General features: G+C 43.9%; 7 protein-coding genes and 2 pseudogenes across 38 annotated transcripts; 4 read left to right on the forward strand and 5 right to left on the reverse strand.

Annotated features, from left to right (window-relative positions):
• Window positions 1–13,936: 13,936 nt before the first annotated feature.
• On the reverse strand, window positions 13,937–78,446 carry LOC140533058 (V-type proton ATPase subunit e 2). 7 transcript variants are annotated; one of them, XR_011976776.1, is made up of 6 exons: window positions 78,315–78,446; window positions 76,595–76,642; window positions 74,369–74,485; window positions 59,230–59,366; window positions 58,997–59,110; window positions 57,701–58,484 (listed from the first exon to the last, which is right to left on the reverse strand). XR_011976776.1 is itself a non-coding variant. In XM_072652351.1 (4 exons), the coding sequence occupies exons 1-3, from the start codon at window positions 78,416–78,418 to the stop codon at window positions 74,392–74,394; spliced, it is 246 nt and encodes an 81-aa protein (XP_072508452.1). In that variant the 5' UTR covers window positions 78,419–78,446; the 3' UTR covers window positions 13,937–14,110; window positions 74,369–74,391. The 7 variants fall into 7 exon arrangements, 5 of the variants coding, with proteins under 5 accessions (XP_072508452.1, XP_072508454.1, XP_072508453.1 ...); XR_011976777.1 differs by lacking the exon at window positions 59,230–59,366 and having other exon boundaries at window positions 58,997–59,163; XM_072652351.1 differs by lacking the exons at window positions 57,701–58,484; window positions 58,997–59,110; window positions 59,230–59,366 and adding an exon at window positions 13,937–14,110.
• LOC140533057 (GTPase IMAP family member 4-like) lies at window positions 21,447–25,622 on the reverse strand. 2 transcript variants are annotated; one of them, XM_072652347.1, is made up of 3 exons: window positions 24,111–25,622; window positions 23,094–23,255; window positions 21,447–22,559 (listed from the first exon to the last, which is right to left on the reverse strand). In XM_072652347.1, the coding sequence occupies exons 2-3, from the start codon at window positions 23,122–23,124 to the stop codon at window positions 21,667–21,669; spliced, it is 924 nt and encodes a 307-aa protein (XP_072508448.1). In that variant the 5' UTR covers window positions 23,125–23,255; window positions 24,111–25,622; the 3' UTR covers window positions 21,447–21,666. The 2 variants fall into 2 exon arrangements, with proteins under 2 accessions (XP_072508448.1, XP_072508447.1); XM_072652346.1 differs by having other exon boundaries at window positions 24,083–25,622.
• Window positions 25,764–29,814, reverse strand: LOC140531847 (stonustoxin subunit beta-like; annotated as a pseudogene).
• LOC140531848 (GTPase IMAP family member 4-like) lies at window positions 38,822–40,346 on the forward strand (annotated as a pseudogene).
• LOC140533055 (stonustoxin subunit alpha-like) lies at window positions 59,004–66,520 on the forward strand. The gene is made up of 2 exons (XM_072652343.1): window positions 59,004–59,085; window positions 63,285–66,520. Exons 1-2 carry the CDS (start codon window positions 59,010–59,012, stop codon window positions 65,363–65,365), a joined length of 2,157 nt encoding a protein of 718 aa, XP_072508444.1. The 5' UTR covers window positions 59,004–59,009; the 3' UTR covers window positions 65,366–66,520.
• A 1,471-nt stretch (window positions 78,447–79,917) lies between the features above and the next one.
• Window positions 79,918–91,934, forward strand: LOC140533056 (uncharacterized). 3 transcript variants are annotated; one of them, XR_011976775.1, is made up of 5 exons: window positions 79,918–80,504; window positions 84,002–84,128; window positions 84,813–84,917; window positions 87,121–88,381; window positions 91,520–91,934. XR_011976775.1 is itself a non-coding variant. In XM_072652344.1 (4 exons), exons 1-4 carry the CDS (start codon window positions 80,412–80,414, stop codon window positions 88,248–88,250), a joined length of 1,455 nt encoding a protein of 484 aa, XP_072508445.1. In that variant the 5' UTR covers window positions 79,918–80,411; the 3' UTR covers window positions 88,251–89,963. The 3 variants fall into 3 exon arrangements, 2 of the variants coding, with proteins under 2 accessions (XP_072508445.1, XP_072508446.1); XM_072652344.1 differs by lacking the exon at window positions 91,520–91,934 and having other exon boundaries at window positions 87,121–89,963; XM_072652345.1 differs by lacking the exons at window positions 79,918–80,504; window positions 91,520–91,934 and having other exon boundaries at window positions 84,040–84,178; window positions 87,121–89,963.
• A 3,661-nt stretch (window positions 91,935–95,595) lies between these two features.
• ZNF862 (zinc finger protein 862) lies at window positions 95,596–127,104 on the reverse strand. Of its 3 annotated transcripts, none has more exons than XM_072652341.1 (8): window positions 126,955–127,104; window positions 118,850–118,961; window positions 114,426–114,530; window positions 111,740–112,440; window positions 109,511–109,688; window positions 102,838–102,942; window positions 99,620–101,746; window positions 95,596–98,845 (listed from the first exon to the last, which is right to left on the reverse strand). In XM_072652341.1, exons 2-8 carry the CDS (start codon window positions 118,959–118,961, stop codon window positions 98,589–98,591), a joined length of 3,585 nt encoding a protein of 1,194 aa, XP_072508442.1. In that variant the 5' UTR covers window positions 126,955–127,104; the 3' UTR covers window positions 95,596–98,588. The 3 variants fall into 3 exon arrangements, with proteins under 3 accessions (XP_072508442.1, XP_072508443.1, XP_072508440.1); XM_072652342.1 differs by lacking the exon at window positions 126,955–127,104 and adding an exon at window positions 126,489–126,815 and having other exon boundaries at window positions 95,596–98,821; XM_072652339.1 differs by lacking the exon at window positions 126,955–127,104 and adding an exon at window positions 126,489–126,815.
• Window positions 127,105–136,397: 9,293 nt separating this feature from the next.
• On the reverse strand, window positions 136,398–229,212 carry LOC140533059 (SCO-spondin-like). Of its 20 annotated transcripts, none has more exons than XM_072652356.1 (106): window positions 225,986–229,207; window positions 223,528–223,604; window positions 222,949–223,122; window positions 222,065–222,147; window positions 221,628–221,798; window positions 221,130–221,380; window positions 220,553–220,655; window positions 219,769–219,927; window positions 219,551–219,630; window positions 218,848–219,000; window positions 217,941–218,103; window positions 217,317–217,557; window positions 216,581–216,725; window positions 216,278–216,395; window positions 215,892–216,067; window positions 214,970–215,200; window positions 214,665–214,830; window positions 214,150–214,384; window positions 210,454–210,643; window positions 210,202–210,296; window positions 209,600–209,856; window positions 209,190–209,324; window positions 208,280–208,482; window positions 207,982–208,109; window positions 207,774–207,883; window positions 207,341–207,490; window positions 207,004–207,097; window positions 206,730–206,899; window positions 206,221–206,454; window positions 205,692–205,916; window positions 203,433–203,666; window positions 202,961–203,089; window positions 202,676–202,767; window positions 202,334–202,565; window positions 201,891–202,043; window positions 201,380–201,520; window positions 201,070–201,252; window positions 200,640–200,790; window positions 199,763–199,916; window positions 199,407–199,461; window positions 197,975–198,073; window positions 197,333–197,551; window positions 196,971–197,098; window positions 191,430–191,571; window positions 190,368–190,521; window positions 189,899–189,965; window positions 187,833–187,890; window positions 186,702–186,881; window positions 186,121–186,267; window positions 183,575–183,745; window positions 183,227–183,391; window positions 181,054–181,233; window positions 180,839–180,961; window positions 180,546–180,675; window positions 180,242–180,367; window positions 179,703–179,794; window positions 176,757–176,930; window positions 176,183–176,347; window positions 175,543–175,795; window positions 174,132–174,178; window positions 173,746–173,916; window positions 173,125–173,256; window positions 172,674–172,819; window positions 171,844–171,938; window positions 171,492–171,544; window positions 170,950–171,156; window positions 170,624–170,794; window positions 170,392–170,471; window positions 169,176–169,345; window positions 168,396–168,442; window positions 167,650–167,841; window positions 167,321–167,491; window positions 166,892–167,092; window positions 166,427–166,523; window positions 166,101–166,300; window positions 165,400–165,566; window positions 160,885–161,045; window positions 160,429–160,649; window positions 160,168–160,209; window positions 159,818–159,973; window positions 159,124–159,333; window positions 158,623–158,790; window positions 156,334–156,465; window positions 155,973–156,219; window positions 154,072–154,224; window positions 153,818–153,864; window positions 153,185–153,529; window positions 152,367–152,534; window positions 151,127–151,257; window positions 150,594–150,724; window positions 150,159–150,205; window positions 149,639–149,917; window positions 149,096–149,254; window positions 148,561–148,677; window positions 147,404–147,542; window positions 146,785–146,987; window positions 146,512–146,673; window positions 145,938–146,065; window positions 145,457–145,599; window positions 144,949–144,995; window positions 142,605–142,828; window positions 142,154–142,249; window positions 141,886–141,946; window positions 141,365–141,495; window positions 137,147–137,297; window positions 136,398–136,726 (listed from the first exon to the last, which is right to left on the reverse strand). In XM_072652356.1, exons 2-106 carry the CDS (start codon window positions 223,578–223,580, stop codon window positions 136,713–136,715), a joined length of 15,750 nt encoding a protein of 5,249 aa, XP_072508457.1. In that variant the 5' UTR covers window positions 223,581–223,604; window positions 225,986–229,207; the 3' UTR covers window positions 136,398–136,712. The 20 variants fall into 20 exon arrangements, 17 of the variants coding, with proteins under 17 accessions (XP_072508457.1, XP_072508456.1, XP_072508455.1 ...); XM_072652355.1 differs by having other exon boundaries at window positions 222,949–223,125; XM_072652354.1 differs by having other exon boundaries at window positions 222,949–223,125; window positions 223,812–229,207.
• Window positions 229,213–229,319: 107 nt separating this feature from the next.
• ZNF467 (zinc finger protein 467) lies at window positions 229,320–240,226 on the forward strand. Of its 2 annotated transcripts, none has more exons than XM_072652373.1 (4): window positions 229,320–230,667; window positions 233,854–233,970; window positions 234,686–234,799; window positions 237,973–240,226. In XM_072652373.1, the coding sequence occupies exons 1-4, from the start codon at window positions 230,544–230,546 to the stop codon at window positions 239,523–239,525; spliced, it is 1,908 nt and encodes a 635-aa protein (XP_072508474.1). In that variant the 5' UTR covers window positions 229,320–230,543; the 3' UTR covers window positions 239,526–240,226. The 2 variants fall into 2 exon arrangements, with proteins under 2 accessions (XP_072508474.1, XP_072508475.1); XM_072652374.1 differs by lacking the exon at window positions 229,320–230,667 and adding an exon at window positions 232,731–233,431.
• Window positions 240,227–252,721: the final 12,495 nt, after the last annotated feature.

Here is a 252,721-nt window from a genome sequence, read left to right on the forward strand (position 1 = left end):
ATTTCTCTAGTCAATTATGACTATAAATTGTTTTGATTTCTTCACTGGAAAACTACCTGTTCATATGCTTTCACCATTTATCAATTTGGAAATGATTCATATTCCTTCTCACCTGGACATTATTTTCAGCTCTTCTTTCCCTTCCTTTTCTAATAAGTGAGCTTTCCCTTTTCTCTCAGTCTATAAATGATACTGTCCCTTTAAATGCCTTTTCACATGGAGGAGTTTCATGATAAAAAGGAAATAAATTTTTGCGTAAAAGAAAAGACTTAATTGTTAAGGGGCATAAGACATTGCCACTGTTAATAGATGAAACTCTAGATGCCCAAAGGAATAGGAAAAGAACTTTGTTTTATTTTTTTAAAAAACCTCGTAGAATGTATGGGTAAGGGAACTGTTCTCACATGGGACCTGAGCAGTGTCAGGTGGATGTTCACTGTGGCACCAGTATAAAGTCTTCCAAAGCCTCACTTGATCCTGCCATCCCAACTAGCTTTCTTCTACTTAGTAGCTGAAATTCTTGAAGAAGTTGGCTCCAATCAGTGCCCCTCCTTCCTGTTTTCCTACTCCATTCTTTTTCTAAATACGTAAATTTTATTTTTTTATCTTGAGCTCAAACACCAAAAAAGAGAGGATTTCAATACGTACAAAAAAAGCCATGCATCTGAAATTGTGAATGTCTGTTTCATGTTGCTATTTTTAGAAGTTTCTGTAAATTTGCACTGACTTTATTTCAAGAACTCTGGAAAAAAAATCTGCATTCCAATTTTAAAGTCATTCAGGATTTCATAATGTGTAGCTGCCAGGAGAGACTGTTAGTGCAGATATTGAGGCAGCAAAGAAGTTCTCAGAGTTCCTGCCGAAAATCCTAGATGAAAGTCCCTTCTTGTGGGACTGGTCTATGTGATCCACCAAAGCCTTCTCAAACCTACATCACAGTGGAGGAAAAAACTATGCTGTGGCACAAAGCTTTGAAAAATTGAGTTGCTCTTCTGCTTGGAGGGAATGCATCTGAAATTTCAAATGAAAACCTGCTCTTGTGCACCACTCAGAAAATCAGAGAATGGAAGGGAATCAGCAAGGGAATACTACCTGTGTAATATTTCCCTAACCCTAAGGTATCAACAACCCTTCTGATTTTTGGTCAAGCATGGTTTCTGTTTAACAAGCATGCTTCATTCCCAAAGTTGAGAAGGTTTGTAATGACAATGTCATTAATTTCTAGATTCTACTTCTTTTGGATGAATCCTCAGGTCAGCCTGCCCATCTGGATGATTTTAACAGAAATGTAAAAGCGGTCTGCCTTCCCCAACACTATCTTGTTATTATAACCTATAGATGAAGAGCAGTTGAGAATTTCAAGACACATTATTTAGGAACTACATTTGCCCAGGCCAATGCAACTTTGGCTGAAGATAAGTACTTTACATTGAGATATTCCTGGAAGTTCTTGAATATTTACTGTGCAGTCTGGAATATTGTAAAAGCAACATGTATGAAGAGAGTTTGGGGGAGAGTATGCCTGCAGTTTGTTCTGATTTTCCTGAATTTGAAAAAAATGAAATACTGAAAGAAGTGAGTAGCAAGATTGTAAAATTAGCCAAAGAATTGGAGCTAGAAGTAGATGAGAATAGTGTGGAATTTATTGAATTTCATGGAGAATTGTTGAATGAGGATATATCTGATTGGGCTGCAAAGATTTTAGAGGAAGGTAAGCTTTGGAACCTAAAGTCAAACCAGAAAGTTTCATAATGAAACACTTGGAAGAAGCATTTCATCATCTGAGTGAATTTTTCTCTGTATTGAAAATATGGATCCAATTATTTCAAGATTTTTAAAAGTTCAAAGACTAGTTGGTATCATGTGATGTACAAGGGAAAAAAGAGAACCACTGTTCAAACATTTATTTCTCCATAGCATCATAAAAAAAGGTGTGCAGCAAACCACCAGCGGTAAAGGCTAGGTGCAGTGAGTAGAAAAGGGACAACATACTGCACACCTCTGATAACTTTCTGTACAATACTGTGCTTAATTGATCAATTTTACCTTTCATTCGATAATTCTATTAATTATCATGGAACAGCTTCTACTTTATCTGCAGTTTAGCATATTTTGTGATTTGTGCAAAGGTTTTATTTTGTGAATACTTTTTTAATGGGCTAACTGGAAGTGAGCAGTGAGCATGCTCAATGAAGGCCAAAAACTGGACTAACCAATCAGAGGAAGACTTCAGTTTTTTGCTCACCCTGACACAATAGTCATGCTTTGCATCTTCTCTGAGTGAATTTAGCTGTCAACATTCTTCTGACAAAGATCAGATGCCTTAAACAGGATATTTCCCTGGCATTATTATTTTGTGGCCTTCCCTTGTTAAGACTGCCTTCAATGATGGCATTCCTCCTTCCTTGATGTTTATGGGCACTGTTACGTTATATTTTGTGACATCCATTGTTTATAGTAGAAAAACCAGACATCTGGAGCATCCTCTTGGAAACTATAATTTTGATTGGCACTGCAACACCTCACTTATCTTGTTGCTCTCCTGTTATGGCATTCATATTTTATGTCATTCCCATGTTTATGGTTGACACATACTGAGACTCTAATTTTGGCTGACATAGGCTTTCTGAGTCAGGAAGTGATGGGGCTTGCTGTGAGGGTGTAATGTCTCTTTCAAACTCACCTTTCCTTGAGTTCAGATTTCCTGACTTCCACACCTATGTTCTGCTAGCTTAAGGGGAATAAACAGCACATATTAACCTAATTGCATTTGTCTCTTTTTAGACCAAGCTCTGTTGGTTGACAATATGTAGGGGTTGAGTTCCATGATGTAAAAGATGCTTCACACAGAGTGCAGAATGGTCCAAGCAAGAACAGTCTGTTTAATAATGTCCACACATTACTTTGAAAAGGGCTTTGCTTCTCTCTGTACTGCCTTCTGAACCTCCTTCATTTTCTGCCTTTTTTCTCCCTTCAACATACTGCCCCATTACAGAAGAAAATTGTGACAAATATAGTCAAATGATAGAAATCTCAGTGACTGAGTCCAACTAGGAACATCTCTTTTGTTTATTAGTTTTTTATATTCATTTAAAATTTTGAGTTCCAAATTTCCTCTCCCTCCAGTCCCTCCCCCCCACTCACTGAGAAGGCAAGCAGTAAGACACTCATTATACTATGATGTATATCTCTTTCTGCACCTTGTGTTCATGACTGTTCTGTTAGGAGACATGTAGGGTTTCATTGCAGGTCCTCTGAAGGCTTGTTTGATGTTTGTTTTGAACAGATTTCTTGTGTCTTCTAGATTGCTTTTCTTTGTAGTGTTGTTTTTCTCATAGAAATTGTACTGTTTCTGCTCACTTCAATCTTCATGCATCAGTTCTGTGTATTCTCTGATATCATGTCTTGTCATTTCTTGTGGCACAATTAAGATTCCATTACATACATAATACTATAATTTGCTCAACCATTTCCCAGTGGATGTACTTCTCTTTAGATGCCAGCTCATTTCTTATTTCCCGCCTTTTAATGATCTCTTCAGAATTTGCAAGTCTACTTTACATAGTTATTCCGTCCCCTGTATTCTTCTTTTTGCCAAGATACCATCCTCGCACCATCTTTTCCTGTTGAGTCTAACAAGTTTCTCCTTTCTGCATTCGTGTATTCCTTTTACTTATCTTCCTTTCCTCCTCTTCAAATCCTTTGAACAGAACAAAACCCCTCTAGGTCATCTATTTTTCTTGTTTTCCTCTCCCAGAATCCTTTGAGGACATTAAATGTCTGAGGAGACATTTGTTTTATCCTACCCCTCACCCCCATTAGATGGCTAGCACTCTAATACCATGTAGCTACTTAACATCTTCAAATAAAGTTATTTTTTTTAGATTTCTCTTTACTCTTGTTTTGTCACTTCAGTGTTTTTAGGCAGCTTTTCAGTCTTCTAATCAGAAATGCTGAGTAAATGCTGTTCTGTATTCCATTAAGAATCTATGTCTGCCCAGTATCATACTCTACTTTGAAGGGTAATTCTTCTTGATTGAAAGACTATCTTTCCCCTTTCAGAATATTGCATTCCATGATCTTCTGTAGTTTCTGCTAGCAGCTATCAGATCTTGTGTGATCTTGCTTGGAGTTCCTTTATAATTGAACTGCTCATTTTTTTTGCAAGGGGGAGAAGGAATGCTTGTCGCATTTTATCTTTGATATGTGAACCCTGGATTTTAGTTATGACATTCTTAGGATTTTTCCTTTTGGGGTTTCCTTGAGGAGGTGATCAATAGAGTGTTTCTCCCAATACCTCTTGTTCTACTATATCTGGCATTTTTCATTTATAATTTCTTGAAATACAATGTCTAGAGTCTCCTTTTGGTAATGGTTTTTAGGTGGACTATTGATTCTAAAATGATCTTTATTTTTTCCAGGTCAGTTGTATTTTGCATCTGATATTTCACTTTGTCTTCTATTTTTTAACTTTTAACATTAATAAGGAAAACATGGGACAGTTAGGTGGCCCAGTGGATATCTATGCCTTTTGCAACATGCAAAAAAAGTTTTCTTGCTTTTAAGTCACTTATTGCTGTGAATCCACATTCTCCTCTCTAACCTAAATCAAGATATCCTAAAAGTCACAAATGACTGATAGCCATCCAGAGGATCAACTGAAACTTTGAACTTCCATGCTGCAACCAAATATTCAACTGCTTTCCAATAAAAAGCAGACACAACAGAATCATTAAAAAGTTAGTTAACTTTAAAATTAACAAGAGTTTTCATTTTTTGAAATTATTAAGTACATATAAAATAATGTACATTTTCCAGTATATCTGATTGAAGTTTCTTGAATGTGGCCTTATTTAATTACAGCTAAATATCAATGTGGCCTCCCAGAGTCGAAATGTTCCCCACCCCTACTCTAGATCCTCTGGCTTCTATTTTCATCTCCTTCTGCTTCAGGACCTGGACTGAGGAGGAGGATGAGGAAGGTGGAAGGTGTGGACATGATTGCCAAGAAGGAAGAATAGAAGGAATAGAAGCGATAAGGCTTAGTAAGGGATTCACCATATTGCTTGGCCCCAAGGAGCAAAGTTGGTTCCAAAGGTGTAGGTTGCCATAGCACCAATGCAATACCCATGGCAGCCACTATGGATATGCAGGTGTATTTCCAGGGTAAATTTGCAAAATATAAACTTTCTTCCTCAAAGATGAAACCAAAATATTTATTCAAATACCAGAAAGCCAGTTCTACCATGGTAACAATAAAGTTTGTACACATTACCAACAGAAGGAGGATGGCCATCCCCAAGCCTTCCCTCTATCAAGCCCCCCCAACCCCATGAACAAGCTCCCTTAGGCAAAATGCCCCTCTCTCACCCAGGCTAGCTGCTCTGCCTCCCTGCCTCTTCCCTCTCTCTCTCTTTCTCTCTCTCTCTCTCTCTCTCTCTCTCTCTCTCTCCCCCTCTCTCTCTCTCTCTCTCTCTCTCTCACTTCCTCTCCCTCTCCCTCTCCCTCTCCCTCTTTCTTTCTCAGTTCTACCTCTGTCTTCTGGCTGTGCCCTTCCTGCTCCACCCATTTAGCAAGCTCCTACCACTGACTCCATGTGACTCAGGATGTGGGCTGGGCCCAAAATTCAAAGCAAGTCTCATGGGCCTATTAAGGGGAAGAAAGATCTTCAAATTCCCTTAACATTACAGTTGCCGGGAGAAAGATTTCAGCTGATTTAAAAAGGAAGAATGTCCTAACCATTTGAGCTGCCCCCACCATGGAATGGACTGGGAGATAGTGAGCTCATCATCACTGGAAGTGGCCACAATTGTTAGAGGTATCATAAAGGGGATTCATTCTTCAGGGAGGATGTTAGACTCTAAAGTTGCTTCTAACTCCTATGATTCTTTGAAAGCCTAGACTTATAATGTGACTAACATCAGCTATACCATTAGAAATTTCTACTTTCCTTTCAAGAGGAAGCCTGACTACACATTTTAATGAGAGGAAAGGCTAATTGAGAAGTACTGCTTTAAAATTTGCAAAGTGCTTTACAAATATTATTTCCTTGGATCCTCACAGCAGTTCTGAAAGATGGGTATTATGATCATTTCAATTTTACAGATGAAGGAACTGAGGCAGAGGTTAAGAGACTAACCCAGGGTCACACGCCTAGGAAGGGTCTGAAGATGCATTTGAACTTGGCTCTTCATCTCCAGGTCCACCTCTCTAAGTGACCCTTAGCTGCATCTAGGAAAACTCTGTCTGGGTGCTTTGAGCCCTGGGCCCTAGAGAGAGGAATTTTCCACAGGAGCATCCCTCTCACCTCCACAGAACTATCCCTACATATGGAGAAGAGAAATCTGTCTCAGGTTCCCCGAGGACCCTTCCCTTCTTCGTTGTATTTTCCCCATAGAATCCCTTCCTTAGGGGAAAATGCTGCACCAGCCTAAAAACCCCCTCCAGTCTAAACATTTTATCACCTGATGGAGTGTTCTGGTCACCTCTGCAGTAAAATCGCTCCTTACATATTACTTAATTGACTTTCTAGTTGATAGCACCAAATCTATTGTGAGCCTGGTTAATATTGAGCAGGCCCTGAAACTTGGATTGCACCTGGCTGATATAATTGAAACCAATATCTGAAACTGTAGCACCAAGGCCCTGACTATTCTCAGGGAATTTTCCCCATTCAATGAGATCAGAACTTTTGAGATCTCATCAAATATTGTCCCTCTTTGAATATTACAAATTAGATATGAAACCCACCCATTACTCACCCAGATAGGATCTGAAGAACCTTCTAAGATTTCAGACCAAATGTGAGCATTGACCTGGAAAGGGGGTGCCTTGGCAGCAGTTATCCAGCATCCCCAGCTGGAATAGCCCACCCTAAGCTACCATCTTCACCCTTTTGTCAGATGCATATATTACAGTCTCTTTCCATTTCTCTCATGGTATTTTTCAGAGGAGAAATTGGGAACTCCCTGATACCACCTCCTCCCTAAGCTAAACATTCTCTTCAGGCAGGAAGAGTTTCTTAGTGATCCTTCTGACCTGATTCTGTAATCCTGAATTAAGCAGCCCATTCAGAGGACATGCAGGTCCAAAATGCTACCACTGTAAGGATTACCTCAGACTAAGTCTACACCTGGTCTTGCTAGGCAGCTAAATCCACTCTAGGTTATGGGACAAGGATTAATAGCATCCCACACTCCTAAGGTCCTGTCAACCCAACTCCTATGAATGATATGACTCCCACCAACTCTCATGTCCCCACTACAGATGATTGTGGGTATTGACATGACTGTCAGTTACAATCTTACCAAAGGCCCTGTTCAGAAGGATGAGTAGGTAAAATACAACAGGAACTTCCACTGGGACTCTTCTCAGATACTGAAAACTCTTAGTTTAGTATTTTCTAGGATGCCAGAGAGGGAATGGGGCAGTTGAGATTTTGAGGGGATGGGTAATTACCACCCTCTTCCCCATAGTCAGAGTAGGGAAAGCTCATGAGGAGTGGACAGCCTTCAGTTCAGGGGATCTGAGTGACACGTACATTTGGTGGACATAATTTGCATTCATGGGAATGGTTCTGTCAGGCTTGGTCTCCCAGGGACTGGGTTCAAATCTGTCCTGCTGATCTTCAGACACAGGTCTTATTTCCTCAATGTGTTGTTCCTGGTCAGCGCTTGTTTTCTGAAATAAAATGTTCTGGAGTATTTAGACTTCATATGTCATATATAGGACTGAAAACTCTCTCTTCTGCAGAATCCAGCAGGGACTGCCCTGCAGGGGTTCCATAGTCACTCACTGAGCTGCCAAACTGCCCTCTCTGAAACTGTCTGTTCCCTTCTCAAGTTCCATCTCTCTTGAAATTTCCAGGGTCCTAGAGGACATTATCTTCACAACAAAGTGCTTCCTATATCCTCATGATTTAACCACATGTTCAGCTTTAGGGGCAAGGAAATATAAAGAGAAAGAAACAAACAGTCAGAGAGAGTCATAGATCTAGAGGGACCTTGGAGGTCACATGGTCCAACTCCCTTTAACTATCAAGGAAACTGAGGCCCAGAAAAGTTAGGTTACTTGTCCATGCTCACACGGTAGTAAATGTCATACAAGTTTTTCTGTTTCCTCCACAATTCTTCTCTCTCTGAGGTTCACATCAAATAGCATAATATCTATGAAAGTGATTTCTAAACTTATAAAGCCTCTATCAATATGAGCCTTTACTGTTAGGAGAAAGTGTGATGTGGCCTCAAAGTGTCTTTCCCCCTGGTCTTCAATGGCCTCATCTTCTCATGTCTGGTGAAAAATCCCCAAATCACTTTTTTTCTCTGGGTCTTAGTTTCCTCACCTCTGACATGAGGGGTTTGAATTGGACAACCTGACTCTCCTAACCATGAGGTGCTAGAGGCAGCTCAAACATGCTCATGAGAGCTAACTATTGGATTTTTAGTATAAGGATCCCTTTGCTCTCAGACTCCTTGCCCTTGATTCCTGGGTCTGTGTTTTTTCTGAAGGTGAATTTCCTGCATTCAGCTCCCCTTTTGATTAATGATCTAAGATTGATGAATAAGTCTAGGTGTTTGCTGGCAGTTTCCTCACCCCTGTTTGACTTTGCTCTTCTGGTCTCTTCTTCCTCTCCAGTTTTCTGGTGTGGCATGAGGAGAATGGAAACATCCTGGGAAGTGGATTAAGTGAGACTTAACACTGCAGCCTGGGGTGGGGAGGAGGGGAATGGTTGGGAATAGCAGCAGCAGCAGCAGCTGGTCTGAGAGCAATTTCCCAGTGGCTACCCATCTGATAATATTTAATATAAATCTTGGACTTTAATAAGGGGCACAGCTTGAATTAAGAAGAGTCAGGACCTAATAGTCTCTTTTGTTGTCTTAAGTAAACTCAGAGAATGCCTTTTGGAATGTCAGAGAAGCAAATGGGGCTGACTTAGTAACTTCCTTACTAGACCCTTTCCTGGCATCTTAATGATAAGGAAAAACACAGATGTCCTGGATTGTCATTTTAACTTTGTCAACTCTGTGTCAGCAACTTCAAGGACCTGTTTATGGCAGGATGCCTGCCATCAAAGTGATGAGATTTTCTTCTTATTGTATGTCAGGGAGAGAAATGCTACAGAGAGGAAATTCACACAGCTTGGGATTATAAAACCCAACTGACACTATTTTGTTAATTGTCTTGTCTTACTAAATTTACAATTTGTTTAACTAAGAGAGTTCCTTTCTCACAGTGAAATACATTTAAGCCAGACGATTTCTGTACTGAGTCAGTCAGATAACCTCTGACTCTGTAGCACTATGTACCATTTCCTTTAAAAGGGAATTGTTTAATTAATTAAATCATAAAATGTATGCTTTTGCCTGTTGCCTTTTCTTTAACCAACTTTCAGGTCCACACATCTGATCTCAAGGGGATGAACCTGACTCTTTCCTGTCCCTGGGGAAGGCGCAGGCTCCATTCTCCCTTCTCCTCTCTAGCAGCTCCAGGCAGAGACTGGGAGCAGAGAGTTGGAAGGGTGTGTTTAGACAGAACTTTGATTACCTGTGCCCTTCCCTGGCTCTCTTGTCCTCAGTAGACATCAGTGATTCTCATTGCAATAGATGCCACGAATGTTCAATAAATCTGGACACAAATCATTTTGCTGATACCTTTTTTTTTTTTTTTACATCAGAATCAGTTCTAGATCTTATGCCCTCCCCCATGAGGGAGCCCTCCCTTGTAACAAAGAAAAGAGTGAAAGGAAATCAGTTGAAACAGTTACCTTGTCCAATATGTGCATCCCTTTGCCCTTGTCATCTCTCTGCCAAGGGGAGGAACATGTCTGTTCCCTGGGAAACATGACTGTGTTATGCCATTACTCAGAACTGTTTCCTTCTGGCCAAATCAACAAGTCAACAAGCATTTGCTAAGTGCCTACTGCGTGCTTGGTACTGTGCTAAGCCCTGAGGACACAAAGAGAAGCAAAATTATTACCTGACCTCCAAGAGCTCACATTTTACTTGAGGCTACAGTATGTGCATAAACAATTAAATAGGAGGAAATTGGAGGAACACAGGGAGTGTGGTATAATAGAGATCAAGACTCAAAGTCAGGAAGACTTCGTTTCTAGTCCTACTCCTCCTACTAGCTGACCTTGGGCAAGTTATACCCTGTCAGTGACTGTTTTAAGATTCTCTTCTTTCCATTCTTTTTTTAAAAATATTTAAAATGTTTGACACTAATTTTTAAAACTTTGACTCCCAAATTCTCTCCTTTCTTTCATTCTGTATCCCACACACTGTGAGGGCAAAGGATACACCTTTTGTATGCAAAGTCATGTAAAACATTCTCATATTAGCCCTGTTGAAAAGAAAAAGGCAAGAATAACAAAGTGAAAACAAAAAGCTTTTATCTTTGCTCAGAGTTTATCAGTCATCTCTCTGAGGCTGGAGAGCATTTTTCACCGTGAGTCCCTTGGAATTGTCATGGATTATTGTATGGATCAGAATAGCTAAATATTTCACACTTGACTTGTGTCAGTGTTGCTGTGGCTGTGTACAATGTTCTTTTTCTGCTCATTTCACTTTGTATCAGTTCACATCAGTTCATAGACTTCTTCCGAGGTTTTTCTGAAACCATTCTCCTGTGAGAATTATTTATTGATCCAATATTTTATTTTTCACTCTGTAGTTGATTCTGTTCTGCAACCCTATTCACATGCTGTATAACAAACGTCAGTCTTCTTTGTCTTGAAGTGAAGAAACATGAGTTCAAGAATTCATTCTCTCACAGTCAGAGATCAAAGTTTATTCTTCTTATTGATTAATTTCAGTTAAACAAAAACTCTGAGATAACTTTAGAAGTACAATACTCTCATAAAACACTTTATCTCTAAGGGAGCTGCTTTCCTAGCACCACCTGCACATAAATCACTTTGTGCCAAGGAAGCTTGTTATCCCTCATAACCAGCTCCATGCCATCAATGTGCTGTCTTTGTCCTATCTTAGCCTATCATTGCCCAATTTTAAGTGGTCTTACTTCATTCCCAGGTGCCACTAAGTTTCTTCAAAACAGAGAAAGGAGGCCCTGTTCTCACTTAAGTGAGTTTAAACCCATCCTTCAGTGTAATCAATTCCTTACCGCCATGAGGCTGCCAACCTATAACCAACTGCACAATCTTCTCATCTTTTTTGTTCAGGTCTTCATTCTATGCTCATTAAAAGGAATTGAATCTTCAATCCTTTGTCGGATAATGAACTAGTATATTTCCCAGAGAGAACTTGCCACAGTCTAGCTTTTGTTGAATTTCACTCATGACCCCCTTCCTCATTCCTAATAGCACAATAGTATTCTATCACCATCACATATCACACCTTATTCAGTCGTTCCCTAATTTCCCATTCTTGAGGCTGGTAAGTTGCAAAGAAATTGCCAGCCTGCATTGGTAAAGGGAGTCTACTGGCTGAGAGTTCCCTGTACTAATGACATCATAGATTCAGGCCACTTGGCTGTCCTTGAAGGAGAAAATGCTGACAACTTGGGGAAGCAAGGGAAGCCACATGGAAAAAGTGTCACCTGAGCTGGGCACTGAAGGGAGGTCAGGACTCTCCTAGGCAGAGGTGAGCAAGGAAAAGAATCCCCAGGTCTAGGGGATGAACTGAGCAAAGAAGGGCTTAGGGGGAGGAGATGGGATGGCAACTTCAGAGGCCAGAAAGGTTATTTGGGTGGAGTATGGAGAAAATGGAGGGGAGTAACATGAAATACACATGTAAAGGTAGACTCGAGCCAGATTATGAAGGACTTTAATCAGCAGGGGGAGGAATTTGAATTTTCTCCTAGAGACAATGGGGACTGTGAAAATCGTAATCTTTACATTATTTGATGTTACAGTTATAATGCTAGAACACCAATATGGAGTCAATTAGGTGAAGTGCTCGTCAGGCCCATAAGACCTGGAGTGGAAGTCAGATGAGGTCATACTTCTCCACTCTTCTGACCTGTGTTAACCTTGTGTCAAGCAGTTAATACCCCTGGCTTCTGACTGTGTAAACCTTCTGAGCAGCTGCAGCCACAGGAGGTCTGAGTTCACTTTGGGCATCTGTATTTGGGTTAGGTAGGAGAATGTAGATTCACAGCAATAAGTGCATGAAAAGCAAGAAAACATTTTCGGCATGTTGTCGAATTTCAACTGGATCTTTCTTAGCATCAGACAATGACTTTAAAATGTCATCTACTGAGAGCTCAATCAATTCCATCTGTAGTTCTTTAGGTGCCTTGGTGATATCAATTAGGTGAGGATGACATGCCAATTTGAGTGTGATGTCCTGATTTTCAAAGTCAGTGAAACTTTCATTGTATTCTCCAGTTAACAGGTTTATAACAGCTGCATATTCTTCAAATGACTCACATATATCACTTTGCTCATCAATGACCCTTGCTAACTGGGGAAAATGTTCTTTCAAAATTTCCTTTTGAAGAAGTGTTCTGAAAAAAGATAGCTTTTTTGTTTTGAAATGCTTGTTTGTTTTTTTTTTGCCAGATATCATATATAGACTTAGTTTTACCTTGCAAAGCAGCATTCAAGTTGTTTTGATTTGACATAGTACACAGAAATGCAGCATTTCTACAGCAATCTTCCTTCAGTATTCTTATCACTGATTCTGTTCTTCATGAAATTTAACTATTTGTTCTCTCAGAGATTAAATATTCACTGACCCTGTGAGAGCCAATTCACTTCAGAATGATTTGGCAAATCCACATTGAATACCTCATCGTTCAACTTTAGCATGTTACAAAACTCATGATGCCGTGCTGCATTTGCACTAATATAGTTAACAATACATACAACTTGTAGCAAAGTTTCACTTAAAATAGTAGCTGTAGCGTAGAGATTTTGCTGATGCAAGTTATAATGAAAAGGACAGAGAGTTCTGCATCTGTTAATACTTTTTGTTTTTATCTGTACAACAAACCCTTCATGTTTTCCTGTCATGGAAGGTACACTGTCTGTATATACATTCACTAAATCTCCCAAATTCAGTTGAACTTCACGATATTTATCTTGAAAGTTGTTGGAGATATCTATTTCCAGTGTTCTGTTTGCAAGAGTGCCCTAAGTGAGTAACTCTTCATAGCAAAGAAAATCTTTTGTCATGACCTGAATGAAGTATTAAACCTGTGCTGAGTCAGTAGTATCACCTGATTCATCCAAAGCCTTTGAATCATATATATTTTCCTTTTGAAGTATTGCATGAAGTTGTTCTGTTAAGTTGAAGGCTAATTCATGCTGCTGGCTCTCCTTAGAAGAGGCAGTTTTTTGTACTTTGAAACATTTTTGGGGTCTAACCATCCTACAGTGCCCGTAACTGGTGAATTGGGGGTGCAGCAGTTATAGAAAAGTAAGAGATAACAGCAGTGGGGGCTAGGCAAGCCTGTATCATTTGTACATGACCGGTTTATTGATTTGACGGTCAAGGTTTATATACTCTCTTTACCAAGCAATCAAGCAAGTTTATTCCCATGAGAACATTTTTAGCTTACATCTTTTCCATCTTTTCCTCCCTTATCTTAGTTCCTTCTGCATACCAACCTTGGGGTACACAATCAGGGTCAGGACGATCTCATCCTTGCTTATCAGGAATGGAATGGTGGGCCAATCCTGAGAATGTCAGCTTTTACACTAGTACAAGTCTCAAGTACCTCACATTTCAGACTCCATCAGTACTGGCTGTCTGCATTACAATTTTGAGAATGCATTTTTCCCAATTTTCACATCAGTGAATGGCCTATCTTTTTCATGAATGTATCAGTGACTTTATAAGTGGCTTCAGTGGTATTATTTCCAGGTCTTATTGCTGCTTGAAAAATAATCTTTGTTTTTGCTTTTCATCTTTTAATTTCTGCAATGCAACCTTTAGTGCCTCTCACTTTAAATTTAAAACTCTTAGGGTCCTTATGCGTGTTATAATGCTGATGAGCATTGAATTTCTTTAATGTTGATATTGCAGCATCACAAAGCAAGCAAATCATCTTATCTTTAGCAGAAACAAGAAAATATTGCAATTCCCTCCACATTAAAAAAGATGTTTTCTTCTTTCAGTGTTCTCTTGGTCTTCCTTGACATGATTGCCTATTAAGCAAACAGAATTAAAAAATACTGTCAAACTGTGCTACTATTGACAAATTCCACTTCAAAGAGAAACACAGTGCACCACTGTCAAAAGCTGATAACAGGCTGGTGTACTCAGCCTCTCAAAACTCTTCCCAACCAGTTTTGTGTAGTAATTGCACCAGCCAAGCAGGGGAAGTTAGAATTAAACCATGAGCATAGCATTTTCCAGTCTGGTCCTTTTGGATTCCTAATGTTCTGATTGTGTTGGTCAATCTGGAAGGACTATTTCATTGACACATATTTTATTCTTTGGTATTTTAAACACATTCCTTTAAAAAATAAAATAAAAAGAATTTTTTTGAAGATGACAGAGTAACAGCACAGACTTGCTCTAGTGCTCCCACCCAAACCCAACCAAATACCTGTAAAAAAATACTCTATACAAATTCTGGAGCTGCAAAACCACAGAATGATGGAGTGAAGCAAATTTCCAGCCCAAGACAGCATAGAAATTCCTTGGCAAGGGTCTATCAGCAGCACTGGGAGCAGAGCATAATCCAGCATGGGCCACGCCAGCACAGATGGGACCTGAGCAGACTTGGCGGGGCTGAATCTCAGGCACTTGTGGCAGTTTCAAGACTTCATGACCCCAAAACATTAAGGAAAAATTGGAAGGTCAGTGGAAAAAAACCTGTGGGATGTATGGGAGAGAGCAGAGTGGTCTGGTCAGGTCCTGGCTCCAGGGCAGTAGAGGAGGTAGAAGATCCTGAGGAGAAGGAGCCCACAACAGCAGCAGCAGGGGCAAGGGCTGTGGCTCTAGAAGCTCTAGGCCCACAAATTGTGGAGGGGTTGAGTGGCTGATAGTACACCCTTCCACCAGCATTGAAAGCAAAGAACTCCCTGAACAAAGAGCTCACAAGTTAAGCAAATAGCTGGGAAAATGAGAAAAACTGGAAAAAGAATCAGACTATAGAATCTTAATTTGGTGATAAAGAAGACCAAAGTATATAAACAGAATACAACAAAGTCAAAGCTCCTCCATCCAAAGCCTCCAAGAAAATTATTATTGGTCTCAGGTCATGGAAGAGGTCAAAAAGGATTTTGAAAATCAAGTAAGAGAAGTAGAGCAAAAATTGGGAAGAGAAATGGGAGTGATGCAAGAAAATCATGAGAAACGAGTGAAGTGCTTGCTAAAGGAGACCCAAAAAATGTGGAAGAAAATAATACTTTAAAAAATAGACTAACCCAAATGGCAAAAGAGATGCAAAAATCCAGTGGGGAGAAGAACTCTCTAAAAAGCAGAACTGGCTAAATGGAAAAGGAGGTCCAAAGTCTCACTGAAGAAAATAATTCCTTAAAGATTAGAATGGAGCAGATGGAAGCTAATGAATTTATGAAAAATCAAGAAATTATAAAACAAAGCCAAAGGAAAGAAAAAAATAGCAGACAATATGAAATATCTCATTGAAAAAACAACTGACCTGGGAAATAGATTCAGGAGAGACAATTAAAAAATTATTGGACTACCTGAAAGTCATGATCAACAAAAGACCCTAGACATCATCTTTCAAGAAATTATCAAGGAAAATTGCCTTGATATTGTAGAAGCAGAGGGTAAAATAGATATTGAAAGGCTCCACCAATCACCTCCTGGGAGATATCTCAAAAGGAAAACACCTAGGAATACTGTAGACAAATTCCAGAGCTCCCAGGTGAAGGAGAAAATGTTGCAAGCAGTCAGAAAGAAACAGTTTGAATACTGTAGAAATACAATCAGGATAACAGAAATCTAGAAGCTTCCAAATTAAGGGATAAGAAGGCTTGGAGTATGATATTCCAGAGGTTAAAGGAGCTAGGATTAAAACCAAGAATCACCTACCCAGCAAAGTTGAGTATAATACTTCAAGGGAAAAAATGGTCATTCAATGAAATAGAGGACTTTCAAGTATTCTTGATGAAATGACCAGAACTGAATAGAAAATTTGACTTTCGAACACAAGAATCAAGAGAAGCACGAAAAGGTAAACAGAAAAGAGAAATCATAAGGAACTTACTAAAGCTGAACTCTTTACATTCCTACATGAAAAGATTATGTTTACAACTCTTGAGACTTTTCTCAGCATTAGGGTAGTTGGAGGGATTATATACATATAGACAGAGGGCACAGGGTGAATTGAATAGGTAGGGATGATATCTAAAAATAAAATTAAGTGGTGAGGGGAATATATTGGGAGGAGAAAGGGAGAAATAGAATGGAGCAAATTATATCACATAAAAGAGGCAAGAAAAAGCTTTTTCAGTGGAGGGGAAGAGGGGGGAGGTGAGATGGAAAGAGTGAACCTTACTATCATTATATTTGGCTTAAGGAGGGAATAACATGTACATTCAATTTAGTATGAAAATCTATTTTGCACTACAGGAAAGTAGCAGATAAGGGGATAAGGGTGGGGCAGTGGGGGAGTCTCATAGAATGGAGGGCAAATGGGAAGACAGGGTAAGTAGAAGTCTGTCTGTGTTCATCCTTCATTTTTGAAAAAGACCATGACATCAGAGAAATGATGACATGACTTGCACTTGACTTTGTTTTGAGTGAGAGAGGGCTGTGCAAGGTTTCCAGCCTCACTTCCCCTCCTGGGCCATCTGGATCTAGTGACCAGATATTCATTAGGATGACTGGAGAAGGCCCAGGATGCACTGGGAGACCTTGACCTCTTCAGATAATGCCCATTCAGTGAATAGGCCTCTTTAAGAAGTAAACAGGGAATGGCCCCTTTAATGAACAAAAGAAAGAAAAAAAATTAGTAAATGGAGCTGGGAGGGAAAGAACAACAGTTAACTATTGATAATCATTCTTTTTGGGACACTCCTGGCTTCAGAGAATTAGAAGGAACCCCTTTTGAGGAGGGATAGGGTCAAAAGAGAGTAGAATAATGGGGGCAGGATAGGATGGAGGGAAATATAGTTCATCGTTCACAATATGACTATTATGGAAGTGTTTCACATAACTACACATGTATACCCTATATTGAATTGCTTGCCTTCTCAGTGGGGATGGGTGGGGATGGAGGAAGGGAGAGAAGTTGGAACTCAAAGTTTTAAAAATGAATGTTAAAAATTGTTTTTACATGCAACTGGGAAATAAGACATACAAGTAATGGGGTATAGAAATCTATCTTGTCCTAGAAGAAAATAGAGGGATTGGGGATGTGAGAAGGAAGGGGTATGATAGAAGGGAAGGTAGAATGGGGAAAGTGGTCATCAGAATACATGCTGTCTTGGGGTTGGTGGAGGGGAGAGATGGGGAGAAAAGTTGGAACTCAAAATCTTGTGGAAGTGTCTGCTGAAAACTAAAAATAAATAAATAAATAATTTGAAAATAAAGACAAAATAAAAAGATAAAAGAACAAAAATGTATTAATCAAAATGAAAATATCTGTTCTGTAAAATTTGAATTCAGTCAAAAGATTGAACTTAATGACCTAGAAGGCCACATGTAGCCTCAAGGCTGCCTGAACTGTCAATCATAGCTGATCATTGAACAGTGTTTCTGTAACGTTGTACAATGTTCTTCTGGTTCTGCTCACTTCACTCAGTGTCAGTTCCTGTAATCCTTTTGAGGTTTTTCTGAAATCAGCCCACTCATCATTTGTTGTAGCACAATAACATTCCATTACATTCATATACCACAACTTGTTCATCCATTTCCCTCAGTTGGTGGACATCCTCTCCATTTCCAATTCTTTGCCACCACAATAAAAGGCTGCTATGAATATTTTTGTCCATGTATATCCTTCCTACTCCCCTTTTGACCTAGTAGTGATATTGCTGGATCAAAGTTTTCTAGCCCTTTAAGCATGGTTCCAAATTGCTGTCCAGAATGGTTGGATCAGTTCACAACTTCATTAACAGTGTGTCAATTTCCCCACATCCTCTCCAACCTTTATCATTTTCCTTTTCTGTCATATTAGCCGATTTGATAGGTGTGAGCTGGTACCTCAGAGTTATTTTCATGTGCATTCCCTAATCAACAGTGATTCAGAGCATTTTTCATATGACTATAGATAACCTTGATTTCTTTACCTGAAAACTGCCTGTTCGTCTTTGATAATTTCTCAATTAGAGGATGAGTTATATTTTTATAAATGTGAATCAATTCTCTGTATATTTTAGCAATGAGGCCTTTTTCAGAGACACTTGCTATAAAAACTATTTTCCAGCCTTCTGCTTTCCTTCTAATCTTGATTGCATTGGTCTTGCTTGTGTAAATCATTTTAAATTTAATATAACCAAAATCATCCACTTTACATCTCATAATGCTTTCTATCTCTTGTTTGGTCATAAATTATTCTATTCTCCATAGATTTGACAGGTAAACTATTCCTTCCTCTCCTCCTTTGCTTATACTATCACCATTTATGTCTAAATCATGTAGCCATTTTGACCTTACCTTATCTTTGTATATTATGTCAGATGTTGTTCTATACTTAGTTTCTGCCATATTGTTCTTCAGTTTTCCCAGCCGTTTTTGTCAAAGAGTGTGTTCTTATTCCAGAAGCTTGGGTCTTTGTATTATTTATTGAACAGTAGACTACTATAGTCATTTACTACTATGTCTTGTGTACTTAATGTGTTCCACTGATCCACCACTCCATTTCTCAGTCAATACTACAGAGTTTTCATGATTGACATTTGTAATTTGAGATCTGGTATAGCTAAGCTATCTTACTTGGCATTTTTTTCCCCGATTAATTCCCTTGATATTTTGTTATGATTTTTTTTCTAGTTTTATAAAATATTTTTTTGGTAGTTTGATATGGCACTGAGTAAATAAATTAATTTAGGTAGTATTGACATTTTTATTCTATTGTTTCAGCCTAACCATGAGCAATGGATATTTTCCAAATTTTTAGATCTGGTTTTATTTGGGTAAAAAGTACCTTGTAATTGTGTTCACATAATTCCTGGCATTGTCTTGGTGACTAATTTGCAAGTATTTATAATGGAATTATAAATGGAATGGAATTTTAAATGGAATTTCTATTTCTATCTCTTGCTGCTGGAGTTTTCTGGTAATACATAGAAATGCTGATGCTTTATGTGGGTTTATTTTATATCCTGAAACTTTAGCAAAGTTTTTAGAAGATTCTCTAAAAATACCATTATATCATTTGCAAAGAGCAACAGTTTTATTTCCTCATTGCCTATTCTAATTCCTTCACTTTCTTTGTCTTTTCTTATTGGCAAAGGTAACATTTCTAGTACAAAACTGAATAGTAATGGTTATAGTAGGCATCCTTATTTCACCCTTGAGCTTAATGGGAAGGTTTCTAGGTTATCCCCATTACATATAATGGCCTTTTCATGGTCTCTAACCTGGGGATGACTGGAGTCCAACAGAGTATGCTGAAACAGTCAGTTAGGGGAGGCACAGGGCTCTGAAGCATGTAGAAAAAACAACAAAAAAGAAATCAACCAGAGGCACATAGCATCAAATTTATAGAGGCTAGCAGAAAATAGAGGTGTCCACAGGATCTCCTTTCCAGAAGGAGGCCAAGGGATGGGCCCTAGAGTTTTCCTCATAAAGAAAGGTGAGCTCAATCAAGGGTGAGTCCAGGAGAATCCAACAGGAACAGGAAGAGTGGGGAGGTTGGACTCTGGAGAAATCTCTGATGGTACCCAGTTCACTTCCACTGGTTTTGGAGAGTCCAACGAGCCGGTTCTGTGTCCAATCCCACTTCAGACACCAATTAATGTTAACCAGACCAGACCCAGCCTCTAATCTGTGAGTGGTGGGAACCACAAAAAACAGGCCAGAGGCAGGAGACCCAGGACACATACAGAAATTTATTTTTAAAGTGTGGAAACTTATAAGCAGAAATCCTCCTGAGGAGGAGGGCTTCACGTGCTAGAGCAAGGACAGTGCTTATGAACATAAAGGCCACAAGCTGGGGTCAGGGGAGGGGTTGGATCACAGCACAATGATTCTTAGGTCTTGAGTAGCAGTTCCCATTGCAGGCTTATACATGGAAAATGGAGGTGTTCCTGAGTCCTGAGGGAACAGTGTCTAAGTTGATAATCTTACAGCAGGGTAGAGAACCAGGTAGTGTGGTGGGGACAGGAGTGCAGGACTTGGTTTGGTTTACTTAGCAGTTATAAGAAACAAGGATTGTGAGCATTTCAAGGGGTATAAGGGATGGCTTTAGGCTGCAACACATTGGTTCTCTTGTCCCTGGGAAAGAGGGGGCAGTGAACATCTGGTGCTGGTCAAAGCAATACATTTTATTAGAGGGTGAGATTATCCAGAGTGCAGAGGGATGTTGTTCCAAATTCAGGACACAGTCGGCTTGCTGGGCCTTGGCTCTGTGAAAAAGGGTGTCCCCAAATATCTTGAAAGGTTCAATTTTGCACATGATTATAACAGAATACTATTATAAGGAAAAATAATCTGTGGTGAACCACAAGGTTCTAAAATAGAAAAAGGAGGCAATAGAGTTGTTGATGAAAACTGCACGATTCTTTATATGGGAGATCTCTTTTTTTCTTGAAAATAAAATTTATTCAGGATAATAGAAGGACTTACATCAATATTATGTCAAATGGGGAACTATGTTTGGTAAAGAGAAGCCAGAGTTGTTAAATAAGAGTATAAATACTGGGACAATTTAGGGGAATTCTGTAGTCTGTCTCTTGGGCTACCTGCAGGTATGTAGTCAGCCTATACATGGATGCTTTCTGCTTACTGCATGTGACAATCAGTAAACTTCTCACTAACTTGAGATGGTTTCTACATCCTGATTTTTACAACCCATCAAGAGTAACTAAAAAGTATGGGGTGTAGAGGAGGGATTCTTAGAAGGACTGACAATTCCAGACGAGAAATAACTAATTCAAGCCTCCAGTAACCAAGAAACTTACAATACTTTTATGAAAACAATATAAACTTGTGAGCCTAAATGGTGACAGTGATAAGGCAACCCATGACTCACAATCTGATCAAACCTCTCCAGGAAGTGCTGTAGAAGATTAGAGTGGAAAAGGATTGTAGGTAGGGAAGTTTTGGGAAGAGATTAAGTGTTTGTAGCTGTTTCTGAAAGAATGAGTATGATAGGAGTGATAGCTAAGGAAAAGGGCTTCCTGGGAGGAAAAAGCATAGAATTGAACTCAGCCACTTAGTTCCTAATTATACATACTGAATTTTAAATTGTTGCCTTCTCCTGGCTGTTCCCATATCCTGAACATAAGACATTAGGAAATTTTATCTGCTACTGTAAAGTATCAGGATACATTTTCCTGAAAGACATTACTCTTTAGTGAGGCATGTAATGGACCAGAAAGAACATTAGACACGTAGTCAGGAGACCGGTTCAGCTGATGTCTGAATCCCTTATTAACCATGTGACCCTTGTTGCTTAAAGTCGCTGTATCAGGAGCTCCATTGAAGGAAACTAGCTATGAAATGATTCTGGTTGTCAGAAGGGCTGTTTTTTAAGTACAATCACAGCAAATAGTAAAGCAATGAGCAAAATAATCTTTGCAACTTTAGAAAGTGTACTCTGATTATTTTCTGCCTGGCTTCAGGCACCTTGATAGTCTTTCTCATAAATCATGTTTAAGTTTTTTAAAGCTTCCTTTTTCTTATCCTTACAGATCCTCATTTTCTTCTCAAGATTTTCCTTCTGCTTCTCATCCATGTCACTTTCCTCTTTCAGCTTTTTTTCCAGTTCTTCCTCTTGCTTTCCATATTTCTGTCTTATTTCTTCTTTCTCTCTCTCAAACTCCTCCTTGTAGCATTGCTGACAAGCCTCAGTGTCCTTCTGGAGGAGGTCTTCCACAGATTTATATATATCATTGGTATGGTGGGTGCCCCCATTAGCTTGCACCATTGCCCCAATCATGGCCATCAACTCTGAAACCTGGGCATCTCTCTGGGCTCCACTAGCATTATTGTCAAATGCACAACATCGGTTTTCACACTTCTCCAACAACTTCTGGAAATATGAATCATCAATTGTTCTTACAAAATCCCCTATACTTTCTTCTCCCATGTCTTCTTTTTGAGTAAATATAATGATTAAAAACTTCACAGCTTCAGCTCCTAAAATATGATAAAGCCTTTCAATGGCTAACTTCTCCTCCTGGGTGAAACGACCCACTTGCAGTACCAGGAGTAGAGCATGTAGTCCTGGAGAGGATAGTGTCATGAAATGAGATATTTCATTCAAGTTTTTTTCCTCCTTACCATCAGTGTCAAAAATGCCTGGAGTATCAACAACAGCAATGTCCCTCCCATTCCATGTGGTCCTGGCTTTCCTGCAGACCTTGGTGACTGACCCTCCTGAACACTTGGACTCAAACTCTCTCCTGCCCAGGAGGGTGTTTCCTGTTGCACTTTTCCCAGCCCCTGTTTTCCCCACAAGGATAATTCTGAGTTCTGGCTCCCTTGAGCCTCCTCCACTATTGTCTGGGTCTGTAGGAAGCAAGTAAGAAAGAAGAATGAATGACTGGATTTTGTAGATAATTGTAATAAAGCCTTTCTCAGAAATCCCAGCATGACAAGGAGGTAACCCTTAGGTTCGTGAAGGCCATGCCAGTAGAGCACTAGCTGAGAAAGATCCTATTAATTTAGACAAGCTTTGAGCATGGTCAACTCAATATTGTCCTAGTGAAATTCACAGATCATTGCCAGCAGAAGGAAGACCATCACCCCCAACAGACTGTTGTTTGAGGGATCTTAGGAGACAGCATTTCTCAAATTTTTAAAACTGAAAATTCCACCCTTTGTCTGGGGCATATAATGAAGGAATCATTATTGCTTGTTGGAAAACACATGCATGAATGTACACATTTATAGTTAGCCATATAATACCCAGTTATATTAGTAATTCAAGCGTTTTCTCACATTAAGACCTTTCTGTAATGTCAAAGTTTCTCTCTCTCTTTTCTAAAGAATCTTAATTCCTATTTCATAGTGAGGATCCCAAAAGAGAAAAGTTATAATCACCTTTGAACTCTGAGTGCAGATAGAAGTACATATTTTCCAGTTCATTTGTCTTGCTTCTTTTTTTTGCAACATCACTAATATGACTCTATGATATGTAAGACTTCTAATGTATAATGCATCTTCTCAAAGGGTTTGTAAGGGATGGAAGGAGAGTATTTGGTGCTCAAAATAAAAAAAAGAAAGTTACAAATGTTATTAGGAAATAATAAACAAAATAAAAAAATATAAGAAAGAAAGTTTATTTCCCATCCCTTCTAGATTAGCACTTTACAGCTAGAATCCCAGAAAAAAAAATACAAACTAATGTGAGAATCTCTATAAATCTCTGATTCCTCACTTATGAGAACAACTCAAGGCCATTCCAGTCACTTGCCAGTTAATTGGCAATTTTCCTTTAGGAAGTGTCTATTAGTTTTTGCTATTGCTTCTAAAACCAGTCAAGAAGGTTTCTCCATCATGTTTAATTTACTTCATTGAGGAGTGTTCATCTTGGCTTAGATGGCCCATTTTCACCCGATATCACAGATAAGTTTCTCTATAGCTTCCTTGCCAGTCAACCTTGAATAAATCGAGGAATCTTTCAGGTCCTTACGGTTTTCTCCTCAAGCAGTTGCTGTGCTCCTATTTTGTCTGCTGACCCAGATCTGGAAACTGAGGTAACAAATAACATCTTTGTTCCCATATAGCATCATCCTGGAATCTCTAACCCTGACCCCTACCCAAATTAGACTACTCTATCAGAGAAGAGATATACATATACATATTTCATATACAATAAAGAGAAACTGAAAAGTCATTTTTGGAACCTCCACACTACCCCAATTCAAATGTAGATTTGGACCATTCTAATCTATAGCGCTGCTGGGCCTTGGGAAACTATATAGGAATAACTTTTAATAAGTCAATTTTGAACACATAAATATTATGGTTGGAGTATTTTTCCCCCTTCCTAGTGTAGACACTTGAGTTACCACATAATCACTCATTACCATAAAATGAAGGAAACAGGTAGGGTACCTTAAATAAGTCTTCTTCCTTTAAAAAAAAATCAACAGCAAAACAACATTCCTCAAACTCAGGAATCCCTTGTTCTAATTGCTGCCAGTGAGGAGCCCTGGTTGAGTTCTCCCTCTGTCTGCTCATTTAGGATTTTATAGATAAGTGTCCACCTGAGCCAAATGAACTATCTAGCACTGGGGATCATAAATGTGAAATCCTGTGTCTTAGCTGACCTCAAGTAGATGGGGGCTACATTCCAGTCCTATAATGCCTGTCCCTCCCCCTATGACAGTGACTAAAGATCTCAGCATATATATCTGGCAGACAGCACTTCATCTTCCATCCATCACCACCCTGTATCCTTCTCCCCTCTCCCCACCTCAAAAGAAGAGCACATCCCTTACACCCATCAGAAAAAGGAATTTCTATTGTACAGAAGGAGAAACCTGGGAAGCTAACTTAGGAGGAACTGCCAAACCCTCCCCCCACATCGGGAAGGGGCCTTCATGAGAATGTAACTTTTCCCCAATAGAATGTGAGCTCGAGAGCAGAAATTTCTTTTCTTTGTATTTGTATCACCCAGCACCAAGCATAGAGTTGGACACTTAGTAAGTACTTAGTAAATACTTCTCATTTGACTGGTTTAATTAACTGAAAATCTCCTTCCCATTTCTAGTCAGCTGTGAAGAATATCCTCTAATAGATCTCTTTTGGATATCTAAGTCTCCCATGGGTTTTTGTTCTTTTCTCTTCCTACTACAGATGGTACATTATCACACAATCACTGATTTGGAAAGGCCTTTCCCTCCTGGTGTAATCATTGAAATGGGTTTGAGGAATTGACCCAGTGTCCTCACTTCTAAACCTGCTGAACTCAGAGGGAGCCTCCACTCAGGCTTCTGCTGTGGCCTGAAGTTCCATGGTAAGGGTAGGGTAGGGCAAGAAAATAACCCAGGGGTTGTTAGGGGTGGGAGTGGAGCCATGAATGGGGAGGAAGAGAGGGATGTATGTTTTTGGGAAAATAACAGGATTTAGTTGGCAGTAGACATCATGCTTCTAGGTTCATGGTATCCTCTTTCCAGAACAGCTCTGCTTACTTTGTTAAATGTTGAGCCACCAGCCTGAAAGAGACTTGGGTCCAGTCAGAGGACCCAAGGTGATGGTGGAGGAGTGGGGAGGTAGGGTTAGGGAAACAGAGCTTCATCAGAATACGTACTGAGGGTGCAAAAAACCTTAGTGCAGTTTTAAGCACTGTGCATAGTCAGAGGGCCCAGGGTGGCAGGGGACTACTGGGTCTGGTGGGGAGGGTGGAAATTGGAGAGGGAAATAGGGCTCCAGCCAACAGAAATAAGCGAACAAGATCTGAGCAAATTGAATTCATAAAATTGATCAAGCAGTAGACTTCAAGAAGAAAAAAAGACAAAAATTAAAGTCTCTGTCCTCAGGGAGAATTCTACCAGGTGCAAACATAGAAGAAACAGTTAAGATTGGAAAACTATTCACAGCCTAGATGTTTTAGTGAGCTGCCCACCTTGAGCCTGAATGAGGCATCATGGTGACATGGCAGCTGAAACCCTCCTGGAGTATTAGGTTACTATAATAGAATCATAGAGGCTGAGGTTTCTTATCCAAGATACCAGTTCTGTGCCGTACAGTGTCTCTAGTGATACGAAGTATTCAGAAAGACCTGGTGCTTACAAACTCTCTAGAAGCTTGAGGGAAGCCATGTGGGATAATGGATGCAGGTCTGCCTTGGAGTCAGGAAGACTTGGGTTCATGTCCCATGTGAAGATAGGTAAAGTCATTAAACCTTAGTGAACTTCCAACAAATCCCTGAATTGTAGGTATCTTTACACTGGGATCCACGGACTTGTGGAGTTATTTTAAAATATACACATTTTGATAATTGTATTTGAATATAATTGATTAGTTTTGTGATCCCTTCTTTGATTTTATTGTTTTAAAAGTCTTTTGCAGAGGGCGTCTATAAGCTTCATCACACTGTTAAGGGATCTAAGAGAAAAAACAGCAAGAACTCTTGCTCTTAAGGCATAAATTTCTAATGAGTTCCTGCTCTGCACAGGAGTTTCCACTGTGGGGTTTTTCGTGAAATTGTGATAATACTACAGGTGTAGATTTAAAAAAAGCTTAATGTGAGGTCAGGTGTCAAAAAAACTACCAAAATGTCAGAAAATATTAGTAGGGGTACAAGACTTTTATCCTGGGAAGGGACAGTCCTACTCTACCTCACACTAGGCAGGTCCCATGTGCAGCAGCATGTTCCAGTTTGGGCACCACATTTGCAGAAGTTTGCATCATGGGTTTGGGAGCTAGGAGAAGTGTGTAAGGTTGTATAAGTCCAAACCCTTCATTTGACAGATGAGGAAACTAAGTCTCACAGAGGCTAAATGACTTGCTCAAAGTCATGAAGGTCAAAAGACAGAGCCAGGATTTGACTGGAGATCCTCTTGTTTGTATTCTTATCTCCTCCTTCAGGACCAGCTAGAGCTCATGCTGAGAAGGAGAGTGAGGAAGGTGGTAGGTGTGGAGTTGATGGGCCAGAAGGAAGAATCCAAGGAATGGAGATGTTTAGACTAGGGAAGAGAAGCCTTGGATAGAGCATGGTCAGTGCCCTCAGGTGTCTGGAGAGATATCATAAAGAAAAGGGATTAGTAATCTTTCTTGGTACTAGAGAGGAAAGCTGGTGCCAAAGGTGTAGGTTATAAGGAGAAAGATTTCAGCTCCATTAAAAAGAAAGAATGTCCTAACAATTGAAGCTGCCCCTACCATGGACAAGGACTGCACTTGAGGGTGACCTGAGCTTGGTGTTGGGATGTCTTTGTGTCATTTAATACTTGGCAGTATTCCCACCTCACAATGAACCACCTGGGATATCAGAATATTGCTTACCCTGATGTGTTTGAAAATGGAGCAGCCACCCACGTGGTCATTGCAGTGCTCGATGGGGCCCAGGCTTTCTTTGTGTTCGATCACAAAATGTCCACCAATGAAAATGTTGAGGATATGGAAGGAATATTAAAGGCTGCAGTAAAAAAGATTCCTCAAGTATCAGGAAAAGTGGGTGGAAAGATGAAAGGGGAACATAGGCAGAGAAGATCAACCAAGAAATTCAAGTGCAAGTTTTATGGGGATTTTGTCCATGGAATGGACTGGCAGAGAGTGAGCTCACCGTCAATGGAAGTGACCACAGTTGTTAACCATATCATAAAGGAGATTTGTTCTTCTGATTAGATGCTGGAAGATAATGTTGCTTCCAACTCCCATGATTCCATGAAGTCCTCAACTGAGAATGTGACCAACATCAGCTATACCATGAAAAATTGCTACTTTCCTGTCAGGAAGAAGTCTCATGACAGATGGTAATGAGAGAAACAGATGATGGGGAAGTTGTATTGCTTTGAGACTCACAAAGTGCTTTAGAAATATTATCTACTTGGATCCTCACAGCAGTTCTGGAAGATAGGTACTATTATAAGCTCCATTTTACAAATGAAAAACTGAGGCAGCCTGAGGTTGGGATTTGCTCAGCTGCACACAGCTCTTAAGGTTCTGAAGCTGGATTTCACAGGAAGCCTTTTCCCTTCCAGGGTCAGCTCTCTATCCACTGCAACCCCCAGCTGCCTCTGGGAAAATCCTGTGAGGGTGCCTAGAGCCCCGTGCACAGGACAGAGGAATATTTTAACTGCAGTATTCCCATTGCCTTCTAAGAGGTAACCCTACATGTGGAGAAAAGACAGATGTCTCAGGCTCCACAAGGAAATGTTGTAGGGATGAAGTTTGGTGCAGCCAGAGGTCAGAAGAGGTGAGGCTCTATGACTCCTTTCACGTCTAGAAAATTTGAATTATACTAAGGAATGTCTTGGAATTCTCAAGTAAAACATTTTAAGATTTCATTTTAAAAATAAATATATGTCAAAGATCACTTTTTATATGCCTGGAATAAACATCACAGCTCAGAAAAATCTGGATAATTACTTTCATCTGGGTATGATTTCCAATGGTAATAATTTCAGGCACTTAACTGAATAATTTGAATTAGTAGGTATCTTATCTATCTGACATTCTTCTGGGAGGGGGAGGAGAGCATTTGATTGATCAAAGTGCTTTGATCAAATCCCTCCACAATAAAGCGACCCTTACAAATTGCAAATTAAGTCTTTCAAAGTCTGATCCCTGTAATTTCATTGTGTGATTTGTCCTTTATTCTCTAAGATGACAATGAAATCACGATGACATGGCATGGGCTTGATTTTGATTTCAGTGAGGTAGGGCCATGCAAAGTCACCATCCTCAAGTTTCCCTCCAGAGCCATCTGGGTCCAGTGGCCTGATGTTCATCAGGATGCCTGGAAATGGCCCAGGTTGCAGTGTAGGACCGTGGCTTTTTTAAGCTAAATTCTTTCCTGAGTTCTCACTTTTAGTGAGTCAATGCCCATTGGGGTGGATTATGAAATTAAGGAAAGTGTGGTGCTCAGCCCCTGCAACACTTCAAATATTACAGTAATGAGAAACATTTCAATGGATTATAGTTGCTAACAGCCCCTTACCTGTAAGGAGGTGAATGAAAACACTAGGACAAATCTGTGGGGAGAGTCTAAGTACCATATCACCCAACTCATTCTGGTCAGCTGTGACTGGCACCTCTTTCAGAAGGCTGAAGTAGGAATTTACCACCTGTCACCTCCTGGAGCTTCTGATCCAGAAACTCTGAGAGCCTCCTAGTGCTGAATGGGGACTGGTTTTCCCTGGTTAAAATCCTGGTTAGCTCCTCTTCCTCTACTCTGCCTGCCCTGATCTCAGGTAAGACTTTGGCTATTTCCTTCTGTAACAGCTGTCTGTGCTGCTTATTTAGCTCTTGGAATAGCCTGATCTTTTCCCTGGCTGTACTTCAAACTGAGAATCCTGGTACCTTCAACATATCATTACACCTGTTGTCACACTTAGATAACTTCTCCAGAGTGTTCTGGGCATCGCACATCAAGCTAATGCTGATCCCTCGAGCCAGCGTGGCTGCCTTGGAGCTCAGCTTCTCCAGAGGGTAGAGCCATACTAGGAGGGGCACCCCACGGGCCCTAAGCAGCTTAGGAAGGGAGGTATAGACTTTTACTGCATCTTCATAAGTCACTGGGTTGGTCTGAAGGACAAAATCCCCATAAAACTTGCACATGAATTCCTTGGTTGATCTTCTCTGCCTATGTTCCCCTTTCATGTTTCCACCCACTTTTCCTGATACTTGAGGAATCTTTTTTACTTCAGCCTTTAATATTCCTTCCATATCCTCAACATTTTCATTGGTGGACATTTTCTGATCAAACACAAAGAAAGCCTGAGCGCCATAGAACACTGCAATGACCACGTGGGTGGCTGTTCCATTTTCAAACACATCAGGGTAAGCAATATTCTGATATCCCAGGTGGTTCATCATGAAGTGGGAATACTGTGCAGTCATACTGTACTTGAGGGTGACCCGAGCTTGGTGTTGGGATGTCTTTGTGTCATTTAATACTTGGCAGAGCCTCCTATTTCAACCAGAACCCCAGGACACTTGCTTTCAGCTATGAAGGGATATTCATGGCATTGACCTTCTCATCCTTAGAGTCAGAGGTGATGATGTCAAAGTCAGTCTTGCACTGCTGTTCTGTGACCACATTTTTCTGGAGGCTTTCCCTGTCCCACAAGGTGATTCCTAGAATGGGACATAGACATTAGGTAGTACATTACAGATTGCAGGGGGACCACATTCTGTCACTTTAAGGTGTTCATTTCAGCAGGGACAACTGAGCCTGGGAGGTAGTTGGTGGAAGGCTGGTAGGCAGGGTAAGAGTCCCAGATGGCAGAGGTGGAGAAAATTCCACTCCTGATCTGGAAAGACCTTTTCTATGCTTTTGGAACTCCCTTGCTCCCTGAGCCTACTGATAGGGAGAATCCTTCCAAAACCTCTCCCTCCTCTGAACTCCTGAATCTGGATCCTCATTCTTCTCACCTAACAGCCCCAGTACACACTTCACTCCTCAGTTCCTTCCACAGGTAGGGAAGTCTCTCCTCCTCCCATCCTGTTGACTGAATCCTGAAACATGACCCAGGTGATATAGGTTTCACAGTGTTTACAAAGCATTTTCCTCCCAACAGTCCTATGCATTAAGTAGTGTTGTCATCACTAGCCCCATTTTCCAGACAATGTGAGACTCAGAGAGATATTGGTTAACATTTTGGAGAACATAGAAGTAGTCAAGGTCAAAGCAGAGTCCTGACCTCCTGACTCCAAGAGTAGCCTACATAATGCCTCCCCTAGATAGAGAAGAGGTGGTGACCCAGAGTGAGGTCAATGCCTGGTGAGTGGAGGAGGAATGTTCCATGTACCTAGCACTTTTGTCAATTAGCTGAGGATGCAATGTTTGGAACATCCTCTGAGACAGAAAAACAGTAGCTATTTCTGTGAAGAATTGCACCTCCTTTTGGGTTGTCTTGGCCAGGCCACTTGTTTTGAGACATTTTATGCTGCTAACTAATAATAATAGTAGTCACTAGCATTAATATAGCACTTTAATATTTCCAGAACATTGGGGATGGGCTGAGGTAGTTGTAGTGTATGGTTGGGATGGTGTACTATTGTGCTGTTAGAAAGAAAGACCAGGATGCTTCCCGAAGAACCTGTAAATGTTTACATGAACTGCTGCAAAGTGAGGTGAGCAGAACCAAAAGACCACAGTACATAGTGAGAACAGTGCTGAAGAACGCTTGCCTGTGAATGACTTAGCTCTTCCAAACCATGCAGTGATCTAAGATCTAAAACTGAAGAAGTTTTGGTGAAAATGCTGCCCACCTCTGACAAATGAATGGAAAAGTTCTTTTATTTTGAAACTATTTTTGTTGCATCTTTTGTCTATTTTCTTTCACAACATGAGTAACACAGACATGTTTTCTATGACTGCACATATACAATCTAGGTGAAATTTCTTATTTTTTTCATAAGGAGAGAGGGGAGAGTAGAAGAGAATTTGAAACTCAAAATTAAAAAAAAAAAGAATGTTAAAAATTTGTTTAAAATGTATGTTTTGGGGGCAGAGCCAAGATAGCAGCTTGAGAGCAAGGTCTCACCTAAGCTCTTAAACAAACTCCTTCAAATACCTCTAAGGAGAGAATCTGACCAAACTTTAAAGGTGTAGAATCCAATATGAGACAGACTGTGACAGATTCATAGCCCAGGAGAGACTACAAGGCCAATTGGAAGGATCTGTTCCATGGGGGTGAGCCCACAGTGCACAGTGCAGCACATTCAGCTATAGGCCCCTGGGGAGGCCTGAGGCAGCAGAAGGCAGATGGTGGAGTGGCAGCCCAGGGTGAGAGAACACCAGAGCTGAGTGACAGCTGTTGAGCCCTGGATATCAGCCACAGCAGCTCCTGAGACTTTCAGCCCCCAGATTAAATGTCTGTAAGTTGCCTACTTGAACACCCAGGAGCCAGGATTTAGGAGTGATCAGTAAATTCTCTCTCCTCCCCACTTGTTGACCTCAAAAGGACCATAAAATATTTCCCAAGAAAGATCCTGGATCAGTGGGAACAGCTGAGGGGGCAAACAGTCTTATAACAGCTGAGCCTAGGAAAATAGCTAAGGAGGATTCCTCCTACTGTGGCATGGGTGAAACAGAAGGAGAGGGGCCCCAGTAGGGGTGTAAACTCACACTAGAGTCCAGGCATGCCTCAGGGTTCCAGGGGAAATGCGAAGACAATAGGGCAGCTAGGATCACCAACCCCTGAGCTTGCCTTTGCCTCAGCTCAGGTGAGGAGATCTCCCATGAGCAGATCTCCCCTCCCCCATGCTTAACACACTAGCACCAGGGTTGATCGAGGAAACACAAAACAAAAAGGTAAAAAGACATCTGCCCTTAGCTTTTTCACACTAGTCAGTTCAACACCAAGTTCTGCAGCTTCTAAGTGAAAGAACCAGAAGCCACAACACACAATCACCACCATGAGCAAGAAAAAGCAAAACAAGGGTGAAAAAACCATAGAATCTTTCTTTGGGGACAAGACCAAAACACAAATACCAAAGCGGTCAGTAGTGAGACTGTACTTCCATCTGAAACTTCAGAAACCACTATGAACTGCTTGCAGGCACAAAAAGCTCTCCTGGAACAGCTGAAGAAGGAAACAGAAGAAAAACTGGCCAATGATTTTAAAAGTATGAAAAAAGAAATCACTGATGAAAACATCTCTTTAAAAAAGAAAATGGAAAAAATGGAAAAGGAAACAAAAAACCTAACTGGGAAAACTGGATAAATGGAAAAGGAAGTTCAAAAACAAACTGGAGAAAATAATTCCATAAGAGGAATAACTGAACAGATGGAAAAGGAGGTGAAAAAGTTAATTGAAGAAAACTATTTGATAAAAATTAGAATTGGGCAAGTAGAAACTAATGGTTCTATGAGACAGCAAGGATCAGTCAAGCAAAACCTAAGAATGGAAAGATAGATGAAAATGTAAAATAACTAACTGAAAAAGCAACTTATCTGGAAAATAGATCCAGGAGAGAAAAGGTAAGAATTATTGACCTGTCAGAAAGCCATGATGAAAAAATCTTCCAATATCTTCCAGGTAATCATCAAAGAAAACTGCCCAGAAGTGCTGGATACAGAGGGCAAAATAGTCATCGAAAGAATCCACCATTCACCTCCTGAAAGGGATCCCAAAGTAAAAACGCCAGGATTTATTATTGCCAAATTCCAGAACTATCAAGTGAAGGAGAAAATACTAAGTAGTATCTACCTAAAACCTTCAGCCAGCATTATATGCAATAGGAATAAGCTAGATACATTTCCAATAAAATCAGGGGTAAAACAAGGATGTCTATTATCACCACTATTATTCAATATAATATTAGAAATGTTAGCTGTAGCAATTAGACAGATAAAGAAATTGAAGGGATAAGAATGGGCAATGAAGAAACTAAGCTACCACTCTTTGAAGATGATAGGATGATATACTTAGAGAATCCCAGAGAATCAAGTAAAAAACTACTTGAAATAATAAACGACTTTGGGAAAGTTTCAGGTTACAAAATAAACCCACACAAATCTTCTGTATTGCTATATATTAGTAAAAAGTCCAACAGCAAGAGATAGAAAGAGCAATTAGACACTATAAAATATTTGGGAGTTCACCTGCCAAAACAAAATCAGGGACCATATGAACACAATTACAAGACACTTTTCACACAAATAAAGTCAGATCTAAATAAGTGGAGAAACATCAGTTGCTCATGGGTAGGCCAAGTCAATATAATAAAAATGTCAATTCTCCCTAAATTAATTTACTGATTTAGTGCCATACCAATTAAACTCTCAGATAATTATTTTCCAGAGCTGGATAAAATAATATCAAAATTCATCTGGAAGAACAAAACGTCTAGAATATCAAAGGGACTAATGAAAAGAAATGCTAGGGAAGTTGGCCTATCTCTACCAGATCTCAAATTGCATTATATAGCAGCAATTAACAAAACCACTTAGTACTGGCTAAGAAACAGAAGGGTAGACAAGTGGAATAGACTTAGCACTCAAGACACAGTAGGTGATTCTCAGTTTTAATCCTAGCTCCTTTAACCTCTGGAATATCATACTCCAAGTCTTCTTATCCCTTAATTTCGAAGCTTCTAGATTTGTGTTATCCTTTTTGTTCTAGGAAGTTGAAACTTCATAAGTTAAAGACTTCAATATTCTTGTGTGCATCTGGTAAAATATTTTTGTGACATTTTATTTTTTAGGGAACAGGATAATTTTAGGGAAAATATTAGACACATCTTTCTTTACAGTTATTTTCTAAAAGTTCTTTGTATGTTGCTCTTGTGCCTTGTAAGCTTTCCTCATGGGGAAGGGCATAAGATCTAGAACTGATACTGATGTAAAAAAAAAAAAAGGTATCAGCAAAAAGATTTGCATCCAGATTTATTGAACATTCGTGGCATCCATTGCAATGAGAATCACTGATGTCTACTGAGGACAAAAGAACCAGGGAGGGCACAGGTGATGAAAATTCTGTCTGAACACACCCTTCCAACTCCCTGCTCCCAATCTCTGCCTGGAGCTGCTAGAGAGGAGAAGGGAGAACAGAGCCTGCACCTTCCCCAGTGACAGGAAATCATCCCCTCAGGATCAGATGTGTTGACCTGAAAGTTGGTTAAAGAAAAGGCAAGAGGCTAAACACATACATTTTATGATTTAATTAATTAAACAATTCCCTTTTAAAGGAAACGGTACATAGTACTACAGTCAGAGGTTATCTGACTGACTCAGTACAGAAATCGTCTGGCTTAATGTATTTCACTGTGACAAAGGAACTCCCTTAGTTGAACAAATTATAAATTTAGTAAGACAAGACAATTAACAAAATAGTGTCAGATGGGTTTTATAATCCCAAGCTGTGTGAATTTCCTCTCTGTAGCATATGTCTCCCTGACATACAATAAGAAGAAAATCCCATCACTCTGATGGCAGGCATCCTGCCATAAACAGGTCCTTGAAGTCTCTGACACAGAGTTGACAAAGTTAAAATTACAATCCAGGACATCTGTGTTTTTCCTTATCACTAAGATGCCAGGAAAGGGTCTAGTAAGGAAGTTACTAAGTCAGCCCCATTTGCTTCTCTGACACACCAAAAGGCATTCTCTGAGTTTACTTAAGATAGCAAAAGAGACTATTAGGTCCAGACTCTTCTTAATTCAAGTTCTGCCCCTTATTAAAGTCCAAGATTTATATTAAATATTATCAAATGGGTAGCCACTGGGAAATTGCTGTCAGACCAGCTGCTGCTGCTGCTGCTGCTATTCCCACCCACTCCCCTCCTCCGCACCTCAGCCTGCAGTGTTAAGCCTCACTTCCACTTCCCAGGATGTTTCCATTCTCCTCATCCCACACCAGAAAACTGGAGAGGAAGAAGAGACCAGAAGAGCAAAGTCAAACAGGGGTGAGGAAACTGCCAGCAAACACCTAGACTTATTCATCAATCTTAGATCATTAATCAAAAGGGGAGCTGAATGCAGGAAATTCACCTTCAGAAAAAACACAGACCCAGGAATCAAGGGCAAGGAGTCTGAGAGCAAAGCGATCCTTATACTAAAAATCCAATAGTTAGCTCTCATGAGCATGTTTGAGCTGCCTCTAGTGCCTCATGGTTAGGAGAGTCAGGTTGTCCAATTCAAACCCCTCATGTCAGAGGTGAGGAAACTAAGACCCAGAGAAAAAAAGTGATTTGGGGATTTTTCACCAGACATGAGAAGATGAGGCCATTGAAGACCAGGGGGAAAGACACTTTGAGGCCACATCACACTTTCTCCTAACAGTAAAGGCTCATATTGATAGAGGCTTTATAAGTTTAGAAATCACTTTCATAGATATTATGCTATTTGATGTGAACCTCAGAGAGAGAAGAATTGTGGAGGAAACAGAAAAACTTGTATGACATTTACTACCGTGTGAGCATGGACAAGTAACCTAACTTTTCTGGGCCTCAGTTTCCTTGATAGTTAAAGGGAGTTGGACCATGTGACCTCCAAGGTCCCTCTAGATCTATGACTCTCTCTGACTGTCTGTTTCTTTCTCTTTATATTTCCTTGCCCCTAAAGCTGAACATGTGGCTAAATCATGAGGATATAGGAAGCACTTTGTTGTGAAGATAATGTCCTCTAGGACCCTGGAAATTTCAAGAGAGATGGAACTTGAGAAGGGAACAGACAGTTTCAGAGAGGGCAGTTTGGCAGCTCAGTGAGTGACTATGGAGCCTCTGCAGGGCAGTCCCTGCTGGATTCTGCAGAAGAGAGAGTTTTCAGTCCTATATATGACATATGAAGTCTAAATACTCCAGAACATTTTATTTCAGAAAACAAGCGCTGACCAGGAACAACACATTGAGGAAATAAGACCTGTGTCTGAAGATCAGCAGGACAGATTTGAACCCAGTCCCTGGGAGACCAAGCCTGACAGAACCATTCCCATGAATGCAAATTATGTCCACCAAATGTACGTGTCACTCAGATCCCCTGAACTGAAGGCTGTCCACTCCTCATGAGCTTTCCCTACTCTGACTATGGGGAAGAGGGTGGTAATTACCCATCCCCTCAAAATCTCAACTGCCCCATTCCCTCTCTGGCATCCTAGAAAATACTAAACTAAGAGTTTTCAGTATCTGAGAAGAGTCCCAGTGGAAGTTCCTGTTGTATTTTACCTACTCATCCTTCTGAACAGGGCCTTTGGTAAGACTGTAACTGACAGTCATGTCAATACCCACAATCATCTGTAGTGGGGACATGAGAGTTGGTGGGAGTCATATCATTCATAGGAGTTGGGTTGACAGGACCTTAGGAGTGTGGGATGCTATTAATCCTTGTCCCATAACCTAGAGTGGATTTAGCTGCCTAGCAAGACCAGGTGTAGACTTAGTCTGAGGTAATCCTTACAGTGGTAGCATTTTGGACCTGCATGTCCTCTGAATGGGCTGCTTAATTCAGGATTACAGAATCAGGTCAGAAGGATCACTAAGAAACTCTTCCTGCCTGAAGAGAATGTTTAGCTTAGGGAGGAGGTGGTATCAGGGAGTTCCCAATTTCTCCTCTGAAAAATACCATGAGAGAAATGGAAAGAGACTGTAATATATGCATCTGACAAAAGGGTGAAGATGGTAGCTTAGGGTGGGCTATTCCAGCTGGGGATGCTGGATAACTGCTGCCAAGGCACCCCCTTTCCAGGTCAGTGCTCACATTTGGTCTGAAATCTTAGAAGGTTCTTCAGATCCTATCTGGGTGAGTAATGGGTGGGTTTCATATCTAATTTGTAATATTCAAAAAGGGACAATATTTGATGAGATCTCAAAAGTTCTGATCTCATTGAATGGGGAAAATTCCCTGAGAATAGTCAGGGCCTTGGTGCTACAGTTTCAGATATTGGTTTCAATTATATCAGCCAGGTGCAATCCAAGTTTCAGGGCCTGCTCAATATTAACCAGGCTCACAATAGATTTGGTGCTATCAACTAGAAAGTCAATTAAGTAATATGTAAGGAGCGATTTTACTGCAGAGGTGACCAGAACACTCCATCAGGTGATAAAATGTTTAGACTGGAGGGGGTTTTTAGGCTGGTGCAGCATTTTCCCCTAAGGAAGGGATTCTATGGGGAAAATGCAATGAAGAAGGGCAGCGTCCTCGGGGAACCTGAGACAGATTTCTCTTCTCCATATATAGGGATAGTTCTGTGGAGGTGAGAGGGATGCTCCTGTGGAAAATTCCTCTCTCTAGGGCCCAGGGCTCAAAGCACCCAGACAGAGTTTTCCTAGATGCAGCTAAGGGTCACTTAGAGAGGTGGACCTGGAGATGAAGAGCCAAGTTCAAATGCATCTTCAGACCCTTCCTAAGCATGTGACCCTGGGCTAGTCTCTTAACCTCTGCCTCAGTTCCTTCATCTGTAAAATTGAGATGATAATAATGCCTGTCTTCCAGAACTGCTGTGAGGATCCAAGGAAATAATATTTGTAAAGCACTTTGCAAATTTTAAAGCAGTACTTCTCAATTAGCCTTTCCTCTCATTAAAATGTGTAGTCAGGCTTCCTCTTGAAAGGAATGTAGGAATTTCTAATGGTATCTGATGTTAGTCACATTATAAATCTAGACTTTCGAAGAATCATAGGAGTTAGAAGCAACTTTAGAGTCTAACATCCTCCCTGAAGAATGAATCCCCTTTATGATACCTCTAACAATTGTGGCCACTTCCAGTGATGGTGAGCTCACTATCTCCCAGTCCATTCCATGGTGGTGGGGGCAGCTCCAATTGTTAAGAGATTCTTCCTTTTTAATGCAGCTGAAATTTTTCTCCTTGTAACTGAAACTTATTTGGTACCAACTTTGCTCTCTGGGGACAAGAAAACTCTAATCCTTCTTCTGTATGACATCCCTCCATATATCTGAGGACAGAGACCAGGCCCTTCCTAAGCCTTCTGTCCTCCAACCTTGATTTCTTCCTTCTGGACCATCATGTCAATAACTTCCACCTTCTTCATCATCCTCCTCAGCCTGAGTTCTACCTGGTCCCATGGCAGCAAGATCTACAAGTGTAGATTCACTGTCTAGTGACCACCTGTTAAAGCATATTGCCAGCATTCACCTCACAAGGTTACATCACACCATCCCTGTATCTCACTGTGCAGCCACTGTGAATGTTTATATTATCTACCATTATATAACTGTGCAAGTGTGGTGGTTTTGAACCATAACTGTGAGAACTCCTCTAGTACCTGGGTAATGGAGATTATTATGGCTATGGATCCTGGAAAACTGAACTCTGAGAAATCATAACAAAAATTCACTTCACACACACTAAAATCCACCTTACTTACATTAATATTCACCTTACATACAGCAAATCATTTAACCACCATAGGGCTTAGTTCCTCATTTGTCTAATGCGGGGAGGGGTGGGTTTACAGATTCCTCCTCACTACCCAAACTTCTAAAAACAAGGGGTTTAAATTGGAACATGAGATTGAACATTGGATCTGACTAGTTTGTGATACACTGGGACTATCATTCCCCATAATAAACCCATTGTACTCTTGCTGATATAGCCTAAGATTTTGTTAGCTTTTTTGGACAGTTGATCTCATATTAAACCCTTTTTTTTGGTCTGGACCAGTAATATTGTCAAAATTTCATGGGAATTTCTGATGATGGAGACACCTTCTGTGGAGAGCAGTAACTCCTTTTTAATTTACAGTTAAGAGCAGAAATTCTTAATAGTTTTTTTGTGTCCTGGATCCCTTTGTAATATGGTGAAGCCTATGGATCCCTTTGCAGAAAAATGTTGTTAAATGTGTAAAATAAAATACAGCATTACCAAAGAAACCAATGCAATTATCAAATTTTGTTTTTCAAAACAACAATTTAAAGTCATGGATCCCTGGATAAAGACAGCTATAATTTAGGGATTTGTTGGAAGTACAGTAAGAGGTTAAGGGACTTTGCCCATCATCCCATAGGATTGATACCCAGGTCTTTCTGACACTAAAGCCAGTCTTCTGTCAATTATCCCACAGTTCCGTTCTTAAGCTTATAGACAATTTGAAAGCATCAGATCTTACTAAATATCTCAGATTACTAGAATTGTTGTTTGGCACAAAATTGACATTTTGGATAAGAAACCTAGGCCACAATGATTCTATTTAAGTAGGCTAATGTTCCATGAGTGTTTTCAGCTGCCATATCACTGTGAGGCCTCATTCAGGCCCAAGATGGGCAGCCCACTAAAACTCCTAAGCCGTGAACAGTTTTTTACTCTTAACTGGTTTGTCCTGTGTTTGCATCTGGTAGAATTCTCTCTGAGGACCAAGACTATTCCTTGTAAGTCTGATTGTTATTCAATTTTCATTGAACTGAATTTGTTCAGATGCTTTTTTACAGGACTCCTCCCAAGGCTTTATTACAAAACCTGGTCATTCCTCTCTCTTTCTTCCTGGTTTCCTATGGACCTAGACAACTGTGAAGGAGACTGAAAGGAATCAGAACTCAGAATTGTCCTCATAGGGAAAACAAGGGCTGGGAAAAGCACAACAGGCAACACCCTCCTGGCCAGGAGAGAGTTTGAGCCCAAGTGTTCAGGAGGGTCAGTCACCAAAGTCTACAGGAAATCCAGTACCCAGTGAAATGGGAGAGACATTTCTTTTGCTGTTATCCAGGCTTTTTTTTTTTCACTAAGACCACAGAACTGGAAAATTTTAAAGAAATAGCTCATTTCCTAACACTATCTCCTCTAAGACCATATGCTCTGCTCCTGCTCTTACAAGTACATCATTTCACCCACAAGGAGAAGGCAAGCATTGAATGGTTTTTTTTAATATTCCAAGAGCTAAAGCAATGAAGTTTTTGATCATTACATTCACTGGGAAAGACAAACTGGGAGAAGAAAGTAGAGGGCATTAGTTAGGAACTAGGTTTCAGAGCCAAAGGCCACAATTGGGAACAAGGTTCAAGATAATGGGGGCACCCACTACAAAAACAATATATATGAATCTGTATGAGCAGCCCTCCAGAAAGACACAGAGATACATCAGCAGCACTACAAGAAGTAGTTGGAGAGACAAAGACAGAAAGAGACAAAGAGATGGAGACAGAGACAGACAGAGAGATAGGGAAGAAGAAGAAGAAGAAGAAGAAGAAGAAGAAGAAGAAGAAGAAGAGGATGATGATGATGATGATGATGAAGATGAAGAAGAAGTATGCAAAAGCTGGAGAAGGAAAATAAACTGTATAAAGAGCAGAAGAGAGAACATGAGAAGCAAAAGAAAAAATACGAGAAGCTAGAGCAAAAATATGATGATAAGAAGGAGTCAGAAGAAGAGGTGAGATACTGGATATATTATCATGGTGCCTGGAGGAAGGCCACCAAAAGTCAGAGCATACTTTGGGAAGTTCTGCAGTTGATTTTGGCCATTATTACATCACTTGTTTTACCTGGATTTCTCAAGGTCTTCTGACAACCAGAATTCGTTCATATCTAGTCTCCACTCTAGGCTGCATGCATGAAGACATACAATTCATAAAGGACACAGAGCCCAGTGGCAAGAAGCCCCTACAAACCAATCAATCCTGATCCTTATTTTTCTAACCAGATCCCAAGTCTCATTTATTATTCCTGCATCATTAATCCCACCTAAACCAAGTAGTATGACTGGGAAAAGAAAAAGAAATAAAATATAAGACCTGAGAATTTAAGGTTACCTAGAAGAAGCAAAGAGATGAAACATAAGCCACGCAGATACTGGGGTTTTTTAATGGAATCTTGGAATAGTTTCCAATATAAGCCACTCCTTATTTTTGAAGCATCCTTTACAGATCTCATGTCTCTGTCAGTTTAAGAACATAAAAATATACCCAAATTATTGTTTTATAAATTTGGAGATGTGAAGGCCCAAAAAAGTAGAAAATTTTAGGAAACAATAACTTTACTTTGTTCTCATTAGAAAAAAAATAGACACCCTCTTCTTTGAGTTATTTAGGATTTCTATGCATTCTTCTAATCTACTTCTTTGGGTATTTTATATTTCTGAAAATATTCCTCTATGTCTTTGGTGTTCTCAGATTTGTTCTCATATAACTGTACATAATAGATACTGATTTTTCCTTTTATTTCTTCCGATTTTGTTAAGATTTCACCTTGCTCATATGCTATTTGGTTGATTTGACTTTCTGCTCTTCTTTTATCAGATTCACTAAAGATTTACTCATTTTACTCATCTTTTCAAAGAGTCATATTGTTAGTTTTAACATTTGGAAGTAGGAGTTTTTATTTCCAATTTATCTGTATCCCACTTCATTTAAGATCTCTTCTTTTGTATTTATGTATTTCTTTTAGCTTTGTTTATTTGTTGATTGTCTAATTTCTAAAATGCATATTCAGTTTTTTAATCTTCTTTTTTTCTATTTTGTTCAAGTAAGATTGTAAGGATATGATTTTCCACCCTAAAGAATGGTTTAGTTGCATTCTAAGAATTGTCATATCATTTTTTCATTATCATTTTCTTTCACATAGTAATTATTTCTATGCTATCTTCTTTGACCCACCTTTGATTTCAGATATTATTGTTAAGTTTCCATTTGGGTCTATAACTTCTTATTGTGTTGCCTGAATCATTTTTTATTTTATTGCATCATGATCTGCATATGATATATTAACTATCTGTGCCCTTTGACATTTGTTTCCAATATCTCTGTGCCCTACTTTTCAAAAGATTTTTGGAGCATAAAGAATATGTATATTCTTTTGTTGTTCCATTTAGAAGATGCCATAAGTCTTTCCACTCTAGTCTCTCCAGGAATTGGTTCATTTCTATATTTTGCCTTTTCTTTATCTTTCTATTAGGTTCATACAAAACTGAAAGAGGGATATTGAATTCTCTCACATATGTGTTACTGAGTCTGTCTACCTATGATCTCTTTCATTGAAGGTGGATGGCATCTTCCTTCATAGGTCTATGTTTTTTCTAAATCAAGTAGCTCATCATTTCCTACAACACAGCAATATTCCAACCCAATCACATCTAAGAGACTGTCTATGAAAGCTTTCCCTCCATTTCCTACATGCCTTCTACTATTCTTGACTATATGAATTTTATTTATACCAGAAATTTCTAAGTTAAAATACCCAAAATTATTCTTTTCACACTTCAACAATGCTCTCCCTTATAATTTGGTTAAGGTCTGATACTCTAAATCTACTTTCCTTACATCTTTTTCCCTGGTTTGTTTTTGGTTTTTTGTTGTTGTTTTGTTTTTTTTTTTAAGTTCCTGTCCTCATGTTCTTCCAAATGAACTTTATTATTTTTTCTAACTCAGTAAAATAATTTTTTAGTAATTTAATTGGGATGACATTGAGCAAATAGGTTAATTAGGTAAAACTGTCATTCCCAATGAGAGTAAGGTTACAGCACTACCACACACACCCCACTATCTTCCTCTGTATCACTTTTTTGTTTTATGCCTCTTTTGTATAAGATAATTAATTACTCCTTTTTATCTCTCCCTACACCGTCTTAATTTTTTAGAATCATCCTCTCATACTCAGCTCAACCCAAACTTTTCTTTCAAACTATCCAAAGAATGATGAAAATCATAACAGCACTGAGAATATTTTCACATATATACAATAAACAATTTTACTGTTTCTCTCCAAACCTCAGTTTTCTCACCTGAAGACTGGGGTGTTAATAACAGTGCCTTCTACACAGTAGGAACTTAATGTTTGTCAGATTCAGTTCAATGGAATTGTACTTCCTAACTGACAGGGTTGTTATGGGCAAAGTGTAAGTGCTATGGAAATGTGAGTAATTATTATGCAGTTTACTCATTTTAGGGAAGGTATAAAAGAATGATGACCTCCTAACCTGGGCTGCAGACTACAGTTAGATGAAGACATGGTATATCCTCTGATACAATGTAAACTGTTTGAAGGCAGGAAGTATTTTATTTTTCCATTTGTATCTCCAGGGTCTAACATTGTTCCTGACACACAGTAGGCACTTAATAAATGCTTGCTGATCGAATAAATGAAAAGGAGAAATATAAGATTGTGTCCATTATCTTACTGATCATGGGAGATTGTGAACCTTCATTGTGATATTAAGTGACCGAACAAAAAGTATCCTTATGCTATATGAAGAGTAAGATACTTTGTTGTTGTTTTGAAATACATACAGGTAGGCAGAGTGGTATTAAAAGTATCTCTTGTTGGAAAGTAGACAGCTATTTTAATTCGAGTGCCTTCCTTCTATTTATTATTTCCAATTCATCCCGTATAAAGTCTATACAGAGATCTTTGTATGCTGTTTTCCCCATTAGACTGTAAGCTCTTTGAGGGCAAAAATTGTCTTGTGCCCCTTTTTGTATCCCCAGCACTTAGCACAGTGCCTGGCACATAGTGGGTGAATAATAAATGTATGTTGACTGATTGGTTACTTTCCTGACCCCCACATCATGCTTCTAATATTTATTTTTGACCAGAAATGGAAACTCTGAATTGGTGATGATCAGTTCTGGTGTTTGATAAATCTACTCTCATTCTGATAACAGAAATGAATCAGAATGTCTATATGAATTAGGATAAGGAATTGTACTCCTAGAAGAACTCTTATATGCTTGGGGGAGGAGACGAAGAAGTTATGTAGCTAGGGGCTGGCTAGATTTCCTTTCATTCTTTCTTCCTTTCTTAATTTCTTTCTTTCCTTCTTTCTTTCATCCTTCCTTCCTTTCTTTCTTTCCTAAAACCTTAAACCTCTGCAACCCATAGATTGGACAACAATGGGTCGCTGCCCAAATTCCACTCAATGGCTGTTTTTTGGACCCTCCTAGCTTAGAGTGAACATCAATAGCAACTGTTTCTCTTTGGAACAACAACCCTGAGGGTCCTGTCCTCTCAGCTAGATTTATTTTTTTTTTTCTTTTCAAATTAAAGCAGCCATTCCTGGTTTACTTCTTAAAGAGGCCTATTCACTGAATGGGCATTACCTCCCTCTAAGTGAGTACCTGAATGGGCCAAGGTCTCCCAGTGCATCCTGAACCTTCTCCAATCATCCTGATGAATATCTGGTGACTGGATTCAGATGACCCAGGAGGGGAAATGAGGCTGGGAACCTTGCACAGCCCTCCGTCACTCAAAACAAAGTCAAGTGCAAGTCATGTCATCATTTCTCTGATGTCATGGTCCTCTTCGAAAACGAAGGACAAACACAATGTTTACCTTATATTTCTCCTGGATGTCATATGTTGGATTTTCCCTTGAGTTCTGGGGGTTTTGTCATAAAAACCTGAAAGTCTTTGAATTCATTAAATGTCATTTTTTTCAGGATTATATTTAACTTTGCTGAATAAGTTACCCCTGGTCAAAACCCCAGCTCTTTTACTCTAGGGAATATAGTATTCTAAGACCTAGAGTCCTTCAATGTAGTAGCTGCTAGGTCTTGTGCAATACTTATTGTAGCTCCATAATATTTAAATTGTCTTTTCTTGTGCTTCCAAAATTTTCTCCTTCACTTAGGAGCTTTGAAGCTTGGCTATTATATTCCTGTAAGTTTTTCTTCTGGGATCTCTTTCAAGTGGTGATTACTGGATTTTTTTTCTGTTTCTGCTTTGTCTTCTTGTTCTAAAATTTCAGGACAATTTTCCTTATAATTTCTTGTAACATTGTATCAAAATTCTTCTTTTATTATAACTTTTAGGTACTCCAAGTATTCTTATGTTATTTCTCCTCCACCTGTTCTTCAGATCAGTTGCATTTCTGATGAGATGTTTCACATTCTCTTCTATTTTTAAATTATTGTTTTATGATTTGTTGGTGCCTTAAAATGTCGTTAGCTTCCTCTTGCACAATTCTAGTTTTCAAAGAATTATTTTCTTCCTTAACTTTCTGATTCTCTATTTCAACTTGGTAGATTTTCTTTTCAAAATTTTCTTGATTTTCTTAGGTTGTTCTTAATTTTTTTCTAACTGTTCTTCAATCTCTCTTACTGGATTTTTAAAGAACTTTTTAAGTTCTAAGAACTTTTTTTCTGCTTGGGACCATTTGAAGGTTCTCATTGAAAAAGAAGTAGCTTACTATTATTCAATATTGCACTAGAAACATTAGCTTTAGCAATGAGAGAAGAAAAAGAAAATGAAGGAATTAGAATAGGCAATGAAGAAACAAAGCTATCACTCTTTGCAGATATGACTATATATTTAGAAAATCCTAGAGAATCAACTAAAAAACAACTTGAAATAATTGAAATAATTCAAAACTTTAGCAAAGTTGTAGGATATAAAATAAACCCACACAAATCATCACATTTCTAAATATTACTAACAAAGCCCAAGAAACAAGAGATAGAAAGAAAAAGTTCATTTAAAGTAACTGGAGATTCTATAAAATATTTGGGAGTCTACCTACCAAGACAAACCCAGGAACTATACAAATACAATTACAAAACACTTTTCACACAAATAAAGTCAGATAGAAATAATTGGGAAAATATCAGTTACCCATATGTAAGCTGAGCTAATATAATAAAAATTCCAATTTTACCTAAATTAATTTATTCAGTGCCATACCAACCTACCAAAAAAAATTTTACGGAGCTAGAAAAAAATGATAAAATTCATCTAGAAGAACAGAAGGTTCAGATTTGGGGTGACATGTAACTTTCTAGGTCCTTAGTCCTTTTTGCTATGGTAACAGCATAACACACCGAGAGGAGCAAGTCTTATGCCCGGCCAGCAGGCTGCTCATCCTCCTGTGGAGCTTGCAAGCAAAAAAATGAGGCAGGAGAGCGGGTCATGAAGCAACTCCGATTTATTCAAGCAAGCACTCTGGTTATATAGTCTCTGCCAGTCAGCCCAATGAACCATGGTAACACACACAAACAAACCCGAAACTATAGTAATGAACACAAGCCGGAACTATAGCAACAAACACAAACCAGGGGTGGGGCCATCCCTTCCAATGCCATCTTGTTCACCCTTCCCTGCTCCAGACTCAGTTTACCTGATGTCCATCAGTATGGCATCCCAGATGGCGTGGCAGTCAGCACCCCTTTTACTTTTGACTAAGTCCAAGTTTTACAGAACAAATCCTTTTATTAAGGGAATTTGTTCTGCAAAGTTTGGATTCAATCAAAGGGTTGCATTTGAGGACCTAGAGGGCCACATGTGACCTTGAGGCCACAGGTTCCCCACCCTTGGTACAGAATATCAAGGGAATTGATGGAAAGAAATGCAAGGAAAAATGACCTAGCCATACCAGATCCAAAACTGTATTATAAAGCAAAAATCACCAAAACTATCTGGTACTGGCTAAGAACAGAGTGGTGGATCAGTGGAATATGCCAAGTACACAAGACAGTAATCAATGCCTATAGTAATCTACTGTTTGGTAAACCCAAAGATGCCAATTTCTGGGATAAGAACTCACTATTTGAGGAAAACTAGAAAATAGTATGACAAAAACTAGGCATAGGCCAACATCTTACACAATATAGCAAGACAAGATCAAAATAGGTACATGATTTAGACATAAAGGGTGATAACCATAAGAAAATTAGGAGAGCAAGGAATAGTTTACCTGTCACATCTATGGCGGAGGGAACAATTTATGACCAAAGGAAAGATAGAAAACATCATGAAATGCAAAATGGATCATTTTTATTACATTAAATTAAAATTTTTTTGCACAAACAAAGCCAATGCAACCAAGATTAGAAGGAATTTACAAAGCTGGTAAACAATTTTTACAGTAAGTGTCCCTGATAAAGGCCTAATTTCTCAAATATATAGAGAACTCAGTCAAATTTATAAGAATACAAGTCATATCAGAGGATATAAACAGGCACTTTTAGGAGGAAAAAATTATAGCTATCTATAGTCATATGAAAAATGCTCTAAATCGCTATTGATTAGAGAAATGCAAATTAAAACAACTCTGAGGTACCACTTCATACCTATCAGATTAGCTAATATAAAAATAAAACCAGGAAAATGATAAATGTAGGAGAAGATGTGAGTAAATTGGAACACTAAATGCATTGTCAGGGGAACTGTGAATTGATCCAACCATTCTGGAGAGCAATTTGGAACTATGCCCAAAGGGCTATAGAATTGTGTGTACCCTTTGATCCAGCAATACCCCTGCTAGGTCTGTATCCCAAAGAGATCATAAAAAAGGGAAAAAGACCCACATGTACAAAAATATTTATAGCAGCTCTTTTAATGGTGGCAAAGAATTGGAAATTGTGGGATTGTCCATCAATTGGGGAATGGCTGACTGAGTTGTAGCATATGAATGTAATGGAATACTATTGTTCCATAAAAAATGTTGAGCAGATGGATTTCAAAAAAACCTGGAAAGACTTACATGAACTGATGCTGTGTGAAGTGAGCAGAACCAGGAGAACATTGTACATATTAACAGTAACATTGTGTGATGACCAACTTTGACAGACTTAGATCTTCTCAGCAATGCAGGGATCTAAGACAATTCCAAAAGACCCATTATGGGAAATGCTATCCACATTCCAAGAAAGAACTATAGAGTCTGAATGCAGATTGAAGCATAGTATTTTCTCTCTTTTTTTCTTTTTTGTGGTTTTTCCCTTTTGTTCTGATTCTTCTTTCACAACATGAACTTTCACAACTAATGCAGAAATATGTTTGATATGATCATACATGTATAGCCCATATCAGACTGCATGCTGTCTTGGAGAGGGAGGAGGGGAAGGGAGGGAAAATTTAGAACTCAAAATCTTATAAAAGTAAATGCTGGAAACTAAAAATTAATTATTTTAAAAAAAAAGAAAGAAAGAAAAGGGGGTGTGTTTTTTAGCTCCACTATCTTCTTCTGAAAATGAATCCAGATCTTCTCTCTCCCCATAGTAACAATCTATGGTTGGGTTCTTAATCCTTTGCTTATTCATTTTTTTAAATTTATTTGTTTGACTTAATATGTCTTTAGCAGCTATTAGTGTAATCAAGTTGTTGTCTTGAGGTACAGAGAATGATGCCCCAAATCTCAGGTCCTTCTTACTGTTATTTTCTGAGGTCTGTCTTGGGGCAGAGTGTAATATTCTGAAAGAGAAAAGATAGAGTCTTGCAATCAAAAAGCATTTACCCAGCAAAGTAGAGTATAATCATACTCAGCAGACATGGATTTTTAAGGAATACAGAACTTTCAAGGATCCCTGGTGAAAAGACTAGAGTTGCAAAAAAACATCTAACTGAAAAAACAAGAGTCAAGGGAAACCTAAAAAGATAACTTCATTTGAACAAGATGAGTAGCTACATGGTATTGGAGTACTAACATTCTAATGGAGGGAAGGCTTTTTGAGGGGGAGTAGAACAAATGTCTCCTCAGAACTTAATATCATCCAGGGGTACTGAGAGAGTTAAATCAGAAAAATAGAGAATCTAGAGATGGATTGGTTTTGTTCAAAGGGCTTGAAGAGGGGGAAAGAAGAGAAAATGAATACACTAATGTAGAAAGGAGAAATGTTAAATTCACGAAGGAAAGAAGGTAGGGGTGGCATCTAAAGAAAAAGAATACTAGAGAGGGAATAGCTATAAACAAAGCAGACTTGCAAATTCTGAAGAAATCACTAACAGGGAGAAAATAAGAAATGAGCTGGCATCTAAAGAGACTACATCAATTGGGGAAATGGTTGAGCAAATTACACTACTGTACACATAATTGAACTTAAGTTGTGCCTTAAGAAATGATACAGATGATTTGACTGAATACACAAAACTCATGCATAAAGATTGAAGTGAGCAGAAGCAACACAATTTCTATAAGAAAAACAACCTTGTAAAGAAAAGCAGTCAGAAAGACCTAAGAACTCTGTTTTAAAAAAAATCATCAAACGATTCTTCAGAGGACCTATAATGAAACATATTGCCCACCTCTTAACAGAAAGATGATGAATACAAGATGCAGAAAGAGATATACATTGTAGTACAATGAGTAGCATATTGCTTGCCTTTTCAAAGGGTGGAGGAGGGACTGGAGGGAGAAGGAATTAGGAATTCAAAATTTAAAAATGAAGGTTAAAAATAAATATACAAAAAAAAATATGTTACATTGTCAGACTACATCACTGAGGAGATTTATATCATTTGACTATATTTGTCAGAATTTTCTTTCTTTTTAATGGGGAGCGGATTGAAGGAGGAAAAAGAAGGAAGTTCAGAAGGTAGTACAGATAAGCAAGACAGCTTTGAAAGTAATGTTTGGCAGTTATTATATGCAGAGAGTTCTCACTTCATGTAAGTGGACCATTCTGTAGACCTCAATGGAAAACAATTTTTATACAACACAAATCTGCCCCTACTCACTCATTTCTGCTTAGTCTATATAACAAAGGCATGCAGAAATTAATACCTTTGCACAAGTCATAATAAATGCTAAACTGCAAACATATTAAATACTGTTCCATGATAATCAACAGCATTATGAAATGAAAGGTAAAGTTAATGATAAAGTACGCAGAGTATTATACAGTAATCATAGGTGTGCAGTATGTTGCCCCTTCTCTACTCACTGCACCTAGCCTTTACCAGTGGTGCTTGACTGCATGCCTTTTTCTAATGAAGCTATGGAGAGATGTTTGGACACTGGCTCTCTATTTTTTTTCTTGTGTATCAGATGATGGCAAACAATATGATCCTTCACTAGCCTTTGAACTTCGAAAAGTCTTGAAATATTTGGATTCACCTATTCAGTACCAGTAAAGAAAAACCACTCAAATGATGAAATGCTTCTGCCAAGTGTTTCAACATGAACTATTATGGTTTGACTTTGGGGTTCCAAAGCTTCCTTTTTTTTTTTTTAATTTATTTATTTATTTAACTTTTAAGATTCATTTTCACAAAATTTTGGGTTCCAAATTTTCTCCCTTTTTGTCCCCTCCCCCCACCCCAAAACACCGAGCGTTCTAATTGCCCCTGTCTGCCAATCTCCCTCCCCACCCCTTCCCTTTGGAAGGCAAGCAATTCAATATAGGCCAAATCTGTGTAGTTTTGCAAATGACTTCCATAATAGTAGTGTTGTGTAAGAACTAATTGTATTTCCCTCCATCCTATCCTGTCCCCCATTACTTCTGTTCTCTCTTTTGATCCTGTCCCTCCCCATAAGTGTTGACTTCAAATTGCTCCCTCCTCCCCATGCTCTCCCTTCCATCATCCCCCCCACCCTGCTTATCCCCTTATCCCCCACTTTCCTGTATTGTAAGATAGGTTTTCATACCAAAATGAGTGTGCATTTTATTCCTTCCTTTAGTGGAATGTGATGAGAGTAAACTTCATGTTTTCTCTCTCACCTCCCCTCTTTATCCCTCCACTAATAAGTCTTTTGCTTTCCTCTTTTATGAGAGATATTTTGCCCCATTCCATTTCTCCCTTTCTCCTCCCAATATATTTCTCTCTTACTGCTTGATTTCATTTTTTTAAGATATGATCCCATCCTCTTCAATTCACTCTGTGCACTCTGTCTCTATGTGTGTGTGCATGTGCGTGTGCATGTGTGTGTGTGTGTGTAATCCCACCCAGTACCCAGATACTGAATAGTTTCAAGAGTTACAAATATTGTCTTTCCATGTAGGAATGTAAACAGTTCAACTTTTGTAAAGTCCCTTATGACTTCTCTTTGCTATTTACTTTTTCATGCTTCTCTTCATTCTTGTGTTTGAAAGTTAAATTTTCTTTTCAGCTCTGGTCTTTTCATCAAGAATGCTTGAAAGTCCTCTATTTCATTGAAATACCAATTTTTCCCCTGAAGTATTATACTCAGTTTTGCTGGGTAGGTGATTCTTGGTTTTAGTCCTAGTTCCTTTGACTTCTGGAATATCCTATTCCACGCCCTTCGATCCCTTAATGTGGAAGCTGCTAGATCTTGTGTCATCCTGATTGTATTTCCACAATACTTGAATTGTTTCTTTCTAGCTGCCTGCAATATTTTCTCCTTGACCTGGGAACTCTGGAATTTGGCCACAATGTTCCTAGGAGTTTCTCTTTTTGGATCTCTTTCAGGCGGTGATCTGTGGATTCCTTGAATACTTATTTTGCCCTCTGGTTCTTGTCAGGCCTAGAGGCCTAAGGGCTACCCAAGTCTTTCCTTACCTGTCACAGGTCTTCGGCTGGCCAAACCGGATAAACGTATGAGAGAAGAGACTTTCCAGAGTCAAACAAGGGTTAGGCTTTATTCAGGGTCTTGGTTACATGTGCAGGGTGAATTCTTCCTCAGGAGAGAAGAATCCTCTTCCCAAGGAGGCAAAGATCTTACAGTAAGAGAATGGAAGTGGGAGTGGGAGAGGGGAGAGGGGAGAGGGTCCTTCTGTCCTCTAAGGGCCCCTCAGCGCTAAGAGCGCCTTCAGGCTTTCCTGACCCTACTTAAGCTCTCCCGCCACATAGTTTGCACCTGAATACCGTGCCTGTTCTCAGCCCTTAGACAACAATAGGTGTGCTCAGACCATGGATTAATCTCGAGGGCGGGATGCTCTCCCCAGCAAGTTTCCCACGGGGAAGAGGTGGAAATGCACGAGATAGCCCGGGTCTCACACCTCAATTCCCAGCTGTTCCCTGGGGGGCCTCATGAGAACTCTAAGGTTTAGAAGTCCTCACTTTTACCTACCCGAGACTGTCCACATGGAACTGAGCTTACACCCCCAACAGGTTCTAGAATCTCAGGGCAGTTTTCCTTGATAATTTCATGAAAGATGATGTCTAGGCTCTTTTTTTGATCATGGCTTTCAGGTAGTCCCATAATTTTTAAATTGTCTCTCCTGGATCTATTTTCCAGGTCAGTTGTTTTTCCAGTGAGATATTTCACATTATCTTCCATTTTTTTCATTCTTTTGGTTTTGTTTTGTGATTTCTTGGTTTCTCATAAAGTCATTAGCCTCCATCTGTTCCATTCTAATTTTGAAAGAACTATTTTCTTCAGTAAGCTTTTGACTCTCCTTTTCCATTTGGCTAATTCTGCTTTTGAAAACATTCTTCTCCTCATTGGCTTTTTGAACCTCTTTTGCCAATTGAGTTAGCCTATTTTTCAAGGTGTTATTTTCTTCAACATTTTTTTTGGATCTCCTTTAGCAGGGTGTTTACTTGTTTTTCATGCTTTGCTTGCATGTCACTCGATTCTCTTCCCAGTTTTTCCTTCACCTCTCTAACTTGATTTTCAAAATCCTTTTTGAGCTCTTCCATGGCCTGAGCCCATTGGGTGGGCTGGGACACAGAAGCCTTGACTTCTGCATTTTTTCCTGATGGTAAGCATTGTTCTTCCTCATTAGAAAGGAAGGGAGGAAATGCCTGTTCACCAAGAAAGTAACCGATAGTCTTATTTTTTTTCCCTTTTCTGGGCATTTTCCCAGCCAGTGACTTGACTTCTGAGTGTCCTCTCCACCCCCACCTCACCTCCAGATCCGCCCAGCCAGCACTTGGGGTCTGAGATTCAAATGCTGCTTCCCAGCCTCAGGGCTTTGGGTGGGGGCAGGGCTGCTGTTCAGTGTGAGATTAAGTTCAGGTGCTCAGGTGGGGGCAGGGCTGCCTCACTGGCTCAGTTCCCTCAGGGGGTTTATGCAGAGACCTTCAACAATGGATCAGGACTCCTGCCTGCTTGGGGAGCCCCAGTCTGCTCCCGCCTCCGCTGCCGCCTCCCGAGGGGGCCTGAGCTATGGGGGCACCCCACTCCCCTCTCAACCCGCCAAAGAGACCCTCTCACCAACCCTTGTCACCTGTGGGTGGAGGGACCCGCGCGGCTGCTGGAGATTCTGTCCCTGAAGCCTGCTTGGATCTGCTCCTTTCGGTGCTGCACCGCCGAGGCAGGGCTGGGCTCTGCTCCGGGTCTGGGGCGCGAGGGACCTTTGCGAGAGGTTTTCAGGCTCTCTGGAGAAGAAATCTCGTCCACTCCATTCTGTGGCTTCTGCTGCTCCAGAATTTGCCAGTGGTTCTTTTCTCTACAGGTATTTTATGGGCAGTGTGTTTGGAGGTAGCGTATGTGCGTCTTTCTACTCCACCATCTTGGCTCTGCCTCCCAAAGCTTCCTTTTCTTCTTTTGAAATCTTTGCAGCTAGTAGCTCAATCAGATCCTCATTCAACTGTTCTCCATGAGACTCAACCCACTCTTGCACATCATTCTCATCCACTCGTAGCTCCGATTCTTCTGCTCACTTTATGATCGTGCTACTCACGTCTTTCAACATTTCATCTTTGTCAAATTCAGGAAAAATCAGAAGGAATTGCAATCACACTTTGTTAAACATTCACCAGCACAGGCCTCATTGCCTAGAGACTTGAAAGTAGGGGCTAAGGGAATGGTAGTTTTGTCAGAGGAACAACAAAGGATCAACTTTGAAAAGAAAAGTTAAATGGATTAAAGGTAGAGATAGTAGTACTATAATAATGGGGAACTTTTCTCTTCCCCTCTCAAAAAGATGCAAATCTAACAAAAAATAAACAAGAATGAATGAATAAAGGGTCAAAGGATAGAACAGGCAGTTTACCAATGAAGAAAACAAAACAACTTATATTTTAAATTCTATATAAATACATATATGCTATTTATTTATATAACTTTAAATATATATTTATATAGAAATTTAAATATCATATATTTAAATATATAAATAATATATTATAATAAAGTATTAAAATATATTTTATTTTAATATACTTATAGATATATAATAGATTATATATCTAGACATAGATATCTATATATAATACAAATATTATTTATATTTATTTAATTAATAATGTTTTTGCACATTTTAAAAATATAATTGTTTTTAAATATAAAATTTAAAAATAAATTACTTATTTATGTAAATAATATATATTATATATACTTATGCCTTTATATTTATTTATATATATCATTTATGTTATTATATTATGATTTTATTATATTATATAATTGTATATAAATAAATTATATATAATATATTACATTATGTAACAATTATATATATGATTATATTATATTCATATAATTATATATAATATATTATATTCTATAAATTACATAAAATATATAATATAATATAAATATACAAATGAATGTGTATATTGTTTATTTGTATAAGTATAAGTAAATAAAATTTATTTTTAAATTTAAATTAAGTTTAACAATCATATTTTTAAATGCTCGAAATAATTATTAATTAAATAAATGCAAATTAAAGCAATCCTGAGATATCATTCTACAGCTATCAGATTGACTAAAATGACAAAAAGGAAAACTGATAACTTATGGGGGGTATGGAAAAAATAGGGACACTGATGTTGGTGGAATTGTGAACTGATCCAACCATTTTGGAAAGCAACCTGGCATTATATCTAAAACATTATTACACTGCCTATATACCCTTTGACCCAGCAATGCCACTAATAGGTCTTTTTCCAAAGATGATTAGGTAAAAAGGAAAAGAACCTCTGTGTTCTAAAATGTTTATAACAGTCATATTTGTGGTGACAAAAAAGTGGAAACTGGAGGGAGGAATGGCCAAACAAATTGTAGTATGTGATCAAAATGGAATATTACTGTCCTATAAAAAAATAATGAGCTCAATGATCTTGGAAAATCATAGAAAGACTTGCAGGAAATAATGAAGAGTGAAATAAGCAAAACCAAGAGAATATTGTATACAATAACAACAATATTGTTTTCAGAACTTGGACTGAATAAGTCATTGTGACTATTATAAATACCCAAATTAACTACAAAAGTCATATGAAGAAAGATGTTATCTCCATCCACAGAAAGAACTGATGAACAGGAGTATGTATAGAATAAACTTACATAGATATATGTATGTATGTATGTATGTATGTGTGTATGCATATATATGTATATATATATATATACACACATGCGGATATACACACATATACTATTTCTATCTAATGGTAGCTATTTCTGGGGAAGGAGGGGTTAGAGGAAGAAAGAAAAAAAGGAAAAATAATTAAATTTACATGATGATGTTATATATTTAAAGGGAAGAATAAATTATACATTACAGATATGCAGTTTCATGGACAATCATCTTTTTGTAATATAACATGTTATAGCAAAGCTTGTTTTATTCAATAAATTTACATTTGAATCTAATAAAAAAGACATCAAGAAAAAAAGAAATTCTGCAGTCTAGACCAAATGGGATAGCTGTCCATTATGGAAAGGTCTCTGCAGGCAGGGAGAATGTTAGGGTGATCCTCACAGTGCCCTGGATAAAAGAAAGGGGGAAAAGGAGGCAATGGGATGTCCAAGGCAGACTGAGCTCACTTTACAGTTTGTTGCACTCTGCAAGGAGCAAGCTAAAAGTACTCAAGCATGGTTGCTGTGATACCCACATAAAACCCCTGAAATGATGGGGGGCTCTGTACAGAGCAGAAAGGACCCTGCAAAAGCAGTTGTATGGGGCTGGATGGCTCCCTTTGTCCAACCTAAGAAGTATTTGTCTGGGAGGGGAGGGGGTAGAGGAGCAGAGAACTGCCAGGGAGCTCCCAGGCAGGTCAGGGGAAGGATGGGAGCCAGAGCTGGCTTTGCTCCTGACACTGACCTTGGAGACCTCCTTTCTTACCCTCCCCCTCCTCTCCTGTGTGAAGATGACTTTTAGGTCTTCTCTCTGGAAATTCTGTGACTACACAGTGTCATCGCCCCAGCAGGGTCACTATCCCAGTGAAATTGACATCTGAGTAATTAGTTAATCTTTGGTGCCCCCAAGCTCTCCTTTCTCTACTTTCCTCCATGAACTTCAGCCAGGAAAAGCATCCCTTCTTCACCAGGAGCCCAGGGTCCCAATGCTGCTCTATTTCTCCTATCAGAGAGTAAAGTTATCTAAAAAATCACAGGTAACTCCTACAAAAGTATTAGAGTTGCAGGGTATCATCAGCTTGCCTATAAACCATTTGTCCTCATGGAGGAGGCAATGCTTCACTCAAAAGAATGACCTGCCAGGGAGAGAATTTCAGGAAGAGGAAGGGAGAATGCAGAGAAGAGGTTTGCTTGACTGCTTTTCCTCCACCCTGAATAAAATGCTTTATTTTATTTACTGATCACCTGGCTGGTCTAATTTTTTTGTACAAGTTAACAGTATTCATGAGCAAGGCTTATTTCCAGACTGACATTTGCTGCAGGTTGGTTGCACATATATCCAACATTTAAATATGGCATTGCCAACCTACTCTCTAATTTCCAAAGTCTTCATTCATAGGATTGTGATGAGTTGTGGGAGAAATATCTCCTCTCTGAGTTCCTGTTGTAGGTAACTGCTACCATATACATATTTACCACAAGACAGATATAATAGAGTTAAAAACCTAGGTTTTCTTACTATGCTCAAGCATAGAGTCAGGCCTCAAAGAATTCCTGAACCCGGAATAGGACTCTAATAAGGCTTCATATAGGAAAAATTATGTCTGAGTGACAAAGAAATCATTCTGTTACATATTTCAATCTGGAACATTCATCTTAGGCCATGCAATTGAAAGAGAAGATAAATTCCTAGTCCCATACTTGCTTCAATGCTATAAAAGTTGAAAAAACTTAATTACTTCACACAAATCTGTGTGTTTTGGTCTTAGAACACTGCACTATGAGCAAAGAGTGTCATTTTAAATTGATCTTTATCCAAAAGAGGGAAATAAAAGGCAGTGTGGAATGGTGGGTGGCCTTAGATATAGGGAACAAGGATATAAGGAATTCTGGGAGAAGGACACCAGACCTTCTGTGCCATAGGCTGACCCTGGGCAAGTCACTTAACTTCTCAGTGCCCCAGGAAATGTACTAAAGCTATAAATTGCAGAGCAAGGGCAGACTTGCACTGGTAGAAAGAGTGTCCTCACCAGGAATTCTCTAACACCAATGGAAAACATTGATCCATTTAAAAAATATGAAGAAGATGGTAAATGACATATCAAGATACCCCCTCATGATGCCATTGGTCCTCTTTGAGGAAGGATGAACAACAAGAAACCCAGAACTCTTTCCTAGGACAGAGATTAAACAAAGACTTAAAGTATTGAGGGGTTTAAAACTTCATTCTACCCCTTCTTCTAGACTGGGGGAGGGGGAACCAGAGGCAGGACACTCAGAACTGGCCAGAGATTCAGCAGCAGCTCCTGGTAGGCCAGTCCTGACCCTTGTGCAGGTACAGATGAGAAGGGAATGAGGCCAGGACATGGCCTGGAGGAGGTGGCTAAATGTGAGGGTAGGGGGTACACTCGAACCCAGCCCCAGTTGACTGCTGAGTCAGCTCTCTACCTCCCAGTCTGCCTCTGCAGACAGGGTTTCGTAGATGTAGGAGAAGGAGGCTTCAGCTCCTCCACCCTCAGCTCAGGGAAAGTACTCACTGGAGAGACTCACAGATGATTAAGCATCAGTGTGTTAAAGCAGTTAAGACATCATGCCCTCTGGGATTATTTCTTCAAGAAGTGTAAAAATCTTTTTTTGCTGGAATTACAGGAAGGGAAGGAAGGACTCAGATTCCTCAACCGAGGAAATGCATTTATTTTTATCCCTAAAGCAAATAAAACAGAGATAACAGGGAAGATATTTTTATTTCACAGTAAAACTATAATATCTGTCAATATTTTAAGTGCTTTTGAACAGGTAGGAGAAATTTATTAAAATGATAAAAATTATTTGAAAATCCTTGGATCAATCAGGAGATGTGCCTCGTCCTTCCACTGATAAACAGCTAAGACAGCCCACAGTGGGGGCAGGAGGAGCCAGACCTGTCTGAGGTTACATCCTGGAGTATGACCGCTGAAGGGATCAAAGATTAATCTCTACAGCTCACAACTCCACCCTACTCCTCCCCACCCCCAGTCAAGTTTGGCCAAGTTGTCCACTGTAGAGCAGCACACACTCTATCCAGCAACATTCCAGAGACATCTGAGGGAACAGAGACTCCAGGGAGACATAGTCAGAGTGAAGCCATCAATCCAGAGCAAAAACAGCTTCAAGGAGGGTGATCTCTGACAGCAGAAACAAGAACCAGCTAGCAACTCAAGATGGCTCTCAAAGGTGAGAAGGTGAAGAAGGGGAGACTCCGTGAGGCCAGGTGAGTAATCAATCCAGTAGAGATGCTGAACCCAGGGGAAAACTTTTGGAGGGCTCTATAAAGAGAGGAACAAGCAGCTAGGTGGTGCAGTGGATACAGTGCCAGGCCGGGAGTCAGGAAGACTCATCTTCCTGAGTTCAAATGTGGCCTCAGACACTTCTTAGCTGTGTGATCCTGGGCAAGTCATATCATCCTGTTGGTCTCAGTTTCCTCATCTGTAAAATTGGCTGGAGAAGTAAACTGCAAACTACTCCAGAATCTGCCAAGAAAATGCCAAGTGTGTTATGAAGACTTAGACACCATTGAACAACATAAAGAGAGGAAAGGAGGGACATTCTAGTAGCAGGTGCCCTGTTTAGGCTTGTTCCAGTCTAACACCACTCATTCAGTGATTCCTGACTGGCCATTAAAAATTTCTGCCTCATTAGAAGCCCCAACAGGGCAATGATACCACATCTTTGCCCCTGTATAGAAGTCTTTACTGAGGGCTGCCCCCTTCTTCTCTGGAGCCTTGATGAAAGCTCCCTACTATCTGCATTCAGTGTCTGGCTCCTTTGTGGCCTCCATACAAGAATGATATCTTTCCAACCCTGGACAGTCACTACCTTCTGCAGGACTCCAGGCTAACAGAGATTTGGAGAACTTGGTCCTTGAGGAATGGGGTATTTATGGTTTAAATCTGCTCAAAAGTGAGTCCCTGATAACTGCCCTAGACCTCAATTTTCTTTCCTTAGGGAAATGGCAGGGAAAAGAACCTCCAAGCAGTGTTACCTTGAAGACCACAATGGAGATCCCAGCTCTTGGTCGACCCTTACATGTGGGAACACTGTATGACTGTCGCTCAGATACCTTCATCCCTGGTAATTACTCTCTTGAATGCAAGGTCTTGCTCCAGATGTCAGGAGAGGGTAGTATTAAAAAAAAAAAAAGAGTTCTTTCTGGGTGAAAAATGATGAGCATAAGAAAGTCAGAGTCAGACAAAGTCTCAGTGATTAGTGTCTCACCTTTTTCTCCCAGTCGGGAACCACCTGGATCACTTTGTTCTGACGGGATGTGATATGTGATGGGATATGCTATGTGACCCAGCCAGGAATAATGAGACATGTCTGAAGAGGGCAGGGTAAGGAGGGGCTCATTTATCCTAGGAGCATGAAGGACAAAAAAAAGAAGCCAGAGAAGGGGTCAGAGCCTTAATTAAATCAGACACAATGTTAGGAGGAGGAGAGGGCAGATTGTCACACATGCACAAACATACACACACACACACACACACACACACACACACACACACACACACTCGTTAACCAATGTGGTTAAAATTAAGCTGAAGGCAGCCTTAAAGGAGAAAGGAAAACATAGTGTATAAGAATGAGGGATTGGGGGGAAGGTGGAAGGCAGGCAATTCCATCACTTTCCCTTGAGAAGGCGGAGAGCTGAAGGTTGTTTGAACATACATTGGCTTTTAATCTTTACCAGCATCTAGATGAGAGGCAGCTGGTGCTTCAGTGGATAGAGCACTGGACCTGAAGTCAGGAAGAGCTGAGTTCAAATTCAGCCTCAGATACTTCCTAACTATATGATCCTGGACAAGTCACTCAACCTCTGATTGCCTGAAAAAGGATCCACTGGATTCACTGGAAAAGGAAATGACAACCACTCTAATATGTTTGCCAAGAAAACAACGTGCACAGCTATAGTCCTTAGTGTCAGGAAGATAGAATCTACTGAACAACAACAAGTATCTAGAAGAGTGACTTAATTCTATCTCACTTACTGCCTTCCTGAGTCACCTCCCAGGAGCCAGCTAGTACTGGGCAGCCAGGAGGTGCAATGGATGGACCTGAATGGTCAGGAACTAAAATCAGGAAGACCTGAGTCCAAATCCAGGCATAAGCACAACCTACCTGTGAGACCCTAGACAAGTCACAACTCTGTCTTAGTTTCCTCATCTACAAAAAGGGAGTGCTTTGAAAATATTTATCTATTGTTTTTAATTTTATTTTTTTCCAATCACATAGTAAAAACATTCATTTTTAAACAAGTTTTTAACATTTTTTAAATTTTGGATTTGAAATTTTTTTTCTTCTTTCCTTTTCCTCCTCATTGAAAAGGCAAAAAATTTTATATAGGTTATATAGCTGAAGTGATGGAAAACATATTTCCATATTAATCATGTTGTAAAAGAAAATATACCAAAAAACAAAACAAAAATAAACAAAAAAAGTTTTTTAAAAAAATTAATAATTCTTTGCATGCATACTCCATCAGTTTATTCTCTGGAGGTAGGCAGCATTTTTCACTCAAAGTCCTTCAGAGTTGTCTTAGATCACTGCATTGCCGAGAATAACTAAGTCACTCACAGATGACCATTGTACAATATTGTTTCTTCTGTGTACAATGTTCTCTTGGATATGCCCACTTCATTTTGCATCAGTTCACGTAAGTCTTTCCAGGTTTTTTTCTGAAAAAGCATCATAATTTCTTATAGCACAATAGTTTTCCAACACAATAACATACTTGCTCAGTCACTCCCCAATACTCTGCAAATATTAAAGTGCTATATTAATGCTAGTGACTACTATCATTATTAGCTAGCTGCATAGAATGTCTCAAAATAAAGTGACCAGGCTAGGACAACCCAAAAGAAGCTGTACTTCTTCAGAGACATAAGTACTCCTTTTCTGAATCAGAGAATGTTCCAAACATCATATCCTCCATTAACACAGCCAAACGTGCTATGTACATGCAACATTCATCCTCTACCCACCAAGGCACGGATCTCACTCTGGATCACCTCCTGCTCTCTATCTAGGGCAGGCAGTGTGTAGGTTACTCTTGCACTCAGAAGACCAGGGCTTTACTTTTACACTTACTAGCTACATGTACTCCAAAATGTTAACAATGCTCTCTGTGAGTCTCAGTTTATCTGTGTGGAAAATGGAGCTAATGAAAATAGCACTACTTACTTCATAGAGCTGTTGGGAGGGAAGTGTTTTGTAAACCCTGTGAAACCTATATCACCAAGGTCATTTTTTAGGATGCAGTCCCTAGGCTGGGAGGAGGAGAGGCTTCCTCACCTGTAGAAAAAACAGAGGAGGGGTGGAGCCAAGATGGTGGAGTAGAAACAGGGACCCACTTGATCTCTCCCCACAGTGTCCTCAAAAAACCTGCAAAAATGACTCTAAACAAATTCTAGAGCACTAGAAGCCACAAAATGACAGACTGAAGCAAATTTCAAATCCAAGACACTCTGGAAGGTTGACAAGAAGAATCTATCACACAGTGGAGCACAGTTTGGCATGGGCTGCTACAGTACAGATGGAGCTAGAGCAAGCCTTAAGGGATGAATTGGTGGTAGCTGTGGTGGTTTCCAGACTTCTCAACTCACAAACTGCAAAGACAGCTTCAAAAGTCAGTGGGAAGGATCTCTCACCTGATTGAGAGAAGAGTGGGATCTGACCCCAGTCCCAGCCAGCCCTGGCCTCAGGATGGTGGCAGGCACTGCTGAAGCTGCAGTTGCTTCTAGAGCACTCCACTTAACAAAGAGCTCAAGGGACAAGTGATTGACTGAGAAGATGAGCAAAGTGGGGAAAAAGAAACAGACTAGAGATTCTTACTTTCTCAGTGAAGAGGTCCTTGGTGACAAGGAAGATCAAGGTATACAACCAGAAGAATACAACAAAGTCAAAGCTCCTGCATCCAAATCCTCCAAAAAAAAATATGACTTGGTCTCTGGCCAAGGAAGAGCTCAAGAAGGATTTTGAAAATCAAATAAGAGAGGTAGAGGAAAAACTGGGAAAAGAAATGAGAGTGATGCAAGAAAATCATGAAAAATGAGACAAGAGCTTGATAAAGGAGACCCAAAAAATGTTGAAGAAAATAACAACTTTAAAATTAGACTAACCCAAATGGCAAAAGAGGTCCAAAAAGCCAATGAGAATGCCTTAAAAAAGCAGAATGAGCCAAATGGAAAAAAGAGGTCCAAAAGCTCACTGAAGAAAATCATTCCTTAAAAATTGGAATGGAGCAAATGGAAGTCAATGACTTTATGAGAAATGAAGAAATTATGAAACAAAACCAAAATAATTAAAAAAGAAGACAATGTGAAGTATCTCATTAGAAAAACAACTGACTCAGGGGGAAGGGCATAAGAGAGGGAGGATAATAGAAGGGACAGCATACTGGGGGAAGGGATAGTTGGAAGCAAATACTTTGGTAAAGGGACAGGTCAAAGGAGAGAATAAAATAAATGGAAGTAGGGACAGTACAGAGGGAAATATAGACTATTATGGAAGTGTTTTGCATGACTGCACATGTTATAGCCAATATAGAATTGCTTGTTTTCTCAAAAAGGGTGGGTGGGAGGGAGAAGGGAGAGAATTTGGAACTCAAACCTTTAAAAATGAATGTTACAAATTGTTTTACATGTTTACAAATGTTTACAAATGTTTACAAGTGTTACAATGTTTACAAATAAGATATACAGGCAGGTACAGAAATACATCTTGCCCTACAGGAAAACAGAATGGAAGGGTATTGGCGGGGGGGGGGGGGAAGGGGATGTGATAGAAGGAAGGATAGATTAGAGGAAAGGGTAGCCAGAATACACACTGTCCTGGGGTATGGGGAGAGGAGGGAGATGGGGAGAAATTTTTAAATTCAAAATTATGTGGAAATGAATGTTGAAAACTGAAAATAAATAAATTTAATTAGAAAAAAAGAACAGAGGAGGGAGGTATGTACTAGGGCTGTGGGGTGGGAAGAATGAAGATCCAGATTCAGGGATTCAGAGTAGGGAGATGCTTTCTAAGGATTTCCTGTCTCTATCACATAAAACTAAGTGGAGCAAGGGATCAGCAGAGGCCTAGAGAAGTTCTTTCCAGGTCAGGAGTAGGATTTTTTCCACCTCTGGCATTTTGGCCTCTTGCCCTGCCTACCCTCCTTCCACAAGCTGCCTCCCAGGCCCAGTTGTCCCTGCTGGAAAGGATACCCTAGTGTTTCGGGCTGTGGTCCCTCTACAGTCTGCCATTTACTCCCTAATGTCTCTGTCCCATTGTAGGCATCACTTTATGGGACAGGGAGAGCCTTGAGAGAAATGTGACCACAGAAGAGCAATACAAGACTGACTTTGACATCATCACCACTGACTCTATTGAAGAGAAGACCAATGCCATGAATATCTCAATGGACCTGAAAGCAAGTGTCCTGGGGGGGCTGGTTAAAATGGAAGGCTCTGCCAAGTATTTATGTGACACCAAGACATCCCAACAGCAAGTTCGGGTCACTCTTAAATACAATACAACTACAAAATTTTCCCACCTCACAATGAACCACCTGGGATATCAGAATATTGCTTACCATGATGTGTTTGATAATGGAACAGCCACCCATGTGGTCACTGCAGTGCTCTATGGGGCCCAGGCTTTCTTTGTGTTTGATCAGAAAGTTTCCAACAATGAAAACGTTGAGGACATAGAAGGAAATTTGAAGGCGAGTATAAGGAAGATTCCGAATTTAGCGGGAGATGGAGGGGGGGACATGAAAATGGAGGACAGTAAGAAAAATTCAGCTAAGAAATTCAGGTGTAAGTTTTATGGAGATTTTGTTCTTGAGACCAATCCAGTGACTTATGAAGATGCAGTAAAAATCTATGCCTCTCTTCCTAAGCTTCTTAGGGGCCATGGGGTGCCCCTCCAAGTCTGGCTGTACCCTCTGGAGAAACTGAGCTCCAAGGCTGCCAGGTTGGCACGAGGGATTAGCATTAGTTTGGTGTGGGATACCCAGAACACTCTGGAGAAGTTATCTGAGTGTGACAAGAGGTGTAATGACATGCTAGAGCTACCAGGGCTCTCAGTCTTTTCTGCAACCAAGGAAAAGATCAGGCTATTCCAAGAGCTAAATAAGCAACACAGACAGCTGTTACAGAAGGAAATAGCCAAGGTCTTACCTCTGATCCGAGCAGGCAAAGCAAAGGAAGATGAGCTAACCAATATTTTAACTAGGGAAAACCAGTCCCCATTCAGCACTAAGAAGCTCTCAGAGTTCCTGGATCAGAAGGTCCAGGAGATGAAGGTGGTAAATTCTTACCTCACCCTTCTGAAGGAGGTGCCAGTCACAGCTGACCAGAATGAGTTGGACAATGCAGTACTAGACTCTTCCCACAGATTTGTCCTAGTGTTTGCCTTCACCTCCTTGCAGGAGGAACCCTACTTAGCAGATTGGAAACAGTGGCTACGGAATCCAGCATCATTCAGTCTTGACTGTGAGCAAAAGACATATTCCTCATGGCTTGAGGACAGAGAGACAAGGATGAAAGCAAGACAATTGGCAGAATCCTTTTCAATGTTTGCCAAGGCCAATCATTCCACTGAGAAGACTCAGTTCATTGTGGCATCTGTCCCAGACCAGGAGAATAAGGGGGTCTCCATTCATCTCTATGAAAAGGGACTGCTAGTCAGCACCAACTTTGAGCTACCAGTCAAATCTCCTACTCCCCAGATTGGTGAGGTCACACATAACTGTGTAGAGCTCACACTGACCCCAACATCTGAGGAGGAGAAGATCACTGGATATCAGGTAGAGTACCAGGTTGTAGGGGAAGATGAATGGACCACCACCTCTGTGTCTGGAAAGCCAGAGGTATTCAAAGTGAGTGGCCTTAAGTCTTGCACAGAGTATGTGTTCCGGTTTGCTGAAGTGTGTGAGTTAGGGCTCAGTGAGAGCAGTGATGTGAGCCGTACTGTGAGGACACTTCCCCCAACCTGCCCTCCTGGAAAGCCAAAAGTTGTAGTGCTGGGACAACAGTCTGTAACCCTGAGCTGGCAAGGTCCATGTGTGGGTGCAACAGGAGTCAAGATCAAGGAATATAAAATAGAGTACAGAAAGGAAACTGAGGCAGCGGGTGAGGAGAAGGAGGAAGGAGAATGGCATGAACACAGAACAGGAAATAATGAGACATCCTGTGACATTAATGGACTGACACCACAAACTGTGTACAGGTTCCGAGTTTCTGCTGTGTATGATGGTGGCTGCACCAGTGACAGTAGTGAGAAGAGTAGCCCAGTGACCCTCTCTCTTACAGAGGTTTTTTTGTTCTCAGTTAAAAAGTTGACTAAAGGCATATTCCCTAAAATATTGTAACATCTTCTGACAACCAGAATTCTTTCATATCTAACTATCACTTTTGGCTGTATACATAAAGACATATAGTTCTTGAAGGATTCAGAATTCAGGGCTAGGAAGCCTTCACAAACCATTTCTTCCTAACTATGACTTTCCTAACCAGATCCCAAGTCTCCTGTAAAATTACTCAATCACTAACCCAACCCCAACCAAGGAGTATGAGGGAGAGAAAACAAAGACCTAAGAAATTAAGGTTATTTAGAAGGAGCAAAGAGATGAAAAATAAGGAATGCAGATGTTGGGGTTCTTTAATAAAAATCTGGACGTTTCAGATATAAGTCACTTCTTATTTTTAAAGCATCCTTAACTCATCGAAAGTCCCTATTAGTTTGGGAACATAAAAATGTATTTTTCCCTGAACACGCATACATGATATACTTGGGAAAGTGACGACTGAAATAAAAAAAGAGAAAAATTTAGGAGATCAAATAACTTGCCTTGTCCCCATTGGAGGGGGAAAAAAAGGACCCTTCTCTTCTCCCCTGCTTTTTTTCTTTTCTATAGCTTCATAAAATTTTTAATTTTTTTCTCCCCTAACCTTCATGTATAATATAAAAGTAATTATCTCATTCATGCATGAAACCCAAGGAAGGTGTTCATATTTTTTTTAGACACACTTTCTCCTGGCCCCATTCAGCAAAGGTCAAGGGCTCCTTATTCTCTCCAGGATGCAATGTAAGATCCTTTTATAACATGGGCCCTTCTTATCCTTTCAGGATTCTTCTACCATATTCCACTCTACGTATTTAGCAATCCAGTGATCCTGACCTTCCTGTACCTAGCTTTTTCATTGACTGTTATCCCATTCTCTCCTTGTCCATTTCAGCCTCTAGGCTTTCCTGACTTCCACCAAATTCCTCCAAAGTTACTAAAGTCGAACCTTTTGTAAGAAGCCTTTCCCTTTGCTCTGACTACAAGTGCCTTTCCTCTGTGATGAGCTCCACTTTATCCTGGTCATGTCTTTTTTGCACAAAGTTGTTTGCATGTTGCCTCCCACAATTTATTGTGAGTTCCTTGAGAGCAGAGAATGTCCTTTTGCCTTCCTTTATATCCCCACTGCTTAACACAGCACCCGGCACAAAGTAGACTCATAATAAATGTTTCTTGATTTGACTGTTTTGTCCTGTGGTTTCATTTTCATATGGGCGCCCAAGTCCAGTTGTACCTGATTAGATAACTACTTCTCTTATCTACTTATCTACTGCTTATCTACTTCTCTTGTCTAACACTTGCTGAGAGTAGACAAATCATGCTCATGGGGAAGGTGAAAATAGGAACTACAACCATTTCATTACCTCAACCCTTAACAACATGGTGACCTAACATTAGAAAGGCCCCAACTACTCTGAAAGGGAAATCAAATATAACAAACTGTGGATAAGAGATCCTGCAGTTTTGTCTAAAAGTACTTTCACAATTTCACAATGGTAAAGCTATGGAGTCATACTCCTTTGTTCCCTGTCCTTGAACCAGAAATGTCTTCCCATGCTGATTAGCCCTGCTAGCTGAAATATTCCCCCAGAATCTTTCCCTTTTTTCCTTGGAAAGATTGTCATTTTCTCTAGATAAGGGCTGCTGGGTGGGGTTTCCCCACTTCTGTAGTTTTAAGAGGCTGTCAAAGAAAGAAAAAAGAAAACACAGAGAGAGAAGAGAGTCAGTGGGGCCCCCCCTTCAACTTTCCCTCACCTCCCACATCAGCAGCTCTCTTCCTCAAGTCTGTCCCTCTTCCCTGGGACTCTGGCATGATGAAACCCAAAGTGGAAAGAGGCAAGTCATAAGACTGTGTCTTCTTTGTTTTTGTTGTTTATGGTTAGTTTTGGCTCAAGTGTCTGTACTATACTATACTTTTATACTATACTTCCAAGGGCAAAATTATTGCAAATGAGGGCTTCTTAATCTGCCTCCTCAAGCTGTTTTGATTTGAATTTCTATTATGATTATTATTATTAATTATCTCTTATTATTATTATCATTATTATTACATTTTTTCATGTGGTTATGAATTTTTTACAATTCTTCTTTAGAGTGCTATTTGTTCATCTTTTGACCATATTTGTATTGGAAAATGACTATTAGCTATACATAGTATATACATGTTACATACACATGTACACACATGTAACGCCAACCATGGCAGCACACCTGAGGGGTCATATTGCATAGTATAAAGAACTGTATTCAGCAATAAGCTAAACATTGTTCAACAAAGCAAAGCATAACATTCACAGCAACATCCTCAAGTGGGACGTACCGTCTAACACACGTGTGCCATGTGCCACTTAGCATATATCGCTGCCTCCTCAAAGTCAGGGGGTCCAAGCCTGGGGTCTTCCCTAGCACGACAAATCCTTAAGGGGCACCTGCAAATGCTACGCCATCCTCCCCGGTTCACCGTAACAACAATCTCCTTAATCAGTACACAGTGTCCAAGTAAAGTCCTCTCTCATCTTGACTCAGGGCTGACTTCCCAACCCCTCCGCTCCTCCTCCTAGGGCGATGGCTCCCAGCTTTTGTCTGGGTTCGCAGGCAGGCAGCTCTCTGCTCCTACTCCTTATCTCACCTCACAGGAACTCTTCCTGATTCTCTCTCCCAGCAGACTCGAGGGGCTCCTGCCCATAGCTTCTGTTTCTACAAACACAAAGCTCAGCAGGACTACAGCAATATTTATACATGTTACCAGCACCACCATCTCAATGCACTTATAAAGACCAATAGACAGGGTTTCTGTCTGAGAAATTAACACAGATCAACAGAGCACTGACATCACAAACATTCTTTCTGTTAGGCCTCCCCACAAGCAAGTTCCCCTAACCCATTCATGCTTGTTTCTGGCTCTCAGCTCTGCTTTTCCCTACTCTCGCTTCTCCCTCCAAGCAATACAATATATATACTATTTCCAATCAAAGACTCTTAATTCAATCAAAGGCTCTTGATTCAATCAAAGACAAGACTCAAGGAATGCACTGAATTGGCTAAAACTCCATCCAAAAAAACATCAAAAAATCCTACTTCCCTTGCCATTACAACACACTTACATGTATGTGTGTTCAATTGCTTATATATCATGGTTAGAAAAAATCTTATCAGAGAAAGTCTACCCAAAGATTTTTTTCCCCATTTAACCACTTCCCTTCTTGTCCTAGACACATTAATGCTGTCTCTGCAGAGTCTTTTCAATATCAAGGCTTCAAAATATCTAGCTCAACTTTTGCAATGCATGAAGTCACAGAACCAGCTTAGCCAGAACCAACCGTGCTAGAGAAGACCCTGGCCTTGGACTGCCTGCCTTTGGGGGTGCGATGATATTTTAGTGCCATCCAGACTCCAGGAGGTAGAATCTTTGATGTGCATATCTACCACACTTTCATGGGCTATTTCTGAATTTACATTTTCTTTTCCTCTGTAGGTCAATATTCTTGTTTAAAGCTGAGGTAGCTGGAGAAGGGCAAGGGAGACAAGACAGGCTGATAGATTCAAATACCAAGATAAGGTCAAGCTGCAAAGAAAGAAAGAAAAGGCAATGAAACATAGAGGGTTATCTTTCTCTAACCCTAAGGACTCCTGATGAGTAATGTTATCCAACCCCAGAGAGAGAACTGATGAACTCTGAATAAAGACTGAAACGTAGTTTTCACTTTTGGGGGGGTTTTTTGTTGTTGTTTGTTACATGACTTTGCATGTATAATGGGTATCTCAGTAGGTGGGATAGGGAATGGAGAAAAGTCAGAATTCAAAATTCAAAATTTTAAAAATTAAGGTAAAAAATTTTAATATCTAAAAAAGAATGGAAAAAATGGCATCCTAGAGCACTCATTGAGAGAATAACTTGCCAAGATTGGCTACTATCAGAAGTGGGACTGGAATCCAAATCTTCCTGGCTTTGAGCTTTGAACTCCATCATACCACACTCCCTTCTCTTCCTCCAATTACCTCCTATTTAATTATTTATGCAGAATGTGAGCTCTTGGAGGACCAGGCATGGTTCTACTTCTCTTTGTGTCCTCAGGGTTTTGTGCAGCACCTGGCACATAGTAGGCATTTGGCAAATGCTTGTTGACTTGTTGATTTGGTCAAAAGGAAAGAGTTCTAGCAAAACATAGTCATTTTCCCAGTAAACAAACACATTCCTCTCCTTGGCAGAGAGATAAGGGCAAAAGGATGCCCATGTTGGACAAGGTAACTGTTTCGATTTGTTTCCTTTCACTTTTTTCTTTGCTACACGGGAGTGTCCCCTAGTGGGGGAGGGGATAAGATCCAGAAACGACTCTGAAGTAAAAAAAAAGAAAAAAGGAAAAAGAACAAAAGGTATCAGCAAAATGATTTGTGTCCCAATTTATTGAACATTCGTACCATCCACTGCAATAAGAATCACTGATCTCTACTAAGGACAAGAGAGCCAGGGAGGGGCACAAGTGATCAAAGTTCTGTCTGAACACACCCTTCCAACTCTGCTCCTGACCTTGGCCTGGAGCTGCTGGGGAGGAGAAGGGAGAACAGGGCCTGCACCTTCCCAGGGACAGGGCAGAGTCAGGTTCATCCCCTTGGGGCCAGATGTGTAGCCACTGAGAAGCTGCTGTTCTCACACACACCCCTCCTCCCCACTCCAGGCTGCAGTATTAAGCCTCACTTCCACCTTTCAGGATGTTTCCCTTCTCCCCAATCCATACCAAAAAGCTGGGAAGGAAGGAGGGAGCAGAAAAGCAAAGTCAAGCAGAGGTTAGGAAACTGCCAGCAAATACCCTGACTTACTCACCAATCTTAGATCACTAAACAAAAGGGGAGCTGAATGCAGGTAATTCACCTTCAGGACAAACACAGACCCAGGAAAAGGGCAGGGAGTCTGACAGCACAGGGATGCTCCTGGAGTTTGGGGAGAGGCAGGAGTGAGGGGGAGAGCTGGTCAACTCCAGAACCAAAAAATGTGGGCAAGAATACTTCTCTTACATATTTCATCAATGCCCTCTAAGTGGTAAATAGTTAATTTTAAATAAATAAACAAACAAATAAGAGCGCCAGGCTCCTTTGGGAATGAGTTTGGTTTATGGGAAAGGGCACTAGTCTGGGGAGCTAAGTGCTCTGGAGCCTAGCCTATAAACCAGGTGTTCATCCTTGGACAATCCTGACCTCTCTAGGTTTGCTTCCTCATCTTCAAATAGTGAAGTGGGACTGCAGAGTGGCTGAGGACCCTCTCAGCTCTCTCCTCTCTAACATCAATTATCCCCAGGGAAGGTTGATGCTGCCCTAGGCAGCTATTGCTCAGAACTTAAGAAGTGCCCACCCACAGGAAGCAGAAGTTACCTAGGGCAAAGAAAAAGAAACTTCCCCCTGGTGGCGGATGTGTGTGCTTTCTCAGAGAGGTAACCCAAGGGCTCCTCCAATTATTCACTGTCAGCTCCAGGCTCTCCACTCCATCTAGACGTCGCATCAGCACTCAGTTTGAAGAATCAAAGATCCAGAGGTGGAAGATTCTTCGAGCTCCTTCGCCCTCACTTTAGAAAGGGGGACACTGCAGCTCAGAAAGCTGAGGTGCCTGGCCCACGGTACCCAAGGAGTCAGCAGCAGAGCCGAATGCTGGCTTCAAATCCAGCCAGCTCTCATTTCAGAGCTCTTTCTGTTGTTGTCGTTGTTGTTGATGATGATGATTCATGTCTGACTCTTCACAAACAAATTTAGGGTTTTCTTAGCAAAGACACTGGAGTGGTTTGCCATTTCCTTTTCCAGCTCATTTTACAGATGAGGAAACTGAGGCCAACTAGGTGAAGTGACTTGTCCAGGGTCACACAGTCAGGAAGTGTCTAAGGTCAGATTTAAACTCAGGAAGATGGGTCTTCTTGACTCTAGGCCCAGCACTCTATCCACTTGGACACCTAGCTGCCCCTTTCTACTGTACAATCATTTACAAGATGTTATGGAAACATTCTCAAGTCTTTTCCTTCTTCCATCTTCCTTCTCCAACTAGTTTGTGGAATGCCAAACAACCCAAGGTCATGCGTTCTATAGACTCCAAGGTGCCAATTTTAGAGTTTGGCACCCCACTCAAGAAACTGTGATGACAGACCAACAGGATATCTAGCATCTATCTAATCTGAATGAATGGGAGCTGAAAAAAAAACCATACACAGAAAAATGTGTTGAGGGAAATCTAGCTATTTGGGTGTTATTTTTTTCCCTTTAAATTAGGAAATAAAAATGTTCTAGTTCCCTTTCATCTCTGTTTTCCAGTTTTATTCTAGATCTTCCTTCTTTACATAAAACAAGCAAGTTCATTTGAATAGCAGACCAAGTGATACATAGTAAATATACTTGTTTCTTCCTAAGCAAAGTGACTTTTGCTCTGGAGTATTAACAATTACTTCATATTTTACTCCAATTCTATGCTTTTCCAAGAAAGAAAAGAAAGTTTTTCCCTCCTCCACCATGGCTCAAAATGTCCACAAATTTTATATCAAAGCATATCACAGAATCATAAAAGGGTAATCAAATGTTAAGAGTGGGAAGGAACCTCAGTACAATCCCTTACAGGGCCTGGAGAGCTTATGACTTGTCCATGGAGATTCCAGGTCTCCAGACTCATGATCCAAAGCACCCTCTAAATCACACTGTCTCCTATCCAATAAACTCAAGCCCAGGCCCTTGGTATAGTGGACTCACTCAACGGGCACTCATCCTTAGGTTAGGAAGAGTCTCTGTATTCAGTCACATTTGCAGAAAGAAACATCACACATCTGGCAGGAGGCTAAGTGTGATGAGGGAAAAGGAGGGAGTACTAAAGATTGAGAACCCTTTCACTCTGGTCTGAGTAGGAACCCCTCTCCCTTGGGGCCCAGGTCTCCCAGGGAAGAGGTTATTTCCTAGAAGTGGGCTGGGCTCCTGATCAAATCCAATGGGAATGTCTGGGTCTAAGAGTGACCAAGTGGAAAAGAGGGCAGAACAATACGAAGAACACGGGGATGCAGAAGTGGGGAGGTCATCAAGGTCGAATGCAGCTGAAATCAACAGAAGAGCAAGAGGGCTAGAGAAGCTGAAAAGAAAGTGGGTAGACAGATATGTGTTAGTTGGGTGTCCCATGGCAGCAAACACAATTGAATCCCTCCCCCAAGACACCTTTCCCTTCCCTCAAAGTCTCTCCCATGTTTGAAATATTGTATCTCTTTTCCCATCCTCCATGACACCCACCTCAGAGAGAGGAAACAAAAATGGAGGAACCCCCCACTCTTCGAGTGCAGTGACCTAAAACAGAACCACCCCTGCTTTCCAGTCTGCCTCCTTGCTTCCCGCCCCAGCAGGGGATTAAAATCCTTCTCTTCCTTTCATTCAAAACAACAAATATCATTATGTAATTAACATATGCTAGAGGTATAAAGGCAAAGACCAAAGGGTTCATGCTTATATTCTACCCTGGGAATACAACATATTAATAAATAGGTACAAAGTTTATACAAATTAATTCATAGTAATTTCACTAATAATGAGGGAAACGAAGGAGTTGGGGAAGTGGAGGAAAGATTTCATGTAAGAGATGGTGCCTGAGTTGTGCTGGATGAGAAGCCGAGGTAAAGAGGAAGTGTGTCCCAGATATGGAACATTTGTAGAAAGGCATGAAGGTGAGAGATGGGAAGTCAAGTATAGGAAACAGGTAGCAAGTCAGTTTGACTGGAAAAGAGAGTATATTACGGGAAAGTAATATGAAATAATCCAGATAAGGTAGAGGGGAGCTAGGTTATAAGTGGAGGTGATGTAATATATCCACATTTTAAGAATTTCTACTTGACCAACATGTGAAGGATGAATTGGAAAGGAAAGAATAGTGGCAGGAAGCCCAATTAGGAGGCTGAACGTTAGTTCAGGAAAAGTCATGATGGCCTGAAATAGGACAGCAATATGAGGCGAGAGAAGGGGATGCAAAAGTTTCCCCAGCTCGGAAGCCACCTACTCTTTGGAGCTTTCCCTAACACCCCTCCTCTCCTCAAACGTTCTCAGAGTGCTTTGTCTAGACCTCTAAAATCGATGCACATGTTGTATCCCTGTTAGACTGAGATACTTAAAGAGAGGGTCAGTGCTACTCTTTTCCTTCCTGCCTTCATCACACTGTACCCTGTGCACACGTTTGTCGAACTGAGTTACCTAGAATAAAGTCTCTGAAAGTCTAGGAAAGCAGGAGCTCATCCAGGGGTGTGCTGGAGCCAGCTCACACCAGCTTTCAAGAGCAAGTATAAATGAGAATATTTACAATTCAGAAATCAGCAAATGATACAAACCAGGGCTTGATTTGTTTTCTGGTTGTTTAAGTTTAAGAAAGTGATGGATAAAACATTAACAACACAGAAGATTAAACTTAAAAGTGTGTCCTGCTTATCAGAGAGACAGTTTATCCACACATCCTTGGGTGCCTACCCTCAACAGTATAGACTTGTAAGCTCTGCCAAGGCTTAGATACTGGGAGGCCCCTTTGGAGGGGGCCATTAGGGATTACCTGAGGCCAACTCTGCTGATATCAGAAAGGCTCTCTGTACTGCTCCCCATCACTTATAACACTCTTTATCTCCCATATCTCCCAAACCTACACTTCTAGCCCACCAGAGGTTTCTATTACTAAGCTCAACTAAGGTTAAAATTTTTACCGACCCAAACCAAAATGTTTCTATAACATCTGCCCTTGAGCTATAGAGTTATTGTAAGGGTCCATGAATCTCAGAGTTTTCTTTAGCTCCAACAAAATGTGTAGTGTGAATGTAATTACCATCATATGGAGAATATTTGAGATTTTTTTTGATGTTTAAAAAAAAAAAAGGTTCTCATACTCAAAAAACAATGGGAATCAATGCCCTGGAGTGTCTCCTACAAAAGGGAATTCTTTCTTCACCCATAAAAGATCAGTGTTTCAGGATTGCAGAAAAGGAAAAAAGGTCTCCCTTTGCCTGGGAGGAAGATCTGCAAGGTCTCCATTGCCTATCCTGGTACCTGGGACAGGTGATGGCAGTTGGTCACTCCCACAGGAATCGGACATACCAGATGGTCTCATTCTTCAGCTGTGGCCCAAAGAGAGGATTCAGCTGGGCCAGGATGGCAATCAGCCAGCTACCAGAAGCAAAGACAAGCATGAGCTTGAAAGCAGTAGGAACTTTACCCTGGATCCCAGACAAATGGGTTGATCTAAAATGATAATTTTTCCATGCAAAGAGTATACTATTGCTCTCCTGTCAATCAATAGGGCTTGTGCTTTGAGTTGGGTTTTTTTTTCCAATAATGAGACTGGGTTACATGGAACCAAGTACTGTGTATTCCCTGTCAGCCCTAAGACTAAACACATGTGTTTATGTGATAACTAGCCAGGGTTATAGGAACAGCCTATATTCATAAATCATTGTTCCCCTTGCAAGGCCAACTGACCCACAGAGAACAAACACATGACTTCACATTAACCAGATGATCCTAGCCCCAAATGACTTAATATTTCTTGAGGATCTTCTGGGATCTAAACACAAAACTGAACTTACTTACTGAGCAGAGCCCTGGAAACTGAACTTACTGACTAGAGTCCTGGAAACTGAACTTACTAACTGAATGGGGTCCTAGGCTCAGCTCTGCTACTAACTAGTCATATGTCACTGAACAATCAGTCATTCACCAAACATTTAGTAAGTGCCTTCTATGTGTCAGGCACTATGCTGGTTTCTGGAGACACAAAGACAAAAATGAAGGAAGTTTATGTTAAACGTCTTCCTTTCCTGGGGCCTCACTTTTCTCAGTTGTAAAATGATGGTATTGGACTAGATGTTTTTTAAAGATCTATAATTATGAGTCTTCAGCTGAGGTACAAATAGAGGGTTCAGGTGAGAAGGGGGAAAGGATAAGCTACTGGGGATAAATAAAAGTTAGCTCTCCCTTTTTTGTAGATTTGGAAAAAGGTTGATGCTGAAGATTTAAACTGTCAGGGCTGAGACACTACCTGTGCTTGAGTTCATTATTCCATCCTATCCTATTTAATCAGGTTAGGCTTCCTAGAAAAAGAGAATAATAATAGCTCTTTGCAGTTTACTACTTCACAACCCTAGGAGATGGGTAGTATGTATATTACTCGTCCCATTTTACAGATAAGGAAAATTGAGGCTCAGAAAGATGATGACGATAGTGACAGGTAGTATTTATATAACGCTTTAGGGTTTGCAAAGTGCTTTCCAAATACTGCCAACCCTGAGAGGGAGGGACTATTATTATTATTTTCGTTTTACAGATGGAGAAATTGAGGCTATAAGAATTTGAGTGACTTGTATTTGAGGCTGGAAATGAATTCAAATCTTCCTTGACTCCAGGCCCCATGCTTTATACACTTCAGCACCTAGCTGTCTCAGATCAACCGACTTGTTTGAGGTCACATAGCTAGTAAACAGCAGGGATAAAACAAGCATACACACAGGTCTGACTTGGAGTTCAGGGTTTTTTCCACCATACCAAAATGTCTGCTTAATAGGAAACAGGTCAGAATTATCCTTGTCTGAGAGGTGATAAAACCAAGACAGACAGACTCAAATTGGTTAGTGGAAACCATGGACAAGAACGCCTCTAACCCCAGTGAAATCAGCTATACATATATACAGTAGGGGAACTAATGCAACAGAGGAACTAAGGCAACTGTTTTCTGAGCTGGTGATTCAAATAGAGTAGCATCAGAAAGACAACTCATATTGAGCACCTTTGCTGTGTAATTAATATAATGACACACTGCCTTTCAGTAGACTTGATGAAGGCAGACAATTTCTGTCAATGCTGCTACAATCTCTCCTGTGTTTCATGCTGTACCTATGAAACATCACCTATAGACAATAAAGACATCACAAAACAAATGGAAGAACACTTTCATTGCACATGTATCTATTTTTAATTGTCATGTATTGGATTATCTCAAAGCAGGGACCCCTGTAAACTCCACCTCATTTTAGAGAACCATGGAACTTCAGTGTCAGAGGAGCCCAGTGATCATCTAGTCCAACCCTTTCCTGAACTATATCATACCCAGCAAACTGTCACCCAAACCTCACCTCCTTAGGTGTACCACTGCAACATCTATAATGTTGTAAATGCTCAACTGAAGGAAAAGGGAAGTCTGGCAGAGTCAGCAATGTGGGGAAGGGCAGATCAGACAAAATAACTGTTTTGTGGGTGTGGACCTCCTGGAGAGTTACTTACAACAGATAACAGCAGACAGCAGTGGTGACCAACATGGTGATGATTACCCTGCAATGAGAAAGAGGAGACGTTAGAATGGCCAGACAGACAGGTCTAGGACCCATTTGGAGAGGGCATTCTTGACTTCACAGCCTCTTCCCCCACAGCAGCCCAGCAATTAGAGGGGCACCTGGAAACAGAGTACAGATGTCCAAAGGAAGACTTAAAGCTGAAAGGATCTGTAAAGCTGTAGAAAGTCAGTCAGCTCGGGAGCTCAAAATATAAAAAGAGTCATGGAAATAAGAGGTTTGGAAGGAGACCAGAAGACATGTAAGGAAGTGGGGAGAGACATATGAAATGCAATGAATTATTTTATCAAAATCCCACCCAGCTACTTTTCATGTCCACATGGAACATAAGAGAGAGGTCCTTAAAGCACACCAAAAGGGATTTTAGTCGCATCAGAGAAAAAACTTCAGGTCTGTCAGTCAATAAACATTTATTAAGCTCCTACTGTGTGCCAGGCACCATACTGAGAGATTCCAGAGAGCAGAGGTAGTTTGACCCTGAAACAGGTTACAAGGAACTAGAGAATCATACACTTCATAGGAAATTAGTTCACAAAGAGTTTTTCCAACAACCCTGTGCAAAAAAAGGAGGGTAGGTGTTAAAGGTGAGGAAACTGAAGCCTAGAGAGTATTAGCTTTTTCAAGGCAGGCACAGTAAAATTTTTCATTTTTCTATCCCATATAATTAGCATGGTGCCTTGTGCAGTCACTTGACTGATGCTGGTAAAATTGAAATGACTCATCAAAGGTCACAGCTAGTAAATAAATGGCAAAGCCAGATCTTTTCCATTATACTATGCTGGCTAAGAGCAGTGTCCTCTTGTCTGGTCAGAAGTTAGAGGTAGATCTGCCTGGTAGTCTGGAGTCAATCCAGTTCCCCACACCTATCCAGTCAGTAAACGGTCATTTTACAGAAGCTTGGCTCATCCTGACTGCTTACTCTCTTAAATCTTACTGCAGTGACAATCCCCACCTAGGAGTTAGCAACTGATATATTGGCTGTGTGACCCTGGACAAGTCACTTCACCCTGTTGGCCTCATCTGTAAAATGAGGAGGAGAAGGAAATGGCAAACCACTCCAACATTTTTGCCAAGAAAACTCCAAACGGGGTCATGAGGAGTCTGGACACAACTGAAATGACACAACAAAAATTTTCTCTCCTGCGTCTGGCATCTTCTAATTAAACTGTAAGCCCCTATGGGGTGGATTATCCAGTTTTTCAACTCAATACGGTTATGAATCTCTTACTGGGTGCAGAGCACAATATTAGGCGCCGAGGAGTTGGCTACAGACGTTTGGTAAGACATGGTATGGTGCCTGCCTTCAGTAAGCATACAGAAAAAAACAGTTTTTTCTTTGGTATCAATGCCCACAGTTCGTGGGCCAGAGATCGAGGCATTGCACGAACGCAATAAATATTTACTGACTGAATTAACCAGTGGTTGGGGTGAGGATATAATGCAGTGGTGGGAGAAGGTGAAGGGAAAAGAGTCGTAGGGGAGGGAGGGGGGAAGGGAGGGCTTTAAGGTAGGGAAGAGGGCCAAGGGCAAATGAAAAGATGACCTGGTGACGGCAGGTGAGAGCAGGGATAGCGCTTAGCAGGCCCAGAGACAAGGAAGGGGAACCAGGGTACCAATTTGGGACTCACGAGGGTTCGGGGGGCTACTCTTACCCGCGATTGGGCCCCTTGGGCACGAACCAGGGCCCGGCAATACCGATAAGGCCCCAGAAGGTGGTGAAGATAATCACGGGGACAGCGAAGGAATGAGCTGTCATGGCTGCAGCGGGCTGGAACCTTCGGCCCACCCGATGGAACGCTCGGGGACCGGTCCAGGAGGCAAAGCGCACAGCAGGGGTACAAGGCTCAGGAGCCAAACCCCACCCGCGGCCCCGGATTTCTCCGCCTTTGATTAAGCACCAGATTTAAGAAACCGCGAGCGCAGCAAGAGGAAGCATGCGCAGTAGCCTCCCTCAGCCTCCGGCTGGGAGGTCGCCAGGAGGGGTTTAGGACCCAGCTGGGATTCGCCAGGTTGGTCCCTTCTCAGCAAATGCACCAGCGGAAACCTGGCAAGGGAGGAGCAGAGAACCGGGGTCCAGAGAGCTTGAAATGCGGGGTAGGTTTGGAGCGGAACAAGGTGGGAAGGAAGGATAAAAACAATCTGCCTGGATTCTGGCTCTTCTCCAGATATGATCAAATTGTCCCACTTTTTCTTCCTTCCTTTCACAGAGATCACCTGGAAGTCACCTCAAACATGGACTCATTTTACAGATGAGGACACTGAGGCCAGAGAGATCGCATACTTGCCAGCCGTTGCACATTTAGTAAGCATAAAGAGCGCCAGATTGGAATCAGGGAAAATCTAGGTTCGACTCCTAGTTCTGCTACTTTGTATGACCTCAGGCAAGATATGTCACGTCCCTGGCTCTCAATTTCTTCATCTGTAGAATGAATGGGTTGGACTAGATCCCGTGATCCCATCATCAGTGACAGACTTGGCAACTGAAGCAGATCTTCTACCGTCCACTCTTATTCTTTCTCGGATGCACCAAGTTTCTCTATTTGGGGGCCATTTCAAAATTAATCAACAAATAAAAAAAATTGCTTTGTCCACCATGCTAGGCTCTGGCGGAGATACGAAACTTAGATAAAACATGACCCTAGAACCCACTTTCAGAACGAGGAGGGAAGGAAAACCTAAAGCACTAGTGACTATAATTCACAATATGGCTAGACAGAGCATTAGTTACAAAACAAAGTTTCTCGGGACTTGGGGGAAGAAGGTTTTTCGTTTTTTACCAATGGGAGAGGAGGGGGAATCGACTGGAGGCTTTCTGGAAGAAGTGATGTGAATTGAGCTTTAAAAGGACGGTAGGTGCTTCAAAGGGGAAAATGAGAGGGATAGTATGAGGATCAGCCTCTAGCACTGCTACCCTGTTCTCTCTATCTGTCACCACAGCCCTGGCCTCAGGAGCACACCGAAGTTATTCGGCTTGTCCACTAGTCCTCCCTCCGGCCGCTCTTGCCCCACTGGCCAACGGCTTCCGTTTTCTTTTTTTTCCACAGATTTTGTAGTGCTCTGAGTCTAGTTTCAGTGCCTCACATCCCTTCCTCTTATCTAGGCTAAAGTTAGAGGAGACAGAGAAAAGGCTTTTCTCCTAGTCCCTCTTTTAGCCATTCCTCGCCTGCCCCGCTTCCCGGCCTCCAGAGAGCTGTGAAGCGGTAGAAGAGTGGTCAGTGGGTGTGACTGCCTCCGGGAGTAGCGGCCAAATACTACAAGTCCCACAAGCCATCGGGTTTGAAAGGAGGGACTGGGAATAGACAGGAGTCTCCCAGGTCTCTCAACAAGCACTGCCTATTGGTCCACTCCAGAGCAGAGGACTAACGAAGATGCATCTCACCTCTTGCTAGAAGGATGCTCTTAAAGCCAGTCTCCTCCAGCATCTCCTAGTCTGGTCTCAGATTTGATCTCCACCCACCCCCTCCTCCCACCCCCGCCCTGGGTCCAATCCTGCTATCCTCCTCGGGCTCAGCCCTTCGCTCCTGCTGTCTGCCTTCCTTCGTCTTCTCCCTCCTCGTATTTTCTTTGTCCTTCAACCTGTACATCCCCATCCCATCCTGCCCCGAGTGAGTGAGGTGTGTGGAGGTTTCCCAGCCAGCTAGGCTTGATCCAGGACCCACCACAGACCAGCCGGGACAGGGGGGCCTGGACGGGCCAGGGTCCAAGCTGCAGCGCTAGCCGCCTGCCTCCGGTGACACGCAGAGCTTCCAATGCCTCAGCCGCAGCGCATGCAGGAGAGCCTGGGCCCAGGGCTGGTCTGGGGTCGGAGCGCTACCCGAGTGTCCGGAGGGCTCTCTCTGCAGGTAGGACTTGCTACCCAGCCCTCGAGCAGTCCCGGGTCCAAGAGAAAAGAGAGGCGACCGAGACCAGCTGGAGACTGGGCCCTTCATCCCTCTGCCTGGCCCTGTTCTCTTCGGGGGAGGGACCTGTCCTGGGACTGAAGCTGAGGCCAGGCAGAGGGATGACCTGGGTTCGAGTTCTGACTTTGCCTTTAACTGGTTGCTTGACTTTGCCCTCTCTGGGGCTGTTCCTAATCTATACACTGAAGGAGTCAGATGAGATGACTTCCAGGTCCCTAACAACCCTAAAGTCTAAGAATCATAGGATAGATTGTTAGAATCAGTAGGTGCAGCTTTCCCTTCTACAAACGAAAATACCAGAAGCCCCGTGAGATTGTCTTAAAAGAAAGGTGCTGACCTTCCTGCTGTATTTCCAGGGTTTGAGATCAGCATAACTTGGTAACAAAAAGTTCTTGAATTGCCTTATTCCTGATGTTCGATCTGCCTCCAAATCTTAGTGAGTGCCTATAAAGGAAAGAAACAGCATTGCACATAGTATATGTGCTAGGAGCTGTTTTCTACCCACAGGGTTATATTGAAATGAGCCATCCACATTCTGTCTTGCCCTTATGAGTTTTACTGAATACCTTTCACTTCTACATTACATTCATTTGCCATTATGCTCATCCCCCTTCCCTACCCATCAAGCCTTTCCTTGTAACAAAGACTAAGAATAAAAATAAACTCAGAACCAACGAATATATCAGCCTTGCTCTGCTCCTTCACCTCTGCCCTGTGGAAGCCCTAAAGCTTGTCAGTTTTGCATAAGTCCCGCTTTCTCCCTCCTTCAGTTGTCAGTGATCCACTCCGCCCATTCAATTACTTTGTATTTTATTTTGTTTTTATTTATCTATACATAGAGAGATAGATATAGGCCTATAGTTTGATGAAAGAGAGATCTTTCATTCACGCCCATCCCCACCCCTCCTCAGTAGAATGTAAGCTACTTAAGAACAAGATCTGTTACACTTTTTTCTCTTTGTGACCCCAGTGTTTGGCACTTAATAAATGCTATTGAGTTGAAAGCATATGAAACATTCTATACTCATAGTTCCCCAAATCGTCCAAAAAGGAAGGAGGTATATTTTTCTCATCTCTTTTCCTGAGCAAAGCTTAGTTTTTATAACTATACAATGTTCAGTTTATTTTATTGTTCTTATTTTTGTAGTCACTACCTGTTTTTCTGATTCTGCTTACTTTACATTGTCAGTTCATGTAAGTCTTCCTGGGTTTCACTAAATCCCTCATTCCTGGTTTCCTAACCCACAAGAACATTCCATCATGTTTTGTACCATAGTATGCAATCTGCATTTTCTTGTAAGATCTCCATCATTCACTTTATTAAAAAAATATTTACTGAATGTCCTTTTTAGGACTAATTCTATGAAGGGTGCAAAGACATAGTACCTCCTCTTATGTAATTCATATCCAGTAAGAGAAATCAGACAGATACATGATAATGGTGCATATTTCTGTAAGTTTTACAACATGCTTTTCTTGAAACAGCTCTGTGAGGCAGGTGATGTAAATACCATTATCCTATTTTCATATGAGAAAGCTCAGACTCAGGGAAGATAAGAGAATTTATACAGCTAGTTAGTCCTGAACCTGAACCAAGTTCAAGAATCTTTCAACCAATTCTGCCTCTATAGAGTATGAGGTAAGTCCCATACAATCAGTACAAAAATAAATAAGTAATAAAGAGAGGAAATGTGGTATAGTAAAAGGAACCCAGGGTGTCTGAGGCCTGACTCTGCCACCTACTTGCTGGTAACCACTGACAAGTCATTTGAACTTTTTGACCTTTGGTTTCCTCATTCATAAAAAGAGGGCAAAATTGTATGATCTGTCTCACAAGGTTACTGAGGTTCTTTGAGTCTGTTTGCTCATCTGTAAAATAGGGTTAATAATGCTTACACTACTGACTTCATAATATTATTAAGGCTCTCTGTCCTCTTCTGTAAAATGTAGATCATAATACTTTCACTACTAATTTCACAAGGTTATTTAGATTGCTGTGAATGAGGACAGTATTTTGTAAATTTTAGTATGTGCTGTGGAAATATGTGCTATTACTTTTGTTAGAGGTGCAGAAAAGAAAGATTGCCATATACTGAAGTGATCTGGGAAGGTTTTATGGACAAGGGTGAAATTCTGGCCCTAGAGGATTGTAACAAACACATGCCTCCATGGGACAGGAGATAGTCCAAAGCCAGGATATAAGCAGGATGTAAGCAAGGTGTCTCTTGAGACCTTGAGCATGTCTCTAGGCCTCAGTTTCCTCACCTATAAGTTGAGAGGAATGGGTGAGATGATCCCTAAAGTTCTTTTCTAGATAAATCTAGGATCTTATTATTCTGAGCCAAGAATCTATGGAATAAATTTCTGATTCTAGTTCTAAGAGAAACTTTGTTCCTATAGGTAAATGTGGGTGCTCTGTGATGTCAGAAAATGAAAGCTGCAAGTTAGTGTTCCCACTTTTGACTTATCTTCAAACTTAGAGGCATTAAATATAGTGCTTAACTGTAACAATCAGCTCGTCACAGATGCCTGGTTGTGTGTGGTATCTCTGTTCCCTTTAGATAATCTCTATCTGATTTTAGCTTCAGTTTTCTTAATTTTACATTATGTTTAATATTTCTCCTTCTTTTGGAAGAAGATAGGTATAAATATTAACTGAAGATAATCCATGGAGGAATAAAGTCATTTCTAGAAACAACTAGGACCTATGAGCACAACCTTCTTCTTAAGTGAGCTTGTGATATGGACATCTCAGAGTACTTCAACTCACCCTAATAATGGTTCATCCCAATGAGTAGGAATCTTAGAAAAGAAAATACTGATAAAATTACTTGTTTTCTAGGAAATCTGATCATTATCATTCCATCATAGTCCCTGTGGAGAGGTTGGGATTTGAGGAATGGGCTCTGGGAGGAGCCTGGGAAAAATAGCTGATGGATGGATAGAAAAGAACCCTGACTTTCAGAAGCTGTTGGCTACAGTTTCAGGGGGAGGAACCTATTGTTATCTGACACCTTTAGATGGGCAGCGATTACTAATAGGATTGTTACTAAGTCCATTAGATGATGTTGGTCCCTATTACCCTTCATGAATGTTTCTGATTGGTTCATTGGTAGAGTTGCCATGACGGCCCTCAGTGGGTGTGACCTGATATAACCATTATTTGTATCTGTAGTCATTAATTTCCTAAAGATTATGGAAGCAGAAACCCTTTAAAATAAGAGAGTTAAAAGAGGGGAAAGAGGTTTACTGAGCTGAGGTCTGTAGAGAGACACCTTCAAAATTCAATTAATCTTCCCGATTCTTCCCAAGGCATAGGAGTCCTTGAAGGGGATTGGAAAGTATGCTTCAGACCCATGAAGGTCCCTGGATATCCTCTCTGTAGCCCCAGGGACTTTTTCCAGGGTGACAGCAGTGCGGAGTGATTGCTGTCATTACAGATGCCAGTGACATTTGAGGATGTGGCGGTCTACTTCTCCCAGGAGGAGTGGGCAGTACTGGATCCACAACAGAAGGCGCTCTACCAGGACGTGATGAGGGGAACCTATGAGTTGGTGACCTCGCTGGGTGAGGGCGTTGATTACTTGCTTGGTAGCTGTCCAATCAGGAATCCCCAGGTGCGTGGGGTCAGGGAGCCTAGAGCCACAAATTTCCTCAGAATCCCTGAAGACTCAAACAGTTCAAAAAATGTTCAGAGCCTGACCTTGCCCTGTGCTTGGTTGGTTTCCTGGGGGCAGGGAGTAGGGTGGGATTTGTGGCAATAGCCAAAAGAACATTGGATTTCTACTCAGAAGACCTGGGTTCAAATTTGAGCTCTCCTAATTACCACTTTTGTAACCATGACATCTCTCAGCCTCAATGTCATTATCCATAAAAATGGGAGGGGGGGGTAGAAGATTCCTAAGGTCTCTTACAGCTCTAAATACTATGACACCGTAAAAAAGGGGAAGTATTCTGTCACCCCCTGCCTTTTATGCAGCCCCACAAATGCATGTTGTGATGCCCTAGTACATCAGCCTTTCACTCCTGATGGTTCCTTTCCCATTGCCCATTCTTCCTAGTCAATAGCATGTTTCTCATGCAGCAACCCTCAGTCTAAGTCTTTCCATTTTCAATAGACCACTGCAAAGATGGTGAGCCCAAGACATTACAAATGTGCATTCCAAGTCAGATTTCATAAATAATCTCTGAGCCCTATATTTCTACCTATGTGATTATAAGACACACTTTCAACCACCTTTCTCAATCCAGGGTATCCTACTGCCAAACCAGAGGTTATCTGTAAAATTGAACAGGAGGAAGAACCATGGATGAAGGACTCCCAGAACCACAGAAGAGGCCTGAATTGCCACTGGGGTAAGTCTTCCAACTTTCAATCACTGCGCAGATCTCTGGTTCTAAGCCTTCTAAGCCTTTCTGAGCAGTTTGTATTGTCCTTATCTGCATTTGTTTCTTTACACAATAAATATTTATTAAGCTCCTATGGTGTGCAAAGTACAGTGCTAGACTGGGGGGAAGGGGAGAGTGCATTCAACCACAGACTTTGTTAAAAAGAAAGGAAGGCTGTGAACTTTAACTTTTAATCAGATAGCACCAACATCCTCCACTGTATTTAACCCAGAGTTTTTGTTTTATTGATTTAAGAGTCTTCCTTTACATTGTTGCACTTACTGACTTAGTTTTCTTCACTGTTCTTCACTTTCTATGAGTTTTTCCATGATTTTTTATGCAATATAATCTTCCTTTACACCCTGTCATCATTTGGCACATAGTTTGTTTCTAACTTTTGCTAAGCTAAGCTATTAATAGCTGCTAAGAAGAGCTTTGTACAAATGGGCCTTTTCTTACTGCTTGTAACCTCATTAGGGTGTAAACCTAAGGTGAACATTTCTGTAACCCCTGTGTATCTCTAATAAGGGCATTCTCACCCAGCACTCCTCATGTACTGGCATCTGTAGTTTTAGCTTCCTGGACCTGATAGTTACCAATTTAACACTGCAAGGGTTATAAACCTCTGCCACCCTTCCTTCCCCCTTGTTCATCTTCCAAAAACTCAGTCTAGGGTCCGATATCACTCTCCTCCATCCTCCATTGATATCAGCCCAAGAAGTCAAAAAAATAGATAAAAGTATGCTAGAATGCCAAAGTACTGGTAGAAAGTTGTCATATCTTCTCCCTTTTCCCTATGTATATGGACACTCTACTCAAATTTCAAGGTACTCTGGACATCCATATTCACTCAAAATAATACTTCACCTGCCCCCAATGATATTTCCTTTTTCTCTATAGTCAACCTAAGGACATAATTAGCTCAAAGCAAAGTCATTTATTGAAATAGTGGAGGAAGCAAATTTGCAATAAAATATTCTTCTCATGAGCCTTGGACACGTGCTTTCTCAAATATATTTACCATTAGTGAGGAGAGAAAGTTGGAATAAGGATAAAGCATGAGAAGGCCACACATGGGGAATATGTGTGTAGAGGGAAAACTCACACCTCTGATGACTACCACTATCTTTCTGGTAAGGTCATCTTGCCGTTCTCACTGGGCCTAACTCCTTGAGCTGGATGCGTGTGGTCTCTGTGCAATGTTCTTCTAGCCCTTGTCTTAGCTGAGTGGTACTTTGGGGTTGTAGTAAAATATAGGCCCGGGTAGCCAGAATCAAATTAAAATGTCATTGGGAAATAATTAACAAAATAAATGAAAATACAATATAATGCAGATAATGTTAGTATGTGGTCTTCTAAGTCAACATGTGACCACATTTTATTTGACACTGCTGGTCTACATTAAGCATTGTATCTTTTGAGTTCCTCCCTTGCGGGGAGATGGGGGTGGGTCACTGGAGCCATCTCAGCCCTAGGATATAGTGGTTCTAGGATATTAAGGCAGATTGACAACTCTTTGGTCATAAGCTAAAATAAAACAAAATTTACAACCTGGACAGAGTATCCCCAAAATTAAGTCTTTCCTCCATGACCCCTGTATGCTCAGTGGACATCCACAGCCTTACTCTACAGATAGTTCTTAACCTAAGTTGGATAGTTCTTTAATATTCTTTAATATTCCCAAGAATTTCTCTTAGCTAATTTACCTGACCAAGAATTACACTAAACAGGTAAGCTCAGTATTCCCCACCTACCTGGTCTGTATCCATGTCTTGATTATGTGTATCTGTCTGCAGGAAAGCTTGATAACTTTGGTTCGGTATTTGAAGCATTGAAATCTCAGTTTACCTATATATCAATTCCCTATTGCTGAAATGTGGGATTGAGGTTTGTTTGGTTTTATTTAAATATTTCTTTTCATTTAAATCTAGATGTGTGTATTATCCCCACCTCTATCATCCCAGCTCCCTAAGGTTCAAGCTTTCTGACTGAAGGCTGTAGCCTGGCTGTTGTTCCACAATTAATGGTCCTGTCTAGATACAGAACAGGAAGACTAGAATAGGATGATTTTTGTGGGGAATACCCTAGGGGCTGGGAACTAATATTCAGTGACAGGAGTACAGCCATCTCCATAGCTTAATATCTGGATTTTTTTTTTTCTCCTCGTTAGGTTCTAGGAACGGAACCAGAAATGAGAAGGTTAAAGATATTGGAGACAATATGGAAGACCCAGAGACATTTACATTCTTAATGAAGTCAGAGGGTGTTGTCCAGGTCCCCTTAAAGCTGAAAAACAGTAGTAGAGAAAAGTCCTGGAATAAACAGGCCTATGCAAGAAAGCCTAGTGGGTCCCCAAGGCCACTGGGGAAAAAGAAGCCCCCAACTTGTGCTGAGTGTGACAAGAGCTTTAAAAGCAACACAGCCTTGACCATCCATGAGCGCAGCCACACTGGGGAGAGACCTTTTAAGTGTCTCGAGTGTGGGAAGGGTTTCCCTTCCAAGGGGGACCTGAAGCGGCATGGAAAGATCCATGTAGGGAAGCATGATAGAACAGGAGAGATACTCAAAGATGCCCCTTCAGAGCATGCCCTCCCCAAGCATAAAACACCTGACCCCAGGAATCCCCATGTCTGCCTCCAGTGTGGGAAAGGCTTCCAAAAGGCCAGAAACCTCGAGAAACACATAAATGGTCACCTGGCAGAGAGGCCCTTTGTCTGTGGGGACTGTGGCCAGCGCTTCCGCCTCAAGCAGATCTTGGTGTCCCACCAGCGAACCCACGTGGGGGAGAGGCCCTACTGCTGCCCTCAGTGTGGGAAGTGCTTTAGCCAGAAACACCATCTCAGGAGCCACCACCGAGTGCACACAGGTGAGAGGCCCTTCATTTGCTCCCTGTGCTCCCGATGCTTCAGCCAGAAGCACCACCTGGTCAGCCACCAGCGTATCCACACAGGGGAGCGACCCTTCACTTGTGTCAGCTGCAGCAAGAGTTTTAAGGACAAGAAGACGCTGACCATCCACTGCAGGGTGCACACGGGTGAACGGCCATACACGTGCTCTGAATGTGGGAAGGCCTGTAGCCAGAAGCAGCATTTGAAAAGCCACCTGCGGGTGCACCGGGCAGGGGGCCAAAGACTGCTCCCATCATGCCCAGAAGAAAAACCCTACCAGTGCAAAGTGTGTGGGAAGGCCTTCCGGGACAAAAGGATTATGCTGACCCACCAAAAGACCCATGATGAAGAACCAAGACACTTCCCAGCACTGGGGATTGTGACATTGCAAAAGAAAGGACAGCTTCTGTGAGGCATCAGCATGGCTATTCATGGATTGCCATGGCCAGCCACTAGATGGAGCATAGAATGGGACAGTTTCAAAGAGCCAGCTGGGAAGATTGCCATGGGGCCAGACCGCTTGGGAGGTTCCAGGGGGACCAGGTCACTGTAGTTTCTTTCTTTCTCTCATAGACAAGATGAGAATGGCTAGCCATCTCACAGGCCACCAGACAGGAGCCTCAGGAGGAAGAAATTTTCCTTATGGGTGATGTGTTAAAGGCTTTTACTTGGGTCAAAGATCAGCAGTCATTAGTTTGGGTCTCTCTGCAGAACAGGAATATAAGTTCCTTATCTTTGAGAAATTGTCACTTGAACATCCTTTAAAAAGGAGATTAAAGAGATCTCCCCATTCTGTTCTCCATCATGTAAAAAAATGCTGGAACAAAGTCCAAATCGCTCTTAGCTTGCCATGTCATCTGAGATGGAGGCTGAAAGTACTATGATTTATTCTTACATTTAGAGGGAATAGGATAATCCTCCAGGGTCACCATCAAAAATCCAAATCTACCATCCTTCTTTTTCTAGAGAGCTGCAGTATGGTACAAAAATTACTGTTAATGATCTGGAGTCAGGGGCCCAAAGGTCTACTCCCAGTGGGGCAAGCCATTTAACCACTCTGGGCCTCAGTTTCCTCTTCTGTAAAATGAGGGAACGGGACTAGATGACGTGTCAGGCTCCTTCCAACTCTAGATCTATGATTGTATGATCTTAGACTTTTGTGTGATCAATTTCAGTTCTGGATTATGAACATATAAGCAAGGGTCATAGCACTGACTGATCCTTACTCTTCCATAATAAAGTTTTACCATCCCTACATTGCCATTCTGCTATTCCATGTTACCTCTACGCAAGCTCCCTGATACATCAGATCTTTTGATTCACTACATTGTTTTCAGGGTAAGGAGGAGACTTTTGGACAGGGCACAGTGGGTACAGTCTGGTATAGAGCAAACATTGTCAGATTAGGAGCCAGGAGACTGAAGATCTAGCCCAAGTTCTTCCACCAACTAGCTGTACAACTTTGGGCAAGTCACTTTGCCTCTCTGCTAAATGGTTCCTCCATCCTAGATCTGTTCACGGCTCTCCGTTGGTCAGTAGAGAGTATAACATGCTCATTGGTTTCGAGAAAACCCATCATGCAACCCAGTGTTATAGAGAATAGTACATTCCAAAGGAACAGTGTTCTATATGTGTGATCCACTGAAAGGGGTTATGGCCACTTTGTGATTTGTAGTGGGTTTTGATTATTTTAACAGGGTTGCTGCAAAATGACATTGGTCAGGACAAATTTCTGTGGGGTATGCCCTTATATTTTTATTTGGTTTCTCAATAAATTCACTGTCGTATGCACCACAGGGAAGGGAAATATGCATTTATATAAACTTATTATGTGTACTAAACACTTTACAAAAATCTTATTTGATTCTCAAAACAACCTTGCAAGGTAAGTGCTATTGTTATCCCCATTTTACCATTTAGAAAACTTAAGCAGGCAGAGGTTAAGTGACTTGCCCAGGGTCACACAGTACATGTCTGAGATCAGATTGGAACTCAGGGCTTCCTGACTCCAGGCCCAGCACTGGACCACTGAAACACCTAACTGCCTCTATCCTTAGGTTCAATTCACTATAATTCCATAGATTTGTGGCTCATTTTCCCCATATTTCAAAGGGGGTAACTAAGATTGTTTTGAGTATAAAATAAAATAAATTATTAATATATTTTAAATAATAAATATAATTTTTATTTATATTATGTAACATATTATACAATACATATAATATATAAAAACAATAAATAAATATTTAAAATATATAAATATAAAAATATATAAATTTATAAAGTATAAAATAAAATAATTGATATGAAAATGTTTCATAAACTTTAAAATATTAAATAAGTATAAGATTTGTCTTCTATATATCTAACCATAAGGACAGGCTTCATTGAGCTCTCCACACTCTCTTCCTCCAATTCCTCTTGTCTTCATTGGTAGTCAGGAATACAAAGACAAGAAAAGCATGGGGAATTCTGGGAGATCTGGAAGAGCTAAGTCCAGATGAACTCCCAGAATCCATGATCTGGGACAGGGCAAGGAAACAGGACTTAAAGTGTCCTCTTTGTCCCCATCAAAAATTGAATGAGAGGACATGGGCCAAGTCCACAAGAAGGAATTTGAATATTTTGGCTACTTACCCTGCCAGGGTTGAAAAGAGCAGGTTGAACAAACTGACTTTCCAATCATCCCTATCCTGGCTCAATTGCCTTCAGCATCTCCTGGGTATATGGGAGAGCCAGAGGGGTCTACTTTAGAGATAGGGGAGAGGAACCAGGTTAAACAGAGCCTGTATGCACATGGTGGATGTTCACTGAAGGTTTGCTAAATGACAGTTCACACTTCTAATGTGAAAAATGAGAGAGTTGGACCAGATCACCTTGAAGCACTAAAACTGTAATGGATTAAATCATGGAGCTTTAAGGTTTCCAGTGCATTTTCCTCAACTATGAGTATCTCCATTTTACAGATGAGGAAAGTGGGAAGGTAATGTTTGAAGAGCGTTGGTTCTGGGATCAGAGGACCTGAGTGAGTTCAATTCTCACCTTTGATGCCAAGTTTTCTCAAAAGTAAAGTGAGGTGATAAGAGTAAATGGCTTCCAAGGTTCCTGACAGCTCTAATTCTATGAGGCTCAGGGAGGTTAAATCATTTGCCCACAGTTACACAATCAGAAAATGTTGAAGGTAATCAGCCCAGGTCCCCAGTGGAATAGGTAGCACTGGATCAAAGGCAGACTCTTCAACTGGACATGAGAGGGGAACAATTACCTGGTAAACTCTGTAGGAGAGGAGTCTGACCATGGTGAAGGAGGATAAGGGCCCACTTACATTCCAGTTTCTTGCTTGAACCAATCCCAGTTCTCCTAATACTCACTCTTCCAGCATATTCCCTCCCCATACTTAAGTCCCAAATTCTCATTGGCATATCTGGACAGGTATAGCTCTGTCATGGTAGTGTTTGGAATGTAGGTATGGAGAGAGAACTATCTCCCTGGGCCTGAGGCACATGGATGCCCATTCTGGTTGGCCAATATCTTAATTCTGTTCCCTCACATAAACCCACTCCAGAGCCCTGGTCTAAAATACCTCCCCACACTCTTGCACTACTCGTATACTTAAGACCCCATTGTCTATAACTCATCTGACTATCCTTGTTCATTCTCCCATTCTGTCTCCTCCCCCAGCCAGGAGCCTTCCTTGGGAGAAGGTGTAGGAAGGATGACCAGAACCAGCTATGTCTTCCCTCTTGATGAAAGAGCTAGGTTACTTAGCTCCCAGAAGGTAGGTATAGATACTCAACCTCCTTGAAGACCAGAGTCCCTAGGTAAGGTGGTGTCTGGGTAAGCTACTCTTTCTATATTTCTTCCCATAGGCTCTTCCATGAAACCAAGATGCTGGCCTGGCTAAGGCAAAAGGAAGAGCCAGGGAACTAGGCTCCAGGAAAAGCCAAAGTCACTCTTGCATGGTTTTTAATATGGGTATAGTAGATACCATTTTGAAGCAGGATTTTGTTCCACTAAATCAGGGTGGGGAACCTGCAACCTCGAGGCCACATATGGCCCTCTAGGTCCTCAAGTGTGGCCCTTTGACTGAATCCAAACGTCACAGAACAAATCCCCTTAATGAAAGGATTTGTTCCATAACACTTGGATTCAGTCAAAAGGCCACACCCAAGAACCTAGAAGGCCATAAGTGGTCTCAAACACGCAGGTTCTCTATCCCTGCATTAAATCATATGCCTTTTTAAAAATAGCCAACAAACATTATAGTGATTATCAGTCTGATTTAGGAAACTACATTCACCCAAGAGAGTTCACTTAACCAACACTTCGAAAAAACCAAGTGGATGAAGAATTTCTGTTTCTCAGACTATAATACAGATGTGTGGACAACAGAGAGAACTGATCCATCAGCACACATACCACAGTGGTCCAGTGAACTAGGCCCAGAATTGAATGGGAGATGTAAAAGTGTTTATCACAGTGATCACTTGCCATTTGTTAGCCTGTAATAAATGATTACTCTTTTTCCCACTCATATATCCACAACCACCTTGGGGAATGTTTTGTGTACCATCTGAGTATAGATGTATGGCTGATTTACAAAAGAGCTGAAAATACACGGATTAGCCCCAGAAATTTCAGCCCAGGGTTATCTCACACAAAAGCACTAGCTTTCTTTGAAGTAGCTACAGTTGAGATTTGCAGCAGATGGCAGCAAAGAAATAGTATCAGTAACTCAACAGAGACAGTGAACTGTAGCTTTAAAGCATATTGGAACAGCCGTGAGGTATAACTGGTTGCCTGGAGACAGTGAGTAGTGATCCATGATCCTTAGGATCATGAGTTATCTGAGAAACCTTCCTGCTGGTATAGGAATGTAGGAAGATGCCTCCATGTACAGGAGGCAGGGCAGAAAATGATTGTACTATTTAATTTACCTTGTTTTCTAATTTGCTCTTCTGTTCTAGCTACTCTGCTATTTGATTTATGGTTCCTGCCATCAGTCAGTGAAGAATGCAATGGAAGGAGACTTGAGTATCATTTGTATAACTATGATTATCTAATGCACCCCACAATAAACTTGGAGTAAGCAAGGAGGTTTCAGAGCTATTTAAAAGCCATGTTATACATGGAAGCAGACTGAGGTTGAGAAGTTAAGTGATTTTGCCCAAAATCATACAATTAAAGTGAGAACCTAAGTAGAATCTAAGTCCAAAATTTTTTCTACTAGAGCACAACATTACAATGCTTCCAAATCTGCCACAATGGCTACTACATGTGTTACCTTTCCCAAGAAAGAGATGCAATTCAAAAGAAGTTTGGGGGGGTTTTTTTGCGATATTTGGAGAGGTATTATCCCCCAAATCATACCACATAAGAGGCTATCAATTCTAACTAAAGGTAAGGCTGAATTTGTTTGCTCAACTGTGTATACTTGTTATAATACATATACAATACAATACAAATACATAGCCTTTTTTCTTTTAAACTGGGGGCAGGAGAGAAAATAAAAGGCCTGTACATTGAAAAATAAAATTTTTTAAAATAGGTAGAAATTGGATTTTCCCTCCCCCTCAACCCTTTCTCACACACCTAGGGATCTACACAGAGACAGAGACAAACATGGACACTACTCAACATATATCTTTGTACTCAGTCAATGCAGTTCAGGATCTAGTTTCTCCCATTCCCTTATTCCTATCGGGAAATAAAAATGAAACAGCTCTTTCCATAAGAAAAAGGTGTCAGTCCTTCCCACCTTATTGCTGATAGACCCCAAACCAGGTTAGTGACTCCCTTAGAGGAGACTCAAGGCAAATTCCATTACCATTCTGGGTGAGTAGCTTCCTGAACTTGGACATGGAAGAGCTACAGGGGGTCAATGGCAGGCTGAATTCACCTATAATGGGGCACTAGAGGCCTTAGATGGACTTTCTAATCCCATAAACCACAACTGGAAGGCCAGTCACTCCTAACCGCTTTTTCTATGTAGGACCCCCTCAAACTTCTTTGGCCAGGTCCTTTGCTCAAAGGTCTTCCTTACATCTACTTCTGTTGCCAAAGAGCACTATCTCTTCATTTTTACAGGGAAAGCATCTGCTAAAGATTGGGATTGTGGAGGTGGCAGAGGAGGACATAATTCAGCAAACTCCTTTCCCCTATTTCAATCCCAAACATACCTAAGGGCACACTTTAGGCCATTTTTCATCACATCTTTGATATTAGAATCACTCAAGTTTTCAACTGCCTCTGTAAGGATTCTCTCCCTTCTGGCCTAGGCACTGATGTATTATTCTTCATCCTCCTGCTCCCATGAAATGTCAGGTGGAATTATCTCCCATCTTTTCCTTCTTGTGGATGGAGAGTCGCTCCTACCTCCCTTCTCAGGAATTCCCCTGGTTCTCATAAAGTGGTTCTCTCATGAGAACACAGCCTTCTTTCTGGTTAGCCATTGTTACAGCTTATCACTGCCACCCAAGGGGGAAGCCTCTCCTGACCATCCTTTGCCCTCAGTTGCCCATGATTCCATTCTATTCCCTCCCTATCCCCATAGTCAGGAGCTTTCCTTAGCTGGTGGGGGAAGGAACAAAAAGGATCATCAGAACTAGCCAGGTCTGCCCTTCTTAGTGAAGGAGTTGGGCAACTTTACTATGCACTAGGTACCACTGTAATTTCCATTGGGGGGTGGGGCTCTGAAGTAGAAGAAATGTTTTTTATTAACTAAAGTATATTGTAGACTTTCTGCTTTCTTATTAAAAGTTCAATGGGGAGAAAAAGGGGAAAAAAGCTCAATGCAGGGATTGGTGGTGTTAGCTGGGGAGGGCCTTTCTGTCACATTTCACCCTGAGAAAACAGGTACCTGCAACATCATACCCAAAAATGCTATATGCATTATAAAGATCAGTCAGCCCATGAAGACCAATCACACATTGCCTCCTAACCAATCAGTGTCTCCCCCAACCCTCCAAAGCAAAGCTCAAAAATGAAAACGTGCTCAAATAAGGCTTTGTCGGCATATAAGTAAAGAAGCTGGGCGCAAGCAGTTCTGCCCATTCTCCACAGATATTGGAGCTCACCCCTATTGGGATCCTTGCTCTTTCTTCCAGAGAAATCCTGCCCCTTGTAAGTGGAACCATGGAGGCTCTTTTCTTCCATAGGTGCAGCAAGTCATGGAACTCTTTTCTTGAATGGGCTGGGTCCTGGGCTTTAGAAAGCTGACTTGTGAGCCTTCATCAAGGTGAAAATGGAGTTTTTACTAGGAAGCTAGACCACTCCCTGATTAATCAATCACTGGCATTCTCATCACCTAAAGCACATTCCTATCTCTGTCTTCTCATCATAATAATTCATGATTCTGTAGAGCTCAACTGTTTATAAAATGCTTCTCTTACAATCCTGGTCTGAGGGAACAAGGAAAGGGAGGAAAGAGGGGAGAAAATATTATTATTATTTCCATTTTACAATGAGGAAACTGAACTTCAGATGGGTGACATGATGACCCAGTGGCAGAGCTTTTTGTGCCTCCTGACTCCAAGACCAGGTTCTTCCCACTACACCTCGACAAAACAACTGAACTCTCTTTAAAAAGTCAGAGAAAGGCCCGAAAGGTGAGGCTAGTCCCAAGAGACATGCATAACCTCTCATCATCTCTCTCTTGGTCCTTCTGCCTCTAGAAAAGAAGAAAAATAGTTTTAAACTCCAGTTTCCATATCCCCCAGCGTCTTTGCCCAGGGGAAGCAAAGGACTGAAGCAGACAATGAAATAAAACTCTGCTTTATTCAGATAGCAAAAGATTAAGAAGCAAATGTGTTTTATAAAAAAACAATGTTCTGCACAAATCTGAAACAAGTGATGTCTTGGTCACCTTCCCCCAATTCCCCCACTTTGTAGCTTCCAGTTTGAGTGGACACTGGCAGGAGCTGGGTTGTTCTGACTGTCTTTACTGTCATCCAGATGATAAGGACTCATAAAACAAGTGACTGTCTGCCAGGACACACTAGGACTGACAAGAATGAATATGGCTGGCATCCAGATGATGACCACAGCCCCATGGTACATGAATAGGTAGAAAAAAGAAAGTGGCGAAACTCCTCTCTTTCCGAACCCCAATTCTTATGGCTATTGATTAGAACTGCTGCTTTCTCAGAATGACAGCCAGAGTGGATATCAGTCATATGGAAGGAGATATGCATATGGAAAGATATTGATGGTAGAGGTCTCTTTAAGGAGGGGATTACAGCCTGAAGCCTGATCCAGAGCAAATGTTGTCTCTTCCTTACCCATCTGTACAGGCCATTTGTGACAGAAGGGGAACCATTTCCTGGGCCTAGTTTCTAATACGGAGGATGAAAGTCATATTGAGAGTAAACTTGAGCCCTGAGGCTTTCTTCAGGGCCATTTCTGCCAGAGAACTTTCTATTCTGAGCCCTCAAGCAAAAACTTCATCAAAGGTCCCTTTGCCCTGGGTTAATTACAGAGTTATATCTTACATGGAAAAGGTAAGACTCTTCCTTCTGTGATTCCTACCCTACAGAGAGGAAGCTTGTGTAATCTGTACACCTACAATCACTGCTTTTTGTAAATAAATAGCATTTTCAGTCACCACAGTCTGAGGGCCAACGAGCTCAAAAAGCCAGCACTGGACTGCCTCTTTCAAAGTGCATCCAACTAGGAATTCAGCAATGGCATCGGTCCTGACAAGACCCTCATAGGCTTCTCTAGCATGGCTTCCATCTCTGATCACAAATTCATCTCACAGAGGACACCCTTTGTCCACGATTAAAGATCAAACAGACCTCATGCCCTGATGAGGGCACTTAGAAGACCAAGGTTATCAAGGTGTTTGGGAAGATAAAAGAGCAGAAGATAATAGGACAGAAATGGGAGTCCAGACCCAGGATGGAAGGAATTTTATGGAATGTCTCCCTGGAGCTAACTCATGACCACTGGGGACTTACAAGGCACATACTGACTACTACCACTCACCTGGGGCAGCCACTTTTGTCTTCCTCCAATCCATGCCCAGTTCTCAGAAGTTCATTTATACATCTTAAACTAATTCCCAAGCTCCCCAGACAGACTCATTAAATCAGCATGGGTCTGTCACCAGGGAGGACTGGGGCTCCCAACCCAGTTATGATCGAAAAGGCAGCTCAAGGTTTGGAGGACAAGATAGATCTCAAATTCTTGAACCCCTCTGGTTAAATGAGGCATTGTGATTAGGTTCCAAGAGAGCAAAGTGGGCAGGAGGTTCCACTCTGGCTGAGAAAAGGGGAGTCAAGATGGTGCCTTAAGTCTGAGAGCTCAGTCAGGTCATGAAAGTTGTGTCTGCATAGTGAGTGGCACAAGGTGCCAAAGGGTAGATGTTCTCAGAAAGGCTGCATGTATTTTGGGGAAATGGAATAAATCTATTAGGAAAAGGGCAGTCAATCTGGGTAAAAAGAACCTTATAATCAAGAGCAAAAGTTGCAGTAGACAGAAGGCTCTTCTATTTGTAAGTGGCTTCTGCTCTTGGTCTGTATTTATAATCAGGGATGGTGATGGGTGTGGCATTACTTCTCATCCTGATTTGAAGTAAGCTAAGTCCAGAGCCCATGTATGCCTCTTATTTTCACATCAGTCCTATTTTCTAGGAAGGAAAGTTTGGGGAAGTAGAGAGGCCCTATCATGGATAAGGAAAGGTTAAGTGAGATGCAGCATTAGCCACATCCCAACTCTAACCCTAAGCCTCCAAAGCAAGAACCTGCTCCTAAGAATAATACAAATGCTCACTTTGCTCAGAGGACATGATCTCTTCCTGCATCACTGCAGGGGTATGCTCATGGAAAATTTAATTGGATTGGAGCACCATAAAGTTGATACTTTTTGAAGCATTAACAAATGAAGGAAATACCAGTCAAGGGTGAGAAACAGGACTATGCTCCACAATCCAGGCCAGCCAGCCCTATGCCTGGTATAGGACAGAGAAGAGGGCTCTGGGGGACAAGACAAGAAAAGGAAAAACCTTGAGCATGCCAGGAGACCCAGCAGAGATAGAATCAGACCCCACAGCCTTCAAACTGGCAGCTTTTACATAAGTCCATTACCTCATTCCAGCCCCATGCCCTGCAGGAGACTGGTCTTTCTCCAGTGCTTAGGTCTGAAAGGTTATTGACCTTAAAAAGGGAGCCTTTCCAGAAATAGGAGAATTCTCCCTTGGCCAACTTCAGGCTCACATTAGATATCTACACCCACCCTGGAACTGGGGAAGCCCCTATGCTCCTGGCCTAGAATACTTGGACTGGAAGTTCCATAAATTGGCATTGCTCTCTCACACTATGGCCCCCATCTGGGCAAAGTTCTCCCCTCCTCCTTTACCAATGCGGTAGTACCAATAATGTAAGTGAGCAGGCAGTCTCCTGGACATATTTCTCAGTGGTCCCTAGGAATAAAGTGCTCAGGTCCCAAACAAGTCTCTACCAGACATTTTCCAGTTATGAGGGCAAGTCCTTGACAAGGTGAGTTCCCAGGGCTTTTAATAAAGGAAATTAAAATAAAAAATTTCCCTGCACATTAACCCGTAAAGGACTTGTCCTACCATGGACCCATTACTAAGCCTGGTGAGAAGGATGTGGCCCTGCAAGGGCTGCATCTCCCTGAGTTCTTAGGAGCAGATCTCTGGACAGTGTGTTCAGTATCCACAAGGAATTTTCAGATGATCTCTCTGTAAAAAATCTGTCCCCATGATCCCTGCCTTTTCCCCAAAAGTTGGTTAGGTGGCTCTCTGAGGTAGCCCTTGGCTTTCCTGCTCCTGGAAGATCCTTTCTTCATCAGGACAGTCCTGGGGTCTCTTGGATGCTGTGAGGCATCTAAGTCCATTAGCCGAGTCTCTGACATAATCTTGTGATATCTTGACAGGCTTCCCGTAGGGTCGCATGGCTGGCTCTTGGGACACCATCTCCTCCCTATAGAGAGTTCTCATGTTTTCATTCCTGAGCTCAGCACCTGATGGCAAAGAAGAATCTGTAACTGAAGAGAAGGGGAAAGTCAAGAAGAGAATCACCTTCCCCTTCTCCCAGGAGCCCCAAGGCTGGTCTGGTAAAAGCCACATAAAGTAGACCCACTTACTACTCCAGAAAAGGAGGACCAGCTTTTTGAACATCATCCCTAACTCCTGCTAAACTTACTGTCATCTCTATAACATTAGCATTTTTATTACATATCATGCAATATTCTTTCCTCATCATTTCCCATGTGTACAATCTTTTCTCCCTGACACTGAAACCTCCATAAAGAGCAAAATTGTATCTTCTACTTCTGACTCCCATAGCACCTAAGCATGGAGCTGAGCATACAGACTCTGTATTGTGGATACTTGATACATGCTTATTGAGTAATTACTTGACTCCTAGTTCTCCCCCTATTTATTCTGAGAGCTCCACCTTTACCCAGTGTCTCCTCCTAGGAGACCTGTGAGGAGGCCTCACACCTCAGCTTTTGGGCTTTTCTTCCTCATTTCCAGGGTCATTAAGCTGGAGTCTTTGGAGCTATTCCAACTAGGGCTCTGAGGCTACTTATAGGATAGAAATCAACTCTGGGACCCAGCCTAACAGCTAACAGGAGGAAAGTCATGGAGGAAAATGAGGATGATTAGAAACAATGGGGAAAGAACCCCATTGATAAGGCCAGTTGACCCACAGAACTATTTAGAGAATGAAGGTTTGAGATATTGAGATCTTGTCTATCTCTTTATTTTACTACTGTTACAAGTCTACCACATTTGTCCCCTCCTCTCTTACCTACCTGCATCAGAACGAGGTGGCACTTGGGCACAAGTGTAGACATGGCTGAAGCGGCGGCCTGATGAAGTCAGGTACCAATGTTGTATGGCAGGCTGCGGGTCATACTCAGTGACTGCCACACCATTCACTGCTGTCATCATAAGCATATTGATGACCTCATTGGAGAGCTTGGTCCTCTCATCTGTCTTGATCCGGTTCATAGCACTGAAGCCACGCTCACAGCAAGAAGTTGAAATGGGCACACAGACCACCACTGCCATGAGCTGGCTCAGCAAAGGGAAACGGGAATGCTGGGAAAGGGCATTCTTGCATAGCATAGAGAAAGGAAGGTTCTTGGCACTGGTCTTTAGGCCCAGCCATTCATCTAGGAGGCCTTCTTCACTGTAGCCTGGTGGGAGAGAAAGCTCAAAATGTCTGGCTAGGTTAAGTATCTCACTGTTCCCAAAGTTAGCAAGTTCAATGCCATCTGGCCAGGCCATAGTGTCAAATACCTCCATGTTCTTGAGCTGGGGTGACCGATCAGCATCAAACCTTCTTTGGAGGTATCCAATACCAGTTAAAATCATCTTCTCTCTGTCTGCCTGGAACCGCTGTTCAGCCATCTCCATTCTGTCTAAAAGAATGCCATGAAGTTGACCTTCCTTGAAACTGGTGTTGAACTCTTCCTCTTTGGGCCCTGCCTGGTGAAGGAGGGTTTCCAAGGCAATGTAAGCCCTCTCTAGTGTGGAGTTTACCTCTGTGATCAAAACAATCTCTTTCTGGCACACCTCAGATACAGGCCGGTAGATGCTTAGAAAGTCTAGAAGGAAATGGCAGAACTTAATGAAATGAAAGCTCTTCATCAGCTTCAACATGCCCTTGGCCCTGTGCCCAATCTGGCCCCCACCTTCTGCCACACTCTGCAAGTGGTTGGCCAAAGCAGGCCAACTCACAATCAGTGCATTCAGTGTCCGTCTTTTGCTTGCTACCCATCTGATGGCATTCAAGTCCTTTAGGCGTAAAATTTCTTGTTCAAGGGCAGCTGCGCCTACCTGTAACTCATTCAGCCTTTTGTTGGAGGACTGGTAAAACTTAAACACCGTCCGGATGTGCCGATCACACTTCTTTACCAAGTCAATGCTGCCACAGGCATCTACTACTGCCAGGTGCAGACGGTGGGCCACACAATGAACAGGCAACAGCTGAGGGATGATTTCTTGGAACTTCTCCACTAGACCTCCCTTACAGTTAAGCATGGCCGAACCATCAGTCCCCAGGCCTACTACCCATCCAGGCTTCCGAAATGGTATATCCAGTTCATCCAGAGCAGAAATTATAGTTTCAAAATAGCCATCCGCTGTCTCACTGTAGAGTGGGGCCAGTGTGATGTAGGACTCCTTCACCTCCATCTCTTTGAAGTATCTTATGTAAATCCCCACACAAGATTGGTCTGATGAGTCTGTGGAGCTGTCCAACAACACACTCACACATGGAGAATGACGGATATTGTCCAAGATCTCCTTCTTCAGTGTCTCAGAGATGTATTTAATGAACTGGGTACAGGCAGTACGGTTTCGATACTTGCCTAGGATCATGGTCCCTGTGCTCTGCAGAAGCTGCAGAACCTTCTCAAAGTCATTCAATGGCCTTGAATGGTAAGCAATAGAGTAGGCAGCATTAAAAAAGTGTTCCATATTTGCCATTAAATCACTAGAAATTTCTGGCACCACTGGAACAAGGGAAGCCCGGGGTGCATCTTCCTTGACCTCCGCTGTGTTGACACAAAGCTTATGGGCTTTGCTGACTTCATGGTACTTTAAAGTCTCCACTTTGAAAGGTCCTGTGTACCCTTTAACTAATCTGGAAGATTTGTCATGGAGGGAAGGGCGTTCTCTGCAAGCTGAACAAAACAGTGTGGTCTCTTCTGGGTCACTTATCAACCAAGAAAACTGCCCAAACCAAGACTTCTGGATTGACCGGGGTCGGTAAGTCTTCTTGACTTTCCCAGTCACATCTCCTTCTGTTTCACCATTGCCAGGATTGGGGCAGGAGCTGCAAACTTCTAATAAAGGAAGCAAAGGAAGCCCAGCCTCTTCAGCACAGACTGGTGTGTCAATCTCTTTGGTGGTGACAACAGTCTTCTTTTTCCCTTTAGAAAAAGATTAAAATGTTAGTTTTATTGTCCAGGCCTGTACAAAGTCAGTCAGAGGTCTCCTATGAGTTCAGAGTCCCCAAACCAAGAAATGCACTACCTATCACAAAGCCAGAGAAGAAAAGATGAACCCAAGAAAAGGTGGACACCTTCCTAGAGCATGTCCATGGCCAGATTTTTTGATTTGCCTTATATGACCTCTAAATATCCACTGAGTTCCCCACAGGTTATTTCTCTAGTCCATTTACACTCTTCTGCCTGATACCCTCATTGGCCATAGCTACAGTGGGGCCAACTGATCATCTGACACCAAACCCAAGGACAAGTAACTAAATCACATTCACTAAGAATGCTGTTAGTGGAACTAGCAGCAACTCCACACTTCTGGAGGATACCAAGAAGAGAAGAGGTACTCAAGTCTGACCTCCACAGAATTCTACACACTGGATGACATTACTTGTCAGAAGCAGAAAAGTCCATAGATTGCGTTTCTTCCTCATAGAGCATCTAGATATCTTCACTAATAATAATAGCTAGCATTTAATGATCACTTTAAGGTTTGCAAAACTCTTCTTATGTGTTCTATAGTCTAATTCTCATGACAACTCTATGAGGTAAATGTTATTATTTTCTCTATTTTACAGATGTGGAAACTGAGGATGAGAGAGGTTAAGTGACTTGGCCAGGGTCACACATTACTTAAGTGCTTAAGGAAGCACTGGAACAGAAGTCTTCCTGACTCTAAGGTTGGCATTGCGCCACCAAAGAATCATTTCTCTTGTGATCCTGGGAAGGTTTATACTGCTTCAGATGGAGAACTGTGACCGTAAGAAAGTCTGGTAGCTCATATGGTCCCTTCACAACCTCTTGTTGCTTCCTGCCTCCCTCTTCTCATCAGCTACAAGACCCCCTAGAAAAAGTGCCCTAACTTCACGACCCTCAAATTCTCTCCACCTTCTTCTGCTGGACAGATTTTTGAGATACCTCCCTTATCCAATATTGTGTATAACACTACAGTTGAAGAATTATCACAGTTACAATAGTTATTCCAGGCTCCACCTTTTTAGGGTCACTTGTTAAAGACTCACCTGGAGGGCGACCTTTCCCCCACTTTGGTCCACTGGGATCTCTGATCCAGGGGGCTGCTCTGCGCTCTAGCTTTGAGATCAAATCTGGCTTAGCGGCCGCAGGTCCTGTTCCAAGTATAGAAAATCACATAAAGATTATACTCACAAGTGGTTAATCCAGTGGCCCATCTATAACCCCTATACACACATACCAAATATCTGAAATAACACGTGGCTTGAAAGAAACCTCAACGATGACCATATTTCCACCTCTAAGTATCCATAAAATTGGGTCAAAATAGGAACTAGGGGCAAGATAACTGCATACTCTAAGATTCTAAGTAGTTCTCTATTTTAAAAAAAATGAGGAGGCTAGGCCAGATATGAGTTCCTCTAGCCATGGAAACCATGGGCTATCAATCTCTTTAGCTCTAATACCAACAGCACTGGCAAGTTTAAGGTAATAATAAAGAAGAGGGGAAAAATGGAGGAAGAAAAAGGAAAAATCAGAAGATGAAGAAAAGAAGAGAAAGGAAGAAAAGTAATAGAACTATGTCATCAATGTCACAAATCTAAGATGGACATGGGGACAGAACATTCAACAAACTACTCAAATTACTAGAAAAATGACAGAGGACAATAGAGCATTTAATAAGCATCTATTTATTAATATATTCCAGGCATTGTGTTGGGTCCTCTAGGGATACAAATACAAGGAATGAGGATATTTCTACTCTCTGGGAACTTACATTTTAACTGTGAGATTAACTCAAAGATCTATGTTGTGAGCCAGGATGCTTAGTAGTAGAACTAGGACAGTGTGAATTAACACCAGCCAAAATAAGTATGTGTGTGAGGAAGTTGTGGTCTAGACCTTGTGTCTAGATGGAGGTCCTAGACTTTGCCCTCAGGTGGACTGATCTAAGAACAATGGTGGGTCCTTTGAGGGAAAAGAATATTAAAGTAGATTTTACGACTTCTGCAAGTTGCTCCCAAGATACTTAGAAGCCTAACGACTTTTAACCTTGCCAACAACTTGTATCTGTTTTTAATCTTTCTGAATTACTTTTTACTATCTTCGAAACTGCTTTTGCCAAGAAGTGTTGGAATGTGTTTTTGGTAAAAAGGACTGTTTGAATCCTAAGGTTCTAAGTAATCCTTTTTTTAAATTAATTTCTTATTAACAAACATCAATTGTTTCTCTCTTCCACCTTCTCACTTCTACCTTCCTGATCGGAAAAAAAGAAAAAGGAAATTCTTGTCAAAAACACTCGCAGTCAAGCAAAAGAAATTCCCAAACTATCCATGGTCAAAAATATATGTTTCACTCTGCACCTGAGTCCATCACCTGTCAGGTGGTGGGTAGCATGCTTCATGATAGGTCATCTAGAATTGTATTTAGACACTGTATTGATCAGAGATCTAGTCTGTAAATACTGTCTGTCCTTAAGGTAATGTTGTTGGATGAACTACTCTGGTTCTTCTCTCTTCACTCTGTACCAGTTTATATACATTTTGCCGAGCTTCTCTGAAATCACTGCTTTCATCAAGGTGTCAAATTCCCCCCACTGGCAAAATTCCCCTGTGTGGCCAGAATCAGATTAAAATATAACTGGGAAATGTTTAAAAAAATAAACAAAAATCCAATACCACATAGATAATGTTAAGTTGTAATTTTCTAAGTCAATATGCAGAGGCAGGGATCATTTCTATTTGAGTTTGACACCCCTGGCTTTCATTATTTTTTACAGCACAAAAGTATGTGTTGACCTAGATTTAGTTATGACCTGGATTTAGGCTATGATACACCTGACAGTTTTCATTTTGGGAGTCTTTTCAAGTAAGTTACTGGTGAATTCTTTCAATTTCTACCTTGCCCTCTGATTTGAACATAAGTGAACAGCTTTCTTTTATGATTTATTGAAATATGGTGTGTAGGATCTTTTTTGTTCATGGCCTTTAGGTAGTTCAATGATTCTCAAATTACCTTTCCTCAGTCTATTTTATAGGTCAGTTGTTTTTCCTGTGAGATATTTCACATTTTCTTTTATGTTTCAGTCTTTTGACTTTTATTATTTCTTGATGTTTCACAGAGTCATTAGCTTCCATTTGGCTATTTTCAAGGATTTCATTTTTAATTTCTTCAGTAATGCTTTATATCTCTTTTACTAAATTGTTAATTCTCTTGCATAGATCTTGCATAGATTTCATTTTCTCATTTTTTTCATCTATCACTCTCATTTGGTTTTTAAAATTTCTTTTGGCTCTTTTTTAAAAAATTACTTTTAACTCTTTTGGGAATTCTTCTCGGGCTTGTATTCAAGCTACATTTCTTTTTTCAGATTTTGCTGATAGCTATTTTCAAGACATTCTCTTCTGTTTTGGTATCTTGGGTTTCTCTCATCACTGTAGTTCTTAATGGTGGGAATCCTTTGTTTGCTCATTCTTCCAACCTATATCTTGATTTTGGACTTGATATTAGTACTGGACTCTGGGTACTTTTTGGGGGGGAAGGGGGTCAAAGAGGAGAAGAATGTCTAGTCTGGGTTTCTGTCCTTTCACATCCTTCTGCTGCTGTCACAGCTCAATCTAGGGGCCTGCAAACTGTCAATCTTTCCCAAGTAGGTTGATCCAGGTAGGCAGCTAGCTGGCACAATGGAGAGAGCTCAGTAGTTTGGAATCAGGAAGACTCATCCTCATGAGTTCAAATCCAGCCTCAGATACTCTGTTTGCCTCAGTCTTCTCATCTGTAAAGTGAGCTGGAAAGAGAAATAGCAAACCACTCCAGTGTCTTTGCCAAGAAAATCCCAAGTGGGGTCACAAAGAGTCAGACACAACTGACAATAACAACAAAGTGCAATCCAGGGAGAGATCTGTTCACTCCCCTCCTATTCTGAGCTCTGCAAGTTCCTGACCTTGTTTTGTATGTAGTTAAGTTTCAGTAGATTACTTCTGGACTCCCTGTCACTGGGAGATCCTGCGGGTTCAGAGTAACTGATGCTGGCTGCTCTTGGTCCAGGACTCCTGCCCTGGTTATTCCACTCCAGGCTTACCCACTGGGCTAAAGGCTAGAACTAAGTCATGGCTCAAATCCTGGGCACAGAGCCAAACCATATTTCAGAACTTATTCCCTGCTCAACACTCTGCTAGAGCCCTTCTCGTAACTGTTCCACTTTGCCCTGGATCTGTGACCCAGAACTGGGTAATGGGAAGAAGAGCTTCCAGATGGCACCAGTTCTTGCACCCAGTACTGAATGAAGGATTCCCAGGGACCTCTTTCTGCCTTAGTGCTTCCTGTCCTGGTGCCCTGTTTCAGCCTTGTGTCCATCCCTGGCAATGCTCCCTGTTCCTGCCTCTGCTGGTACCACTAGCATTGGCTATTTTTGCTGCATCATTTTTCCCCCTCTTCTTTAATCTATGTTTTAAAGAATAGTTCTCTAGGAAGAAAAGTGAAGAAGAATGTGCTGAGAAATATAGATAAGGCAAATATTAAAGATATCAATAAAATTTTATTTAAAAAATGAAAAAGGAAATGAGAGGTTCTACTACACAAGTACCCTCAAACTCTAAATTTATGGTGCTATGGTTGGCTGGTTGAGCCATTTTTCAGATGAATCTTCCGGACTCTAGGCTTGGCACTCTATCCACTATACCACCCAGCTGCCCTTATGATGATATTTTATCTACTAAATTTAACTTAAAGAAAGCGATCAGACTTTAAATACAATTGAGGTTTGACTTCATATATGCAAATATGTCCTTTTAAACCTCTAAATCACAGATAATTACAGTAAAAACTTTTTATAGCACTGAAAAGATCTAGTAGATCAGGGGTTTCCTATCACTTCCAGGAGCAAATACAAAATGCTCTGTTTGGCACTCAAAACCCATTATAATCCAGACCTCTCCAACTATTCCATTCTTCTTCCACCTCACTCCCCAACATATATTCTTCGATCCAGTGACACTGGCCTCCTGGCTGTTCCATGAACAAGACACTCCATCTCTCAGATGCAGCTGACTTCCCTGACTTCCTTTAAGTCCCAACTAAAATCCCACCTTCTACAGGAAACCTTCCCTAATCTTTCTTAACACCAGTGCCTTCCCCCTGGACCCTATTTGTCCTGTATATAGCTTCCTTTGTATATATTTGTTTGCATGTTGTCTCTCCAATTAGATTTTAAGTGACTGAGGGCAGGAACTGTCTTTTGCCTTTGTTTCCCCAGTGCTTAGCATGGTGCCCAGTACATGGCAGGTGTTTAATAAATGTTTATTGACTGATCAATACTACACTGGCAAATTCTTTAAGTGTCATAGATATTAGAAATTTATACAATTGAAGTATACCTACTGCCCCAGATTTTATTTCTTATAAACTATTCTATTAGAGCTAAACAAATATACATTAACATCTCAAAAACTACCATCATCATAATTAGATAACTTTGACAGGACAGCAAAGGGCTAGAACTGTTATAGAGCTGAATGTGATGCTGCAGAGGAGGTGTGATGAGAACAGAAGGCAGTGGGACTAATACAATTCAAGATTGCTTTAGGTTTTTTTGATTGCCACATCACACTGATGACTCATATTAAACTTTCAGTCTATTAAAACTCTCACATATTTTAGAACCACTGGCTATTCATGCCTCACCCATCTTATACCTATGAAATTCATTTGTACCTAAACGTAACCTTCACATTTTGCCTAAACAAGGTCATCTAAATAGATTCAGTTTAATGCTCTGGCCAAGCAAGATCCTTTAGGGTTCACTGTGCTAGCTCTTCTCCCTAGCTTAGTGTCCTCTGCAAATGTGATGAGTATGCAATCTATAACTTTCTCCAAGTCACTGATAAAATAGTTATACAAGGCCAAGCACAGGCATCTCTAGGGTTTTCCACGAGTGACCTCTAGTGAGCCACACTGACGCTGAATCGTTAGACTCCTTTTGTCTGACCATCAACTGGTTCTGAATCCATCTGTCTGTCTTATCATGTAGTCCACCTCTTTCCACCTTCTCCACCAAAACTGTACGAGATACTTTATCAAAAGCTCTGCTAAAATAGAGGTAAACTGCATCCACAATGTCCTCCTCATCTACCAGTGTCCAAAAATTGCATGAGGTAAATCACGAACGACCTGCTGCTGATGAAACCATGCTGGTTCTTTAGAATAATCACTTCCCTTCCTAGAAGAGTGCCAACCATTTCTTTAATGATTCATTCTAGGATTTTCTCAGAAACCAAAATCAAACTCAACAGCAAATAGTTTGCACGCTTTGTTCTTTTCCCTTTTTTTTAAATAAACACTTGCCTTTGTCCAGTCTTGTGGTATCTCTCCCATTTTCCATAGTCTTTCAAATATCACTGACAGTAGCACAGTAATTTGCCAGTTTTTTCAGGACCCAGGGATGTAGCTCACTGGGGCCAATTGGCCTGAATTCATAAAGAATTCATAAAGAATTCATAAAGAAATAACTAGGCGTTCTCTTACTCATTCCTTACGTATCTTGAGTATTCACTGCTTGGGAGTCATTTTTGTTTTGTCACTTCCGATCTAGAGGTCATCCTCCTTTACAGAAAAATAGAAACAAAAGAAAAACTGGGCAGTTCTCCCTTCTCTCTGCTATCTGTTATCATCTTATCCCCCACAAAGATGCTATTCCCTCTTAGCCTGCTTGATACTACTTTATAAGATAATGCTTCTAACACTATAATATTACAACTGCTTCCATCTTCTATATATTTCTTTTTAAAGTTCCCTGTGTACCCATATCAGTCTCTTCAGACAAACTGCATTTTTCCTGTTTATTAGAACTGTTTCCCTTTGTGTCTTAAGAATTTCATTACTGAGTATTTCCCGTCCTTCCAAAACTGACTTTGCCCAAAACATTTTAGTCCATGGGAAGTAGCAAATAGAACAGTGGTTAGAGAGAGAACCCAAATTTGAATCATGCCTCGGGCACTAGCTGTGTGACCATAGACAAGTTTATTGACCTCTCTGTGTCTCAGTTTCCTCATCTGTAAAATGAAGAGGAAAGATTTAAAGTCCCTTCAGTTCTATATCTATGATCCTTCCTATCTTTAGGTAGGTAACCTATAGACTCAACAAAGATTAGTGGAAATAAGCCAATATGAAATAAAATGAGTTATTAAAAATATTATCCCTGGTAGATAACTTTACTCATAGATATTTAGGATTATATTCAATACAACTTACATGTCCTGGCTCCCAGAGCAGATATTGAATTAAAGCAATCTCTGCTCTATACTTTAGTTCTCTAATTCTGTCAGTTTACATGAGAAAAAATAATTTTAAAGTTGATTTTAACAACTAAGATTGTTTTTTTCTTCCTGAGAGGCTAGCTGGTCCAAGACCATTAGATGAAAGTAGGGTCTCCAAGGCAATGAAAAGGAAGAGGCAGAGCACAGACACATTTCATCATCTTTACAAATTTGCTAATGACCAACTTGTTGACAATTAGGACCCAGGTTCCCATAACCGAATAATGGTGGTGAGAATGCCTTCAGGTAGCCAGCTGCAACTTTCACCCTGAACCACATGGAGGAAAAGAACATGATGCAAAAGCCCAAAGCTGAGGGTTCCTGAGGCATAGCCAATGGAAGAACAGGAATGGAGAGGGGGAGCTAGGCCACTGGAACTTAACAGAAGTGAACTCAGAGGACTCTTTACCTAATGAAGCCAGCAGCTCGTAATTCATGCGCATCACATCTCTGTACAGATCCTTCTGCCGCTTGTCTAGCATTGCCCACTCCTCACGGGTGAAATACACTGCCACATCCTCAAACACCACTGGAAGCTCCTCAAACACCACCGGCACCTCCTGAAATAGCCCCTCCTCAGAAGGATCCTGCAACAAAGAGAATCTGGTACTCAGTGCCCCTGGACATTCAAATATCCCTCAAGACCAGGGGAAGGGACTTAGCCAGAAGGGCTCCATAATGGCCCTTCTCAGAGCCCATCCCCTGACACCATCCACAAGTCCAGCAAAGTCCCAGAAACTCCTCAGGGTTACAGAGGGATGAGTTTATTTAGCATCAGAGTTATGCTGAGGCCTATAATTAAAGTAACCTCCTCAGGTAAACCTTGGCAGGAAAAAAGAAAGATGACTCTGAAGAGTATGCCTTCACAGAAGCACATTCCAGTGACATACTCCTGTTTCTAAAATCTTAAGAAGTTCCTTTCCAACCATATGATTCCCAAGGATGGCTGTGAATGAAACTTTTCCCTTGCCCTCAGGAGCACTTCCTAAATCTCTCCCCAATCCCCTCAAAATCAGTGTACTAGAAATATGGACCCCAAAGCTCTCTTAGAACCAGGTAGACCTGGATAGCAGAGATGCAGGTGCCTGGATGGAGACAGCAAGGCTCCATGGTCTTCCCAGTACTTCACCAGGGGCCAGCTTCTCTTAGGAACCCCAGGCTTCTGGCTGGCCTCTGGGTGTCCTTTCAGAAAAAGGAGGAAAAAGGAGAGCTGCCCTGGTGCTAGGAAGTCCCTTTTCATAAAGAAGCCTTACTATATGATAGACACAAAAATAAGGCAGAGGACAATGTAGGGATGCTCCTTTCTTCCTTTAATGTCTCCCCTGGAAGTAGCCTTTCCCATTCTGATGCTACCCACATGGCTTCTGTGGGAATTCTGAGCCAAGAAAGCTCACTGATATAATATAACTAAAGCTGACGGTCTAAAAGATCATATACTCAAAGAATTCTCCAACTAGAGTCCAACAAACCTTCAACTATACAGTTGAAGGAACTTAGGCCCAGAAGCAGAAATGATTTGCCTGAGATCCCACAGCCAGTCACAGCAAAATCAGCCCTAGAAGGAAAAGGAGTTTCCAGATTCCCAAGACAGTGCTCTTTCCAGAACACTGTAAGGCTCCATGCAAACTTTGATAAACAGTGACAATTACTAGTTGATAAGACTAAGAAATGGTCCTAGTAATATCATTCACTGCTAAGACACTCAATGCAGATCCCACATGATCATCCATCATTAAGGCATCAGGGGATGCAAAGAGCTAGGCTTTCTCATTACTTCCTAAAATAGTAACAAGGATAAGAAGCTAAGAGAACTTGACAACATGAACACTGGAGCAATATTTCAAAGGGAGTAAAATGCTTTTCTATAATACTGCCTTCATGTCACCATTATAAAAGGTAAAAAGACAGAGATTCACTCTGGGAATTAATGAGGTTTTTTTCCTATATAAAATGGCATTCTTCACTTTGGAAACGAGAAAAGTTTCAAGAATCATCCTACTACCCCAAGCAGGGATGATATAATACCTTTATAACAAAATCTGGCAGTGTTTGCCCTTTTTCCATCTAAGAGGATACATACACTGCTTTGTTTTGAAAAAGCATTGCTACAAATTAAACTGAATTTTGCTTCTTAGGGCGCCTCTCTCTCTCTCCTAACTCTTCCTCATTCTTCTGCTTTTTTCCCTTACTTAACCTTAATATTAAAATATTAAAGCATATTTCTTACATTTATCCACTGAATTTATTAATTTTAAAGTAAATGGGTACAATCTTTTGTATTTCCCTATCAAAAATAAGGCTTCTTTTTCATTGATGTGTCTTTCCATAAAAGACTCCCTCTATTCCTGTTTTCACACTGACTGTTGAGTCTGACTTAAAAGAGTGTCTTCCCTGGTCCCTCCAGCTGCTAGTGCCTGAGATCCTCTGAGATTTCCTCACCTCCACTTTGCAGAGATCTCGCACGTGCACGCTTTTTTACATACTGTCTCCTCATGAAAAAGTAAGTTCCTCGAGAGCAGGGATTGCTTTTGCTTTTCTTTGTATCCCTAGCACTGAAGATAATGCCTGGCAGATAGTAAAAGTTTAATAAATGTTTGTTGACTGATTAAAGATATGAAAAATCATTCAAACATAGTACCTGACAAAAGAAGTCTGTGGAGTCATCAAACAAAACATTACTGCTTGATGAGAGACAGATGTCATTGAAGGTATCCTTTTGCTTCACATCTGAAATACAATCCAAGTAGAGAGCTGATGCTGTTTCCTTTTCAGTGGTGTCTCCAAGCTCAAATCTGGAGTTTGGAAAAAGTTCAACCAAACTGTCATGATCACCCAGGGATCCTGGTGGGTAGAGTACAGGATAATCTGCACTGAAGAGATTCTCTGCATTGGTCAGCACATCCTCAGGCGTTTCTCTGATGCCCTCAAAACGGGCTGCCCATTCAGGGTCCCTGGAGGCCAAAGCATTAATGCAAAACTTGTGGGCTTTACTCTTTGCATGATACTTGAGTGTTTCCACCTTGAAAGGTCCTGTGTAACCTTCTATTAACCTGGACCTTTTGTCCCGAACGGACGGGTACTCCCTGCAGGCAGAGCAAAACAGGGCTGTCTGCTCCTCATTCGTGATCAACCACGGAAACTGCTGAAACCAAGACTTCTGGATAGAACGTGGTCTTAATATCCTTTTGGCTTTTCCTATGGAGTCATCTTCTATGTTGTCACATCCTGAGTGACTGAGGTGGGAAACACAAGCTTTTTTCCGTGGTGGCAAATACAACCCAACTTCTCCAGTGGAACCCTGTATATCTATTTCTCCTATGGATCTCCTCTTCTTATTTCCTTTAGAGAAAGAGACAAAAGTAATTTGCCTTGTGAATCTCTTCTGCAGTAACCCCTCAGAGATGGCTATCCTGACTCTAAACATTTTCAGTAAATAGGTATTCCCTATATCCCAAGGAAGGCCATTCCCATTGCTGGACAACTTGATTCATCCTTAAGTTATCTTTATATTGAGCCCAAATCTTCTCCTTTTTTCATTCTGATCCACCAGCTTCTAACTGGGTCTTCCAGGACAAGACAGATCAAATTTGCTCTCTCCACTACATGACAGCACAAGAAATTCTTGAAGACAGCTATCATATGTCCCCCGAGTCTTCTCCTGTCCAGAATAAATGCCCCCAGTTCTTTCACTTGTTCTTCAATTGAAGCCTGTGTTAGATAGCCCTTCTCCTCATCTCGCCCAGGAACTATTTAACTGACACTAGGAGAGGAGGGGGAGAGGAAAGGGAGTGTTTATTAATGTATCAGTACTTGCCCTAAGCATATCAACTGGTCTGCAAACTTGTACATTCTCCCTTGACAGTCTAGTGCTATTACTGAAGAGTTGATGAAAGGAGAGTTAGGAGTCCAGCCAGGGAGGAAAAACTAGTCCTTATGACAACTTAAATCTTAAACAAAAAGTACCAGGATTCTCTGGATCAACTTCAGACAGATATGAAGCAGGTTGGAGAAAGGGATACAAAGAGGACATATGGGCATAGTGGCCCTTTGTGGTAGGGCTTCTTTAGGCTCTTTCCATTAGCACCTTTCTCTTTCAGGACAGTGGCCAATTGCTCAATACGAAGAATACAATTACTTGTGCCATCTCTAGACAGGAAAGGATCCTGAAGAGGGAGATCACCAAAAGGCAGACAATGAAGAATCCCTGAAGCTGCACAGTCCATGCTCCTACATGCTTGTCAGTAAAACTGTCATTTACCAAGCACCTGCTATAGTCTAGGACATAGCTACGTTCCACAGACATAGGAGATGCAGCCCTTGCCCTCCAAAAGTTTGTCTAACAATGGAGACAAAGTAGGCTAAAATAAAAATTAAAGCAGATGCCAGCAACAAATACACACACCAATTGCAATCATAAAATATATAGTTATCAATGCTCACATGAAGAAATGGGGTGATTTATAAATGGGTTGCTCTATTTGTAAATTGGCTCAAAGGAAATAAACATTCTGATTCAAGAATTAAAATAATTGAAAGATGCATGTCGAAACACTAATTTTTTTAAAGTTTCACTTTCATAAGGTAAAACATAATTTTTAAATGTTTCAATGTCATTAACAATGAATTTTACCTTTTTAATTATTGTTTAACTATAAAAATACATATCTTTAAAATGAATGTAGTTAACTTACTGTTTTAACTCAATTAAATGGATTTTAGAGAATTCTACAATACCTGAAATCCCAAGGGAATCTCCTCTTCCAAACCATACGTACAACAGCACATTGCAAAAGCTATATATGTATGCATATGCACACACACACACACACACAATTTTTGCATCCTCTGACTTCAGCAACTTTAGAACTTTTGTATATGTAATATGTTATATGTCTAACATCATATATCTCTATCTCTATATATGAATGGTACAGTTGCTAAAGTCTGAGGATATAAGAAGTATCTCCTCATATTTAACTCTACCATCCTTCCAGCTCCACACATCCCCACTCTTCTGCCTAGTCTTAATTGTCTACATACTTGTGGTGTGCAAAGCATTCTGTCATCAGGGAACCAGAGAAGCAGAGCCCCTTCTTTCTACTGTACTTGGCATATCTCAAGTCACCAAACTGGCACAAGACACAGGGGCTATAAGGATATCGAATATGGCCCTACTTCACACTTAACTATGTAACCAGGTGGCTATAAAAATCCCTGAGGGGAGTAGGGAGAGTTATGAGTCAGAAGGGAATCTAGGACTCCCATCTTTCCTCTTTCTAATCCTCAAGCTTACCATCTTCTTCAAAAGGCAAGTCCAAACTTACCCAGGTGATGATTCAAGAGTGTCCTCTGGCCAGGGGCATCTCCCAGCCATGGCTCTACCCCTCTCTCAAGCTTGCAGAACAACTCTGGGTTAGCGATGGGAGTTCCTATTCCAGAGAACAGAGAAGAGTGAGATCCTGAGGTCCAGAGGAAGGTTTTCGAGAAAGAATGTTCCTGAAAGTTTGAGACATTTGCTGGGAACTGATAGTCCTTTCCTAACAGAGGTAGGAGGTGAGTAATAGCTTCTCTTCATGGGTGGTGACAATAAGAAGCAGGTACTTTGAGATAGTTGGAAGAAAGAGGAGGAATACTAGCCACTCCAAAGAGTAAAGGATCACAAGAGTTAGTGGATTCAAAGACACAGAACAGAGGTTCCAGGGGAAGTTCTATTCAATTCACATTTATTCATGAAGATTCTGAAGTTCTTTATAGGAAAGGCAGTCAACCATCCTAGTGTGTGAGAGATGGTCAACGTGATAAAGCACTGGACTTTATCATGACTATGGCACTGTCATTACTCAGGAAGAACATGAGAGCTGTGTTCATATGTCATGACCAGACTATGGTATGCGAAAATTCCTGATAGTTAGGAATTGTACATGCATTGGGAGACCTTGGCCTTTTTAGGTTAAGGCCTCTTCAGGTACTCACTTAGAGGGAGGTAATGCCCATTCAGTGAATAGGCCTCTTTAGGAAGATGGCCCCTTTAATGGAAAAGAAAATATAGAAAAATCACACTGGGAGGGGCAGGAGCCCCAGGGTTAGATACAATCTGACACATACACCAGGCCAGACCTGCACAACATACAACCCGCAAGTTACTTGCAGCCCACCAAAGGATTTCCAGTGGCAGGTGCCATATGCACTCTCTCCTTTTTGTCCTGTTACCCACAGCAATCAACCATTGTCAGTCTATCTCTAGTTACCTTTACTTAGAAAATAAGATGCTAAAACCTATCTGTGGCCTGAAGAAGTTTAGTCTATTTTAATTGTGGCCCCTATCAACTGCCAAGTTGTGCAGGTCTGCACTACACTTTCAGTCAAAGAAAAACTACTTATTGGTGCCTACTCTGCATAAGGCATTCCATCAGGCATCAGGTATGCAATGACAAAAATGAAGTCATTTACATTCTATTAGGGGAAGCAATATTTTTCACAGAAAAGAAAATACCAAATATAAACAATAGAAATATAGGGTCATTTCAGGTTGGGGAGGCGAGGGAGACATATGCTTAGATGGGAAAAAGACTGGGGATTTAACAGACTTCAATAGGGTAAGGAAGTAGAAGATACAAAGGCAGAACTCAGCCTTGATATAAAGAAAAGTTTCTAAACTTTATGAGCTATCCAAGAGTGGAATGGACTGTCTCATGACAGTGAACTCCCCATCACTTAAGGTCTTCCAAAGGTAGATGAATTACCTCTCGTCAGGGATGCTACAAAGGAGAGGGCTGCACATATATGCATAGAATAAGGGGTGGAGTAGAGAGGTCGGAGGGTTGTCTCAGAGGTCCTTGATAGCACTAATATTCTATGATTTGCTGAATGCCTTTCTAAAATACTCCAATAAGTGTTCAAGTCTTTTCCTTCAAGTCCTATAGTGAGTGGGAGTACAATCTTTTTTTTTCAAACAGAACCAGATAATGTTCATGATTACTGCTATGTATTATCATTTGAAATCCACTGGTCCCACTTCTGGCCTACTTTTTCTCCAAAATTTCCCTTGAGACTCCTGAACTTTTGTTCCTCCAAATCAGTATATTTAGTTGTATAAAGAAATCCTTTGGTAGTTGACCATTTATAGATTAAATCTGTAAAGTTAGAGGATAGTGCCTTTTTTTAAAATTGATAGTGCCCTACCATGAGCATGTTTTTAGACCCTCCTGGCCTAGAGTGAATGTCAATAGTACCAGTTTCTCTTCCAAACAACAATCCTGGGGCTCCTGCCCCTCCCAGCATGATTTATCTATTTTTTCTTTTCCATTAAAGGGGCCATCTCCCTAAAGAGGCCTATTCACTGAATGGGCATTACCTCCCTCTAAGTGAGTACCTGAAAAGGCCTTAACCTAAAAAGGTCAAGGTCTCCCAATGCATCCTGGGCCATCTCCAGTCATCTTGATGAATATCTGGTCACTAGATACAGATGGGTCAGGAGGAGGAAGTGAGGCTGGTAACCTTGCAAACTGCCCTCCCTTACTCAAAACAAAGTCAAGTGTAAGTCATGTCATCATTTCTCTGATGTCAGGGTCCTCTTCGAAAACGAAGGACGAACACAACAACAACTATATGTAAGATACTGTGCATACATATGGACGTCTTCAATGACCAGCAATTCCCACACAGAGTAGGGAGTACATCATAGTGGCAAGAACCACAGAGGAAATGAAAAATAGTTTAAAAGAGTTTTAAAAATATAGGCGGTAGTAATTCAAGTCCTCAGAAGTGTATGTACAAATATGAGTAATAAATCAGTTAGTTGATATGGACCCCTTGTCGTATAATAACCAGTGTTTAGACTCTGTGCTAAGCACCAGGGACACAAAGAAAGGGAAAAATGAGCTCATATTTTTTAAAAGTTTTTGGAGGCAATCAGGGTTAAATGACTTGCCCAGGGTCATACAGCTAATAAGTGTCAAGTGTTAGAGGCCACACTTGAACTCAGAGCCTCCAGAGCTGGTTCTCTGTCCACTGTGTCACCTAGCTGCCCCAGGAATTCACATCTTAATGGGGGAAACAACACAGAAATAACTATATAGATATAAAATATATTCATTGTTAAATCAAGAGAAAAGATACCAATGGGTTTGGGGAAGAAGAGAGAGCAAGTGAAAAATCAGAAGGTAGGCTGTGGCTATGTCAAAGGAAAGCAGAAAAGCTAAGAGGCAGGGAGGAGGAGGAAGAGTATTCCAGACATGGAGGATAGCCAGTATAAAAGCAAAGGGTCACAACCTGGAACATCTTATACAGCAAGAGAGGGTATCACAGTACAAGGTGGCCAAAAACGTAGAAAGGGGCCAGGTTGGGAGGGGTGTTTGAGGATAAACAGAGGATGTTATACCCAGCACTTAGCATGTGTCTGGCACATAGTAGATACGTATATTGAAGTGAGTCAAATTGAATATCTGATCCTGAAGTAGGAGCCACTGGATTCTATTCAGTTAGAGAAATTGGAATGGGGAGAGACTTGAGGCAGGGAGACCAGTGAGAAGGTAAGAGCAATATTCCAGGGGAAAGGTGATGAGGGTTTGTGCCAGGGAGGCGGCTGTGTTGAGTATAGAGAAGGGGATACAAGGAAAGTAAAGGGAGAAATGACAAGGTGTGACAGCAGACTGGACATGCAGGGTGAGTGCAAGGGAACAGTCAAGGACCACACTGAATGTATGAGCCCAGGTGTCTGAGAAGACAGGGGCATCCTCAACAGTAAGAGGAAAATGGGAAGACAGTTTTGGAGGGAAAGAGAACAAGTTCAGGTCTGACATGTTAAGTCTGAGATACCTAAGGGGCATCCAGTTCATGACATCCCTGCAAAAGGATGCAGGGGTGTGGTGGTCAGGAGAGAGACTGGGACTGGTTGTACAGATCTGAGGATCATCTACAGAGAAATGATAATAAACCAGGCAAACTAGAGAACTTAATGGAAGGAACTAAATCTGACCAAAATAAGTATGACTGAGACTAAAGTATAATATGATTTCAATTTATTATTAGAAGTGGAAGATAGAAGTAATCATGGTGGAAGAGGCTGGGAGATGTGTCCAGGCCTATATATTTGATGATGTTTTGTACATATAGAATTTATTGTGTGCTGGCTTGTTACACATGTGGCCCTCTAGGTTCTCATATGCTGTTCTTTTACAGAATCCAAACTTCACAGAACAAATCCCCTGGGGACTAGTTTCAGTCAAAGGGCTGCAATTGAGGATCTGGAAGGCCACATGTGGCCTCGAGGCTGCAGGTTCTCCACCCCTGGCTTGAACAATTCACCTCTTAGTGAACCAGGCAATTCTCAAAGACTCAAAACTTCAGTACAACTGATAATCTGCTTTGGAAGAGGGATTTTCCTCACCAAGAGTTCCTTACACTGATAAAATCATAAGTCAAAATAAATTAAGAGATTTTAACAGTGATAAACATTTTGTGACTTTTTTCTTATCTGAAAAAGGGGGAGCAGTTGGACTAGATGATCTCTCAGGCTTCTTCTGCCTCCAAATCCCATGTTTATACAGTGTGGCTAGGGGTGAAGTTGACTAGAGATATGGCCAAAGCAGTATATGATATGATGAACAGTAAGGAATGGAGGGAATGTTCCCTACCTTCCCAATCGCCAGTCCCACATTCCTATAACTTCCCAGGGAAGTAACAGTGGAGAAAAGGTTAAGAAATGTTACCCTAATATGACTACAGGAAAGCAAATTCGAAGTCCTACCCAGGGGTGCCACCAGCTTGTCAGAACCACAGATCTCCTTCTGCTGCTGTCCCAATAGCATCCATTCCTCCTGAAGCAAATACACTGTGATGTCATCGAATGTCACCAGCATCTAGGAACAAAAATCACAGACTTTAGCATCCACTTTTTATTCAGGTTTACTTTTCTGAACTCCCTAAAGTCTTCTCATCTGTTCTATGATACCCTATTAATTACTGTCCAGCCCTTGGCCCTAGCCTGAGCCACATCCTTTCAAACATTCTTAATGGTGGTAAATTGACCCGAGAGGATGGATATAATTTTGGAAGCTGTCTGCAGTCTTTCAGTACCATAATTGTTGAATAAAGTAGATGTTTAAGCTAATAAGTAACAATATTGCTTACAAATGAGATATGACTATAGAGGGAAAAAAAACAATTTTATGTGGGTAGTCGATAAAATATGGCTCTGAAGGATATACAAAAAAAGATTCCAAAAATGTTTTGATCAAAGGAAGTATTACTAGGATAAGCGTATTGCTTCCTAGGTAGGATGATCATGGAAGGTAACATTTATTTGGATGTAGAAGTTCAAGTATATTAAAAATAAGTTTGCTTATTACTTCACACTTCATGAATATGAGCGTCCAACTCTACCAGTGATGTGTTTACTTGCTTTGCAAGTTCCCAGAGGCTGCTGAATTGGTCTTTTCTCTATTCTACAGCCTCAACACTAATGTACAAAATACAAGAACGAGCCTTTTAATGCAGGCTCCAGAAATAGTAATGAGAGCAATATTGTCTCCTCATCTCCACTCTATCCTGCAGAATAATATCTTCTGATCAAAATCCCTAAAAGTAAACACTTACATTGTGCTCCTCTACTGCTCAGAAACCTTTAATGGAGGGAAGATAAGAGTAGAAATCTGACACTACAGTTTAGGACACAGAAAGTGGGAACATAATAAGCAAATAGTCAAAATGGGCAAATCTACAAAAGGAGCAATGGAAAAAGGAAAAGGGGTTAGCACAAAACACCATTTGTATAGAAGCAATCAATGCACGCAAATTCTCTTTCAGGAATGAGAAGCAATACTGAATTTGTAGATGAAATAATGGGATGATCTGCATAATTTAGAAAAGGTAATGAAATATGCTGATCTATTCAACATACTCTTGTTGAACCCCTACTACGCATGTGCTAGTCACTGTGCTAATTATGGTGAGGGATGGAAATATTAAGGAAAAAGAGGTCTAATGGCCACAAGGATTTTACAATCCGGTACCTAAACATTTTCAGCAACTGCACAATCCAATTTGTGGCCTAAACAACTGCGTTGTATATGCCACAGCAAATAACATTATGGGGTCAGAACTGACTTATAACAGAAAACTAGCTAGCTTAAAAAGAAACAGATCCCACAATAAGGTTGGAAAATTAGTATGCTCAACAAAAACAATTCTACACGTTTCTGAAGATCAGAGGAACAGACGTCAGGAAACAATACAGAAAATCTGATGTCAAACTACTTAGTTCGGCTGCATGCTACCCATATGACCCTAGATCTCTGTAGGCCTCAGTTTCCTCATCTGGAAAATGAATATCAGTTAAACATTTAATATAGCACCTTAAGGTTAGCTAATTTCTTTATACATATTACCTCACTTGATCCTCACAACAACCCTATGGGGCAGGTGCTATTATTATTCTCATTTTCTAGATGATAAAACTGAGGCAGACAGAGGCTGAGTGACTTATCCAGGGTCACCTAGCTCATAAGGATCTAAGGCAGCATTTGAACTCATGTCTTTCTGATTCCAGGCCTAGTGCTCTATCCACTGAACCACTCAGCTGCCTTTAAGTCAGACGATCTCTAAAGTCCATCCTGGCTCTAAAGCCTACGTTCCTACTTTGCACAAGTCTTACAACCAGAACCAGAAGAAAAGGAAAATCTAATAATAGTAAATACACACAGATGGAGTGATGTATATGTATGAATATATACATCTGCGCATCATGAGAACCTAAAGAACTTAGCACATGTATATATGCATATATGCACACATCTATATATACACATGCACATATCCATCTAAGTGACGCTACTGAAAGGCTCCTAGATTAGGGACAAAATACTATTTTACTCAGATCACAGGATTTAGCGTTGGAGGGGACCTCAGAAGCCATGTAGTGCAATCTATTCATATTTATAGATGAAGTAACATAGGCCTAGCACAGTGAAGTGACTTACCCCAAATCTCACAGGAAATTAAATACAAGTGATGAAATTTGAGCCTCCAACTTCAAATCCAGTGCTCTTGTTTCTATTAAGATACGATATATCTGCATAGTGCTTTAGAGTGTACAAAGTACATTATCTCATTTGACTCTGTGTGAAAGGCAAGGAAGGTATTCCTCTTCATTTTAGAGGTGAGGAAACTGCTGGGCACAGAATGCAATTTAGCTAAGGTCATACAGCAAAGGAATAAGACAATCAGAAGAACTCCCCAGGCCTTCGGATTCCTAATTGAATTCCATTTCCACTCTATCACCCTTAACTATCAAAGACCTACATCTGGCAACATTTAAAAAAAAAAAAAGACTGACAGGTAAATGGGGCAGGAAACTGAAAGTATAGTGGGAAATGAATTAACTGGAGACTGGGAGACAAAGATTCTAATCCTGGCTCTGCTATTAACTAGCCAGGTAAACTGAGCAACTTACTTCACTGGTCTCAAGTTTGCTCATCTGTAAAATGGGATCAGCCTAGCTGACCTCTAAAGTTCCTTCTAACTTTTATATTCTTGTGATTCTAAGTTCTGGTAACAGCAAGAGCAGACTGACACCCTGTTGATGCATATTTACACAAAGGTTAAATTTACCTGCAAAAGATGCTCAAGCAGAGATCTGACTTTTTCAGATGTCTTTTTCATGTCTGTCATAGATCCCTCTGAGCAGGGAACCCCTCCTCAAAATGAAAATAAAATATACAGGATATACAGGATCACGAAGGAAACTAGTTCCACTGAAATAGTCATTAAGATATTTTTTAAAACATCAAAGGCTGAAATGGCTAGGGTATTCAAGATTCTTTTCACAGAGGAAAGAAAAGATTTTTTTTTAATCCAGCAAAAGAAAAAATAAAGAGCAAGAGATTGATCTATATGTTTAATAATAACCCTATGCTGTGGCTCCTGAGTAAGGCCTTGTTTTGGAGACTGTACATTTCTGCCATTATTAAGAATTTATCCACATTTTTCTGCCAAGACTTTGAATTGAAGCCCTACTGCCACAAACTGGATGGCAGGTATACTAGTGTGTCCTAGAAAGGGGAGGACAGAAGTTTTTTTTAAAAAGTGTGAGAATGTATTCTTATTTAGAGTTCAGGTTTACAGAGTTCTGTGAGACTGTTCAAACCCTAGCTCTTCTACTCACTAGTACCTTACTGCAGAGGCGGCCTGTAGGACAGTGGGTAGAACACTGAGCTTGGACTTAGAAACACCTGAGGTCAAATTTGGACTCTAATGTTTACTAGCTTTGTGACCCTCTGGAATTCATCTAACCTCTGTTTGCCTCATATTCCTCATCTGTAAAACAGGATTAATATCTACCCTGCAGGATTCAAATGAGACAGCATTTGTAAAAGCACTTACCACAGTGCCTGGCACATGGTAAAAGCTATATAAATGCTTATGCCCATACATAATTTTAGACAAGACACTCAATCTTTCAGATTCTCAGTTTCCTTAACTCTAAAATAGATATGACAATAGTAGTACTAACTACCTCATGAGAGGGTTATTGTGATAACTCTGATAAGGGATGTAAAGCACTTGGTAAATCACAAAATGCTACATAAAACTATCCCTTATGACTGATTATTATGAAAATGGCACATTCAGATTATTTTCTCATAAAAACAATGAAGAATTTTAAATATTAAGAACCTCAAATTCCAGCTGATCCTTTGGGGGGAGGGCCTTCACATTAAAGATTCCTTTTAGGAACAAAATTCCATAATTCTAAATGCTTAAGGAAAAACCTGAAATGATCAGTCATAACATGACATGACATGGAAGGCTCTCTTCTTGAGCTCTACTTAACCATATATGGTTTGAATATCAACTGATTACTGAAAAACCTCATAAGCAAGAAGAGTACCAAAAGATAGCCATTTGATATCCAGGGCTTTAAAAAGGTCCCCCAAATGCTATATTTTTGTTAAAGTCTGGATTTTTAAAAAACATATAATAGGTTCAGTTTATGCTCAGGACCAAATATGCATAAATAAATTTAAAACCTTTGAAAGGTTACAAAATGGGGAACAAACAACGGCTGATTGGTAAAGACATGGAATGATGAATGCAAGATGGATAAGTACTTCCTACTTGCCATCCTAATCAACAAAGATGTGTACTTGTTTAGCTTGTAGTTCGTCATAATCACAGAAAGTTAAAATGTATACATCAACAAAAACAACTTATTTAGCCCTACTGTATATACTCTTTGGGTAAGATTATGTCAACTAAGAGCAGTAAAACTCAGATTACATGTGGGTTTCTATTTTTTTCCAACCTATCACAAGCATTTGAAATTTATAAATTCCAAGACCTTCAATTTCTTGATGATCCAGTCACAGAAAGAGCTAGAGGACAAGAAAGTTCCATGACAAAGTGGATTTACTGTAGAATTTTACTTTATTAAAAAAAAAAAATACCTGTCAGTCAGCTAGTCACAGAATATCAAGAGTTTCAAAAAACATTCTAAAACAGATGGCTTAGTCTAACCCTAACCCACATGAAACATGAATCCCCGCTACAACATTCCCAACAAGTGGTCACCCAGTCTCTGGGGGAAGCCTTCCAGCAATGGGGAACTGTGCTGGCGATAGTTCATTTTACTATGGATCAGTTTAGTTATGGATATTTTCTTTACAGTGAACAAATGTCTGCTTCCCAGTAGCCCAAATTCTGTGTTCCTGAGTCAAGAATAAGTAAATCCCCTTCTTCACATGACAATTTCTCAAATACTTTGATGATGATGAAAGTTGGAGTATCTTTAACCATAGTTTCTTGCCACCTGGCCACCCTTCTCTGGACCTGTTCCAGCTTGTCAATATATTTCCTACAATATGGTGCCAGAATGGGATCCAATACTCTTGTTAGAGTCTGACTAGATAAAGTACAGGGGAACTATCATTTCCTTGTTTCAGAGTATGAACTTAAACCAAAGTTTTCCTGACTCTGAGACTAGCTTTCTCCCAATTAGGCCACACTGCTTCTCACACTACAGATTGATTTATATGTGGCATAAAGATAGCATAGCATATACATGAAATATTATGAAATATCCACTTTTTGTTCAAAGCACAAGGCCCCTATCTTGTCTCTGCATCTTTCCCAATGCCTAGGATCTCAGACAGTTGCTCGCAGCTCATCCTGTTTCTACTCCCACTTCGAAGCCAATGTATGCAGGATGAGGCCCTATCATCCAAGACACATGAAGATTGCTGTTGCCTCCGCTGCTCCTGAAAGTTCACATATAGGAAGAGGATGTGAAATGTTTTCATCTGAGCCTTCCCCATAAGATCTGCTATTCATAAGCTGCTACATATGAATAACAGACATCAAAAGAAAACTATTATCTTTGACTCTGAAAACAACACAGCTATTATTTCAAGTGAACCTCAAGCCTCCCCAACATTGTGTGGAAAGAAAATTCTTATGAGATTTCAATAACTGAATGGAACACCTATTGGATTCACCAATGGGCCTTGGGAGCTGTCCTTGGTTTGCAGGGCAGCTTACGCTGGTATTTCATTTTGCAATCAGAGTCAAGAATTAACTCTCTGGGATAAAAATCAAAAGATGCTGAGAAGAGAGTCTTGTCCAAGATCATTCTTTGAGTCAAAATTAGACTCAAACATGAACTTTATAAAAGCCCTTGGAATTTGTCCTAATAAAGATACCATGATTCTCTGCACATCCAATCTAAAAGCATTGTCCCAGGGCATTTTCATTTCTTTCCTTCCAGGTCTATATGCCAAAGGAATGGAGCTAGGCAAACCAAGATAGAAATCAGTTAGACATCAAGAAGTGAAGTGTAACAAAGTGAAGTGTAACAAAGGAAGTACTTACAGCTCTCAATTTAATTTTTTTCTAATCTTCTTCTCCTTTCCCCCAATATATGCACTAAAATTCTATGTCACTGACATGATTTAGGGAGATGGAATTACAAGTTTCTTGAATGCAGGGACTGTTTTGTGCATCTCTAAATTCACAGAATCGTAAGTCTAGAGTTGGAAGGGGCCTCAGAGGTTATCTAGTCCAACTCCCTCATTTTATAGATGAAAAAACTGAGGACCAAATGAGTTAAATTTGGCCAGGATCACACAACTGTGTTAAACATTTCTTCATAATCTCTAATAAAAAGCTGAGCACATACTAGCTATTCGACAAATGATAACAATGCCTTAGGCTGATCAAGTTACATTCTGTGTCAATTTGGGCAAATGAAACCTTACCATGGATTATACAAGTAAACTACTTAAACTAGTGATGGGGGAGGGGAGAAATTCAAGGGGGAAAGAGTCCCTTAAAACATAAATATTCTCCCCTTAGGATATGTTACAGGATTTCCCTCGGCATCAATATAAACCATACCATCTATTTTCCCTTCAAAGCAGAGTCTCTAAGACCTCATCCACCTTTTCAAATATGCACTCTGATTATATTCTAAGAATGGGGAGAATGGCAGTTTTTTGTATCAAAGAAATCTCAAACTTTGGGAAAGGGGAGTAGCCACTAAGCAGAAACTTGTTGCCACAGTTCCTCAAAAGAATTTGCTTGTGTCCTAGACTGTCTAAATGACCATGAATAGCTTATTTCTTCCTCTCTTGCCCCATATGCCCATTCCCAAAATAAAGTCGCTCCCTCCTTTCTTCCCAAACTTTCAACCTCTCCCCAAAGCACTGGGAGACCAAACTGACCTTCTTTGGAAGGGTTTAGAAGGAAGAAATTGAACATGGGGCTCTACATCCTGTGGGACCCAGGGAAGCCTCGGAGGCTTTAAAGTATGTTGATCACCATCCCTTCTCCCCATCAGTCCATCAGACAACTAACAGGGAAGCCTTTTCTTCTCGGGGGCCCTAGGAGTTAAAGCTGAAGGGTAAAGGGTTTTAAACGTTCGCTGAATCTAACCGCCTAAAAGTCACACTGCCTAGGTGCAAACCCAAACCCACAGTTAACTGTCCACCACACCCTGACCTGCTGCTCACTGCCAGCACCCCGACAGGGAGCGCAGTTCTTCCAAAACCTCTGGGGGGGAGGAAGGAGATTCCTTCCCATCTCCCTGTCTTCTCTCCCAGGGGGTCATGGGCCCGACCAAGGCAGGAAGGTGGGTGCAGGCGTGGGTAAAGGTGCTAAGCACTGCCCTGCTCCCTCTCCAGGGTCGGGGAGCTGCGGAAGCGGCGGCAGATGGCGGGGAAGGCGGCTGCAGTTCCAGGAGGCAGCAGAGAGCAATATCCGATCGGGCCTGTGCGCGGGCGCCTCCTTCCCTGCAAGGCAGGCTCACCCACCCCGCCAGGCCTGCGGGGGCTACCCTGAAGTGAGGGAGCAGTGGGAGGAGGAGTGGGGGGTCCCCGCGCCCCTTCCCATCCTACCTGCCCTGACTCCCCGGACTCCATGGCCCCGCTGTCCTCGGGCTGCGCCGACCCCTCCACGGGACCCCTCCCTCAAAGCCCTCCCGAAGACCCTCTCTTCCTCCCTCCCAGCCCTGAGGCCCGGCCGGGGACTGGGCTCTCTCGGAAGCGGAGAGCGCCGGGGAGCGGGGCCCGGCCCAAAGAACTCGGGCAGCCGAGACCCTAGCGGGGGAGCGGGCAAGGGACCCCGGCCCAGAGGGGGTACTAAGCTGAAGCGAGCGTCGCGCCCAGCGCGCAGCTTTACGGCATCGGCAGCAGCCTCACGGGAGGCGTAGTTCAGCTTGGGCAGGCAGCCTCTGAAAGCGGTGATTGGCTACGGTGAGACGCCCTCCTGATTGGGCCTAGGGAAGCCCTATTCCCGCCTCGCCCCACCCCCTTCCCTCCGCCTCTCTGCCGACTCCCAACACACACTCCCTGGAAAGACCACCTGCTGCTCCGATCCAGTGTCCAGGATTGGTCGATAGAAAGGCGGGGCCTGGAGGGGGCGGAGAGTTTTCTTTTGGTTTGGCACACCCCTTACCCACTTCTGCGCATGCCTCCTGCTACTAGGCAACCGTTTAGCGTTTTGGTGCACGTGATTAGCTTACTCTGCCCCAGCCTGGAAGACCCCGCGTCAGGAGCCTTCACGCAGCTGGGCTCTCTCTGCCTACTTCTTCCGAACCGCGGGATCCAAGAAGGGCTCAAACCGGAGACTAGGTGTCTAATCACAGAGTGTCAGGGTTGGAAGAGACCGCCTGGACTAAACCCCTTTATTTTACAGACGGACACTGAGGGCGGGGGAGGAAAATGACTTGTCTAAGGTCACACAGCTGGCTAAAGACCTGGGAATGAGAAGGGCTGTTCATCATCCTCCCTTCCTTTTCTCCATCCCCCTATTTGTACAGCTCTTAGTGCTCCCCTTTCTACCACAGTCTTGACTTGTTAATCAATATAAATATTCCATATGCTCTACTATGAAGGAATCCACATATATCTTCTGTATTTCAATGAATCCATGATCTCATCGATGTGGATATTCCCTCCTCCAATGCAGAGAGCAAAACAGCCATGTCTTTTCACCCCATGCAACTCTTGTCCCGGTTCTCTCACAGATAATTTCCTATCCAGGCCTTCCTATGTGGTTTTTTTTATCTAAATGTTTAGATAAAGCAGCTCTCCTTTTTATATCCTTTTCATATGATCCTCCCACTTCTTTTCCCAATCATGTATTTCATAAATGATATCCCTTACATCAGTGATATCAAACTTAAATAGAAATGGGGGCCACTAAGCCATACATACTGTATGTTTTATTGTATTTTTATTTATTTTGTGAAACATTTCCTAATTACCTTTTAATCTGGTTCAAGTGATACTCAAGAGTATCACAGATCCTTGACATTTCTCAGTGTGTGCAAATACCATCTTTGTTGTTGTTCAATCAATTTTAGCTGTGTCCAACTCTTCATGACCCTATTTGGGGTTTTCTTGGCAGGAATACTGGAGTGTATCTTCTTCAGCTCATTTTACAGATAAGGAAACTGTGGCTACCATGTGTTCAGCACACCTCTGCCTACCGTCGCTTCTCTTGCATAGATCATCACTGGAAATATGCTACACACTAATTACATCCATCATATTTCTATCCTTCAATCTTTGAGTCATTTGACTTTTCAAAGAAAATGATGTTCCAGTGCCACAGGAGATGTCAGGCAGCATTACTAGGAAAACATTTGTGTGGGAAATTTTTTTCAATAGAGATAATTTTGGGGGATTACAAGACAGCACAATATGATATTTCAAATCTATCTCTTCCTTCATCCCCATTCCCCTGCTCTGTTACTCCTTTTCAATTGTGGGCCTAATTCATGGTCCATCTACAGTGGACCTTTCCTACATATATGATGGCAGATATGATTGTCAAAGCACAAATATGTGATCTTTGATAACTCATAAAGGATGAGAGAATTCTGGCAGGAGTGGAGAAGGGCAAAGTTTGTCATGATTTTCAGAAAGAGAGAAAAGCATGGAGTCTTTGAAATATAGGGCAGTGATGTTGACTTTAATTACTGGCAAAATTCCATGGTAAGCTAATAAAAGGTTAGTGAGTCTCTTGAAAAGCAAGTGCTCACAAACAGAATGGTTTCATCAAGACCCTATCTTGTCATATTAATCTCATTTCCTTCTTTGACAAATTAATAGACTTGTAAGTCAGGGAAACAGTATAGACATATTCAAATTCCATAAAAGCATGTGACCAGTGCTTTCATGTTGTCTTTGCAGGAAATGTAGAGAGATGCGTCTAGACAAACTGGTTTGGGACTGATGGAATAACCAGCCCTTAAGAATGATCTTGATCTATATCTTCTCACTGAACCCAGAGGAGAAAGTGAGGCCAGCGACTTTGCACAGTCCTCCCTCACTTATATCCAACTCACTTGCATGTCATAGCATCACTTTCCTGATGTCATGGTCCTCTATGAGAATGAAAGACAAACAACAGGATGTCATTAATGGCCTGTGGACAACCCAGAAGGTGGAGTACTTCAGGGATCTGTCCTTGGTCCTTTATCAATGGTTGGGATAAAGGCATCAATGTCATGCTTATCAGAACTGAAAATGATACAAAACGAGGAGTAATAAATAGCTAATACATTGCATGACAGAATCAGAATCCAAAATCTCAACAGACCAGAAGTTGGACTGAGTTTAAAAAGATGAAATGTAATAGATTTGATTTTAAAGTCAGTATATTGAATTAACACATCTACATATCACAAAGAGGCTGTGTGGGCAAGTATATAGAGTGCTGGCCTTGAAGTCAGAAAGCCCTGGCTCCAAGTTCTATCTCTGATACTTACTAGATGTGTCACTATGAACAAAATCACTTTGAGACTCAGACAACCAAGAGGACTCCCTAAGACTTAACAGTTCTGTTTGCCTCAGTTGAGGGAAGGAGTTCTCACCTTGGAAATTCCGATGAAATCACAGATCCTTGACATTTCTCAATGTGTACATAAAGTCTTTGTTATTGTTCAGTCATTTTCAGTCATGTCCAACTCTTCAGGACTCCTTTTGGGGTTTTCTTGACAGAGATACTAGAGTGGTTTGCCATTTCTTTCTCCAGCTCATTTTAAGATGAGGAAACTGAAGCCACCAGAGTTAAGTGACTTGCCTAGGGTCATGCAGCTAACAAGTATCTGAGACCAGATTAGAACTCAGGAAGATGAGGACTCTTTTGGACTATAGGCCTATCATTCTAAAAACTGTGCCACCTAGCTACCGTATAAAGTCTTATTTGGGTTCAAAAAACAACTTTGAAAGTACAGGATATGGGAGGCATAACTAGGTAAAAAATTCCTCTGAAAAAGATCTGAGTGTTTTAGTGAACTTTATGCTGAATATGAGTCAAAGTCTGATAAGGCATCAAAAAAAGCTAATATGGCCTTAGGGTATGTTAGGAAAGGAATCATGACAGTGGTACTTTGCCCTAACCATACTTATCTGGAGTATTGGGTTTAATTCTGGGCATTGCTTTTTAGGAAAGAAATTGATCAGTTGGAAAATATTCAGAAGAAGGCAATCTTTTGACCTCTTTGAGCCCTAAAGGTGTTCAAAATCATACCACATGAAGATCAGATTCACAGACTTGGGAATGTTTAGAGATTAGATTTATATGGCTTATCTCCAGGGAGAAAAACCAGAAGCAATGCGTGAATGTTATTGAAAGATGAATTTTGGCTTAGTAAGGAAAAGAGACAAATTTTAGCTCAAGGAAAATCTCCTAAAAGTTCTGTTGTTGTTCAGTCATTTCTAACTCTTCATGACTCTATTTGGGGTTTTCCTGGGTAAAAATACTAGAGGGGTTTACCATTTCCTTCTTCAGTTCATTTTATAGATGAGGAACCTGAGGCAAATAGGGTTAAGTGACTTTCCCAAGGTCACACAGCTAGTAAGTGTCTGAGATTGGATTTGAACTCAGGTCTTCCTGACTCTAGGCTGGGCAAGCTAGTCACTGTACTACCTAGTTGCTCCTAACAATTTCAGTGATCCCAGAGTTGCTGCTTTCTCCCTCACTGAAATCTTCAAGCAAAGGCTAGGTGACCATTTATGAAGTAGAGGGGATGCATATTCAGGCACAGGTTGAACTAGATGGCATTTGAAAGCCCTTCCAATTTTGAGACTCGATGACCCTAATTCTGTTATTCTGTGTTATGTCCTGATGTATTAGCCTAATGGACTGGCCATCTAGCTATGCCTGGGCAATGGGCTTTTTTTAATCCATTTAGTTTTTCCTATATAGGTGTTAGACTGATCTTATCAAGGAGGAGACCCTGAAATTTTCTTGGGTTTGATGCAATCAGTACTAAATCATCCACAAACCGAAGCATCTGGATGGCTTATCTTCCTAGATAGAGTACCCCCTTTTTAAATTTACCACCCCTGCCCAGACATCCTCCATGAGTTTGGAAAACTTAGGTTTTCCTATTTAATATTTCAGGCAGCTAGATGGTGCAATGAATAAAGCTGGCCTTAGAGTCAGAAGAACCTGAATTCAACTCCAGCCTGACAGTTACTGGCTGTGCGACCTTAGGCAAGTCACTTAATCCTGTTTGCCTCAGTTTCTTCATCTGTAAAATGAGCTGGAGAAGGAAATAGCAAACCACTCCACTATTTTTGCCAAGAAAACCTCAAATGAGGTCATAGAGAGTAAGATATGGCTGAAATGACTCAACAACAAAATTTAATATTTCACTTGGCATTAATAACGAAAAGATTATTAAACAGAATTATCCCAGTAGTTACATTTATCAAAGAATTTTGTATGATCTTAACATAAGAATGAGAGACTCCTTTCAAATGCTTTTAAAAATCAACAAACAAATTTGGATAGATTCTGTATTCTCTGTGCTTTGAAGCTAAAGAGCTATAGTAATCTAGTATATTATAGAAAATTGTTTGCAAAAGTCTGCCTGTTACCTACTCTTTTTTTCATTGAAGATCTTGTGTTGGGTAGTGTACAGATCATTGGCACAAATATTTTCTATGTTGCTGGTGGCTCAGGGAATACACAAAGATTCTGGGTTCACACAGACTAGGTTTATTGCACTCATGAGGCAACTGCCAACACTAGAAACATCCACCTCTCAACATTACTTTTTGGTCAGTCATGGTTGGGGAAAGGAATATAAAGTAGCAGAGGGAGCCAAAGACTTGAGATATAGTCTCAGGTTTGTCTAGGAAAGCACATGTCCTCACTGCTATGTGCTCCTAGCTGCTATGGCCACTGGAGTGGGAGAAAGAAAAATTCCATGCCAACCTTCCCCAATAGCTGGAAATCCAAATAAAAGCTACCAGAAACTCCAAAGGGACAACCTCAAAAGAAAGAATTTGAGAGAGCAGTAGAACCCTTCTCCTCTCCTCATATATGGTACCCTACTCATTGGGTAGCTCTTCCTGGATCAATCATCAAACATCTCCTAGTCTTGGGAACCAAAAAGAGATTTCTGGGTAATCCCAAAGCACAAATTCTGTAGCGCTGAGTTGGAGCAATCTATTCCCAATAGTCAGAGCATGGTGCCCTTAATTACCCTGTTATATATTTTGTATATAATTATTTTGTATGTGTTGCCTGACTCGCCCCAAAGTAAAATATAAATTGCTTGAGGAGAAAGACTGGTCTTTATCTTTGTATCTTGGGGTCTACCACAGTGCCTGGCCTATTGTTGGTGCCAAATGATGACTAATTATCAAATACTTGAAGAGGTTGTGGTGCAGTGGATAGAATGCCAGGGCCTGGACTCAGAGAGAACTGAGCTCAAATCCAACCTCAGACATTTAATAGCTATATGACCTTGGGCAAATTATTTAACCTCTGTCTGCCCCAGTTTCTTCGATTGTAAAATAGGGATAATAATACCAGTGTTGTTGTGAGGATCTAATGAAACAGTATTTGTAGTAAAGTGGTCACATAGGGGGCAGAGCCAAGATAGTGGAGTAAAAAGACAGACCTGTAGAAGCTCCCCATGCATAGCCCATAAAACACCTGTAAAAAATGACTGTAAACAAATTCTAGAGCAGCAGAAGTCACAAAACGACAGAGTGAAAGAGATTTCCAGTCCAATGCAGCCTGGAAGGCCAACAGGAAAGGTCTATCACACCAAGCAGGGAGTGGAGCACAGCCCAGCCCAGCATGGACTGCATGACCCAGCAGGGACAGGACCCAGAATAGGCTTCAGGGCACCACCAGCAGCATTAGTTCCCAGATTGCTCAACCCACAAATGCCAAAGACAGCTTCAAAGGTCAGTGAGAAAGCTCTCTCACTTGGGTGAGAAGAGAATATGATCTGGACCACCAGCAGCAGCCACTGAAGCAGCAATGTTCATTTTGGGGGCTCTCTGCCTAAAAACCCTGGGGGAATTGAGCCACTGATCTGGATCTCAGCCTTGAGTGGTGGCCCTGGAGTGAGGAGGGGAGCTGGCATGGTGGAGCTAGTGGAGGCTCTGGAGAGGGAACCCTGCAGGCAGATCTTGGGCAGAACATAGTGCCTGTGGTTGCTCCCAGACCAGAGTGCAGGCCAGGAGAGAGGTAAACTCCTCTCCCTTAATTGTGCCACCTTGGAGGAACTGAGAACTTACCCACAGAGTATACCCTCCTCTTGACAAAGGACTCAAAAGTCAAGTAACTGACTGGGAAAATGTCCAAAAAAGGGGGAAAATATAAGACTATAGAAGGCCACTTTCTTGGTGAATAGGTATTTTCTTCCATCCTTTTGGATGAGGAAGAACAATGCATACCATCAGAGGAAGACCTAAAAGTCAAGACTTCTGCATTCAAAACCTTCAAAATAAATATGCAATGATCTCAGGCCATGGAAGAGCACAAAAAAGAATTTTGAAAATCAAGTAAGAGAGGTGGAGGAAAAATTGGAAAGAGAAATGCAAGCGATGCAAGAAATCATGAAAAGTGAGTCAACAACTTGCTAAAGGAGACCCCAAAAAAATGCTAAAGAAAATAACACCTTTAAAAATAGACTAAAGTGATCACACAGTGCCTGGCACATAGTAAGTAAGCCTTTATAAATGCTAGTTAGCCATTATGTGCCCCAAATCTTTTCTTCTGTAAACTGCTTTTTATATTCATCTAGTTATGTCTGGTGTTCTATTACTTGTGTACATATAATTTTCAGTGGATGAAATTATCAGTTCCTTCAAGGCAGAAGCTGTCTTTTTTTAAATCTTTGTACCCCTAGAAGCTCATTTAATAAATATGGAATTGATGAAAATGATAGCCACTCAAAAAATAACATGAACATAGCTAATAAACAATAGTTTAACATTGTGACATGAATTTTAAATAAGTATTTAATAAATGTAAATTGTGCTAATAACTACTTTACAAATAAAAATAAGGAATAGAGAAAAATAAATATGTAATTGACTTTAACTTGGTTGAATTAATTATTTGTCAGAAATGGGATAGTAGAACAACAGAGTCACTTTAGGGTGGGAAGATGAATCAGTTTTGGACATCTTGAATTGAAGGGGATAATGGAACCTCCATGTAGATATGCTTGGTAGACTGAGCTTGGAAAAAGAGAGTGATCAGAGCAGTAGCTAAAGATTTGGAAAGCACCAGCATTAAAATGATCATTGAAGCCATGAGTATAGGTGAGATCTTCAAGGGAGAGAGGAAAGTAAGGTACCAGAGACAGAACTCTGAGGGGTATTCACCCAAAGGAAGAAAAATCAGCACAAGCAACAGAGAAAGAAAGTCAGACAGAAAGAAGAACAAACTTTTCTCTCTTTCTCCATCTTGGTCTACAAAATTATAGGATTTAGAGCTGTAAGGTACCTTAATGATCATTTGTTATGAACTATCACTCCCCACCTCATTTTATAGAAGAAGGAAACTGAGGCCCAGAGAGGTTAAATGTGTTGTCCAAAGTCACACAAACACTGAGTACAAGAGTCAGGATTGAAAGCCATGTCCTCTGATAGCCAATTCAGTACCCTCTTTCTCATACCATACTGCCTATCAATCTGTATCCAGAGGATTTTTAGCAAAAACTGATTATTATGGCACCACAGAATCTGAGTTAGAAGGGACCTCTGACACAATCTAGTTGAGCCCATGCCCCAATAAGAAATCCCTCTACAACATAACCCATTCATAGCCTGTAGAAATATTTTTCAATTTGCTTTCACATATCTCACTGCTTCAAGGTATTCTCAAGACATCTCTGTGACTTACCTGGGCCTGGTGTTACTCCTGTTTTGTAGATGAGGAAACTTATGACTCAGAAAGGTTATGTGTTTTGCCCAAGGTCACATAGCTAATTAGTGGTAGGCCTGGATTACACACAAGTTTCCTGGCTCACTCAGCACCCTCCTGGTGGCACTGGTTTGCTGATAAACCCTGGATTTCAGAATTGGCTTCCTGTACTCCTCAGTCGCGTACAGTATGACATGCTAGCTTGTCCTCTATCTGTAATATGTTAATTACTTATGATAATTATCTACAATATTTATATTATTTGTATCCCCAAATACAGTATAAGCTACGTAAAGATAGATATGAATAAGTCCAGGCTCTAGAATCACAGGACGTCAGGTCAAATGCTTCCTCCATAATATCTGTGTGACCTTAGACAAATCTCACTGGGCCTGTTTCTGTACCTGTCAAATAAGGAAGTGGGAATAAATAGCCTTTAAGGTCCCTTATTGCTTTAGATCTATGATTATGCCTTAAACTTCCTTTATATTCAAAACAGGACCTATTACAAGGTTAGACCCAAAAAACTTCATTGCAAGCCATGCCTGAGGTAGAGAAGTAAGGGTAAGAAGGGTAATACATAAAAAATGAGTTAGATAAAAATGTATTTTCTTTCATCTAAGAACCCTTTCCCAACTAACTCCCCAAGGAGTCATCCTTTCAAAATCACAATGTTCCCTACTTAAAATATTTCTTTCTTTTGAATTCTGACTTTGGCACTCTATTTCCTGTCACTCCCTCAAAATCTGGCTTCTTCCTTCGACTTCATGCTGGACTGGTCTCCCTGTGGCCTCTCAACCATCACAAGATTAACAGCCGTCCCTCACTGGGTGGTTAGGGTTAGGACTAGAGACTGGGACAGCTGAATGAAGCCAATAAGAAGGCACTAGCCTACAGGAGATTGGTGGGGGTAGAAGAAGGGACCACTGGGCAGAGTAGATGGATGGGACTCTCTTGTCTGGGTTAATGGGAGGTAGAAGGGGTCCCAGGTGGAGGTACTTTAGAGAGCACTTCAAAGCTGGAAGACCTTACAGCGCATCTGGCAAAACCACTTCATTTTGTTGATAGGTCAGAGGGGTGAAGTACTCATTCAGAATCACAGAATGGGAATAGCAGAGCCTGAACTAGTATTTTCATCTTCTGGCTATAAGACTAAAGGACTTTACACTCTACCATGCTGCATTTTAGGCAGCTAGGCAGCATAGTGGATAGGATGCCCCAGGAAGACGAGTTCAAATTTGACATCAGACACTCATGCCATGACCTTGGGCAAGTCTGCCTCAATTTCCCCAACTGTAAAATGGGGATCATAATTGTACCTACCTACCTGCCAAAAGTTATTGTGAAGATCAAATGAAATAATATTTGTAAAGTGTCTGGCACATAGTAGGCACTTAATAAATGCTTGTTTCCTTCTCTTTCATTTCACAGATGAAGAAAACAAAGCCTAAAGAAGACAAATGATGACTGACTTACTGGAGGTTACATATTTAGTAGTGGAATACCACCCTTCCTGTCCTACAGAAGAAACTGCTCCTGCCCCAGGGTCCTGTCCAAGGTACAGATCTACTACCTACTTCCCCAGAACCCTCAGACAGAGATTCCACACACAAAAGTACCGGCAAATTTGCTTTATTAGGGAATGAGCTGCCCCTGTTCCATAGCCTCCAGGCCATCCATGGTTCATATATACAGTTCACATACATGCAGGCCTATAGACTTCATGAACAAAGAGGGGTTGCCTACCATGACTATGGCAAACTGTATTCCTCCAAACCCCAAATTTCAGAAACGCAGTCTGACAAAGCATATTCCTTCAGCTAAGGTTTGTTAAAAATGTATTTTCTTGTATTGAAATGACGACTGTTCCAGACAATACAGGTCATATTGGTTGAACTATGTTGCTGATGAGTCAAATCACTTCAGCGCTTTCATAAATCCCCTCCTGTGAATAAGACCCAGGCAGAGAGAGAGAGAGAGAGAAAGAGAGAGAGAGAGATGCACAAGGAGGTAAGAAGCAAGGTAACCCAGGATGGCTGGGACAGGAAGGTGTTCTGGGTGGAGAAGTTGGAAGGGAAGAACAGGGTTGGGAAAGAGGCTTTGTTTGTTTTGGTGAGGAAGAGGTAGGGTGGATGGGGAGTAAATAGGAAAAGGCTCCCTATGATCAGACCAGAACAGACCCTGAAGTTCTTGTATTTTCTTCTGTACCCCCTGGAACACCATACATCTATCTTGGGACAACAGGAAGAACCCTCTAGACCAGGCACAAAAACCCAGCATACTCTTAGACCAACAACCACCATCTTCCCCACTAAAAAATACACATATGTACATATACAGACATAGAGATACTCTTTGGCCTCACCCTGGCAGGCACTGCACTGGCAGCTGTGTATGACCGGAAGTACAACTGGCTCTGTGTTACCCCCAGGGCAATGCAGACTCAGGATCCGGACTGGATTGACAGGGTCCAGGAGATAGCTACAGCAGTGACACACACTCTGCAGGTATGGTTCCTGGGTGCATAAGGAGGGAGGCTAAGTTAGATAGGGTGGGGATGGAAAAAGGACTTATGTAATGGTGTCAACCTTGCCCAGACCTCACACTATTTCCCCTACACCATCTGCCCATCGTAGTCCCCTCCCTATCAAAAAGGGAAATCCAGAAGCCTGGAGTTGAAGCCTCCAACTTTGACCCTCTCCATTGGCATGTTTAGCCAGAGAGACGAGGACAAGAAACATACAACAGAGGAAAGGCATCTAGCCTCAGACACTTACTAGCTATGTGATGACCTTGGGAAACTCATTTAACCCTGTTTGCCTCAGTTTCCTCATCTGTAAAATGATCTGAAGGAGATGGCAAACCACTCCACTATCTTTGCCAAAGAAACCCCAAATAGGGTCACAAAGAGTCAAACAAGACTTAAATGACCGAACACCAATATCCAGCCTTTGCTAGAAGACCTCCAGTGAGGAAAAAACGTACTTCCTCTAAAGAGAGACCATTCTACTTTTGGATGACTTCCATCATGCAGAAGTTTTTCCTTATATCAGGCCTCATTCTCTCTCTGCAGCTCCCATGCTTTTTCCTACTTCTACCATCTGGGTCCAGAAAGAGCAGATATAATCCCCCTCCCACATGAAAGCCTTTCAAATACTTGAAGAAGATGGCTATCAGATCTCCAAATGTCTTCACTTCTTCAGGCTAAACATTCCCAGCATCCTTAACCAATGCCCACATGGACCTGGTCATCATGCAGTGGGTCAATACTCTCCTTACAATCTGGTGCCCAGAACATAGACAAATGAGAAGGCATTCAAACAAAAAAAAAGCCAAGATCAACCGAGGAACACGAAGCGAGTAGATGGGTCAAATGGCAGCCACCGTGTAAACAGCACGAATTAGTGAGACAGAGCCTGGAACCAGCATGTCCCAGTGAGGGAGCTAAGGAGCAGAACCTAAAGGCAGAAGCCAGATGTGACCACCTGTGAGTGAGCATGTCAAAACAGCGCAGGGCAGAAGAGAGAGGATGCAATGAGAGAAAATAAAGGGCCTCCGCTCAGGGCAGGGAGATCTTAGATAATAGGACAGTGACAATAGTGATAAGCGTGATGAAAACAACTCTGATTTTTCTAGCTCTTCAACATTTGCAGAGCTCTTTTCTCCCAATGACCTTGTGAGGTAGGCTTTGCAAGTATAAAGGTGTGTGTCTGCACATACGTGTGTGCATGTGTATGTGTGTTTTGCACATATATGTTATATGCTTCCACATCTGTTACATGAGTGTTGCTATACCCATTTCATTGATGAGGAAACAGGGTTAGAAAGGACAAATTTATTAAGGCCAAGAATCAGAAACTTTTAGGAAAGGAATAAAGAACATCATTACAAAAAAGCTTGGGGTCAAACACAAATCATTGAGGACAATTTTCCTGTTAGGAAAGTCCTTTTCTCCCTCAGGAAGCAGGTGGCCAGGGCTGGCCCCAAGAGGGGGAGGCACATCTGCAGGTTAAAGTGAAATGCAGCCTGCAGCTAGAGGAGAAATCTGGGACTCAAGGCAAGGCCTGATTAGACCTGGTCGGAAAGAGGGATATGGGCAGGATTGAGCCAGGCTGTCCACAGCAAAGAATCAAGAAGATATTTAGGGAAAGCATCTGAGATATAGCACAGGACTAGAGCCCAAAATGAGGCAGTTAGATGGCTCAGGAATAGAGCACTAGGTTTGGAGTCAGGAAGACCTAAGTTCAAATCCAGCTTCAGACACTTACTAGTTGTGTGACCCTGGGTAAGGCATTTAACTTCTATTTGCCTTAATCCATGAGAGAAGGAAACAGCAAACCACTCCAATATCTTGCCAAGAAAACTCCATGGACAGTATTGACTTGCATGGGGTCACAGAGTCACACACACCTGATTAACAAGAGCCCAAAGAAGAGATTCCCCAAATAAGCTGGAAATCACACTCCAAACTCAAAAAAGGATAGAAAGAAAGGAACGAGCATAGATTATTATTGTTCATCTAGAATCCATTTAAGATCCAGAAACAACTTAGTTTGATGCTAATGGGGTTTCTTGGAGTCAGAGCTCCTGGGTTCAAATCCTAGCTCTGTTATTTATTAGCTGAATGGTCTTGGAAAAGGCACATAACATCTCCAGGTCTTGGTTTCCTTCTCTGTAAAATCAACAGGTTAAATGAAGACCCCAGAGAACAGATAATGAAATGTAACTCTCTCTGCCCTTACTACAGTGAAGGGGCTCCTGCTAAAACAGACTATGAACTATGCGGCTTTTCTTTGTATCATTCTTGATGGGGGAGGGCAGTTGAAAAAACTGTGGTGTAAAGACAAAAAGCAAAACTCATGCATTTTAAATCGTTAACAATCCAAAGAGTAGATTGGACTGCAATAGACAGACCTTCTTAACCTTTCTTGTGTTCTGGACCTTTTTGTCAGTCTGAGGAAGCTTACAGATGCCTTCTCACAGTAACATTTTTAAACAGATAAAATAAAACAGAGGAATTACAAAGGAAACCAATTATATTAAAATATAGTTATCACAATATGACAAAAGTGAGTACACAGACCCCAGGTTAAGAACACACTAGATGATGTCTCAGGACTTTTTCAGCTCTAAATCTTATGCTCCGGCAGTAGTTGGAGCAGTCAGGTAGGGATTGCCTAGAGGCCACAATCAAACAAAAAGTCATGGTAACTAGCCCTAGACATGAAGGATGAGGGAACTCCAAGAATAGATGGACACTTCTGCATACTGTGATGAATTCATCCTTTTCATTCTTGATTCTTATAATTGCTTCTTTCTTTTTCTTAATCAAATTAACCAAAGGTTTATTTATCTTACTGGTGTGTTGTTGGGTTTTTTTATAAAACTGCTTTATTTTATAAAACTGTTTTATTTATTAGTTCAATGGTTTTCTTACTTTCAATTTTATTAATCTCTCCTTTGATTTTCAAAAGTTCTAATTTGGTATTTAATTGAGTGTTTTTAGTTAGTTCTTTTTTAGCTTTTTTAGTTGTATGTCCAATTCATTAATCTGCTCTTCCCCTACTTTACTGATGCAAGCATTTAGAGATAGAAAATTTCACTCCTGTACGCTGTGAAGAAATAACCCTTTCTGTGTACTTGAGAAGATCCTGGAAGTTAGAGCAGGAGAAACTTTAGAGATCATCAAATTCAAGACCCTCATTTTACAAATGAAAGATGGATATGATTTGAGATATGCAATACATGTGATATTGTAAGCCTATAAATTTCTGTGGGGAGCGGAAAAATGTTTTCTTGGGAAAGAAAAGCAGGATGAGCATTGACGCAGTAGTCACTCTGAAAGAGTATATATAGAAGAAACTATACTAATCTGGTACACCATAAGTTCTTGTCTTGGGACTGGTAAGCAAAGTCAAGTTTAGTGCAGATCTTCTTGGGAAGAAGCAGTGAGATCCAGATTAAGCTCCCAAACAAAGATGGCTGTACCACGAAGCATGGGAGCCAGACTCTCTGACTGTAAGGAATGTTCTACCCATCTAAGCTCATCCCAGATAATTATGGACCATATAAGAAAGGGTCTTCAACTAAGATTATCTAGATTCTGTGCTAGATATCTCTGTAACTCTCCAGAGATTGTAGACTTTTATCTCTTTCCATGAATTGCTAATATATGTCTTGAATATCCATTAGGAAAGGGAAAGTGTCTATTGATTTGGGGAAAGGTATGTACAGAAGGGTTGTACCCTATAGTAGCTGTCCTGAGTAGCTGATGGCTAGCAGTCTTTTATTTTGGTTACAGAATGACCATAGTAGAAGAAACAGTGAACTAAACAGGATTTAGGGCAAACCCCTGGCCTCAACCTAAGCCAAATGACTTTTTCACTAGCATTAATTATCTCTGTTGTAAGTAATCAGTAAAACTGGCTGTCTTCATTCTATCAGTTCTTATGCTCCACATGACACTTTCTTCCATTGGACAATAGGACATCCATTTCTTAAGCCTTCCCTTCCCAATATTCCTGTTCTCTGGTATCCTATGATCCCTCTGTCCCTCCCTCTTTCTGGAGGATCCACCACTCACCTCAGAAATGACGTTGGTGCTGGAAGGACAATGTCCACTACAGTAGCTCACCTCCACCTGGTGCAGGTGGCAGGAGCCTTTGGTGATGTTTCGAAGCTCAGTGAGGTGCTTGCAGGAGACTGGCAGCTCCTCTGTTAGGAAAAGGGAGAGAAGCAAGTGTTAGGCATAGAATGAGGGCATGCAGGAAGAGGGGATAAAGGGTGAGGGCTGGAGCTAGACAGAGAAAGGCAGAAATCTGGCTGGGCCTAGCCTCAGTCCCTACCCTGAGGAACATCAAAGTGCTAGAAATGGTCAGGGCTGGGACGCCAGGACCAGGCCCACAGATAGAGGAGGGATCAGGGCCAAAAGCTGCTTGGTGACTATGAATTGGGCCCTAGTTCTTTCTCAGACTTCTAGTGAGAAGAGGAAGAACTGAGACAGTCCAGAAAAGACAGCAGAGCTTAGGGAGCTAAGGGAAGGGAGGTAGGGTTGGACAGAGAGAGGGGCAGAGCAGGGGAGTCCCCTGAGCATTCACTCTGTACCTAGTGCCTCTGGCTGACAGACAGGGCAGCAACGGTCTGGCTTCTGTACTTTTATCTCACCCTGTAAGAACAGTCAAAGGCCCAGTTTGGGAAAAGAATCCCACCTCAACTCACTGCCCACTCAGTAACCCCAAGAGTGAACCCCACATCCTAGACTCCTGGCCTCTGTGGAACGTCCCCTTCCCCAGATCAGCATGTTAGCTCCTTCAGAGATACCTCAAGAAGAGAGAACACAAGAGGCCATCCCTGGCCAAGGAGAGAGCAGTACCTGAGCACAGATGATGGGGGAACAATTCCGGGCACAAAAGCTCCTCCCATCAATGCACCTGCACCACTCACAGTCTTCATGCCACTCAGCCCCAGGCTGAAAGAAAGGGGATAATTATGGGATGAGATCCTTTCCACTACAAACCTTTCTCTCTAAAACACCCTCTTCCCTTGGTCCAACCTGGGACCTCCCAAACAGGCCAAAGTGAGAGGGACAAAGCAGCAGAAAGAACAGGTTCTAGTGCATGGTCAAGGAAGCAGTGTTTTATGGATGGCAAGGAGACTGAACAGCCCAGAGCTGCTTTCAAATCAGATACCATGACCTTTGCTTTGAGGCTGAAGAGTCTATACCAGTATCCAGGGATGAGGGGGGAGAGGACAAAGAGAGAAACTGGAAGAGCAGGGTGGGAGAAATAGCACTTTCCTGTGGCTGGCAGAAGGGGGCATCTCACCAAGTAAAAGCGTCCGTGGTGCCAGCACTCGCAGTGGTCAGCCGTGACACAGGTGCCCTCCTGGTTGCGGTAATGCCCACTCTGGCATATGCAGCCCTCAGTCTGCCTTATGCTGCAGTTGCTCTGAAGTGGCTCCTCAGCATACATCTCCTGACAGGTCTTCTCACACAGGCCTGGCTCCCCGGGCACCACCTGCTGCCATCTCTCTCCAGGCGGGCACTCTGCTAGAGAGCACCACAAGTCCCACCACTTCCATTAGCCCTAGACCAGGAACTCATCCCACAGGCCAGGGGCCTGGGACCCCAAGACAGACATCCCCAAAGGATTCCATCTTCTCTCATTTCCCTTTGGGGTCCCTTGCCCCTACAATCCTTCCCTACACATCTCTTCCCATCGAGACAGACTGGCTTCCTTACTTTTCCTCATCACACCATGCTCGCTCCCACCTCTACACAGTCTTTTCCTCACACCCTATTCTTCAAGATTGCCCAAGCCTTCCTTCCTTTAAGAAGATTCTTCCAACCACCCCAGTCACATGCTTCTTTCTCTTCTCTCAACTCCTCCAGCATCACTTACTGTCTGTAACACTTATCATGTGCTATCTTCTACCTTTTTGAAATGGTTTCCTAATTGTCCCGTGGATGTCTGTCTGCCTTGTCTCTCCAGCTAACTTACAAGCCCCTGGAGAGCAGAGGCGTGACTTGCAGCATAGAATTTAGAGTGAGAAGGGATTGTGCAGGCCTCATCTTGCCCAAGCCACATGGGTGGCGAGTAGCAGAACTGAGATTCTCACCCTGGTCATTTCTAATTTAATTACACTAATCCCTCCACTATCCCATGCTGCCTCTATAGGCACACAGATGTGTGTAGAGTGCTCAGTGGAGGCTGGTGGAACTGAATTGAATTGAATACAACCAAGCTTCATTAGTACAGTGGAAAAAGGACCAGGAGTAAGGAGATGAGTCCCAATTCTGTCACTAAGGAGGCATGACCTTAGCTAAGTCACTTCCATTCTCTGGGTCTTGGTTTCTTCCTCTGTATCATAAGGGAGATAGATTAGATGACCCCTAAGGTCCCTTTGTGTTGAACCTTCTGTAATTCTCTTGACTCCTCACCTTCCTCTCCTGAGGTCTCCCTACTCTTATCAGTGTGTTCCCTCCTCCCCCAACCTGCCTAGCCCAGTCTGGCAACTGGCAGGATTGCTGAGACAAGCAGAGGCTTCGTATGCAGGACCTGGAGGGTGTCATAGGAGGATGGAAGTTGAGGACTCCTTCCCCACTGCTTATAGAGCAAGCTGGCTGTGCTCCCTAAGGTCCCCAGACACAAGAAGATGGAGGAAAGGGCAGGACAGATAAGGAAGGGAGTCAGGCCTTTGGGGATGCTCACTGGAAAGTAAAGACTTCGTGGAAGAGGGAGGCTGGCAAACAGGCATTACATTCAGGGGTACTGACCTCATCTGGATAGATGGGTCTCCATCCCTCCCCTGCCAGTCACATACATGCCCAAGGGTACAGGACCCCTTAGGTTAGCCATTCTCACTTTTGTCCATGCTGTTCTCCCTACCTGGATGCCCCTTACTTTCTGGCCAGCCAAATCCTGCCCATCCTCCTGGGCCCAGCTCAAGTCAGGCTTCTTCAGGGAGCCATATCAACTGCTCCAGTCCACTATGAACTTTCGCTTCTCTGTATATATTATCAATACTGCTTTGTATCACTCTCTACCCATTCCCCATATTGATATTTTTTCTTCCCAGCTAGACTGTAATCTCTTAGCTGAGTAGGAGGCTCCCTCTTTGGACTCTGTATTCATCACAGTATGTGCTGGGCACATAGGTGGGGACTAGATCCTACAAGGAATAAAAGAGCATGAGCATAGCCCCAAACCTCCAGCTTTCAATACACTTGGGAAGGTAAGACATTAATAGATAGGTAACTAAAAATGATAGGCAGTAAAGGGGCACCAATGAATGCTAGATGACAGAAGTATTACAGAAATTGAGGAAGATGTCACTGTGACCAGTGGTCACTGTGTGGGTCAGGAGAAATGTGGGACCTTGAAGGATAGGTAGAGTGTGAGTAAATAACCTAAGCAAATCAGAGGAGGAAACATCAGCACCCATCCTCCCCAAACACACTCTCCTGGCCATTGATAACTCCCAATGAAGCCCCACTCCTACCCCCACCTCCAATGATACGTCCAATGCCTAGAGCCCTGGGTGTGGGGAAGATGTGGACCTTAGATGTGAGCCAGATCCTTAATACAGCCCTTAGGACCCAAGACAAGCCCTGCCCTTGCTTTGGGGATAGGGCCAGTGGAAAGAGGGCTGGGCAGGGCTATCTCTCACCCTGACAAGCACCACCGGAACAGTTGAAGGATCCTTCCTGGCAGAGGCTGGCAGAACAGAACCAGAGGACTCAGATGAGCATCCCTCTCCATTCCCTTCCTCTCTACTATCCCTACCCTATTCCATCCCTAGTTTAACCCTATCCCTTTTCTCTCCCCCCATTTCTCCCCAAAGGCCCCATCTATTAGGTTGCTAGAGGCCCTCCACCAGTTGGTATAATTCCTACTGAGCACTCCACTCCATTCCCTTCTGTCCCCTCCCCTCCTCTCCTATTTCATCTCTAGCCTTATCCCAGTCCCATTTCTCTCCCCCTCCTTATTTTTCCCCAAATGCCCCAAGTTTCTAAGTTCCTAAGTGCCCTCACCTACAGTTGCAGTTTCTGATGAGCATTCCACTCCATTTCTTTCTCCCCATCCCCCCTCCTTTCCTTTACTCCCATCCCTTTTCTCTCTCACACCCCCATTTCTCCCCAAATTTTCCCAACTACTGAGTTCCTAGGTGCCCTCACCAGCGGGTACAGTTCTGGACAAGGATGGTCCCAGAAGGCAGCTCTTGTGCCTGCTCCTCTGGTGTCAAGAAGAGGGCCCAGGGCAGCGAAAGCTGGGTGCAGGCGCATTCAGCCAAGGGGACACATCTGCCTGCCTGCAGCAGCTAAGGCAGAAATATAGTACTGGTTTAGCCCCATGCCCAGGGTAGGCTCTGGTAAGGCTACTGCCTCCCCACACTGACAGTACCTTAATGGAGTATTCCCAGTCCCAGGTCTTGAGCCCCTCTCTGCCCCTCCCCTTTCCCAGCATTGCCTGTCCTCTTCTTATAAGATCATCCAAGATCTCCATTCCCAAGACACATGCACACATGTCACTCTGGCACATAAGGAATATAAAAAGACAGACAGACACACACACACACAACACACACACACACACACACACACACACACACACACACTTCTCCAAAATCTACCTCTACAGCATTCTCACTATACTCACCTGCCCATCAGGACAGCCGCAGCCAGGTTGGCAAGGCAACTGCACACAGAGGGTGCCAGACTGTAGGTCTGAGCATCGGCTTGGGCATGATGTGGCACAGGGGGTGGGTCTCTGACCAGGAGGGCACTCTGGTGAGGGAAACAAGGGAGATCACAGCTTCATGGGAGGAATCGCATGGTATGGAAGGAACTAGGTTTGGTTCACCTTCCAATCTTTCAGAGCACAGAGCTGGAAGTCATGAGGCCTGGCTTCTTAAAGTGGCTCTGTCACTGATCAGTCTTAGAAACTTAGGACAAGTCATTTAACTTCTCTGTGCCTCAGTTTCTCCAAATCAACAATGAAGATATACCACTTTCCCTGCATGTAGCTGAGAGTTACTGAGATAAAATGAGATCATAGCTATAAAGGCTATTGGAAAGGTAAAAAATATCCTATGAAAATATAGGATATTCCGTTCCTTGCCTCTTACTCTAGGTACACCCTTTCCTTGACCTCCAGAGTTTAAGATTTAGAAGCAATGAATCTCTGCCCCTTACCCCTCCTCTGTCTGACTCTGCTTCCCCCTTTCCCTTACCTTGGCTGCAGGGCTGAGGGTTGCATGTGCTATGGAGCCGCAGGGGTGAGAGCAGGGGGCAGAGTGTCCCCAGAGGTGAATCTCTCTTCCTTTCTGTCACACCTCCTCCACAGCTGGCACTGCAATCACTCCACTCTGACCACTCACCCACCTCACATAAAGCTGAAATACAGAGTACCCTCAGTCAGCTACAGCTCAGGATGGCACCTGGGCATCTAGGGAAGCTGCTTAGTCATGTTACCAGGAACTGAGGGACTATCCATGGGCACTCACTTGTACAGGGCTCAGAATTGCATTCTTCTATCTGCTTCATGTCCTGGAGTTGGCATGGGAACCCCTGGAGACTCTCCTCACAGCTCTGGTGCCGTTCCCTGGTACCCCCACCACAGGAGGCTGAGCAGTGACTCCAGTGTGACCATGGCCCAAAGGCCAGGCACTCATAGGGCGCACATACAAAGGATCCATTGACACAGGTACTAAGGACAGGCAGGTACATCAAGGGAGAAGGGCTGAGATGTCAATCTCTGGGTCACTGCATTTCCTGTCTTCCCACTCTTTTCCACAGCCCACCTCTCACCCACCATCCCCAGGGGCTCCAGGCCCAGTGTATGCATGCTGTTAAATGCTTAGGAACTGACTTTCCAAACAAAAATACGCAGAACATACTTCTAAGTTTAATCTGCACAATTAAACTTTTCTCCATAACTTTTCTAAATCTAGGCAATCAGCAAGATAACAAATCAAGCCCTGATTTATAGTGTTTGCTGATTTCTGAGGTATAGATGCTCACACTGAAATTTTAACAATTAGCCTTCTAGAGCTTGTTCTAACACTCTAGTACATCCCTGGTTCTAAGTCAGCCTCCCTCCTAGCACCACTACCATCCCCATACCAGTTATGGCAATCCATCTGCAGCTCCCCAGCTGGGACCAGCTCCCAAGTGGCATTAGAGCTGGGGAAGCCACAAGGGCAAGAAGACAGAGGTACACAACGCCCATCCTGAAGCAGTTGGCCAGGGGGACAACGACAGCCTTGGTGGGAAAACAGGATTTGAAGGGTTAGGGGAGGATCTAGGATGGTGGGTAACAGACTCACACACACACATTCATTCTCTCCCTAATGCACAATGGCTTAAGATAACTACAGAAAATGTAAAATGCTTGGGAGTCTGCCTGCCAGGACTCATGCAAAAACTATATGAACACAATTGCAAAACATTCTATACAAATAGAGATGGATCTGCATATTTGGAGAGACATTGGTTACTTATGGGTAGGCTAAGTCAATGTGGAAATGATAATACTGCCCAAGTTAATTTACATACTCAGTATCATACCAATCAAACTACCAAAGGCTTAATATATAGAACTAAAAAAAAATAATAGCAAAATTCATCTGGAGAAACAAAAGTTCAAAAACATAAAAGGAATTAATGGAAAAAAAGTGGGGGAAAAAAAGGAGTCTGGCAGTACCAAATCTTAAACTATGCTATAAAAGAGTAATCATCAAAATAATTTGGTACTTGAGTGATTAATCTCAAAGTTAATCAGTAGAAGAGGTTAAGTATACCATATGCAGAAACAAATGAGCAGAGCAGCCCTAGTGTTTAAAAAAAATCACAAAATCTTATTATTGGGGCAAGAGAACTCTTGGAAAATTAGAAAGCAGTATGGTAGAAACTAGGTACAGATCAGCATCTCACACCATATCCATAATACATAATGGTTCTCCATTATCTACAAAATTTCCAAAACTACTTTGGAAACTGAACATTTTGGGACGAGAAATTCATTGGTGGAATCCAATAATGCTTTTCCAAGGAGGCTATGGGTATGGAAAAATCCACACTGCTTCCTTGAGCTAGATAAAGAAGATGTGGGATAATTTTTAAGCAAAATAGAGGAAATGAAACATTTTCAGACAGGAATTATTACTGCATATGCAGCAATGGCTAGGGAGCTGGAACCAGGACATTAGTCTGGTGGCTATTAGCCTCTAGCTTGGTCCTTCAACAGAAAGTAAAAAGTTGATTGGAGGGCGGGTTTATACCTGGGCTGCAGGGCCCTTGAAGACACTGCACTCTGTTCCAAAGGTCCATACAGCTTCGGGGACATTGATTGGCACAGTCAGCTGTTGGCACTGTACCTCGGGCTTCACAACTCTCCCCTAGGGACACAAAAGATGTATGTTAGGAAGAATGTGGGGCAAATGAGAGCCCCATTTTGTCCACCACCCCCCAATCTCTCCACTACATTATTCTTTCCTTCTGTAGTCCCTACCTTTGTTCTCCCTGCATTCTTCCCCATCCCTCACTTGCCCACTGGCACTATTATTAAAAAAAGGAAGTAGAAGGAAACAAGCCTTTATTAAGTGACTACTATGTGCGTACACTGTGCTAAGTGCCTTACAGATGTGATTTCATTTGATCCTCACCTCAGTTCTGTGAGATTGACACTATTATTATCCCCATTTTTCAGTTGAGGAAACTGAGGCAGAGGCTGTGTTGTTACCCAACAGGAGCCCTCCTTTCCCTGTTATCAGCCTCTGTCTTAAATACCTAGGGTTCCTGGAGTAGGAGGGTTACCTGGGCATGGATCACTATTGCAACTTTCTGTCTGAGCCCAGGGTTCCTGGCATCTTTCTCTGGCAAGTCCCATTGCCTTCCGCCATCTTAGCCGGAATCCTCCACTACAAGATATTTGACATGGACTCCAAGAGCTCCAGGTTTCCCATTGACAAGGGTCTACTTGGGCAAAGAGAGAAAGATTACTGGATAAATGGTAGGAGGAATAGGTCAGGGCTTACTTCCCATTCCAATTTCCCAAATGGAGATGGCCCCTATACCAAGACCTTCCTTGGTTTCCTTCTGGAAGCACAGCTGGTTCTAAGGAGGAGTAGGCTTTGTAAGTCATTTCTGAAAATGTCATTTCAGTTTGGCAACTATAAACCACTCTAAGCCAAAGACCAGAAAGGAAAAAGGAAGGAGAGGAGAGGGAGCTCAGGCCTGGTTCAAAATCCTCATTGGGTGTGGACACTGGCCTGGTCCCTAGAAAGAAACTCCCTCCTAGCTCCATCCTGGTGGTAGGACCATGTCACTTTCTAGGTCCCCTGTCTCTCCTCCTGTTACCTTGGCAGACTTCAGGGTCAGGGCAGAGACGCTGCTGGCTCAGAACGGCAGTGCAGAACTGAGAGTCCCCAGCCCAGGGCTTTCCTGTCTCGGGATCCAGGCACAGGCGGTGCCGATGCTGCTCTGAGGCCAGTATGGGGAAATCAGCAGGCATAGGAGAGGGTCCATCCTGGAGTCCATGCTCCCATAGGGCACTCAGCGAGGTGGGAGCCAGAGCAGCAAGTGGCAAACAAGGTCCACAGGGTGACCACTCTGACCACCCACTCAGGGGTAGAAGACCTGGGGGTAGTACATGGGTATGGGGAATCCAGGCCTGTCTCCCACAATCCCTGTTTCTCCCATATGTATTTCTCAGCTCTAGTAGAAATCACTAGACCCAGGCATGAAGGAGACTGGAGAATTAGGGAACAGGAGGCATGAGAAGTAGTTAGGCTTGGTCTGTGTGAGTCATGGAAGACTAGCCCAATGGAGCTGGGGCAAAGATGGGAAGGAGAAGGTGTCAAGGGAGATCTAGAGTTACCTTGGCAGTTAAGACTGGAACACTGCAATCCTCCATCCTGGCAGACACTGTAGAGAGGGCATTTTCTGTGGGTGTCATGGTAGGGGTAGGGGTAGGGGTAGGGGACATGCCCCTGAGGAATTTGGTGACTGAAGGTGAAGGAGAAGAACTGGAGCCCTGGGAATACTCAGGATGGGACAGGGGAAGAAGGATATACCCATGGGTCCAATCTCTCAGATAGTCCACCCCATGCCCAGGCTTCCTAGACCTTCATTCAATTTGCTTTGTCAAGGTTGGATAAATGTCCCTACCTCTCCCCACTTCCTCCCATTCCTTTCTTGGCCATAGACCTTGGACCTGAACTAAGAACTCATCTCTCCTAGGTTTTCTAGTCCAGCATCAGTCCCAGATTCTCCATGGGACCCTGTCTCCAACCCATTCTCCTCCATCACCTACCACTCTTTACAACCCAGGTGTATGTGTTCTCCAGGAGCCAGAGTCTGGGGCTCTCTTACTCCATTGCTGGGGCCCAAGAGACAGTTACACTGTTCAGGAGGGACACAGCCCCCTGCCTGTTCTAATAGCCCCTGGAAAAGAGGAAAAGAAGAATTGGGTGCTGGATTCACAGAGACCCTGTCTGTCCCAAACTTCCCTGTTTTCCCAGGTAAAACCTATAGGTTTTTCAAAAGGACATTCTAGAGACAATGGATAAATATAGACATAGACATGGACATGGACAGAGATATGGACATAGATCATTTGGGCATCACATCAACCTTGGAAGGTAGATGCTCTTATTATCCCCCTGTTACAGATGAGGAAACTAAGGCTCAGAGAGGTTGAGTCATTTGCTCAAGTTCATACAGATAGTAAACTAAGGCAAGACTTGAACTCAGGTCTTCCTGTGAGGCTTTCCTCACAATAGCCTTAAGACATGCCCTCTCTCCCTCCCCAGAGATGTGTCTTCTTGCTGCCTTTCTTCCCCTCACCTTGGGGCAGTAGCAGCCGGGCTGACAGGGAGCTAGGTCCTGGCAAAGACCAGCATGCTGATGGGTGGCACAGAGTCCAGCACAAGGGGAGCCACAGGCCTGGAACTCGAATGGTGGCTCACAGTTCTCCTCTGGGGTAAGGAGAAGTTAGAGAAGCATAGTGACTGGGTGGGGAGACCTCAATAGAGTCCCCTCCTCACTCCTACCCAAAGCATCACCCAAGAGTATGTCCTGATTGATGGTGTCTAACCCAAAGAGGGATTCCAATAGTAAAAAGTAAAGATCATGGGGGAAATCTGAGAGGGGGGAGAATGAGAAATTTGGGATGCCAGAAGGAGGGGGGTGCTACCCAGTATGGCTGAGATAGTTCCTGAAGTCAAGGCACTGACCATAGCAGGAATGTGATTGACCCACCAGCCCCACAATGGAAGCGTCCCACCCTAGTGCCCATATAAACCTACTATATCAGGGAAGGATTTGAGGGAGTGAATGATGATAACTCAGGGAGAGGTCCATGGAGGAGGAGGCAGGGGGAGGAAGAGAAGGAGCTAAAAAAGAGTGTGGAAGGCTAGGACAGGTGGGAGGGTAAGAATATTTTCGTTTGACCTGAAGTCTAGAGATGGGAGAAAATTTGACAGACATAGGAGATAGAGAACTTGGAACTTTGCCTGACTATACCAGAGGCTATGGATAGGAAAATACCATAGTTAGGGATGAACTTTGGGTGGGAAATAATGATAACTCTCATTTAGGCAGGCTTTAAGATTTATAACAGGCTCTCCTCACAGTTCTGTAAGGTAGGTAATACAAACATTATTGTTCCCATTCCTCAACTGAGGAACTGAGGTTGAGAGCAGTGAAGGCACTTGGCCCAGAGTCAAGCATCTAGTAGGTATTAGAGCCAGGATTTGACTCCAGGTCTTCTGATTCCAAGGATCTTTTCCACTATAGTACAGGTGCCTTTCCATACCACACCAACCACGAGTGAGGGCAAAGAATAATCACTCTTGGTATAGTAACTGCCAGGTAGGATGGAGCAGTAGGTCAAGAGGGCTGTCAGGGAGGTCCAGGATAGCTGAGGGCTCTAGCAAGAAAGGAGATTTTTCCCCTGCAAGCCAGGAGCCCTGGGTAAGGCACTAGTGGCAGCCGGGAGCAGCACAAAAGGGAACCTACTCTCCCTAGTCCCTGGATCCTCCCTCCCTCTCTTCACGCTCAGTGTACCCCAGCAGTCATTTCTCACCAGAACAACTTCTGGGGTGGCAGGGCCGGAAGTGGCCGTCCAGGCGGGTGCAGGGGGTCTCCTGACTGGTCCCCCTGGGGCCTGGGCCCTGGTGCCGGTATCGCTGCTGGACGAGCACCTGGCATGAGCAGACCGTCCAGCTGCTCCAGCTGGTCCACACACACTCCTCTAGGAGAGACAATGAAAGAGGGAGTCAGCCAGATACTTCTTCCAGTGATGTCTTGCATAAGCTCCCAATCTTTGTCCCAGTGATAGCAAGAAAGGAGGAAGTGGTAAGAAAATACAGGACATTCAGAGGAAGCTTGGGCCATTTCTGGCAGGGTTCCCTTCCCATGATTCACAGCTATACAATCTTTCTACTCTATCCCACTATGGAGTCGAAAAGAAGTCGGTGAGGAGGGGCAGGGGGAGGGGGGGAAGACAGAGAAGAAGGAAAAGAATATCATAAAAGTGAAATAATAAAAATTAGAGAGGCCAGAGTTTTTGCTTTTTTTTTTTCAGAAAAAAAGTCACAAGTAGAAATCATTTTTTTGTGAAATTTTCTATCCACCCTACTGTTCTCCTCTCTCTCCTTCCCCAAACTTTAACACCAGCAGGAAAGGAAATTAAACAGTCATAATGATCACTGATCTACAGCCAGAAGGGACCTCAGCAATCATTTCATCCAACCCCCTCACTTTACAGATGAGACCCAAGAGAGATTTAGTAATACCTAAATTCACATAAGTAGTAAAAACACAACTAGAATTGGAGCTCTGGCTCTCTGCCCCTAAATTCAATGGTCTTTCCACTATACCTCACTGTTTTTCTATTCTTACCTGGGCAAGGTCCAGGGTAACAGGCCCGGGTGTCCAGGTGGGGTGCGGAACCATTGCAGGAAGGACCAGTGCCATTTGGGGAGCAGGGACAGGAGCCAGATCTGGAGGCAAGGCCAGGGCCACAGCTTCTGGAGCAAGGTCCCCATGGCTCCCAGGAGCAGGACACAGGCAGCCCTGGGCAAAGTTGCTGCCCACAAGACTGGGCTTGGGTATCTGGGCCTGGGCAGGGCAACCCCCCATGTTGTGGGGGTGGGTCAATGCAGGCTCTGGTTCGAACCTGGTTTGCACCCCCACAGGAAACTGGACAATCTGACCAGGGGGACCATTGTGTCCAAGCCCCAGGCACTGTAAACACAAAGGTTAGAGGTCAAAGGAGCCAGGACAATGGGGCTAATAGTCAGAGGCATCACCACCCTCAGGGTATAGGAGTTAAAGGGGACTCTAAGAGGTTTCTGGAAAAGGGTATAAGTAGAATCTCGCCTTCTTTTGGTCTCAAGGGCCAGATGGAAAAATGAACAGCAATGAGAACAGGCTGTGAGGCTAGCTATAGTAGAAGAGAAGGAATGGAGCTGGGAAGGCAGCAACAGAGAAGGAAGCAGGAAAGGGCAAAGGTGGGAATTAGGGATATTGCACCTGAACAGTCCATGTCCTGGCAAATAATGCCCTCTGGGGTGCAGGAGCTGGAGGGAGGAGATAGAGACTTAAGTCCCTGGAAAGCACAGCTGGAACAAAGCTTCAGAGGACCAACGCCTTTCATCAAGCATTTGTCCCAACTTGGTGCTTCTCTTATCCTGTAACACTGTCATGGCCAGGTCCCTGCCCAATGTACCAGCCACACATTCACTCCCATCTAGAGCAGTTGCGCCCACTGCTGCCTGGGGACTCACCACTGCTGACACTCTCCTTGTAGCCAACTGTCCCCGAGGGCCTTGAGGCGATTGCCATGTGGGCACAGAGGTGGGCACAGAGGCTGGGGGCAGGGCTTACTCTGTGACTGCTCCTCCCGGCACTCAGGGGCCCATGAACCTGATGTGGATGACCTGGGTGAAGTTGAGGGGAAAAGCAGAGAGAGAGTGAGATGGGATCCCAGGGACCCTTTTCTAGGACATCTGAGAGGAAGGGTGATGAAAAGACAGGAGGCAACGAGCTAAGGTTTGGAGAGGCAGATGAGAAGTGAGGAAAGTTGGGCTAGGACTGGCAGGCATAGAAGGGAAAGAGGATACGCTGGGGAGGGGAAAATGAGCGACAGGAAGAGGAGAGAGAGGCAGAAGAGGAGGAAGAGGAAAAAGAGGATGGGAGGAGGGGAGGAAGAGGAGAAGAAGGAGAAGAAGATGATGATGATGATGAAGATGCAGATGAAGGAGGAGGAGGAAGGTGGCAAAGTAACCTTTAAAAATCCTCAGATGCCTATAATAGGCATTCAGGAAGGGGATATAGACAAGTAGGGCAATATTGGCACTCCACACTGAATTTAATCTACATTTTTAAGAAATCAATAATACGTAATGGACTTAAAATTTCATGTACAATCCCTATTTGGGGGCCTTTTTTGTATAGGGAAATGTTTGTGTTTGTTGATGATGTTTTAGTTCACTATAAAAAAATTTTTTTTAAAGAAAGGGAAACTTTATAAGGAAATGTTAGGTAACTCAGGGAAGGAAATGTGATTGAGTAGTGGGAGGAGGCACAGAGTTCAAGTTAAAAGAAACAGCATCCTAGAAAGAAGGGGTCACTGAGGGAAGAAAGAGGCACAGAGGTGGAGAGAAAGAAAATGAGAGGGAGAGAGACAAAAGAGTGACCACAGGGTTAGAATGGGAAGGAACCTTGGAGATCGTCTATTGATCCTCAAAGGACGTGCGGAGAGTTTAGTTTCAATAAGTGGGACTGTGATATTCTGGATGTATGCTACTCAGATTTTTAAAAACCTATAAATAATTTTGTTTAATATATATTTTACTTACCCTGCATACAAAGTCTGGTAAGCATATTATTCTCAAAATAGACAAAACATCCCCTATTAACCCTATACACTAACCTTAAAACCCATGAGACCTTGAATTTTTAAAGTAGTCAAAGAAAACAGCAACTATCATTGAAGGAAAGCTATGTTTGTTCAATCATCCTGACTCTCCTATAGTGCTGTCAGCTTTAGAGGGACGGGCCTGGTTGTAAGAAAGATCTGAGTTTGAATCTGACCTCAGACACTTACTAGCTGTGTGACCCTTGAAAAGTTATTTCATCTCTGACATGCCTCAGTTCCCTCACCTGTAAAATGGGTATAATAATAGTACCAACCCCCTCTCCCAGGATTGTTGTGAGGATCAAATGATCTCACACATGTAAATCACTTTACAAATCGTAAAGCACCATATAAACTCTATGGGGTATTATTGTTAATATATGAGTCAAAAAAAAACTGCACACCACTGATCCAGTCTGATCCTTTCATTTTACAGATGAGAAAATTAAAGCCCAGAAAAAGTCATGATTTGCCCCAGGTCATATAAGTAGCAAGTATCATATCCAGAATCTGAACCCAATTTGTGGGAAGAGAGGCAGACAGTTGGCAAAGAGAAACATCAGAGGAGACAGACATCAGAGGAGAGATATCAGGGAAGAAGAGATATCAGGAGGAGACTGAGATGTCAGGGGGAAAGAGCAGCATTAAGGGAGATGGAGCTGGAGACAAGTGAAGAAATGCCCAAGTTAATATGAGGAAAGGATGAGAGGAATCCAGAGGACTGTACAGAGAAAGTGCCCACCAAGCATGGACCAGGAGGTCCCTTACCGGAAGCGGTTTTGCTGCCCTCCTTGGCCACAGGAATGACTGCATGCTGACCAAGATGACCAGTGACTCCAGGCACAATAAGCAGGTGGTGGGCAGAGCTGGGTACTGCAGGATAGCAGCCCCGCCTGGCATGTGCAGTTATTGCAATCATCCTGGTGCTGGCTCCCTGGTACCCAGCTGTACCCACGAGCATCAGTGCATTCACAGTGCTCAACTGGCACACACCCTCCATCTTGCTCCAGGAACCCTGGAGGAGAGGGAGGAGTAGGCAAAGTGCTTCCCACCTGGCACCAGATGAAGGGAATAGGAGCTGCCAAACCCTCCACCCCACCCTGCATGTAGGCACCACATAGGCACATACCCTCCAGGCAGCGGCAACCTGGTGTACAGGCCTGGCCATCCTGACACACAATACCTTCCTGGAGGTCTGAACAGTGGCGTGGGCATCGGTTGGCACACTCTGTGACCTTCATGCCTGGAGGGCAGCCTTTCTCTAAAGATGAGGACAGGCAGAGTAAGGGGACAATGGTCTGAGCCCATGTTGAAGCTCTCTCCCTCCTCCCTCCCCAACATATCTCTAATACCCACTGTGAAGACACCTGAGGATGTTTGTAGGAACATAAGGAAACCTCATCTCTCCATTCCACACCATGCCTCATCCCAAGACTATAAGCTCCTTGAGGGTAAGGATCCTATCTAACATTTCTAGGTATTCCCAGCAGAGCCTAGCATGAAGTAGAGCATAATGTAGATTCTCAATTTAATTTGCTTGATTGATCAATTAATGAATCAAATTCCATCACTATGATACCTGAAGTTTCCCCAACTCACTCCCTATGACAACCATAGCATAAGAGAAAGAGCATTGGGAGTCAGGTGACCTGGTTCCTAGTCCCTAATCCCCTTCAGTTCTCCCTGTAGCCACCCTATTCCAGGTCCTCATCTCCTCTTGCTCAGAATATTATAATAGCTTTCCAGTTTGGTCTCCTATTATCCTCCTTTCCATTCATATGCTCTTGTCTATGTCCCACTTACAGTTCTGCCCTCTTCCATTTTGATACCTTTGCTTAGGCCCTCCCACATACCTGGAATGAGCCCCTCCCCACATACACATTTCCATCTGACAGGTTCTTGAGGGGCAGACAAGAGACAGTGAAGACTACATGCTAGGTCTAGCATCAAGAAGACTTTCTTCATTTACTTATTAGCTATAGGACCTGAGCAAATCACTTGCCCTCTCTTAGCCTCAAGTTCTTTATCTGTAAGGGAGGAGGTTAGACTTAATGGTCTCTAAGGTCCCTTTCAGATCTAAATCTATGATCCTATGATCAGGGCACTTTGCCTAGCCTGCTTCTTGATAGGTATCTCAATTTCCCTCATGTCCAAGTAATTTGTATACATGTCTTTTATCTTCTAAGACTAAAGGGACAAGGAGTTTTAATTTCAGTAGCATAGAAACACCTACTAATAGAAGTTGGCCCCTCCTCCAGGCAACTTAGAGTCTTAGACTACTGCCTAGACCAGTGGTGTCAAACTCAAAGAGAAATGAATCCCCAGTACATCTCGGCTTAGAAAACCACAAATTAACATTATCAATGTTGTGTTGCAGTTTGCTTTATTTTGTTAAATATTTCCCAATTATATTTTAATCTGGTTTTAATCTGGTCCCAATTATATTTTAATCTGCACATTTGACATCTCTGGCCTAGACCACCACCAAGTTAGATAGACTTGCCCAGGGTCACATAGCCCACAGGAATTACAGACTTGAACTTGGGTCTTTCTGGTTTCAGGACCAAATCTCTGTCCACTCCATCACACGCTGCCTCTTATTGGAGTGAATATAGTGGTCCTTATCAAATCTAACTCTGCATCTCTAAAGGGAGGACCAGCAGCATCTGGGTACAGCTCTATTTACTTCCAATAAAAACCCACTTTCAGTTTATATTGTGAGACGAAACTTTTGAGATGTCATCCCACTTTGTAATTGTCTCTTCAGTTGATTGTTTCACCACTTCTGTTTCCTTTTCTTGTGACTGCTTCAAACTAAGATTAGGCGAGAATCTTTGTCTTCCCCCCCCCCGCCCCAGTTTTGTTGAGGAAGAAAGAAAAAAAGCTTTGGATTTGAAGCAACACGTATTGGTGGTGAAAAGACCAGGTAAGAAAATCAAAGATGGAGGATCCAAGCTAGCACAAAGAAGCATCCCCAGGTGCTTAGACTAGGAGAGGAAGCCATGCCCTGGCGCCTCTCCTCTCAATCTACTCATCCTCCCTCACTGGAGTTGTCTCAGAGCTCAAACAAGCTAACAAATGGGAAAACTCTTGGCAAAGTAGAAATCTTTACATGAAAGAATTCTTAGTAATATTGACATCATATTAATAATTTATTTTATTTTAAATAGGATCCATGACTTTATTGATATTGGAAACTCCTGATGGGAAAACTTCTTCTGTCAGTATAGAGAGGGAACTTCAAGACCTTCCTGGGGTACTGAGATGTTAAATGACTGGCCCAGAGTCACGAAGTAAGAGTCAAAAGTGTCATTCGAACCCAGGTCATCATGACTTTAAGCCAGCTCTCTATGCGCTGTGCCACACTGCCTACCTAGAATCTAATTATTGTTCATAATGATTGCTATTGTTACTTTACCACAAGGTTCAGGGTTACAAAGCCGGACGCGATGCTGCTCCCCAGAACAGGGAGCACCCCCATTCTTGGGTGGGGGCCGGGTACAACTGCGGCTCTTCAGTGAGCGACCTCCTCCACAGCTCCGGTCACACCAGGACCAGGGGCTCCAATGGGACCAGCCTCCGGCCACTGTATGAGGAGATGAAGGGGATCAGCTTTCACATGATCAGGGGGACATAATCACCCTCCAACATCTCCTGCTTGCCAAAAACTGCACCGGGTGGTACCTTGTTCTAGATAAGAAATTTCAGGGCAGCATGATAACCAGCAGGTGTCTTAGGGCAATGGAAGTGATGTCAGGAGTGTTACTGAACCCTGGCAGAATGCCTGGGTGCAGGGGGAATAGTTGAGGGTGGACATTGTGCCCAGACATGGACCCAGGCCCCCTGACCTCTTGTACTCCTCACGAGGTGCTACAGCTCCTCATGATGCCCCTTTCTGCCTCAAACAGCATCCTCTTACCTGGACATGCCCGCAGGTTGCAGAATCGGCGCTCCTGGTAGGCAGTGAGAATGTCAGGGCACCAATGCCCACCAGGCCCAGGGGGGTAGTATGCCCGCAAGCGACGCTGCTGGCCCACACCACAGCTCCGGGAGCAGTGGGCCCAAGGAGCCCATTCTGTCCAGGAGCAGTTCCTCCCAGGGCATCCTGGGCCAGAGCACGGGGGCTTGGCTGGGGAGGGAGGGATGGGGGACAGGATACAAAAGAGGTCAGTCTCTGGCTGGAGCAATCCCCTATCTCCTATCCTCTCCTCAATCTGAACAGGTCACTTGGGTGGGTCTCCCCAGATCAAACCAGAATTCTAACCTTAAGACGACACCACCAGCCTAGGCTCAAGGGCCAAACAATAATCCCAAAGATGAGTCTAAAGATGGAGGCTCTGATCCTGGCTTAATTGCTGATTTGCTGTATTACCTTGAGCAATTCAGCTCTGTCTCTCGGGGCCTCTGTCAAATAAGGATAATGACTCATCTTCAGGAGCATTTTGATAAGATGACATTTAGAGAGTGCTTTGAAGAGTGTGTTATACTTAAGGGTATATATGATTAACATGGGATTTGGTAGGAGCCATCTGATTTCCCATGTAGCGTTGAGAAGAAAGGGTCAAGGGCAAGGGTTGGAGGCCCCTGTGGTCTGGGGAGATGGCCAGGGTTACCTGTACACAGGGGCAAGTTGCAAGGCCGCTCCTGGATGGATTCCCCACTGGTGCAGTTGGCCAGGCAGTGGCGGCTCCGGCCACGAAGGGCAGGACGATCCAGATCAGTGCAGCTTTGGGAGCAGGGGGACCAGGGTGACCATGTGCCCCAGCCACCTGGTGAGGTAAGGGTCAGAGGGTCAGTCTGAAGGAGGATAGAACCTGGGCTCCTCCATCAGGAGGGGAAAGAGTTTAAGGGCTCTCCCACTCTAGAAGAGAAGTGATGAGACAAAAGGTTTAAGAAGGGATTGGGAGCCCCTCAGACAGAAGATAGGGATTATGGGGCCAGGGAACCTGGGGTCAGGCCATACCTGGAAGGGTTGTCCCTGGCACTACTGTGGATCCTTCAGCTTCTGTGGAGAGAGGGAGTGTCAGCACAGACAATGACAGAGAGACAGACAGAGATAACAGAAGATAAAGAAGCAAAGAAAGTAAGGGAAATTCAGAGAAAGAAATAAAGACCCACAGAGAAAAAAAAGTAAAGAAGTAAAGATGAATGGGACAGAGGAAGACCAAAACCTGTTTCCCAATCTGCCCATCCCACTCCTTCTCTTTCTGCCCTCCCCACTCACCAGGACAATCTGGGCTGAGACAATATTCGAGGTCCTGGCGGGGTCCTTGGCAGTCCTGGCCACCATGGGCAGGTTTGGGGTGGGCACACTTCCGAGTGCGAGTGCGTGTGCCCATTCCCCCACAGGAGCGGGAGCAGGGCCCCCACTGATTCCAATGAGTAAAGCCCCCAGTCACAGGACAGTGCATGAGGGAGCAGTTGAACTGCCCGTGGGCACAAGAACTGAGGAGAAAGGAGGAGAACACAGGGAGATGGGTACAGAAGAAGTAAAGAAGCCTAGCTGAGGTATCTGGTCCTCAAGATATCAGGAGGAAAACAGACCAGATAGCCCCCTTAACCCTCCTGCCCCTCAGGCTCTTCTTCCTTCAATTCCTCCACCTCCCCTATCCCCACTCTTCTCCTTCCCTCTCCTAAGCTTGGTTCCCAGGATCTCTCTCTCACCGCCAGGCCATCTCACCAGTTGCTGCAGCCCATTCTGAGGGTCTGGCCAGGATCAAGCTCATCCCCAGGCCCCAGGAGCTGCCCAGTCTCTCCCAAGGTGGGCAGAGGTGCCCTGGATTCTGGGCTATGAGCTTCCAACTCCTGTAGTAGGGATACAGTCAGGACACATGGGCATTCCTGAGGAAATGGAGGGGGGAGGAATATAGTCAGCCAGGGTGGGGAAAAAATATCCCCTGCCAACCAGATGCCTGAGCAAGGACTGTGTCAGAAGTAAGCTGGAAGAAGGTCAGAGAAACTCAAAAATCTCACAGCTGGAAGAGACCTCAGAAACTGTCCTCTCCAAACTGTACCTGACCCAGAATCCTCTCTACAATATATTATTATTATTGTTAATTATTCTTTTAGCTAACACACAGCACCTACTATGTGCCAGGAATTATGCTAAGCACCTTACAAATATTATCTCTTTTGATTCTCACAATAATTCTGGGAGGTAGGCACTATTATTATCCCCATGTTACAGTCAAGGAAACTAAGGCAGGCAGAGGTTGACTTACCCAAGATTAAACAGCTATTAAAAGTCTGTGACTAGATCTGACTCCAGGCCCTGAGCTTTATCCAGTGCACCACCTATCTGTCACTGCCAATAAACATCTTCATTTCCTTCAACCTTTTCCCATTCCACATGATCTCAAGGCCCCTCAGCAATCTGATCCACCTCTGAGGGATACTCTCTAGCTCATCAAGGTCCTTCCTCGAAAAGGTGGCTCCCACAACTCAGACAACAGGACGTAGCCTGAACAGGAAAAAGGGCAGCAAGATTATCATTTCCCTAGTTCTAAACATGGAGCAGCTAGATGACTCAACGGATAAAGTGAGAGGCCTGGAATCAGGAAGACTCATCTTCCTGAGTTCAAATCTGACCTTAGACAATTACTAAATTTTGTGGCCCTGGGCAAGTCACTTAACCCTATTTGCCTCAGTTTCCTCATCTGTAAAATGAGTTGGAAAAGGAAATGGCAAACTACTCTAGTATCTCTGCCAAAAAAATCCTAAATGGGGTCACAAAGAGTCAGACATGATTGAAAAAAAACTCAACAACAATAAAAAGTTCTGAATATGTTGACTTTCAATGTAGGTAAAGACCACCTAAGCTTTGTATGCTTTCCATAACATATTCTTGATTTGTGTTGAATTTGTGGTCCACTCACTAAAATTTTCAAGTTCTTTCTAAGGGAACTACTATTTAGACACATCTTCCCTATCTTATATTTTTGAAGTCAGCTTTCTGAAGACTTCACCTTTGTTCCTGCCAAGTTTAACCTTAGTAGATTCAGCCCAATATTCTAGTCTATGTGAAATCCTCTATATTAGTTCTTCCCAGGGATGTGCTGGCAAATGTTTAACAGCTGGCTTTCTGAGGGGAACAACAAACCTGTACATATAATGTAATTTTGAGTTTGACCTGCATTACTGACATTTTCTCCATCACTTTCTCAAGTCTGAACAATCAACAAAACAACAAGTCAAACCCTGATTTGTAGCATTTACAGATTCCCAGGACATAAATGCTCATGCTGAAATTTTAATAATATTGTTCCAGTTCATTCCTGGCTATCCTTCTTAGTTTTGTATCATTCGCAAATTTAATAATTATAGCATCTATGTCTTTATTCAAGCCACTGATTAAAAATAAATTCAATAGGACAAGGTCAAAAACAGATCCCAAAGACAAACCACTAGAAACATCCTTCCAAATTGACCTCCAACCACTAATGACTCTTTTCGGGCCCAGCCATTCAACATTTCTACAGTGTTTTGTTTTGTTTTTTTGGCAAAGATACTAGAGTTGCTTGCCATTTCCTTCTCCAGTTCATTTTACAGATGAGGAAACTGAGGCTAACAGGATTAAGGGACTTGCCCAAGGTCACTGTGCCACCTAGCTTCTCTGTTCTTTCAATACTGGGATCTTGTTTTTCCTTTATTCTCAAAGACAACCATGACATTAGGGAGGCGATGCCATGACATGCAGGTGATTTGGATCTAAGTGAGGGAGAGCTGTGCAAAGTCACCAGCCTCACTTTCTCCTCCAGAGCCATCTGGATCGGGACAACTGCAGATGGTCCTTGGATCAACTTGTATCTAAAAGCTCAGAGAGCTGGGTTTGAATCCCATCTCTGCTGAAGTCTCTAGGGTTCCCTCATTCATAAAATGAGAAAGCTCAGCTTTTTAATCTCTAACGTCCTAACTCTAGGTAGCTCAGTGGATAAAGCACTAGACCTAGAATCAGGAAGACCTGAGTTTAAATCTAGCCTCAGATACTTATAGGTTTTTGTGTCCCTGGACAAACCATTTAATCTCTGTTTGCCTCGGTTTCCTCAACTGTAAAATGAGGATAATACTAGCACCGCCTTACAAGGTTGTTGTGAAGATCAAACAAAATAATAATTGAAAAGAGTTCAGCACAGTGCCTGACACATAGTAGGTACTTTAAAAATGCTTCCTTCCTCGGGGACAGACTGGACACAAGGAGAATGTGCTTACCTCCACCTGTCAGCCCTAATAGCTGACTAGTGAGCAAAGAGTTAGATCAAAGAATCAGAGGCAGAGTCTGTGCTCAAACCAGAAAGAAAATAGGCAGTGGAAAACATAGGATAATAACAATTTTTAATAACCATAATGATAGTGGCTATGACTGTATATAGTGCTCTAGGGTTTCCCAGGCAATTTATAAAATGACTGACACTTGCATAGCATGTGAAAATGTCCAAGCACTTTGCATGTGTTACCTCACTTGATGTCCTGAAGCCCTTCTCTGGTTTAATGGACACAATTGCCATCAGGTCCCTGTGGGACAGTATGAAGCCAGACTGGACTCTTCAGGGCACTCACAGAAATGTACCTTTCTCCTAGCACAAGTCAAGACCCAAAGCAGGACGAATACATTTCTACAGAGATTTCAAGTTTAACAAAGTGCTTTCCTCAAGACAGGCCCTGTGGGCTAGGTAGTAGAAGGGCATTTTTATCTCTATTTTACAGATAAGGAAACTGAGGATCAGAGAGGTACAGTCACTCACCCAGCCACCAAGGGTCAGGGCAGGATTCAAACCAATATCCGATCCAGTCTCTCCATTACACAATCCTACCTCTTGTAACACCCAATCAAGAAGATGGGGCAATGGCTACAGAGCCACAGGGGAAAAGAAAACCAGCTGACCCACTTGTGTATTGGCAGGGACCAGGGCAGAGCCAGGGACAAGATGGTGGTCAGAAGAGAGATGGAAGAGCCTCTGCAAGTTTTATGTACTCAAGCTACAAGCCAGAGATCAGCAAATCTACAATAAGCAGAAAGTGAACACAGCTACTCGCCAGAGAGCCCTTTCTCCTTCCTTTTGTTTGCCTCCTGTCTATTCTCTAGTTCTACTCTAAGTGAAATTTCTCAGAAGATCCCTAAGGAAACAAGCATTTATGCAATGCCCACTATGTGCCAGACAGAAGGAAACAAGTGTCGATTAAACACCTACTATGTGCTACCCACTGTGCTAAGTGCTTTACAAAGATTAATTCATTTTATCTTCACATTATTCCCATTTTACAGATGAGAAAACTGAGGCAGACAGGGGTATAGTGCCTTCCCCAGGGCCACACAGCCGGTAAGTGTCTGATGTCAAATTTGAACTCCAGTCTCACTAAGCCCAGTATTCCATCCATTGCACCAGCTTGCTGTCTCTCAGCGCTTGAGGGACAGGGAGGAAGGTGAAGAGAGAAAAGTCTGGGATTTCTGCAGCCTGGTGCTGTGGAAAGAGCACTAGATTCCAAATCAGAACACTGGGTTGTGAAGTGGTTCTGCTGCTTACTACTTATACAATAGCAATTTCCTCATCAATCAATAAACACTTATTAAGCACCTACTATGTGCCAAGCAAGCACTGTGCCTAAGTGCTGCAAAAGACATCTGTAAAATGAGTCACTTCTAGTACTAAAGCAGGATTCCCCAAGGGGGTTTGTGGATAGATTTCAAAGAGTCTTTAAACTTAGACAGGAAAAAGAAAACCATACCTTTACTTATTAGCATTCCCTTCCATCATTTAAGGACATTATTCTGAGAAGAGGGTATAGCCTTCACTAGACTGACCAAGGCATCCAGGACACAAAGAATTATAGGAGCCCTCTCTCAAAAGGATACCAAATTAGCTCTAAGACGATGTTCCTGACCACGTGGGTCAGGAGGAAGACTTGCTGGGCAGAAATACGCAGTGATGACTGTAAGCATTTACAGAGGATACAGGATGGGGGCCAGGGAGAGGGTAGGGGAGAATTACTAACCCCAGGAGACTAGTGCAGCTGCAGGTAGTGCCTGGGAAGGCCTGGAAGGCAGACAATATGTCCGGGCACCTGCCCATGAAATGAGGGGTCAGTAAACAAAGGCACATCTTTGTACTCAGTACCTTTTGGAGGAGCCCACCATCACAAGGGAAATCCGTCCTGGGGCTGAGTTAAGATGCTCCCCAGGAAGGAAGTGAGCTCTGACCTGTATGCAGGTGGGGCCATGTTGAAAGGTTCCTGGTGGGCAGTGACAGCCTTCTTCACAGCCATCAGAGAAACAGTCCACCTGCTGGGTGACGTGGGCACAAGAGAAGGGGCAGCCTTCATCCATCTCACATTCCCGGAATAGCCTTCCAGCCGGGCAGCCTGCTTCTGTGAGAAGATACCTATTTCAGCATGTCCTCTGCCACCCTCACCCACCTCAATGCTCAGCTGTCCATCCCTGGGCATGCTTGCTGTCTAACCCGTTGCTCAGTCAGAACCTGGCTCAGGGCTCACTTCAGTCTCCAGAAACATATTTAACTTATGACAATTCATATCCCTAGCACAGGCTATGCTCCCCTCCCAGAACTTGGCACAATGTTTCTTAGGACACATAAATATTTAATAAATGGTTTTCCCCCTTTAGTTCCAGGCTGGTCTTAAAACGTTCTACCTAGGGCAACATTTCTAGCATAAGGAAGGTGATATTGCCCACCTTTTGCCCCCAGTGCTGGCTCTGCCCTGGTGTCAGGCTCCCTTCTCCCTTCATAGAGCTACTGAGATGCAGTTTCAAAGTCTTTTCCCCAGAGAAGAGGTATAAGTCAAAGACCCATCCCCAAAGCATAAGTAAGAGAGGAAAGACAATGGTGGACTAAGGAGGGCCTGGGGAGGTATGTAAGTGAGCTGCAAGTTCAAAGAACTCACCTGTGCAGACCTGAGTATGGCAAGTCCGGCTCTGGCGAGCAGGACCCAGGCACGGGGGGCGGGCACAGTCCCGGGAGCGTAGCTGCTCTCCACCTCCACAGGACACACTACAATCTTGCCAAGGGCCCCACAGTGTCCACCCACCAAGACCTGGACAGCTGGGCACTTCCTTGCACTGCAGTGTACCCTCCACACAAGTACTGGGGAGATATGAGATATGAGATTTAGTGGGCCCATGTCATCCCTACTAGCTAACTCTACGTCCTAGTCTATCCCTTTTCCAAACCCTGTCCCCTCCCTCTCAGTCCTACTCCAAACCACCTTACCAGTTGTCACAAGGCCCCATCAGAGTCTCCCCAGGCTCTAGACTCTCCCAAGAGCTGACCTGGGACCCCACTGAACGGCTTCTGTTCTCAGGGATCCCTGGGAAGAAGGGTTCACATGTATGAGCACCCTAGATAGCACATTCCCCTGCCCCACCCTCCATGTTCCCCTGAGGAGTTCAGCTTGCCAAATTTATGTTTTCCCCCATTCCCTTTCTCCATTGGGGTTCCTCTCACCCTAGATGTGAGGCCCCCTTGGCTCAGGGGGATAGAAACACTTAACCCCTGGAGCACACCATGGGATCATAGGGGAAAACAGAGGCCTGGGGGTACAAGAATCTGGAAGAAACATCAGGTGATTGTTCTCACCCTTGTCCTTTCCCCACTTGCAACCTTGGGCCAGATCCTTGGTTGTGGGTGGGAAGGGCTCTTATGGAAAAGAAGGAGCAAGGTGAAGAAGGAACTGACCCATGGCTCTGGGCTGGTACTGGCAGCGGCAGTGAGCATGAGACACACAGAGTCCATCTTGGAAGAGCTGGCCAAGTGGACATCCACAAGAGGGCTGGCAGTCAGATGGGTCAGAATGGCACACATTCCCTGGGGACAGGTCCTGGCAAGATCGGGGGCAGGGCTTCCCACAAGGGAGAAGTTCCTGACCACCCCCACAGTCTGCAGGGGAAAGATGAGCATCCTAAAGAGATTGCTACTCCTAGCTTTCCCCCATATCTATATCTTTGGTCTTATGCCATTTCTTTGGAGATGGTGGGACAGAAAACCTAAGAAGAGTGTGATCCTAGAAAAGAGAGAAAAATACTGGGGAAGGGAAAAGGGATGAAAAAGAGAAGAGAAGTCTCAAGTCAGAGATAAAGGTACAAAGGTTCCCCCTTGGGACCTCACCTGCGCAATATGTAGAGTTGTCCTGGCAGGGCTGGCTCTCCCAGTGCCTCCCAGGACAAGGCCGGCCCCCTATCTCTGCAGATGGATGGGTACACTCCCTCCTCCGAGATGATTCCCCAGTGCAAGCATTGCAAGGAGACCATACTCCCCATGGGCTCCATCCACCATCGACTGTGCCGGAGGAACAGAGGCATCTATGTCAGGGTGACCATTTCAGGCACTGGTACCATCGAGGGATCATTACAGACATTGTAGGTATCAGACCATCAGGACCCTGCTGGAGGGAATGGGGATCTGGGACACCTAAGGGAGCCTACTCAGTCCAATACCTGGACACATAGTGGGTCTGGGACAGGGCTCCCGCTGAAGTTGTGCACCAGTTTCACCAACTTCCCCTGGGCACAAAGCCCCGCCATGCTGAGGGGAAGGACAGGCACAGATCCGGGATCGGGCACGATTCTCACCCCCACATGGCAAGGTGCATGGTGTCCACTCAGACCAAGAGCACCAGCCTCCAGGGACTGTGAAAAAAGAACAGGAGCAGAAGGGGGTTGAAAATATGACAAAGAGTCCTGAATTTGGAGTCAGAAGATAGAGTTTCAAATGAGGTCCTACAACTTATAGCTGTGTGACCTCTCTGGGCCTCAGTATTGTTCAGTAGCATCCAACACCTCATGACCCCATGGACCATAGCACACCAATACTGTCTGTAGGGATTTCTTGGCAAAAATACTGGAGTGATTTGCCATTTCCTTCTCCATAGATAAAAGCAAATAAAGATTAAGTGGTTTGCCCAGGATCACTCAGCTAGTAAGTATCTGAGGTTGGATTTGAACTCAAGTCTTCCTAACTCCAGGCTCAGTGCTCTGTCCCCACCGAACCACCTAGCTGTCTCTAGTACCCTCAAATGTAAAATAAGAGCATTGGACTAAATGACTTTTAAGGCCCGGTCTGGATCTAAATATGACAAGATGTGCATGGATGGGGTTCACACCACCATCCTGGCCCAATGGCTGAGCCCCTTCTTCCATCATCCTTTTGGGTCTATCTTTTTCCCCCTAAACCACGCACTTACCTGGGCAAGGCAGGTTAGTACAGTTCAGCCTCCCTTCCATGCAGGTGCTAAGTGAGAGAGACAGAGGTTCAGTTTCAAAGCCATAACCAACACAGGGCACGGAAGGACTTGACCCAGGGGGCTGACATTGTGTGTGAGAGGAAAGTGGACCACACTTCCTCCCCAAGGAGGCCCCCTTGTACTTGCCTTTAGTCTAGGCTCTCCAGAGGAAAGGGCACAACCTCCTCTGACACACTCTCTGGAGGACTGAATGACTGACCCCCCTCAACCCCTCTCCTGCCCCTATGTCCCTCTCTTCTATCTCCCTCCATAGACAGTGAGCAGCGCTCCCAGGTCCCAGTCCCTTAGTCCGCTGGTTCCGGGGCCATTGTTAAGTCTTTTCTGCATAAGTTTGAGGGTCTAAAACAAAATTCAATAAATTGCACCACCATGTGGCTATATCTAGAAATGACACATTTTCCAGTATCAGAAAGTATGTAATATTCCCTCCCTCTCCTCATTTAAAAATACAAATAAATGAGTTGTTTAGCCTACCCACTCCCTCACTGTGTGACCTTGGAAATGTCACTTAACTCCTATAAATTTCAGTGTCTTCTTGTGTCAAATGGGAATAATAACTGTATGGGGTTATGTTGAGCATCAAATGAGATAAATTAGCTGTGAAAAATCTTTGAAAAGTCTAGCTCTACATAGAACTAATGACCAGTGGGCTTCTGTGAGATGGGACTTGATGTTATGATTTTTACCCTGCTCTCCTCCTGGCCATGCCCCAGTCCTCACCACTCATTGCAGCCATCAGGGAGTGTCAATATGGAGCCCAGTTGATGCCGCTTTCCTGTCAGCAGGTCAAGGCAACCACAATGGCTTGGATCCACGCAGGCAGTGCCATCCATGCTCAGCACCTGGCCCCGAGGGCAGTAACAGCCTGGCTGGCAGTGCCACACACAGTGCTGAGGGCACAGGAGATGGAAGAGATCATGGGTCAGCAGGAACACAGAAGGAAAAGGAGAATGGTGAGAGGTCAAGGGCATGAGGACAGACATACAGGCATGGTCTAGGAGCTGGTCACGAAGACAGATGGAAGATGATTGGTGATGAATGAAGTTGTGAGAAGAAGGGGAGAAAAGTAGAAAGAAGAAAAAAGAGAATGGAAAAGGAAAGAGGAAAAGCTTTTGATAGGGGATGGAGGCACCTATGATTTCATACAATGGTCTGTTTGGAAACCCAAGCTATGAGTCTGAGAGGCAGCCTGGTGTAGGAGATATGGCACTAGGTGTGGAGACAGGAACAGGTGGGTTTGAATTCTACCTCAGACACCTATTAGCTGGGAGCCCATGGGCAAGTCACTTTGCCTCTCTGGATCTCAGTTTCCTCCTCTGTAAAATAAGGACGGGTTGGACTTGATGACCTCTGTGTTACTTTCTAACTCTAAAGCTATGATCTCATGATTCTTTGAATTGTTTGATGTTAATTCAGACCCATGAAACTCCATCTCCAAAATCTCTCAGCTTGTGGGCCCCACCTTGGGGTTTAGAGTGCAGAGACCTGATCTCCAATCTCATTTCCAGTCATTCCTAGCTGGGTGGCCATAAAAAGTCACTTTGATCTTTAATTTCATTGTCTGTAAAATGGGAATCATAATATTTGCACAGCCAATCTCACATGGTTGTGGTAAGGGCAGTCCAGTACTTTGTAAACCTTAAAAAGTCCTTTATAAATGTGAGTTGATCTCATCATGTTGCCCATCTAGACCACACTGGGCCTGGTAGTGAGAGGTGGACTAGTAAAGACAGAGACCTCAGAGGCAGTTTCTTAGAGCAAGAATGATCAGTGAGTAGTAATGATAAAGAAGAATATTAAGGGGAGCCCAGAAAGTCAGGAATGAGCAGGTTTCACCACATTCGGGTCCCATATGTAAGAATGTCAGAGCCCCTTAAGGCAGGGGTAAGAGCCTGAAGAACAGCAGGGACAGGGGGTAGGAGGGAACTTGACTCACCACAAGGTCATCACAGGACCTGGGACAGGGTGGGCCACAGTGACTAAATTCAGCACCAGGGATAGCGCTGCAGTTGGCCCCTGAGGATACAGGACAAGCCAGGAAGTCCCTCTTGTCTTTATTCCTCTCTAGCTCCCTGACTCTACAGGCTCCCAGTCCTCTCCCCTTCTTCAGCCTGATAAACAATCCTTCCTGGGTCCTTTCCATCCCTCCTCTAGGTGTAGATAGGTACCTGGGCATGTCAGTTGCTGGCAGGCCTCCCCCTGAGCATGAGGCCCCTCACAGTAGTCACCCAGGCCCTGAGGCAGAGGTTGGTCACAGAGCCGTGTCCTGCTCCGAAGGCCTCCCCCACAGGTCCGACTGCAGGCTGACCATGAGCCCCATGGACCCCAGCCTCCTGAACCTGGAAGGGTAGAAAACAGAGGGGAGAGCTTAGAGAGGGTTGGAAGCCAGGAGGAAGTGGCTCAACTGGGATACAGGATGGATTACTGGGGGCCACCAAAGGCATAGGGCAAAGGGTTCAGAAAGGAACACAGATCAGGGTAAAAAGGCACTTACGGTCACAAGGGGATAGGATGCAAGGCTCCTCTTCAGCCTCTGGCCCACGGCAAAGAAAGGGAAGGGAAGTTGTTGAAATAAGCTGCATGATGTTGGAGGATTTTAGGTGGGGAGACCTGGGGCAGAAACGATGCCGGTGACGGCGGGCAGGACCACAAGAGGCTGAGCACTCACTCCAGGGGGTCCATGGTGACCACGTGGCTTGATCTGGTGAGGAAAGAGGGCATTGGCCTTAGTGGCACTGGTGTGCCATCTGCACAAAAATCAGATATTTCATTTCTCAACCTCTATCAACCCTCCACTCCGTGGATGCTTCCAGTGTTCAACATAATGCCCAGCACATGGTAGCCACTTAATAAACGTTTATTGACTAACTGACTGACTGATTATGGCCCCACTTTTAGAATCAAAGTTTCAAGGAATATCAGAAGTAGAGGATGTTACAGAATGTTAGAGCTCCTCTAGCCCAGTGGCCTCCTTTTAGCATCTTCAATTCCCCCCACCCCACCCCCAAAGTGGCAGTGGAAAGGGAGTGCGCTTGCCTTCTTCACATGGCCGAGAGGTACAGTTGGTGATGAGCCCAGAGACACAGGAGCTGGAAGGAGAAAGAGAGTAAAATGAGAGAAGGGAATAGAGAGACAGGACAGACTCATTCTTGGTCCTGAAGGAGGATGATAGGTCCATGTGGGAGAAAGCAAGGTTTCTCTGCTCAGGCATGAGCCATCTGGCTCAGTCACTAGCCAAGCCGTGGCCCACCCCTGCCTTTAATGTGATGTCCTTGGCAGGAGGGAGAGAGAGAGAGAGAGAGACAGAGAGAGAGACAGAGAGACAGAGAGAGAGAGAAGAAACTAGGGTCCTCAAGAGGTCATGGAGAGAGAAAAATACAGGCCTCACCAGTTCTCACAGGGCTGGAGGACAATGCTGCCAGCAGGATAAAGATGTCCACCATAGGTGCAAGGACAATCCTGGCGAGGCACACATATGTTATTCTGAAATAGATAGACTCATTGTCACTTTCCTGACTTCTGGTTTAGCCTGACCTACTTTCATTCCATTTTTCTATGGGCTCTGTGCCCCCCAGAACTGTCTGGCCCTTGGTCTGTAACCCACCTAAATTCCCCTACCACACCCCTCTCAGCTCTGCCTTCCCCTATACCCCCAGCACCTGCAGATCAGATCTAAGCTCTTGCCACCTCTGTCTCTCCACATCCACCTTGCTTCTGGTCCTACCCCTTCCAGGAAGCCTTCCCTGACCAACTCCAGTTCACAAGGATCTACCTTCCACTGTGCTATAACCGCTGCATGTGTATATGTCTCAGCTTCCCAGAGATTCAACATAAACTCCTTTCTTTGCCTTGTCTTCCCTAGAGATCTAAACCCAGGGCTCTGAAAATATGTATTGACAACTTGGGATGAAAGAACTATTTTTAAGCTACAAGGAACCTTTGCAAACATCTGATTTCCTATCTATCCATACCTCTCATTTTATAGATAAGGTAGCCTCTAGAGAGATTGTCACATGTCCTGTGATTCACATCTTCAACTGTAGCAGAGCCTAGACTACAATTTAGGTCTTCTTATCCTAGCCCAGGGATCTTTCCATCATTCCATACTGCCTCCTAGCTAGCTGCCCCTTATCCCTCCACCTTCAGCAGCGCTGCTTTACTCCACCTCCAGAGCCATCTCTCTCTCCTCCTTTCCCCTCCCCTGTTCCAAGTGCTCACCAGCAAGAGGGTCCCAGAGGGACAATAGCAGCCAGAGTGGCAGGTTCCATTGGGATTTTCCTGGGCACTGAGCTCTGCACAGGTGGCTGGACCCTCAGTACAATTATGCCATTGCTTTCCCTCTGGACATACTCCAGGCACTGGCCCTGGAGACACAAACCTAGTAAGCCCAGACTCAGTCTTTCCACAAATATGTATTGAATTGAACCAGCTCTCCCTATCCAGGGTCCCTCTATCTTAGGAATGTACCAAGCTCTGGAGATGGAAAGAGAGGCCTGGGATGACTACAGAAAAGGAGGGGTCTCACCTAGATGGTGATGAGGGATACGTCTAGAGGGAAGAGGGGATTATTCTGAAAGGGGAGTAGTAATAGTGACCCAAGTCTCCAACCCTTCAACCTGGGGGGAGGAAATTCCATTGAAAAAAAACCATAATCTAAGATGGCCCTCACCAGTACAAGGCTGCAGACCACAGGTAGAGAAGTCAATAGGACTATGGGGGGTGTTGCCTCTGGTTCGATTTCTGTAACCCCCACCACAGGGTACAGAGCAGGGAGACCATGGACCCCATTCCATACCAGGGCCTAGGGAGGGAGGAGAATCATACCAGCATTCCCAGGGTGATTCATCTCATCCCCTACCTAGACAGCAAGGGCTCACTACTGTTACAACACAGGTCCCGCACACATGCCTTCAGGTCACCTCCCGATTTCTCAGGGGGAATCCCTCCAGAAGTCATAGATGTCACATGATGTAATTGGATTTAGAGTTGTATGATACCCTAAAGTTAACTCAGCCTAATGTACTTTTTTCACAGATGATAAAAATGTGGCCCAGGAATGAAGTGACTTTTCCCCCATTGTCTCTCTTCTATGGCAGCCCCTTAGAGAGGTCTCTTATAAGACATAAACTTTCAAAGTATTTGAGGGGATTTTCAGGGTCTATTCTGGAGTGTCTAGGATAGGTCCCTTGGGGGGAATCTCTTGAGGATGTGTCAAGGGAAAACTCAGGAAATCTTGAGAAGGCAGTGCCTCCTGGGGAATGGGTCATAGGGTTCCAGCCCTCTCTCTCACCACGACATGGCTGCAGGCTGCAGAATTCAGCCTCTACACTAGGACCCTCGCACTCAGAACCTCCAAAGGCAGCGGGGGGTGCCATGCCTGCCCGGAAACGTCGTCGTATGCCCACATTACAACTTCGGCTACAAGGACTCCATGTGGTCCAGGGGCTCCATCCACAGGCCACTGTCAGGGCAGGTAGATCAAGAGATATAATCCTCCTCCTCCCCAATTCCAGCCCCAACTTTTCCATAATCATCAAGTCACATTCTTGAAAGAGCTGGGGGAGGGGTGTGTGTGACACTTTAAACGTGGCAGGGTCTGTGCCAGCTTTCTTTATTCACCACTCAGGACCCACCCCACCTCTGCCTCAACAGCAAACATAGGAGACACAAAGGTACCTGGGCAAGACTCAGAGCTGCACTCCATCTCTCCAGAGATGCATGTGCTAGAGAAGAAAAAGAAAGGAGGCTAAGTGACAGCCCTTCCTTCCCCCTTCTCCAAATTAATAATCAAGTCTTTGACCTAAAAGGAGTCTGAGCCACTGAAGGTGTGGGAAGGGTAATCGCCTAGATAGATCTAGATAGATCTCCCAGCTCCTGCCTTGTTCACCTCTCAGCCAATTGAAAGGAAATGGATTGTTCTCCGTACAATTTGAGGTTAACTTGTGTGTTGAATTCTTCTGATTTCTTAGGTGATTGAAACATTGCCCTTTTTACCTAGCCTTATTTCCTTATCTTCCCTAGGTAGGGCAGGGAAGTGCAGGTAGGAATGGGAGGACATTACAAATCCTGCATTACAGTTAGGAAACATTCTGTTTGGTCAAGAGGGATGTGGAGGATTGGAGAATGGACCAATGAGTTTCATCCACAACATCCAAATGACTGAAACTTTTGGCAGAGATAGGGTCATTTTCTGGTGTAAAAGATGTCATCTCTTCATGGGAAAGGGGGAGGTGGAAAGAAGAAACAGACATATCCTCAGGTCACACACCAAGCTAGGTCTATCTGGGGAAATAGCATCTAAACAAAAAGTTTTAATGGGGATCCATGTGTGATCATTGTGTGATTCATTGTGATCCATGAACTTACAAAAAAACATTTTGATCACTCTTTCAATATAATTTGATTCCTTTATAGTCCTATGTATGTTTAACTATTTATTTAAAAACATTATTCTGAGAAGGGATTCAGAGGCTTCCTCAGATTTTCAGGGGGTTCTAGGCACAAGAAAGATTAAGGACTCCTATTTTAGAAGAACTTAAGTACGCCAGACTTAATAGTTTAAGAGACTGGATAATTTCCCTCCATTCATACTTCCAGTGATCTATCCTAGTATATTATTTCTGAACTTGCACATTCTTTTCCTTTGTAAATGAGCTCCTCATGATGCATGCTTGTAGTTTTGGGGTAGTATGTATCAGCCTGGGTCCAAAAGGTAAGAGCCTATAATCAGGCATCTCACTCTGACAATAGCAGCAGCAAAAGAAGAGGGTAGAGACAGCTGAGAATGACTGCCACAGATCTCTGACCTAGGAATCCCACAGGAAGGGCCTTACCTTGAGTTAAGGGTTCAGTGATCAGTGAGCATTAGAAAGTAGGGGAAGAAAAAAGCCCTGGACCAAGGGAAAGGATCCCTTGGATTGGTTCTGGAATCTCCAGAGGAGCTAAATTGATTGATCCCAGCCTACAGTCCTGGGGCACAGCCTTTACACTCACACATTACCTGACCTACTTTTTGAGACCCTGCCCTTCCCCATCTTCCAATGCTGACCCTTCAATGCCTTACTGGCTCTGGCCAGTGGTAACCTACCAATTATTGCAGGAGTCCAGATGGGCCACAGCCCCAGGTGGATAGAGCTGCCCATGAAGCTGGCAGGGGCACTGGCTAAGGGGCATGCAGCTGGTATTGTGCAGGAAGAGGCCAGGAGGGCAGGTACATCCAGGGCCACAGGTGCCTGTACATTCCACACCAGGGTCCTGTGCCAAGCACAGCCGTGGGCACGGCCCTCCCTCCTTCTGACATTGCTCCTTGGAGTAGAATACCATGCCCTCCGGACAATGGGCTAGCACCAAACAAGACAGAAAAAGAGGGTTACCCTCTATGAGGACCTTATCAGAGGGCACTGGGGCCTGTGCCTAAAAGGAGGGGACACAATCTTCTGGCCTTTGAACATTTAGCCCTATTGTCAAACCCTTTGAAAATGGGCCCATATGGTTTTCTCTTGAGAAAGAAGTAAAGAAAACTGGGACGGCTTCTTATTTTGTTGGACAAAACATCTGCCCAAAAATTAGGGAGCAGACAGTGGCAATCCATCTGAACAGGGGCATCAGGACAATGGTGCAGGAAGGGTGAGTAGACTCCTAAGTGTCAGTGTTGGTATGTTTGTTAGGCTGGGTGTGACCATGGCTAGGTGATGGGATAGGCTGAGAAAGAGGTAGGGTTTCCATACCTGAGCAGGGTTGGGTGTGGCACTCTCGGGTCTGACTATGTGGCCCTTGGCACTCAGGAATCCCAGAAAATGAGCCAGAGCACCTGCGCCCACGGGTTTGAATGCCCCCATCACAGTCAGCTGAACAGGAAGACCATGGTGCCCAAGGTGTCCAAATACTAGATGCTGTCAAGAAGGGAAAGAGAAGACATAAGCAGGTTTACAGAAAAGGTTACAGGGGTAAAGCAGATGGACGTAGAAACAATAGGATGGACACACAGAAAGGAAGAAGGCCATCATGGAGAGTCAGGATTCCTTCCCTCTCTTCCCACCATGATCCTGCCCCCTCTGAAGACAGAAGCATCAAGTGTGGACCAGTAGGGTCCTGACTTTGGCCCCAGAGTTCCCCAGGGACATGGAGTGAGAGGGATCCTGAGCACAATGACAGGGAGACCTTCCCTGACTAGGTAGTATGGCTGCCATGTGCCGACCCTACCTAGGACTCAGCACCCCCTCCCCCATATCTTTCTCCCATCAGACACATTCTCCTCTGTTATCCCCTGCCCATCCCTCTGCCTAGGACATAATCGAGCACCTGGACATGCTGGGAGGCTGCAGAGATCTTCTTGAAAGGGCTCCCCAGGGCAGACTACCCCCTCAGACCTGGGGCAAAGGCGAGAGCGGTGCCTCCAGACAGGGGGTCCTCCAGGGGCAGAGCAGCTTTGGGAGCACGAGGACCAGGGTGTCCAGGGAGTCCAGCCCAGAAGCTCTGTGGAGAAAAGAAGAAGAGGACCATGGTGAGAAGGGTCAAGGGAAGGAGGAGAGGGAGAGGGCATGACAAGTTTAGAGGAAGCTTCAGGGATCTGCAGAATCAAGGAACAGCTGAAGAACATCATTCCCTCAGCCTCTGTCTTCTGCTGAATGCTCCTCTCCCCTGGTCATCAGATGAAGTCATGGAGGCAAAATATTTCATCAACCTTAAGGCAACTCTATAAGAGGCAGCACTGTTACTGAGGGGCAGTATGCTTGGTATAGTGGATGGAGAGCCAACTTCTAAGCTAAAAAGACCTCTGACATATACTGGCCGTGTGACCCCAGAAAAGTCACTTAATCTCTCCATGTCCCAGAAACTCTCTAAAGCTATAAGTGGTGGAAGAAAAGAAAGAAGCATCTACTAAGCACCTACTATGTGCTGAACACTGTGCTAAGTGCTTTACAAATACTACTTCATTTGATCCCCTCACAGCAACCTTTGAGGTAGCTGCTATTATTATCCCCAATTTACGGTTGAGGAAACTGAAGCAAACAAAGGTTAAGTGACTTACCCAAGGTCACACTGCTGATGTCTGAATCTGTATTTGACCTCAAATCTTGATTCTAGGCCCAGCATTCTATGTACTATGCCAACTAGCTAGAAAAGATGCTGACCTGCATAGACAGAAGGGGTCTCCTCATTCAGGAGTTCCCAGTATCAATGACTAAAGATCTTGTCCTCCTCCCCTCTTCCTGTTATTGGTTACCTCATCACTCTTGGGACTCTAGCTGTCACTTCTACGTAAAAGATCCTCTCATCTTGAGTTCCGGAGCCTCAACTCCCATCACCAGTGGATATTCCTTCCTGCTCTACCCAGCCCCTCCCCAAAATGTCCCACTGGGTGGCAGAAACTAGGCATAGATACTGTACACAAGAATAAAGTCCAAATGGATACATGATCTAGGTATAAAAATGATATTATAAACAAATTAGGGGAGCAAGGAATAGTATATTTGTCAGAGTTGTGGAGCATGAAGAAATTTATGACCTAACAAGAGAAACAGAATATTGTGAAGTGCGAAATGGATAATTTTGATTACACTAAATTGAAAAAGTTTTGCACAAACAAACCCAATGCAACCAAGATTAGGAGGGAAGCAGAAAACTGGGAAAGAATTGTTGCAACAAGTGTCTGTGATAAAGGCTTCATTTCTAAAATATATAGAGAATTGAGTCTAATGTACAAGGATACAAGTCATTCCCCAATTGACAAATGGTCAAAGGATATGAACAGAGAATTTTCAGAGGAAAAAATTAAAGCTATCTATAATTATATGAAAAAATGCTGTAAATCACTATTGATTAGAGAGATGCAAATCAAAACAACTCTGAGATACCATACCACACCTATCAGATTGGCTAGCATGACAAAACAGGAAGATGATAAATGTTGGAGAAAATGTGGGAGAGTTGGAATACTAATTCATTGTTGGTGGAACTGTGAGCTGATCCAAGCATTCTGGAGAGCAATTTGGAACTATACCCAAAGGGCTACAAAAAAGGCTACATACCCTTTGACCCAGCAATATTGCTTCTGGGACTCTATCCCAAAGAGATCATAGAAATGGGAAAAGGTTCCATATGTACAAAAATATTTATAGCAGCTCTCTTTGTGATGGCCAAAAACTGGAAATCAAGGGGATGCCTATCAATTGGGGAATGGCTGAACAAGTTGTGGCATATGAATGTAATGGAATACTATTGTGCTATGAGAAACAATGAACAGGAAGACTTCAGAAAAGTCTGGAAAGACTTATATGAACTGATGCTGAGTGAAAGGAGCAGAACCAGGAGAACTTTGTACACAGCAACAACCACAGTGTGTAAGGGATTTTTCTGATAGACTTAGTACTTCATTGAAATGTATGGACTTAAAAAATTTCTATTGGACTCGAGACAAAACGCCTTCCACATCCAGAGAAAGAACTATGGAATTGGATTGCAGATAGAAGTAGACCATTTTCTTTTGTGTTATGTTTTGTTTTGTTTTATGGTTTCTTCTATTCATTTTAATTCTTCTATGCAACATGCGCTTAATAGGAATGTACGTGTAGAACCTATATAAAATTGTACCTGTCTCAGGGAGGGAATAGGGAGGAAGTGGGGAATGAAGGGGAGGGAATGGAAAAAAATCTAAGATATGTAGAAGTGATTGTCAAACGCTGCAAACAAATGAAATAATTCAATAAAAAATAAAACGTCCCACTGGCACCTTAAACTCACGTTATCCAAATCCATGATTTTCTCCCTTTGTCCCAGAACTTCCCCTCCTCCTACTTCCTTAGCACTGTCAAGGAGGCCACTATCCTCCCAAGCTCAGGACCTCCCAGTTATCTTTGACTCTGCCCTCTCCCTCATCTACCACATCTGTTCAGTCACCAAGTCCTTCCAAACTTCACTCAAAACTGCTCTTTCTTTCCTTTTCTGGTCATAGTGTGAACTCAAGTGTCCTCAGCCCTGGAACCCTGTAATATCCTCCTAAGTGTTTTTCATTTTGTCTGTCTCTCTCCACTAATCTCTCAGACAATGTGGTGTAATGGAAAGAGAACTGGAACCCCTATTACCAGAATATTTATAGCAGCTCTTCCTGTCCTAGCAAAAAATGGGAAACAAGGCAGGGGCCCCCTCCACTGGGCATGGCTGGACAAACTGTGGTAGATGAATGGAATGGAATAGTACTGTGCCATAAAAATGTGGTTAAGCTGCAGCCCCGTCCCCTGACTTTACCAGTACCACAGTCCGTGTGACAGGCCTGAACTTCCTGCCCATTTCCCTCACAAGGGGCACCTCCAGAAGCTGCCGCAGGGTTGGAAGGAGACCTGAAGAGAAAGGAAGTGGGAAGAGAAAAGGCCACGCCACCACCACGTGCATCCTCCTGTCTTCTCTCCCCACCGCCTACCTTCCAGTTCTCTGTTCAGCTGGCGTTAGAGGTTCCTTCTCTTCACACACCTTTAATATCTCCTCACATCCCCTCCTGCCCAATTCTCTCTCCTCCTTCCTACCAGTCTCTCCTCCCCTTTTCAACCCTCCCCTTCCAAGCCCCACTACGTCCTACTCCTCCCCCCAACTCACCCTTTTCTCCTCACTTTGACCCATACTCCTCCTCTCCACTACTCTCAGCTCTCTCCTTCTCTACTCCAATTTCACTTTCTTCCTTCACTTCCTTCCATTTGTTCTCCTTCTTATTCCTTTCCCTCCCCCCATTAATCTTCCTTCCCTATCCCTATTTGCTACCTCACCTCCCCTACACACACAAACACAAATACCTGAACCTGGCCCGGGTTCCAGAGCCGCAAGAGCGGTCACAAGGGCCCCAAGAGGACCATGCTGACCAGCCACAGGGCACAGGACAGTCCCCTGCCTCGCAGTGAAGAGTTCCATTTTCACACATGCTAAAGGAAAAAAGCAGAGATGTCAGAAATAGGAAGAAGGTGAAGAACTATGGATGACAGAATTTCCCTCATCCAGGACAGAGAGATGCCAGCCTTAGTCCTGTCCCTACCCCAAGCCCATATGCTGCCTTCTTCTGTACTCCTTAGGATGGGCACTCACAGCCAAGTCCACACTCACCATTGGCTGCAGTTGTCCAGCAGAAAGGATTCTCTGGGCCGCTTTAGCTCTGTGCCCACTAGACAAGGACACTGGGAAAGTGTCAGGCACTGGGCATCATGGAGAAGGAGTCCAGGGGGGCATCGGCAACCTAAGGGTGAGGGAAAAGATAAAAAATGGAGAGGTGTCAAACTGAGAGAATTGAGAAATAGAAGACTGAAGTATTGGAAGGTAGAAAGGGAGTAGGGTGGGAGAGGAGCCAGAGTGTCTGGATATGTCTACATGAGCCCTGCCCACTCCCTTGGCTAGCTTACCCTCCATACAGTGTGTGCTGCAGTTCCTCTTGGCTTCAGGATCCTGGCAAGAGGGGGGACACTGGGGCACCAGGCCCTGTTGGCACTCCTCAGCGCTCACATACACAAGATCTGGGCCACAATCTATGAGGCAGATGGTTACGGAATCAAAGAACGAACACTGAAGTAACCCCAGCTGCCCAAACTTCCTAGCACAGTAGGCTGTCCCCTGGTACCTGTACCACCACTGCAGGGCTGCAGGCCACAAGGGAGGCTCTCTTCTGGTGCCCCAGGGCAAGGAGAGCCCCCATTCTTGGGTGGAGGATCTGTGCAGCTACGCCAGCGTCTCTGTTGGCCTCCCCCGCAGGATGCACTGCAGAGTCCCCAGGGGCTCCACGAAGTCCAAGCACCAGGTACTGCAGAAAAGGGAAGATAGGCCCAAAAACTAATGGAGATTCCCCCAGAGATAGGAGAGTTGGCTTCCGGACCTCAGAGAAGTGAAAGGAACGAACATTTAGCAAAACACTTTGTAAATACCAGCTCATTTAAGAAGACAGGTGCCTGCTGGGATTTGTAACTGTAGCATCTGACCTCTCCATTCTGTTGGGCAGTGCCAAGGGGGGGCATTGTCTCTAGTCATATTCATGCTGCCCACAGGGCAGCTGTTGGTAAGGAACCCTCTCACTAAAGTGCTCTGGATAGTGGCCTGAGCTCCCAAACACCAGAATCAACCCCGGAAGGATGAGAGAGATCCTCTGGATAGTCTGAAGAGAGGAGGGGTCAGCAGCATGGATCTATGTGTGTTCCCTTACAGCCACAAGGCCAGAGAGACCTTAAATTTTAAGTAAATAAAGGCATAGTCAGGGCTCCTCTACAAACATACCCTAGGATCAACATCCAGGCTGCCTATTAACCACGCACATTTCCCTGAAGTTAACAAGTACTTTCTTCACAATTAACCTGATGAGGTAGGAAGCACAAGTGTTTTTACAGATGGGGAAAATGCGGCTCAAGACATGAAGTGATTGGCCTAGTATCACACAACTCATAACAAATGCCAGAGTTATGCTGAATCATTTTTCAGTTGTGTCCTATTCTTCATAACCCCATTTGGGTTTTTCTTGGGGAAGATACTGGTTTAATTTGCCATTTCCTTCTTCAGCTCATTTTGCAGATGAGGAAACTGAGGCAAAGAGGGTAAAGTGCCTTGCCCAGGGTCACACAGCTAGTAAGTGTCTGATGCCAGAGCTGAACTCAGGAAGATGAGTCTCTGTGACTCCAGGCCCAGCACTCTATCCACTGTGCCACCTAGCTGTCCTGAGTGAAATTCCAGAAAGTGGAATTCAAATCCAGGCATCCTGATTCCAAGTCTTCTCTTCCCAATAGAGTGTCTATTTGGCAAGGGCTGTAGGGGCTTGAGGATACCCAGCAGACTCATCCTTCTTAGAGGATAGAAGAATGAGTGCCCAAAGTCTTTGCAGGGACCCAGTTTTCCTATCTATAAAATAAAGGGAATTGAGCTACGCAGTATTTACAATCTAAACTATGATCCAAAGACCTACTCAAAGGGATATTAAGTCATTTATCAGGTAATGTTGTGGGTTAAGTTCTCGCAGTGGGTGTTTTATGTTCCTAATAGACTCCAGGAGGATAGAGGCCAAGTCTCATCCTAATTGTCTGGCAGACAGTTAATAATTTGGTTGTTGTCTGTAGCGGTTCTAGAATCTAGGAGAACGGGACTTTAATTAACAAGAGACCAGTAGGGATATTGGGGTGGGGGAAGGCAGACTTTCTATAAGGGGTTACCAGGTCTCCTCTCGTTTCACTCCCATTTCTTCTCTTTATCAACAGTAAATATTAGGGTGCAGGGAACTTAGGATGTGCTGGGAGGGTGAGCAGAGAGAAACCAATGAAGGACAAAGAAGAGTTAAGTTGGCTGAGAGCTGTCCTCCAGAAATCCATCGAGGCCAGAGCACCCTCTGGTGGACCTTTCTGGTGGTGGCAGCAAATGAAGAAAGGTAAAAAACTTTCCTCTGGGTTCCACAAGAAAAAGACATCTGTTCCCCATGGGAAGTCCTAGTTGAGAGCATAAGACTAGGTTGTGACCCGGAAAGAGGACTGTGGTGGTGTTACAAAGGGCCCAATGCTCCAGGACTCCCAGGGTGGTGAGCCTCCTAAAGAGGATGTTCCAAGATGAGATGCTGGATCCTGGAGTCATCTGGATGACACTGGGCAAATTCTCCTCTCTGAGCCTCAGTTTCTCCATCTGTGAATTGAAGGGTTTGTGCTCCCATCCTAAATCCTATGAATCTAGGGTGGAGAGAGGGTCATGACCCTGGGCTTCCTTAGCTGCCAGGGTTCCCTGCATGGGAGGGGCATTTCCTTACTGGAAGCCCACACCAGGATTACCTGGGCAGGCCTTCAAGAAACATGAGCGACTCTGGAAATCTTCTTGAGGACAGCCACCACCAGGCAGTGGGGCTCGAAGCAGGGCCCTCCTCTGGAAGGTCACCCCCAACCCACAGCTTCTACTGCAGCTACTCCAGCCAGACCAGGGCGCCAACATGCAGTCCACTAAAGGGCGGAAGACAAACAGGGGCAGCATCAGAACTAAGAAGAAGGCCTGGGATGGAAGCATCAGGGAGAGGCCCAGCATTAATAGGTGCCCAGGGTACTCCCCAGGACATGCCTAATCAGGGCTAGCTCCTCCCTCCCTCCTGGGTTCAGAGATGCCAGGCTGCCCAACGGTTCCCATACCACAGTGGTCCTCATCAGAGCCATCCTGGCAGTCAGGATGAAGGTCACAGCGATGGTCAGCAGAGAGACACTCGCCACTGCGGCAACGCAGCTGCTTTGGGGAACAGACAGCCCCCATGGCTGGCAAGGTGGGATGTGTGGCCGTGGACACCACAAAAGGTGAAGGTTTCGCTGCCCATGAAGCAAAGTGGAGAAGAAGACCAATTATCTATTTGCATTTTTGCTAATAGTTCCTACCTCCTCAGCTAAATTTCCAACCTATTAGTCATGAGACTGGTTGAAATAAGACCTAGGAACTCTGCTCTTCTCCAGAAAAATTATCTTGACTAAGGATCAGCCCAACTTCCTAAATTCCTTTCCATTATTATGTGCCAAATTATGTATGTGTGTGTGAGTGAGTGAGTAAATGAACGATGACAAAGGATCTACTAAGCACTTACTACAGTACTGTGATAAAGGCACACCTTTGGAAATTGAATGATATTTTTCTTGGTCAACACTGACTCTGAATGTGTTCAGAGTTCTGATTGTGTCTTTTGAGGGGCTAGAGCGGGAGTTCTTAACCTGGGGTCCTTGAACTCCCAACAGATCAGTGGATAGATTCCATAGCCTTTCCATAAACTTGGATGGGAAAAAAAAAATCTTTATTTTTACTAATTTGTCATTGAAGTACAATATTTCCTTCAGCTATTTAAAACAATTTAACTCAATTATTTTAAAAATTATTTTGAGTCTGTCAACGGGTTTCAGCAGACTGCTAAAGGGTTTCATGTCACACACAAAAAAAGTGAAGAATTCTTGAACCAGAACAAAAAAGAATCCATTACATACAATAGGTCAAGCTCTCCATGGGTCTTATCCTTTTATCTCTTCCTGAATGGTCAAACTCGCTGTTCCTTGTCCTGACTGAACGAGCTCTGTGCATCCCTTCTCCTAACTGGGCAGCATCTACACTTCTGATGCCAATCATCAGGAAAGGCGTATTCCCCAACCCCTGTACTGATTAGAGATCTCTGGGCACCTGGGAAAGCTAGGCCAGGTACAAGGGCCCAGAAAGGCTGAGGCCCTTAAGTTACCAGAAAGGTCAGGGCAAAGGTGAAAAGGTGGCTACAGCAGATGACCGCTCTGCATTTCAGATTTACACTCCAGCTTGCTCTATCCTACATATACAAATTCTGTCTTTCAGGCCTGCCTTCTTCTCTTGTTAGAAGCCCCAAGCCCTGTCCTCAGACTTGGTCTCCCTCATTGTTAAGAAACAACTTGTCTCTGGAACTTCATTTGATCTCTGCCCTAAGCTGGCTTGTGTCCAGTGAAGAGAAAGCAAGCTCTTGACCTGAGTGGTAGCTCAGCTTGTGGCTTTCTGCTGCCATCCACTGGGCCCTGGGTGCTATGACTTCTCAGAAACTTGATTTCTCTTAGGATTGAAAATAGATAATGAGAGGTTTAGACTTAAGAAATTATCTAGTCCAACTCCTCATTTGACAACTGGCCCAGAGAAACAAAGACTTGCCCAAGATCACACAGGTTAAGTAAGTATCAGAGCTGAGATTCAAAGCCAGATCCTCTGACTGTAACAAATGCAGCATTTTTCTATTACTCCTTGAAAGTCATAAGATTTAGGTAGAATAGGAAGCCTCTTGACTGTTTCTCAATCTATCGAAATCTGGCTTCCGACCCCACTGCTCACCTCAACTCCTTTAGCCAAGTTTAACAGTAATGTGTTAAATGCTTTCAACACCTTGACTTCCTGGATGCTCTATCTTTCCTCATCTTCTTCAATGTTGTTTGGTTCGCTTTGTTTTTTTAATTCTCCTTCTACCTCATCTACCTGCTCTTCTCCATCTTCTTTGCTGGAGCAACGTCCTGCTCCCATCTTTCAAGTGTGGTCTCCCCCTACTCCCCACCAAGGCTCTGCCCTGGACCCTCTTCTAATCATCCTACAACCTTTTGTTGTTCAGTCGTGTCCAACTCTTCTTGACATGGAGTTTTCTTGACACAGATGGAGTTCTCTTGACAGAGATACTGGAGCAGTTTGTCATTTCCTTCTCTAATTCATTACACAGATGAGAAAACTGAGGCAAAAAACTGAGGCAGTCAGGGTTAAGTGACTTGCCTAGGATCACCCAGCTAGTAAGTGTATGAGGCTGGATTTAAACTCAGATCTTCCTGACTGCAGGCCCAGTGCTCTCTCTCTTAGTGACCTCTATGATCATCTCTATGCAGATGACTCCCAAGTCTATAGATCCAACCTGAACCCCTCTCCTGAACTTTAATCCCACACCAATTGCTTACTAGCTATCTCCACTCAGATATCTCAAACTCAACATCTGCAAAAGGAAATAGACCCTACAAATGTATTTATTCACTCAATAATCATTTGTTAAGTGGGATAAGCCCCCACCTTCGCAGAATTTACAATTTAGTACCAGATATGTAGTCCCATATTTTGAAAAAAAGTTTATTTTCTGCCCAGGTTTTGAAAAAAAATTCTCTGCCTGTCCCTAATTCCCAGCCCTCACCTCCTTACCTCACTCCCCAACACTTACCACAGTGCAGTTCATCAGAGCCATCAAGACAGTCCTCCTGCCCATCACACATCTGCTTGGGGTCCACACATCCTAGAAACTCACAGGGAACCTGGTCTGGGCTGCACAGCACTCGAGGGAAGGGTGACCACTGGGTAGTGCTTGAACCTGTGGGCATCATGTTGATCCCACTCAGTCTGGAAACAGGGGTTCATTTGCCCCACCCTCCCTTAATCATCACTTCCCTTCAATCACCATGGGACCAAGATCTCAGAGGGGTCAGGTGCCCAGTCTTTCCCTGTCTTCATCCTCCCTCACTCCTTATTGCCTTGGAGTGCATGGGGTCCTGGGGTCGGGGGTCAGGAAATTCCAGTTCGTCTTGGTTCTGCCATTTACTAACTGTGAGACTTTGAGCAAGTCATCTAACCTCTCAGAGTCTCAGTTTCCTCATCTATAAAATGGGAATAATGCCTACCCACCTACTTATTGTGAAGAACAAGTGAGATCATGTCTCTGAAAGCACTTCCTAAGCATGAGAACATCATACAAATTTGAGCTGCTGTTGCCATGATGTCTATACCAACATAAGGGGTTATTATTACCTATGGTGGGGAGAGTATAAGGAGTGAGCAGGGTCACTGCAGCAATTTGGGGCTGAAGAGTCTGTACTCCGGGTGGAGGGGAGGTGAGGGACTCGTGCACTGGCTCCTTCGTACTCGGGTAGGGAGATTCCAAAACTGGAAAAGTGCCTTCTGGGAGGGGGCCAAGGCCCGGTGCTGTCCCTATGACAAGCAAAAACAAGAGTTTAGCCAGGTTGGGACCCCTGCAAAGAAATGCTTTTACACCAACTGAGGGACAGTTGATTCAGGGTAGCTAGGTGACTCAGTCAACAGAGCAGTGGTCTGGAGTCAGAAGGACCTGAGTTCAAATCTAATCTCAGATACTTAGCTTTGTGACCTCTGGGCAAGTCATTTACCTATGTTGGCCTTACTTCCTCATCTGTAAAATGAGGATAATAATAGCAGGCTTGCTGTGAAGATCAAATAAGATAATATTTATAAAGTGCTTACTTAGCACAGTGTCTGGAATATAGTAAGCACTATATACATATTATTTCCTTCTTCCTAAGGTAAGGTAAGCAAATGATAACTTGATCTCTTCCCTATCACACAGTCACTGACATGAGTGACCTGGATGGGAGCGGAGGTAAGGCTTCCAAACAAAAGGTACTTAAGAGGGGGGCAGGGTTAGTTATTTTTAATAGGGTTCAGCACCCAGGAGAGTTTGAATGAGAGGCTTGAGTTTCAACAGTGAGCAAGGAGACATTTTCTCAAGCTTTTATCTTAGATTTATGTCTCACCTCCCCTTCCCTTTCACCCAGGGAGGCATAGAACCTGGAGTCAGGAAGACCTGGGTTCATATCCAGGAGCTGTGTGACCCTGGGCAAGTCACTTAACTTCTCTCATTTTCCTCTTCTATTAAAAATAAGGATAACAATAGCACCTGTCTCATAGGACTGTGGTGAGAGCCAAATGAAATCCTGTACTTGGCACGACAAAGCATTAGAACTACTTTTCCCTCTTCCTCTTTCTTACCTAGTTTTTGTTGGAAAGGATAATTATGAAGGAAGGTGGGGAGATAGATTTGGAAATGAAGATAATGTCACAAATAAAAGAAATCAATTAATTTAAGTATTTTTCAGAAAGTACTATAATGAAAACTAACATTATTACCTATGGTAGGAATAGGTGACCCCTGTCCAAGGTTCCAGGCTTCAGTTTCCAGTGGACCCTAGGAAGAAAAACAATTCAACCCCCAAATCCTAGCCCTGATTCCAGTCTTCCATTGTCCATGTTCCATGGTGTGTCTTTGGTGTGTCTCTCCCACTCCCATTCTGAGCAGAAGCTCCAAGGAGTAATCTTCCCATTTCTATAGTCTACTGCTCATCCCCCTTACTCCCCATAAGTCCCTTCTGTCCCAGACCAGCAAGAAACATGAAATCTAGCCTAACCTGAGTTAGCCAACACCATTGGCTAGCCCAGCTCTGACTAGGGACTCAGAGGAAAGTTGGGGGGACCACTGTTCTCCACTGTTCTCCAGGACTCTGGTCTTCCTGACTCCAGGCCCAGCATTCTGTCTACTGTGCCACCTTAGTGTTTTTCATATATAGATATGGTTTTATAGATACAGTGTTTATATATATATATATATATATATATATATACACACACATATACACCTACTGCACATGCATAGGTTTTATATTTATATATGACATGTATACATAGAGACATATGTATATAATTGTGTACTTTTGTATACAGTTCTATATATTACATATATATGTACACCTATTTGTGTGTGTTTACATGCATAAAGATGCAAAAGAAAATACTGCATCCGCAATCAGAGCAGCTGGGTTTGAGACCCGGACCTACTGCTTATTACCTATATGACTTTAGACAAGTCACTCCCTTATTTGTAAAATGAGGAGACCGACCTAAGTGATCTCTGAGGTCTCTCACAGTTCTGTGATCAATCTATGATCTTGTCTCCCGAACCAGACCATCAGATCCCTGAGAACAGGAACTATTTCTTAGCATAAGGAAGTGACTCCTGAAAATCCAGGACCCAAGAACAGAAAAGCAACACAATCTTGAGGTACTCAAGGGTGCTGGAGCTAGTTCTAACCAGTTCCCCCAGGAACTGATTGTTAAATTTTCAGTATGAACATTTATTCCACTGAATTCAGCAAAATGCCACAAATCAGAGCTTGGCTTATTGTTTTGTCCGAATTGAAGAAAGTGATGGAGGAGGTGTCAACAACACAGATTAAACTTTTAAAAATGTGTTTTTCCTTTTCCAGAAAGCTGGTTGTTAAACATTTACCAGCACATCCCCAGGGTAAATTAACTATAAAAGATGCAGTCATGCTAGATGATCTCTTCAGAAAGCTCATCTTAGTCCTTGGGATGAATCAGAAAGAAAACAATGTAGACAGGATGAAGGCTGATGGGACACTCCTCTGGGTGACCTTGAAAATTTGTTTCTGTGAATTCAGGAGGGAGATGAGAAGAGGAGTCCAGCTCTTGACAGGATGTAGAGAAGAGGAACATAGGCAGAAGCATGGAATCAGAGGAAGGTAAACAGAAACGAGGGAGTGGGAGTGCAGGCAGAGAAGCGGGACATCAAGACAGGGGCTGCTGGGGTGTATCGGGACACAGGGATGGATCCTAGGGGAGGATACAGGCTCAGCTGCCTAGTGACCTCTGTGTAACCTTGGAGGAAGTCAGCCTCTCTGAGCCCCAATTTCCTCACTTGTAAAATGAGGGCAATGAGCTAGCTTACCTCTTGCTTTCCAGCTCTAAATCTATGATTCTAACATCTCAGCACAAGACTGGAAGGGAGAGATATGCGTTTATCTACTGTGTTCCAGGCACTGTACCGTGCTTTACAAATATTGCTCATTTGATCCTCACAACAACCCTGGGAAGAATGTGCTATTATTATCATCCCCATTTTACAGTGGAAGAAACTGAGAAAGACAGAGGTGAAGTGACCTGCCCAAGGTCACACAGCTAATAAATATCTGAGGCTGGATCTTAATTTGGGTCTTCCTGACTCCAGGCCCAGGGCTCTATCCATTGCACCATGAGCTGCCTCAGCTGCCAGGGAGTGTAGAGCAGAGACAGAGTAAAGAGGTGATCAGGAAGGGCTAATCAGGGAAAGCTTCCTGGAGGAGTGGAGTATGGGCATGGGATGCCTCCATCATTATGCCTCTAGTCTTTGGGCTTCTCACCTCCTTGGTCCAGGGAGTTGACTGCATGAGGTGGGCAGGAAAGGCCAATGTGGTACGGTCTCTGGGCCTAAAAGGAATCAAGGAACCTCAAGTCAGTCCCTCCAGGTCTCAAACTCCATCCTTGAGCCCTTGGCTCTTTTCCCTATGAATTGGGCCCCAGGTAATATGGTAAGACTCCATCCATGGGAGATGAGGAGAGAGGAGGGACAGAGAGGCCGCTGTTCCCAAGAGCTGAAGAGAAACACTGGGGACTGTGGCAGGGTCCTCATCTAGAACAAGGAGGGTTGGCCCAGATGATTTCTAAAGATCACTCTAGCTCTAAATCTATGACCCTATAACTTAAGAATCCAGAGAAAAACAGGACCCTTGCTCATAGACAAAACCTGACAATGCCCATGAGCAGAATGGCAGCATCTACTCCATCTCTGGAAATTCCTGTTGTTGGGTGGGATTGCAGTGCCCAGATTACCTGACAGTACTTGGAAGAAGAGTAGTACAGTCCTTTTCATCAGAGCCATCTCCACAGTCTTCTACACCATTGCACATGGCCTCCAGTGGGATACACACACCATTGGCACAAAGGAATTCATTTCCTGGACATTGTGGAACCATTGGGGTGGACACTGCAGAGTAGACATAAGGTGGGGAGCCTTACTAGGGTTCTACTCAAAGATGGCTCCTACCTCTATGAACTGATCCAACTATTCTAAAGAGCAATTTGGAACTATGCCCAAAGGGCATACCCTTTGACCCAGCAATATTGCTTCTAGGGTTGTATCCCAAAGAGATGATAAAAAGGATCCATGTACAAAAATATTTATAGCAGCTTTCTTTGTGGTGGCCAAGAACTGAAAATTGAGCGGATGCCCATCAATTGGGGAATGGCTGAAGAAGTTGTGGTATATGAATGAAATGGAATACTAGTGTGCTATAGGAAATGATGAACAGGTGGACTTCAAAAAAACCTAGAAAGATTTATACAAACTGATGCTGAGTGAAGTGAGCAGAACCAGGAGAACATTATACACAATAACAGCCACGGTCTGTGATGACTGATTTTGATAGACAAAGCCTTTCTCAGCAATGCAAGGACCTAAGATAATTCCAAAGGACTCATAATGGAAAATGCTATTCACATCCAGAGAAAGAACTATGGAGTAAGAATGCAGAGCAAAGCAGACTATTTTCTTTTCTGTTTTGTTTTGTTTTGTTTTTTTCTTTCTCATGGTTTCCCCCATTCATCATAATTCTTCTATACATCATGACTAATGTGAAAATATGTTTAATAGGAATGTATATGTATGTGGAGCCTATATTGGATATCAGGCTGTCTTGGGGAGGGAGAAAGGAGGGAGGGGGAGAAAATTTAAAACTCATGGAAGTGAATGTTGAAAACTAAAAATAAGTAAATACATATGAATAAATAATTATAAATAAATTTTAAAAATTAAATCAATCAATAATTTTTTTTTAAAAGATGGATCCTACCTAGATTCTCTCCCTATCCACACTCACACACACTTCTTCATACCTGGATCACAGCCCAGCAGCTCCACTCTCAGAAAGATGCCATGGTGAAAGTCACGGGGTAGTACTCGGACATGCCTTGCTTGCACCATGCGGCCAAGTGTCCTCACTGCAAGTGTGGAGTCATCCCAGTTCCCTGGGAACAGCTGTTAGGATGAGGAAAGGGGGAGTGGGCACTCAGGTGATGTAGATGCAGAGACGACACACGCACTCTGTAAGAACAAATTCCCTTTCTCCTCAGTCTTCTTCATAGGACGCTCTAGCTTCTGGCGTTCACAGAAACCCAGCTCTCTAGAAACCACTACATCCCCAGGCCCCCCTTGCCAGACTGGATTGCTCCTTTTCCCATGCTGCTCTGCCTTGGCACACTGGGCCAGGTGGAAAAGTCGGCCTGCTCCTTGTTCCCCTGCCACTTCAGGCCCTTCCTCTGTCACCATCACTCTTCAACCTCTCCTCGAGATTCCATCCATCTCTCAGATCCTCGATACCATCATATACAGGACACTCTTCCTCTGTTTCTCAAAGAGTTCAGTACCTGCCTCACATTAATCCTCATCAGCCCAAATCCTGTCCTCATGTTTGGAGACTTTAATAAAGATGTCACTGTCCTCTCAAACACCCTGGCCTCCCAACAGCACCCAGCAATCAATAAACATGAATTAAGTAGTTACTATGCAGCTGATACTATGCTAAGCTTAAACTAACCCCTAACAGGCTTTCACTCAAGCTCAGTGTTTTTAGATCATGACATCACCCATTACTTATCCACCTCCAAGGTCTTGAACACTTCATACCCTAGTCATAATCTTCTATCCTTCTATCCTTCCTTACTTATATCCTTAATCCTAGCCCTCTAGGTCTCCTCTGACTTTGCTCCTACAGTCATCCTCTCTCCTCTAATCTTCAGTCTCTCCACACCCTTCTCTTCTACCAACAGACATGCCTAGGTCTCCCCCTAACTTTAAAAAAAAAACTCTCCCATGATCCTCAAGTTGCTCTCCCATTTCTCCCTCATACTTCCTGACCTTTCTGCAACATATCACCACCTTCTGGACACTCATTCCTCTGTCTATCTGCTCCTTCACACGATCCCTTAATAGGACATTATCCATGTCCTAACCCCTCACTGTAGATATTCTCTAAAGCTCTGTAGTAGACCATCTTCTCACTCTTTTGGTGATCTCAGCAACTCCCATAGGTTTCATTATCATCTCTGTGTAACTGACTTATAAATCTATATATCTAGACCTAGTTTCTGACTCAAGCTCATCACCAACTGTCTACTAGTCATTTCCAACTGGATATCCCATAGACATCTCAAACTCAACATGTCCAAAACAAAATTCATTGTCTTTTCCCAAAAAAACCACTTTTCTTCCCAACTTACCTATTTCTGTCGAGGGTACTATCATCCTTCCAGTTACCAATCTCCTCAACCTCAGAATTATCCCCTGCCCCATGCAATTAGTTGCCAAGTCTAGTTGATTATACCTCCTCAACATCCCTTTCACATCTGTCCTTTTTTTTACACGCACACACACACACACCACCATCCTGGTTCACCCCCTCATCACCTCTCACTTGAACTATTGCAATAGGCTCCTAATTGATCTCCTTGCCTCTGCTCTCTGTCTCTGTCTCTGTCTCTCTCTCTGTCTCCATCTGTATGTGTGTGTGTGTCTCTCTCTGTCTCTGACTGTCTGTCTCTCTCTTTGTGTTTCCCTGTTTGTGTGTGGGTTTCTTTCTCCATCTCTGTCTCTCTCTCCATCTCTCTCTGTCTCTCTCTGTCTCTCTGTCTCTGTCTCTCTGTGTCTCTCTGTCTCTCTCTCTGTCTCTCTGTCTGTCTCTGTCTGTCTCTCTCTCTGTCTCTCTGTCTCTGTCTCTCTCTTTGTCTCTCTCTCTGTCTCTCTGTCTCTGTCTCTGTCTCTGTCTCTCTGTCTGTCTGTCTCTCTCTCTCTCTCTCTCCTCTCTCTCTCTCTCTCTCTCTCTCTCTCTCTCTCTCTCTCTCTCTCTCTCTCTCTCTCTCTCTCTCTCTCTCTCTCTCTCTTCTCTGATTGTCCTGCATACAGTTGCCAAAGTGCTATTCCTAAGACACAGGTCTGACCATGTCACTCCCTGATTTAGAAAAGCACCACTAGCCTCCTATTGCCTTTGCTATAAAATTCCACTTCCTTTGGCATTCAAGACCCTTCACATGCGGGTCCTAGCCTGCTCTGACAGACATATTACTCATCACTCCCCTTTCCAAGCTCCGCAGTGCAGCTGGACTGGCTTACTTGCTACTCTTTTTACATGACATTCCATCTTTCCTCTCTGAATCAACAACAGGCTGCTAAACCCAGTGACCTTTCCCCAGTCCTCATCCTCCTTGGCTTTTCTACAGTTTTTCACTCTGTTGATCAGCGTCTCTTCCTGGATCCTCTATGCTCCTTTGATTTCTTTGGGGCTTTTTGGGGGGGGGAGAAGGTGTGCGATTGAAGTTAAGTGACTTGCACAGGGTTACATGGGGAGTGTCTAAAGATCAGATTTGAACTCAGATCCTCCTGACTCCAGGGCTGGTACTCTATCCACTGTGCCACCAAGCTGTCCCCTCCCTTGGTTTCTGCAACACTTCTCCTTCCTTGATCTCTTTCTGCATTCTTGACGGTTTCTTCTTAGTCTCCTTTCCTTGTTCATCATGTATCTCCCAACCCCTACCCATGGGTGTCCCCTATGGCCTCATCCTGGACCCTCTCTCTTTCCCCCCTTATTGATTTCAGCATCTCCTGTGGGTGCAGTTATCATCTCCACACAGATAACACTAGAGACAATAACTATACATACACACATAATCTCTCTGTAAATATAAATCCAGATGGAGATATCTAGCATGCAGTTGCTAATAGGAGACTGGGGTTCTGAAAAGATTATGGTTAGAATATATATATATATGTATATGAAATAAGGCTGAAAATTTTATACACACACGTATTCATGCATGCATATTTTTGGAGAGGGATTAAACCTGTGACTTCTTTGGTATCGGGTGAGGAAACTCCCTCTCCCAGTTCAAGTCACCTCCTATTCTGCAACCTACCCTCTTAAAAAGTTGCCTGGGGCACTGAGAGGTTAAGAGTCACAAAATCACTAGGTATTAATAGGCAGGACTTGAGTCTTTGTCTTCCTGACTCAAAAGCTGGCTTTCCATCTATCATGCCAAAACAAGCTCTTATTATATACATATAGATATAGATATAGATATAGATATAGATATGTATACATTTATAGGATGAGAAAACTGAGGTAAATAGGGTTAAGCAACTCTCCCAGGGTCACACAGATATTTTCTGAGACCCAAGTCTTCCTGACTCCTGACCTGGTGCTCTATCCACTGAACCACCTAGCTGCCATATATACACATATGCATATGTATATATTTAAATGGAATAGTAATTTAAATGGAAAGATCTTTCTCATTTATTAATAGGCCCATATAATCTGTTTAAATCACCTGGAAGCCTAAGTCACATGTGGTGGGAGGAGCTTGCTAAAGAGGCAGAACAGGAAGGGTGAAGCAGAACCTGGAGGAAGTGAGTGAGCAGGGGTCTGGTCAGAGGGGAAAGGCCACATTGTGACAGTCGATAGTGAGAAGGCCCTGACTGAGGGGAGGTTTGAGAATGGCTTTGCCCCCTGCTGTGATCATGTTTATTAACTTCTTGGTCATCATAACAGATTTAACTTTCTGGTTCTGGGATTTCACTTTCTGATGTCTAAATCAATGTTTTTCTTCTGCCTTGTATATAGAGAGTCTTTTATACTTTGAGATTGAGAACTACACTGGCATATTCGTAGTCACCACCAGTGCTATGAACATTGCCTTGCTCTCTCTCTCTCTCTCTCTCTCTCTCTCTCACACACACACACACACACACACACACACACACACACACACACACATACACACACGTCTTGAATTCTATTTTATATCTATTTTATATCTTGAATTCTAGTTCCCCATCACCAACAACCTGCTGGATGTCTCTACCTGGATGTTCACTGGCGTCCGAAGCTAATACATCCAAAATGTTCATCATCTTTCTACCTAAATCCCTTCCAAATTTCCTTGTATCTTTTGAGTCACCATCATCATCCCTAATGCCCAAGTCCAACAACACCTGCCTCTCCTTCATTCTATCTAACCATTCAGTGGATAGTCAAATCTGGTCAGTTCCATCTCCACATCCTTTCTTGAATCTATCACCTCTTTATTCATATAGTCATCACTCTCATTCAGTCCCTTGTCAGTTTTCTCTGGACTATTTTAATAGTTTCCTGTTTAGTCTTATTTTATTATAATATTATAATAATATATTTTGTCTTAATAGTCTCCTGTAATAGTCTCCCTGTTTCCAGTCTCTCTACTCTTCATTCTCTAGGCAGCTCTCCAAATAATATTCCTAAGTCACTGGTGTGACCATGTTACTCCTCCCTGAAAACTTTCAATGGCTCCCCATTGCCTCTAAAATCAAATACAGACTCTTCAGCTGACACATGATGCTCTCAACAATTTTGATCCAATCTACCTTTCCACCCCTTTTTCCTAATATTACCTTTCACATGCTCTATGTTCCAACCAAACTGGGCTACTGGCTATACCCCACATTCAACATTCCATTTCCCACCCCACAAACCATGTCCAACTTCCTGTAATACACTCCTTCCTCACCTCCTTCCTTTAACTTCCTTCAAGTCATAACTCAATTGCAACTTCCTATGGGAAACCTTCCCTGATTTACTCCCCCTACCCTCACCACTCCACTGTTAATGTTCTCACTCCTCAAATTACATTATTTTCACTTAGAAAGGAACATCATATCTTCCCAGTAGAATTAAGTCACTTGAGGACATTGACTGTTTCATTTTAGTCTTTGTAGATTCTAAGGTGATTCTAAGATTCTAGGTGATGAAGTAAATAGAGAACTCAGCCTGGGGTCAGGAACCTCAGACACTTCCTAGCTGTGTGACCCTGGGCAAGGCACTTAACCCTGTTTGCCTCAGTTTCCTCATCTGTCCAATAAGCTAGAAAAGGAAATGGCAAGCCGCTCCAGTATCTTTGCCAAGAAAACCCCAAATGGAGTCAGAAAGAGTCAGACATGACTGAAAAAACGATTCGGGAGCACAAACAACTTCTATCATAGTACTTGCACATTGTAGGTGCTTAATAAATGTTCATCAGGCTCTTAGTCATCCTTTAAAGACTGGCTCAAATTCTACTGCTCCACAACCACCCCAGGGCTCAGTAATTTGTTTCTTTTCTGAACTCCTTTAGCACTTAAAGGCTATCTACATCACTCTTTCGTTGTTTAGCATTTCTAGCCTTTCCCTCCCTACCCCCAAATAAATTGTAAGCTTATTTAGGACAGGGATCATTGTCCACAGTGCTTAGCCCAGGGCTATTATCTCACAGAGGAGTCAGTCACCTTGATGAACAGAATGGTGGCAGGAAAACGAGCTAGTTAAGCAAGCGTCACGTAGGGAAGGAATGAGGGGACTGAAGCGGGGGTACCTTGGGCATAGACAGAATGCCTGGAAGAACCTCATGGTAGTCATGCCAGTGATGCCCATCAATACTGAACTGGAGTGAAAAGCTGGTGACATAGGCATCAGAGGAACCAGCTCCCTGGACCACAATGCCTGTAGAGAGGCCAGGAAGAAATCAGAGCTGTCAGAGGCCCTGGCAATCCCCCAATGCTGTCCCAGCACACTCTCCTTGCCCCTCCACCTCTGTGCCTATTCCCCTGCCCCTCATCCATTCCCCCCAAATACCATGACCCTCCTTCAGGACTTCTGACCTCCCCACCCCTACTCTTCTGCCCTCTCAGCCTTTGTCCTTTCCCAAGTCAGTCCTCCAACCCTCTACCTACTGACCAGTGAGGTTTCGGGGCCTTAGCAAATCCATCTGAAGGAAAGGGGGCTGGATGTGCAACTCAGCATAGGTGTCTTCCCTGGGACTCCAGCCTTGGAGCTCCAGCCCCAACACCAAAGACCCCAGACGACCTGCCCAGGCAGGGTGTTCAGGATGTTCAGATGATGCCCTTAGACTGCTAGAAGGGAGCCTTGACAAGCCCAATGGGGAGTAGCAAGGGTCTGGAGGAAGGGAAAGATACAGGATGGGGAAAATCCAGAGGGTTGAAGAGACATTGCTGGTATAAAGGTAGAGAGCCTAAGGACATCTGCTGGAAACATTGAGAGTATGGGGAAGACCTGGGTCAGGATAGAGAGAGGGAGCAAGAGAGACAGTCGGGAAGACATGATGGATGCTGGGCCATATAGCCCTAAGGAACCCAAGACGCTAGTCTGAGGCACAAGGACAATCCAAGAGAACCCAGAGAAGGGCCAAGGGAGCAGTCCCACCATGAATATCCCAACCAGCACAGCAGGCTCACTCCAGCACTCCCACAAAGAACTAGACACTAATCCCAGGCAACCTGACCCTAGAGTCCATCCCAGGCCAGCCCTATCCTCCTTCAGACTCTTCCTGCCTCTCCCACAAAAGCATCTGGTCTTCACCTCCAGGTGCAGGCAGTGGGTAAGTGGAAAGACCGGGTTCTGGTTGAAGACTGGGAGGAAACAATGGAGTGGTTGTAGGGGCAGCTGTCCTGTTCTCTCCTAGCAGAGAAAAACAAACCTGAGAGTTATGATGGGGACATCTCAAGGTGTCTCAGTCCCCTGGGCCTTTGGGTCACACAGAAACATCTAGAGCTGAACAAGACTGTATAGATCATCAATCCAACCCTCTTATTTTACAGATGGAAAAAAATGAGATGAAGAAACTTACTCAAGATCGTCCAGATATTTCAGATTCTAAGACAGGTCTAATAAAACCCAGTTTTCTTTCTATTATGCTGTAACCTATCCAATACTCAGGAAACTGTGCACTAGATATGGTTACTATTTCTCAAAGCATTGTCATTTCCACTCCTGTCTCTACTCAAGATTCTCATAACAAACCCTGAGAAGTTATTATCCCTGTTTTACAGATGAGGAAACTGAGGTTGAAAGAAGGTGAGTAACTTGTCCAAGGTCATATAGCTAATCAGCTGGAACTAGGAACAAAATCCCACACATGTACCTATGGGTTCTTCCTGGAGTTGTATATGCCACAGCTAACAACTGCATGAAAATTTCACCCCTGTCTGCTTTTGATTCATCTTCTTATTCATTTTTTGTCTGGGCTTTAAGTCAATCAAGGGAGTATATCTGACATTTCCTCATAAATTAATGAAAATACTGAATGTCTCATTAATTAATAAATTTGCTCTAAGATGAAAAAGCTTTGATCTCAAAAGCTATGACCAAAATAAGAACATTTTGTATTAAAGCAGAGATAAGCCCCAAACCACTAACATTCTGTGGATTTGCACACTCACCTTGTCCAGCAAGGTGGGCAAAGACGGATCCAAATGAAAGAATGAATGAGGGATGAGGGGGAGGGTGGAAAACCCAATTTGTACATGCCATGGCATGGTCCCTCTCCGATGTCGTTCCTCTTTAGTTTACCATCGCAATTACTTTTCAGAATAAACCCCCAGTGGTTTGTGTGTGTGAAGTCCCAAGCAAAAATGGAAAGAGGGTTCTAAAGGTGTTCCCTTCAACTAAAGAAGAAAGGTATGGCAGAAGGAGAGTGGCATTCTCTGATCTCAGTCTTCTTCTAATCAAATCAGAGTGGTGATGAGGGCAACCTGGAAACCAGGGAATCTGGGAGTGGTTATAGGTCTGGGAGAAGTTGCTACACATTGGTATTTCTTTCCTTGCCCAGGATTCTTCCACAGAACTCAGGTCTCTGGAATCCCAAGCCAGTCTTCTTCCTCTACACCATAATGCTTCTCTGGGAACCGAGTATGGGTGAGGGATGTCTTCACCCAAAGACCTTTCCCAGTCCATCATGTTATTCCCATCCTCAAATTCTCCTCTGTAACCCCATACCCCCAGTCCAACTCACCAACAGAAATACAGTGGCAACATGATTCTTCCTTTCCCTCCACCAGCATCCAACCCTGTGGAGAAAAGAGTTAGATAGAAAATGGGGAAACCCTCTAAAACTCATCAGGATCATAGATGTCAAGTTGGAGCGGACCTCAGAGGGCATCTATTCCAATGCCCTCATTTTATAGATGAGGAATCTCCCTTTCCATCCTTCACATCTCCCACTATACTCCATCTATCATGAACATCTCCTGCTTCCATCCCCCTTCCCCTACTGCCAGGCTATATTGTCACCATCCTGGCTTCTAGACCCCACCCAAGCATCTGCCCCCTCCTTCTTCCCAGGTAATACTAGCCACTCCCTGCCCTCACCTGTGGACAGGCTCCCAGAGAGCAGTAGGGAGAACACTGAACTGTGTGGTTCAGCAGACAATGGCACACCTGGCATCTGCCCCAGCGCCAGCGTTCCCCAACTCTGTGTGTGCTCCCCTGGTGCTCACATTCCTCACAGGGCTCTGTCTGACACCTGGTTGGGGAAGGAAAGGAAAAGCTGCGGCATTCATGAAGGTCCCAAGTGGGCTTCCCCACCCTATGGACTCCAGGCCAATTTCAAGAAACAAGGAATAAATCACACTGAATCCAAGTTCCCAGGTGCCTCAGTTACATACACCAAAAGAACAACTTGCAAATATAAACAAATATAAAACATGCAAATGAACATGTGTCAAAGAGTTCCCTAATTCAAGATCTCCCATGTCTTTCCTCTCACCATCTTTCAGTCCATCCCACCCTCACCCCCATTCTTCCTAGAAGATCCTCTCTTTCCCTTCCTGGTTTTCTCCTGATGAATCATAAGACAGAATCAAAGCAGAAAGAAAGATGCACACTCAGACATGGAAGAGGCCTTAGATAAACAGAATGGCCTCTGACTCTAGCCTTATTGAGATTTGTCCATGGGCTAACAAATACCCTGGGCTGAAATCTTACTAGACCAACAATCCTTTTGGGGGAGGGGACAGGAAAATGAGACCCTAAGTAGATTTTTGGGTCCTGGTATCTGGCAGTTCTCCTAATTGTCGATATTGTAAAACCTGTGCTTTGATGTCCCTATGTTTTGGAGTACAGATATTGTCTCTAAATAATTTCTAACATTTGAATGTATTAGCATAGGGCTTCCTTACATTTGGGGGTTCGGGTATTTGGGGGTTTGAAAATGTGTGGATAGCTGAGGCATAGTGGTAGGAGTTACCTTCGGGCCTTTCGATAGATGCCTCTGCACTGGTAACCACGCCCCATGTGGGTAGGGTTGTTGGGACTTCTGAAGGACCACTGGATGCTCTGGCTCCCACAGGGGCCCAGACATTCAGCCCATGGTGACCAAGATGACCAGCCACAGTTCACTAAAGATTAGTTTACAAGGGGTGGGAATAGATGACCCAAAATTAGTTTGTAAAGAGTGAATCAGAACAGGAAGGCTCTAGCAGTTAGGAGGAAAGGGTCAAGTCAGAGAGAATGGCCTAGGTCCTAAGGTAGAGGGTACTAGGAGGAAATTCCAGGCAAAGGACCCAGTGAAATAGAGGATAGCTTGCAGAAGAGATGCCAGGTTCCCAAGGTGTCATGGACCATGAGGTAAGGGGTCAAGAGTGGCATATAGGGAAATAATTCTGGGAATATCTCACCAGCACAGTCAGGGTTAGGCTGGCATCGACGTAGCCGGCCATCCTGACATGTACAGAGACGGCAATTGATCTTGACCCGCTGCCCTGGCCAATAGCGAGTGCCTTCCACCAGGCAAGGACACTGTCGGGGTCGTACACACTGTCCATCAAAGCCCAGAACCCAACCGTCGGGACACCAACAGCCTGAGGGGTAGGTAGGCACAGAACGATGCTGAAGACAAGTACCAGTGACCAACCACTAAGGGTTAGAGAGCAGGCTGAGCTGGTGCTGAATGCCATTCCCCAAGTCTCTTGCCCATGAGCACAATACCTGGACTGCAGGGTCGGTCAGGTAGGCACTTGATCTGACTGGAGATGTCAGCACAAGTCAGAGGGCAAGGAGCACAGGGTTTGGGTACCAGCTCTCCTGGACATGAAGTGACATTGGGGCAGCCATCCTGTGAGCATGGCTCTGGATAGAAGCAGAAACAAGATATATTGAGGACAGAAAAAATTCAAAAGACACACTGCCTTTCCCCCAACCAACTGTCCCATAAAATTTAATAATATAATAATAATAACCCATATTTCTGTAGTGGTTTCTTGATAAGGAATCTGTAGGGTAGCTAGCACAGAATTATTGTCCCATTTTTCAATTAAAGAAACTGAGGTTAAGATAGCCAAGGGATCTGCCTTTGGTCATAGAACTAATCAGATTCAGAGCCAGATCTCAAGCCTGGGACTCCTAATTCAAAGTTCAGTATACTTACTAGTGCAGCCCACTGCCCTAATTCTACCCATTATCCCACTGGCATGTCCCTACCCCGTAAGTGAGCACTCACTGGTTTGGAGGGTACTGTGGGGACCCGCAGGCCATGTGGCACAGGTCCGGCCACCATTCTGGGGTGGGTGGCAGACCCGATGTCTGGTCACAACTCCACTACATGGCTCCAAGCATTCAGACCAGGGGGACCAGTCACTCCACACGCCATCCTCTGTGGGAAGGGCAGCAGTGAGGGCAGAAAGAGATGTAAGGATATTGACACCAGGGAGAAGAGGGGAATGGGCAGGAAGGGAAGGGTGCAGGAAGGAAGGCACAGCAAACAGAGAAAGGAAAGGGAGCTCTAATCAGTAACTTTCCCTTTACCTCTTCCCTACTCTCCTTCACCAGATTTCCCTATCCTTTGGGTTCTGCTGAGTCCCTCTCCCTCACACCCCTGAAGGCTTCCAGCAGATGTACATTGCCAGCCTCCCTCCCTCCTCGTTCCCCAGGGCCCACACTCACCAGGGCAGGCAACAGTGAAGCAAGCACGGGTTTGGTGTTCCAGGCCTAGACAGTGCTGAAGCACAGGGAGACTAGGGGGGGAGCACAGGCGACTCCTAGCCTGTACCCCAGCCCCACAAGTCTGGCTGCACAGTCCCCATGGGGCCCAGGGTCCCCATGTGGCACAGCCCTGCTCCTCAGAGGATGGCTCCAGCCCATCCTTCTCCTCACAATCTGGCCGTCCATCACATACCTGGGTTGGGGGAGAATGGGGACAAGATGGGCAGAAGGTAGAAGGTCAACATGCAGGTCAGAGATCAGGCAGGAATGACAAGAGTGACCCCTTATACCTCTGACTCTCACCTGTTGAAAGCTGATACAGCGGCCATCTGGGCAGGAATATTCAGGGCAAGGAACCCCAGTCTTGTTAGGAGTCGTGGGGAATGGAAGCCTCTCTGGAAAAGAAAGGGGAAGGGAGGGGAGAGGAGGGAGATAGGATGAAGTATCAGGGAGGTATCCCTCTTGACAACGATAATGTCCACACGCATAGAAGCCATCCCCCTGCCCATGAGCACTCAAGCCCCTGGACCATAAACCTAGGCCCTCACTATTGCAAGGAGGATGGATCAGGGCTGGAAGGATCCATACCACAGTTTAGTTCATCTTCACCCTCTGGGCAGTCAGGGATTCCATCACAAAGCCGAGTCAACCTCAAGCACAGTCGGGGAGCTGAGCCACAGGGGAAAAGCCCAGGACACGGTGGCAGCTGGGTGGAACCTATGGACACAGTCATTTTCCATATTGTTCAACCCCACTCAAGGTAGGAGAGAACCATGTCCAGGGAACAGAGTAAGCTGAGCATAGGACTTAAGAGGTAGATCTAAGCTTGAGATACAGAAAACCCCTCTCTGTATTCCACCTTTCAGGCACTGTCCTGGTCAGGAAAGCTGAAAAGACCTGGTGGTTGGATGATGCCAGGACAGAGGGTGTCCTAAGGAAGACAGTAGGATGAGGTATCTTCATTTCTGTGAGAACTGGGAGAACAAACACTGGCAAGCTTTGGGTGACTCCTAGGTACGTGGTTATAAGTGTCTGAGGGTTAGAAGGGCAGACAACTCACCACAAGCATCCAAGCTTTCATCGGAACCATCTGGGCACTGGGCAGTTCCATCGCAGAGCTGCAGATAGGGTATACAGTGGAGGCTGAGGCAGGGCATGTGATGTGGGGGGCAGAGCTGCCCACAGTCCAGCTCATCAGCACCATTCTTACAGTCCTCTTCATAGTCACAGTGCCAACCCCGAGGTATACACTCACCACTGCCACAGCTGAACTCATAGTGACCACAGGGTAGTTCTATGGGCACAAAACAACACGTAATTTCCCCCATTTCATTTGCATGAGTCTTATCCCTATCTAACTAGGCTGTAAGCTCCTCAAGCTTGGGAATCATAACTTCATATTCTGTGGTGGGAAGACGACTGGCCTGGGAACCAGGATGCCTGTGTTGTATTTCTGGCTCTGATACTTGCTACGTGGCCTTGCACAACTCATAAGCCTTCGACAGGCTTCAGTTACTTCATATAGAAAAAAAATTTAAGACCATTGGACTAACAGTCTATAAAGTCCTTTCCAGTTCTGACAATCTGGGGTTTTGCTTCCATGTTTTTCCTTCTTCCCATTGCCACTGCTATCCCCTAAATCAGACTCATTCCCTCACACCAGGACCATTGAAATGGTCTGCTAACAGATCTCACTACTTATATTTTCTCCTCCAAACCCTTCAGCTCCCCATAGCCAACTGAATCAGCAGGGAGCATTGGAAAGAATGATGGATTTGGAGCAGGAGAAGTTGGTCTTGAATCCCAACTTTGTGACTTTGGGCAAATGACTTAACTTGTCTGGGTCTCTGTTTCTTCACCTGTAAAACGATGGAGTTTAACTATATGACCTTGCAGATCCTTTCCAGTGCTAGTTTTACGATGACATGAATGTCCCTCAAACACTCATCATGTCACTTCAATGCTCAACAGCCTTCACAGGTTTGCTCCCCGTGGCCAGTTCTCAGTTCTGAGATTGAGAACTCTCCAACACTGCCTCCCAGCACATCCCTTTAGAGGAGCACATCCCCTTTTTTAGAGGAGGGCCTCTCCTGCCAGAACAGTCTCGTTGTGTCCCACATCACCGACACACCACTCCCACCTACCTCCTATACAGCTTTCAAAGTTTGTTTCAAATCCTACCTTCCAGAAGCCTTCCCTTATCACTCCAGCCCAAAGAGATGAAAATCCTGTGGCCCTTGCTCACTGTAGCATCCATTTTAATTCCTGTGCACAGCTGTGGTTTAGAACCCAGCGGGGGAGGTTCTGTGTCCCTTAGATTTTCTTGTAACCCTCTCGCATGTCTTGCATAGAGATAGCTTGTACCGTGAGCCTTCAGGGAAGGTACTGATTGACTGAGTGGGCCTGGGAGGCCTAGGGGGCCTCAGTGGTAGGGAATCATAGAACTGCCATCTCCTTGGGACACAGGCTCTCTCTTCAGAAGTAGCAAAGTCTAGTAGACAGAGAACTCAATTGGAGAGCCTAGAGATGTGGATTTTACTCCTATTCTTCCGTTAATTAATAGAATCACAAAGTAACAGAACTAAAAGGGACTCAGAGATGATTTAATCTAAGGGTTCTAAACCTAGAACTCATTCACATATATGTATAATGTGAATTGTGTACATATATATTCATATTATTACATACTGATAACTCTTTCAATATCATTGGTTTGCTTTCTGATCCCATGTATTTCATTTTATGCATTTATGTGTATTTGATACAATTTACGTGTTTAAATGCATTGCTCTGATAGGGGGTCAGAGGCTTCACCAGTTTGCTAAAGGGGTCCATGACACAAAAAGAGGTTAAGAACTCCTAATCTCATTCAACCCTTGCATTTGGCAGATAAAGAAACTGAGGCCCAGACAGGGGAAGTGACTTGCCCAAGGTCATGTGGCTAATTAGTAACAGGCTCTAATCTACTACTTCTGACTTCCACTCCAGCAGTCTTGTCACACCTTCATTTCCTCTTCTATCCAGTAAGAATGTTACCACCTCCCCTGCCTATCTTATAGGAGAAGCAGAAGAAACAAGAGAGATTGTGAAAGGATGATATCCTGGAAAAGCTGCATGTAAGACATAAATGCGACTTTGATTATATTAATAAAATTAACACATTAACATTGATATAATGAGTAACAAAATTAAATAATATAATAAATTTAAATTAATAGTATCATGTTCTTAGGCAATATTATCATCATTGCACTCCTATTACCTCTTTCTCTTCCCCGATGTGGCCAGAAGTCCCCCCCTCCTGCCCCAGCCCCCTCACCAGGACTGCTGCCTCTGATCAGAGAAGTCGGTCTGCTCTCCAGGTTATCCATGGAGGGTCCAGTGGGGGTGTCAGCAGGGGGAGTCGGTAGAAGGGGAGAGGGGCAGTACCTGGGTCCTTCATCTGCCCCATCTACACAGTTCCAGGCCCCATCACACAGCTGAGAAGTGCCAACACAAGTTCCATCCAAGCAGGGCACCTCTCCAGGGCCACAGTTCTCCCATCCTGTGATCAAAGAATAGAAGAACTAGTGCCTCTCTGCCTATGCATACCCCTCTGCATATGTGAGCTCTGGGACAAAGGATGATCTGTAGGGAGCCCCTGCCAAAGAACATCACATATTTACATAATGAATATCAACTTTTGGGTGGGCATCATGGGAAAAATAAGTCTCATGATGATTTGGAATACTAGAATAGATGGTACCCATAGGAAAAAGAGAGGTTCTAAGAAATGGATTGGTACTTAAGGCAGCAAGTAGGGGGTACCCAATGGAATGGAGCCCAAGGGCTGGAAAAATGGAACTTACCCAGGCAGGACTCTTCATCAGCACCGTCTGGGCAGTCAGGATGCCCATCACAAAGTTGGGCCAGAGGCAGGCATTGCCCATCAGCACAGGGTAGGAATTCCTTGGGGCATGGGCAGCCATGCTCATCTGCCCCATCTCCACAGTCGTCTCGTCCATCGCAGTGCAATGACATGGGCAGACAACGCCCTTTGCCGCAGGAGAACTGCCCCTCTTCACAGCCTGGAGGGGCACAGCCTGCACACAGATGGGCACTGAGATCTCAGTGCCTGAGACAGGCATTCCCCAGGCTCATACAAGAAAGACCTTAGCCTTTTCTACTCCTAATGGAACAACACCTCTACCCACCCCAAACACGCACACGTACACAAAACCTCAGGGCTAACTCTCCAAAACTCACAGCCCTTGGGAATGGGAGCATGGGGGTGAGATGGCATCTGTACTCTACAAGTATCTAAGTTCAAGCATACACACAGGGACGTGCACATGTGTAGACACAGACCCAGAATTACCCTCTTCATCAGAGCCATCCCCACAGTCATCCTGGTTGTCACAGAGCCACACCTGGGGCACACAGTACCCATTGTCTCGGCAGGGAACTTCACCCTCTGCACACTCCAGCATCATCTCCCCACACTGGGAACCTGCTTCCCCACAGTTCCACTCTCCTGCTTGGCACGTGCTAAGAAAGTAAGAGGTCAGTGGTGGGAGAGAAACACAGGAATTCCATATAGGCACAAAGGTTCCATTTCATTTCATCTCCTCCTGCTTCCCCCGTACACTCACCAGTTCCCACAGTCCCTCTGCAGCATTGTTCCCAGGGGCAAGAAGCTCCCTCTCCACTCACAGGGACAGGCAGCTGGCTCCAAACAGACCCCACCTGAGAGAGGAATGGGATGGGTAAGGAACGCCCTCAAGGTTCCAGATCTCCCCTAGCTAGCCTGGTTCAGGGAGAAGTGCCCCACACCAAGCATCTAGTAAGCATCTGCCCAGAGCTGTCACTGCCCATTCCCACTCCTGACACTAAAGCTATCTATGATCAGAGCTGCCCTTCACCCCATGCTAAGATTATTCTACCCCCTTCCTACCATCCCTTCTGCCCTATCCCCCAGGTCCTACACACCATGAAGGAGAGTGCCCTCAGGACAGAAGCATCCCTCCACACAGGGCACAGCTTGGCAATGCCACGCAGGCTCAGGACCAGGGTTTTGGCAGGTGGCAGGGCAGACGGGGCCACAGGCTTCATAGACCTGACCTCCCTCACACTGTATAGCTGCATAGATCAAGACAGACCCAGGTAAGAGGAGCACAGGGTCACAAGAACCTATGAGCAGTACATAAACTAGAAATAACGAGCATCAGAATATGTAGGCACTGGGTAATCTAGGCACAACAGGCACTGACACTTGGGAATGCTGGGAGTAAGTAGTAGGCATTCTTAAGCAATGCCAGTGCTAAGCAATTCTGAGCAGTTCTGGCTGCCCTGGGTGAAAGAAGCAGCCCCAGGAGGGAGGAGAGTAAGAGAGGACAGGCAGGAAAGAAAAAAAGGCACTCACGGCAGAGGTCCTGGCTGCGCCAATGCACACGGTGCCCATGCCAGGCACACTCCTCTGCGTAGGTAGCAAGAGCTGAACAGAGACACTCACAGTCGCCTCCTGAGTCACAGCTGCCAGACAGGTGGTCTCAGTACCTGATCCCCAGCCCACCAAATACATACACAACCCTCACCTGACCTTCCCGCCCTAAATTTCAGCCCTTCCTTACCCACAGGCGTCATACACACACCACTCATAGTACTGCTGGGGAGGGACCTCCACGTGGCAGGGGGCAAAGAGTGACTGAAGCAGCACCCCACACCGGGCTCTAGCCCAGCCCACCCTGTGGGCATTCACCTGCAAGGAAGGAGAGTGAGGACGTAGCAGTGTCCCTTCATAGGAACTACCCCTTCTAAGATGCCCAGATTCCTCCCCTCCCATCTCCTCAGGCCTTTCTGACTCTCTCCTTTTCTCTCAAGCCCCTCCATCCTATAGATAATATAGGATGATATCCATTTCTCCCTTACGGCACAAGGATGGGGTATGTCTCCAAGACTTGGTTCAGGGCAGAGGAGGCTGAGACGCCAGGAGTGGGCAGCTAGTTCAGCTGTAGGCTCCAGGACACCCTGACGACTTTGAAGATCATTGGCGGCATCACCATCAAAGTTCCCACATAGCCCTGCCACACGGCCCCGGAACTGGGGGACCAACAGTATCATAACCCGGGTGCCTGGCAGAGGGAGAGACCAAGCAGGGAGACTGATCAGAAATGACCAGTGTAGTCTTCACCAGGGACAGTAGAGAAATGGCAAGGTGGGCACTGTAAGGTTCGCCAGTATGGGACATGAAGTCAAGAACCCTCTGACAAGGGTGACCCTTTGTGTGACTCTAGGCAAGTCTCTGAGCCTTAAGCAAATCAGCAAGACATCTATTAAGATGTGGCAGTTGTGATCTTCATGGGATCAGTAAAACCAAAGGGTCAAGGCACCACTAACGGTTATTGATGGGAGTTTTAATGGAGGTAGGTTGGGATACTTGACCGCAGAAAGTTGTGGATTTCCCCTTGGAAAGGAAGTCCAGAGGTAAGGGATTGCCTTTAGGACTGAAAATAGAACTTTTATAAAGGGAGGATGGGAACAGAGACTCCTCAAGATTGATTTCAGAAGGGAAAAAAACTAGCCTTAGGGTTCTAGATGACACCCAGAAGTCATGTTGGCTAGAAAACTATGGGGAAAGATGGATAAAGACAGGAGTCAGAGGTCAGGGGTCTAGCCTTGGTCTCAATGCCAGCCTGAACAAGGAAGGTGATATAAAGTTTGAGTATTTGCTATATCCGAGAGTGAGTTTAGGTCAATATAAATGAGGATGGGAGCTGAGAGACTGAGAATTAAGAGTCAAGTGACCGTTACAATCAGGGTTCAAGAGTTGGGTCCTGACCTCCATCCCAGAGTAAGGAAAGGCCAAGGCGAGCAGTGAGCAACAAGGACAGACCAACTTGTCTCAGGCTCAGCCCGGGGCCTGTGTAGATCTTGGGAGGGCGTACACTCACTCCGTTCACTGTCACTGCCCGACCTGTAGGGTTAGGGATAGAAGGAAAATATTGTGGGGGCTATCCTAGATCATCTTTGGGACCTCTGGCCTCCCCCTACCCTTCCTAAACAGGGGGAGTATTGTTACCTATGGTATGGCCCGAACACAGACCAGGTTAGAGAAGTCTAGACTGTCAGCTCCTCATCTGGTGCAGACTGTTCTGTCCCCTGATATCATTCACCTCTGCTCCCATTCCCCTCTCCTCAGGAAGTGATGGCCCTTCCAGCAGCTCCCCGCCATCCCCTGACCCCAGGTACCTCTGAGCATATGCACAATGGTGTTCCCCAGACGAATGGTCAGGGACTTGGTACAAGTAAGGCCACTGGTCCCACAGGGCAGGTTCTGGGCAGAGATGGCAAAGCTCCCATCCACCTCTCGTACCAGCAGATACTCGCAGGTCCCAGGGAAGGTGAATGCCAGGCCATCAAATGTCACATAGTGAGGGGCACCCGAAGCCTGGCACCGTCCACTGCACTGGTGACCTGTGCAATGCCACTGTTGGCCCTGACACACGCTGAATTGGGGAAAGGCAGAGGGGATCAATGAGAGAGTATGGGGTCAGAGGGTCAAGGGTCACTAGCCTTATGGGCATGGGGTCAAAGTCACAGTTATGATAACAGCTTAGGGACACTGGCACTAAGTCAGTTCTTTCAGAACATGTCAGGTCAGAAATATGTCAAAGACAAGGAAGCTAGTCAGAATGCTCCCTGACCTGACTGAGATTCAGAGAGAGTCCCCAGCAGGCATTACCTTAGGACTATCTTAGGTAGTGCTTTGCCTTAGCCTTGTACCCACTCAGGTGATGGAGGCTGAGGCCACTATATCATGGAGAGACAGAGGGACAGAGACCAGGCCTTACCAAGTATTACAGTCCTCCTGGATAGTCGAGTTGGGTGGGTACAGCTGCCCACTGTGTCTGCAGGGGCACAGTTCAGGGGACACACAGTGTTCATTCTAGGCAAGAAAAAAGAAGGATCAAAGAGCACCCACAAGTCAACCCTGCTTATTGGCCCTGGGAGCCAGAGGGCAAACATCATAGATGATGTCCTGGATGGAGACCAAAGCCAACCCCCAGAGTACCTTCCTTCTGTCTGGACTCTCCCCTACTCACCAGCAGTACAGTGCCCAGAGGGCAAATACAGCCATCAGAAGTATCTGTGGGACAGGAGACATTGGCACTGAGACTGTCACAGGTAATAAGGCAAGAGCCTGGGGAATATATACGCCCTCCAGGGCAGAATGCCACTCCTGGGTCACAATGATGAGTGGTACAGTTCCAGATGCCTCTGTCCAGGCACACACTGCCAGCAGGGAATAAGAGTTAAATTCACTAAATCTACTCTATGCTAACTCCCACTTCCTGCCCCCGGGCCAGAAAACTCAAGCATCTCCCAGTCCTAATCACACAGGAACCCAAATCTCTGACATTGATAAAGGAGACCCAAGAATCCAAAATCCAGCCTTGGTTTTGGGGATCTCAGCACTCTGCCCCTCCTCAGACAGGATTGAAAGGGCATTTGGTTGGCTTTGGTCTCCATCCAGGACATCATCTATGATGTTTGCCCTCTGGCTCCCAGGGCCGATAATCCAATAATGGAGGAACCATTCGTTCATTTATTAACTAGAGAGAGCTCTAACCCCTGGCTAAGTGGTGCTATGGATAGAGTGCTAGGTTTAGAATCAGGAAGACCTGAGTTCAAATCCAACCTCAGATACTTCCTAGCTTTATGACTCTAGGCAAGTCACTTAACCTCTATCTTCCTCAGTTTCCTCAACAGCAAAACAGGAATAATAACATCACTAACCTCCCAGCGTTGTTGTGAAGATCAAATATAACAATATTTGTAAAGTGCTTAGCACAGTGTCTGACAGATAATATGAACTCAACAAATACTTGTTCCCTCGTCCCCCATCTCTTCCATAAGGGCTAATATTTCTACTGTCTTGGTAATCCCATCAGATCCCAAAGGTCTAAGTATCATTTCCATATAGATGACTCCCAGATCAATATATCCAGCCCACCTGTCTCTTCCCTGAGCTTTAGTTGAGAATGTCTGTGGGTGATGATGAGATCAAAGGTATGACCAGTCCTGTATATGGCTGAGCTGGAGCTGAGGATGCTCATGAAGGGAAAGTCAGGGCATTTGAGAGGATATGCACATGAATAATGAAGCCCCTAAGTGTATAAGGATAGGGCTTGGAATGTAGAACAGGACTATGAGCCAGGTACTAGGCACCTCAAAAAAGGGAGAGAAAATTACCTAGAAGTGGTCACTGGGATCCAGGTGGCATGATATATCTGGATGGAATAAACCTCAAAGGAGGAGGGGTTGTGATGGCATGAAAGGGAGGGTATGAAAGGGTCAGTGGGGAGCAAGAAGTATGCCTCTCCTTCCTTCTAGCCAGTGTGGTGTGTGTCTGTGTGTGTGTGTGTGTGTGTGTGTGTGTGTGTGTGTGTGTGTGTGTGATGAGAGGAAAGTATCAGGAGGGGAACTTGAAAGATGCAGCCAGTACTGAGACAATGGATAGCCAAGGTTCTAGTATCTTCTGACATGAGTCAGGTTTCCATAGAAAGATGATACCCTAAAGAGATCAATGAAAGAGGAAAAGGACCCACATACATGAAAATATTTATAGCAGCTCTTCTTGTGGTAGAATTGAACTGGAAATAAAGGGGGTGTCCATCACTTGGGGAATGGCTGAACAAATTGTAGTATATGAATGTAATGAACTATAATTGTGTGGTAAGAAATGATGAAAGGGAAGGTTTTCAGTGAAACCTGGGAACACCTGTGTGCATGAATGCACAGTGAAGTGAGTAAAACCAGAATAACTGATAGAATAGCGAAGAAAGACTCAAGAACTCTGACCGACTGTTGAGCAACTACACTTCCAGAAGACTGATGATGAAGCTGCCTCATGGTAGGAAGGTGACGGACTCAGGGGGCAGAAGCAGACATATTTGGGGGTATGGTCAGTGTGGGAATTTGTTTTGCTTGACTAAGCATATTCTTTGCAAGGATTTGCCTTTTCTTTTTTTGCTTTTAAATGGGAGGTAGGTGAGAAGGAAAGAAAATAAATGCTTTTTAATGGAAGAAGAATAACAATAGTTAAGATTTATGTAGTACCTACTATGTGCCAGGCACTGTGCTGAGCACTTTAGGATCATTATTTCATTTAATCCTCACAACAACCCTGGGGGGTAGGTGCTATTATTATCCCTACTTTACAAATGAGGAAACTGAGACAGAGTTTAAGTGATTTGCCCAGGGTCATACAACTAGTAAGTGCCTAAGGCTGGATTTGAACTCAGGTCTTCCTGACTTCAGGCCATAGCACTCTATCCACTGTGCCACCTAGTTTGTTCAGATGGCAAAAGAATGGATGAATGGTGGATAGATGAATGAATTATATATATATATATGCATATATATGAGTACGTGTGTGTGCGTATGTGTATGTGCGTGTGTATGTGTGTGTGTATGTGTGTGTGTGTGTGTGTGTGTGTGTGTGTGTGTGTGTGTGTGTGTGTGTATTATATGGAAGATGGAGGTTGTGCCAAAAGAGATCTAACACTAGGGACAACTTGTTAGCCACAGAACAGGGTTTCCAAAGACCAAAAGGAAGAAAAAGGCAGATGGGGACAGGAACATGCTGAAGCTGGTTGAAGTGGATAGGGAGAAGGAAATGGTTGCAAGGCAAGGCAGTTTTTGCCTTAGGGAGGTTTGGGCTCCAGATTTTGATAAGGAGAAAAGAATTGGTTAACCATAGGACAGTAAATGGCCACCACCTTCCCAGGACCAAGGATAACTAAGTCCCAGAACTGAGAGAGGATGTTGGTTTGAATGGGACAAGGAGGGAGAAGGATTAAAAATCCTCAAAGCTCTGCACCTGGGCTAGGCTAGGTCGACCCAGAGCATGAGTATATTTTACCAAAGCCTCTCTGCCCAAGAACAACAAAAATGGCTGTGTTTCTGTAGCTCTTGAAGCCTCACAAAGAGCTTCACAGATATTATCTCATTAGGTTCTCACAACAACCCTAGGAAGTGAGTGCTATGACTATACCCAATTCAGAGATAAGGAAACTGAGGCAGAAAGCAGTTAAGTGACTTGCCCCAGGTCACACTGCTAGTATGCAACTGAGGCCAGAGTCACACGCAAGTCAGTTCTATCCACATTCCACATAGCTTGACATTTATATATATGTGTAAATATGTGTGTGTGTGTATATATGTATTATGTGTATATATGTATATGTATTTATATATGTGCACATATATACATATATAAATGCATTAAGGTTGACAAAGTACATATGTTTTCTTATTGGATCCTAACAACAGTCCTGTATGTAGTAAAAGAGTTATTATAATCATCCCTATTTCACCAACGCCAAAACTGAGGCTGGATGAGGGTAAGTCATCTGCTCAAGGTGACACAGTTCATTATGTGGCCAAGCAGCTGGCTCTGAGGCCCTTGCTCCTGTATTACACCACGATGTCCCCCAAATAATCCCAATCCCTGAATATTCTCCAGCTATGACAATCTAAACTAAGGAACCCATGAGGCCACACCTTTGGGGTCTTCCCCATGGTGATCCAGGTGTCCAGATCTCTCACCTAGGTCCCCCAGCTGCCTTAAACTTCTATGCCACAAATCTGGCACCATTTACAAACAGTTTTGTGCCTAGCCTGGTCCCCTTGTCCCATGTAGCCCACCCTGAAGGCCTCTCTTACTTTGACCCCTCTCACACCAAGGCTCCCTTCATCCCCAGCCTTTCCCTTAGTCCCCAGCATCCAATCCTCACCAGCGATTGCATCCCTGCAAAGTGATGCTGCCTGGAGGGTGAGACTGGCCTCCCAGCTGGCAGGGACACAGTCTGGAGGGCACACACTGGCTCTCATGATCCCACAGCAGGCCAGAGGGACAGTTGCAACCTGCCACACAGCCCACATATTGCCCACAAGTCTCTGGTTCTCCACATTTCTGGCCACACACTGGGGCACATTCTTGGTACTCCTGGCCAGCTGGGCACATGACAGCTGAGGATTGATATGGACACAAGTCAGGAGTAGCATTGTAGAAGAACTAGGCCTCCTTGGCCTAGTTGGTCCTTCAAACACCACCGATTGCCCTATTCTCTGTACAGGGAGACTCTAGGGAGATGAAGGACAGAGGTCGTTCTGGGGAAGGACAGAGATCACTCTGGGAAAGGATTGTCGCCCTGGTGGAGACTCATAAGGAGGATCAACTTCTCCATTGAGGAGAAAGGGGAAGGAGGAAAGGGAGGGAAATAGGAAGGTAGACAGAAGAAGAACTCACGACACAGAGTCTGGTTCCTCCAGGGGCTGAGCACACCCTCCCGGGCGCAGTGGCGGGCATAGGCAGATAGCACAGGACACAGGCAATCATGACCCAGAGCACAGCTACACACTGCTGACAGGCACCGTAAATGGTAAGGCTCTTGTTCCACTAAACTGTGGCATTGCTGGGGGCATGAGGGGCATGAGGAGAGGCATGAGGGGCTGAGTCAGTTACTGCACAAGACTCCTTCCCACCATCCCAACCAGCACATCCCCAATGCTAATGACCATCTCCACAGTATCATGCCTTGGTGCTTGGGGTACCTGGAAAACCGGGCTTTGGAGAATGGCACAGGTGGCTTCTGCGTAGGGCCGGCGCTGAGTATGGGTGCTGCAAGGGTTAAGTGGGATAATAGTGTCCCCCAAACGGCAGGCACGCTCCCCACTCAGCTGGAATTTGACAGCAAAGGCAGCTACACTGGATTCCACGTCTCCAGCGGGAGTCAGGAAGTCATCCTGCTGGTTCCAAGTGAAGGTTCCACACATACCCCTCACCTGGGACCGCCAGTAGGAATAAGCCAGTCAGCGTGAACCCTTCCATCCCTCCCCTTCCCCAGAATCCCTCACACTCAGAACGTGGCATTTCTGAGTTGGGAGGGAGATCAGAAGCCATCCGATCTAACTCACCACTGAACCCAGAACTCCTCTACAATGCACTTCAAAAGTGACCACTTCCTTATAAATACCTCCTTTGATGAGTAACCTCCTGAAGCCACCCACGGTACCTCAGGTCAGTTCTGATGATTGCTTCTTCTCACCTCCCACCCATTATTCCTAGTTCTCCCCCATTGGGACAATCAGAATAGGTTAGATTCTCTTCAACACAAGGGTCCTTTGCAAGAAGTGCTGGACTGGAAATCGGAGGATCTAAATTCAAATTCTGACTCTGCCTCAACACTATGCCACCTTGGGCAAGTCATCTCATCTCTCAGTATCTTCTTCATTTATAAAATCAGGAAATTGAAAGAGATGACCTTGAATGTCTCTTCCATCTCTAAGTTTCTCATCCCTAAGTCCTATCTTATCCAGGGTAAATATTCCCAGTTCTCTCTTCACGTGTCGGTCTCCAGGCCCTGATTGTCCTCTACACCCATTCCTATTTGTCAAAGCCCCTCCTAAAATGTAGTATCTCCCCCAAGGGAGCCCAGCATCTCCCCAGAGCCTTGGTCCCCTCACCCAGACATACCCGATGAGCGTAGAGGGGTTCCAAGGTAATGTATGCGGCAGGTTCATGCACACCCCAGAGGAGCCAGACACCGGGCCCACGAAGCAATAGGAAGGTAGAGGAGGCATGATGGATGTTGAGACCCCCAGGCCCTACCCAAGGCAATGCCACCTCTTTCCTGCCTACCAGCACTGCCCCTGTGGACAAAGAGGGTATTGTTGGAAGGAAGAGGCTCCCTATGACACAGAAAAGGGAATGGGAGTGTGTGTATGCCATGCTGGGGGACACGGGGTAAAGAAGAGAGCATTCTGAATGTTTGGGAGAGAAGGAGTAGTGGGAATAGGTGAGGCAGGAGGTAAAGGAAATGGTCTGGAGATATAAAGACAGAATGTCAGATCGAGGGGCACCTGAGTCCCGGAGCTGAACATAGACTTCACCCAGGGTGACAGAGATGGCACGGAGACAGCTTCCAGTCTCACAGACCCCATGCTCCAATACCATAAGCAGCTGCCCCTTCAAATAATCCTAGGATAGGAAAACTCCTCAGGTCAGAATCTGTGCCCACTACTGAACCCAGAATGGCAACCCAGCTCTCGTGATAAACACTTCACCACAGTTGGGTGGGCAAGGGCCACTTCTAGACAATGTTTACCAAACCACCACCCTCTCCCAAGAATTTCTTTCCCTTTCAGTTCCCCTCTGATGCCCACCTGTACCAGACTGTACTGGCAGCCCCCAATGCCCTGGAAGAAGAAACTTCGCCCATCGAAGGTAACGTAGTGCCCATCCCCACCCACTGCACATTCAGCTGGGCATGGTTTCTGGGAACAATGCCAGTGGCCTTCCAGGCACACACTGAGGGGGGAAGGAGAAGGTTAGATCAACAACCGTATCAAAGGAGAACATAGAAGCAGAGCTGGGGTGAGCCCCTTTCCATCCCTCCCTTCCTTCACCTTAGCAGATGGAGCACTGGACCTAGAGTCAGACTTGACTTCAAAACCTGTCTCAGATATTTCCTAGCTGTCTGATCCTGGACAAGTCCTTAACTTCTCTAAGCCTCAGTTTCATTATCTGTAAAATGGGAATAATAATAGCCCCTACCTCAGAGGGTTGTTTTAAGACTCAAATGATATCACCTATATAGTGTGCTTTGCAAACCTTGAAGTATTACCCAAATTTAACTTTCATTATGGCTACCCCATTAAAGTTTTTATTGCTGTAAGTCACTCTGGCCACATGAAGGGTCTCTACGAGGAGATCAGAGGTTACTCTGAAGGTACCCCAAAGCAGGAACGTGAGGGTGACTTGGAGGACAAGGGGGTTGGCACAGAGAGAAGTGTCCAAGGATGGGAAAGTCAATTTGGGTCCAGAGAAAGAGATCAAGGGATTGGTCAGTACCCCTTTCCTGTTCACTGGGCAGGGAGGAGAGAGTGCCCAGGGCCTCACCATGGATTGCACAGCTGGAACACCGTGCTGCCTGGGGAATAGCGCTGGTGATGGTAGTAGCAGGGGCAGCGAGCGGCAGGGACACAGAGGTTGTTGTCTCTGTAAAGTCCTGGTGGGCATTCACAGCCACTCACACAGCCCTCTCGACACGGCCCCTCCTCATGCTCACCCACTGCCCTACAGCTGGGTGGGCAGGATGACACGCAATCTGAGTATAGCTGTCCTCCTGGGCAAAGGCGCTCTGGAGAAGCATTTAAGATGTGATGCAAGATGCTGCAAGAGATGGCACTCCCTCCCTGCCCACACCAGGTACAATCTCAGGGCCTGAGATAACAGTGGGGAGTGTGGAAGATGAAACATGCCTAGAATGGATATGCTGATGCCCAGATGGGAACCGTGGCAATGTCCCAGCTGGGTCTGCCTTCTGAACTGATGACCACCAGAAAGACATTCATGGCATACAAAGGTCCAAGTAGGCAAAAGGTCCTCTGTGATCTAGTAACGACAGTGCCCATGTGGACAAGGCCCACGTGTAGTCCAATGCCTATGTGTATGGCCCAATACTATTGGGGAGGAGGAAGTGGGGAAAGAGGTCCTGGTGAAGGAAAAGAGTAGAAACTATACCACAGAAGCCAGGCTTCCGCCAAGGGATGAAGACATCATGCTGGGCACAGTCACGGGCATAGTTGGCAAATGTAGCACACACCGCCTCCTGCCTCTCTGTCTGCCCACCGCCTGCCACACAGTAGGCAAAGAGGCAAGCTTCATGGAACCCACTAGGGGGAACCTGCGAGAAGAGGCGCAATAAGCCAGCAGCCAATGATAATGTCCCTTGCCCTCTGTGGGCTCTCAGTCATGCCCTTTCTGGCTGGCTGTCCTTTACTGGCCCTGCCCCAGTCCCTGATTCAGAGAATCATGTATTAGCAGAGCTGAAAGTGTCCTGAAAAATTGTCTAGTCCAAACCTCCTGCCTAACCCTAAGAAGGATGATCTTTCCAAGGTCACATAAGCAGAGGTCAAACTGGAACTAAGGAGTCAGGGCTCTTCCTTCTAGTCTGGCTTTGATTTGATTGCTTTCAGTTGAATTGCACAAGCATTTATTAAGTGCTACACACCACACAGAAATGAACAGTGGCTGTTTTTGAGATCATTCCACCAGTTGCTTCAAATTAAGGGGAAATTCTTGCCTCACAATTAGAGGAACCCCACCCCCCCCCCCCAAAGGAGAAATGGTTCTTGGGTGGAAAAAAGTAGAGGAGTAGGGATTCTAGCCAACAAGCTGAGTCTGGGGGCAGCTAGCACAGCTCCCAGGGAAGGGAGGTAGTGGGGTGTAGGGGGTAGTGTGTTAGAAGACTTGGTTCCAGACCCTTACTAGCAGTGTGACCCTGGGTTAATCTTAAGTTCTCTGAGCCTGCGTTTCCTCATGTGTAAAAGGGGCAGGAGGGGGATCTTGACAGCTATAATATTAGTCATGATGGTTCTCTTACTAACCTCCAAATCTTCCATGCTGCTCCCTCCCCAAGCCCCAGCACCTGGACATGGCACTCTCTGAAGACACCATCCAGCAGCTGGTGACAGATGTCTTGAGCTTCCGCCTGCAGTACCCCTGTACCCACACCTGCCTCCATGTGTTCCATAGATCCCATGCAGCCTTGTGCTGCTTCCACTGCATCCAAGCACCCAGGCTGGGAAAGAAAGTAAGATTGGTGGAGCAGAGTGGAGGAAGGGAAGTCACTTTTGAAAAGGCCTAGGAATGCCAATCTCTCACGAGCATCCCACCCCACCAACCCAGAACTCTTCTAAATATGAGGAGAAGACAAAATAGAGAAGATACAACTAGGGAAGAAGAAACTTCAAGGGATGGCAAAGGAGCCAGGAGCAGAACACCTAGCAGCATCTGGTTTTGAAGTCAGCTAGCTAATTAACAATAGCCACCAACAGTTCTAATAGCCAACCACCCTTTTGTTAGTCAACTCCGTGTAGTGTAGGCCTGACTGGTGCCGAGCTCATTCCTGGAGCACCCTGTTAGATACAATGCCTGGAATCAAAACCTGTTCCTGCTACTGATGTCACATAGGGGCTGAGGGATAGAAGATTATCTTAGTTCAAGGGAACAAGAGAAGGGTGAAGAGGGTTCTGGAGAAAATGGGGTTGATGGTGTCTAGCCTAGGCCTAGGGGTGTGAAGGGAGTTGGTGGAGGGGAGAGGGTCTGGGATCAAGGATAAGATCTCTCACCTCTGAGTCAGGGGACTTCCAGGAATTGCCAAAAGTGACAGCTAATACAGCCTGCTCCCCATTGGGCTCCAAAAAATCATCTGTGGGAGTTTGAGGAGGGAGCCCTCAGCCTTCCACTTTAGCTTTATCTCTCCCCTCCAAGTTCTCTTTCCAATCCAACCCCCTTCTTCCCACACCTCCCCACACACACACATTCATTCTATCTCTGCACCCCTTACCCTCAGGTTGGCCATTATAGAGCCCACAAAGACCCCTAGTCTGTCCCTGGAGTTCATGGTCAACTGTAAGTGAGACAGAACCAGCCCTGTCCATCCTCACCACCACACCCAAACCACCAGACAGCACCAGCCAGTCCCCCGGCCACTGCAGGCTCAGCCCTGGACAAGGGAAGATAAAGAGAGAAGGGGTGGTTAACTCTATCTCACTCCCCGTCTCCATTCCTAGCTTTGCAAGGACAGATTTAGGAGGAAGGAGTGACAGGAGAGAAAGCATTTCTTTCTCTCGTATCTCTAGATAACAGAGAACATATCTCTAATACCTGATACTTTTAGTGGTAGTCCAGTATGGTGAAAAGAGTATTGCCACCAACTAGGAGATATTGCTCAAGCCATTTAAACTCTAGCGACTTCAGTTTCCTCATCTAGTAAATGGGGAGATTAGATTTTGATGTCCTTTCCATTTCTAATGTTCTATGACTCTTCACAATACTTTCCCATCTGTTGTCCCATTATGTCTTCACAATACCCCTCTGACATAGGCAGAATAGGTCCAGAGAGTGTGCTAACTCATCCAAGGTCACACAGTGAGGCAGCAGCAAAAGCCAAGTCCCCTTACTCCCAGCACAGTGAAAGGTTAAGAGGGAGCACCGTAGGGCCTAACTTCCTCATCCTTCAGTCTTTGGGGCCCCTCAATTTCCCAAAAGATGCCCACCCCTTAGCTGGACAGATGAGGGCTCTTCAGTAGACAGTCACATCTGATTCTTCGTCCAGGGACAGCACTTACCATGTTGTAGGAGGGGCTGCCCCTCCAGCACCAGTGCTCCATTCACTGAAACATTGGAGCCCTGGATCAGCACCTCATCCTGTGCCATCAGAACCTGAACAGTCTTGGAGCAAGAGGAGAGAGTAGAAAATCATTCATTCAACATTTAGTAATAATGATAAAAGCAGCATTACTGTAAGGCTTACTAGAAACTGTTTTAAGAGCTTTTCAAATATGTGTTCCTCACAATAACCCTGGGAGGGAGATGCTGTTATTACTCCCATTTTACAGATGAGGAAACTGAGGCAGACAGAGATTAAGTGACTTGCCCAAGGTCATACAAATAATATGAGTCTGAGGCTGGGTTTGAACACAGATCTTCCTGATTCCAGGTCTGGCATTCTATCCACTGTGCCACCTACCTGCCCCCAAGGAAGATGAGATCAGGGGGAAAAGTCATTTTTTTTAATATTTAAGAGGTGAGAGAGCAGTCTCAGCAGAGTGATGATGGTGGTTGACAGGTATCTCTTCTAACCTTGTCCTGTCCCACCCCTAGTCTTGCCTCTCTCTAGCCTTGACCCCACTCCCAGCTACTCACTGGCTGGCAATTATCAGGCCGAGGGCAGTGTCTGCCAGGAATGAGGTAAACAGCCCAAGTGGCATCAATATCACCCGCAAGTAGGTAGGTGCATCGTCCCAGGAAGTGGTAGTGACGCTTGTCAAAGGTCCGGTAGTGGAAGCCTGACCAAGTCATGCAGGTGGCTGAGAGGCCCTGGCGCTGGCGCTGGCTCCGGAGATGGCCCACTGCCCCAGGCAATGGCTGTAAGAGGGCTGGTGACAGATGATTACCTGGAGAAGATCATTCACCTTGAGCAAAGGGATGAGAGGGCAGAGAGCAAGGGCATGGGGGAGGAGAGCAAAGTACTTAAGTGTAGGTTACCTTGTGGGGCAGGAGTGTGTATTCTATAGGTAAGAGAGCAGAGGTGAAAGGACAGTGGCGGGGGTGGCACACATGGACTGGACATTTGTGCTGGGGAAAACCTGAGGGTTCATAAGCCTGGCCAAACCAGAGTATATGTGTTGGGAGCATCCTCACCTGTCAGAGGCCAGGAAGAACAACTGAAACAAAGCTCCGAACTGTCATTCCACCAGCTGCGCCCCCAGGGCTGGGCACAACACTCCTCTAAGCTACCTGCTGAGGCATTCAAGATATCTGGCCCTACTTGGCACTGCCATGTGGCAAAACAGTGATCTTTGGTGCCAGTACCTGCAAAGGAAATTGAGGCCAAAAGGGAGAGTATATGGAGAAGGAATGATTGGGCAGGGGGTGAGGCTTGGGAGGCAGTATTTGGTTTGGATGTGGCCAGCCAACTTTGGGGAATGTGTATCTCCATCCACCTACTCTCCCTACAACCACTCTGTCACAACCTAATACCCCAGTCTTGGTCTTTACCCCTTCTCTCCTGATACATCTTTCTGATGTAGGTTCCCTTGTATTCTCTGTATGTTCTAGCAGATGCAGGGCAGCCTTACCTAGAGTGCAACGAGGACCTCTCCAGCCTGGGCAACAAGCCCTCACAGTCCGGTTCCAGGTTACTGGTCGGATATCAGGTGGCCTGGAATACACAAAGTCAGGAGGGTTAATGTAGCATTTCATTTTTCTCAGACCCATGGGGAATGAGGGCCCATAATGTCATAGAAATAGGACTTGAAATTGAAGTGCTTCTGGGGGGTGGGTCCCTCTCAACAAATCCACAACTTTCCTCTCCTTTCAATCTTTCCCATACACCATTCCCTAGTCATACTCACTCTACACCCACATCTCTCAACCTCAGATACCCTCTACCACCAAATTGTACATGCATAGAAAGAAGGAAAGTTTGAAGCTGATGAAGGATGGTACTCAAGGTAGACACTCTCTCTCTGTTTCTGTCTCCCTCTGTCTTTCTGTCTCTGTCTATCTCTTTCTGTCTCTGTCTCTCTCTCTGCCTGCCACCATCACCCTGTCTCTGCCTCTATGTCTGTCTCTGTTTCTCACCCTCCTTCTCTATCTTTCTCTCCAACCCCTTTCTCTGTCTCTGTCTCTCTGTCTGTCTGTCTCTATCTCTGCCTCTGTCTCTCTCCACCCAGTCTCTCCCTCTTTCTCTATCTCTCTGTCTCTCTCTACGACCACCCTGGTCTCTCTCTGTCTCTGTCTCTGTCTCTCTCTGTCTGCCTCTCCCCCTTTCCTGCCTCTCTCTCTCTCCTCTCATCCATGCCTCTTGGCCCCATTTATTCTCCTCTACCTTTGCCATACCACCCCATGCTCACCCTCTCACATCTTTTCTCCTCCCCTGAGCTTTCCTGCTAGGACCCATACCTGTCATCCCCCCCAGTCCTCATTGTCTATGCCCAATTTTCCCCCTTCCTCTTCTCACTTGTAGATCGGGCAGAGAGCAGGAGATGGGGAGTTTGTGGGCTTGCTCCTGGCCAGGTCCAGCTGCCAGCCCCGGTGAATATAATGGTAGAGGCTGCCGCAGGGCACCAGCTCTTCCTGCCCAGGGGTCACCACCTCCTCCACCTGGACAGTCTCTGTCCGTTGGCACCACCGCCTGCTCCAGAGATAGAAAAGCAGTTGGTACCACAGGACCCCCAATTGAACTTTAGCAAGGATTTCCCCCACAATCACCCTCTGCCCCCTTATAAGGGAGATCAAATTAGGGGAAAGGGGGTGCAGAAGGTATGACAAAGGCCAGGGGCAAAAGAAAGGAATCTGGTTGTCTGAGGGGTCATGGAACCAGAGCAAAGGGGATGTCAGGGAACTGAGAAAGTAGGCAAAAATTCCTTTTGGAGTTGGTAGGGACCTGGCATTCCCTGTTCTAATTTGGTAAACCATAGCCCCAGCCTACACGGGGATTGGAGGGCAGGGTGAAAGGGAATATGGAAGAGAGAAACTGACATTAAGCCTTTAGGACCAGAACCCAGGTTCTAGGAGGCCTTGGGAGCCAGAGTCTTACCCATCAGTCCAGGCCCAAATTGCCCAGAAACAGAGCAGGGCTGGGAGCAACATGGGACCTGCTCTTCCTGAGATCACCTGCAGAAGACAGTGTAGGGCTATAGAGGGAAAGAGGAGCTGTGCCTCTGAGAACTGCTGGATGGCTGAGCAGATTCAACAACTGCCCTTTACCCTCTATTGTCAAGATCACTACCCACCATCTACTCTGATATTCCAGTATGTCTGCCCGTCTGTCTGCCTATGCAGGCAATCCTTCTCAATCTGTCCTGTCCTCACATTACTCACCAGTATTCCTTTCCAGGTTGGTCAGAGAGTATTAGAGCCCTCAGGTCTAAGGAGGCATTTATCCTCATCTCAGCTCCACCTCCTGTGCAGCATCTGAGCTGTCCCAGATTGGACCTGACCTCTGGATACCACCAGAGGCCAGCAACTGACAATTCAGCCTGGAAACTGTCTCTCCCATCTGTTTTTCTACCTCCCAGAGTGTGTGTGTGTCTGTGTGTGTGTGTGTGACAGAGAGACAGAGAATCTGCAAAATATGTATTATAACCACATAAACACACAGACATCCCAACAGTATGAAGTCCGTATTATTGTCTTTTTATAAAAAAAAGAAAAAGACATCTTTCTGAGGCTGGATTAGGCTGTTTCAATAAAGAGGTTTCTTTGAAATTCGTTATTTTTTCTTTTTTTTAATAGTATGTATTCAGGCCATCTTCCCCACTCTATGTAGTTCTACCCAGTTCCCCAATAAATTCTTTTCAAACCCCCAAAAAAGAGAATTCCTACCTGTGTGTTAGCATGTGGGTATGAAAGAGGGAGAGAGAAAAATTGAATGGGAGATCGAATGGGCTCCTACATATCTCAGACTGTATGCATGTGCACATGTGTGTATGTATGTGTATATGTGTTTCTTTCTCTGAGTGTCTCTGAGCTGGCCTGTGCCTCCCTGCTATGAGGTTCTCTCTCAGAAAAATATTTTCAAGGAGTTTACTTTTGGCACTAGGTCAAGAAGAGCAGGGGCATTGAAAAAGACGAGGGACAACTGGAGGCTAGAGGGAATGGGGGGCTCTATTGAGAAGGGCCTCCTGGTCCAGAGAAGCATCCTGGGTCCAGCTGAGATGAACCGGATGGGATGATCCCAAGATCCGGGTTGGGAAGGGGCAAGAACTAAAAGGTCAATCCTGGCTTCATCCTGGTTACCAGCCACCCTCTCATGAATGCCAAAGGCCAGAAGGTGGCTTTGGGACTTAAAACTCAACCTCTGGCCTCTCCCCTCCTCCAAAGACTGAGGCAGCATCCCAAGAATTCTCCACAATTTTTCTGCCCAGTAACAAGAAGGCCTGAATGGAGCAGAGCCAGGCCAGTAGCCAGGCTGGTTCTGAGGCTTGAGGAAAGAAGGAAAGGGGGCAGGCAGAGGGGAATGAAACCAGCATCCCATACCTAGGGACCAATCCAAGGGTTGATTCTTGGTCTTCTTAGGGTCCACTACCGGACTGCATATACCCTACAGGATGCCCTAAGGACAACTTAGGACTAGGCTACAAAAACATATATTCCTAGTCACATACATACACTTGTGATTAGATATAAATAGACTATGTGCGTGTGTCTCTTTCTTTGTGTGTGTGTGTGTCTCTCAGTCTCACTGTCCCTCTCTGTTTCTCTCTTTTTCTCCTAGATACACACATGCACACGTTCCCAGCAGCTCTCTCCCCTCCCTTCTGTAGTCAAAGGGATAGTTGGATATCACAATATAGAAAATAACAAAAGAATTGGAGTCAGGACCTAGGTTTCAGTCTCAGTTCTCCTATTTCTAGTAACTACCTGTGTGTGATCTTGGGAGTCACAGAAACTCTCTACATCTCATTTTCTTCATTTAGTTTATAAAACGGGGAGGCATTGACTTTCTTTATTATCTTGAATTCTAAAGGGTCTTCTGGCAAGAGACCACAATCTTGGGCTCAAAACACAGACACACACACACACACACACATACACACACACACACACACACACACACACACACACACACACACACACACACACACACACACACTCCCAGTAATACATCATCCCAGTATCTCCCCCATACACATTCACCCAGTCACCAGAGTCATCCGGAGGGTAAGACGATGAGCAGGCAGAGGAGTGACCTAAGGCTCCAATTCAACTATTCAGTTCAATTCAATAAACATTTCTTTAATACCTATTTTGGGCAAGGCACTATGCTGGAAGCTGGAGCTATAATGGTGGAAAGTTTTGCCTTCAAGGGGTTTATAATTTATTAGCAGGGATAAGAAATGAAAGTGAATAAGTATGATGAACAACAAGACGTGATCATTACAAAGGAGAGCTCCAGAGGAAGTGCTCTGAGGCATGGCATCTAGGTGGTGAAAGAGATAGAGTCCCAGGCCTGGAATCAGAAAGACAATTCAAATCCAGCCTCAGCTACTTACTAGCTGTGTAACCTTCAGCGAGGTCTCATCTCTGTTTGCCTCCGTTTCCTCAGCTGTAAAATGATCATGATGGCACCTATCTCCAGGGTTGTGGTGAGGATCAAATGGGATAATGTTTTTAAAGTGCTTAGCACTGGACCTAGCACCTAGCAGGTGCTTAATAAATGCTTATTCCCCCTCCCCCCCAGCTTTCTTTTAAGTAATTGGAGAAGAGAGACAGCACTTTCATGGAGGAAGAACCCTTCCGAAGCTGAGCTGGGCTTTGGAGGAAGGGATTTCAATCAGTAGAGACTGGGAGGAAACACATTTCAGTTCAGCGTGGGCCTGTACAGGCCCAAGCAAATTGGAAAAAGTGCTAGGTTTGGCTGGGAAACTGAGGGCATAAAGGAGAGTAGTGTGAAATATCACTAGAAAAACAAATGGATCATAGGGTCTTAGATCTAAAGCTGGAAAAGACCTGAAGGTCATTTAGTTCAATTCATTCATTTTAAATATGAGGAAACAGGTCTGGAAGGACTTGACCATGATCACCCAGCCAGTAAATGTCAGAAGTGGGACTCAGACACTCATGGCCTTTGATCCCCTGTGTTTCCATTGTACTCTTCTGCCTTAGGTTGAGGTCATATGGGGTTGGATCTCCAATGACAGGTTAAGGGATTTGTCTTCATTATCAAATCAGATAAATTTGGAAAGTGCTTACCATAGTGCCTGGCACGTGGTGGGCACTTAATAAGCATTCCCTTCATCTTTCATGGGCTGTAGGCAGGGACTTAAGTTTTTTGAGTAGAGGGCTAGGCCTGAACAGTTATAGACATTGGGAATATTATTCAGCTGCTATGTAAAGAGATGGATCAGAAAAGAGAGGGAGGGAAATCAGTCCAGGAGCTATTATAAAAGACCATGTGAAAGGTAAAGACTTGGTATTGACTAAGTGAGTAGAAAGTAGGAAACAGAAAGTAAGGGACTGTGGAGTGGTTGACAGTGGCAGAGACAACCTGCTTTTCTTACAATATTCCTATGAGGGCCATCAGGTAGATGGTGGGAGTATGGTGGGGCAGATATACAATGAATGAACCAGACTTTGAATCAAAAAACCTAGACACAAGTCAAAGTTCTGTCACTTACTTACTAACTGTATGACCCCTTGAGCAAGTCACTTCACCTTAGATCCTCATTTGGATGATGAAGTGATTAGAATAGATGGCCTCTACAAGAGTCCCTTGTGGTTCTAACTTTGTGAATTTTTTTTAATCAGATCAACCTACACACAGCTGCCAAAGTGATTTTCCTAAAGGGCTGGTTGGACCAAGTCACCTTCCTACTCAATAACCTTTGGTGGCAGCCTATTCCCTCTAAAATATGAACTCCTTTGGCGCTGAAAGCCCTTCAAACCAAACCTGCTTCCTACCTTTCCAGTCTTCTTCCATATCAGTCCTCCTTAGCACCCCACCCCCCCCCCATACTGTATGGTCTAGCCAAACTGAACTTGCTGTTGTACATCCTCAAGGCTTCCTCTCCCAACTATTTCCATGCTTGGGCCCTGACTGTCCTCCATGCCTAGTATGCTGCCCCTCTTCCTGATTTTCTTCAGACTTCAGCTCAAGTTCCATATTCTACATGAAGAGTGCTGATCTACTCTCCCATTGCTAATGTACTATCTAGTATTCATCTTATATATAGTCTGTATATGTTTGCATATGTTTATGTCATCCAGGCCTCCCCCTTATAATGGCAGCTCCTTGAGGGTACAGACTGTTTCACTTTTATCTTATCTCCTCAGCTTAACATAATATCTGACCCATATTAGGGCCATTAGAAAATTCATGTTGATTGACTGATTCATTAGTGTTTCAGGGTGGAAACGCCTTTTACTGAGTTGATCAGAAAAGTATCTGCAAATTTTAGTTTTAGAGAATTACCTGAAGCACTGAGAACTTGGGGTAGTTAGATGGTAGAGTGGATAGAGCCCTGGGCCTGGTGTCATCTTCCTGAGTTCAAATCTGACCTCAGGCACTTCCTAGCAGTGTGAGCCTGGGCAAGTCCCTTAACCTTGTGTACCTCCATTTTCTCATCTGTAAAATGAGCTGGAGAGGGAAATGGCAAACCACTCCAGTATTTCTGCCAAGAAAACAGCCCCAAATGGGGTCAAGAAGAGTAGAACAAGACTAAACAACAAGGCTGAGAACTTAAGTGACTTACTTGCCCATGGTCACACAGCTAGGACGTGTAAAAGGCAGTGCTTGGCTCCAAGTCTTTCTAATGCCAACCTGACCCTTTATTCCAAAGGCCATGGTGTCATTCTGTGATTATAGTTCCCATTTTAGAGATCAGGGAAATTAGAGAGGATTTAAGTGGTTTGTAGGTGGTCAAGCAGCGAATAGAGGAGCTGGGGCTCAAAGCCAGGTCCTTTCACTTTTGATCCACTGCACCCATAAACCTGCTTCTTCTGATTATACATATATGTAAAATCCACCCACCAAAAGGCCCCGCCTCACTAAGATACTTAAAATAGAGGACTACTCCACCCTCTTCCACACCCTTCCCTTACAGTGCTCATTCCTCCCCTCTCAGGTTGCTAGCATGGAACTTCTTCAAGATTGCCTTCCACATTCATTTGACCCTGATTTCACCTGTATAAACATGGGGGGCGGGGGGGAGGGGGGAGACAGGGTATGAGTGCCGTGAGTGTGACTGGCCCCACCATAAACACCTGCCCTGCTGGTTCCATTCATTTTCCTACCCCGGGTCTGTGGTTCAGAAAATTGGCCAAGGGCAGGCCACTGGGGTGGAATCTTGCTCCCAGAACCCTAACCATGCCCGGGGAGAGAAAAGCGAGGTAAGAGTAGTCTAGGGACCCGGTAAGTGGGGCTCCAGGAGAGGAGGGAGAACCAGCTGTGAGAGTGGGATGGGGGAGGGGGAAAGGGGACCCTCGGAAGGTTAGAGGAAAGCATTTCAGGCATTTGCCATGAAGCAGCTAGAGGGACAGACTTAAATTCGCCAACCTGCCACACAGGTAGATCCCAACCCAGCCTGCGGCTGGACTAGAGGCAGCGAGGCTGCGTGAACATTCGTGCTGTCGATTCAGGCTGAGGGACAGTGTAGTCCCACAGAGGCGGGGAGCTTTAGCTATGGTTTGCCATACAATCCCTCACCTCCCTAGTCTAAAGTTAGCCCAGACCCCCACACCCCAATTCCCTGGTCAGACTCCTTTTCGGCCTGGCCAGAGGGCCCCGCCCCCAGGCCCCTCCCCTAAGTGCCCTCCCAGCCCCACCCCCTAGTACGTACACACACACACACACACACACACACACACACACACACACACACACACACACACACACACACACACACACACACACACACACACACACACACACACACACACACACACACACACACACACACACACACACACACACACACACACACACACACACACACACACCCTTCTCCTCCTCCTCCTCCACTCCCGAACCCCGCCCCCAACTCTCTTCCTGACCAGCGACTGGACTGGGCAGGCTGGGGGGTGGCGTGTCGAGAAGACCTCAGTTACCCGAAGTGGTCAGGTGTTCGTCCTTCCCCCCCTTCCCCACCTCCCGCCACTCCACCCCCAGGGACTCCTGCCTCCTGCTGTCCTTGCCCATCTCTCTCTGGGAACTGAGAGAGTGCTGGGGAGCTAGGAGGCTGAGAACGCAGGCGGCTGGAGGGTCCGTTCAGAGGAAGGACTGGAAGTGACAGAATGGGCAGAGGGCACTGACCAGGGCAGGCGGAGCCGCCTGGGAGAAGGGGAAGGCTAAGCTTCCCAGCCAGAGACAGGACAGACCATTCAGCATGCACACAAAGTCACATACACAAAAGGACAGGCACCGCTATGGAAGGACAGACAGACACACACGATCACCCTCCCCAAAACAGTCCATCTCCCTCCCTTCAAGCTGCTAACAGTGCCCTCTCACATCCCCTTCCCCCGTCCAATAGATCCTCCCTCCCCTCCTCCTCCTCCTCCTCCTCCTCCTCCTTCTCCCCCTCCCCCTCTAGGGGCCTTCCACCTTTTGCCCTGGCTCCTCCCTCTATGGCTCCCTAGCGCCCCTCCCTTCTAGTCCCCCATGCCCTTCCTCCCCAGCTCTCCTCCTTCCCTCCCCCTTCTCTTTCCCTCCTCCTTTCTCCCCTCCTCCCTTCTCCCCCTCTTCCCTTTTCTCTCCCCCTCCCATCTCCTCCCCCCCCATCCCTTTTCTCCCACTTACCATCGCCCATTCTAGGTCCTCTGATCACCTCTCCCCCAATAATTCCCTTCCCCGTCTAGGTCTCAGACCCCCTGCCCCTCCCCTTGGAGTGCCTCCCCCCTGCTCCCCTTCTCCCTCCCCATCCCTCTGGCTTGCCCCTCCCCTCCCCTTCACGTCCCTAACCCCCTGCCCCTTCCCTTTAACTCTCGCTTCCCTCCCCTCCTCGGACTTCTTTCCTTCCCCTCCCTCCCTCCAGCTTCTTCCCCTCCCTCTCCGCCCTGACTCTCCCTCTCCCGTCTCCGGGAAGTTTCCGAGCCATCCGTCTGTCCGTCTGTATGTCCGTCGGTGGGTCGGCAGCAGAGCTGCAGGCAGCGGGCGCCATTGTGCGCGGAGCGGAGGGGAGCGGGGAACCCCGGACGCCTGGGTCCGGGGACCGTCTGCTCGCGGCTGTCCCGCCAGGTAAGGAGAGAGGCAGTGCAACGGGCGGCCCGGTCCGCCTCCCCCCTCCCCCGACACACACACGCACAACACACACTCACACTCACACACGCACGCACATACTGATGACAGCTCGGGGGGGTGGGGGGGACGGGTATCTGACAGGGAGGAGGAAGGGTGTCAGGGAAGTGGGTGTCTGAGGAATGGGAGGGAAGGAAGGTGGGGATCGGGGTGTCTGAGCCGGGGATGAAGGATGGGGGGGCAGGGAGTGAGGAAAGGGAAAGGATCCGAGGAAAGGGGGAAGGGAGAGGGGGTCGAGAATGAGAAGAGGGGAGGGGGGATGGGATGGGACAGGGGGAGAGGTCTGAGGTGGGAGGGGCAAGGGATGAGTGATTCAAAGAGATGGGGGGTGTGGAGGGAAAAGAAGGAAAGGGGGCTTAGGGGGTAGGCTATGGGACAGAAAAGGAAAGGTGATCTAAAGGGGAAGGGGAGAGAATCAACTGTGTCCTGGGGGAGGGGAGGGGAATTGGGGGAAGAGAGGGAAGGGTGTCCCCTGGGGGACAGGCAGGGAATAGAGGTGAGCCAGAGAAGAGGAAGAGTGTGGGGGAAGGGAGAAGGAAAGGTATTGAGTGATAAGCTTGAGAGGAGGAGAAAGGGGAAAGAATCTGGGGGGGGTAGGGTCTTCTAAGGTGGAGGGGTGGGGCAGGGATTTAGGGGAGAGAAGGGAGTTTGGAAGTCGAGTGGGAGGGGGGCAGGGATCTGGAGAGAGGGGGTGGAAGGGTGGGGTCTCAAGAGAGGAAGCATAAATTCTGAGAAAAAAAAAGGAGGCTGTCCATAGGGGAGGGGGAAGCTGGGATGGGGAGGGCAGGTTTCTGGAGGGACAGGGTAGAGGCTAGGTAAGGAGAGGGGGAGAGCAAAGAGGTAAATCTGGTTTGGGGGAAAGGAAGAGAAGACCAGAAGGAAAAGGGTGAAGGGAGACCCAAGGAAAGGGCAGGGTGGGGCATGGGGGGCATACATATAAAGGGGTCTGGAAAGGGAGAAAGCAGAAACCCCAAGGTTAGAGCAAAGCAAGAAAACTGGAGGGTGCAGGAACTAACAGGCAGGGAGGGGGAGGGGAGGAGATGAGGAGGGGAAGAGTATGATAGGAAGGGGGCCAGGGAGGGGAAGGGGCAAAATAGAGGGAGAGAACTGAGAGGGGGAGGGGAGAGAGAGAGATGAGAAGAAGGGGGAGGGAGGGGGAAGGAGGAGAGGGAGGGGAGGAGGAGAGAGAAGGGGGAGGGGAGCAGGGGTGTGTAGCCTGAGAGGTGGAGAGGCAGGGAGAAGAGAGAAGAGTAAAGAAAGGAGGAGGAGGAAGGCGAGGGAAGGGAAGGGGGAGGGAGGGGAAAGGAGAAGGAGGAGGGGGAAGAGGAGGAAGGAAAAAGGGAGGGGGAGAGGAAGACATGGAGGGGGAGGGGAGAGAGAAGACAGTACAGTAGAAGCTGGTGGAGGGAGGGAGAGGGGGAGAGAGAAGAGAGCGGAGGCAGGGGATGGGGACCAGAAGGGGAAGGGGAAGAGGAAGGCAGGCTTGGGAAGGTGGGGGAGGGGAGGGAGTACTGCCACCAGAGACAGGAAAAAAAAGGGAGAGGGGCAGTGGGAGGAGAAGGGAGCCTGGAGGGGTGGAGGAGGCTGGGGAGGAGCAGGAAGGGGAGGGGAGAGGGAAAAGCAGAGGGGGGCCCACAAGGGGTAGGCCAGGCCAGCCCATCAGCCAGCCAGCCAGCCGGCAGGCAGGCAAGCAGGCAGGCAGGCTGAGAGGAGGGGCAGAGGGAGGAGGAGCTGGGGGGAGCCAGCCAGATTCGGGAGAAGGGAGGGAGAGTAAGCAGGAAAGGGGGAAGGCGGGGAGGGGCAGAGGAAAGGCAGCCAGAGAGATTAGAGAAGGGGGAGGGGGAGCCTACCCCAAGGGGGAGGGAAGGGGGGGAGGTATTGCCGAGAGAAGGGAAGGGGGAGGGGAAATGAGCCAGCCCGGCTGGGGAGGGGGAGGAAGGAAAAGAAAGGGGAGGGGAATATTCACTGCCACTGGTGAGGAGGCCTGGGGAGAAGGAGGGGCAGAGAGCTCTTTGGTTTTGGGGTTGGGGCTGGATCGTAGGGTTTGGGTTGTGAGAGGAAACTAGAGCCATCTCACACATCCCGTGAAGACCCTATTGGGAGACTATGAGGGGAGGGATCTACCCCTCCCCCAATTGTGGTTACCCCTCCCCCACCACCACTTGCCCAATAAGACCTAAGAGCTCCCCCCCTCCCTCCCACTAGGCTCCTATTTCACTAGCTCCCAGTGACAGCTGGTAGGGAGCCTGAGCTCCCCATCTCCTCAGCATACTATACACACACACACACACACATACACACACACACACACACACACACACACACACACATACACACACACACTCCCCAAGGCCCAGAAGTCTCATCTCACCCTGGGATTGAGGGTGGGGTGGGGTAGGGGAGAAACTGGGCAGGGGCCACCAGAACCACCCAGGAGGAGGAGCATCCCAGCACAGTCCCAAGGACTCCTAAATGATCCATTCTCACAGAATCCCTTTCACTCTGTGCCTCAGTTTCCCCTAGCTATAACCCCGAAGGAACTCCCTTTGACATTTCCACGGAGATCAGTTAGAGTCTGTGAAGGTGTGGGAGGGACCCAGGTACTCTGAGAGCTGAGTGATGCTGCTGGCCTGAGGGCAGGGCGATCCGGGAAACGTTCTGAATGCCAAACTTCCCTGCCACTAAGGTGGCAGTCAGAGCCCAGGTGAAGGGCTAGGAACACTTGGGAGCTAGGAAAAGAACCTTTTCCCTCACAGACAGTCCTTCCCAAGGACCCTGTTTCTGGAGAGGTGGCTTTCTCATAAAATCACTATACAACGACTAGCCCCCTGCTGTGTGTGAGCACTGTGCTGGACCATATGTTTGTGTGGATATGCACAGAACTCTACAGTATTGCGACCTAACTATTTTCTGTTGTATCCCCTTCCCCCACAGCGGAGTAAACACATCTAGGCCGGTCCTGATGGAGGAAAGGGGAGGGAAGAGGAGGGGATGGGAAGGAGAGGAGGGCAGGGGAGGAGAGGGCAGGAAAGGGGAGGGGCTTACTAGTGCAGCCCGGAGACCTGCCAAACCCAGGCAAGGCCTTGGGGGAAATGGAACTGATGTCCCTTTATCTGCCTATGCCAGGATACCCTGCAGGTCAACCAGAGATGGCCCCACAAATTGAGCCAGGAGACAGGCCTCATGATGCCCAGGAGCAGACAGCACCTTCAGGGGGAGAAGGACCACCAGGTGCATACTCAGGTAAGAATAACAGGGCGGAGGGGATGAGGCAGAGGAAGAAAGGGGAGCAAAGTGGGAATAGGACTGAAGAGGGATCCCCGGAACAATACCTGACATCTTGATTTGGTCCAGTGGTTTGCCTTACATCTGGGGCTCCAGTGATTCTTGGGAGCCCCACGGCCCTCCCTTACCTGAACCCTAACCCTGAAGCACCCCAGTGGTTTAGTCATCTAGAGCTTGTTCTGATCAGACAGACCAGGCTGAGATATACTGTCCCATGAAAGGCCTTGGCTGGATTGGAACTCGAGGTCCAGTGGAAAGGGCACTGGACTGGAACTCAGAACATCTGGGTTTGAGGCCTGGCTGTGCAACCTACCCCCCGGGAGACCAAGTCACTTGACCCCACTGGGAGTCAGATTTCCTCCACAGGAAAATGATGGTGTGGAACAGGGATGGGGAACCTTCAGCACGTGACCCTCTGGATCCTCAAGTGCAGCCCTTTGGCTAAATCCAAACTTTACAGAGCAAATCGCCACCCCTGGACTAGGTCTTTAAGGTCTTTTCCAGTTCTAATCTCTGAACCTATGATCTTTGTCCCCAACATTCCCTCAGCTACCTAGGATCAGCCAGGGTGGCCCCCCAAGGACTCCTACCCTTACTCCATGTTTATTTCCTTTGGTCACTGCAAAGCCACACCATTAGACTCTTTAATAAAATCAGACCTATCTTCTTCCAGGGTCCCTGATTCCCAAACCTGAAGATGTTTTCCAAAGTGAACAAGGGGAAGAACAGAGCACTGCAGATCAAGGAGGTGGACCCCAAAAAATAGAGGCTGAGGGCTCCTGCCCAGGTGAGCTAAACCCCTGTCCCTTCCTTCCTCTTTCTGGTAACCCAGAGTTAAACGAACCCTCCTTCCCCTAAACACACACATCTCTCTCGGAAAGATCTAGAAATTCTACTGTAAAAAGTAGCAATTACAGGGCATTGATTGACCCTAAAGAAAAAATAAGCCAACCCTGACTTTTCCCTAGGATCCCCTCAGGGCTTCCCTAACAATGGAAATCTTCCCCTTTCTCCTCCCGGTGCTTCATTCGATGCAATGGCTTGCCCTCTGAGTGTTTACAATCTAGTTGGGTGGAAAGTGTAAATTAATATAAGGTGGTAAGCATAAGTGACATGTGCTAAAGAAAATAGAGACGACAGGAATTCAAAGGGATGTTACTTTATTTTGATGCCATGGTGGAGTGGTTTTTCAGTACTACTTATTCATTACACACTTGCTGAATATTTATTGCCAACGCTTTCCACAGGATCACACATACAAACACACACACACACACACAGTCAGTAGCAGCTATCTTGGGCCCCTAACTCTCACTCCTCAAGGCCAGTCATTCACCAGGCTCTTTATTGACATCCATCCCCCCCTTCTCCCTTCCCACTGCTATTACCCTCATATCTGTCTACTCAGTGTCTCTTCTTTCCTCCAACAAAGCTACACCCAACAAACACAGGGCCAGTCTAAGTGTTACGCTAAGGAACATAGGGGATGCATGGGGAGCAGCAGACACACCGTCTTTGCCCTCCAGAAGCTTGAAATGCAGTCCAAATGAAGAGATAGATGCAGGAAAAGTTAATACAAGTCAACAGAATGCTAAATGACACTCAAAATATGTAGGATGGGATTGCAGAGGGAGAGTATTTTGGATGCAATAGGAAGCCATTGAATGTTTTTGAATAAACAAGTGACATAATTAAAAATAGCATTTTAGGAAGAGTAACTGAGTGGCTCATTTTTGGTTGGATAGTCTATATATGCAACAGTGAATTCAATTCAGTGACTAGGAAAGGGAATAAATTCTTACTGTGTGCCAGGCACTTTGCAAATGTTATATCTCATTTGATTCTCAAAACATGGCAAGGTAGTTGTTATCCCCATTTTACAGATGAGAAATGAGGCAGACATGAAGTGATTTGCCTAGGATCACACAGCCAATAAGCATCTCAGGGAAGATTTCAACCCAGTTCTTACTGACCCCAGGTCAGACTTCAACATCTGCCTCTACTAAATACCTACACTGTGCAAAATGCTGCTTGAGGCATGGGATATAGACACCCCCCAACTCCCCCCAAGAAGACAATAACTGTCTAGTCTAGAGATGTAGACTATAGATAAAGGATAGGGAGTAAATCATACTTGGGATTCATATTTGGCTTTAAAGTTTACAGAACACCTCATCCATTATTTGACACAACAACTCAGACGATGAAACAAAATCTTGAAGTGGCTCAGTGGTTTGCCTGGGTTGTACAGCAACAGAGGCTGGTTTTGAACCCAGATCTTTCCTCCTAGGCTGGCAAACTGCTCTACCAGGGGAGATCGGATAAAGAGCTGTAGGAGTATTTATAAATAGCTGAGATCACAAAAGGCTTCCTGCAGCAGGTACTTACTACCAGTTGAGCCCTGAAGAAAGATTAAGGTTCTGAAAGGCTGAGATGAAAAGGGTGATAAGCAATAGAAAGTTTATGCTTAGACTAGGGTGGTAGCTGTGGGAACAGGAAGGACAAGGAGTAAGGTAAAGTAATACTATTTATTATATCTCTATGTACCAGACATTACAAATAAAAAAAAGTAGCAGCTACCAAGCACTTAACAATTATCTCATTTGATCCTCACAACCATCCTGGAACGTAGATGTTATTATTATCCCCATATTACAGTTAAGGAAACTGAGGCAAACAGAGGTTAGTAGCTTGCCCAGGGTCACACAGCTAGTAAGTGTCTAAGGCTGAGTTTTAAATTCAGGGCTGGTGCTCTTTCTACTGCACCCAAAATCACCGTGACTTAGTGAAGGGGAGATGAACAAACAGGGACAAGTCAAATTTGGTACCCATGTTTCAAAGCATGATTGAAAAAGTGATAGGAAGGTGATGCCTTTTACAGAAATAGAAGATTAGGAGGGGGCAAGCAGATTTTTCAGTAAAGATGAGTTTGGAGTAGAGACAGGATCAAACAGGTGGAAATGTCAGGGAGGGGACAGAAACACAATAATGTAGTGTCAGGAATGCCAAGGGAGGGAAGGTCATCAATGTCAGATGCTACCGATAGGTCAAGGGAATGCGCACTAAAAAAAGGACACCAGATTTGCCCATGACGTCATTGGTGACCATGTAAGGAATAGTTTTTTCAGACAGGGTGAGAAGGATAGAACAGGGGGGAGTTTGAGGAGAAACTGTGGTGAAGTAGAGAAAGACTGTACAGACAACTCCTTGGAAAAGTCTATCTGTTGCCTACATTTATATAGCTAGTAAGTATCAGAACACCTAGGAATCCTGGTCTTCCTGAATCCAAATTCTGCTCTTACCACTGAAGAGAACCTTAGAAATCACCTAGTCAAGTGGTGTCCAACCAGAAGGTCCCAGACGCATTGAGAGATGGGATATGAAATATACTATACATATAATCTCATTATAATAAATAAGCAACCATACCTTCTGTGGACATAATGTCTTGCACACGTGTTATTCTTTTCCAAATGCACGCAGATTTTGTGGTGATTAAATACAAATTCATTTAAAAGCAAAACAAAAGTCTGACATCAGAATTCAGATCTTTGGCTCCTCTTGCTCCAGCAAGGAGGAAATACTTTGAGGCAGTTAGCTGGCCAGCAGCTAGAATGTTAGTCTTATTATCAGGAAGACTTGAGTTCAAATCCGGATTCAGACACTTATGACTTTGTGACCCTGGACAAGTCACTCTCTGTCTGTTTCTTCTGTTCTAAAATGGAGATCATCAGGGCACCTACCGCCCAGGGTGGTTGTGAAGATCAACGGGGGCAAAAGCAGGGCTGGCAGAGGGAGGTGCCACTGAGGCACGGGTTGTCAAACACTGATGAATGAGCTGATTGGTAACAAGAAGGTTTAGGGAGGGGAGGAGGAAGAGACTCATGTAAAAAAAAGCCGATGAAACACCAAAGTGTCTGAAAGAAAGTCTCAATGCCACTCCTTGTCTCCATTTTCTAGAAGACTGGATGATCCGGAAGGTGAAGGTGGAGGATGAGGACCAGGCGGAGGAAGAGGAGGCTGCGTGGTCCCAACACCTCCCTCAGCTGCTTCCCAGCGGCCCCTTCCTGCCCGCCGACCTGGGACCGCTGGCGGCCGTGGCCACGGCCTGCAAGCTGGAGCCCGGAGCCCCGGCGCCTCTGAGCGGGCTGGCTCTGGCGTCCTGGCCCCAGGTGCTGGAGAAACCCTACGGCTGCGGCGAGTGCGAGCGACGCTTCCGGGACCAGCTGACCCTCCGGCTGCACCAGAGGCTGCACCGGGGCGAGGGGCCGTGTGCTTGCCCGGACTGCGGCCGCAGCTTCTCCCAGCGCACCCATCTGCTGGCCCACCTGCGCAGCCACCGGGGCGAGCGGCCCTTCCCATGCCCAGAATGCGGGAAGCGCTTCAGCAAGAAGGCTCACCTGACCCGCCACCTCCGCACGCACACTGGGGAGAGGCCCTACCCCTGCGAGGAGTGCGGGAAGCGCTTCAGCCAGAAGATCCACCTGGGCTCCCACCAGAAAACGCACACTGGGGAGAGGCCCTTCCCCTGCGCCGAGTGTGAGAAGCGCTTTCGCAAGAAGACGCACCTGATCCGCCACCAGCGCATCCACACCGGGGAGCGACCCTACCAGTGCACCGAGTGCGGCCGCAGCTTCACGCACAAGCAGCACCTGGTGCGCCACCGGCGGGTGCACGCAGCAGGCCCTGCCCCACCTCCCCCTCCGCCGCCGCAGACCACGGGCCCCTTGTGCCAGGACGCGTCCGCAGCCCCTCCCGGGCCCAAGGCCTTCCCCTGCGCAGACTGCGGGAAGGATTTCGGCTGGAAGAAGAACTTAGCCTCGCACCCACGGGGGCACCGCGGGAACCGCCCCTTCGGGCTCTCGGAGCGCGCGCGGAGCCAGGGGGAGCGGCGCCCCCCCGGGACGGCGGCGGCGGCCCACACAGCCATCAAGGCCTTCGCCTGCGCTCACTGCGGGAAGAACTTCAGCCAGCGTCCAGGGCTGGTGGCACACCAACGAACCCACGCTGGTGAGCGGCCCTTCCGCTGTCCAGACTGCGGGCGCGGCTTCTCCCACGGGCAGCACCTGACGAGGCACCGGCGCGTGCACACAGGTGAACGGCCCTTTGCCTGTACCCAGTGCGGTCGTCGCTTCGGCTCCCGCCCCAACCTCGCCGCCCACACCAAGGTGCACAGCGGCGCCCGGCCCTTTGCCTGCGCCCAGTGCGGCAGGGGCTTCAGCCGCAAGTCGCACCTGGGCCGCCACCAGGCAGTACACACCGGCAGCCGCCCCCACGCCTGTACCGTCTGCTCTCGCTGCTTCAGCTCCAAGACCAACCTGATACGCCATCAGGCGGTCCACACCGGCTCCCGCCCCTTCCCCTGCTCGCAGTGCGGCAAGAGCTTCAGCCGCAAGACCCATCTGGCCCGGCACCAGCGCACGCACGGCGAAATCTCGCATCTTGACCCCAGCTTGTCAAGCCCAACCTGGCCTGTCCCCACCGTGCCTGCCCCAACACCACTCTTCCTCTAAATGGAACCGAGCCCTATCCCTCATCACCTGTGTCTCTGGACAGCCCCTCAGCACCCTCCTTCACCTAACTGCCGGTTTGATCTCCCCTCTGACTGCTCTGCTTTCCTACTGCTCAGAGGCTCCCGTGTTCCCCTCCCTCCCTTGACCTCCTTGCCCACCTTCATTTTTTTCTACGTAGCACCTGTGCTCGGTCTCCCGGCCTCCTGCAGCTACCCTTCACCCCCATCACCCTCATCACCCTCCTTCCTTCTCTTCCGACCCTCTGGATGCTTGACAGCTTGGACAATACCCCATCCGCGTGAGGACCACCCAGAGAGAATCGCCATGAGACCCAGGTCTGCATCTGTAAAATGAGGGGGTTATACTCAATGAACTCTAAGGTTCTTTTCTGTCTGCAGCATAGTACATCAACGTGGAGCCTTGGGTCTTACCGGATGGAAGTGAGTTAACTAACCAAAGGAGACTAGAGGACCAGGCTGAACCATATGGGGAGGCTACAGAACTCTGAGGGAATGGAGAACAGAATACACTCCCTACTGGTTGCTCTTCCAGGCCTTTTTCACTCCCCTTCAAAGCTATAGGACTCTCCCCTCCCCCTCAAAAAAGGGGACAGGAGTCTGTTCCAAAAAAAGAGGGAAGGAGAGTCACCTGTGTATTTGATGTGTCATTAAAAATAAATTCTGAACGTTTGGGGGCTGTAAGATTGGTGGGTGCTGGGGCTTTCTTCCTTGACCAATCAAGGGATGAGGGAAGTTGGGCGACCTATTTGCATAGGTAGCTCCCTGGGTTTCTCCTGACCTCCTCTGTGAGCCTTCAGGTTCTCAGATAATGGTATTTTTCTTGCAAAACACTAAAAGTCAAGCAGAGTAAGACAGTCCCTTCCCTCACCACAGCACTTACTCTGTTCCCCTGCATCCCATTAGAAAGCAAGGATGACCCAGCCACTTAGCAAAATCATACAATTTGAAATTTGCTAATTTACTAATCCTAGATCGTGGCCCCTGCCTCTAGCTGAAGAGCTGACCAGCTTTCTTTCCCACCCCTCTTTCAGCAGATGGTAAAGGTTCAAAGATGGGAAATGCAGAGAGAGAGTCTGTGGATATAGGAGGTCCTTTCATCTCTTGACTGTAGCAGCATCAACCAGCTATCCGAGCTGTGTACCTTGGATCTCTATGCCCCATCCTGGAATTCTCCCAAGGCCCCTCCCCCCCACCTCTGACCCATTTTTGCCACCTATGATTCCAGCTCAGTGCAGAGCACAGAGGAGGAAGGAGGAAGGAGGTTCCCATACCTGTTGTTTCCAGCCTGTGTCCCAAACTTGCTCTTTTTATAGATGGGCAGTGTTTACTCCCAGTTTTTGTTTCCCAGCCAGAGAAGGGGATTTGGAACTGATGGGCTAACAAGAGTGGAGCAGAAAAGACAATGAGCTAACTTTTTCAGGGTATGAGGATAAAATAATAGGACTGATACTTAAATAAGCACAAGAATTTAGATACTAATGAATGCTATCACCTTAAAGTAGATCTGACAGGGACCTAGATAGTAATTCCAAGGATGGGGTCATTAAAACATCTTTGAAACTCTTGGAGTTAATTCAGAGTCTGAGGTGTGCGTCTGTGTGTGTGTGAGAGAGAGAGAGAAAGAGATATAGAACTTGAAGTGACCTCAGAGGTCATCTATTCCAATCCCTTCATTTTGTAGGTGAAATTGAGCAACTTGTCCAAGCAACAGGTCAGAGGCAGGATTTGAACTGAGGTCCTCCTAAGGAGGACCTAAGTGCTCTTGCCCTGTACAACCATGCCTCCTGAATAACCTCAGTGGTGTGTTTCTATTTTTAAACAGTCAAAAAAAATCTTTTCGAGCCACACCTGAAGAATAAAATAAATGATCTAACTAGTTAAGGGTTTTGGTTTTTGTTTGTAAATCAACAAGATATAGCCATAAAGTAAGGATACAGTTTTTTTTCTTCTGTGGTTCCTAAATTGGTAACTGAAGATAGTTCTACAAAAGGGTTTTCTTACTTTAAGTGGAGGCAAAATTGCTGGCATAAGTGTATAACCTCCCAAAGTAACAACTTTAATACTCACATTTGCATATATAAATTCTGGTATGTTTGTGAAAAACATGCCCAGTATAAGGGAGAGAAGGGTAGCCTTAATGACAGGAAGACCTGGGTTCAAATCCCATCTCTGACACTTAAGTAGTTGTGTAGTCATGGGCAAATCATTTTATCACTCTCAAAGCCACAAGTATTAGTGGTCAGTGTTGGACCTGGAGTCAAAAAGACCCAAGTTCAAATTCTACCTCGACACATAATACCTGTGTGACCCTGAGAAAAATCACTGAATATCTTGGCACCTGTTTCCTTTACTATAAAATGAGAATGTTGGACTCTTTAAGGTCTCTTCTGTCCCTAACCCTGTAATGCTATAAGAACCATAAGGCAAAGTTCCTGTCCTCAAGGAGCCCACAACTCAGGGAGACTACACTAAAATGTGAGTAGCAATAATAGTTTAATTGTATGATCTATTTTTCAAATGTTATAGGAAGTTAGAGAAGGGTGAAGTTGGTGAAATCAAGGAAGGCATCATGGATGAGGAAAGCCTTGAGCTGGGCGTTGGTGTGGAGGATGACTAAGCCTTTTCTGCCTCTTGCCATTCCGACAGATTCCTCATTCTTTCTCTCCTCGGCTTCTTCTTAACCCCTCTTTTTCTTCAGTTCCCCTCTCTTTAACCATGCTCCCTAGTCTTTCCTAGGGTGCTGCCAAACTCTGTTTCCAAGTCTCCATTGCACAGACAGGAAATCTTGCAAACAAACCAAATTCCTTTCCTACCAAGATTTATGTTGTGATATCGTCTTATAAGCCCAGTCACCATTAAATTGTCATTTCTGTCAAGACCATACAAGTTACATCAAATTGAACCCCAGACTCCCTCACAAATTCAGTGGTGGCCATTACTACTTTCAACTTCAGTATCTCTGGGGTTCCTTGCCTATCTTAGCTTCTTTTTTCCCCAACTTACATAGCTTAGGGTGTGTGATATAGTAGGCAAAATGCTAGAGCTGGAGTTGGGGGACCTGGATTTGAATCCAGGGTCTGCTTCTCACTACTTGTGTAATCTCTGGGCTTCAGTTCCTTATGTATCAAAAGGGGGTGGGGGGGTCAGGGATGAAATGGCCCCCAAAGTCCCTTCAAATTCTCTACCTCTGCTCTTTCCATTTGCCCCAGTACTGGGCCTGTTCAGCAAGGTGAATCGAAAAGTAAATGTCCAAACATCAATAGCCAAGAGAACTTTCCCTGTACCCCACCACTTGGATTTATAGGACTGCCCCTTAACATGGCATCTGGTCTGTTGCTCATAATATTTTAATTCAGTCCTAGCCCCTCTAACACTCTGACACTTGAACCACTCCCAACTTTCCCTGACTCCAAGTACTCCCCTCCCCCATATTCCTGGAAGTCAATGCATATTCAACTCCATAGCTCCTCCTAGGCAAACCACCCACCCCTATTCTGAGCAAAGCAGTTGAGAAGAGCAAAAGAATGTTTTTCCCACTTTCTCCCAGAGACAAAGCCCCAGAAGTAGGCTGCGAGGTCACTGCCACTTGTCTACATGAAGATCCTGTTTGTCTGCTAGTAAGAAACAGGCCTGTGGTGATAAACTGGAGGCTGGGTGAGCTAACCAGAAGGAAACAAAATCCCTAGCGTCAGAGCCGGAGGAATAAAATAGGGAGTCTTGCTCCTGTTTAATGCCATAACCGTAAACCTGAACCAACATATTCAGTGGTCCAAGGGACTAGACCCTCAATGAATCAGGATGTATACCCTGTTCCAGGAAGAAGAGGAAGAGGCACATGATTATTTGACAAGCTTGTGTCAAGGTCTTAATCAAAAGAAAAACCAATAACAATTAAGAAACACTCGTAGGGGATGTTCTGGCATCAGTACACTTTCAGTTAAACCTCTGATTTCTCCACTGCAGCACTGGACAATGAGAACTTATGCTCTCATATGTGTTCCTAATCCCACGAGATTTCTGCAATATTCCCAAACAAAAAGGACAAATTCAGAAGGGTTTGCTAGAGTCTAAAGACTAAAACCATAAAGAAGGTTTTAATTACAATCTTTGTCACAATGAATTTTTACAAAATACTTACTCTACCTACTCACCCCTGAACTAGGCCTATAGGGGATATGACAGCTGACATCTATCTATGTAGCACCTTTTAAAATTTTATTTTTTTCCAATTAACACAATTTTATTTTCTCTCCCTCCCCCACTGAGGGAAAAAAAACAAACCCTTATAACAAATGCATGTATATGGTACTTTAAAGTTTGGAAAACATTTTACATATATCATCCTATTTGATCCAAATTATTATATTACATTATACATATTATTTTATTTGTCATTCTCATCCTCAGTTAATTTCAGTCTAACTGAGGAGACACACAGAGGACAAATACAGTATTTCCTTAAGTGTCTGTTTCTATTGAGAGGCAATGTGATAGAGAGGGTAGACAGGTGGCCTTGAATCAGAAAGATCTAGGTGGAAGTCTTGCCTCCGATCCACACTAGCTAAGTGACCAAGGAAGGGCAAGTCACTTACCCTCTCACAGACCCAGACAGTTCTCTAAGAAAGTTGCATAGGGAGAGGCTGATCTGTACTGGTGAAGAGAGTTTCCAGATTGGGAGTTCCTTATATCAATGAAATCATGGATCCAGATATAAAAACAGTATCCCTTACTGTACTAAACAGTAAGGGAGATACAAAAAAAACTAAGTAGACAGTATGATCCCTGTCTGCAAAAAGCTTAGAGTCCATTTGAGGAAATGAAGCTAGCACACATAAAACTGGAAAGTATGGCATGATAGGCTGTAGTGCTGGAATCAGGAAGATGTGGGTTTGAATCTCACCTCAGACAGTTTCTAGTTGTATTAGCCTTCATAAATCACTTACTCTCTCTAAACTTCACTTTCCTCATTAGAAAAATTGAGATAATAATGGTGCCTACCTCATAGGATTTTTGTGAGGATTACATGAGATAATGTTTGTACAATGCTTTTCAAATTCTAAAAGCATTGTGTAAATTTAAGTAGTCATTACAGAATCATCTAAGGTGTACTGTTCAATTAAACCATTTCCTTATTTGTATAAGGAACTGTATTAGGTTTTGGGAATATGTTGTTGAAAAACATCAACAACATTACATTCCCAGCCTTCAAGGAATTTACAGTCCTGTGTGTTTAATATGATATACACAAATAAGCATAATTAATCAATCATTTAACAAGCATTTATTAAGTACTTACTATGTCCCAAGCACTGTACTAAATTTGGGAAGACAAAGGTAACATAGCCCCCACCATGAAGAAGCTTACATTCAGACAGGGGAGATAATAAATGACTAATTGATTGATTGACAAAGATGTAGATAATACATACCAAATGAATATCAGGTGGTACTGGGAGGGAGAGCACTGGCAGCTGGGGGGATCAAGAATGACTTTATTTAGAAGATGACCCTTGGACTGGGTTTTAAAGGAAACTGGGGGTTCTTTGAGGTGAAGGTGAGGAAAGAATGTAATCCAGGTATGGGGAAGTGAGGGCAAAAATATAGTGGAAGGTGGTTAGAACAGAGGGTACAATGATAAACACAGTACTCTGAGAAAATCTGGAGATGTCACTTTCAGCTAGGAGAATTGGGGGAAGTTTTATGGAAAAGCCAGGACCTGAATTAGATATGAAAGGAAGAGATCACTAGGTAGAAATAAAGCAGAAGTGTATTCCATTCTCACAGGATGACTTTAGTGAGTAAATTGAAGAGAGTATGGGAATTACAAAAGAGCTAGTGGTCCAGTTTGGCTAGAATGGAGTATACAAGGGGGAAGATAGAAACTAAGACTCTGAAACCATATTTATCTACAGTATTCACAGGGATATCAATCTAACATCACATACTCACTGAATGTCTATTATGTCCAAACACTGTGTTGTTGTTAAGGAAGTTAAAAAGATATTTCAAAGAACTTGTACTCTAGTTAAGGAGCTAAGACATATATGCCTAAAAGACAAATACCAAGGCAGTAGATGACAGCATGCCAAGTAAATGCTATAGTACTTGAGAGGAGAGAAAAATTAGGATGAAGTAGGGTGGTGTGGGATGGCCTTATAGAGGTGGTGGAAATAGAAATGGGCTCTTAAAGATAAGTAGAGTTCCCATCAGAAGTTGTATCCCCAGTCCCAAAGCCCATCAGGCTTCTCCTCACTGGTGAAGATCAACACCCTGCCCTGCAGGAAGGCTGGGGTGAAGTTGGTGCAAGAGGTCAAATTTCTTGGGACCTTCTTTGACTTTTTGAGTCTCTTCAAGCTTTGAGTCACTTTGGGCACTTCTGGCTTCCAGCGTTGAGAAAAAAATGGATGATGCTAACTCCACCTCCAGGAGAAGAGCTGGCAGTCTCTACTATCTCCATCTACACTAAAGATTTAGAGGAACTTCCCTTTGGGTGAAATCTGGGACTCACTCTCTTGGTTGAGCTGAGTTACCTAGCTCCCTAAGGTAGAGTTCCTTCACTCTATATTGTCTGGTATATATTCTCATGTGTATTCTTTTTTTGCTACCAATTTAGGTAAATAGGTTTTTTAACTAAGTGTTATGGAACTGGTATTTGGTGGGAAAGGGGGTCAAGCCTTGAATACAAAGCTTGGGGTCATTTTTCCTCCCAAAAATGAAACAGTGGTCAGTTAGATAACTAGATTGTCTAATACTCTAAACTAATAATATTTAAATGAGCAGATATATAATTCTAACCTGGAACTCCCTCTCTCTAAGGAGAGCAAAGTAACCAAACCATCTGGCCCCAGCTTCCTGCTTCTTCCCACCACAACTCCCAGAAATTAAATTCTCGATAGGGGAAGGGTAGAAGGAGAAGAAGCTAGAGATGTCTATTCTACTTTTTTTTGAGCTACACCAAGACACTCATGCTCTGGGTGGGGGACAGCCCTCAACATGTACCAGAGGCCTTGCTGTAAAAGAATGCTGTAAAAAAAGATGTGGAAGCTGGAATTCAAAAGGCATATTTGAGAAATAATGAGTTGATCCCTCTGGTTAAAAATGGAGCATCCACCAAGGGAGGAGTGTGAGTGATAAAGTTGGAAAGTAAATTAGAATTAAATTGTATTCAATCAATAAGCATTTATCAAGTACCTATTTTGTGTCAGGCACTGTAATAAGCACTGGAGATAAGAAGAATAACGGGGATGGTCCCTGCCCTGAAGGAGCTCACAGTCTGATGGGGAAGAGACAATGTTAAAACAAAAAAAAAATGTACAAACAAGATCCACAGAAGATAAATTGAATACAATCAAGAGAAGGAAGGCACTGGCATTAAGGGGCATCAGGAAAGGCTTCTAGATATGGGAGAATTGAAACACTAATTCATTGTTGGTGGAGCTGTGAGCTGATCCAACCACTCTAGAGAACAATTTGGAACTATGCCCAAAGGGCTACAGAAATGTGCATACCCTTTGACCCAGCGATATCACTTCTGGGACTCTATCCCAAAGAGATCATAGAAATGGGAAAGGGTCCCACATGTACAAAAATATTTATAACAGCTCTCTTTGTGGTGGCCAAAACCTGGAAATCAAGGGGATGCCCATCAATTGGGGAATGGCTGAACAAGTTGTGGTATATGAATGTAATGGAATACTATTGTACTATGAGAAACAATGAAAAGGAAGACTTCAGAGAAGACTGGAAAGACTTACATGAACTGAAGTTGAGTGAAAGGAGTAGAACCAGGAGAACTTTGTACACAGCAAAAACCACAGTGTGTGAGGAATTTTTCTGGTAGACTTAGTACTTCGTTAAAATGTATCTACTTAAAAAATTTCCAATGGACTCTTGAGACGAAACACCTTCCACATCCAGAGAAAGAACTATGGAATTGGATCACAGATAGAAACAGACCAATTTCTTTTGTATTATGTTTTGTTTTGTTTTATGGTTTCTCCATTTATTTTAATTCTTCTACGTAACATGCATTTAATAGGAATGTATGTGTAGAACCTATATAAGATTGTATGTCATCTCAGGGAGGGAGAAGAGAGAAAGGGTGGAATGAGGGGAGGGAGTGGAAAAAAATCTAAGATATATGGAACTGATTGTAGAACACTGAAAACAAATAAAGTAATTCAATTAAAAAAAGAAAAGGAAAGGCTTCTAACTGAAGGTGGGATTTTAACTGCAATCTGAAGGAAGTCAGGGAAACCAGAAACCGGAAACTAGGAAGAGTATTCTAGGCATAGGGAACAGCCAGTGAAAATGCCCAGTTTGCAGATAATCTTTGAGAGGACAGTAAGAAGGCCCATGACAGTGGATCACAGAGAACATACATGGAGAGGAGGGGGATAGGATTAAGGTGCAACATGACTGGAAAGGGGGCAGGCTGGTAGCACAATGGATAAAGCACAGGCCCTGAAATCAAGAGGACCTGAGTTCAAATTTGAGTGCAGATACTTACTGTGTGACTCTGGGCAAGTCACTTAATCCTGATTGCTTTAAAAAAAAAAAAAAAGACAAAATGACCAGAAAGGTAGGAGATAAAGATTGTGAATGGCTTTGAATGCCAAATAGAGGATTTTATGTTTGATCCTAGAGGTCATAGAGAGCCACCAGAATTTATACAATGGAGAGAGAGGGTGATATGGACAGATAGGTGCTTTAGGAAGATTAATTTGACAGCTAAGTGACTGGAGCAGAGTCTTGAGGCAAGGAACCCAACAAGCAAGCCATTAAAATAGTTCAGTTGGGAGGTGCTAAGAGTTAATCAAGGCCATGACATTATCATGGGAGAGAAGGGAGTTTTATCCTCAAGCCATCAAAGGTTTTTGATAAGGAATGATTGGATCAATGCAATGTTTTAGGAAGATTAAGTTCATTGGAGTGGTCAGGACAGATTTGAGTTGAGAAACTGAAGGCTGAGAGGTCAGTTAGGAAACAAAACAAACCAAGGTAAAGGTCTGAATTATTATAGGGGAGTATGGAGATTAAATGAGTAACTGTTCTGAAATAGTCTTGCAAAAGTAAAAGTTCTGTAAAGTCCAATTCAACAAACACTTATTACAATGGTTGTTGTCCTTTGTCTTTGAAGACACTCATAAGGTCTCTCTCAAGAGCTTTGGATTTGACTGTGCAACATGGGAGACACTGGCACAGGACCGCTCAGCATGATGTGCCCCCATCAGAAAGGGTGCTGTGTTCTTTGAGCAAAGCAGAATTGAGACAGCACAAAGTAAATGTAGGATGTGCAAATTTGGGGTATCTACCCCAAGTGTTCACATGGACTATCTGTGCCCAACCTGTGATAGAGCATTCCAAGCTCGTATTGGTCTGATCAGCCACAGTCAATCACTGAAATTTCACTTTATCATGGTGATATCATTTTGGTCCTCTTCAAAGATGAAGGACAACAATCAACCAACCAACCAATGGAAGCAATTCAGTTTCCTGGCATGGTGCTGGTAGACTGTCCATGTTTCACATAATTTTCCATAAGCCCTCATGGCTAACAGTGTCAAAGGCCTTGATCAGATTTACAAACATTATGTACAGACCTCTGTTCTGCTCCTGGCATTTCTGCTGGAGTTGTTGGGCAACAAACACCATCTCTACTGCTCCTTAGCCCTTTCTGAAGCCACAGTAGTTCTCAGGTATATGACCATCTTCCAGAGGAAGGATTAGCCTATTAAAGAGAACTCTAGCAAGAATTTTGCCAGCAGTGACTAAAAGAGAGATCCCCCTGTGATTGTCCTTTACCTTTATAGAGATGAACAATGGAGGCATTGGGGGATAACCTCCTTTTGCCATATAACCTGGAAAATTTCAGTCAGCTTTTGTACGAGCAATGGTCTCCACCTATTCCACCTAACACTCACTTATTACAGACATCCTATGTGAAAGAGCTAACCCTAGGACTCAGGTGCAGAACAGATGACAATTTTAGCTATTATTACTGATAAAGTTTCCCTCATTAGGAATTCCCAATACAAATGAACTCACAGGTGTGGTTTCCCCAAAACATGCAAGGCTCTAACCTAGGTACTAGGATACAAAGATGAAAAATAAAAGTCCCTGCTCCTCTCAAAGAGCTTTTGTTATTGTTGACTCGTTCCAGTCCTGTCTGATTCTTCATGATCCCATTAGGGGTTTTCTTGGCAAAGATACTGGACTGGTTTGCCATTTCCTTCTCCAGCTCATTTTACAGATGAGGAACTGGGACAAACAGGGTAAATCAATTTCCCCAGGGTCACACAACTAGGAAGTGTCTGATGCTGACTTTGAACTCAGGTCTTCCTGACTCTAAAGTCAGCACTCTATCCACTGCACCACCTAGGTGCCCCTGTAAACTGAAACTATACAATCCCCCAAAGAAGATACAACATTGGACACAAGCTATCATCAGAATTACTAGAGGAGTTTGAAGTGCCTGGGGAGGTTTAGCCAGAACAAGAGAATACTGAGCACGTGACAACTGTCTTCAAGCATCTGAAAGATTAATCTGAAAGGGATTAAATTTAGCCAGAACCAGAAGTAGTGGGTGGAACATGCAGAAGAAGACAATTTAGGACTAATGGTCAGAAAAAACTTCCTAATACTTAGAGCTACCCAAAAGTAAAGCAGACTGCCTTAAGAGGTAGTGGGCTTTAAGCAGAGACTGGCCAACCACTGGTCGGGTGTGCTGCACAGAGGCTTCCTGTCAGGGATGGACTGGACTAGATGGTTATTGCAGTTCCTTTAGACTCTCAAATCCTCTGATTCTGTGGGAGGACTGGAAGCTAGATGAAGCTTGCCTGGGTAGCTCAGGACCAGCACCCACTCATGTGGATGCCAGCATTGCCTTGAAGAGAACACAACCCTTCTTAAAAAAGCTGGTTGAGCACAGTCAAATAAGTTCCTGGAGGTGCACAATGAACCTATCAGCTCTTGGAAAGGATAGCATCCTCCTCCAATTCCCCCCACCCCCAACCCCCAAAAAACAACTGTCTTCCTATAGTCAGGGAGGAGTGTTAGGGTTAAGGAACCATATTCTTTTCCTGGAGACCCAAAAAAAGTCCCAGTCAGGTCTGGCTTCTGTACAGCCTGGAGTAGATTCTAATTTGTCCTGACTGTGATGATGTTACATAATGATATTACATAACTACATTACATAAATCACAGCCTTGCATATTGAAGGAGACCCTTACTGCTTCACTGCCTAGTCTGGCACTAGACACCCAGCAAGGGGGTCAGGAAGTGCTGCTTGGCAAAGCAGTTGATATTTCCCAGCCCTGAAACTGACCTGCAATGATTCTGGGTCTTAGGAAAGACTGTGCTAAAGTGTCTTGTGACTTGAGGTGGAGTTTTCCATCTGTGTCCCCAACCTTTCTTTTCTGTCCCCTATTTCAGCCCTCTATTCCCTCCCTGAGATTTCTATTGCCTGTGTCAATGCCCGTCTTTCTTCCATAAAAACACTTGCTCTTAGGAAGGTTTTAATCTCAGTCATCTCAGCAACTGGAAGTGGAATCCTTCAGTGTGAGCTTAGGGTTCTATCCCTAAGCCAAGGAACTTACATATATTTTTAAGTTTTCTTTTTTATTATCATGAACTAGGAACTTACATTCTAATGGGAATTTAAAACTTCCACCATCTGCCACAGTCCTTTCCTCTTGTCCTGATCCCCTCTCTCTTTGAAAATCTCTGACTCTCAGCTCCTTACTCTCCAAGTTGTGCCTAGCAGGACCTCCCATCTGGAGACCCTTCCTTCTGCAGCTTGCCCCCATTCACACAGTCCTGCTCTCCTGGTGTATACTACCTGCACTGCCTAGCTCCAGTCACTTGAATATTTCCCTTTATTCTACTCCAGGTTGATTTCTACTTCCTTCACCCCACTGATTTCAGCCTCCCGTTCTTTGAGTTTAGTTTAAGGGTGTGGTCTCTCATCTCTCCTTGAACTCTCTATGATAGTCTTAAATGACTCCCATTTCCTTCCTTGGAGAAGCAACCTGGCTCTCTACTCCTCCTTTCCCTTCGGTCACTTCAGGAGGAGGCTTTCGATTGGTAAAGAGGCGGAGGACTAACAACGGGGAGGAACTGGAAGAGATGTTAATATTTTGCTATGCTCAGTAACTTTTCACTTACTGTTCTAGTCTGTACCCTGAATTCCTTCATGCTATAATAAAGAAGAGTTACATAACCAAATGAAGTCTGAGTGTACTACTGAGGACAGAATGGAGAAGGGGTATTATTTGAGCAGAAAAAAAAAAAGACTAGAGAAAAACCAGGAATCCCATAAGCTCATTTTTGAAGGAGAAAAAACCACCAAGGCTCCTTCTACCGTTTGAAAGTTTTGAGCTGATTTCCATGTTGCACAAGCAACATGCCATGATGACTAAGCATGCAGAAACAGAATTTGGTGTGCTACTTAAATACAGCTTACAACAAAGTTAATCCAGGGCATGTTTAATAGTATGCCACCTTTTTATTCAACAAATATTTATTAAGCTCCTGACCCTCTTTAGATATCGGAGGATGTAACAAACAAAATAAAGAAGTAAATAGATCGCGGTACATGGAATTAGAAAGACCTGACTTCAGATCTAGCCCCAGACACTTACTAGTTGTGTGACCCTAGGAAATTCACTTGTCCTCTGTTTGCCTCTGTTTGTAGAATGGGGATAATAATATCACCTCCCTCCCAAGGTTGTTGTGAGGAACAAATGAGATATTCGTAAAGTACTTAGCAGTGCCTGACACATAGTGGTCCTATATGACTTTTAGTTATTATTACTATCATTATTAAATAGTAACTGTCTTCCAGAAGATTTCATTATAAAGGGGAAGGGGATAAAACATGTCCACACATAATGTATAACTTAAGATAATTTGAAGAGAAAGAGTGCAACATTAGGAACTGGTGGGGTTAGGAAAGACTTCATAGAGGAGGTAGCATCTGAGCTGAGTCTTAAAGAAAGACAAAGATTCTGAAAGACAAAGTGAGGAGAAATTACTTCAAGGCATAAGGGATGGCCTGCAATATTATACTGAGGCAGGAGATGAAGTTTTAGATCCAGGGAATGGCTAACTGTTCATTTTGTCTAAAACACAGAACTCAGGAAGGGAAGGAGTCTGAAATGAGGCTGAAAAGATAGT

Source organism: Notamacropus eugenii, chromosome 3, assembly GCF_028372415.1.
Source record: "Notamacropus eugenii isolate mMacEug1 chromosome 3, mMacEug1.pri_v2, whole genome shotgun sequence".
NCBI classification, from domain to species: domain Eukaryota; kingdom Metazoa; phylum Chordata; class Mammalia; order Diprotodontia; family Macropodidae; genus Notamacropus; species Notamacropus eugenii.

Bases quoted from the DNA above. Each gene is read 5' to 3' on its own strand.
- LOC140533058 (XM_072652351.1), bottom strand. From the start codon at position 78,418: ATGACAGCTCATTCCTTCGCTGTCCCCGTGATTATCTTCACCACCTTC. The intron at 76,643-78,314 runs GTAAGAGTAGCC...TTCTCATTGCAG, and splicing joins CCCAAGGGGCCCAATCGCGG to GGTAATCATCACCATGTTGG. The intron at 74,486-76,594 runs GTAAGTAACTCT...TGCTTCTGGTAG, and splicing joins GCTGTCTGCTGTTATCTGTT to CTGGCTGATTGCCATCCTGG.
- LOC140533059 (XM_072652355.1), bottom strand. From the start codon at position 223,580: ATGTTGCTCCCAGCCCTGCTCTGTTTCTGGGCAATTTGGGCCTGGACT. The intron at 223,126-223,527 runs GTAAGACTCTGG...CTATCTCTGGAG, and splicing joins ATTTGGGCCTGGACTGATGG to CAGGCGGTGGTGCCAACGGA. The intron at 152,535-153,184 runs GTAAGAATAGAA...TGTCTCTCCTAG, and splicing joins TTACCCTGGACCTTGCCCAG to AGGAGTGTGTGTGGACCAGC.
- ZNF862 (XM_072652339.1), bottom strand. From the start codon at position 126,512: ATGGAGTCCGGGGAGTCAGGGCAG. The intron at 118,962-126,488 runs GTAGGATGGGAA...TTTTGTTCCTAG, and splicing joins AGTCCGGGGAGTCAGGGCAG to ATGCTGGTGACATTCGATGA. The intron at 101,747-102,837 runs GTGAGTCTTTAA...CTTTTTCTAAAG, and splicing joins GGGGAAAGGTCGCCCTCCAG to GGAAAAAGAAGACTGTTGTC.
- LOC140533057 (XM_072652347.1), bottom strand. From the start codon at position 23,124: ATGTACTTCTATCTGCACTCAGAGTTCAAAG. The intron at 22,560-23,093 runs GTGATTATAACT...TGCTTCCTACAG, and splicing joins TCTGCACTCAGAGTTCAAAG to ACCCAGACAATAGTGGAGGA.
- LOC140533055 (XM_072652343.1), top strand. From the start codon at position 59,010: ATGGAGATCCCAGCTCTTGGTCGACCCTTACATGTGGGAACACTGTAT. The intron at 59,086-63,284 runs GTAATTACTCTC...GTCCCATTGTAG, and splicing joins CTCAGATACCTTCATCCCTG to GCATCACTTTATGGGACAGG.
- ZNF467 (XM_072652373.1), top strand. From the start codon at position 230,544: ATGTCCGTCGGTGGGTCGGCAGCAGAGCTGCAGGCAGCGGGCGCCATT. The intron at 233,971-234,685 runs GTAAGAATAACA...ATCTTCTTCCAG, and splicing joins ACCACCAGGTGCATACTCAG to GGTCCCTGATTCCCAAACCT. The intron at 234,800-237,972 runs GTGAGCTAAACC...TCCATTTTCTAG, and splicing joins GGCTGAGGGCTCCTGCCCAG to AAGACTGGATGATCCGGAAG.
- LOC140533056 (XM_072652344.1), top strand. From the start codon at position 80,412: ATGCCTCAGCCGCAGCGCATGCAGGAGAGCCTGGGCCCAGGGCTGGTC. The intron at 84,129-84,812 runs GTGAGGGCGTTG...TTCTCAATCCAG, and splicing joins TGAGTTGGTGACCTCGCTGG to GGTATCCTACTGCCAAACCA. The intron at 84,918-87,120 runs GTAAGTCTTCCA...TCTCCTCGTTAG, and splicing joins AGGCCTGAATTGCCACTGGG to GTTCTAGGAACGGAACCAGA.